At 36.5% G+C, this 288,358-nt stretch overlaps 2 protein-coding genes and 1 pseudogene across 6 annotated transcripts; all 3 read left to right on the top strand.

The window, feature by feature from the left end:
* The first annotated feature begins 17,877 nt into the window (after positions 1-17,877).
* SOSTDC1 (sclerostin domain containing 1) lies at positions 17,878-22,159 on the top strand. Of its 2 annotated transcripts, XM_081146662.1 has the most exons (3): positions 18,159-18,295; positions 18,638-18,668; positions 20,729-22,159. In XM_081146662.1, the coding sequence occupies exons 1-3, from the start codon at positions 18,254-18,256 to the stop codon at positions 21,142-21,144; spliced, it is 489 nt and encodes a 162-aa protein (XP_081002788.1). In that variant the 5' UTR covers positions 18,159-18,253; the 3' UTR covers positions 21,145-22,159. The 2 variants fall into 2 exon arrangements, with proteins under 2 accessions (XP_081002787.1, XP_081002788.1); XM_081146661.1 differs by lacking the exon at positions 18,638-18,668 and having other exon boundaries at positions 17,878-18,295.
* A 33,528-nt stretch (positions 22,160-55,687) lies between these two features.
* CRPPA (CDP-L-ribitol pyrophosphorylase A) lies at positions 55,688-224,339 on the top strand. 3 transcript variants are annotated; one of them, XM_081147685.1, is made up of 11 exons: positions 55,688-56,138; positions 67,151-67,427; positions 74,161-74,310; positions 103,232-103,336; positions 108,176-108,221; positions 119,539-119,636; positions 134,975-135,067; positions 135,550-135,642; positions 154,654-154,785; positions 200,689-200,742; positions 203,591-203,655. In XM_081147685.1, the coding sequence occupies exons 1-10, from the start codon at positions 55,882-55,884 to the stop codon at positions 200,698-200,700; spliced, it is 1,263 nt and encodes a 420-aa protein (XP_081003811.1). In that variant the 5' UTR covers positions 55,688-55,881; the 3' UTR covers positions 200,701-200,742; positions 203,591-203,655. The 3 variants fall into 3 exon arrangements, with proteins under 3 accessions (XP_081003811.1, XP_081003810.1, XP_081003812.1); XM_081147684.1 differs by lacking the exons at positions 200,689-200,742; positions 203,591-203,655 and adding an exon at positions 224,155-224,339; XM_081147686.1 differs by lacking the exons at positions 74,161-74,310; positions 200,689-200,742; positions 203,591-203,655 and adding an exon at positions 224,155-224,339.
* Positions 156,729-157,356, top strand: LOC308561966 (large ribosomal subunit protein uL1 pseudogene; annotated as a pseudogene). The gene has a single exon. The product of its transcript is annotated as a large ribosomal subunit protein uL1 pseudogene (transcript).
* Positions 224,340-288,358: the final 64,019 nt, after the last annotated feature.

The raw sequence follows: 288,358 nt of genomic DNA, 5'->3' as shown, positions 1-288,358 counted from the left end.
AGCTCCAAGAAGGCCCCCGATGATCCCTGTCTCCTGGTATTCATACCCTTGTGAGTTAGCCCTGTGTGAGCAGCAGTGTGGAAGTGGTTGTATGTGACTTCTGATGCTAGGTCATGTAAATCATTGCAGCTTTCACCTTTGTCTCTCATGTCCCTTGCTCCGGAGGAAGTCAGAGCCTTGCTGTGAGGACACTCAAACAACCCTGTGGAGAGGATCTGAGCCCTGCAACCAACAGCCAACACCAACTTGCTAGTCTAATGAGTGAGCCACCTTGGAAATGGATTCTCCAGACCCAGTCAAGCCTTCAGATGTCCCCAGGACCAGCCAGTATTTGACTACAACTAAATGAGAGACTCCAAGTGAGAACAGCCCACACGAGCCATTCCTAAGTTCTTGACTAGCGGAAGCTTGAGATGTAATAAATACTTATTATTGTTTTCAGCCACTAAGTTTTAGAGGCGATTTGCTGGGCAGTGATGATGACATGACAAATAGAGCTGGTAGATTTACAGTCATGCATCCACAACTGCAGGCTTCTGTCACTTAGAACAACTACAGCAATTGATCCCGGTGACCCATTCCTTTCAGCTTCTTTCTAAATTTTTTTCCAGCTTTATTGAGATACTATATAGTTAACATATAACATTGTGTAATATAAGGTCTACAACATGATGATCTGATATAAACATATACATTGCGAACTAATTACCACAGTACTGTTAACATATCCATCACCTCCTACATCCTCTGTTTCTTGGACAGTGGGATGGGAGATGTGTTCGTCCTCAGGAACATGCAGCTAGGAACAATGTTGAAAGCAGGGTGCTTTTCCATGGACACCTGCCATATTCTTCCCATGCGGTATTGGCTTTAAATGATCATTCAACAATAGCTAATATTAACTGAACTTTTACTATGTGGTAGCACTATGCTAAGAGCTCCACCTGAGTTATCCTCATATAATCCTCACAATAATCCTAACAGGTAGCTACTATTATTATATTTTGCCTGCTTACAAAACAACTCTTAAGGAGCTGATTAAATAAGCTGATGTCCAAGTAGCTGTGATTTTTTAAAATGCCACAAAATTTCCGTTCCCAAATATCTCTACAATTTCATGAGCATGCACCCTAAATATTTTTCAAAGTTGTCTCTAAACAGGGCAATCAGTCAGTTAATGAGTACAGGTACAGCAGGTGTGTTGTGCACCCCTCCCTATGAAAGCTACTGTGTAGCAACTGTCCAAGAAATTGGGTCTCCAAGATCTACCACTGCAAGGAGCTCAGCTGCTGTCGTCTAACATCCACACCTGTCTGCACCCACAATGTACTTCCTGTGAGATGCTCCTGGTCAGTGGCTGAGTGTGGCAGGGTCACTGATGCAGGGTGCAGGACTCCTCTGAAGGACGTCTCCCTGATGGCCCTGCTGAAATCCCTTAAGACTGCACTGTAGTCTGGGACTCCCACATGTCCTCTTTCCTTGCCTCTTACTTACCTGTGGTCTGACCTACATCACAGTCTAATCGGCACCCCTTCTTCCTGTTCTTTCCCATGTTCCCTCACAGGTGTTGTTACCCCTAATGAATGTCTTTCATAGCCAGCCCTGTCTTGGCCTCTGCTTCTCAGAAGGCCTGGACTAACATTTACTGACAGTAGATGAAGCATCTATGGTCACAGTGTGACATGAAAGTGGCATGAGCAAGCAGAAGAGAGCCTGGGGGAGGGGCGGGAAGAGATTAACCAAATAATTTATATGCATATATGCATAGCCCATGGACACAAACAATAGTGCGGTGAAAGCCTGGGGCAGGGCGGGAACTGGGTGGAGGGGGGCAATGGGGAGAAAAAAGGGGGACAGTTGTAATACTCTCAACCATAAAAATAAAAATAAATAAATAAAATTAAAACTGAAAAAAGATAAGCAATCTATTGTATAATTTTGGTTAAGCAAAGCTGGTGCTGTACAGAATCAAAGAACAGATTATTTGTGGGGAGGTTAAGTGGGAATCTATTCATAGAAAAAAAGTATTGATCAAAAAAATAAAGATGCATAAGGATGGTGTATATGGTGTTCAGTCTGGGGAAGTGAGGTAGATATATTCCTTCCTAATGGAAAGAATCCTGACATGTAGCAGGCACTTTGATGCCCTGATTCACTGTCCTCAGCCCACCTCTGATTTCCCATGCAGCAGGGGGACAATCTGGGTGAGCTCAGGTGCATGCCGACAGCACCCCACCTCAAGCACATGCCAGATTTAGAAGAAAAAAAGAAAAAGAATACAGGATGGCCAGCTAAATTTGAATTTCAGATAAATAACAAATAACTTTTAGTGTAAGTATGTTGCATAATAAAAAGTATTCGCTAGAAATCTAATTTAACTGGGAGTCTTGTATTTTTTTGGCACCTCTAACTAGGAGGGTCTCTACTTTTCTGTCTTGGAGTTTTCTCTGAAACCACGGAAGTGTACTCAGTCTGTACACTCAGCCCAGCAGTGACAGGGAGCTAATAAGACCCAGGATAACCCTCAAGCCATGGAGGACTGTAGCTAAGCATCAGGACTCAGCACGTGCCTGTCCTTCCAATGGAGAGCGTGGGCATTCTGTTTCTCAGAGGTCCCTACAGTGTGGAGTCTCCTTCCTGCAACAGCAAGGTCATCAATGCACGCCTCGCCTTCTTCCTTTCTGTCTCCCTGCTCCTTCACTCCTGCTTCCTGTGATTGCCTTTCAAATAAATCTAGTTCTGGGTCTTAGTATCCACATTTGGGGACATCTAAATTCAGACAACATTTTTCATGGATAGAGACAAGTACAAACCACCCTTTCCCTGAAAATAATTTCAAGTAGCCAGAAACATGAAAAGTTAGTTTTAAGTAGTAAATGGATCCATAATTACATGAAGATATAATTTTAGATTCTAAGTAAATAAAAAATTAGGGAATATACACGTCAGATGGGACATTTTGCTTATTTGACTATAAACAAAATAAGCCACTTGCTCATAGTAATTTATGGTAAAAAAATTTTTTTGGTCATAAAATCAATCACCCATCGGTAGGTATAAAATGACTAACTAAAGCCAATCAAATTTATTTTCTAGTATATGTGATTTAAAGGCAACGAGAGTTTTCTTGAGAGAAGTAATAAAAACATAGTTGGGTAAGGATATCTGAAGTGGATTTGGAAGTTTGGGATTATTAGTTCTCAAGAACTCTGGCCATCAGTATAAATATTGTGATACTATTTAAGAGTTACATTCATTTTTGGCAGTGTTTTGCATTTCGTCAACCACAGATTTCAAGTACCTTTAGACTGTGAGAGGTTCTGCATAAAGCAATCAATCATCCCCTTCTGGCTGTTTGGCAGAGACAGCCAATGACTTGTTCTGTCATGAACTGAATTCATATATATTCATGAGGCACAGAGAAACACTTCATTGTTTCAGATTGTTTTGTTATTTTAGAATAAATCATAAAGACACCATCCCACCCATAGTTGGTAAAAAAATATTTGTCCTATAATCCTCACCTCTGTGGTTTGTAGTGTTTTAACTTGCACAGTTCGGCCCACATTACATGTTATTTTTTTATAGTAAGTCGCAATTTTTTTTTTTTTAAAGCACCATGTCTCTGTTACCTTGTATCAGCAAAAATTGGAAATATCTAAAAACTGCAATGACGTATCCTAAGTTTGTGATTTAATTTTCACAGACAGAGGTGCTCCTGGCAGAATGATAAATTTCACACAGATAGGTATTGTCCGGCTCCCAAATTCCATCAATCTTAACCTTTTCAGTCCCTCGTTTATTTGTGCAGAACTTTCCAAGAATCCCTTGTAATTGCCAAATTTTGTATTCTGCCAGGATGTCTGTGAATATCAGTAAGGACAAGAACACAAGCCCCATGAAAATAACTTGCTGAGAAAGCTATTTTAACACCTCTGGGAAAAAGGTAAATATTTATATTTAAAGCTATCTACATTTCTCACTTTGTCTGCCTTCCCTAATTAGTGTAATCATGCGCTGGTAACATCTTATAAAATCAGGGGAAATAAAATCCAGAGACAACAAACCCCATAGACATAAAAGCCATTGAACATTCTTAGTCACCACTGTGGTTCTCAGAAAAAAAAACAGTTTATTGGTTTTTCCGTAAGAATAATGTTTTCAGCAACAAGACTCGATTCAAACATTTACTGTCTTGGATTCTAACAATAGTTATTTGTTTAGGTGGCACAATGTCTGTTTAGAACTCAGTCCAATTCTTGCCATAGGGATCAACAATACTTAAAAGGACAAATGGTAATATAAATGTGGCTTCACACAGGGTTGGAATCAGACTATTTGGGTTTGAATTCTGGCCCTTGGATGCATTAGCTGGTGAAACTCAGCCAATTTATTTGATTTTTAACCCTAGGTTTTCTCATCTGTATAACATAGATAATAGTATTTTTCTAACTATTTTAAGAATATGTGCTAGGCATAGAGAATCTATCAATTTTACTGTCATTATTATTTATTAGTTGTATTAGTATTCGTCGGTGTGCTTAGCTGCAAAGGATAGAACCCACCTATCTCTTTAAGCCAGATTAAACAAAAAAGGAATTTATTAAAGGAGACCAGGTGGCTCATAGATTCTGGAGGTAGAAGCAACAGAGAATCACATTTGAAAGTGACATAAAAATGACAATATCTAAATCCTATTGTAGAGGCTGCTGAGGTACATAGAAACTGGGGCACAGACAGGAGCTATAAAAATTGTGGGGCCACTTATTCAAAAAATTTTCACTAATAAAATATAGAGCTCTTTCCTTTTTTCTGCAGTCTCTCTCACAACTTGACATGGTGTTTTTTATTTGCTATTTCATGTTGCTCTAAGTAAACAACTAAATTTAAACATTTTAGTATGAGTTTTTCATTCACCTTTATATTGTACAATGTCAGTCTAAAATGCAAATATACGATCACGTAACTGACATGCGGAATTACCAAAATTACACATGCATCACAGCTTGTCCATGAATTACATATTTCCTTCTTACCAGGGGAGTTTTAATTTCAGTCCTTGATACATGGGCATTCTACCGACCCTCTCCACCTTTGGCATACTGATGAGCAGGGGGGAACTGAAAAGGAAAGGAGATATGGGTTGCCCTAGCTTTCCCTTTCCTTCTGTGTCATCATTTTCAGTGTAAGAGATGGGCTCCTACAGAGGAGTAAGCAAAGCTATGATAGGATCCCTTGATTGTTTGTGTATCTTAGAATGACGTTGCCTTTTTTCTGTGTTGGGAGCAAGTTCTGGTTTAAATGGGGGAAGTGTGGCCTCTGGGGGCTGTCAGTGCCCCCCCACCCCTATTACTTAGTAGTAGACATTAACCTGTTTACTTTGTATTCCCTTTGAGCCTTACTGAACTCCCACACATCACGGGTCCACTGGAATGCTGTGTTCATGGGTCAGTAAATGCTATGTGCAAACGGGCGGTAAGAAAATGGGGCAGACACACATATTGTGCAAATTATTACAGTTAGCATAATCTAGCTGGGGTATGCCTTGGTGGATTTTATTTTTAACTCAGGAAGACATATACTTTACTGTCTGGATATTCTTTTCCAAGAAAGTAAATGCTGGTGTCAGAAAATGCATCTGCATCAAGAAACACACATACAGGCTGCATGAAATTAAGCAGAAGAAACCTGTGTATAGATAGATCATTGTCCTGCTAGGTTAAAACTGCCTAAAGACAAAAGTCATCTGACATACTATGTTGTATCATGATGATCCAGAACAACAAAAAATCTCTATCGGAAAATTTTTCAGGAGCCTAAAATGTGTTACTCTATCAACTCAACTTGATAGAGAGATGTACTTTGTCACTCAGTTCCCAAGGACCACCCTGTGACCTCTCATCAATATACACCCTCACTATACATAACTGAAATGTTAAGAGAGAAAATCAGTGAGAAAAGCCCAGATATTCAGTAGACTTTATTTAAAAGTATATTTAAAAAATATTTGGGAAAGATTAAAAAGATTACTACCTTATACCCTATCCCAAATGAACTTTATATTAAAGAAAATGAGAAATAGGATGAAAAGAGCTAAAATGTACATATACACTTACCTGACCCCCGTGATAGGGGAAGCCTTTATAAGCATGAAGATATAGTCAGAGGCCATAAAATAAATAGATATGGGATCATACATATTCATGCCCACACACAGACACAGACATCCTTACATGTAAAAAGCATGTATGACTTAGCCACAAAGAGAAGCCTAAGACAAAGATCCCTGTGTGTGTTGTTTATTTGGAAATGTGATCCCAGATAGCAGAAGTGATGAAATAAATTAGCAGGAAAAGTCAATACAGAGATACATTATCCAGTTGGCCACCCTCGGTGCATTGGGTTACTCTGTACCTAGGGATGTCCTGAGAAGACTCAGAATATTCACTTGGAAGAATTAAGAAGAAGCTCCATTGTTTCCAGACCTCATAAGTCAAAGATAGCAGTAACCAGAGTGTTGATTCCTCCATATTTTCAGGTTGCAAATGAGTAAAAGTGAGTTCCTGGGGGTATCCTACTGTGAGGTCAGATACAGCCCAGAGCAGGAAGCAAGAAGTTTGGGAGAAGGACTTGAGGTAAATGCTCTCAGGTGGCACCTAAAAGAAGCTGGGTGAAGCCAGCGGCGACTTGCACACGACAACAATGGCTGGGATAGGAGGAGAGACTGGAGGACGTGAGGTGAGGCACAAGAGATGCTCCATACAACAAAGTCATCAGCATAACGAAACGGCAAATCAAACTGAAAAGAATACTTTCTATTTATGATAAATATTAACAACTTTATAGGTAAAGACCTCTTACAAATACATAGAATGTAAAAACAATTAAAAACAAGAAGGCAAATGATAAAGGAAGAAAAAAATCTGACAAGAAACATGAAAAATGGTGTCATGAATTAACAATCTGAGAGATAAGAACCATTTCTAGACTAGTAGAACATCTTCGGTTTCTAAAACTTGCCATGCTTTCTCTCACTGCCAGACCTTAGTGCACATGGCATTTCTTCTGCTTTTATCATCTGGCTACTGCTATTTATCCTTAATGCTCTGCTCAGAATTCACCTCCACTGGGAATCTTTCTGGCCTCCACCAGTGGCAATGAGCCCTACTTCTTTCCCCGTATTGCACCCAGTCCTGACCTACATCACTATATTGTAATTATCTTTGAAACTGTCTCTACCTTATGGAGTGAATTTAGGGGAGGTAGTTTACTTCTATCACTACAGGGCAAGCCACAATTTCTAGTACATAATAAGTACTCAATATATGTTAGTTAGAAATGGTGACTAAATGAAGGGGAACAAAGGAAGCATATTATAAATCCCACAGGGGAAATAAACACTCCTTTGGCATTGATAAGGAAAACTCCGTTCTTAGGTCGAGCATGGGGAGGTTGGGCGACGAAGATGAGGATTTGAAGATGTGAATTCTTGAAAGGCTGTAGGCCTTGTTTTGAATCATATGATGATTTCACTGGATCAAAGAGTGGTTTGGCAAGCAGTTGTTAAGGAACCCTGAAACCGTGCCAACATTTCTGAGCTGATCTGCTGGAGAGTGAATAAATTTTAAGGAACTATAATTATCATGTGCATTAGCCACCTATGTAATTGGAAAGGTAAAATAGCACCGAAACAGTGCTGTAAATGGCAACATTTATGTGCTTAAGGGTGTCTTTAAAGGCTCAATCTTATAAAGATTTGATCTTCAGGGATACAAGCCTTTCAAGTGCTTCAGCCTCGGACTTGTATGGTATTTGGAGACAGTCACCCTAGGGCGTGGCTGTGCACAGTTGTATTTTGTTTTGCTCAACTTCTGAGGCTAGCCAGATTCCCGGGACTACCAAGTATGGCAACAAAACCAGCAGAACATTCAGATGGTCACTAAACAGCTTGCAATGTCCTGGCAGGAGTGAGCCTTCTCCAGTCTGTTTTAAGTTCTTCTTTGGCTGATTGTCAGTGGACTCGTGCCTCCCCAAGCACTTGTCGGGCCAACAGCCCCAAACTGCTACATAAACATGTTGGGGAATTAGGCCTGAAGACAATCTAAACTGTTAGTTGACATAAAATTCTAAGCCATAAGACATTTTAAGGATCTACTCTGTCTTTCCTTGTTGAAAGCAATTTTAATCAATGCTTCTTAATCAGAGAGTAGTAGTTAAATTGTTTCCATGAGATTTTTAATTTACTTAATCTTTTGCCAACCTTAAACCAGGCTAAAGCCTTCAATAAAGATTGCAAAAGTACCAGTTAAAGGTAAAAGCAATGTAAAATAAAAATTAATGGTCATAATGCAGGCATAGCTTTTATTTTTTTCTCTTCAAAATAAATCTATTCAATCTTGGCACTTCACATTATGTTTCAAACTGTGCTTGATGCCAGTATAAAATCAAGTGATATAATAAATCCTTAACAAGCTAAGGCTATAGTAAAGGCATGATTTATTTTTGTTGGAATTATATTTTAAAACAACCAATGGATATCACAAAATTCCACATGTAGCTATGTCAAGATAAAATAACACTATTCAAATGGAAATTTTCTCTTTAATCAATGAAAAAAACTATCCTCTTAGTATAAAAAGGCTCTAAAATTAAAGTATAACTTTAAATATATCAAGATACGTGAAATATCTTGGTGTCTTAGAAACTGCAAATGTTTATGAAGATGGTATGAATTCCATCTAGAAGCTTAAATGGGCACAAAACATATATTGTATTTTGTTATATTTTTAAATCAATTTAATTTAGGACCCTCGCCCTCCTTTTCTCTCCTTCCCTTGCCCCGCATCAAGGACATCGCAAAGTTTCTTCCATAGGTCCAAGGGGAGGTTCCTCCAGGCACTGATCATCAGCAGTCTTTCCCCACTGGTTACTACTGAGCTATCCATTTCTGATCTACACGGTCCCTGCAGATCCAAAGGCTCTGGAATTACATATCTTACTGGAATCTTTAATGAATGTGGTTACCATGCCTTTCTGAAGCCTGGCCATCTGTTTAGGACACTATCAGGGAGTAGGGCTTGGCTTCTGGTCTTTCATGAAGCACACATACCCAACCTCACTCTTCCACTTCCAATTTTATGCCCTCGTCAACTACCTGGATGAAGGAAAAGGAGAAAACGGGTCTAAAAACATAATTGTTCAAAACAAATGTCCTGCAACATTTATAAAAGAGATCCTCTCCTTTATAACCCATCAACAGAGAACTGGATGAATAATTTGTCACACCCATACAACTCACCCAATGCAAGAATTTAAATCAATGAGATAAACCTGTACATTTTGATATAGGAAAATGTCCAAGATAGGTTATTAAGTATAAAGTGTAATTAGAGAAATCATATGTAAAGCATGATTCAGTCTGTATAAAATTTAAAATATACGTGTATACACACATACACATATACCTAAATGTGCTTGTAAATGCAGACAATGTTGAAAAACATCCCAAGAACTCTTAACTATAATTATCTCTGGAGAATGAGGTTGGAGGAGGGATGGGAAGAGGTGGATTTTATACTTCTATTTAATAAACTATTGACAATTTTTACAACATGTATAAATTTTATTTTCATAATTTTATAACCTCAGTTTTTAAAAAAATAGATATCTGATTATGTGACTCTTTTCCATAATACAATCATTTTGTATTTGTTCAATATAGTTTTTAATACTTAAGTACTATGAAGTAATCATGTTAATCTTTTTGTTAATACCATGAGAGCATTAAGAAGGATACTTGTTCAGAAAACTTGAAAATTTAAATCAGTATTCTTTTTCATGCTTCACAAATTAAGTAAATGTTCTACCCTAAAAACCTGCATATATTCTTTCTTCTATTAGTTTATACTTCATTTCATTATATATTAAATTATTTTACTGATCCCAAATGTGTTTTGCTTTATATAAGGCCTGGGAATAGAAATCATACAATTTTATTGAGATTAAACTAAATGTATCTATATTATTTTAAATCACAGTCCATGATTCTCAGAGACCCATCTCCCACATGTTCAGAAAAGCTTCCTTTTTCCATAACTGTCCTTTTTCTTGTTTCTCATTGTTTGATTAATTAAGTCTATATTTTAAAGAAAGACTTCAAAGAGCAGAACTTTGAATTATGAAAACAACAGTCACAGCAATAAAAGACATAAACGCACTAAATCAAATGGTGAGCATGAAAAACTATAGAAGCATGACTATAAGCAAGGGGGTGGCAAGAAATGAGGGTAGCTTGCTCATGAAAATATTCACTCTATAAGTAAAAGGAACAACTGACATTTTAAAATGAGATGATCCGATAAGCATGCTAAAAAGATCATTCTGTATCTTACTGCAGAGACTGTGCGTTAGAGTGATGAATTAAGAATGTTATGACAGCAGTTCAGGCAAATAATGATGAAAACTTGAACTAAGCTAGTGGCTATATGGATAATAAAAGAAGAAGAGATGTTGAGGGATTTTATTGATGGTTTCACACAAAGCACAGGCACACATTCTACAAGGCTGTACAAATAGTTCTACACATGGTTCGTACTGCTTGGGAGTTTTTTTTAATCCTCACCCAAGGAGTGAGGATAATTTTTCCACTGCTTTTTAGCGTGCGGAAAGGAGGAGGGAGGGAAGGAGAGAGAAAAATCTCTGTGAGAGAGACACATGGATTGGCTGCCTCCCAACACACCCTGACCGGGGCGGGATCAAACCTGCACCCAGCGACATGCCCTTGGCAAGAATCAAACCCAAGGCTGTCTGGTACCCAGGCCAATGCTCTAACACTACGCCATGCTGGGCACTACCTGGGAATTATTTAAAATAGGAAGTTATATTTTAAAAAATCTAGGGGTACAATTAGATGTCAGAGGATATATAAACGAAAGTCTTAGGCAGTGTTATTTGACAAAAAGTTTCTAAAACAAGTTCTATCATATAATGTCATAAGAAAGCAGGCTAGTGAAATTGCGGCCAGTCGCTGGACAAATTTCTGGTGTTCTGATTCTAGTTGTCTATTCGACACGTTCTCTTAGATTCCCACCAGCACCCTAACCTCATCCTGACACAGTCTAACGATTACTGAACTTTCAACTCTGCCAATCCTGGTTCTCTTGACATCTCAGTTTCCCCAGTCACCCAGCTTTAAAACTGTTTTCACCTTTGCCTTCGTTTCCATTGACCTGCCAAGCTGCCTCCACAGTATGTCTAATCTGTGTCCTAGTCTAGTCTCCATTTCTGAAGTTCAGGATCTTACTATTTTTCACCTGAGCTCTTGCAATAATGTCCCCCTTCCCTCTGTTCTAGCATAACCACACCTAAGTCATCTCATACATTGCAGCTGGATGCAGTGTCCTGAAACACACTGCTGATCTTGTCCTTCCCCTATTTAAAATTTGTCTGGGCTAGTAAAAATTTCATTCAGTAAAATCACTTTGGAAAACTCTTTGGTATTATCTACTTAGGTTGAACATATACACATCCTACATCCTGTTCATTTCACAACTAGGTATATGTCCAACAAAAATGTATGCGGTATACATCAGAAGACAGGTAAGAGAATGTTTACAGCAGCATTACTCACAATAGACAAAAGCTGAAATCAGTCTAATCTAGACTGGATAAAAAGTGGCTGTTCATGCAATGCAACAGCACACAACAAAAAAAAAGTCATTTTTATATCATAGCCCAAAACAGGCAAAACAACTGGTGTCATAAGTCAGAACACTGGTTTATTTTAGGGAGGAAGAAGGAAAGGACAGGAGGGGAACTTCTGGGAACTGGGAATTTTCTATCCCTTTACCTGGGTATAAGTTACGTGATGTTTTCACTTTGGGAAAATAAAAATAAACACACACATATAGATCCTTCACTGGCTTTCTATTGTCTACCAACTTATGTCCAAATTTCTAAACCTACAAAACAGGATTGTAATCAATGATCTTCTCCAATCTACCTATCCAATCAATGTAGTCAAACTTAATTCCCATGTTCCCTATCACATTCCCTTCTCTCCAGCAACATGGGACCCCTTCCACCACAGCTTCCATCTGTATATAACTTAGAAGCAAATTACTTTACTAAGAGTAACAGAAATATAATTAGAAATTTCTGCAACAACTTTCTTTCCCAGAAAAGACTGGCATTGTTGGGCCAAATCCTCTGCTAAATTCTTACTGTTCTCCAGTTTTCTGACATACCAGGGAACTGCTAACCACTAAGTCTCTATTGGAGATACAAGCTCATAACCAAGTTAAGCCTGGTGATGAAACCCTTTGGTACTTAAGTCAGAGACTCTTCAGGAAATCATGAAGCAAGACTGGGTGTTGCCAGAGCTAGGAGCCTGACTTGGCTGTGGGATACTCATGAGGCTGATGGACAACAACCAAAACCACAGTGATCAAAGCATTTTGCCTAAATCTGGGTCAACACGGATATCTGAGAGACTCAGATATGGCTGCCTAAATTTCCAGTGAGTGATGATGTCATGTAGGTATTGCTGTGGCCATTTCTGTGGAACAAAGAATTAATCAGTCCCTGAGGGACACTGAGAGCATCCAGTCCCTAGGGAAAAATACATAGAGGAAAAGGAAATTGGTTTGGGTTTTGGCCAATTGAAATGAGCTTTAGGGCAGGGTTTCCATCTGATTGTACAAACTGGAAGAATCTGGAGCAGAGGCCCAGTTAAATAGATTAGCAACTGTAGTGGAGACTACGGGACAGGCCAGGGGGCACATGTGTGTTCTAGAACAGTGCATCTCCAGCGTCGGCAAGTATAAGAACTTGTTAAAACACAGGCTCCTGGGTTCTACCAGGGGAGTCTGACTTAGGTCTGCTGTCAGGCCCAGAGTATGCAGCTCTAACAAGCTCCCAAGTAAAACATGGGTTAGAACAATTATCAGGCTTGTGGAACAAAACTAATTTCAGCTCCCACCACTGTTGGAGATGGGATATTTAACATGCTCCCAGCCTTGGTCAAATTTAGTTTAGGAACTTGTGTGGGCTGAATCCCCAGAGTGAGGACATCAATTCCTACCACACAAGGTAGCAGCTGCCAGTAAAAATGACAAACTGCTCCTCTCCCTGGCTGGTGCAATCAGAGGAAAGCCTCGTTCCTGCTCTCCTAGCCTGCTCTCAAGAGCTTGCATGCGAGTTTTTCCTTAACAGCAGTTCACTGGCGTTTTTAGGAAGTTTACTGGATAATTTGCCTAAACCAGTAATTTATAACCCAGGATGGTTTTGCATACCAGGGGACACAACTGGGTGAGGGAACTACCATTGATACCCACTGGGTAGAGCCCTAGGATGCTGCTAAACGTTCTACAGTAGACAGGGCATCTCCCACAACAAAAATTTATCCAGCCCAAAATGCCAATAGTGCTGAGAAGCTCTTTCTAGAAATATATCAGCTGCATTTGGAATTTCCACTTGGGTTTTATATCAAGTTACACAGGGCATTAAAAGCAGCATTATCTAAATTAATGTTATCTATGTTGAGGCAGCTTATAACAAAAGGAATATCTATCCTAAAAATAAAACTAAAAAACATTTAAACAAAATAAAAACAACTAATAAAGGTGGTAAGAGAGGAAGAAAATCATGAAGGAAGGTCAGGTGAAAGGGAGTTCCTTTAGTGGAATTCTAAGCAGGAGCATTTGGAAATGGGAAGAGGGCAGGTCCCAGGTGTCATTCAGCTTTTCAGTCCCTGGACTACAACTCTGACAAACACTGGGCTCAACGCATGCTGATTTAAAAATGAATGAAATAATTAAAAAAAAAAAAATTAAAGATGTTAGTACATCCTCTTTTAAGGATTTTGATGCATGAAGACTTTATAGTGTGATGCATGAATATTATTAGTATTTATTTTTTTGGTCTAAAATAATGATGGTTAATTACTTTTCTAGTTACAAGTTCTATCTCATTAACTGGATCTTTCTGAAAATAGTTTAAATCCATAGAGAACCAGGTCATCATTGCATTCGATAAATACACTTTGTTTATATTTACCTGTATTCTGATTCTTTTCCTATCAAAGATAAAAAACAATTGGTCAGGATATTTTTTTAATGAAATGACATTTACACATTATCTCATATTTAATCAGGCTGAGCAATCTCCTTTCTCTCAATGTTTTGTTGTCCACCTTAAATAACTGTATTTGTTTTAGATTTATCTAATCTTTTCAAATTCATTTTTAAATTCAAAGACTCTAACAACAAAGAGTATCTTAGACTCATATTCGATGATTATATTTCCCACATGTCTTCTGGGCCAGGTTTTAGGCTAGACACTTCAGTGCTCTTTATTCCTCTATGAGGTAGGTACTTTGGTTATGTTTTACAGATGAAGAAACTGACTTTGAGAGTTTAAGGAAATATATCCAAGTTCATACAGACTGAAAATGGTAGAAATAAGATTCAAATTCAGATCTTCTGATTCTAGTGCCAGGAGTCACATGGTAACCAATAGTATTTAGAGCATTTAAATAACGTTCCAGCTTGTGTGTATCAGAACAATAGCAATATTAATATCATTATTTGATTATTAATAATGGCAACACATTGATGACTCTCAGCTTAGGACTGGGAAATAGGTTTCAAGTCTTGTCCAAAGAACGAAAGTTGCACAGCATTAGATGCTTTCAAGGTCCTAGCAATATTCAAAAAATTGATGGTGTAATTACTATATATTCACTTTTAAGCAAATATTATATTCATTATCTATGGCTGTGTAACAAATTACCCCCAAACTTAGTTACAATAGCATTTATTAACTCTAGTTCTTGTTGGTGCCTCTGACTTAAAGTCTCCCATAAGGTTGCAGTTAGGGTGGAAGCCAGGGCTGCCGCCTTATCTGAAGGATTGACTGTGGAGAGAATGGCTTTCACTCCTGACGTGTTGTTTGGCTGAGGTCCTCAACTCCCTGTTGGTGAGAGACATCAGTTCTTTGTTACTTGGGCCTTTCCACAGGAAAGCTTATGTCATAGTAGCTTCCATTAAAGCAAGTGAGAGGAGGGCTAGAACAGGCAAGCAAGACTGAAGTCACGGTCTTTTGGTCACCTAATCATAGAAGTCACATCTTATCACTTTACTATATTACACTCATTAGAAGTTAGTCACTATGTCCAACCCACACACAGGCGAGGGGACAGCTTCAAAGGTGTGAATCCCATGAGAAGAAGATTATTAGGGGCCATCCTAACAACTGCCTACTACAAATGTTAACCAATCTTTTTATATGTGAAAAGATAGGGTTTTTTGTATATTTCTTAAATTAATTTATCCACTTACTCAACAATATTCATAACATAAAAATAGTTCTACCATAAGGCTTTCAAAGTCATCAAGCAACTAGTCACTCTGCTACATATGAATGGGGTGCTGACCTTCAACCTGAGGCGGTAGAAGGCAAGGGGAGTTCTCTTAGTTCTAGTGCCATCAAAAAATGAGACTTAAAGGAAAAATAGATATTAGCCAATGAAGAAGGGAATGAGAAAAGGGTGAGAGAAGGATGTTCCAAGAAGAAGGAGGAGCATGTATATACAGAAACATCTGTTTTCCTAGAGATGGAAAAGAGCACAGCTTGCTCAGGGGACTACATCTTTGATCAATTATGATATTAGACATCCATACCCATATTCTTATCAGAGTATTACAGTATATGATTATGATTATTCTTAATGAAGTAGTTTTAAACTGATCAGAATAACAGTTAACTATCAAATTTATGATTGTGTCTAATTTATCAAAGTAGTTTTCTAATTTGGTCCTGTCACATATACTGGGCCTAAGAACTCAGCACTGTTCCTGTGTACATGCACCAACCACATTATCTTTATTCCTAATTTGGCCTCTGCCTAAGGTGATATCCTAAGGCTGAGCCTACAGAATACTAGGTGCAGGGTAGATTTAACAATTATGAGTTACTTTGGTGAATCGGATTACCCCAACCTAATAATTAAATGTCAAATTAGAATATCTCCTCCTCCTGGCACACACACACAAAATAGTTCTGGGAAACAGGTTAGATTATTTTGACCCTATTACTTCCTTTAGGCATTGGATCTACTGGTCAATGGTTCACACTGACATACTTCATGTAATTAATGTCAAGTTCCCTAATAAGTAGGATAAGATATTCTTCATAATTAGTACTTTAGAAGGATGCCTGACATACAATCTCCATGTGTAGCTAATAAACTGATGTATTATTTTCCAGGAATGATATTAGAATAAATGACTATACACAACCTTCAGATAGGGATCTGATTGTTATTAGGTAGTATATATACATTAAAGTTTTTTATTCTAGCTTTAAAATTTAAAATTTTGAACATACCCAAGAGTAAACAGAATAGACTGTCCATCATCCAGCCCATAACCAATCTTGCCCTACTCGTACCTCTAACCATCCACTCCCATGTTATTTTTGAAGTTTATTCCAGACATCATATCCTTTTCATCTAGCAATATTTCAGTATATAACTCTAAATGAGAAGCAGACATTGTTTTTAAACAAAACCACAGTACCATTTTACTCCTAAAAACAACAACAACAATTCCTTAGCATTATTAAATAGTCTCTTGTTCTTAACTTTACTTTCTTTTTATAGTGATATAGATAGATGGATAGATAATTAGTAGTTCTCAACTGGCGGCGATTTTTCGCCACGGAGACAATTGTCAATGTCTGAAGACATTTTTGGTTGTAACTAGGGGGTGCTACTGGCATCTAGTGGGTAGAAGCCAGGTTGCTGCAAAACACACAGTGCCCCATAACAAAGAATTATTTATTCCAAAATGTGAACAGTGTTACTGTGGAGAAATGCAAATAGACAGATAGATTTGAATAGCAGTAAAATGGGCAAAGTTTATGAAGAAGAGAGATACAAAATATCCATGCTATAAGGTCATTTTAGTAGCTACACAAAGAGCAAAATAGATTTATCATTGGAAAAAATGACTGAGAAAATGTAATTATTCCAATCCAAATGTCCCATAAATCAGATGAAATTTCATGATTTTTTTTTTAAAGGATGGAGACAAGTGGCCTAGTATTAATGAATGGAACACTGTTCTAGTTGTGATAAAGTTCATAAAAGTAAAATTTTTCTTACATGGATGGCAGAGTCAAAGGAAATATTTAGTAAATACAGGCGGAACACTAGGAAACATTATTTTGAATTTGCTAAAGAATAATCTGTCAGAAAAGGCTTTCCATCCTGTAAAATGATGCTCTGAATATTAATGCTGTGACATATTTTTAAGATGAAAGTTGATATTAATTACTTTAACGCAGATAGAGCTCCACTCCTTATTTTCTGCACAGATCCCTGGCAATGATTTACCTCGCTGCGCAGCAGTTCATGCAGATCAAAGCTGCATTATTTAAGTGTGTCCAGGGGGCAGATTCTAGCTCTGTGCCTTACACTTTAAAGAAAAAACATATACTGGTGTGCTTCCTGAGAAACAAAATATGTTAGCTAAAATAGGTGCTTTGTGCAAGTCCTACAATATTTAAACTCACTTTAATTCCTCCTATTATCTAGGACAAATCCCCTTCCCACCCTCAATATTCTAAAACCTTAGGGGAGTACAGAACAACTGTGCAAATGTAAATTTTTTCAAATGAGCAGAGCATGTTTTCGTTGAAATTAAACCCGAACGTGAACTACATTCAGGGAAGGAAATGGCAGGGAGAAGGAGGGAAGGCGTCTGTAGCTGCTATAGAATGTGCCTGGCTGCTTCAGCTCACAGACAACTGATGAAGTCCAACTCTGAAATCCCAGGCAATTTGTATACCAAGCTCCTCCTTTTCTGAAGTCTTCTCTTCCATTGGTAAAATTCTCCTGCAGGGTCATGTAGGGATCCCACCCCTTCTCTGTGTTTTCACTCTGAAGCTCTACACAACTTTACACCTGAATGAACGCCAAACCTCAGGGATATATAAAGGGAACCTGGAGGAGGAATTTCACAGTTACAGTGCAGAAGCAGAGGGAAAGGAATTAAGCAGCTCTCCAGCCAAGCAAATCCTCTACTCACCATGCTTCCTCCTGCCATTCATTTCTCTCTCATTCCCCTCGCTTGCATCCTAATGAAAAGCTGTTTGGCTTTTAAAAATGATGCCACAGAAATCCTTTATTCACATGTGGTTAAACCTGTTCCAGCATACCCCAGCAGCAACAGCTCGATGAATCAAGCCAGAAATGGAGGCAGGCACTTCAGTAACGCTGGACTGGATCGGAACAGTAAGTGTGATTTACTTATGTGGATTTTGTCTTTTCTTCTTGGGTAGCATTTAGCGCACATTCCTGTAGAACTGTTTCACTGCTAACTAACCTGAACTGTATATATTTTGATAGATAATCTGGGAATAATTTGCTGCATGTGTAGATAGGCATTCTTTCTGTAAAGTTAACCCAACTAAAACAGTGATTTGATAACGCAGGCACAGACTTGAGTCTGATCAAACATCCAAAGGGAAAATGTTTCCAGGAATTAAACTGTTGCTTCTTTATGCACATGCACATTGAGAATTTTTAAAAAGTGTTGTTTTAGATGAAATTCAGGTTGTTTTCTGTTTATTTCAGGCCATGTGCAATTCTGATAAAGTACATGAAGGTAACTAATCAAAGTATGTATAAGAAATCACAAGGGGGGGAAAGACACTTTCAAGGGGAAAAAAATTGCTCACCATGAATGTCTAAAGTATGTCTAGGGAAATAGTTGAAAGTTTTGATGATGAGGGATAAAAGTAAAAATGTTGGAGAATCATATTTTCCTGAGATGATTTATTTACCAGATCAAAATTTAGGTAATTGTTACATTTCTGTGGAAGACTGGAGAAACTCTTAAAACTTTAGAGATTTAAAATAATAACAATACAATAATACATTATCCAGGGAGCATTTTTCTGTGTGCTTAATTGGCACACTGACTGACCACTACTTAGAGGGATTTAAATTTCTTTCCCTAACTTTTGCTTCACTTCTTTCTTTTAGAAGAGCTCACATGCTAATAATCAGGTTTTAAGAGAGACCCAGAGAAACAGTGTGCACAGGAAACCTTACAGCTCCGTTGCTCCTCCCCCTCAACTCCATTCAGCTGTGAAAAGTAGTTTCGACCTCTGAAAAGTCAAAGCACATATGACTGCAAACGTCTAAAAAAAACCCAAGGTGTTCTTTCATGCAGATGGATGCTTCTGCGTAACACAGGAGACATCTGATTATAGTAGATTGCTGAGCAATGTGGTGGGTATTCATTGTCTGAACTGTCACTGTGAAAATGCGGGATATATGGACAGGAACAAAAAGCTAGCCGGTCAGAGTCATCTCCGGCTGCTTCCAGGTGCATTCCCAAGGCAGCTGCAGGAAGGTGAGCTGGAATCAGGCGGCAGGAGCGCACACTGGCCGGCCAGCTATCTTACCCTTTAACTTTAATCCCGCGCTCTATAGCTACGTGTATGTATGCATCTATACATACATTTTCCACAATGATCACAGCCCCTTAGGCTATACCTCTCACCTCAGAAATACTGGGGCACAGAATGAAGTAAAATTCCTAATTCAATACCTATTTCAAATTAGCCTTCGCCATTCCATGTAAGGCCATTGCAACGTCCTGGATCATTTTTAAAGTTTTAAATGTCGGCAGTTACACTTTTAAGCATTTTTTTTTCTGGTTAACAAGCCTTGCTTTCTTTTCAAGCTTATTACAGGCAATTTTCCTCATGTTTAGATAACCAAGCAATGGAAAGGAAAACTCAACTATTTCAAGATTAATTTTTGCTTTAATTACATAAACCATGTAACAAGAAACAGCCAATTAGAGAACATGCTTATTAAATTCAAATAACTGAACAAAAAGTTTGCCATGACCAATATTCAGGAAATGAACACCATGGTTCCTTTTGCAGTTGTAAATCAGACATGTTAGGCATTTTTCTGCCATAAAATTCATGGAAATGTAGCCAAGTTGTTATGGCAACCATACGTTCCTGATTTAGGCGCGTTTATATCCTTTAACTTTTGAATTGTAGTGACATTTTGCATTTTAAACATTTTAATATGTGTTTTTAAAAGATAACTTGGGAATTTATGTTTAAAATGTAGTTATTAAGTTTGATATGCAAAATGTCAGACTGTCCACATATGTATTTATGATTCTTTGCAGCTAAATTTTATTGAAACAAAATATTACAGAGATCATATGCATGTACACAGTATTTAAATACTTTCCACATTTTCTCAATAGATTTAAAAAAACTAATGAAATAAAAGCAATTGCAGACATTAACAAATATGATTTGTGAGAAAAAGAACATTAAAATACACTCTTTTTCACACATAAGTGTAAGAGCTGCTTAAACCATTTTGGGGAGTGAGACTAAGAAAATGGGATTTTCAAATACTCGAGTAAGCAATTAGCTAATGTTATATATGGGGGAAAAAATAAGGCCTACTTTACTTTATTCCAAAAAATTATGGTCATGTAAACTGACACTTTTCATGAAAATGTCTCTACCACCATGCAGGCATATTTTTGCACTGTGGAAATAAAATAGATGTTCCCTTTCTATTTGGCAATTCGTTATCATTTGCATAACACTGCCATTGCAGATTACTTTTAAGAAATGTCTATTTGCTTATGCCTCTGTACCGTTTCTTTTCTGTTTCCTGCAGCTCGGGTTCAAGTGGGTTGCCGGGAACTGCGTTCCACCAAGTACATCTCTGATGGCCAGTGCACCAGCATCAGCCCTCTGAAGGAGCTGGTGTGCGCTGGCGAGTGCTTGCCCCTGCCGCTGCTCCCCAACTGGATCGGAGGAGGCTATGGAACCAAGTACTGGAGCAGGAGGAGCTCCCAGGAGTGGCGGTGTGTCAACGACAAAACGCGCACCCAGAGAATCCAGCTGCAATGCCAAGATGGCAGCACGCGCACCTACAAAATCACCGTGGTCACCGCCTGCAAGTGCAAGAGGTACACTCGGCAGCACAACGAGTCCAGCCATAACTTCGAGAGCATGTCGCCTGCAGAGCCAGCCCAACATCACAGAGAGCGGAAGAGAGCCAGCAAGCCCAGCAAGCACAGCATGAGTTAGAACTCAGACTCTCGAAATGGACTGACTGGTAACCATCTGCTTTACAGATTTGATTGCTTGGAAGACTCAAGTCTGCCATTGCTATTTTCTTACTTGAAAATATATGCTTTCTGCTTTGATCAAACCCAGCAAGCTGTCCTAAATATCAGGACCTTCTTTGGGAATAGCCTTTCCTTTATGAGTTTTTCAAAATGTACATCTATCCATGAGTGCAATTGGTATTTAAACTCCATGCATCCTGTAGTTTTAATTCCCTATGGTTCCTGAAAGACTGGTGATGCTATATACATACTATATATTGAATACTTTTTAAACAGAAAGGGGCTTCTCATTTACCCTTTACTCCCCAACCCATCCCCCACTCCCAGCAAAGCCCCTCCAAAACTGAGAAGTTTAAAAAAAAAATTGTTGCCTTGAATCTTTACAAAAACTTCAGAACCATGCTTTTTAAAAAAATTTTTTGGCAGTCTTTATGGAACAGTTCAGCAGCCATGAGTGATCTTCCTTTGAAAGAGTGAAAGACCTTGTGACACTTCACTTCAAAAATAAGCCCTGTAGCTTTTTACAGTCTCATAGTATGAAATTATACCCTGCATGCTGACCCTCGCTTGGAATGGAATGCCAGAAATGCATGGCAGCAGCTAATAAGTAAAGTTGATTAACTATTTATTTGTCAATGTTATTATTTAATGAGCTTTCACATGTGATCTTTTTCAACATGTAATTTTTTTATGTTATGAAGCTTTTTCATGTACCTAAATATTTTCCTGTATGATTTGTGATTGATCTAGAAATATGATGAATACATGTAGATATGTAAAATAAACATTTTAGTCTTCTTATTACATATATACTTCATCATGAATTTTATCAATAGTATGGATCTTTTCAAATCAGTAAGATGCTTTGTAAAGCTAAAATAGGAAATACTTTGTTTAATCTGTGCAATCAGAAACCAATTTGACCTTCAATTCCATCAGTTTCTTTTAACAAAAATAAACACTGCTAAAAGTTATTGTCCTTGTATAAGAATGTACACATTTACGAAAATTACAAAATGTGTCAGAGTAATTGATATGTTTGATAAGGAACATTCAAGTTTTGACAGAAAGCTCTGCAGTAAGAGAGAAGAGAGGGAAAGGGAGGCCATCTTTTTAAAAAAATATATTTTTACTGATTTTTAGAGAGAGAGGAGGGAGAGGGAAAGAGAAAGAGAAAGATCAATGGGAAAGCAGAACATCTACCGGCAGCCTCCTGAATGCCCCATACCAGGGATCAAGCCCTCAACCCGGGCATGTGCCCTGGCCGGGAATGGAACCAGCAACCTCTTGGTGCATGGGCAGGAGATCATCTGTTCATTAAATGGAGTGATTTAAATAGCTGGGTGGCAATCTAGCAATGAGTTGTAATAAGAATATCATAGCTATATATTCCTAGGGATGCCAAGTCTGCTGCCCATTATAATCACTTAGGGGAGATATTATAAAACCCAATGCCCACACCGCTATCCAAAATGCATCATAAATTCTGGGGGTAGAACTCAGATATTGGCAGTTTTTAAAGTTTCCCAGGTGATTCCACTGTGCAGCTATGTTTGAGAAATTGTGAAGAAATCATGGTCATATGTTGAAGAACTTTGAATACTATAGCATAGCCCGCAAACCAAAAAATAAGCCAAAATATAAACAAAGAAAACAAAAACTAATTTTTCAAGTTTGACATGTTATTTAAGCAACATAATCACAGTCTTGAACCAGATTTTACAGGTAAATGACATGTGTCAATTCAATCAAATGATCAGTCCCATCACTCCAAAGGAAGAAAACCAAAGAGGCTTGGCTATGTATTGATAAGAACTTCTGGGTTTCCCATTTTGGATCCTGAGCATGAAGGAGTCCTTAGCACATTTTTGTAGTAGATTGTTCTTTTTGTAAGTATGAGTCTAAAACTCACATGTATATTACCTATAGCATACTAAGCTAAATAAGGACATTAATATTGTCTCTTCCCTATGAGAGGTAGGAGAGTCTCAACATATATACAAATAAGAAAACAGCTATAAGTTTTATAATATGCTAACTATTTGTATCATCAAATAAAATAACAATTCATAGTGCACTAAGTTCACTATTGATTTATCTTCCAATCTTAATAACTAAGATCTTAAACTATTTCATATTATATCATCATATTAACACATGGGTGATTCATGATAATTACATCATAGGTTGAATATACCAAAAATATATTGTTTCATATGTCTATGTTACTTTTCACCATTGCTCAATAAAGGATATTTAACATAACATAGAAAACTAGACACTTCAGCCATTTATTCCTTCTCAATAAGATATCACCTTCTATAGAAACCCTTAGAGATGACCTCAAAAATTAGTGTGTCCTAAGATCTGAGGCATAAAAAGGACTTGACAAAGGTATTTCACAATCAAGAAGACTGTTGTTGCCTTTTACTAATCAAACATTAAAATGACGGTTTTAGTGATAATAAAATGCTAAAATCATAACTAACTTGATTGTTAATAGAGTGTTAATATATGAATGTACTGGAAAAATGAAAAGGAATAAAGGAAGCTTATAAATAAGACCTCTTTAGTCTCTGCTAAGTCAAGAATTAGATCTATTTCTCATGGTCACGTTCAATGTACTCATCTATTCCAGCCATGTTTCATTGGGGGTGCATTTATTGCATGGTTTTTAACATCAAATGACAGGAAAAGGTCAGCAATTAATAAGAAAGGCGTAGGATAAAGCCAGGCTCTCAGTGAAGTAAAAACTGAAAGTCAACAGAAAGAGTAGCTTTGTAGTTATTATTTAAAAATGCTAAAGTGTACTTGCATCTGAATTGTCGATTATATTTCCGTGGCCCCCCCCCCCCATTAATTCACGTTCCAATTGGTTAAATTCTGCATAATTGTATTCCTCACCTTAGTAACTATCATTTCAAAATGGTGAATTGTGGTAACTTTAGTAAAGTTCTGACCTCTAGTCCACACTCATAATACTTATCTATAAAATGTTTATCAAATTTATTTTGGCCACTATGGATAAAGAATTTTTCAAGTGGCTTGATAGATAGAAGATGGTTAGTTAGATTGATAGAGATAGATAGATAGACAGATGGATATTGATATGTTTAGTTATATTAGAACTATTAGATATATAGATAGGTATATATACCAGTAAGAATGAAAGAAAAATTAATAGCATGTATACAAATACATCATACAGTGTGCTATATATAAGCTAAGCATGGACATGAGGCCTATAGAAATATCTGTTGGCAAAATAAACCAGTATTTTAATTATAAATCATTTATATTTACTCATTCATGCTAGTTACAAATAACCACTAACTGGCCATACTCTATTAGCCATGTTTATTTTACTATATATTTTTGAAAAGCAATGAAAACTAGGTTTTTTTAAAGTAAGATTCAGTTTCTCTTTTAATTAAGACTGAATCTTAATCCATTCTGGCCCTATATGAAATTACTAAGGCGATCTAGCTGTTTCATTCGCTCTATGCTACTAGAATTATTTTTTTTTATTATGTAGCATGATCTATCTATTTAGCATGATATTTACTTTAATAGACACTCAGTAGACTGGCTATATGGAGCAATTATGAATAGAACGAAAAATAATTGTTGAAGCAAAAAAAGGTAACTTCTAAATTGCTGACTAAAATGAAAGCTTTTGAAAGTCTGAATTTAGTATGTTGTGATATTCTTTTTTTGCGATCACCGTGGAATGTAGGTATCAAAATCTAATTCATTATACTTGGAATTAAAGCATCACTTGGATTAGACTTAACTCTTGAAAATGTTTTTAGCACTAAAGTGGCAATTCCCTGCATACCCTAAACTCAGCATTTCTGTGCTTCCTATAGCCATATAGTTTTAATAAAAATGAAATGCACATTAAGTCTTTGATGGAATCCTTATAGAAATCCAGAAGGAGTTCAGTGTGAAAATGACTTAAGATCTTCGTGTTAGAGTGTATTCTCTTGTTAGAATGTTTCCTTCCCTCAAGGGCAGAGAGAGATGACTTCCATCTTGGTTTCATCAGAAGCTATTAAAATATAGCTCTATGTTGAATTGAAATGAGTCTAGATTTGTTAACTAAGTAGAAATTTGGCCACTAGAAATTTTCATTGCAGCCACAAAGAGAAAACTACAATAACAGATATCCCCCAAATCATTCTCCTTGTCAGTATCATTTTCAATTGTACTGATTTGTCCATCATTCCTGACTCCTGAGCCAACATGGCATCTGGTGCTTTTGCCTGCATAATTTTGAAAATTGTCTGGAAGAGCTACAGGGTAACAACTATTGCAGAAATCCCAGTGGGAAGATGTTTCAACTTCCAGGTTTAAGAACTGATTAAAATGAATTAATACCAAGCTGACTGCATAATTATTTCCAGTGCAAATTAGACTGAGTGATAGTTTATCACCTGCATTGGCAAACCTGCTGAAAGATTTATTTTACTTTACAAATAAAGACAAACAGTTTGTGAGATTTATAAAGGAACTTAAATATTTTCCTCTGAATATTAGTAACTGCAAACCAAAGGTTACCGTGTATTATTGATTTTATTTTTTAGCGGTAGGATTAGGTGCTTGAATTGGAGACAGAATGTCTAAATCGACATAGTCACTGACACAGCCATACTTAGCCAAAATTCACTATTACTAAAGCTGAACAAGAGTTTCATGGGCTTAAACATAACTTATTATTAAAATATAAGCATTACTTTTTTCAGTAGCAATACATTTCTTTTTTGAAATCTGTCATGAAATTCACACAAATTTAAAAATCTCTTACATGATAATACTGGCAAATTTTCACAAAATCATCATTTGAGTCCTTTTACTCATTGAGGTGTTAACCTAAATTAGGTATTCGAAGATGGCCTAAAACACTGAACCCAGCAGCCCCGTAACCAGGACTTTTTAACAATCCTTTACAATTTTTTAAAAATATTTTTTTATTGATTTCAGAGGGAGGAAGGGAGAGGGAGAGACATCAAAGATGGGAATTGAACCTCAATCTCCTGGATCATAGGTCCTTGCTCGACTCTTTTACAATTTTTAATCAGCATTATATTGTGCTTTAGGTTAAACAGCTGAAAATTTTTACTAAGTGAAGCTTTCTGTGTATTGTTTGCCTTGCTTGCTCTCTTACTTTTCATATGCGGTTGATAAAATATTTCCTTTGCTTGTGTGTAGTTGTTGTTTTTTTAATTCCTTAAGCTTAGAGAATTTAAACAACAATAACAACAAAAAACACCCAACTCTTTCTTGTCACAAATTTCCCTATGGCAAACCAAAGACAAACACTGCCAACTGCATTTAATAATCTAATCAAGGGTTGCCATTTTGTCTATTTGTTGACACTATCTTTCCTACGAGTTAATTCATTTTGTCCACTTTGAACACTAATTGATAAACATTTCACATTTAATTTGTGACTTAGTTTAACATTTTAAAAAAGTAATAATAGAGTTTTCAATTTGACTCATCTGTAAGTTTTTATGTGGCAATTTTATGTGACTTCAAAATATGTGAACTTAGAAACAAGACCTGAGATATGGCTTAGACTGTGCTGCTACTAATTAGTTGGGTGAACTTACACTTGTCTTTAGCTTCCTAAGGCTCAATGACTTTATCCATAAAATAAGGGAGTTGAACTAGATAATGTCTAAAGTGTCCTCCAGACTAAAATACTCATGTTCTGTTATCCCAAACAATATGGCCATATTTTCAGTCACACTGACACCCTGAAGGGCAGATTTGACTAGTGCTACTGTCTACTTCTGATGGTGTTTTCAGTTGTGAAATTTGAGAATAAGTCAATCAGACGTATTATGGAATAGACATATTCCATCATACAAATACCAGGTTAAGGCAGACAATATAAGATGACATTAAAAATCCAGCTCCAGGCATTTCCCACGTTTTGTCCAAACTTAAGCAAACACCAGGAAGATGTTAAGGACCAGGTAAAAGGTATTAGAATTTTTCTTCATAAAAAATACCATTGCTACTCTATTACCAACTCATTTCTACAGAAAATAGTAAGAAAAAAATCAGCTGTGACTTATAACAGGAATTGTGTTTTATTGTAAAGTAATGATGTAATGGTTTTGTTTAAAGTTTTCATTTTGAAAATCAAAATCATACATATTGTCATATAAGAGGGATAGTGTTATTTCGAGTCAAAATATTTTATAATATTTGAAATTCATTAATTTATTCATTTGTTTAGCAATGTTGAAAATCTGGTCTGTGTTAGGTTCTAAGAGCACATTGGTGCACAAACGGGAATCCAATTAAAAAAATAAATGCTCTACTGCTAAATGTAAAAATAATTACATATAACCTCACTTTTGAGCAAGACTCAATTACCTAAACTGTACAATGTGGATATAAAACAGGAAAAATATACTTCATAAGGGAATGCTAACATTGACATAAAAATTTGAGATAGACTATTATAAACAATAAAAGCATACTGGAAACTGTAAGACCTAAAATCATAAAATTCCTGGAAGAAAACATAGGTAGCAAACTCTTCAACATCAATCTTAGCAATATTTTTAGATATGTCTCCCAGACAATGGCAACAAAAGCAAAAATAAATAAATGGGTCTATATCAAACTAAAAAGCTTTTGCACAGCAAAGGAAACCACCATCAAACCAAAAAGACAACCTACTGAATGGGAGATATTCGCAAATGATACATCCAATAAAGGGTTGAAATCCAAAATATATAAGAAACTTGTGCAACTCAGCAACAATAAAAAATGGGCTGAGGATTTGAAGAGACATTTCTCCAAAGAATACACACAGATGGCCAACAGACATAAGAAAAGATGCTCAGCATCACTAAGCATCAGAGAAATGCAAACCAAAACCACAATGAGATATTACCTCACACCTGTCTGAATGGATATTATCAAAAACTAAACAAACCATAAGTGTTGGCAAGGATGTGAAGAAAAGGGTACCCTTAAGCATTATTGGTTGGATTGTAAATTGGTGCAGCCACCTGGAAAACAGTATGGAGGTTCCTCAAAAAATTAAAAACAAAACTATCAATATAATCCACCAATTCTACTTCTGGGTATTTATCTCAAGAAATCTAAAACATTTTTTGAAAAGATATATAGATCCCTATGTTCATTGCAGCATTATTCGCAAGATATGGAAGCAACCTAGGTGTCCATCGACAGATAAATGGATAAAGAAATTGTGCTACTGATACAAATGGAATATTAGTAATAAAAAGGAATGAAACCTTGGTAATTACAACAACATGGATGGACCTAGAGAGTATTATGTTAAGTGAAATAAGTCAGAAACAGAAAGGCATATAATTTTACTTACATGTGGAATCTAAAAAAACAAACACACAAATTTACAAGCAAAACAAAACAGATTCATAGATACAAAGAATAAACTGATAGCTGGCAAGGGGAGTGGTGGTGGAGGAATGGGTGAAAAAAGATACAGGGGAATAAGAGATACAAACTTCCAGTTATAAAATAAGTAAGTCCTGGGGATATAATGTACAGCACAGGGTATATAGCCAATAATATCGCCATAACTTTGTATGATGAAAGAAAGGTATTAGGCTTAATGTGGTGATCACATCATAAGGTATACAAATATTGAATCTTTATGTTGTACGCCTAAAGCTAATAAAATATTGTATGTTAACTTACTTTAGTTAAAACATTTTTTGAGTAAAAATATACTGGAAAAAATTATCTTTATGATTGGTAGGCCTCCAAAATGAGCTGAAGCCTTTATTATTAAGTGGATATAATTTTAGGATTCAATTCCTCCAAAGAACCTACCTTCTTGTATAAAGTTGTTAGAAATTTTATACAGATTTTTCGGTTTAATTATTTAAATGATCTTGCATTTGTAAGTTGTTTTTTGCAGTCCATCTTCTAAACATTGATTTTAACATAAAAATTTGTTTCTTGATAGGTTCCATATATGAGGTGAAAACATTTTATTGCCGATGACTGCAGGAATAAAGGAAATAACTGCAGACAACTTCCACAAACAAGGGATGTAGAGATTTGTTCATCTAGGACACTAAGTGCTGCTTGTATCCAACATTTATATAGATGTTTATAAATAATTATACACCTCTGAAAAATGCCATTGTAATTCACTTGCTCTGGAGAGGGGAACATGATTGGTGATCTGCCTAACTCTGTAGGGTAATGTTACAGCAAAACAGCCTCCAGAAATATGGAGAATTCTATGGATTGCACCAGATGACTGTGGTGACATCATGCAAACCATGCTGACATTGCATAACCTAAGTTGGTTCTCTGTCACTACCATATGTTTGAGGCTAATACGGTGTTTTAAAAGACTGAAATTGTATTTATGTAAGTGTGTGTTATATCCTTACTTAACCCATACAATCAGGGGGAAAGCCAAGAGAATGCCTCCAGCAGATGTTGGACCTGGAACAGGCTCTTTTTTGATCAGTGTGTTCTTTAGGAATTAAGACATTTATGATTCAGTAATATTATTAAACTGAAACAGGTGTGATTCCTGGAATTCTGGGTGAAAGGTTTTCTATTGTACTTGACTATCTCTTTTACTACCAGTTGTAAGGTGAGCATGTTCAATGGGAAGAGGACCACAGTACCAGAGCAGCTGGATGTTGAACCGGAATGAAGAGCTGGAAAAGGCTGATGACAAGGAGAAAAGGCTTGTAAGGACACACTGTCAACACCATAGCACAGCTCTGGAATGAGTTCTGAAAAGCCACAGTCTCTCCGGACTGCTGCCCAGAATAGGAACCTTCAAACACTGTGTAATTTCCAAGCTATGAGAAGCCCTACTGCCCTCCTTTCTGGGTCAAAACAACAAACAAGCAAACAAAACAATTCCTCTCTCTGGCTCTTTTTGTATCCACGAATACCTAATATTCCACCATTAGAAGACCATTACTTAACATTTTTTTATTTCTCTCAAATACAAACATCTCTGGAAGAGAAAACACACTGAAATAAAGTCCACAACCTCACTGCCTACTGGGACCAATAGGTTGGGAGTTAAGCAAGGGAAAATGGTGGAGACTATAGAAAAAAGTCTGCATAAAAGAGGGCAGCTTCAAATCTGCTTACAGATATAGCAGCAAAATTTCACCAAACATCCAAATATTTTACGTGAATTTTCCTATTTTTCTAATACTAGCAGATTTTTAAAATCCTGTATTTGACTAAGTATACAAAGTAATCTGTGCATTTACTGGGTCAGTTTAAATTGATTTATGAGTCACATGGGGTACTTAAATAATCTCTCAGTCAGGAGTTAGGAGGCCTGAATTCTAATCTCAAATCTGCTACTTCTAAATAGCCTCAGGAAATTCAGCTAAATTGTAAACTTCCTGAGATCTGAGTTGACACCTCTGTATTAGTTAGCATCCCAAAGGGAAACAAGATAACACACTCAGAATAAGTTAGGAAGGATTCATTTACTGGCGGACTGATTATAAAAGTCTGGGTGGGGTTTAGGGAAAGCACAAGTCATCAGCATACAGGAGCCCAGGGCCAGCAATACCAGTACTGCCACAACTGCATCCCCTGAGAGGCATGGAAGGATGGGTTATCTGAGCCTGGAAGGTGAGGGCACTGGTTGAGAGGAGCAGAGCTATGGTCCATCTGAGGAGGCTGCTAGAGGAACCTGCAAAGCCAGGGAGCTAGGGGAATAATGCCCTTGACACTACCCTCCCCCTTTCCTCCTTCTGATTGGCTAACTCTATTGGAGACCATGGGATTGGGGGCTTGAGAATGCCATCCATACTGGTCAGCCTGGGGCGAAGGGCAGGCTGAAGAGTAGAGGCTGGAGACGCAGAGCCAAACAAAAGCGGCCAGCACAGTCTCCCTTGGCATGCCTTTCTGTACATTTGGAACAGTGTATTGCATTGAGTAGGCACTGAATTACTATAGAATTTCTCTCTTTTTTAGTTTCTAAAATGTGCATATTTAAGATGCTCTACAAAATCCCTTTCAATGTTAATATTCTGTCATCATTTTATACTTGAGATAAGAATCTGAAACAAACATTTGGGAGAAATTCTTAGAGCTTTAGGTGCCCTACCTTAAGGTTAGATATCATGTACCTCAAGAAACAAATCAACCAATTAAAGTAAAAATGATACAGAAACTGAGATAACATTTTTTTTCAGCAATATCTCCTGTAGCACATGAAAAAACAGGAGGATGTTTACTGTAGATTCCTATAGACTCTGAAAAATTTCCACTTATTTACATTGTATGGATAGTGTGGAGGATAGGGATTGGGTTTGTTTTTGCTCTTACTGTTGTTGCATGTTTTAATAACAACCATGTCATCAGGACATGCATTCATAGGTGATTTAACTACAAATCAGTTTCTATTTGGGGGTTTGTTTCATGAATGCTGTTCAACCTTTGAACTAGCAACTTGGAAGAAGAAACTACCCATTCCATAAATCCATTACAAATTAACCGAGAATGACTCACCAAATACGACAATGCTCAGTAAAGACAGCATCTAGAGTACAAATACTATATGTGGTGTTCAGCTTTTCCTCCACCTTAGGAAAGAAAGCATTTGAATCTGGCAGCATTTAAACTTGGCGGTCACTGTATTTAAGGGTGAGAATGAAACTTCATAACTAAAACTCTGAGGTCCAAGGCCTGTGGATTAAAAGGAGGGTAGCTACATAACTCCTCCATGATTTTAAACCATGTGACACTTAGTGTACCCTCCGGCAGTCATCAGTATGACCCGTGAACTACACACAGTTATAGGAGGGCATCATCATGGTCCCACATGCAGCTGGTCTCTTCACTTGGGACAGTGATGCCATATCAGAGTTTCACAGAGTGGGCCGGCTCCAGGGAATGATGACAGCAGGATGCCAAGACACTTTAAATACACATCAAAGTCCATTTTGAAACTTGGCTTAGGTGTGGAATGATGTGAAACGAAGCACTTGGCTTTCAGAATTTCAAAGACTCACTTTAAGGGGAAAGCACTACATAGATGAAAGACTATGAGAAAGAGCCAACAGCTGTGCCAGGCTCTGCTTAGTGGCTACACTGCCGAGCACAGCTTCAGATGTACAAAGGATAAGCAGCACTGCCAATTCTGCAGTTTCTGCGTCCGAATACATAGAAATAACATCTGCAACTGGCTAGTTCCTTTTCCCTCTTACTCTACTCCTTTACACTTGAAAGACCATATGTTGGGCTTAATTCAGTACTTGATCCAAAGGTTCTAGGAAATTGGGATCCTAGGAATGGGAATACAGAGAAAAGATTAAATGGGGAATCCATTCAAACTTCACTTGTATTTTATTTGGCCTATGGTTACATAGTATTGCATGGGAGTCAAGATTACAGTTACTAGAGATGGAATACCTGTATTTGAATCCTGGCCTTGACCTTAATAGTTGACTGTCTCGAGCAATAAATGCTGAACTTTCCTGTAAAATGGGGTAACTATATCTATCTTTAGAAGAGTTCCTGAATGTAAGGGCTCATGGTGTTAGTTGTTACTGTTATTATTACTGTGATTATTATATTTCTTAGGTTGAGACCAGGTGGCTGAGAGATTGCAGACTTGGATAGGCACTTCATCTTCTCCAAGCCCTTGGTCCAGAAAGTAGATGAGGAAACAGGGTTTGAATAAAATAAAACAATATAAATTTTCTTTCTGTACTCCAATAGTTCAACAAAACTTTAAAAATAATAATACAAAAGAAGACCAAGTAGACTTGACTATATTCTCTGAAAATATTAAACACCATATAATTGGCAAATTTGTACAACATTTTACACTGTTTAGTTAAACTATACTTCTAAGAATTTCTTGTACTTTCTGAATCCTCTCTTCCTACTCCTTGAAATGTTATCAGTAATTGTACATTACAAATTACAGTCTCCTTTGAGATCACAGCCTGATTAATCTTTCCCTTATTTACCAAGTTCATTGTAATATATATTTTCTTCTATATCCCAAGAGGGTTTTATGGGGGAAATCCAGAAGACAATAACATAAATGGAAACATATATTTAACATTGTTCTAAAAAGCCATGGCAGAATTCCAGGCAAGCATCCTGCTGTATTTGGAAGTATATTTTATCCATGCCTCGCAAGAAGATATTTAGAAAAAGTACAAACAGAGGCTTTGTTGCTAAAGATTCTTTCAACCTAGTTCACTGGCATAAAAAAATGAAAGTTTTGTATACCAGTATACCTTTAATATGCTTGGCAAATTTGTTTCCTACCCTTGAGAAACATGATATTCCTAATTAATGTCTATATTTAGTATGGACAATAACTCTCCATTTGTGCCTTTTTTCATATTTGAAAAGGAAGGCACACTAGAAACATTAGAATTTTCATTTCTATAAATAAAAAAACTTCATTTCTTTTACTATGCTATACTAGAAATAAGGTATGAATGAGTTGGTAAATTTAAAATAGCAGTTAGTTGCTAATCCCCCTTTTCTCTCCTGTTTTGTGTTGGCTTCCCACAGGTGAGACTACTGTCACATACAAGTTAAACCAGTAAGCTGTTTCTATTACAACAGCGGCACATAAAGTTTGGAATAACAATAAAACTCTTTGAAATGGAAATAGAAATAACATTATTATTGGATGACTATCTCATCTGTTGCCTCTATAACCTGAAGCACATATCAACCATTTAATTGCACTAGATTTTATGTACCTCATTTTTTTCTTCAATTACACTGAAATTTCTGGGAGAGGTAAGCCATGACTTGCACCATCTTTATAGCTCTTGCATAATAGGTTGGTCCTCTCTGGTTGAGAAAGAATGTATCTTGTTTTCCCAAACCAGAGAATCCCTATTGTTCTGAGACATGTGGAGGCTACTGAGATCCTCAGATAGCAATATGGTCAGAAGTGCCACCTTTTACTCTTCCCACCAGAGGAAATGTCTCCCAACCATGGCAAGGAGGCCTGGCTGAAGCTCTACCTTCCTGTTGATGGTGGACCTTGTACAATCTCTGATTCCCAGCTGTCTGGGATCCCCCTTTACAAATTAATGCTGAATAGTTATAAATTAATAAAAAATGAAACGTATTGGTGAGGTGTGCTGGGAGAGGCTGTTCAACACCAAGACTGGATCCAGCATTTGTTAGGGATTTATGGAAAGTCTACTTCATGTAGATGTTTTCCCTAATATTCTTTATTTTTTTTCCTACTTTTTAAAGGGCTCATTATTTCAATGCAATCAATGTCACACCCAATTGTCTACTATATTTCTTTCCTTTTTTTAAAAATATATCTTTATTGATTTCAGAGAGAGGAAGGGAGAAGAAGAGAGACATAGAAACATCAATGATGAGAGAGTAGTCACTGATTAGGTGCCTCCTGCACGCCCCCTACTGGGGATCGAGTCCGCAACCAGGGCATGTGCCCTAACTGGGAATCCAACCTCGATCTCCTGGGTCTAGGTCGATGCTCAACCACTGAGCCATGCCCGGCCGGGCTCTATTATATTTCTTGATTCTGTAATTCAGTTCTTTATGGAGGTGAAACCAGCATCCCATGCAGGTTTCTGAAGCTCAGATAGATGACTAGTTACAGTGTATACACAATGACTTTAACACAAAGAATCACTGTCTAATAAAACAGAAAAATCTCAACAATGGGGATAAAACAAGCTAGGTTTTTGTGCAAGTCTAAATGATGCATGCTCTCTTTAGTATGTTTTTTTCTACATCAAAATAGGGTTAGTTGAGTTAGTTACATTATGATCATTTTCTTTCTTCTTTCTTGGTCCTACGCTCCTTTTAAGGATGTTCACAGTAAAAATCATTTCTGACCCATTTCCAAAAAGTTGTCAGTCTTGACATATTCTTTAAACTTGATAAAACTAGAGAGAGCTTAGACCACCCTTCACTTTAGCCCTTACTTACTAAAAATTTTTGTATCTTGAAAAACTTGTGTTTTCCACTACAGATGAGACCTGATATTTAATAGGCTTTAGCAATGGCATGAGTTAGTTTACTCTTACACAAGATCTAGCATATTTCTGGAAAGACAAAATATGGCACTTTAAATATGTTAATAATAAGATTAAATGAATGGAAAGGATCCCAAAGGTGGATTCCCAATCCTGCCTCTGAACTACAAGACAACATAAAAGTCATCGTGGGCCAGGGTTTACCCTTTGACCTCATTTATCTGACAGATCTAAGAAGAGTTGTTGATTTTCCAGTTTGTTTAGCTTTTTACTTGTCAAGACAGAATGTGACTTCTAAGCTCCTTATATGCCCAACTGCAGTCCTGTTTTGAAGACTCTCTATACCTAACTTGGATTAGCCTCTTATCTAGAGAAAAGTTGCCTCTTTTACCATCCTCTGGTAAAAGTGGTCATTGTCAACCTGTACTTAGCTAAAGATATTGCATTGGTTAACTAAGTCTTAGATAACACTGCATTACAACCACCACAACATACACATTTAGGTCACACATTTAAGGATCTTCTGTGGGAGAGTCTGTGTTGATTGATCTAGATGGGGTATGAATTAGCCTGGTTGATCTTGGCTCATTTATACATCTGGAGGTCAACTAGAGTTCAGCTGGTCTAGGTCAGGCTCAGCTGGGGCAGTTATACTGTTCCACATGTCTCTCACTTTCTATGGGAACTGGCCTACTAGCTAGGGTATCTCATGGTTATAGGAGAGGCTCAAAAGAGAAAACTTAATGGTACAGGTGCTTTTCAAGTTTTGGTCACTCATCTCCCCTGATACTCCATTTTTCAAAGAAAGTGACATACCTGAATTTAAAGTCAAGGATGGGGAAGTGCACACCATCTCTTTATTGGGAGAAATTGCAAAGTAACATGTCAAAGGGTGTTGATACTGAAGAAGAGATAAAGATTTAAAGTAATGAGTAGAATCTACTACACACATCTTCATCCAAATCTGGTCTATGTCCTAGACCTTGGATCACTGCAATGACTCAAGCGTCCTCAGGGTATTCGCAGTTGTTGAGTGAGAACATATTGAATGTTGAATTGAACTTCTCTCAGTTTTCATTGTATTCACTATAAAGTACCTATTCTTTAGATGAAAGGCTTAGATTTTATTATTTGGCAACATGGTTTTATTCACTAGATGTATTTTGTAAAAATACATCTAATAAATAAAAAATTCATCCAAAACAAAAAAGAAAAAACCCACTGATCTTCAGAACTGATTCTGATCACACCATGTAAAAAAGAGAAAAATCTTATTCCAAAGATAAAATCTAAGCAATTTTACATACTCACAAAAATAATTTATTCTATTTAAGTAATGAAAAAAACGTGCTTTGGGGGGTGGTTATAGTAAAACTATGAATGCTATATCAATAGAATAAAAAGTCCAGACTGTTCTTGGCAAAACTCATTACTTTAAACTTTGTTTAAAGACTAATACAAAAAATATAAACTTATGAATCCCAAGAATACTTTCTTAATCTTAGGGCACCTAATTTGATATGTTTAGGGCTTTATGTCCTCAACTGCATAAAGAGGATTTGGGAAAGTTGAGACTAAAATGCCTTGCTGTGCTAACATATACATACTCTGTTATGTTGTCAAATCGATACTCTTTATTCCATTGAATTTAGCTCTTTGTGTTAGAGAACAGCATTCAGTGAAGAGGTTTTTTTTTTAAGATATTATCTAAGGATGGCTCCTGGCAAAACTATGAAGTAGGCTAGTAATTGTTCTGGCTTCTTACAAACTTGAAAAAATCAACAAAATTATAATAGTCATTTAGACACTTCTAACATATATTAATTGAATTTATTCAGCCAAGACTTCCTTAGTGCTCACTAGGTGCTAAGCACTGTGACATGTGTAGGAGATACAATGGTAAACAAACCAGGTATGATTCTTCACTCACACGCTGATGGTAAAAGAGGAAATTGGTTTAACCACTTTGGAAAACTTTCTGGCATAGCTATCAAAACTGAACCGATGCATACCCTACAACCCAACAATTACACTACAAGGTATGTACACCACAGAGATATGTACATATGTGCACCAAAACACATAGACCTTTTGTGAACATCTACTTATAGAAGCATTATTTGTAATATTTCCAACTAGAAACTACCTAATGCAAATCAGAAATAGAATGAACTCTGGCATCTTCACACAAGTAATACTGTAAAGAAATACAATGATTTATTATTATGTGCAATGATATGAATTTCATAAACATGTTGAACAAAAGAAACCAGACACAAAATAGTACATACTCTATAATCTTATTTATATTAAGTCCAAGAACAGGCAAAATCAACCTTGGATTTTTGAAATCAGGAAATGCTTACAATTGGAGTGTAACAACTTAGAACACAGGAGTATTCTGGGGTGCTGCTAGTCTTTGCTAGTCTTCTGTTTCTTAAATTTGGATACTTCTTATTTAGTTGTTAAATTTGTCATACAAATTTTCAACTTGTGAAAATTCACTGACCTATACCTGAAGGTATGTGTACTTTCCTGTATGATTTATAATTTGATTAAAAAATGTCTCCCTTCCTAAGGAAAATGACCATGGATAGTTTACAGTTTAAGAGTTGTAGACAAATAAGAAAGTAGGTAAGTGGCAATAAGTGCAATGATGGAAATGAAGAGAGTGCAACAAATAGTAATCAAGTATCTACAATGGGGAAAGCATACTGAAAAAAATCCTTTGTTTGACTACCACAGTCAACATATGCAGAACATTTGGCAACTGACACTGCCATTTGTCTTCCAGGACTGAGGATACTTGTTGAAAGGAGGTGCCCTGTCTGTAGCGGAGGATGTTGTAGACTGGTCAGTTGGTCATTGTAATTTTTCAGTAATGCATGATTATGCAATGTTCCTTGAATATTCTTGCTTTAAGAACTATTATTATTCTGCCCAACATGCCTATGATTGCACTCTCCATTCTGCTAGCATATGTCCTCTTTTATTTCTCCCCTGCCCCAAAGGAGGTGCTGTCAGCATTTGAGGACTTTTAATGGGATGGGTGACATTAAGTGCATCTGGGAAGCTGGTACTTTGGCTTCGTTATGGACAGACATGATTTAGACCTATGAATTAATTAATTTTTGCTAGCTGAGATCCAGCTAGTACATAAATCTTTTTTTCAATCTTCAAAAGCATTTTTTTCTTGGCTATAATCTTAGGCATCTGGGAAATTTGTTGCATATATTTAATAATGAGAGTAGAAACTGTCACTTAAAAAAGAACCCCATTGTATTGTAGTAAATGAATATTTATAGATCAAACTCTAAATTAAGTTCTAGTTGAGCCCAATTTAGTCGTCCATCCAAAGGAAGCTGAATTATGCCTATCTGCCTGTGAAATATCCCTGACTTCCTAGCATATGAACAAGAGTCAGTATCTAAGCCTTCATCATCGTTTTTTCCTATAACTAAGTTGAGCAGAAAAATGCATTTTCTATAATTACAGAAAATTTTTAAAAGCACAAAATGTGTTTAAAACATGCTGTTAATGTGAAACAGGCTAAATAACCTCTAAGAAATGTAAATCTAATTGATTAGAAAGATTCATCCCCACTTTGTGCTACCAAATTTCTTGCCTTAGTCACCAGATCCCTACATATTGCTGTCTGTCAGTTTATGTCACCTACACGAGAATCAACTGGTGTTGATAAATTGAGTTCTCCAGTCTGGTAAGGAGACAGCAATTTCAAGTCCCTTTTGAAAAGAGCAATTTTAAGTCAACTCTTGACTAGCTAGGATTTAATTGTCTAGTTCATTTTATCCAGGACTTTGCCTTTCCTCATACCTCACTCTTTGATTTTTCGCCAATTTACACCTCATTAATTGATTCACCAAGAGGTGGGCTGGGTAAGAAAAGAGAAAGGAACTTAATTGGTTAATTGAATGACTGGACACAACTGTGGGCCCTTCTGTATTGTTATTCTATAAACTTTGTAGAGATAACATTCAACTGCTTTAGAAAAGTGCTATTTAGGAAAGTGAGAAAAACTGCATCTAAATGTTGAGTCTTAGAGAAAGCACATTTAAATAATACCAAAAAATGGGATTATTTTCTAATCTTCAAATTCATGATTCAATTTCTGAAAGTAAATATAATGATATCTGGAATAGTTGAATTCTAGAATTCATTCTATAACCTCTCTGGCTTGTTTGTAAAATAATTTAATGGGTTATAAATTCAGAAAAAAGTGTAATTAGTCCAAAGAAAGGCATATCTTTACAATGGATATATTTATGTTCAAACATAGTGATTGTTTTTTATTTTTCTCAAACATGAAATTATGGGCCTTAGATAAATAAGAGCTTAATAGAACTGAATTTTAATTAAAAGGATGCCCATTATTTTATACATTTAAAACAAATATGCACACACATAAACATAACAGAGAAAACTGCCATGTAATTTGAATATAGGGGGAAGGTTAACACTGGAAAAGAACTGAACACAAACTAGTTTTTTTTGGCTTTTCTAATAGAGACAAAAATTGGCGTAAACTTTTACTGAATTAAGTCAAATCCATGGCTGTGCAGATAATTAAAAATTTTAATTGAGGATACATATTCTTCATTTCCATGAGTTGTTTAATTTGTCAATCCAACAAGTATTTAATGAGCACATGGGATAAATCAGGCACTGTTTCCATATTGGAGATACTCTGGAGACAGAGAGTAAGTCCCTATGCACGGAGCTTTCATATGGGACAAAATGACTAGGGAACAGCATCATGAAACAAACTCAAAGGATCACCGATAGAGAACAGAGCACAAGTATTGCCTTGCTGATTAACTGCCAAACTTCCAACACTTCTGTGGGTGGCAGGTTGACTGCCTAGACAGGTATAAATCAAGCATTCTCTCCAGTACATGTTTTGCCTTTTTACTGATAAAAAGTGCTTGGGGGGACACAAGTTGGTACTGGTAGGAACCCCTCAAACACCTCCACCTCTTTGCTCAAAAGTATGAGCAGTTTTGAAAACAGAAGGCCACCATTCCTTAAAAGCTTTTCTTTCTTTTTTAAAGAATTCGTTATGGGTAAAGCATTTTCTTAGACACGGAGAGAATGTAACTAAAATGCATAAAGCAGGGAAAAACCTTTCCTTCCAGTCAAGTACCATTTACCAGGAGAAGATGGTAGAAATAATCACCAATGTCAGCACAGAGTTTTCTTTAGAGTTCATGGCAAACTTTCATATATATAATTCACATAAATTTTCCGTAAACAACCCTTTGAGGTAGGGCAGGAAAATGGTATCATTATGCTTAATTTACAGAGGAAGAAACTGAACTCAGCAAAAATGAACGACTTTTGCAAAAATTACAGAGATGGGGATGAAGCAAGACCTAACTTAGTTCTTCGCATTTACAGTCATTTATGTTTTCTATCATAGTTTGCTCTTTCCCATAAGAATGTTTCGTTGTGTGTTTGTAATCCTCACTGAGGACATGCTTAGAGAGAGGAAGTGAAGGAGACAGAGAGAGAGAAGGGGAGAGAGAGAGGGAGAGAAAGAGAGACATCGATGTTAGAGAGAAACATCCATCAGTTGCCTTCAGTAAATGCCCCAACTGGGGGTTGAACCCACAACCCAGGCAAGTGCCCTGACCGGAAGTGGAACTGGCAACCTTTGGGTACATGAGACAAGGTTCAACTGACTGAAACATTCTGGCCAGGCTCTCATAAGAATGTTAATGATATATAGATAGACATTCATTCATTCATTCATTCATTCATTCATGTATTTACTGAACATATTCTATTTGCCAGCCACTATGAAAAGTCCTGTGGATACAAAAATAAACTACTGTCTGCTCTCAAGGCATTTACACACGTTTGAACAGCACTTTATCTCTCACAAAACTCCTCACTAAAATGATACAAGCATCATCACATCCTCTGCAATGTATCATTATTAGTTCTATTTTGCACATAGAGGAATTTAATCACTCACCTAAGATCATAAAGATAGTAGAGGCCCAGGAAGATTCATTCATTTCTTAAGTGTTAAAATGAGTACAGAACTACAGAACACTGACTCTAAACTTTATCAGACATGGATCTTTATCACTAAAAAATTTTTGAGCATGCAGTAGCAATACACATTTAAAAAATTTTTTGCCCTGCCCGGTGTGGCTCAGTCGGTTGGGCGTCATCCTGCACACTGAAAGGTTGCAATCTGATTCCCAGTCAGGGCACATGCCTGGGTTCCTGGATCAGTTCCTGGTGGGGGTTGTGCAGGAGGCAGCTGACCAATGTTTCGCTTTCACATCTAAGTTTCTATCCGTACCTCTCCCTTCCTCTCTAAAAAAGTCAATAAAAATATTTTAAAAATAAAACCTTAAAAAATTTTTAAATAGTACACATATGCTACCATATTAAGATCAACACATTACAAAACTCACAAAAATTAAATTTTAAAACAGGTGAAAAAGAAAAGCAAACACAAATTGAAGCTTTAACATTTAGCTTCTGTACCCAAATGATTATCCTGCATACTTTTCTTGAGGTGTGCACACCTTTTTTGGAAATCACTGTGATAATAGACAATGAATTTAAATGAGCATTGAAAGGAGAGGGCAGTCAGTGTGGATGGGTGGTACAGTGGAGGGGACACTATCATTGAATTCTGGATGTCTGTTAAGTTATAGGAATGAATGAGTCATCAGCTATTTAAAAAAAAAACCTCCCCTTGATATTCTGGTCATAAATGTTTTTATCGAACATGAGAGAGATGCAAGTTTATCACTCTCTTCTACCAGTTTGTTTCTGGTTTGCACTTTTCAGCTTTTGACAACATGACAATCAAAATGTTTGAATGGTAATGATTATAAGCGGGAAAATTCTGAATGAATGAATGTCTGCACCACAAGCACAAAAAGGAGAAATGCTTAGATTTGATTTTATTCAAGTGGCAATCACACAAAACTCAATTAAAAAGGGAGCCTTTGAAACTTAGTGACATTTTATTCAATTCCCAATGAGCTATTAATATAATTTGTGCTGTCGTAATAACTACACCACTTTTGTAAAAACATTTAGTTTCCACTCATGAAGAAGAGATCACTTTCCCTCCCACAATAAACTCTTTAGTTGAACGCCATTTTAATTACTTTTTAACACTTTTCACAAATTCCTCCTTCAAGGAAAAACATTTTCCACTTAACTTTATGGTAATATTGAAATTCAATTTTTTTAGATGTTAGCTCACTGAATAGTTTTTACTAGAAAAAAAATAAGCAAAATTGGATTCATCCTTTCTTTGAAGAATCTAAAACATACAATTTAGGCATAAACAATTATCTTTTTAAATCCCAAACCTAACACACACACACTAAAATCCGTCCTTCTAAAATTAGTGGAAAACAAAGAGTGGAATAATGAATGAAAGTTTTGTCTGTACCACTGCATTGCCCAACTTGAGGAGGCAAAGTTTACACTATATTTTCTGGGCATGACTCTCCAAAAATTTTGCAACATGGTGGCCTTGGTCCCTAAGTGTTAAGCTAGAACAAGTTAATGAGGAAATGAAAATATAATTTTTGTAAGAGGTCTCGGTGTTATACCAGGGATCTTTGAAAAATAAATTGAATGTATTTAAGACTGTAGAAAAGCTGGTTGAAAGTCCAACAACAAAGGTCATTAAAAGTTGAATCACTGTGCAATTTCTGGGAATATTTCAACAGGGCTCGATTTCAACTTATTTATTTATATTACACTTCTATTCGAGAACAATTGTGGTGGCTAGTGTCAGAAAATATTGAAATGAAAATTTTGAAATAATAAAAATGTTAAATTCAGGTAATAAAATGAAGAAGTAGCAATAATTGGAGAAAAAATGTCATTTGTACTAGAAGGTGATGATGTAAAAGAGCCAACATTCAAGATAAAAGGAAATCTTCACTTCTAAGGAATATTATAGTTTTCAATACCTTTGTCACTTAGTTCATCTCATTTTATATGGGAAAGTTTGCTGTAGGAGATATTGCTCACTGTTCACTGAAGACAAGTTTATTGTAACATTTTGTCAAGATTTATTGGCATGGAAGGGCTAAACCTCACTATGAGGAGTACTGAAAACAAATTAGAAACGCTCTCCTTCAGGGGCCAGTATAATTTAGACCTGGCATACAGAGAGTATCACTTTTTTTGTCAAGTTACTAATTTCGGGTTCCACATCAGTAAAAAGGGAGCAGTGATAAGCTCTGTCTCACAAAAGCAGCTGTAGACCTGAAAGAATTATTGATATAAGCACATAATACTGTGCCTGAATGTAATACATATAATTAGCTATAATTATTCAACAAGTGAATGTCACCACAGTAAAAGTGAACCTATTCCTCGATTCAGTGTTCAACCTGTAATGCAATAAGGCCCTCTGTTCACCCTGATGAATTACAAGTTGTTAAAGCAGGCCAAGTTTTCACCTTTGTATATAATCTAGTATAGGGACTATCCACAGAAGTGCCCATCAGAACAACCATTTCAAGCTCTCGCCTCAGATTCCGATTCTGCATTTGTACCTGTAAAACCCACAGATGATTTTGATGTGTAGCCTGACTGGGAACTACTAGGTTATATGCAAACAAGGACCTGGATCTGCCTTTTCCCTCCCAATTATGAAGCTTCTCAGGGTAAAGCTGCTTTTGCCTTAGTTGCTGTTAGTTCTACTTGCAGTGGGATCAGAAGCTACAACATAGGAGGCAATGGCAAAAGTCAAAGTCGCCCTCCCTCTGACTCCATCTGATTTCCCCCATCTGTTGATAGTTTCTTCCACTGTTTTCTGGTCTGACCCATTTACTCACCCTGTTCAGAGGATTTGGAACTGGAGAGAAGGCTCCCTCCCAAAAGACAGGACTCAATCTAGTTCTACTCCCAAGATATGAAGAAGCAACTCAGTTCAAATGGGACACACCATTCCAACAGAGAGGCCGGGTCCCGTGGTCATGTGAAAGAAATTAGGCAGAATACATGATTTTTCTTCTATATTAACAACAGAAGGTTGTTTATAAAAAACCACCAACCAGCAAGTCATTCGTTTGAAACAAGTTTGTGATCTCCGGTAGATATTGGGCCCTTTGGCTCCCTTTTCAAGATAGTGTAGGTTTAATGTTAAGAAATTCTTTGTTGGTGAGTCTGTAACTGTAGGTGGAGAAAAAAAGCCCACATCATTTTGAAGACATGGCTCTTTTTATTCCGAATAAATGTCCATAACTAATTGTGATGCTCAGTGATACAAATTTTACAATTTGCAGTTTGGGGGTAATAGAAGCCACCTTTCAAATTGTTCAAAGACTTTCAAAGGAATTGTGTTGGTCATCTGTGTTATTGCAAAATTTCCCCGTATTTTTAGTTTTATTGAATTTTAAATTAAGACCATCATGTGAAATAGTTTTAACTCTGATTAAAGTTAATTTTAACACAATTGTAATGAAAAAAAAAAAGAAAAAAACACACCAAATAATGAAGAACTCTCACACCATCATTTCACTCTCTGATAATGTGCTAACCCGAACAATGTGGTCTTACAAGTGAGACCAAAAGCTTGTCACGTCTTGGAAATCAGTTCTTGGTCTGTCATGTGGGATATGGAACCGTAGAGTCTTCAGTAACAGAAACAATTTATTAGTTATATACTCACTTTGCTAATATTTCAGCCCCAGTTTTAGTTTTTATGATGGTAAAGAAGAGGGTTTGGGGCAGTTATTAATAGCTTATAGTAAATAACCTGTAGAAACAAAGGACTCCAAAGAACAGATGGGACCATACAGATTACCCTGCAATTCTTTGACGTCTTCCTGTCTTGGGAGAAAGGCGAGGGAACAACCCTTTGAATCCTCTGCCCAACTGTGGCCAGGGATCTATGGAGTCAGTATCTTTTGAGTAGATGTTGTTGCTCTGATCCAAAGCCATGTGAATCCCCTAAATAGATGACTGGTAGAAGATTGTAAAGATGGCTATTAAAAATTCCTCCATTCCCTGTAAGTGCATGCCATTCCTTGCATCAAGTATAGAGCCATAACTCCTCCTCCTGAATCTGGCCAGCCTTGTGACTTCTTTAGAGAAAGAAATAATGCTATGCCAATTCTGGGCATAAAATTTAAGACGCCCAATAGAATCTACTTTTGCTCTTTCATAGCCAATCCACTCCATAAAGACCAGGCTGTCGTGCTGGAGAAAGGTCACATGGAAGGAAACCGAGATGCCCCAACCAGCAGCCAGTGCTGAGGCCTCAGGCCTATGAGTAAGTCCGTCTTACTCCTTCTCCAGCTCCAGCTGAACTATCCCAGGTGACCCCAAATGCAAGAGAGATACGCTGCTTCACTCAGCCCTTCCCAAATTCCTCATCTACAGAATTGTGAGCAATGAAATGGTGTTATTTGGAGACACCAAGTTTTGGAATGGTTTGTTATACAGTAATAGACAACTGACAAAAGCTGTAAAACAATACAGTCTTGTTCTCCACACCTTAACCGATTTAGCAATTACACTGCACATTCAAAAAAAAATCTGACCATTCAAAAACTAAGAACAGTAAGTGGACTGTTTATAAGGTTAGACTGGCCTCCTGTATAAGGTATATTTCTTGAGTTATTGCTATTATTTCCAGGCCTTGGGAATTTCCAGGGTTAGAATATTACGCCTTTAGATTATGGTTCTGATATTTACTAAAATGGAAATATTTCAAAAACTGTTATTAATTGTTATTCCCCAGGACAAATCAGAGAGTTGGATTTTCATCACTTTGAGACACAGGTTTAGCAGGAGCAGTAGGGCTTTAGTGTTATAACTTGATGAGTCCCAGATCTTAGCAGCAGTAGCCCGTGAGCATGGGAAGTGAGACCCAGGCATCAGAACTCACAGGACTGACACTTAAAGCCAGTCAAGTGATAAAATAACATTTGTTTTTGTGTGATTAATCCTTTCAGAGAAGTTATCCAGCCAATTAATCAGAGATCAGCCTTCCGGTAACAAACCTAGATAGTCAAACAAGAGGTTCTGTTCCACCTATGCCAAAGAGATATGGAATTCCAAGCAGGAGCCAATCATAAGACAAGGTTCAATGGGCACTGAGCTCAGGAAGAAGGGTGCCAGGAGAGGGGTACACCCAGGAAAAGTAATACAGTTCTAGGAATGAGACAAACTCAAGATGCAGTCCTCTCACAGGACAGAGCAGCTTGTCCTGGTCAGGAGGACAGGCAGGGTTAAGTCCCTAAGTGAAATCCACAGATAAACTCTTGGCAGTAGAACTGATACTGAGACATCCAATTCAAGAGATGGTGGGAAGAAAGAAAAAGGGCCATGAAGGCAAGAGGCTAAGAGGGACAAAGGCAACATAATGAAATCTGAAAATTTACTCAGGACCAGTGTTGGTTAGTTTTGTGCATAATTTTGTTATTGTACTACAGTAGTTAATAATAATAGATTTTCATATAGTTAAGACAGAATAACCGATAAGGAAAGATTTTATAAAAGGGGAAGATTTTTTTCTTTTTAATCATTTATTATGATCTTGAGTTCTTTTAAGGAATAAATAATGGGAGAGACAAGAAATATGAGGCTGGATGAGGAGAGTCAGTGCAAACTTAACATCAAAACAACTTTTTTCCCTCAACAAAATGAAAAGACAACCCACTGAATGTGAGAACATATTCACCAACAATACATCTGATAAGGGGTTAATATCCAAAATTTATAAAGAATTTATAAAACTCAAACCAAAACAAACAAACAATCCAATTAAAAAATAGGCAAAGGACTTGAATAGATATTTCTCCAAAGAGGACATACAGATGGCCAAGAGACATATGAAGATGCTCAATGTCACTAATCATCAGAGAGATGCAAATAAAAACCACAAGATATCACCTCACACCTGTCAGAATGGCTACCATCAATAAATCAACAAGTACTGGCAAGGATGCGTACAGTTGATGGGAATGCAGACCGGTGCAGCCACTGTGGAAAACAATATGGGGTTTCCTCAAAAAGTTAAAAATTGAACTGCTGTTTGACCAGTGATTCCACTTCTGGGAATATATCCGAAGAAACCCAAAACACTAATTTGAAAGAATGTATGCACCCCTGTGTTCATTGCAGTGTTATTTACAATAACCAAGTGCCCATCAGTAGATGGATGGGTAAAAAAGGAGTGGTACATTTACACAATGGAATACTACTTGGCCACCAAAAAAAAGGATACGTTACCTTTTACTACAACATAGATGGACCTGAAGAGTATTATGTCAAGTGAAATAAGCCAGTCAGAGAAAGACAAATACCATATGATTTCACTAATATGTTAAATAGAAGCAGACTCATAGATGCAGAGAACAGACTGACAGCTGTCAGAGGGGAGGGAGGTTGGGGGCTGGCAGAAAAAGGTGAAGGAATTAAACAAAAAACCCCCCACAGCCAAACTAACTCATGGACACAGATGATAGTATGGTGGTTACCAGAGAGAAAGGGGGGTAGGGGAGGCAGAAGAGGGTACAGGGATACTTGGTGATGGAAGATTTGACTTTGGGTGGTGAACATGCAATACAATATACAGATGATAATGTTATAGAACTGTATGCTTGAGACCTATATGATTTTATTAATCAATATCACCCCAATAAATTCAATAAAAATTTAAAAAACAACAACTTTTTTTGGGGGGGATAGTTTTAAGCATTCTAATTTTTCTGAAGACAAAGTATAAATTGGTTTTCATGCATTTAGGTTTATATTAATTTGTACTGTTTAACATTCATCCCTTCATTCATTCTTTCACTTCTACCTTGAGCCAGTTAGTGGTAGCCACGGTCACAAATGGAAGTACTTACTTTCTATTTAACTTATTTTTGTTCACATACAGCACAAACAACACAGTGACCTCGTTTCTTCCTCTTTGCAATCTGCCACAACTTATTCTACAGGAGACACTGTCTTTCTGTCGCCACAAAGTCCTTCCTGTCCAGACCAGTAGAGTTTCTTTTTTCCTAACTGGATTATACAGGGCCTACCCACACTGGATTTCTTCTCAGTCTCCTTCTACCCCTCCTCCTGCTTCTCCTCTTCCTCCTTCTTTTTAAATTTTGGCTAGCCAGTAAGTACTCAGTTGTAGAGAACAATAAAGCACTTTTTCAAAAACAAAAATTAAAAGCTTGTTTGTATCCTCAAGTCCTTTGGTCATCACCAGACTGGATCAGCAGTGTCCCAGTCTCCTCTGTCCATTCATCCATACTACCTTCATCTTTATGTCCCCTACCCTACCATGGTCCCTTTTGATATGCTTATGATCAAGACTTGGTACCCTCGGTACCCTCCTGGGTAAGACGTTATAAGGCAATAACGACCCACATTCAGACTCTCGTGGACAGCTCACCTTCTGTACTTACTCTATGCTTCGCAGGATGGTGGTGGTCATAATGCCATATTCAAATATCCACATCCTTCAGAAAATATATGTCTTTGAATTCTCTGGGAACATTTTCTTCTTAAAGCCTAGTATGTGTGGTTGGGGAGGAGGGAGGTGACAGACAGTGCTAATTATACTTGAATTAACACTAGAAAAATGAACCCAACTTGATCTAAAATTCTCTAATAATAAAAAAATCCCCAAGATAAATATTCTAAGGTATACTGACATGTAGAAAAAGAAAAATGAAAAGGGAACTTTTAAGCCTTTTAGATATAAAGATGAGAGCCACCTCCATTTAATGGGTACTTCTGTATGCATTAAATAGTAAAGACATGTGAGGTTATAAAATTGTGGTATACATTTAACAAAACTATGCTTTAAACACTACGAGTACAATAGAATACATTGTTATTCACAATAAAAGGATTTTATTAAAAAAATCATAGTGCACTGAATATTTAGTTACAGGACACAAAGTTGACTGAAAGATGTTTTCTTTCTTCAATCACATCCATGCATTTCTAACAATATATAACTTCACTGCAGAGCATAGTCAACATGTAAATTTGAAGCTCTTGCTGAGTATGAAGCTGTATTAGCTTCTTATTACTGTAATAATTTACCATAAATTTAGTGGCTTAAAACAGTACAAGTTTATTAGCTTAGTGTTACAGATGTCAGAAGTCTGAAAATGGGTTAGTAGGGCTATGTTATTCTGAATCTCCAGGAGAAATCTGGTACCTTGCCTTATCCAGCTTCTAGAAGCTTCCCTGTATCACTCCTACCCATTTCCATCCTCACATTTTTTTTCTCTAACTCTGAGCCCCTTCTTATAAGGTCCCTTGTGATTACGCTGGGCACACCTGAATAATACAGACTACTCTCCCCATTTCAAGAGCTTTAACTTAATCACAGCTTTTCTTTAATGTCAGGTAACATATCCACAGGTTTTTGTTGCTGCTGCCTTTGCATCAAAGTCAGCTAGGGCATTTTTAATACAGAAGGTTAGCTTTTACTAATGAGAAAATTTAGCTTTCTTAAGTAATCAAAAACCTGCTTAAGATGACCTAAAACACAGAAAACTGTTTTTTAAAATTTATTATTATTATCTTTTAATTCTCACCAGAGGATATGTTTCTATCAATTTTAGAGAGAGAGGAAGGGAGAGAGAGAGAGACATCAATTTGAGAGAGAAACATTGATTGGTTGGTTGCCTCCCATATGTGCTCCGACTGGGAATCGAACCCACAACCTAGGTACTGTATGTGCCCTGATTGAGAATCGAGCCCACAGCCTTTCCATGTAGGCTCGACACTCCAACCTAGTGAGCCACTGGACTGGGCAAGAAAGCTGTTTTGATAAAACACAGAATCTTTGCTTTCTTGGCAGAAAACTTTTCACAGTTATCTTATCAGAAGCAGACCAATAATATAAACTTTGATTATTAAGTTTTAACACATTACTGATATTAAAGCTTATTTAAAGAAAACCCTTATGCCTGGCAGGCGTGGCTGAACTGTTGAGCATTGACCTATGGTCCAGGAGATCGTGGTTTGATTCCCAGTCAGGGCACATAACTAGGTTGCCGTCCCCAGTGGGGACCATGCAGGAGGCAGCCGATCAATGACTCATGATTGATGTTTCTATCTCTCTGTCTCTCTCTCTCTGAAATCAATGAAGACATATTTTTTAAAAAAAATCCCTTTTAACAAATGCATTCAATCTTATCCAGCTTGATCACACATAAAATTTCTTTCTCAAGATTTCTTTTCACAAACCTTCTACAACTTTCCTTTTTCCTTTTAGTTTATCTCTTGCTCTCTTACCCATTCAGAAATAATCAATTTATTTTAGGACAAACCATTTTCTCTTAATTCCCTCAAAATGCATTTCTATACTTTATACATATTATCAAAGATGTATATTATTTTCTTTCATTAATTAGAATTTTTGACCCTTAGAAACCTTAATTTCTAGTGAAAAGTAAAAAAGGAAGCAATTGTGAACTATCCCTTACACCAGTATTGTTTAGATTGATAAATTTAAGAATATATTCTATAATTTCTGGAAATATATGCTTTTTCATAGTATAGTTTTTCAATGAGGCATAAGACTTGTTTACTGACAGACCCAAGTATCTTTAATGTATCTGTAATAGGGAGCCAAAAGTAGATAAATCTATATTCAGTAATTAATATTTTCATTATTTTATCTTAATTGGAAATAATATGAATATTCAATGAATTTCCATAATTTAATTTAGCAAGACCTTAAAGCATTGTTACCAAAAAGACTTAGGAATTTTTTTTTTTTTAATATAGCTTGATTGATATCAGAGAGAGTAAGGGGAGAGGGAGAGAGAGAGAGAGAAACACCGATGATGAGAGTCATCATTGATCGGCTGCCTCCTGCATACCCCTGACTGGGGATCAAGCCCAGAACCCAGGCATGTGCCCTGACCAGGAATCGAACTGAGATCTCCTAGATCATAGGTCAATGCTCAGCCACTGAGCAACACCGGCTGGGCAGGAAATTATTTTTAAGTACACATAGCACGTAATTATTGTTACAGTTCACCTAAAATACTTGAATTCTGTTTACATCTATTTAATTTACTTGCTCTTAAAAATTATGTTTAGGTTACTTACAAAAATTTCTTCATATTGAGTTAGTTGTCTGCTAACAAATTTTGCAATGGAAATAATATGAACTTACTTGACTAAGCCCAGGTAGAATAAAAGTGTTATACTTAATGATAGACACTCTAAAGACATGCCTGTTTTAATTAAACCAACAAACTTAATTAGCTTAATACCAAGTATTTCCCTCAAATTACATGAACCTGAAAAGCATTTAGTTTCCACTATATTTTTGAGAATTTTAAAATATAAGTGTTTATTTAAGCCAATTAAATAAAACTTTTACAAATTAGCAATATCATTTGAAGGTAGAAAATATCATACAATGCACATGAACATATAGACAGATGCAAACAGTCCTCCTGGCCTTAGTTTAAAAATTTCAGCCATGAGATAGGTAATAAGTTTATCTGCTCAGACGGCTAAAGCCTTTTTCTTATTAATATTTGTGAAGACATTTAAGATTTGTATTTGTCCTTAAAAAGCCAACCTTGGAACCAGAACAGCATTTTGTTGAAAAACAGTAAAAAAAAATCCCTATTTCCTAATTTTTTCCTTCAGTCTTAGTAACTGTGAATGGTAAATATAGGTAGGCTTTGAACTACTTCTAGACTGAATTTCTGGTTTTGCAAAGATCTGTAAGATAAGAACAATTGCTCTCAATTTCCCAAAGAATTGGTTGTAACTTAAGTGACATCGTAGGTTGATCTACCTGTCCAACTACATCATCTCTAATCTCTCCTTCCCTCTGGGTACATAGTTTTATTTTAGCTTAGGAGAAGCCCCCCTCTCCCCCCATTCATATCAGGTTCTGAATGTCAGCTTCCAATTTGGCTAAATACTTGATCATAGAGTTATTAAATCCTTTCAAATATTCTGTCAGGTTCCACCTGGGAAAACAGTAACTATTTCTGACAGTATGAAACAATACCATGGACTCAGATGGACTCAAAAGGGTGCAAAGGTTATTAACTTCCTGAGTCATTCCCTCCGATAGCCAAAAGAAAGAACTGACAGTCTACATGTCCCAGGCAGGCAGAAAGCCAAGCCAAATCCTTAGGACACAGGCAATACCTATCCCTGAGAAACAAAGGATCAATAACTAATTGGTCTAGATATAAGGAGGAATGAAAAATGTCAAATTTTACTTCCCTCTTTTACTGGGCTTAGGAGGTAATCCATTTACAAAAAACTTTTGAGGATACTCCCAGGGTTCAAGAAATTATCTAATTATTGTCCTTAGACCAAGGAGTAAAAGGTATCAAAGGACAATCCCCTATAAGGGATAATGTCAGTCTTATTGTCTTTTATTTTAAGTAACTTTTATCTCTTCATTAGCCTTTTGCAACAAATCTGTTAATGAAGCTATTTTAGAATTTTTTGAAGACTTATGGAGGCTCTTGTATACCAATTAAATATAAGTATCTTATTCTGTATATTTTTTTTGGAAGCCCTGGCTTTTAAGCATACTTTTAAATGATCTCAACTAATTGGAATGTTTCTAATAACTGCCAATGTAATTTTAGGTTATAATATCCTTGAGGGCAGGCAGCAATTTGGTAAGACCCAATGGTAAATGCAGTTTAGTCAGCATTGCTGTCTGGCTGTTGACTTTGATTTTCATTCTTACTTCTGTCCTTCCATCTTATTAAGGATATCTTATTGACTAGCCATTATAACAGTAAAAGAGTTCTTTAAAACAGCTTTTCTTTCTTTTCCATTTAGAACTTTTTCCAATTCAGAGAATCCATTGTCTTGTCTTGCCGAGTAGGATCTTAATAGTGACTCGAATCAATATGAATGAATGAATGCAAGAGACATTCCCAAAGGAGAGCAAAAAGATGAAACCCTCACAAGGTAAAGTTAACTCCCAGAGTTAGAAACAGCCATTCCAAAACACAGGGAATCACGTGTTCCCTCCTTTTGAATGGGGTGTTTAGATTCTCTAAGCTCTGACGCAGAGCCTACTCGGCTGCCTGCCAGACGTACATGCACCCTCTGACTGGCAGAAAACAAAACTTAGGGGACCTGTTTTTTATCATCTCTAGGAGGAAATGCGTAGACACAGAAAACTCCCTTGAAAGCTTGGCATAGCTGGGCAGAGAGCAAGGTGCACCCTAGCAAGTGCACTCTCTGGATGGTGGAGGCCAGAGAGAAACTATTCTCACTGGTCATAGAGTCCAGGCTCTCAGTGCATATTAGAAGATAAAAGGAGAGACACCAAACACAGAGAGAAAAAGAGAATTAACAAAATCCATGAGTACTCATACTAAGTAACCAAGAGTCGCTAAGCCCAAGAAACGAGTTTTACAAATATTTTCTCCTGCTTATATTTAATGAAGAAAAAGAAAAAAAAAAAAAAAAGGACTCTTACCACTCTGCTTCCACTGAACTCTGGAGATAGAAATCTGGGAGTCTGACTTGGCAAGAATTCTTACCTTTTTTGGCTGGCTCCTGTTAGTGGTTCTAGGATCTCTCTACTGCAGTAGCTTCAGGGTGAGCAATGCTCAGCGGTGAGGTATCCTCACCAGTATGTACTTTCAAATGCCTGTTGCAGAGAAGATATTCTCATAATGTGGCTGCGACAACTTGGTATAAAGTAACATGGAAATTACGTCTTTTACCCAAAGTATGCATAATAAGGAACTAAATTTTTATATCCATATAAAAAGACACAGAAAAATACATTGCTTCTCATACTGTGATATAGAAATGAACAGTCTGCCCTTTTTTTCTATACAAGTCTATCTGTTAAACATTGTTAACATACAGGATATAAGACCTAAGAATCCATAGTGAACAGACAAAATTAATATATTTACTCTAAGGAAAAGAAATCAACAAAATAAGATTCTGGCTAAAAGTTGTTAAGGTTTAGTAATATATAATGATTATATAGCAATTGACATAATAAGGCCTATATTACTATGCTTTTTTTCTCAAGACTAAGAAAATGAACACTAGCTTTAACTCCCCTGTTAGATTAAAAAGGGAGGTATAAAGATCAATATTAATAGAAATGATTAATTAATTTGCCTTTCTGCCTCTCTATATAGACTCACTTATTCATCTACTCATCTGGTTAGTCAACAGGTATTAATTGAATGCACAGCATAGGCCAGACACAGGTGTGGTAGTGGTGCTACAAAGTCAAGTGTATTATGGTGCCTACTTTTGAGTTAAGAGTCAGTGACCAAACAATCTTCCAGAACAGAGCTAAATGCTAATTATAATGATAGTAACAACACAAGTGAAACTGAGAGTGCTTACAATAACAAGATTAAGTAAAAAGAAGGTAGGAGCAGAAAATTTCTATTTTAATTTTGTATGCTTAAATCTTAACTGGGAAAAATGGGTAAAATACTGACTCAGAATATTATACCCCGAAAATATTTTCAGTGCTTAAAAGATTCCCTTTTTATAAACTTTATATTAACTATTGATGGGTGAAGATTGGTAAGTATGAAGTAGCAAATATTTAATTATATATACTGCAATTCACATTAACTTATTTAATCATTTCATTTAATACATACTTATTAAGCCTCTGCTATATTCCAGGAGCTGGGCACACAACCCGAACCAAAAAAAGTAAGGTCCTTGCTCTCATGGAGTTTACATTAAAGGGAACTAGTATAATATGCACTGACACTCCATAAACTCCACTACATTTTCATGCTAAACACGACCAGCAAAGGCAGTGCTAAAAAAGAGAAGATATGCTTCAGTCTGAGTATTCTTCAGCTCTGTACTTCTGTGCAAGGGCCTTACAGCAGCTTTGACATTAAGCGTGCAATCTTACACAAGTTACTTAAACATTATCCCTCTGTAAAAGGGATACAGTAATAGTTGGGCTCTCCCGAAGATTAAATGAGATAATGTGCGTCAAATGTTCAGCAGTGTTTCATATTACTGCTTTGGCTCTAATAACGCTTTGGTTCCAAAACGTTCCTGCTCATTGGAATCTGGGGACCTTTAAAAACATCCCAAACCCTATGCTACACACAAGACCAAATAAACCCCAGTCTCTGAGGGTGGGGCACAGGCCTCAGCAGTTTTGGAACTCCCCGGGTGGCTCCAATTTGCAGGTTGGGTACCGATGCTTAGTAGCATTTGTCCATCTACCTGTCTTTACCAGAGTTTAATGAAAGCCAGATAATCGAAGTGCACATATCTCTGTCCCATCCTGTGATTTTAGTCCAAATTCTTTCAGATCTTCAGGGATGAGGAATGGGAGTCCAGACCTCGCCTGCCTCCTCACAGCTTCTAAGTTTAAGGGGACCCTTAGGAAAGTAAGGCTGACACTTGGGACCTGCAGCTCCTGCTGGGCCTGCCAGAGGAGCGGCGTTGAGCCTGGAAACGCAGGCCTGCCGGGGGCGCTGGCTCCGTGCAGAGGCCGCCGACTGGCGGAGAGGGAAGGTCGGCAGCTGGATCGTTCCCTGGGGACCCACGACTGCCCGGGACTCGGTTCGGGTGGGCGCCGTGGGTCTGCGCTCTCTGCGCCCCTGCCCGTGTCCGCCCCCCACGCTGCGCCCCCGCCCGGGTGCCGGAGCCGCCGCCGGCGCTCTCGTCCGGAGCCAGCGGCACCCACCGAGCCTCCCGCCGCCATGGAGCCCGGGCCGCCCGGCGCTTCCGGGCCCGCGGAGCCGGGGCCTCGCCTGCGCGGCGGTTGTGGCGCGGCCCCGGAAGCCTCGGACTCCTCGCTGAGCGGCGCCGAGGCTCAGCCCGGGCGCCGCGCGCCGGTTGTGGCGGCCGTGCTGCCGGCGGGGGGGAGCGGGGAGAGGATGGGCGTCCCCACCCCGAAGCAGTTCTGCCCCATCCTGGAGAGGCCTCTCATCAGCTACACCCTGCAGGACCTGGAGAGGTAAAGCGGCGCCAGGAGCGCCCCGCGGCCTCGGCCCGGCCCCCGCTCCCCGCCCCCGCCCTGCCCGCCCGCGACACTCTCTCCCGCGGCTGCTGTCGCGCGTGCGCCTTCTCTCGGTCCACGGTGAGGCCCAGGGCACCGCCCCAGCCATGGAGCTGGGGCGCCATTCCCGCCCGCTCTTCAGGGACCGGCAGCTCTGCCCTTGAAGAGGGGCGCGGAGCCTGGGCCGCCCCACCGAGCCTGGACGTGCCCAACCCGTCGACGCGGCGCGGAAAGCAGGCCTCAGGCGAGGCTGGGCGAACGGGCACAGGGGAGGGGACAGAGTAACATTAGTTCTAACTGTGGCCCCTGTGGGCCTAACGAGAAGAAGCTGCGCTAGGAGCCTCTGGGCCCTGCCTGTCCCTCTCAGAGCCTCTCATATGCTCACTTTTTCTCGCCGTCTCCATCTTCCTCAGGCGTCCTCCCTCATGCGCAGGCGCGCGCTGGCCTTCCCTCCCTCACGCATGCGCGTGGTCACGCGTTCTCGGGGCCCGTCTAGGCTCGTGGGCCCTTCTCGTGCACGCCACCCATTCATTCGCAGAGACTCACTGAGCGCGACGTGTGAGACACACTGCTAATCACCAGGTGCCTGAGGTGGGCAGAGGAGAATTTAGTCCAAGTCTTTTAATGGCGGGAACGGACTTAAGGTTGTTACACTGACGCCAACACGTGCCTTATTTTATTAGGAAAATGGACTGATTAGCTGGGGACATGACGGAGGGAGAGGGAATGGGAAAAGGAGGACTCGGGGAGCTGTAGTGGGGAGCTAAGGAGATGAAAGGAGGGGTATGCTATTTTATTAGTCTTATCTTGTTTTTAGCACTGTGCAATGTGAGTGCATGGGGGGGAAGCAGGGGCATTGCAAAGGCCCACATTCGTGTTGCTGAGATATTAAATTTCTTGAAGCTAGTGGGGGGCTGTGGTGGTAAGCTAAACCTTGGATTGATGTGAACCGTTTGCAGTTGAAGATAGTTGGCATCTTTTAGCATAACCTTTGCAGGTGGCTTTAAGGAAAAGGAAGCTAGTGTGGTTCTAGTCAAAGGATGGTAGCGTGTTATCCAGAAAAGAGCCCTCCCTCCAATGTTTTCACACACCCCAGAACCAGAGGGCCCCAGTTGCTTTGCATATTGTTATTTTACTTTTTGAATATTGTCATTTGGAAAATGGAATTGTAAAGAGCCCTAATCGCCCTCGATTCATGAAATCTGGCCTGTGGTTATATCTGAAACTCAGAAGAACATTGAAACAGTTCCAAGCGCTTCCTCTCTTCCATTTCTCTGGGTAGTTGAGGGTGGGCTTCTTGAAACCATTGTATGGATCACACACCTACAATATTCTAGTGTCATAGACATTGTGACCACATAGCTCATTTATGCAGGTAATCTTATGGAACACAATGGGTCTTGGCCAGCAGGATCTGTCTCTCTAGTAATTAGATGTAGGGGAGTGTAGTCATTTTTACATTTAACTTTTCTTTCTATGAAAACTTCTGTGTTAATTTGCAGTTCTGCATCTTAACTTCTGAGGCAGCCTGAGATAGGTGGATACTAAAAGATAAAACTAAAATCCACTTTTAAAGTAAAAATGTTCTGGAAAGGCCTTGTTTATGGAAAATAAGGCAACACTTGTTTTCCATTTTTATTTAATTGATTACAGCAGTCCTAAAATCCTAATAGTAACTAATCAAAACCTCGTTTTTGAAATACATCAGGGCTCATTTTTGTCACTATTTCAATGCCTGAAGAACTTATGGAATATTATATTTTGGGTATGTCTCAGGAAACCCATGTAAACTTTGCATTACAGGGGTGCATGTATAGGTGATTCTTAGCCATTTGCCAAATCGAAGACATTCTTTTTCTTTTGGTAATAGATAGGATCCATAGACTGCTGATAGTTTTCCTACAGCATGGTGCTAAAAGGTCTAGGTTATTTCATCCTGGAAGATAAAGTATGCAAGTTCAAATGAGGAAAGGAAATGGAACCATAGAGTGTCCTGTAAAATTCTTATTTTTTGCTCTTTGGAGAAATTATGCATGCTTACTACTTATTAAAGGTGTAGGACAGCTCTCAATGACCTATATAAGAAGGGATGTAATTGGGTGTCATCACTGTCAATCATCCAGGTGCCATTAAGAGGGTGTCAGCTCTCCTTGCCCTTTAAGAGCTGTGAGTATGTGATGTCTAGAGTTTGACTTCACCTTTCATAGTTAGGATTTTCTTTGTTCAAGTTTTTTCCACCTCACTAATTGAGGGTTGAGATGTTTTTGTCAGTCTTTATTTCTTAGTTCTTTCTTGACTGAGAAATTAAAGATACTTTTTGAAAAATAACCCTTATAGGTTGATTTCTTTGGAATTTTGAACCAACAAACTATTTAGGGATTTAGAAGGAGGGTGCCCTTGAAATTTGACCCCAAATTTCTGAATTGGGATAAGGAAATGTAAAGAAACATGACAGGTCTTGCTCTTTAACAATGCTACTTACACATGTTAATTTCCACTCGTTCATTTACCAGCCTGAAGGGACTAAAAATGTATAGCCACAGGAGGGAAAAATGAATGCAAGAGGAGATAGAGCAGATAGAAGATAAAATGCAAAGAAAGGCAATAGAGGAGTGTTAATCAGATTTAACAGTTCCAAGAAAATGGAAATATAAGCCCTCAGGTAGAACATCCATGAAGAAGCAAGTTGATTGGTCATAGGATCTTGGAAAGGTTCAGGAATTAGAGGCACATGTATCAAAGGTGTATGTAACAATATGTTACATATAGTACCTGTTCATCTGTAATTGAGAAGTTGGAGATATTGAAAGAAAAATTTATCTTGTGAATTGACTGGTACTTAGATTGTTTTTGTTTGTTTGTTTTGTGTTTTTCTGCTGGTGACATTGGAAAAATACACTTTTCTAGTTTAGCCAAGTTCTACTTGTGTGTCATTTTTTAGATAAGTTTATCAGATTAAATGAGATCTAAAAGAATCTCTGAATCCTCACAAATCTGAGACGTTTGGCTAAAGGCTCTATCTGGACAAATGGAGGCTTAAAGTATGTCTAAATCAGTAGTGTTGAGGTATATTTATTATAATTAGCCATTACGTATGTATGTATGTGTTTATATATGTTCATATATGTTCTGTATTAATATTATGCAACTGGTAGTTCAGATCTGTGCATTCTGGATATAACTAAAAGAATCAAGTGTAACAATTAATTTTTAGGTTGTACTAGGAACAAGGGCTTTTCAGAAGTTGATTAAACTTTCTAGGAGTTTCAAAGTTTCATTTTGCCCTTTTAGATGGAATTGTAATATAAATTACTAAACCACAGATTATATAACTTGAAGAGAACTTTGATTTTTCTCATTTTACTAACAAGGAACTGAGATCAAGGGTATTAATCTCTTACATAACTATTACTTTATGACTTGAGTTTCTAAAAGGAAATGTTGCTCTAAGAAAAGAAATCATGGGAAAATGGTATTATTGGCAGGGGCACAAAGTGCTGACAGTTAAATTGTAAAATCCACTCACAACTGATAGACTCATACATCTAAATTTTACTGTTTAAAAAAAAAATGTTTTTTCAGATCTGAAGTAGGAAGTAAAAATTTCTGCCAGTAATCTAATTTTTTGTTTTAAATATCTAAGGAAAGAAAACATCATTAAGGATGGTTAGACAACCTGGACTAGCTAAATAGATTAAAATGACAACCACAACAAAAGCAAGTTAGAGATGTAAATTTTGGCTTATTCAGACTCTTGGCAGCAGCGATGGGCTGAGTGGGGGTGGGAATTCTGACAATGGATTTGAACAATATCTGGAACAGTCTTTCCCATAGCTCCTGAGGTTTCTCTAGTTCACCTAGGTGGAGGACATTGCTTAGGATAACTTGTTCCTTGATATGGTCCCATGCTCATCAAAAACCTTATTATAAATTGGCTCCCCATACAAATCTTATTCTTTTTTTTTTTAATCCTCACCTGAGGATATTTTTTCCATTGCTTTTCAAAGAGAGTGGAAGGGAGAGAAAGACACATCAATTGGTTGCCACCCACACGCTCCCCCACCAGGGTGAGGGATTGAGCCTGCAATGGAGATATGTGCCCTTGGCCGGAATTGAACCCAGGACTCTTCAGTCTGCTGGCAGATGCTCTAACCCCTGAGACAAACCAGCTAGGGCCCATGCACATCTTCTGTAGGAGGAAAATGTGCTGCCCTACTAATAAGAAGCATTCCTGACTTTGTGAAAGTAATGCATATCATTTTATATTAAAATATTGGCATTCTAATTCATGTTTCAGTCCCTTATTAGTTTGGTTAAAATATGAGTTAGTCTTCTTGAATCTGGTAACTCTGCATGAATTTGAAAGAAAAAAATCTGTTTTCCCCATTTATATGTTTATGGAGACTGTAGTTTGTAATTGAGATTGAGTTGCTGTCTTTTCTTATCACTTCAGAAATCAATGAAAGCCCATTTTTAGTCAGTGTTTAAGACTCTTTCAATATATTTATTTGTGGATTATATGATTTTCTGTTTTTTCCTTTCATTTTTATTTTCTGTGTTTTATCCTATATTTCTGAAGCCACTGCAAATTCTGTTTGAACAAGATAGAACAGAAATAAATACATAAATGTTAATCCAAATGAGCAAGTTGATTGCTTGAATTAAGTGGAAAGTAGGAATGGAGTAGGGAAGCCAGGAGAAATATTTAGACAGGAATTGACAGGTTTTAGTGATTAATTGGATAAGGGATTCAGAAATAGAAAGGCATTTAGGAAGCTTTTGGTTGACTGATTACTCAGATATATGAATTTGACTTTAGAAAATTTTGTCTTAATGCTTCATTAATAAAAGGTTCAAGTCTGAGTCAAAGGAAGGAATAGGCCTATATTTTGTACAAAAAATACAAAAGGACTATGTTTTGTACAGATAAGATTGTTAGAAATTTGTGTTAAGTTCCCAGTGGCTCCCATAGGGCTCCTTCAATACAAGAGATAAGACCAGGACTGGTGGACTGGGCTTGACAACTGGAAGCCTTTGGTGGGGGTGGAAAGGAGACTTGACTGTACAGCCAGTCAGGAGCCAGCCCTTTTACACAGATTCAATATTTTGCTGCTAAAATATCAGGGTGGGTTCAGAAGAGTGGAAATCTATAAATTAGGGACATGGTACAATCCAGAGGCCTAATTTCCACGAAGACTGTCATGGCAGTGAGTCACAGCTGCCACTGTCCCTTGGGGCCAAACTTTTTGGCCTTATGACAGACGGCACTTTAGAGGTATTAACAGGGCCTGCTTTTCCATCTGTTTTTAAAATACATTTGTTTAAATCTTCTATATTCAACTGATCTTATTAAACTATCTGAGCAGAGTACTGCTGTAAATATCTTATTCTGAAAGAAAATAACATGTGAGATATATTATCTTTCTTTCCCAAAATGTCTGTAGGTATAATGGAGCTTGAGGTTAGGTTTGTGTTTTCCTGTGGAATGTGCTAGAGGGAAATACTCAGGAGAACTTGATAAAATCCGGCTACAGGGGGTTCAGTATGGACTTGCCTTCAGCTAAGGAGGTCAACCAGATCCATTTATTCACCAAATATTTGTTCAGTAGGCACTGTGTGAGGTACTTAGGGTCTTTCTCAGTTTCATGATTCTACATTATTAAAATTTAATACTGTGAAAGGCTCTTAATTCTATAACTATTAAAGAATGTGATTAAATCCTCTGAAACACAAACAGTACTTATAAGGCTTGCAAGTTGGGTATATGCTTGTTTGCCGAACAAAACAGCATAATAAGCCCATTATCTCTTAAGAATGATCTAAACTGATGTTTTCCAAACTTTATTATTGTGACCTGTTATGAGAATTACACTTTGCATCATGACTCAATGACAAAGACGTACTTCAATATGCACACACACACACTTGAAAGAATTTCAAGGAAAAAACCTATCCTTAGTATTTGCTATGCATTCTATTTTTTCTATTAACTTCTAGCTCATTTACTAAAAAATTTAGTATAATCTTAGTAAATTGATTTTATAACACACTAATGGGTCCTGAAATCTGTAGTTTGAGAAGCACTGATTTAAAACACTTTTCTATTTAGGGCTTCATACAATTGTGTGAAATAACCCAAAGCCAAGAGTTTATCTGTTGGTAATTAAGTACATCAACTTTGCGTTCTGTTTGATGGAACATAGATAATTATTTTATAGCTACTTTAAGGCATTCCAGAAAAAATGGGATTTACCTTTGGGAATTCATTTATTAATTCATTAACTCATTGAACAGGTACTTGAATGACTACTCTGTGTCAAGCAGTGTCCCATCATCTTTCTCCCTCTTAATTATTCTGTATTTTAACATTTAATTCAGTTGTTAGATGCTTGACGTTTGTTGAGTGACTAAATGAACACATGAATGAAGGAATACCTACTTTTGCTTGAATTATAAGAAATTTGACCATTTTTTTGATCACAAATGCAGCAGTATTACATGGTTCAACACTAATAACTTAAACGAAGTGCTGGAGACACAGTGATTCAGACATTATCTTTTCTCTCTTGAATTTTATGACCTCTTTCTCAGAGACAGCGTTAGTGCGTTTATGGAGGCTAACAATGTGAGCTCCAAAGTCAAACTGGGAGTCACCCAGGTTCCTTCATTTCCTAACTATGTGGTCATAGACAGATCACTGTGTCTGTGCCCACTGTAAAAATGGAGACTATGTAGTAACTTCGCTCATAGAGCTGATATGAGTATTGAGATATTACAGGATATTGCAGACAATGCTCTACACAGTACTTGGCACCTAGAAAACAATCTGTTCATCTTAGCTGCTGTGTCTGCTATTAATATTACTGAAAGTTTAGTAGGGGCAAGTCCCCGGGGTGTAGCCTTTGTTTTCTATGAGTTAGCAGCCTACTGAGAGAGAGAGAAAATGAAACAACACAGCCTGGTGCTTGATAAGACTCCCTAGTGATGAGTCCTCTGGAAGTGATGCTTCACCCAGAGTGGCAGGGAAATCTTCCTGAAGAAGGCCATATCTGAACTGCAAGCTGAAGAGTGTAGGACTCAGCCTGGAGTGGGTGGGGTTGGGGAAGTGATAGAGTCAGGTGATAAGTGTTGAGAGGCAAAGGAAGCTGCACAAGCAAAGACATAGGTGTGAGAGAGAATATAGTCAGTAGAGTAAGAGGGACATAAGTGCAGGGAGAAGTAGGCTGAGGTCAAGTCTTGAAGGGCCCTCCTCAAGAACCAGCAGGGGATGGCTTCAGGTTTACACTTGAGAAAAATCATCTAGAACTGGTGAGAATGGATTGTGTTGAGGTGAGAAGGAGACCAGCAACGAGGTTGGTGCAATATATTATGGGAGAGTTGTGCCCATGGAGACAGACTCATGGGAAACCCCATATTTTGGGGACACTGAAGAACTGTCACTGTCATTTGCTAAGGGCTTTGTGAAGTACAGTATAAACTCTAAACCATGTTAGTACAGTGTAAGTTCTATCAATTGTTAAATTTGCAAAAAGGAGTGGAGGATGGGTGGGCTAAAAAACAAAGCGCAACCCATACTTAGCTTATTCCAGAATCCCTTTTATTGCCTGCACAGATTACTACATATTTTATTCTTTGATATTCTGTGAATTATTTCAATGTTTATATGTTATCAAAATTCCCCCAAGTTACTTATATAAGTAATCCTGGTCCTCTAGGAGCCTTAGGATCTAGAAATTAGAGTAAAGAGTATAACACCTCAAAACAAAACAGTCCACAAAATCACATTGTATAGGCAAGGCTGTGTTTAGTCTTGATTTTTATAGCTAACTAGGTTAATGAAGAGAGCATCCTGTGTTTTTGTAATCCTTAAAACTCTGCAATGTTGTAAGATGTTACACTGCTCCTGGTAGATGAGACAGACCAAAGTCACTTGTTCATTCAACAAATAACTGAGCACCTGCTAGGTATTAGATGTAAAGAAATGGACAAAACAGATTGTCCATACTGTTGTGGAGCCTACATTCTAGAAGACAGAATGTTGTATAATCTTGATGAAAAATGGTAAAAGATTTTTTTCTCCAAGTATTTTTTTTTTGGCATAAGATTGTAATGTAGGAAAATAAGATATAATGTAATCTGTATATCAGATATCTTTCTGATTTGTTTCCCAGATTATGAGAGACAGCATAGTGTTGTGAGGATTACATGAGAGAACAGCATTTCTAATGCTTAAGACATAGTGCTCAATTGATGTTAGCTATTATTTACTTTATGTGATAACTGACTTATTTTGCCAATCTTGCTGACTAATGTAGATTACCTCTAATTTATCTCTTAAATCCCATCTAGAAGCTCCATCTGGTAGCCAGACTACCATCACTGTCTTGCTGGACTTCAGCAGTAGCCTCCCACCTGATCTATCTGCATTCTTTCTCTTTCTACCCAATCTATTTTATACCTTGCAGCCAGAGTAAAAAGTATGCTGTTAAATTTGTTTCATATTGCTTCTGTAAAAATTTCCATGAACCAAGTGGCTCATGCAACAGAAATTTATTTTCTTATACTCCTGGAGGTCAGAAGCCCCAAATCAGTCCCACTGGGCTAAGATACTGACAGTGCCCTGTTCCTTCTGGAGGCTCTAGGGACAATCCATTTATTTGGCATTTTCTAGATTCTAGAAGGTCACCCTGGACTTGTGGTCCTGTATCACTCTGACTGCAGCTTCTGTTATCACATCTCCTTCTTTGATTCATTTACCTCTGTCATTTACAAGGACTCTTAGAATTATTTTGCACCAACTGAGATATTCCTGGATGTTCTTTCCATCTCAAGACCCATAATCACATCAGCAACAGTATTTCGGCATGTAAGGTTACATGGTCACAGGTTTTGGGAGCTAGGAAATGGGACATCTTTTGGGGGCCATTATTCTGTTACCATCATGTCATAGAACAGTGTCTAGAACATTGGTGGAAGTGAGTTAATTTATATATTAGCATAAATGTCTTCTCATGCATTAAACTTTTCTATGGCTTCCTATTACTTTTAGGGTTAAAGATTTAAACCTCTAGAATGGCCTGGGAGGTCCTCATGGCCTATCCCAGCCTGGTGCTTTCCTGGGCCTCCAGCCTCTCCATGTGTCCTTCTCCCCCTTGCTCACAGAACTCCACTCTGTTTCTTCCCAGCCCCTCAGGACCTTGCCAAGGCCTCTGCTTCTCTCCCCCTCCCTCCAAACCCCTTTGCTTGTTTTCCTGCCATTCAACAGCTTGGATGGTGGAGCAAACTCTTCTCCCTAAAGGAGCATCATCTGGGACTTTTCTCTGCCGGTTAAATATTCTACTTGTACACAATCCTGGAGCCTGGACTGCCCCTTCATAGCACTTGATCACAGCTTGCAGTTGTTTATTGGTGTTCTTATTTGTTTCATCTTTTATCTCTGTGAAGGCGGTGACTATTTCCATTGTATACTCAATGCTGATCATTTATTTGGTGCTCAGTAAATATTTGTTAAAGGAATGGACTGAAAATGAAAAGACGGCGTGCCTGTCAAGTAGCTCTTGGTTTCTCTCATCAGTGTAGTATTCTTGTAGCCACAGGCAGAATGGGGTTTGGGTTATGAAAGGGGTTTGTCCAATAACAGATGGTAGGAGATTGATAATTATTGAGTAAACCAATGTTGTTTATTCCTTTTTCAATGAAGTAGAGAGTTAATTTCACTATTTAGTAATTTTTAGACCCCTCTTCCATCTCTTTAAAAACATGTTTAAGCCCTGGCAGGTGTGGCTTAGTTGGCTGAGTGTCATTCCATGCACCTAGAGGTTGCCAGCTCAATTCCTGGTCAGGGCACGTAGGGGGTAGGGGGTGGGTTGTGGGCTTGACCCCCAGTAGGGGGTGTGCAGGAGGCAGCTAATCAATGTTTCTCTCTCTCAGTGATGTCCCCCCCCCCCCGTCCTCTCTTCCTCTCTCTCTAAAATCAATAAAAACATATTTTAAAAAATTATGTTTAAGACTTTTAACTGTCTAGTATGAACATATAGAATCTCATTGGCCAGGGATCCCATTAAATTTTAAAGTGACCTTCATTCAGAGTTGACATCATAGTTCAGAGGGAGTTTTCCTGGTTAAGGCCTGTGGGCTGTGGAACACTGAGTCTAAAAATGACATCACCCTGTGTCGTTAGCACTGGTGTTCAAGTGAAGTCTGCCCAACTTCTTTAATGTAGTCCTCAATGTATGTCAGTAGTTCGTTTTTAAGAAAACAATTTACAACAGAAAAAAATTGGTTTATATTTTGTATTGGACTTAACAGATTAATTTATTTCTTTTAATTTTATATTTTACTAAGTTATGAGTTTTACCCATTTTATTCAAGTTTGACTTATACTAATTTAATTATTGTATTTTCCCCATTTAAGCTACAGTATTTCACCTTGATGTAGGCAAAATTTGTGTTAGTTATCCAGCTTAGTTGCCAATTCAATGAACTTTCTGAAAGAGACAGAGCTTTTGGAATTTAAAAGTGCTTTGAAGTGTTCCTGTTCTATGAGGAAAAAAAATTTGGAGAAAATCAATTTAAAAGTATATTCTTGTTATATCCTTTTTTCTCTACTGATTAATATTGTAATTATTCAAAATTAACTTTTCAGTCAGAAATCTGTGTGATATATCTATATATCATATCTGTTTTTCACACTATGGGTAGATAATTTCACACTACATATTGTGAAATACTGTGTTTCTATCTGTCTGTTTCTATCTATAGTGTGACATAGTCACTGGTGTTTTATTTTTTAACCTCTTTACTAGATTTGATAAAAATTCATAAAAGTGACTGTTACAAACTTTCAATTTTTAATCTCTCTATGAAGATATACTAGTACTTACTAAAAATTCAATTTTTTGTTATTAGCTTAACTTTAGTTGTTTTATAAGAAGCAATTTATATGAAATGTATACATACTTTCCTTTTAGAGTGTGTTGGATAAAGGACATTGTCGTGGCAGTGACTGGAGAGAACATGGAAACGATGAAAGGTATTATTCAGAGGTACCAGCATAAACGCATTTCACTGGTTGAAGCTGGAGTGACCCGCCACAGGTCAATATTCAATGGACTGAAAGCTCTGGCCGGGGATCAGCCAGACTCCAGGCTCTCGAAGCCAGAAGTAGTGATTATCCACGATGCTGTGAGACCTTTTGTTGAGGAAGACATCCTCCTGAAAGTGGCCACAGCTGCTAAGGAACATGGAGTGAGTATTTATACTTATAAGGATGGATAAGAGAGGCAAACTCTATAGAGTGAGTCCATTTGCTGAGTTTTGATAGAATTGTATTTAAATGTCAAGTTATTTAAAATGGGCATGGTGATCCAAAGATGTTAGAGTAATTGGTTTTAGGAAGTTTATAGTATTATAGATTGTGAGACTGTTCTAGAATTTCTTTGTTATAGTCATATATCAGAACGTAGTAATAATGCCATTAGAGTATGAAAATGTCTTAAGAAATCACTCAAAAGTCTAAGATTACAAATATACTAATTTGCTTGCCACAATTCTGCAGACCTACCCATGGAATTGTATTTACCTATGAGTTCTAATTGCCTGGGACCTTTTGAGCACAGGTTTTTGGTACATCTCACTGAATCCTCATAAAACCAGGTCCCCCGTATTTACCTCTTGTATTGGGTTACTTTCTAATATTTAAAGCAACAGGGGTTTTTGCATCTGTGAGCAGGTTCCACACCATAATTTCTTTCTATATTTGAATAGTGATGTTGCACAGGGTCTCTCAAGCATGGCACAGCTGACATTTTGGGTAAGATAATTCTTTGTAGTGGAGGCTGTCCTGTGTGCTGTGTGGTGGTTAGCAGCATTCCTGTTTACAGCCCCAACCCCCACACCAGTTATGTGGTGGATAATGATAATAAATTGACAGGGTTAACCATAATTAATCATAACATTACACGTTTTTATATTTTTTCTCCCCCCCAGTTTATTGAGATATAATTAACATAAAGCACTAAATAAGTTTAAGGTGTACAGCATAACGACTTGACTTAGGTCGATTGTGAAATAATCACCACTTTATTCCTTTCCTTAAGGTGAACAGTTGTCTCTGTAATTTAGTGAGCAATGGGGTATGGTGGCAGTTTAAGAATGGCTCTGGATATTTTGTTTCTTGAAAATATTTAAAGCACTTCAGTAATGGTAGAATCTTAAAGAGGACTTAAAATGTTTCTCTAGACATCATTTCTTGTATAGGAAGAATATACATTTCTTCATTAAACAGTAACTCGTTTTTACTTAGAAAGCCTCTAGTCATCCTCTAAAGTGAAACTGAAATTTATGTCATAATCAGAAACTTTGACAAGTGGTGTGTGGGTGTGTTTGTATGTGATGTCTTTGGGTTCTGCAGCCTGACTGTATTTACCAATGATTGATGGCACTTTGGAAATCCTATTAAGTTTACTATCTGTGCATCAGGAGGAACATACTTTCCCACTACTCAGTTTTGCAACTTTATGCAGTATGTTCTGGGCATGTTCTAAAATAGAGATGAAAAATTGCTTGGTCGATATTTGACTCAGTTTGGAAATTTGATGTTAGATAGAAGAGACCTAGGCTAATAATCACTTGTACTTGATCTCTGTTGGATGGTTTTGATCATAAACAAGTGCACTGAAGGTCAGAGTTTGGTCCTGGGTGGGGTTCAGGTAATGAGCTCCCCTGGGTCTTTGGATCCTGTGTCATTATCTATTGGAGAGACACTTTGGTGTTGATTTAATTCCTAGCTGTAGTGAAGCAACTTCTTTTGTGAGTAAGCAGTGAGTTCTGATTTAGTACGACATTTTAGGCTTACTTTGACAAAGAATTAAATGCCCAGGGAAAATGCTGAATTACTCCCTGACTGCCTGGAATAAGTGAAACTTGACCTGTTTCTGATGCTGGAGAAGATACTGTGTGAAAAAGCTTTTGTTTTACTTCTTTACCTGAAATCACCAACCCCTACATATCTGTTCAATGAATTACCTTAAACTGAAGTTGGAGAAGGGGTAGATAAAGGCAAAATGAGTGTACTTAGGGATTAAAATGAAATAACTCTTATTACATATCCAAGTGTTATATGCCTGATCCTATTCGATTTAAGGTAATGTTACTAGTTTCCATGAATGAAAGGTCAGTAGTATATAAAATGGAGGACTCCTTATTCTTTTTTGCTGTATATTTACTTTTAGGGTGTTTTGCAGTGATATAGTAAGTTGGACAGAGGTTTTTCTAAAACAATTGTATTTCTATATTGAATAAATAATAGATTATTTTAATTTGTCAAAAAAGGAGATTGGAAGTATTTTGTTATAAAATATTCAAAATCTTATAATTGCTAATGATTAGCTTTGAAGGTGTTATTCTATAAATATTTATTAAGTAGTATTTCAGTAAAGACAATTCAGCTAACTGAAACTATAATTACGAGGTTGGAGGATTTCTGATGTACATTGTCGTAATTAGCTTGAATGCAGATGCCCGAGGAGGAATGCCTGTTAGCACCTGCTATGTGGATGGGTGATAACTATTGTTCAATTTTGCTTTAAAAAGTAAACAGTAGAGGTGGGGTTCATTATTGCTCATTGTATGATTTATATCTACGATGATTTCCATGCATTGACATGTGGAAATACTTGGATAGATTAGCCTGGGAGGCAAGTAATCACCGTGGTGCTGAGCTGTTAAGCTTCCATTTAGGACTTATTACACTAATTCAGTGTAATAAGGGAGACAGTGTACTTGATAACTTGGGACTCATGCTTGATATAACAGACTTCCCAGATCACTGTATTTGGGAGGCAACTAACCATCTTTGTTCATACTTGTGTCATAATTTGATGCCTTGAATTTCAGAAAAGCTCATATAATTCAGGATTCATTGCATGTTAATTTCTGAACAAATGTCCTTTGCCATGGAACTAGGCATGGAGGACATGTCTATTAGCGTTAGCATCTTGCTTCTATATCTGTTTATACCGTATAGCTGGGTGAGGAGCAGTCAGAGAAAAGAAGGGTCAGCAAAGGAGTTATTTTCACCTGTGACCCTTTTCCTGGGCCTTTTGTTTAGTAAGACCCTGGAAGCTGATAGTCACTTGGTGCTTTCAGTTGTCTTCATGTTGTACTACTTTCTAAATGATCTTTTGGATTCCATAGACAGAGACCTACTAATTAATGAAATTCACCGTTCTGCCATGACATTTCAAATATATCTGATTTCTGGTGTCGAGAAGTTAGTTTTTAATAATAAAAAATGCGAGTCCATAAATACACATCTTAGAAATTTTCTTTTTAAAAATACTGAAAACATGCAGAAAACTTTGGACACCTCCAGATCTACCACCTCATATAATAAATAGAACTTTACTAGTCATTTTGAAACTGTGTCCCTGCCCTGAACTTATTAACTCCTCCCAGATGGATAAACACTACTCTGCTCTTTGTTTTTAATTGCTTTCTTGCTTTTTTCTTCAGTTTTGTAGCATGTATCCCTAAATAACATTTGTTAATGTGTGTATGATTTTTTTAGATTTTATTTTTTGAGGTATAATTGACATATAATTAATATATATTTGTATGTTTTTTTTAGTATAATGTATTTCATATATCTTGACAGTATTTTTTTGCACAGCATATTTGGGGAAATGTATGCATGGGAATCTGTGCAGCTGTAGTTCATTTATGATCACTACTTTATATTTCACAATTCATCTATTTACAGTTGATGGACATTTATTTTGCTTTTTTAGTTTTGCTAACGCAAACATTGCTAGTATGAACATTGTTATGCATATCGTCTGATGCACATGTGCCAGGATTTTTCTAGAGTCAAGATGTATGCAGGTTATCAGCTTTACTAGAAGAGGCTGAGTTATTTTCAAAATTTGTGTCAAATTATATTCTCATCAACAGAGTATAACGAAAGTTTGAGTTGCCTCACATCCTTACCGTCACTTGATATTTTTAGACTTATTTTTTCCTGATCCCGTTAGTGGAAAACGCTTTCTCTCTGTGGTTTAAGTTACCATTTTGTTAATGGGCTAGGCATTTTTTTCATCTATTTATGCACTTTATGTTGCTTGCTTTTTTTCCTTTTGTGTAGTTCACTTTTCCGTTTCATTGCATCTCAATATTTTGAAAAACTGATTCTTTTAAATAATGTATTTTATAAGTTTTAGATATTGATTCTCTCTTTCCCACATCCCTAGGACTTGTTGTTTGCTCATTTGTTTGCAAGTTCGCTGATCTATTTTATTTAAAAAATATATATCTTTATTGATTTTAGAGAGGAAGGGAGAGGGAGAGAGATAGAAATATCAATGATGAGAGAGTCACTGATTGGCTGCCTCCTGCATGCCTCCTACTGGGGATCGAGCCCACAGCCCAGGCATGTGCCCTGCTGGGAATTGAACTCCGATCTCCTGGATCCTAGGTCGATGCTTAATTGCTGAGCCACACTCGACCAGGCTTCACGGATCTATTTTAGTGAAGACTTTTTCCTCTACAGGGTGAAGCCTCTGATGTCACTTCTCAGAGGGTACAGTGTTGGGCATGTGGTTTCAGCAGGGTTATCTTTAACTGTGTTTCCTGATCTCTCTGTTATACTGACTGCCTCGGTTGATATCACACCCAACTGATGAGCTTCATTTATTGCCAGCTCATTACTCCTTTTTTTGGGGGGGGCGGGGGGGCAGGACATAAATTGCTCTGCAGTCTGATCCAGTTAAGCTCTGGCCCCTTTGCACAGGTGGTTTTCAAGACCAGTATTGTAGGTTTGCTCTAATCCCATGGAGGCTCTTGTTAGTTGTCTCTTTCCCTGGTGTTCTCTGGTAAACTAGCTGGCCTACAGTTTAGCTTTTTGGTCTCCTGTAGCTATTGGCCTCCTCTTAATTGCTTACCATGATAATCTCATTTCTTTTGAGAGTGCCCTTGGGCTTAAACTACCTCATGCTCTTTTCCAAATAGGGTGAGTTTCCTTGGGGAAAGCTTCATTGCTCCCTGTTCATAGAGCCTGTCTCTTGCCTTGTGAATAATCACTGCACCACTGTGGAGCTGTGGGTGGGCATGATGACTTGTGTCTCAAAGTGATACGCCTACTTCATGAGTAGGGTGCTGCATGGGAGCATTAGAAGGCTCCCATATTCTCTTTTTGCCTCTTCTGGTATAGAACCTGTGCACTATGTGTGATCTGGGGCCAGAGAGATCCAGGCCCCAGTCTTCTCTGCCTCCCATTTCCGGGGCGGATTCTCACCCTGTAGGTGGGTGTCTCCAACCTCTTGGCCACACCCATGTGTTATTTAGCCTCAGTGAGTGACTGGAGCTGAGCAGGATGGGAAATGTTAGCACTCGGCTTCTCCCATTGGGAATTAGTCAGAGAGGGAGCCCCATTTTTTGGCCATACCTATTCGAAGAGGAACCTCAGTCATACTAAACTGGTTGTGGAATGAGAGAAGAAACGGATCGTGAAACGAGCACCACAGGCGCTCTCTGTTCTCACCGAGGTTTAGTAGATTTTCTTGAATAAATGTTCCCTAATTTGCTGAATGCCTTTAGGACAATTTTCAAAGGCTTTTACATGTTTGTTTTTTAAATACTTTTCACTGTTTATAGTTGTTTTGCTGGGGAGCTTCTAATGTTGACAATTTGTATGTCTCATGTTCTCTTTTAAATAAATTTTTATTCCATGGCTTGGCATAAAATTACCTGTAAGTAGTTGTAATGGAAATTTAATTTTTTTTCTTAAAAGCTATGTCAGAATACATGTGTGTGCATGTGTTTCTTTCCTGTTTTGTCTTCTTACCCCTACTGATAGGCTTGGCCATTTGGGCTTGTTCCTTACCTACCTTACCTACCTTTCACCTACTTGGACATCACTTCCTCCCTGTCACCACTGGCTGTCTCCTCATTATTGCTTTTACACCTAGGGTCCAAATTTTTACTTGAGTCACTGGAAATGGTGACACAGTTGTAAACTCTTTATGTGGCTCATAATTAGCTTTGATTTTCAGCCAGTCTCTTGACTTTTGTGAACTAGTTCATTGACTGTCTATCTTACTCAGATGTTGGGATTAAGACCAAATTTGTTGTATTTGTGTATTAGCTTCATGTGCTGCAACCCCCATATAGCAATTATGTGGAAGACAGGGTATTTTGGATAAAATAGAAGGAGGTTTAGTTTAACTCCCTACCATAGGAACTATATTTTAAGGCTACTTCTCCAAGGCAGCTGTTTGGTAATGACCTTTAAGACTATATTACAATGAAGCTGTATTAAAGATAAAGGTAAAAATTGTCAGATATGAAGGTGTGTTTTTTAAATAAAGTTTAGATGCATCTATTAATGAAACAGCTTTTATCAGAGCAATTGATATTAATGTATATTTTGCCTGATATTTTTCCATTAACGCTGGGTTTGAAGGGAACTGCTTTTCTCAGGAATTAGAGCAAGACATAAATTCATTGTTACACGGGCTGTTGTTGAATCTCATTTTGGGGATCTTAGGGAATATGTCAGTTTCCTTAATTACGTTATGTGTAAATTAAATCTTTTGAAAGCACACGAATTAGTAATTCATGAGTAATCCATTTCAGTTCTTTCATAATAGTCTTTCTCTTTCTTTCCCCCATCTCCAGGGAATACCCAATTATATCTTTGCCTCCTTTTTTAGAATTTGGCTTCAACAGCCTGTACGAAAAGGATTTTGAACCTATACTGAAGAAAATTTTCTTAGTCTATGAAACTGTAATATTAGGAGATTGGTTTCTGATGTGACATGATTTGATCTATGAACCAAATGAACACTTGTTCAGATATTTTCTTGAGGTAGTTTGCTGAATGCATAAGATTTGCTTCCAAAAATAAAATGCAGAGTTTAGAATCTCACTTCAGAATATTTTCTAGGGGAAATAAATGTGTTGCTTGCCTCTGTTTGTTACTTAGGCAGCAGGAGCAATTCGACCTCTTGTATCCACTGTCATCAGTCCATCTGCCAATGGTCACTTAGACCACTCACTAGAACGTGCCAGACACAGAGCCAGTGAGATGCCACAGGCTTTTCTGTATGATGTGATCTATGCAGCATATCAGCAGGTAAGACTTCTGGCCTTCTGAGAAAGTTGCTGTGTTGAGGTTATCCTAGATTTGGAGATTTTCTAGAAGAATTCATGGGACTCAGTATATACTCATGGCTTGAAAAGATTACAGTGAAGTGAGGATGCTCACCTGGATCCTGTGAGGAAGAGACATAGGCAGAGTCTGGAGGAATCCATGTGCAGGCTTCCTTATGTTCTGTCCCTCCCCTGAAGGGGAGCATAAACACCACCTTCCCCTCCAGCAAAAAAATGAAGCAACATATGTATGGTATTTTTCCCCAAGGATGCCCAGTAGAGACTTGGTGTCCTAGGTGTTTATTGGAGTTGGTCACATAGACATCCTGCCTACCACATAAAAAAAGCCCAGATTCCCAGAGGAAAGCAGGTGTTTAACATAAACCATATTGTTTATGCAAACAGTCTGGGCACAGTGAGCCACCCTTATCAGTTAACTGTTCAGTGGGAATACTCCAAGAGCCAGTTTCCCAGGTGCTGGCTGAGGGCCCACCTCGGTAGCAGGTGTTTCTAAGGACAGCAGTCTCAGGCTTTTTGTGATAAAGTTTCTGCACAGCTGTGTAGACATTTTGTTAATTAAAATTTTTAAGGTAAGTTCTTTTAAAACAGCAAGTAATTTATTCATGTCTAGATTATACTGGATTAGATTTGTTTTGTTTTTCATGTTTTGGAAATATTTTTGTACTTATGTAAATTTTACTGCCATTAATTTGCAAATTTATTGGTTAAACAGTTGTTGAATATCAGGCATTATGCTTGTCAGAAACTTCCCAATGAAATATAAGTTAGAGAGACTAGTCCAGTGTGTAGTTGATGTTAGACAACCAGTAAATATGAGGTAATGGTAATATGAATATTGACATTTATAATAAAAAAATACCACGTTTTGGATAGAGGGTAGTTAATAACATACATACTTTAAATTATGACTGAATTTTGACTATCAGTTACTGTTTTAAAATGAGATTATGTAAAGTAGAATCCATTTTAATGATATGAATAGTCAGTCATGGTTTATATTGTTTTCTTAAAATAATGAATTTGAAGTATAAGAATTTGCCTGCATTTCATCATTAATCATATAAATGTTATGCTACCATATATTTCTTTGTTTTTTAATCCAGATATCCTACTTTATAGCCTAAATCTTGCTGAGCTAGACTACATCTGCCATCTTTCCTGAAATTAATGAAAGAATTTGTTTATTCTTATGTAAACATTTATATTAGAAAGAATAAATATATGATAGTTATAGTTTAGACAAAAATTTGAATATAATCTCACAGTCCTCACATTAAACTATCATGTTTCAATGGATTTTGCTGAAGAATTAAACCCTGATGCACTGAGGCACTGGATCTCAAGTACATGTTTCCTCCTTTCTGAAACTTCACTGCCTTCTTATCTTGCTACACATATCCCTCAGATTTTAGGTAGATTATCACTTTCCTGCTCTCCGGCTCCCTCCCCAGACTAGGTTAGGTCAACACACTATAAGTTTTCCCAATGCCCTGTTTTTTTCTGCCCAGCATCAAAATGATAATTAATTACTTGGGAAGCCATTTATAAAATATCTGACTCCCCTGCTAGACTCTGAGCCTTGCGAGGCAGAAACAGTATCTGTCTTGTTCTTAGCAACCTGTGTGATATATAATTAGTACCAAGTACATATATGTTCAGTGGAACAAACATACAAGATGTGTGTGAGCATAAATATATGAAAAAGGGCCTATGTACTTGTGCTTCCCTCTATCTGGGCTACTTTCTCCAAATAATCACAAAGTGTGTTTTCACTCCTCATTTAGGTCCTTGTGCAAATGTCACCTCCTCAGAGAATCCTGCCTTGATAATCTCACATAAAATAGCATCCTCCATCATGTATTTTTTTTATTCTGTGTTAATTTACCTTGTTAGATATCACTTCTTGACATACCCCTATTTTGATGTCAGTTCCATGAGTGCAGGGACTTTTTATATCTCTAGCACCTGGAAGAGTTCATAGCTTACACGAGGTTCTTAATATTGTAAAATGAATGGATTTTGTGGATACACACATATGTATATGTAGATACATATTTATGTTTTAACATTAATGTCAATTATTATATAAAAGCTTTGCATAGGGATAATATATATTCATATATGTATGCATTTATAATTTTTTCCTAGAACCTTTAAAAGAATCATCTGAACAATTATTAGAAGTATGGGCAAAGATTTGTGTATAAAGTTGGTGATGGCACTATTTTTGTAAGTGTGAAATTCTATGCAGCCTATATTTCTAGAGACCAGTTAGTGACACTGGTAGAAATTTTAAAGAGTCACTTAATGGTGTGTTTCTGTAGAGTTTTTGGTGTGAAAATGCTCATGATAGGATGTTATATTAATAATGATATAACATAATGATGCAAAGTTATATTAATAACTATATATAAAATATATTCTGTATCCTTATAGATCTAAATGTATGTGTGCAGAAAAATTAATTGCATAATTGAATACTGAAGTGTTATTGATGTTTATGTCTGGGTTGATATTAATTTAAAAGTCATTAAAAAATCTAATGGTATGATAGATATTTAAGATACATAAATACTTAAGTGTAATTTCTATTGTTTTTTGAGATTTTTCCTGTAAGTAGCTATTTGTTTATTTGTTGTTATTGTTGTTGCTTAAGATCGTCTAAAATTTAATTTCATTTCTTGGGAATTTTTAATGACACATTATGAGGTTGCTAAAGGGAAATATTGCTAAATTAAGGAATATCAAATTCAGTAGTGAAAATTTTACAGTCTTTAGGAACATGGGGGAAAACCTCCAAAATTGGTCCAGAGGATTATTAAATATTCAAATATATAATTATTCTATGCACTTTTAGGAAAAATAAGAATTTTTTGTAGAAAGAAGCTTTTCAAATTACATAAATTCGTTTCTTGAGAAAATTGATGGGATGATCACAGATGGCATCCTGGACTTTATTGTTAGAGACCTGTCTCATTTCTAACACTCAACTTTTTAGGTTCTTCTCAGAAAGAGAATTTTAGAAGGTAACTTGTTAATTAAGTTTGCATGAAAGACATAGTAGGACTCAACCAGTGAAAGAGTTCTCCGGGATGTTAATTATGTTGTACCTTTTGGTTTGATATCTTAGACTTTACTATGGAGATATTTAATATTTAAAATTTATAGCTTCTCAATCTCCATTATAACAGTTTTTAAAAAGTGCCTGTTTAACTTGAAAGGCTAAAAGCACACTTAAGAAACACAATCAAAGCAAACCCTTCTATTATTAAAGATTCCTGTCACATTAGTCTCCAGGTACAAGAATATAATAATATTAAAGGAATACAACAGGAATTTCCTGTTGTAATATGTATCCTGCCCCTATCCACATGCACTAGAATAGGTAGAACTTGTATCTTGTACTGAGGGCTAACACATCGGGCTTCAAGTGCTGAGCTGACAAGAAACAAGTCAAGAAGACTGAATTTTATGAGAGTATCTTTTCTTTATATCCACAAGCATTACAATTTTCAGAGGTTTTATTGCCATTTTTACAGCGTGTAGTTCCCCCAAGGAGGGGACTTTAATGAATGTTTAGTTGGGCCCGACTGGATTTGAAGGAGATTAGGAACAGCCTCAGAATAGTCTCAGAACTCTCATGTTCCATGGGGTTTTGAAAAGGAAACATATGAAGGGATAGGAGGAGGGCACAAATCATTTTTTAACAAATGGAGGATTGAGGACTGGACAGGAGTGAAAACATTATTGGGGGAAGAGTGAGTGAATGATGAAAGAAAATGTGAAGAAAATGAGTGAAAAAGAGAAATGAGGGATTTAAAGATAAAGCTTTCTGAGTCCTAAAGAGCTGACTTGTTAGGGCCATCATTTCCCCCCTCATAATCATTAGCTGCAAACTGTGGTACCAAGCTGCAAATGTCATTAATAAAACCATGGTCTATATGTTCTTTATGGTACTTTATAAGATAAAATAAACTCACAGCTTTGTGGTGTTTTTAAAGTTATTTAAACACTTTCCGAAGTTACGCTTTTTCCTATTTGTCACATTTCTCATGTTTTGATCCTGTTCCCTCTTTGTTTCCCCTGCCTTTATTTTTTCTTCTTCCAATTTTTCTAGGTAGGCTTATAAAGCCAGATCATTTTCCTGGTCTCAATTTTGGAAAAATTCAAAAGCATTGTAAAAAAAAGTACAGATACTTTCTGTGACACTGGCTGCACTTTTGAGAACAATGTCTTACCCTCCAGAACTTTCTTAATAGCCGAAAATTATAAATTATTTTTGTTCCTTATTTACTTTATGTGTATGATACCAGTTTATAAATGACTTTCACAAATTTGCTTTTCTTTGAATCTTCCCCTGCCATATATGACACATCCACAGCTAACATCATACTCACTGGGGAAAAACTAAAAGCATTTCCCTTAAGATCAGAAAAAAGAAAGGGAATTTTACTGTCACTACTCTTATTTAACATAGTACTGGAAGTCCTGGTCACAGCAGTCAGATAAGGAGAAATAAAAGGCATCCAAATTGAAAATGAAGAAGTAAAACTGTCATTATTTGTAGATGACATGATACCCTATATAGAGAACCCTAAAAACTCCACCAAAAAATTACTTGAACTGATAAATGAATTCAGTAAGATAGCAGGATACAAAATATATATCCAGAAATCAGTTGCATTTTTATATAACAATAATGAACTATCAAAAGGGGAAACTAAGAAAACAATCCTATTTATAATTGCACCAAAAAACAAAACAACATAGGAATAAAGTTAACCAAGGGTGTAAAAGACCTGTGCTCAGAAAATTAGAAGACACTGAAGAAAGAAATTGAAGAAGATACAAAAAATGGAAGCATATACCCTGCTCATGGATAGGAAGATTTAATACTGTTAAAATATTGATACTACTGAAAGCAATCTGTAGATTCAATGAAATTTCTATCAAAATACCAATGATGTATTTCACAGAACTAGACAAATAATACAGACATTTATATGGAACTACAAAAGACCCCAAATAGCCACAACAGTCTTGAGAAAGAAGAACAAAGTTGGAGGAATCACAATAACTGATATCAAACTACACTACAAAGCCACAGTAATCAGAACAGCATGGTACTGACATAAAAACAGACTTATAGATCAATGGAGCAGAGAGAGCCCAGAAATAAACCCATGCCTATATGGTCATTTAATATTTGACAAAGGAGACAAGAACATACAATGGGCAAAGACAGTGTATTCAAAATGGTGTTGGAAAAATTGAACAGATACATGCAAAAAATGAAACTAGACCATCTTCTTACACCATATACAAGAATAAACTCAAAAAGGATTAAAGACTTAAGTATAAGATTCAAAATTATAAAACTCCTAGAAGTAAATGTAGGCAGTAAAATCTCACACATTTCTTGTAGCAGTATTTTTTCTGACATATCTCCTCAGGCAAGGGAAACAAATGAAAAAATAAACAAATGGGTCTCCAGCAAACGAAAAAGGTTTCGCACAGCATAGGAAACCATTAACAAAATGAAGAGACAATCCACTGAATGGGACAACATACTCGCTGATGATACATCTAGTAAGGGGTTAATATCCAAAATTTATAAAGAACTCATACAATTTAAAACCAAAAAACCCAAACAATCCAGTTGTATAATGGGCAAAGGACCGAAATAAACACTTCTATGACATACAGATGTTTTGGTGTTATGTCCAAGAAATCACCACCAATAGCAACGTTGAAAAGATTTTCCTCTGTTTTTTTCTAGGAATTTTATAGTTTTGTATCTTATGTTTAAGTCCTTAACCCAGTTTGTATTTAATGTTGTGTGTGATGTAAGATAAGGGTACACTTTCATTGATTTGCATCTGGATATCCAGTTTTTGCAGCAACATTGGTTGAAGAGACTATTTTTTATTCATTGTGCACTTCTGGAACTCTTGTGGAAAATCAGGGGAGCTTAGATATGTGAGTTTCTCTAGGCTCTCTGTTCTATTCTATTCTATTGGTCTATATCTCTGTCTTTAGTACCACACTGTTTCAATTACTATAGCTTTGCAATATACTTTTAGATCAGGAAGTATGATTCCTCTAGCTTTTTTCTTTAAAAAAATTTTTGAGCTGTTCTGAGTCTTTTGTGGTTCTCTATGAATTTTAAGATTGCTTTTTCTATTTCTGTAAAAAGTGCCATTAGGATTCTAATGGGGATAACACTGAATATGTACATTGCTTTGGGAATTATAGACATTTGAACAACATTAAATCTTCCCTTTCATGAACGTGGGAAGCTTTTCCATTTACTTGTGTATAAATTTCTTTCATTGATGAACAGCTTTTTTTTTTACCCTTACCTAAGGATATGTTTATTGATTTTTTGTTTTTGTTGTTTAGTTGTAGGAGTGTTTTATGTATTCTGGATATTAACCTTTTATCAGATAATAATTTGCAAATATTTTCTCTCATTTCATGGATTGCTTTTTCACTCTGTTGATAGTGTCCTCTGATGTATAAAAGTCTTTAATTTTGATATGATCAATTTGTTTTTTTGTTTTGTTGTTGTTGTTTGTGCTTTTGGTGTTGTATCCAAGAAATCATTGCCAAAGTGAATGTCGTGAAGATTTCCCCTATGATTTCTCCTAAGAGTTTTATGATTTAGGTCTTACATTTAGGCTTTTGTTTCATCTTGAGTTACTTTTTGTATGTATGGTGTTAGGTAAGTGCTGAACTTCGTGCTTTTGCATGTGGATATCCAGTTTTCCCAGGGCCATTTGTTGAGAAGACTGTCATTTTCCCCACTGAGTAGTCTCTGCACCCTTGTGAAAAATCATTTGACCATATACACAGGGGTTTATTTCTGGGCATTCTATTGTATTCCATTGATCTATATGTCTCTCTTTATGCCAGTATCATACTGACTTGATTACTGTAGTTTTGTAGTAAGTTTTGAAATCAGGAAATATGGGTTCTCCCACTTTTTTGTTCCCTCTCAAGATTATTTTGGCTATTTGGGGTAATAATGCACTCTTTGATGTCACTGACTCTAATCATATTTCTTTAATTGTTCCTTCTGTCTTCATTGTCTCTCATAGTACCTGAAAACTAGTAGCTATATAATAAATGTTATTTTGAGAATTAAAAAAACAACTATAAAGACTTTTTATAGTATAGAATATGTAACTGTCTTACAGACAGCTATGAATGTTTCCCTTATGTACTATAGAGTAGAAAACTGGACTTACAGTAGACACCTTGGAGAATAGTACTACCTATTTTTCTCATGCCCTCACCCTAGTTCACACTTGTTCTTTAGGAACCATGTCTTAATAAGACGCGAATATGTCTCTACCTGTGTGGACAAATTTTTAAAGTGCAGTCTGGACGCATTTCAATTTTGAGTGCCTTTAAGAACAGCAGAAGACAAACGATGAAGCGAGCGAGGACACAGAATCAGACTGGAGAGAGGATATCAAAAATAATAGGGTTGTTACTTTCTTCTTGTGGTTTGTCCTGAGTTCATGTTATTGAATTGGGAAAACAGGATCCTGGGAAAAACATTTTCAGTCCGGTAGATTACTGGAAATCTCTTCTATGTTTGTACTTTTCTGGTGAGAAAGTTCAAGGTGGGGAATGGAATGTGTGGGAAGAGGCATACAATGGAAACACTTATTCTGTCATGAGCAGTAGGGCCTCTTGGAGTTGTCAAGTGTTTTTTGTTTTATGTTCTAAAACCCTGATCTCTTTGTTACAGAATTTGGCAAGAAAAGCTGATTTTAAAAAATAAACAGGAATGAACTGAGAGGCATATGTCTCTTCTTGATTTTTTTACTGCAGGACTTTGCATCTCAAAGAAGGTACTGACTTCTGGAGGACAGTCAGGAGAGGGCAGGAGTTGTAAGGATGTTTGAGAGGTTACACAGATGGACACTGAAAACTTATACATAAGTGACCATCAAATTCTAGGCTTTGTATGTTGCCAGTGCTGACAGACACTAGTATCCAGGCAGTCCTTCTAAGTCATACTCCTCCAAGGGTGCTAGAGCTCTAGATCACCAAGAGATACCGTTATTTAATGTTAGAGGGAAGAAATGAAAAACATTTTGGTTCACATGAATGCTAAAGGAAATCCTGTGAGGTATGGGTTCATCCAGAATCAGATGATAAAATAAATTTTGATCTCACTTTGGCCTTTGGCCTTTTAGGTTAATTTGTGTAGTTTATGCATTAGCGTCTGGGTGGTAGCTTGAGCAGCTCATGGCAAAACAATACTGGTTTCCTAGGCAGAGCTCAGAGCTTTAACTCTTATTCGAGACTCTTTTATTTTAGAAAAATTGCAGAATGATGGAAAAAGTATAGTGAGATATTTTGAGGATATACCTTATCATGAAGGAATATGAATTTTAAAATTTATGTAACTTTATTCATACCTTTTTTTGCATACTGCTTCTGTGTGTTAAGCAGATGAATTAATGAGAAGTTTTTTCTGTGTATATCTGAATTATGTGCTATTCATTTGTGGTGGGTGTTGCTGTGTCAGTTTAGTTAAATTGGGAACTATTTTTCTTGGTTAAATTGGCCAGAACAGCCATCTGAATGAAATTTAGAAGACTGAAGTAAACCAGAAGCCATTTTCTCTTGTCTTTTTACTGTCAGATGGGGTGACCAACAGACACAAAGATGCCTGGTGGGTTCCAGCCTGTCCTTGCCATCTTGCCGTGTTCCTGAATGCTAGAACTATTGAGTTTCACTAGCTCTGGTTCATTACCAGATACTTGGCTGAAGACTCATTGAGGCAGTAGCTATACACATGCAACTGTTTCTCATGGCTTCCCCTGAAGGCCTCCCTTTAGTGGCTGGATATGCTTGTCTAGCGAAGTTGATTAGCCAATGATGTCTTCTCTGATCCTTCAACTTGCCCATCCAGTCTGTGTCTTCCCCAGGGACACAGCAATGTAAGATCTAATTCCTATACCCTGTCACATATCACTTCCAGTGGTTCTGCTCCCCAGACTGATACACCATTTAATTCAAATGGGACTTGTGTCTATACTATGTGCACTTACATGTTGTACAAGCAACTCTGTTTTGTTTTTTGTTTTTTTGTTACTATCACTAAATTATTATTTTTTTAACCTTTTTTAGGAAACAATACATTTTTAGAAGGTATACACATGTCTCTTTAAAAGTAATACTTTTATGTGGTGTTTGGTGCCAAATTTGTTTCAGGTTTTAATATAGTTTTCTTCTTGGGTGTTTCACAAAGTATTGCCAAAAGAACTAGAAGGAAAGTTTTGCTTTTAAGTGGTTCTGGCAGGGTTTTGTTTTATTGGTCTGCTGCCTAGAATATTGAAAAATCAAATATAATGACATGATGTTATTAACTACTAATATTAAAGCTGGATGTTTGGGAGCCACCTCTCTCATAGAGGATAGTGAGATCTGAAGTAGTTCTCTGGGATCCAGCCCTTCTAACTCCTGCCCTTCAACATGTACTTAAACATCATAGACTTTTAACTAAAAAGTTAATCATTTCCCTACACGTGATTTCAAGGTTTGTCATTATTTTATGGACAATATTATTTGTGGGGATTAATATCCTGAGCAAGAGTTTGATATTTCAAAATATTATCTAGAGATGTAACTTAGTATTATCTGGGCAGTTAAAGAGAATATTTTCATATGCTTTTGAATAAACTCATTTTTTCCCCCTCACATTTTTTAGGACTAGTGGAAATCAGTATTTTCACTGAGAATATTTTGGAGAAAGATTTCTTGTTAGTGAAATTTTATGCGCACTGCTGAATGCTAAGATGGACGTAGTCTTCATAAACCTCACAGCGGGTAGTCTGAACATAAAATAGAGGTACTAGTTGCCTGCTTACAGCGCACCAAGTCCTCGAATAACATCATTTTGTTCAACGTCATTTTGTTATAACAATGATGAGATGCCGTAGGAACTTAACTCCTGTTTATATCAATTAGCCTATGGCAGTGATGATTTTCAGTGGGTGTACCATAAGAGTTTTTAAAACATGCAATACCTGACTGTTTAGTCAGGGGCACTGACTTCTTCTCCCTTAAATTGTCAAATAAAAAAAAACCCACACAACAATAACCAACACAGCGATAGTCGTCCAGTGTGAATGAATCAAAATTATACCTATTTTTCCTTTTGTCAAATTGACAAAAAACATATTTTTTGGTGTGCTGCAGAATTTTAGTAATTAGTTTATGTGTGCCATGAGATGAAAACGCTTGGAAATTGCTGGCCTGAGGTAAAATTGTTTTCGTTATACGTTGTTTTGCCACAGTTCCAACAACCTATGATGATATTACATGAGGACTTACTGTATTTTCTAGGTTCTGTGTTAAATCATTACCCCGGGCTTTGGCTCCTAGTAATGACAAAATAGCTTGAACAGCCAACTCTCCAGTGATAAAAATTATATTCTGATATCTGTCTGTCTCTATTGAGCAAGATAGAGACATGTATACAGAGAGATAAGATATACACACACACACATATATATGTAATGTACATATTTGCATGTGTATAATGGCAGTGAAGTCTAACCAAAAGTAGGGAAAAAATCAGAAGGGATTCAACCCTTCAGAGACAAGTCACACTGGGTACGGTCCACATTTCCATGGTGTGGCACTCAGCTCTAAATCCACCCTTCACTGCCTTGCTGCATCCATCGGACATCTTTCGTTTGCCAAGAGGCTTGAAGCTTCATCAGTGGAGGATGCTAAAGGGACACTGCTGGAAGAAGGGGCTTTTCTTCCTCCTTCCGAGATGTCTTCTTGCTGCCACAGCTGCCGCCGGCACATGTCTGTGGCACTCAGTGCCCTTCCGTCTTTAGCAGGTGTTCGATGCCAGCCTGGCCTGCCATTCTGTGCCTGCCAGCTTCTGCCTGCTGACACCTGGTGGAGGTTCCCCTCTGCCAGCCCTGGACTGCGGTTTCGTGCCTGCCAGCCTTGGTTTCTTGGTATTCCAGCGGTGGGCTGCCAGCTTGTCAGTCCCTGTCTGCAGCCCTCTGTTCATCAGCCTCAGGCTTCTGCCACCCAGGGGGAGGCTCCCGGCTTGCCAGTCCTCCCCTATGGTACCCACTGTACCAGCCTTGGCCGCCTGACTGTGCACTATCTCTGGCCCAGGTGAAGCCTTGAAACTTCCCCACCTCCGGAGGGCCGCAGCCAAATCTTCTTCAATGAGGATTGAATCTCAGTCTTGGAGAGTGCCCCCGACCCCTACCCTCTCCTTCTTTCCAAGTTTGTGTCTTTCTTGGGTATTTTCCTTCAGATTCTGTATATTTTTTAGAGTTCTGTTTTATTCGTTCTTACTAGTGAAACCATAGCAGTAAGTTAATCATGCTGTAAATTAAATCTTTCTTGTTCAAAGTATTGTAGTTTATAACTCCTGACTGAATGTTGAATGATACATTTGGTGTCCCACACTCCTCACCCCCTCCGCCAGGTCACTTCTCAGTCCCTATAGTGGCAAGGCGGAAAGCTGCTATTATTATTATTATTATTATTATTATTATTATTTTATTATTTGTCCTGAGAATCCAGAGGATGGAATGTGGGCCTGCTGGGGAAGTTGGGAATTGAGGGAGATATTGCAGAATGTATGGAGCCCCAGAGGAGGGAGGCAGGATTGTGTGCACATAAAACCTCAAGCTTTTGTGGACTCCTGTGCATATATGGAGCAATATTCCAAGGGACCCAGGGGCAAACATGAACTGGAAACCTGAACGAGATTAGCAGAGACTTCAGCAGCTGCTCACCCCAGCTTACAGAATTATAACATTAGCCATATCACATCTTTATTCACTTATATATTTCTTACTTTAAAATTTATAAATAGCAATTAAATATTAGAATGTATTATTAATTAAACAAGAGAGATGACTCCCTATTACTTAATTTAGAGTTACTTGCCCTTTGCTTTGATTGCACTTCTCATTTGGGTGTCTGAAGTGCCTAAGCTTCCACTGTGAGCAGGCATTTCCTTCCTGGGTGAGTTGGGAGTTTGTCTAGAGTGGGGATTGACTGAGTACACCTGTTTTCGTGTGTCTTTTTTAAAGACTATTAGGTCACTTGAAACTGTGAATGAAAATGTCCTCTTCGGTCTCGTCCTAGGATACACTTCTGTTGTTAACTTAACATGGAATTTTCGATTCATGCAAAGGAAAAGGAAAACCAGTTCACTGAGTACCTGCTCTGTGGAAGGCAGAGTAACTGGTAGGTGTTATTCCCATTTTGTAGTTAAGAAGTCAAAGTATTTGCACGGGGTCAATAGCTACTTTATATCAAAAACACGATAAAAATTGCAGCCAGATTACTATACCCATTACGTTTCTGGAAACTGATTCTTATAACAATGACATGCTTTAGCCTCATACATTTTGATGACACTTGCCTATAAAAAGTATAATTACTTATATAAATGTCTTTTTAATAAGGTTTGGCAACCCAGGATGAAAAGACTAGAGACTCTTTTCTTAGCTGGTTAGTCGAGAGTGTATTCAGCTATACATTTTTAGTCACATATTGTCTGTCTTTTTATTTGTGTGGTTTTCATCTTTTTGGTTTAGTCCCCCTGTTAAGTATGTTTTTAACATACATGCCTTAGGGGAATAAGTGTATTTGAAATAGAAGAAATAACTAGGATGACTAACTCCATTATTATTTTTACTTACTGATTTTTTCAGAGAGAGAGAGTAACATCGATTTGTTGGTCCACCTATTTCTGCAGTCATTGGTTGATTCTTGTATGTGCCCTGACTGGGGATTGAACCTGCAACCTTCACATATCAGGACAATGCTCTAACCAACAGAGCTACCCAGCCAGGGCCCTACTTCCATTAGTTTTTGATGTCTTTAGTTCAGTGAGGAGGTTCAGGAAACATCCTATTATGTGTTTAATGACACTAAATTCTCTTTTTGGAAACACATGCTTTTCTTAGCCTTGGTAGTCTTTAGGGTAATAAGAAAACTGCAAGTAAAAATCTTATGTCCTCTATTTCTAAAAGTAACTAAATTCTAAGATGATTTGGCCCGACTTTTTCTTTTTTTCTTTCCCTTAAAGTAATCTCAAGTTACCTTGTAAGTTAAAAAAAAAAAAGAGTAGGTATCCAAAAGCCTCCTTAGACTGATAAAGATAGGTTACATCATTTCGTGCAGTCTGTGTGTTCCCTACCACAAAATATTAAATGGAATTAAGAGCATCAGAAGGCACAGACTGTTTTCCTTTCATTAGAAGTAGGCTAGTCTACTCACTGCATACCTGATTCTTATGGATTTTGGAATGCATAAGTGCCCTTTGTTTTCAACCATATTACAAATCATCATGTTATATCATGTCCTAGTGGTATATAAAGCAACAATATTATGTGAAAAGAAGCTGACTATACATTGAGTGTTGCATTTTAAACAAATTTTACTTTTTATACTCAACATGGCTTAATTGATTCAGATGAAGGAATTTATTAAATTCCATTTCATTTATAAAAAGAAGATCCTTGCTATCCTATTTTCTTTTCCAAGAGGATGTTGTCACTATAAAATCATGTACTTATAATGTCACCTGACAATAATATATTATTTTCAGTAAGATAGTCCTGTAATAATGGAATTTAATTTAATTTTGTTTCTTGTAATCAATAAATCATAAAGAGTAAAATTATATTCTGGTGTAGCACCTTGCTTCTTGACTCTATGTTTTCTGGAAGATAAACCTGCAATATCACTTAAAGTGGTAACTTGGTTAGGTAGCACTCTGTTTAGTTTGTAGCCAGGTGAAGTTGATCCTGACTGAGGCAGCAACAACTAAAGCAAATCTGGAAACACAGAGTCCCTAGTTTATTTTTTTTATAGTTTACACCCATCAGTAGTAGACTAGAAGTAGAACAAGGATATTGATGCTATTGTTAGCCGACTGAAGCCAAGTAGGACAGGGAAACTGTCACAGTCATAAGGAGCCGTAGGACTTTGAAATTAGACTGCATGAGTTTGATTGTTGACTCTCCCACTTATGAACTGTGTGAATGTAAGGAGATTATTCAAGCTGTCAATCTCAGTTTTCTGAGATAGTACCTATCTCAGAGGGTCTGTGGGAGGATTGTTTGAGCTATCCCATGCGAAATTCCAAGTAGTGTCTATGTTAGAAGTGTTTATTAGTTTTTATTAGGTACAAATATTCCCCAAACTGTATGGCCTAAAAGGACAATCATTTATTCTTGCTCATCTGTCTCTGGCTGGTTGGGTGTTGGTTGATCTAGGCTGGGCTTGACTGGGTGGCTCTTGTTATGCCTGGTTTCTATAGGCAGGGCTCCTTGCTGAGGGCTGTGCCCAGGCTTGCTCTGTGTATGTTTTCTCTGGAGCTCAGGTTGACAGGGCAGCAGCTAGCTTGGGGAAGTTCTTACAGCAGAGGCAGAAATTACAAGAGAACAAGTGGAAAGATATGATTCTTTATAAGGAATAGGCATGAAATGAGTAAATTGCTACTTCATTCAAATTCCATTGGACAAACCATGTGACCAATCCCAGCATCAGTGTAGTATGCAGTTACACTTCACGTTTATGAGATTGTGGAAAGGGTATATGTATATCATTTACAGGGAGATGAAAAAAATTGTGACCAATATTTCAATCGTCTTCAGTGCTCAACAAATACTGGATGTTGCTTCTGTTACTCTTTTTCTTTTAATTATTCTTAACCCCTTTCCTTTTTCTCCCTCTTGCCATGAACTTTCTGGTATGGGCAGAAGAGGTGCCACACCTATAACATTCTTGAGGTTTTAGTAGCATTATAAGCCTGCCTGGGCCGCAAGCTCTTTTTCTTATATGTACACTGACTTAATTTTACCCTTTAGATCACGGCTTAAATATCAGATCCTTGTGAAGCCTTTCTGTCTGTGCTTCTGTCTATTTTCATATTCTTTTATTTCATTTATAGTGTTTATTTTAATTTGTATTTTCTATTTGGCTTGTTTACTTGTTTATTATCTTTATCCCCCTATAATATGTAGCCCAAGGAAGCAGGGACTGCGTCTTATTCACCATATTAGCCTAGTGCTGAGCCCAGTGTCTGGCATATAATAGCCACCCAGTAAAAGTATTTTTCATCCCTTATAAGAATAAGCAATTTGGATGAAATGATGGATGTAGGTTTATACTTTTAGTTGAAATTGATTATCTTCTGTAGTGTATGTCACTTTGGTGTGGCAGTTTGCTACAAACTTTTATGAAATAACACATTAGAGCATTTACACATATAATGAAGGACTTAATTTGAAAAATAGTGTTTTTTAGGAATTTAGCAATGATTAAACTAAACCGTCATATCTTAATGATGCAGAGGATTAAAGGAAATCATTTGGATTCTGGAGGATATCTCCCAAATACATATTCCAGCTTCAGCAGCAGATTGCTTATGCTTTTAGGGAGTAAATTTCCTATATACCAGGTCCTTGAAAAACATAATTTTGTTCAATTTCATCCTTTCATCATAATGTTGATGAGAAAAAAAAATCAATTTTGGGACGTGGCCACTTTCTGTGGAGGATTTGCATGTTCTCTCCACATTCACATGGGTTTTCTCTCAGTACTTTTTTCCCCCCACATCCCAAAGATGCGCATGCGAGGTAAATTGGCATGTCTAAGTGGCCCAGGCTGAGTGTGGGGCTCTGTGTGACCCTGCCATGGGAGAATTGCTTCCTGCCTTTCTCCCTCAGCAGCTGGGGTGGGCCTTGGCCACCTGTGGCCCTGTACTGGAATAAGTGGGTTGGAAAATAGTTATCTTATTTGTTCTTATTAGTCTTTCTTAAATGTATGCATAGCTCACATTTATTTCAATGTTTAATATTAGAAGTGTTTTAGGTTTTTATTTAGTTTGATAATGTTCTCGTGACTGGAAGTATGCCATAGGAACTTAACTCTTTCCATTTATCCTATGGTAAAATAGGTTTTATTATACATTGTTTTGCTTAAAGTCAGTTTATAAGAACCTATCAATGATATTAAGTGAGGATTTGCTGTTTATAAAATGGGATAACTTTACATATTTTATAAATTTTATAGGGCTGAGAGTGACATTACAGCAGAATTCCCTGAGTGGTGGCTTTAGGGTTGACTACTGCCTACAGATGTGTCTGTCCTACTTTTTTTTAACAGAAATTTTTTGATGTTAAAAAAAATCTACATTATTTCCTTTTTAAACAATACAACATTCAGAGATATTGGGTTTGCTGTACTCTTTTTTATGTTATCATACAAATTGCATTTTATACACTATATACCCTTCAATACTCATTTGTAATTAATTACTGTTTGCAATTTTCTTTTAAATTAGATAGGAGAGAAAAAGAGTTTAAAAATACATTTATACTGCTTTATGTATTTATGTAGGTATGTAATTACCTTTACGGGTCCTCTTTATTTGTGCAGATTTAAGTTGCTGTTTAGTGTCCTTTCATTTTTAGCCTCAAAGGCTCCCTTTGGTATTTCTTGTAAGCCATTCTGGCTAGCAAAACATTCTATCAGTTTTTGCTTATCTGGGAATGTCTTAATTTGTACTTCATTTCTGAAGGATTATGTTGTTGGATATCGAATTCTTGGTTGGCAGTCTTTTTCTTTTAGCACTTTACATGTGTTCTCCCACTGCATTCTGGCCTCCATGGTTTCTGTTAAATTCGCTATTAATCTTACTAGCAAATCTTGTGCATGATAAGTTACTTCTCTCTTGCTGCTTTCAAAATTCTCTTTTTGTCTTTGGTTTTTGACAGTTTGTCATGCATACAGATGTGGATCTCTTTGTGTTTATCCTACTTGCAACTCATTGAGCTTCTTGGATGTATGGATCTACATTTCTCCATAAAATTTAGGAACTTTTCAACCATTACTTCTTTAAAATTCTTTATTCCCCTTTCTCTTTTTCTAGGTAGGTCTCTCATTATGCATATTTTGGTATGTTTGATAATATCCCACAGTCACCGAGGCTCTGTTTTTTTTTCCTTTGTGTTACTCAGATAGGATAGTCTCAATTGACCTATTTTCAATATGCCAATTCATTCTTTTGACTGCTCAAGCATACTACTGTGCCTTTCTAGTAATTTTTTTGTTGTTTCCATTGTTAAACTTTTCAACTCCAGAATTTCTATCTGGTTCTTTATAATTTCCATTTCTTTATTCATATATTCTGATTGATGAGACAATTTCTCATAGAAACGTACATTTCTCTAAAATGTACATTTGTGTCTGGTTTGATCTTCTAATTACCATTAAGTAGATAGCCTTTGCCTTATCTGCTAATGCAGCATATTTTTCCCATTAGACTACTAGATTATTTTTACATTAGATGGAATTAGTGGTTTGATTCACTCTGATTAGGTAGAATATTTAATTTTTGTTTAAGAGATATTTTTGGAAACAGAATATCAATGACTAAAATGTAAATAAAGCAAAGCACATGCTTACATGGATCTACTGGGTTGAAAATAAATTCTTTAGCTATATAATGGCAACCCATAGTGTATGTATGTGTGTAAATATACATATATACACGCACACACATACACACACACACATTATGGATTACAATGAAAGCAATGCTAATATTTTTGTAAGGATGCATGTATGTTTGTGTGTGTATGTGACAGAGAGAGAGAAAAAATAAAATGGATTTTAGAGGGAGGAAGGGAGAAAGAGAGCGGAGAAAGAAAGGGAGAGAGAAACAGGCAGAGACAAATAGGGAGACATAAATATGGAGAGAGACTAAAAGAGAGATTAAGAAAGAGAAACATACAGAGATGGGGCAAAATGAAAGAAAGGAGAAAGAAAGACAAGGAAAGGCAGACAGAGATAATGACAGAAAAAGCCTGAGATAGAAGAACACAGCCATAGGGAGAGGAAGAGGGAGAAAGACAAAGGAGACAAGGAGTCTGAGCACATTTTGCAGAAAAAAAAGAAATGAGTGAAAAAGCTGAAGTAGCTTGTGTTAAAATATAATTTTCCAAACTGTGTTCCAGGAGCATTGTTCTTAAAGATATTACTAAGTTTTGGAAAAAGATCTCATGGTGAAATATATTTGGAAAATGCTAGAAGTAATATCTCCCATTTGAAATTCAAAATCCGTATTAGTAAAATAAAATATCTGAAATGAAGTTGCTGAACTTTGTTTAAACTAGAATTTCCTAAAAACAAACAAACCAAAACCCCTAATATTTCCTGAACTTATTTGCATATGGAACACTTTCTGTGGATCATAGGTAGTAACACTGAGAAATTGCTGTATTTCTGCATAAAAATATGATGTACTTGTAGACAGCTTTAAATGCAGAGGTATGGATAGGCGAGGAGCAGTGGCAAGTAAAGATTAAGGCAGTCTTGTTGGGTAGTGCAATAGGGTTTCTATTTTTAACTTAGTAGTTTACACTGGGACAAGATTATGTCCACTTAGTATATTTTGTGGCACTGTCTTAATTTTTTAAAAATTTTATTGCTAACTTTCCACCAGTTTACTTTTTCAAAGAAGATACGTAAGATACCAAGTGTAAAACATTTCTGGGAGACTCTGAGTTTTTAATTGTACTTTACAGTATTTGATTGTGAAAGTCAATAGAAATAGGTAAATGACATGGTTTTAGAATTACTGGTGAAATTCATTCTCCCATGTTACTTTTCCCCTAATTATCTGGGTTCAGGAAAAGAATTATCATATTCTAGATAATGTTTAGTGTAGCTAGATATGAATGGTGTTTGCCTCTAAATTTATAATGGATTTTGGTTGGGTAGGTCTGGCAAAAATGTGAAAAAACTGACAGTGTTTCCCCCCTACCTGATAGGTGTTTAAAAACCTCTTGTGAATGTAACTCTATGTAAACTTATTAAAAAATTTATACCCAAAGAAAACTTGTCCTTAGTCAGATCATTTTTGTACATTGTTTCCTGAAGTTAGGGCTGAATCTCTATTATGAGTCTCATGTGGACTTAGTCTGACATTATTTATTTACTCATAAAATGATCCTATATATTGTAAGAACAAAGCTTCTTGGATAACTGTCTCTCTTGCCATTCGAAAATACATTGCATAATTCAAACAATGTAAATGTATGCAAAATGCTTTGAGTTTGATTTTCAGATGATAAATTGAATGCAGGTGTTCATTGTTTATCTAATTGTAAGATAGCCCACTTTGTTTCTACTTGAGACATTCTGAGCATGGCTTTATAATTGCAGAGTGAGAAACCTGTGCATGCATGCCTTTGATTTCGTTTCCCTCTAATGTATATATTGTTCTTTGTTGGGCAAACTTCCCAGGCTGCCTTGCAGAAATAATACTGTGAATGATGTTAGAGCTGGAAGGATAGATATGTAATCGGATTATTTGTAGCCATGACCATTCCATAATTACCATAAAACAATGGTTCCTAACTTTATTGTGTGTGTTATAAAAGCTCTGAAACTTGTGAAATATCTTCCAAGAAAAATAACCACATTATAGGAAAAAATCTTTTTTTCAGAGGTTTTACAGTCCCTATGAGCCCTCTTCATTTACCTCATGTTAACAACCATCCTACATTCTCCTACACTGCTTATGGGAATATAAATTGAAACCACCTTTATGGAAGACAGCTTGGAATTATTTATCTAATTAGAATGCACACAGTCCTGTTTCTGGGTAAAGATAACCAACTGAATGTGTATCTAATTTTGCCCACTACTCAAACCTTATTAAAGCTACTAGAAAGGGATTGAAAAATGACATGGGCCCATAAGAGTAAGGAGAATAGGAGAGAGGACAATGGCAAATAAACACCTGGCAAGCAGGTAAAGGAGTAGTAACCAGTGCAATAGATCCTAGAAGGCTATGCATCTCTGAATAAATGCTTTGATTTGTTCTCCATGAAAAAAAAAAATGTTGGGAATGCTAAAAATTAAAATTGCCTACAGTAGGAATGCCCAAAAGTTCAGGACCTTGCAGCACCAGCTACCTCTAGAATTCAGTGAAAGGGGACAAAATAAGGGGGGCTTGCTGAAAACTTTTTAGAAACAGGCTGATCTTTAAATTACCTTCTCTACTTATGTCCCCACCCTTCTACCTACAGACACAGGTGGGGGTGAAGCACCCCTAAGTGTAGGAATACTTAGTGTAGTCAAGGGGAATGAATGCTTTGCCCACACAGTGACTGGAAGACCATGTGCCTGCTGAATGGGGAAGCCCATGGCCTCTTCTCCCACTCAGCAGTTAGTATCCTGGCAGCTTGGCTTTCCCTCCTGACTAGAAATTGGAAGAGTTTAATTTGGAGAATCTGTTCAGTCTAAGAAGAAAGACCTAAAAATACTAACCTCAGGGATTCCCTAGTAAGCATCTCAACCCCATCATACTACAGTAAAGCTCGTTCTGCAGAAACCCCAGCTCTGTACTCATTGCTTATAGTCTTTTAATCATCACCCACTCTTAAATATAAGCTGACAAGTATTGCCATACCATCTAAAGAATGCACTTATTGTGGAAGATAGAGACTGAAACAAATGGAAAGGAGTAATATGGAGGACACAGCGACTATGCAGGGAAAGGAAAGCTTTTAAAAAGTTACCATCATTAGAGAGAGAAAAGTTATTGGAAACATGGAACAAGATAAAAATGCTAGAAAATTAAACATTTAGAGAAAAAGAAGATCTGGTGTTAAAAATAAATCTGAGGAACCCTCCCCCAAAGGACAAAAAATATATAGGAAAGAAAAGACAATTAAGTCCAGGCAAAGAGAGCCAATACTCTGTAACAGAAGTTTCCAGACAAGAAAAAATAGAGGGAAGGAAATAATGCATCAGAAAGAATTTTTAAAAGCTTACTTCTTCGGCTGAAGGCTCGATTCCCGGCCCTGGTTGGGGCGCGTATGGGAGGCAACCAGTTGATGTATCTCTCTCACATTGATGTTTCTCTCTCCCCCTCTCCCACTCTCTCTCCCTCCCCCCCTTCCCTCCTGCCCTTCCACTCTCTCTGTAAAGCAATGGAAAAAATATCCTCAGGTGAGGATTAAAAAACAACAAGAAAACTTTCCTCTTATGCTCCCTTTCTCAGAAAGCTATTAGAGGATTTGTTCTACAAAAATTAGGGGATCAAATCAAGAAAGATTGTATGTGATACAGGAGATAGGAGATCCATGACAGGGGAGAGAGAGAGATTATCCTTAGAATGATGATATAGGGAGCTTTTAGGAGGATATTTGTGTGGCTGGCAGAGGATAACTAGTCCATGTTGAAAAAGGTCAGAAGGCTCCAAAGGTGACTTCTTCAATTGTCAAAATGCCTTATGTGTCTGAACATCTTGAGAATAGATGTAGACAGATAGCTAAGTGTTTGTTCTTAAATGAGTCATATGTAGATAGAACACTAAACACTTGAAACAAAAGATAAGTTCTAATTCTAAGGAAACAAAGACTTGTATAGGGAAGGAATTATAATATATAACTTGGCAGTGAGTAGTGTTTACATAGTCAGTGATGCAAATACTTAATATTGATTCAACAAATTTATGATGTAGAAGGGATGGGAATGGGAAGTATTAGTGTGTATTGAGGTGAGATTTGGAGGAAAGAAGACAAATCATTCTTCCATAGGTGATGGCCAATTCTGAAAATCAAGAGTCAGCATCACAAGTATGTTATTTAGAGACATGGTGTGATAGACAAAGTATTTGATCAAATTATTTACCCTCTGCCACAATGTTCTACTTTTGTACCCTTGCCATGGCCTTCTGGCAAGTGAAGTGTATTTTCCTGCTCCTTGATTCTGAATTTGGCCTCCTACTTGCTTTGGTATTTTAACAGAAGTGATATAGGCAGAGGCTTAAGTATGCTTTGCTGTTGAGCTTGCCCTCTTGTGCTCCTAGTATTGCCGTAGGAAGGCTTATTCTGGGCAGTTGCTGCCTCTCCTGTTTGGCCTGCAGAGTGCAATCCATGGATCAGACCTGCCACAGACAACCCACAGCCCTGCAGTTTGGAAGCAGAGTCATCTGTTATCCCTCAGCTGTGTGGGTGAAAAAAATTTATTGTTCTGTGCCACTGAGATGGTATGTGTATTTAAAGGAAAAATGATTGCCTTTGGGAAGACAAAGTGGGGTGAAGGGAATCGGGCAAACTTTTTCGCAACTAATCTTATATGAATATTTACTTCTTGAAACTGTACATTTATAACTGATAAAATATGAACTAAAATTCATAAATTAAGAAAACTTTATATGAATGATTTGGAGTTTATAAAGGATATCTAGTGGATGGACAAGAGATCAGGCAGTTGGGATGTATGTAATAAAAATTTTCATGTCTTCAACCATAGTTTCCTGGTTGATAAGGGCATTCTAAGAAAAGGGAGGGCTTCTATTCAAGATTAAATGGAGGTTTTATAGGATTGGATGCCTCAATGAGATAGCAGGTCAACTTTAATGCAAGGGGAGAGTAAAAAATGATGGATGAAGCCTCTGGTCAGAGACCCAGTTATAAAAATAAAAAATGTCAGAGGAGCCACGAATAGAGATGGAATGAAGCTTTCAGGTTTGATTACAGAAGAAGTTGTTCAAGTGAAGGTAAAGGTTAAGGAAGCTGCTAGAGTATTTGGAACTTTGTGCACGTGGACCTTGAATTCAGCTAGTATAATGTCAATAGTTGGGCAATGTAATCAAAGAGATGGAAATTTTAAGAAGAAATAAAAAAAGAACTGCTAGAAATAAAAAAACACTAACAGAATGAAGGTTATATTTAGGTTTATTAGTAGACTGGACACAGATGAGGAAAGAATCTGTGAGCTTGAGGATGTCTCAGTAGACACTTCCAAAACTAAAAGGCAAAGAGAAAGAAAGCCTGGAAAAAATAGCCAGAAGAAAACACCCAAGAACTGTGGGACAACTACAAAAAATATAACATGTACATAATGGGAATACCAGAAGGAGAAGAAAAAGAGAAAGGAAGACAATATTTGAAGCAATAATGACTGAGAATTTTCCCAAATTAATGTCAGACACTAAATCCACAGACCCAGGAAGCTCATAGAACACCAAGCAGCGTAAATGCCAGATAATCTATACCTAGGCATATTATATTTAAACTATAATCCCTAGCTAATGAATAAGATAAGAAAAGGAAAAAAGTTTTTGTTTGGGAAGGACATAATGAATCTTTCTTTGCAGATGACATAATTGTCTATGTAGAAAATCTGAATAACTGACAAAAAACTTTTGCAACTAAGAAGTGATTGTAGAAATGTTGCAGGATTCAAGGGTAATATACAATATTCCATTGCTTTCCTATAGACCAGCAATGTACAGGTGGGATTTAAAATTAAAAATACAACATCGTTTACATTAGCACCCCCAAAATTATATACTTAGTTATAAATTTAACAAAATGTGTATAAAAGCTGTATGAAGAAAACTACAAAACTCTGATGATCCAAGTCAAAGAAGAACTATATAACTAGAGAGATATTCCATGTTCATGGATATGAAGACTCAACAATATCAAGGTGTTAATTCTTATAGCTTTTGATAAACTAATTGTAAAGTTTATATGGAGAGGCAAAAGACCCTCCAATGCAATATTGGAGAAGAAGAACACATTTGGAAGACTGAGACTACTCAATTTGAAGACTTACTATAGCAGTTAAGACAGTGTGGTGTTAGCAAAAGAATAGACATCAGTCAGTGGAACAGAAAAGAGAACAGAGGAATAGACTGACATAGAGTTAACTGATTTTTGTCAGAGGAGCAAAGGCAATAATACAATGGAGCAGTGATAGTCTTTTTAATAAAGAGTGTTGAAACAACTGAACATTGACATACAGAAAATGACTCTAGACACAGATCTTACACCCTTCACAAAAATGAACTAAAAATGTAACCTAAATGTAAATCATAAAACTATAAAACTCCTAGAAGATAACATAGGAGAAAACCTAGACACCTTGGGTATGGTGAAAACTTTTTAGATACAGTGCCAAAGGGCACGATTTATGAAAGGATTGGTAAGCTGGACTTTTTTAAAGTTAAAAACTTCTGCTCTGCAAAATAATCTTTGAAAAGAATGAGAATACACAAATTGGAAGAACATATTTGCAAAAGACATATGTGATAAAAGACTGTTATCCAAAATATACAAAGACCTTTTAAACTCAACAATATGAAAATGAACAACTGAATTTTAATAAAAAGTTAAAAGACCTAAGTGGAAAAGATTACACTGAAAAAGACATTCAGATGGCAAATAAGCATTTGAGAATGTGTTCCACATCATATGTCATCAGGAAAGTATAAATTATAACAAACATGAGTTATCACTACACATCTATTAGAATGGCCAAAGTCCAAAACACCGACACCTAATGGTGGTAAGGATGAAAAGTAACAGGAACTCTCATTCATTGCTGGTGGAAAAGCAAAATGTCACATCCACTTGGGAACAGAGTTGGACAGTTTCTTACGACAGTAAACACACACTTACTGAATGATCCAGCAATTGCATGCAACCCTTCATATTTGCTCAAATAAGTTGAACACTTATGTCTATACAAAAACTTACACACGAATGTTCATACTAGTGTTTTCATAATCTCTAACCCTTGGAAGCAACCAAAATGCCCCTCAATATGTGAATGCATACGTGAACGGTGGTACATTCAGACAGTGGGATATTATCCAGTGCTAAAAATTGGTCTATCAAGACACAAAAGACATGCAGGAATCTTAAATGCATTACGCTAAGTAAAAGAAGCCAATCTGCACGGGTTATTGTATGATTTCAAGTATATGACTTCTGGAAGAGGCAAAACTAGGGAGCTAGGAAGAAGTTCAGTGGTTGCCAAGGGTTGAGGGCAGGACAGAGAATGATTAGGAGGAGCTCAGAGGATTTTTAAACAGTAGAAATGGTCGGTGTGATACCAGAGTGATGGATATATATTATTATACATTTGTGACAACTCATAGGATGTGAAACACTAGGAGTGAACTCTAATGTAAACTGTGGGCTTTGGGTGATAATGATTTACTGGTGTATGTTCATCGACTAATAAATGTACTACTCTGGTGTAGGGTTTTATAGTTGGGAGGCTGTGAATATGTCGCGGTAGGGGGTATATGGGAAATATCTGTACCTTCTGCCCAATTATGCTATGAACCTAAACTGTTCCCCAAAGTCTGTTACATAACTTGAAATAAAAATGAGCCCACAGAAATTTAAATTCTGTTGAGACCTCCAATGTTTGTAAAATCCATATTCTGTCCTCAAAAAATGATATATAGCTTTTCTGGGAGTATAGTTTTACGTTGACAATCATTACCTTAGAAATTATGAAGAAACTGTTCCATTGTTTTTCCGATTTTTATTGTTGCTATTAAGAAGGCTGTACTAAGTTGGCTTTCTGCTTCTTTAGAAGACCTTTTGTTGTTGCTGCTAATTGTACTTTCATCTATTAGCTTCTTTATTTCATAAGAATTTTTAATTTGGAAACTCATGTTCTTCATTACTGCAGTTTTTAAAAAATTATTTGGTCGTTCCCGTGTCCTACCCTTTTCTGTTCTGTTTTCTTTCTTCTTCTTTTTATTTTCTTTTTTTTTTTTCTTTTAATATATTGGACTTCGTGGTTGCCATCAATTATTCTTTTCTCTCCTATTTTTTAGTTTGCCACCCTTTTAAATATTATCCTGTCTTTTTATGAGTATAAATACTTTTTCATTCTGGGCTTATTGTTGTTGTTTTTTAACTGCATAATTTCTAGTTTCTCCAAAATACTGTATTTTTTGCCTTTTTAACTTATCTTTCATGTTTGAATTTTTCCTTGGGTTTCAGTTAAACCTGGGCTTTCTGCTCATGTTTGCCTGCTGGAGGCGGTTGGATTTGGTAGGTTTGAAGAAGAGGTTTGTTGCCTGTGAGCTTCACTATATAACACCACTGGGATGGACTGTGAATTGGGGGACCTCCGACAACAGTCCTCAGGGGTTCTGTCTGGGAAGAACGTTGTTCTACACTATTTTGGGGTCTGGGTTTAGGGAGGCCCAGAGTTCTCAGTGTGTGTGTGGGGGGGTGGTGTGTGGGGGGGGGGTGTGGGGTGTGTGTGTGTGTGTGTACTTCATGTGATCAGTGATATCACTGTGACCCCCAGGCTGGATAATAAATGTTGACATTTTGTGCAATTACAGATCCATTACCTTTCTTGATTAAAATATACCATCTTGCTGGGTATTTTCTATTTGTTCCATCTGTTCTTTTCCTCTTTTTTCTTTTTGCCTTTGTATTAATAATCTGATTTTTTATAATTCCATCTTATCACTATTGACTTCTTATTTTTAACTTTAAAATGTCTGACTAGTGATTGCCTTGAGTTTAGAGTATGCATCTAATCACAGTCACCTTTAAATTAATATTATGCCTCTTTATGAGCTCCCAGTAGCGGGATATTTAAGAGGAACCTGCAAAGGGTTGTAAACTCCAGTGTGACTGGCTCCCAGAGGTTTTGTGTTCTCCTAGTTGTGTCCACTCAGTATTTAGCAATTTGTTGATGTTTCTAGCCGATTTCTTCTTATCTGCCTGTATGGCACCCAGTGTCTTCCTTTTGTGTTCTACCCTAGGCGAGCCAGTGCTAGCATCCTCTCTGTCCTTGGGGCAAAGTGCCTTTTTTAGATTTAAGGCTGATTATCTTGTGGCCTCAGTTCTGGGGTCATGAAAAAGCCGTGCTTGTGTAGTTTATCTGCTGCCACTTTTGTTCAGAAACGAGCATAATTTTTTCCAACTTTCCATATCCTAGACAAAAGTAGAAATCATCATCAGTGTTCTTGCAACACAGAAGATCAGAATTTAACTTGTCATGAAGCATGCATTTTTTTAAACTCATCGTGAAAGCAAGGTTTTAATGCCAAAAAATTACCAAAAACTCTATAAATAGTTGTAATATCAGTCCATCCAATGAATGATAACTTCAGACTACTCTTTCTGCAAAAACACTTCGCCTCTGTTTCTGGTATGTATTTCATATATACCTGGCCCATAATTTTTCATGCTTCCCATTGACCCTGGTGACTGGAATCCTAAAGATTTTATGCATTCTATTGGCTGTTGCTGTCTTGGCTGGTACATCACATGCCTGACAGAAGCACAGCATCAAGTACTATTCTTACCCCACCAGCTGGGATGGAAGGAGTAGCTGTTCCTGTGGGCTCCTCTCAGTATTCACCTTGTGAGCACGTTTATGGTGTCCACAGGTGTGGTCAGTATCCTGCCTCCGGGAAGAGTCAGGAAAAGCATCAGTGCTAATCATCTTTGGGATTTAACCATGGGTTAAAGAGAAAACTCTGTTTACTGTACATACATCTCACTCTCATACTAGATGAGACTGTGCAGATGCTGAAAGTACAAAGTAGAGGTTTGCCAAAATTCATCTTAACTTACTTGAATGTAACTACTGCTGGTAATACTACATTAAAAATGAAAATGTCGCCCTGGCCCGGTGGCTCAGTTGATTGGTGGCTCAGTTGGTTGGAGTGTGGTTCTGTACACCAAAAGGCTGCAGGGTCAGTCACCGATCAGGGTCCATACTAGAGGCAAACCATTGATGTTTCCCTTTCACATCGATGTTTCTCTCTCCCTCCGTCTCTCTCTCTCCTGTCTCTCACATCAATAAACACATTCTCAAGTGAGATAAAAAATGAAAATGTCTAAGAAGTATGTCACATGATATAGTTTAACAGAATAGAACATTTCCTAGAACTAAGCCTGAGGCTGTTCTCGTCAATTTGGGACTCTACATATATTTGATGGTTATATTTCCTTGTCCATTTTCTTCATGAACAGTTATGGTTAGGATTTTGCAACCTCCTATATGATAAAACAGCTTTGGCAAAGGATGATGAATGTCATAATTTGTTATTTTCTTGCTGTCTTTCTTACATGGATGCACTTTTTATAAAATGCAAACCTGAAACCTCTGTATCCTTTGTATGGTATCTTTGGCCTTAAAGATATCCCTCTCCTCCAGTTTTATTCAGTCTTTAAAATGAGATCAGAGACCATTTCCTCTGCTAGGCCATCCTTAAAGCCCTCACATTAGCATTAAGTATTTTATCTCCTGGTCTACTTCTAGATACTCTGCTGGTGCTTCCTCTGCAACATTCTGTAGCAAATATTTGTTATTAATCAGTCTCCCCTTCTAGACTTGAGTCCTTGAGGACACAATAAATGTCTCATTTATATTTATATGCTCACACTTAATACAAAGAATATTATCGGCACTCGGTATTGTACAGCTAAATTATATTATGCCAGTAATATTAATGGTTCACTTAATAAGCTTAAAAATATATATATTTTCCTAAATCTATAGGAGACCTTTACAAAGCTGTGTCAAGTTTCCAAATCAAAATATAAATCATTTAAAAAGGATACATTGATATTTAAAATATTCAGGTGAATAAGAGCTATAACCAACGAATATAAATTGATATAAATATAAGGTAGGGGATTTGGAGTTTTATGAATACATATATTTGTTAAATCAAGTTATGATGTGGTAATCCTCAGCCATACCCTCAGGCATTTTAGACATGTTTGGAAAGGTAGCTTATGAGCAAAGAAGATTAAAAATTATGTTTATATGACACCTGAAATGACTGAGGAAGTTTGAGACTCTTATAATTGCAAAATTCCTATTTTCTACTGGCTTTTAGGGCATAGGGGAAATTATTCTGAAACTGGACTAGTCAGTAGCTAAAGAGCTTGGAAATTCTCTACCCTCTTCCTTTCCTCTATGCAGTTGATTATGCAATAAATTATCTAGTTGTACTTAAAATATATTTTGACTTGTTAACTCTTTTTTTTTTTCCTGCCCAGTGTAGTGACTATGACCTGGATTATGGAACTGAGTGTTTGCAGTTGACTCTAAAATACTGTCACATTAAAGCCAAACTTGTGGAAGGATCACCTGACCTCTGGAAGGTAATGGCGTTGGTGCTTTGTTTCGGGTCTTGTCTGTGCGTATGTCATTCCTAAGGACACATGCTGCAAGTACAAACACCTGCCAGGTGCTTTAGAAAATGGAGACTGGGTATAAAAATACTTGGTTTCATACTGAAATAATATTTCTAGGAGAAAAAGGTGCATGTGTGTGTGTGTGTCTTTGTGTCTGTGTCTGCAGGGAGTTCAAAGAGTCTTACTGGATTTTCTGAGTCATCAAAGTATGATATCATTTCTATTGCTTGGCTTTAAGAAAATTTACTTTGACATGATTTACTTAAACAAATTTCATTTAGCCAGAAAGATTTCTTTATTCACATTTTTGTCTTGTTCTTTGTGTGTTTCCTTTTACTCTGTTGCCTTACACTCAACTGGATTTGAGGATGGGACTCTGCTTTCCACAATAGCCCTGGGGTGGGAGCTCCAACTTTTTTGGAAAAATCATGTGCCCTAACAGGATCATGGATTCTAAAAGGGCATGTGATGCACTGAATTGGGTAAAAGGTCTTCCACATGATAGTTATGAGGTCTTTTTTAGGTACCACATTTATTCTGTTAAGTGAGGTGAAATGGCTTTGAGTGCTAATATTGCAGTTGTTTCTGGTTCCTTATTTCCTTCTGCCTCTTATCTTTCATTACCTTCCACCTTTATCTTTTTGATATTTTTCCACCTGTTATTTATCCCCATGTAGCCTCTTATGATGACATTGTATGAGTTGCCTTTAACTTAGGCTTCTAATTTAATTTTGTGGTCTTATTTTATGTGGATAAAGATGATCTCAGTTGCTTTTAAACCAAAGCAATGAAACCCACACTTTGACATTAATGTTCTAATTCTAAAATAATTCCAATGGTTCTACCATTTTTTAAAACTAAGACTTGAGAAAATATTTAGTACAATTACACTAAAACTGGTACTGGACTCAGGTGGCAGTGCCAAGTACCTGGAGCATGATTCATAATCTGACACAGTGAAAAACACATCTGAAGAGGCATGTCACTACCATGAAACATTAAGTTCAGAGCCAGGACACCTTCTCCTACCTCTCAGAGTCAGAGTGTTCACCCCCAGGGTGGTATGAGGAATGACTAGGACTATTACTCTGATACCAGAAACCCGAGGAGAGTTACTATTTTTTATTTTACATACAGTATTTTTTGTAAAAGTAAATGTAAAATTCAGAGTTGATGCCAACCTTCTTGTTGCAGGTACTCTGGTACATGGAGGAAACATCAGGTTTTTCAAATCACCATGCATAGTAGAGGACACCCCCATGAATGACCAACCCCCCTCCCCAAAGAGTGAGCAACCACTGGAGAGCACAGGACTGACTCCCCAGAATAGGTGTTGGCTCTCATGCTTTGTCTGAGTGCTAGTGCCTTGCGAGGCCTTCACGAGTACAGACTGACTTCAGTGGAATTTCCTCCAGCCTCCAGAACTTCCATTTCTTTAATTTATAGTTGTACCATGTTTTTGTCTCAATATAATTAAATATGTGGTCAGTTACTACACTGTACAGACCTAATTGAACAGACTTCTTATTTCTAAATGCTGAAACCATCCTCAAGGCTTGAAAGATTTATAAAAGATTTATAAGCAGTTATTTAAGAAATTCAGCTCTGTCCCATTGTCTGAAAAGACTTCTTTAGAGGGAGTTTCTGAAGCATTTGAGTCATTACAGTATTACTGGAATGGCTGACTTTTCATGTGAACTTTTTTTTATTTAGATCCAAGTGTTTTAGCATCTTTTCTAAGAACTAAACAAACAAAACAGTCTCACTTTTTGCATTTATTTTAAACCTCAAAAATACATTGTGGTGGCATTACTTCGTTTTGGAGGTTTTCATCTAGTAATTTCAGTCTAGAGGAAAGAACATTCTCAACATAGATGTAATTGATGTAATGGAAATAAATATAATGAATATCCCCCAGTCTCAATTTGTACCTAATAAATATTCTATATTTTTAAATTTTAAGATTTTCTGGCTTCTGATTATTGTAGTAACATATTCGTCTTCTCTTGAGGTGAAAGATGGGAGTATAGTGTAACTTAACTCATGTAAGATGGTAGCCAATTGGACTTGGCCCTGAAAAGTCTCATTTACGATATTGAATGTCAACACAGTTGGAGCAACACAAAGTAGGGGTGACAGTGTTTGTGTTCTTTTGTGCTCACTTTGAGGTACCTGAGAGAGCCCTGGCCTGGGCATAGGAAGAAAACTATCTCTGTGGGTCTCAGTTTCAGGTTTTTCTTCCATTGGGAAAAAAAAGTATCTATGCATAGCTCTATGTATATATCTCTATCTCTCATCTATCTATTTACTTTAGCTACACACTTTACCCTGATGAAATGTTGCACAGAAGCACAGTCAAACAACACAGACAAAACTCGAGCTACGCCAAGTGAGTGGCAGGTGTGGGGCTCAGAGTCTCAGCTGCACAGAGCACCTCCCCTGTTCTGCAGGTGGCCCCTGAGGCTCTAATGCACTGGTGTGAGAACAAGTAAATCAGAGGACTGAGGCTCTCTCCCATCACTACAAGGTTGATATTTTTTTAAAGTAACTGTTTGTCATAATGTGTTTTGTAAAGACGAACTGTAGATCATGCTGACAAGAAAATCAACTTCAAAACTGATCATTAAACTGTTTTTGAAATGAAAAATAAGGAAAGGGCAACCTATATTACTATAAGAGTTCAACAGAAAAAGAATAACTTATTAATTCAGAATTACATTTCCCAATACTTTTCCCTTTGATGTATGTTAGATATTTTATTTAGGAAAAAAAATGCTGTTTTAAACACAGTACCTTACAAGTTTATCAGAAATATTTTGTAGTTTATTTTCATTAAATCAGTGTTTGAGAAGTGTAGCTAAGGTATTCAATAGGCTTTATGTTGAAGATATTAATAAAATAAAAAATCTTTAATCAGCATATAGTAGGTATCTACAGCCTACAAGAAAAAGTAGACAAAAAAAGGAAATTTAGGAGTTTTTCTTGTTTATGCAGTTAATTACTTAATATTAGTGGAGAAGGGAACTTTGGGTAATAAAAACATGTATTTTATTCATAAGACTGACTCCATTGCAAAAATGTTTTCTTGCAAGTATGCTAGAGAAAAGCTTTTTCGTATTTGAAACCAAGTTTTCTTTAAATTAAAAAAAGCCATCATTAAGATTTATTTTAAAAATAAAAGGTACTTTCACAATTCTGTTTTTTGTTGGTATGCAGTCTTGTCCCTCAACAAAAGCAGGAAGGGATAAAAAAAATGAATAATGGTAATTAAGGTAATTAGCCATCTTCACATTAATTTCTGCGCTTACCCTACACAGCAGACAATTATAGAAAAAAAAGCATTTTCTCACTTAAATTGAAAACATTGAATCTTGATTTCAGATATCTAGTTAACTTGATTTTAAAGCAAAGAAAGAAAAACTTATTTAATTCTTAGAAGAAAATTTCTCCACTCAAATGTAGTCGTCACAAGTGAGATGTAGCCTATTTTGATTGCTCTGTTCCCAGCACTTAGAACAGGACCCAGAACACAGTAGTTATTTCATAAGTATTTGTTGAATGAATAAATGAGATCAGTACATTCTTTAATTTGGTGAAATGCACAGCATGAACCTTTAGATGTCTGTTTTCTGTTTTTTCCAGATAATAGAATTACACTGTGGATATAGTACTAGTTTTGGTTGGCGTGTGCTTGATTTAGAGATAATGCAGCAATGTCACATTTAATTTAAACAGATTAGTTGAATGCTTGAGCAACTTCTCATCTGTCTTACAAATGAACTGATACTTTAATTATGGATTATAGTTTTGGACTAGGATTTATCCTGTAGGATGAAGGCATAGCACAGCAGTCTATTTTGGGTGGAAGTGCCCTGAGCCACTTGGCCTGAACAGAATTTCTGTACAAGTCTGGTTATGAGATAATTTGGAGGAAAAAAGTTTGAATTGTAGGCATAGAAAGGTACTAATTTGGTGAGTATTTCTCAAAGTAGGTTCTTAGACCATTCTCATCATAACCACCTGAGCTCTTGAATGATGAGCTCCTAGGACCTTATGGTATTTATTAGTATAGTTCATTATTTACTACATTTACAGTCCTGTGATATAGAACTAATTCTGCAGTGCAGTGCACCTGACATGTTCCATATCTGAGCTCACTGATGCAGCCTGGGAAGTATCTGCCATAGAACTATGTCAGGTTAATTTACAAAGAACAGATTATAATTGCAAGGAGGCTGTGTGTTTTTAAGGAAAGATCCTGATTGTTCTTAGGTACGTGGTGGTGCCTTCTAGGCTCTTTTTATTAGAGCCATAAACTCCTCACAAGGTGAACCTTATCTGGGTATATACAAATACACTTAATTCAGAAGGAACTCCCTTCTTAATGTGAGTTGATCTTTGAGAATTTCCTCATTTCAGCTAAAAATGTGATTTGGTGATTTTTGTTATACTTAGCTTTTCTTCCTCTCAAGGTAAAACCTTACTATTAAATAATAATGTGAATACTTTTATTAAAATAGTACCACATATTCTTTGAGATAATACTTTAGTTACATGAATAAGATTTTGGTAAACATTGCCACATAGTATCCCAATTTATTTAAAGATTTAAAAAGCAAATCTTCAACCATTTGTAGAAATAGAATACATTATTCTGAATTTGCTGATGTTGTTGTAATTTAGAAATTGTCAGTGCTGTATGTTTATAGATTCTCCAAAATCAAGAATTTCCTCAGAGGCATAATTTTATTGCTTTCACATTCCTTCCTGCTCTGTTAAGTCTAATGAGGTTTATCTGTCCTTTAGGTGACCTACAAACGAGATTTGTATGCAGCTGAATCGATTATTAAGGGTATGTTTGGCCTTATGACTCTCAGTTCCTGTTTCAAAAATGTAAGCCAGTGCAGAATTTCTCATGACATTTTAGATCTCAGAATTCTCAGAAGTATAAATGCCTGTAGGCCATGGAAGTCTGTGATTTGCTTTTTTGAAAAATAATTACATGTTGTTTCGTTTCCCGCTTGTGAAATATCACTTATTATGTGTGATTTATGTCAGATTGGTTTTACTTTTTATAAAGGAAATGCTTTATTAATTTGAAGAAAGTATGGGACTATTAGAAATAAAAAGTGATATTTTAATAAATTGATAAAGATTTTATATTTTATTTTTACTATTAAGAGGACTGATTCCCCCATCATTATAATATCAGTATATTAGATAGTATCTTTCATATGGGAAAAATTATTCCAAAAATATGGAAATTCGACTGGGTGATGTTTTAATTCTTTTTTGGTTCTGACAATGACTAATTTTGTTTGGTAATTTTAGATATTACATATATAATAATCCCTTTCTCATTCTTTTTAATCTCTATGACTCTAATGTCCCAGCTACACAGAGGTAGTTTATTTAATAATCAACAAATATCTATCACTGTGCTACATGCTGTGCTAGGAATGTAATGCAGATGCCCACACTGGACATTCGTTCTGTGTTTGCAGCCTCCATTGCTTAAACCAAGGTTTCCTTGCCTTGGCATTACTGGCATTTGAGGCTGGGTAATTCTTTGTTGAGGAGACTGTTTCCTGCATTGGGTTTTTAAGCAGCAAGCCTGGCCTCTGCTCTCCCTTGCCCATGGTGTGAGTGTCGGAGGTGTCTTCTGACTGTGTTAAAGGCATGGTCCTAGCAAAAATCAGAGGGGTCCACCCCCAATCTTGAAGCAAGTACTGTCCTTTACAAGGTTAGTAACGGATTCCTTCAAAAATGGATTAAGGACAGAGTTGTATGCTCAATTTTTAAGAGGGGAACTTGTAAACTTGTTTGAGAGGTGAACTTGTAAATTCAAACTTTGAAGTTGGAAAACAACCACCACTGAATCTGCATTCTGAATGCACCAGTTTATTATAAAGTTTTGGGAAAACCACCTATTTAACAACTAATTGGCTTCACATTCAGAAAACTGAAATCTTTTCTCTGGTCATGACATTCTATATTTATAGTTTACCCTGAAGTTTTTTTGTCCGTTAGGAATATTGTGTTTCAGACCATTAATGTACTATAATTTGTGTCTGTGTATCTGCATGTAAACAAATCACCTATAGCTATAAATCAAAATGTTGACATATATTTACATATGAGCCAGGCGATGTGTAAACATTACTCTGGAGGAGTTGGCTAAACCATGATGTGGTTGGGTTACGTTCTCAACACAAGGAAATAAAAAACTTGGTTTGGTTTCTTTACAGAGTCCTATCTTTGTTACCTAGGTAAAATGGAAATGATCTATTTTGTGACTAGTTTTAAGTGGTTCCACTGAGAATTCTACACACGTCTGCTTATATATCATCAGAGCAGTCTTCTTTGCATGTAAAAGCCTACATTTTAAGTGTAATTGCGGGGGCTATCGCTTTGGTAATTGTTTGCAGAGAGAAATCGGTTTTCTTATTTAGGTAACATGGTCTAGTATACTCTTTTTATTTTTAAAGTATTTTAAACATGTTCTACTTTTATTCTCAGGGAAAGTCTAACTGGATGTAAACAGCTGATATAGATGGACAATCTCCCAATGTTTCCTTATGCTCTGGGGTTTGCTTTTCTAATTCCCCAAAAGATTCTTATGTTGCCCGTGTCCATTGGGGACCACTGCTCTGGTGCCTTCCTACAATCATTGTGGCCCAGCAGCATTCTGACTCCCTGAGAACTTGAATGCAGAATGCCTGGCCCCAGGACGATAACTTAGAATCCGCATTTTAACAAAAACCCTGGCCGATTAGTTTGTACAGCCAATTCCAGAAGCATTCCTCTAGGTTGCTCTTTACTGTTCATTTCTTTCCAAATAATGTATCTTGGCATTAAGAGCTTGACATTTTAGTATGTTCCCTCAGTTCCAAATGCTCGTTTGGGCCACTGAGATTGCTACCTGACTTCAAGATGCAGTAATACTACTTCTAAGGCCTGATAGTAGAAAGACCTCTGGGCCTAGGAAAAATAAGACTCTTGGATTTTTAAAAATAAAATTCCAAAATATAATATGGCATATAGCCAGCTAACTAGCTGAGCTATTTAGTCACCTTTTTGCCTTTCCCTAGTAAATGTTCAACATATTTTTCTAGGCACTTCCACTACACAGCGTTTATTGGTACTTACTTTGTGCCAGGCATTGTTTAAAGCATTTTGTGTGTATTATTTCTTGCTTCTCCAAGAACTGAGTGATGTAGGTAGTGTTATTATTTCCATATTATGTGATATCCAAGACGGATAGAAAATACATTGATTCTTCAATACTGGTTCCCACCGTAGACAGTTTACCTGTTTATACAGCTACTCCCCCTTTTATTCCTCCTCAAGCACAGATTGTTCGGATCCCCTTGTCTGAAGTCTTGGGCTACATGTGTTTTGGAACTTGGAATACTTTACATTTTCCAAAGCTACTGCATTACACCACGGGTATTATGTCACATCATCAGTGGGATTTGGGACCTCACCACATAATGAGACTTGTAATGCCTAAATGTTTACATTCAATGAAGAGGAATGACTATAGAGCCTCTAGCCAGTTTAGGTTCGGGACTGATTTAGCCACCAACTTTATATATTGAAACAATTTAAAAAATTCATTTTAAGAACTTTTTGGGTTTCGGCATTGCCTGTAACTTGTTGTGAACCTTTTTAGGTAGTGAATTAGTAAAAGTGGGAAAAATGCCTAGTCTGTTTTTCTTTTGGATCCTCTAACGTTGAGTTGAGTTGAACTGAGTGGCATGTCAACAGGTGCAGCTATGCTTTTTCCCCCCTTTGAATCTGAGGACCTTAAATTATGGAAATACGTAGTCATTCTGCCTCACCTTACCAACTCTACCTGTTTCCAACAGATGCATATGGGGATCTAGTGAATCTATCCAGATATCATGTATCTTTTTTATTTTTTTAAATAGAGATATAATATTTGATTATGTATTTTTGTCAAGGTGTAAAACCAGAACTTGGATCACATGGCACATACTTTATATATGTTATTTCATTTATTCTTTGTAATAGCACCATACCCTAGATATTATTGCTCCGTTTTGCATGTGGGAGCACTGAGACACGGCTTAGGTACTTCCCTCTGGGTCACACAGTAAGAGGGAGAGCCACAGTTGAAACCCAGGTCTTCCTTTTTCTTAAGGCTGACTTCACTCTGGGATGTGGCCACTCTGCACCTCTGAGTCGTGGAGCTACTCATGCTGACCACTAAAGTGGACACTGGATTCAGTATCTCTTTTTGTAAGCAAATGGCTTATAAAGTTCAGCCTGCCTCACTTTGATTCTGTTGGGTTAAAACTGTATCTTCAGCTACCTCGATGAAGAATCATCACATGATCGAGACAGGATGTTTTGTGCCAGTGCTGTGCTAATCACACACAGTCTTCCAGAGAGTGTGGGCAAAACATGTAACATTGAAACGGCAGATTTCTAGAAGCGGACAGAGAAAGAGGAAAGGTTAAAATTCAAAATCCAAATAATACTTTTAAAATGACTGGTTGGGTACTGTTTAGTTTTTTCTTTTTGTGCTAATTCTGCCAGTTTAGTTGTTTGTTATCTAGCCATAACAAAGTTTTTCTCTTCTGGGATGAACTTTTTTTTCGTGTTGTGATGTGAATGCTTAGTATTCTGTAAGTTGTTCTTTCAGAGCTGCTTTTTTTTACTTGAATACCGATTATTGCTAGTTAAAAAATTATATTTTGATGTAACTATTTTCTTGTTTAGTTTTTTCAGATTACAAAACATTTCTTTGATAAGTGTCATGTCTTCTTGCAGGAGCAATTTGTACTCCCAAGTTTACTTGTCACTGGAACAGCATGTGTACTTTGGTCCATCTTAATTTATGTGCAAGTCTGTATCTTTAGTTTAGTGTGGGAATTTCGGATAAGCTTTTGACTAAGATTCCCAAATTGTGGTTTATATATAGCAAGTCTCAAAATCCTACTTTTTTAATGTTGTTAGATAAGTTTTATTTTTAAGTTTATTTTAGCATCAATATATTTAGCTGGATTTTTATTTGTAGTAAACTATTCAATAATAGGAAACATATATAAAGTAGTACTCGTATATTTGTCCTTCACACAGTCATCTGCATTGAAAAATGTACAGTTAATCACAAATTCACTGTTATGTAACTAAACATTCTTAATATATATATATTTTTTGAGGTAGAGAAATGGATTTGGTCATTTTTCTTTAATGTTTATCCTTTTAGGCCTCTCCTCTGAGTGAAATTTAAAATATAAACTTTTCTAGGGAGTAGTGTGATTAATTGGCACAAGACAATGGGCTGACTGATAAGTGTGTAAACAACCACTTAACGAAGTATTGTACTTTTGTGACACAAGCTGGGTGAGCCCTCCCAAGCCTGCTCTGTATGCGCAAACCTACAGAAACTATTAAAATGATAACAGATGCCAGCAGTAGCATACTTTGCCTAGACTTAAATATGCCATACAAACAGTCCCAACTGCATTTGATTTAGTATGCTGACCATATTCTGGCAAAAGGATCAATATTTTAAAATCTTCTAAGAAGAAAATCCCTAGGGAACTTCTGAATAAATGATTGTATTTCTTTCCTACCATCATTCCTCTTGAAATCTTTTAATATATTTAATTTGGTGGCTTACGAGTGTTTTTAAACTCACTATATTTTATTTGTTCCTGGTTAGGATTGTAGAAACCTAAGTAAACTTATGATATAAAAAAGCCTTATCATGCCTCTTTTCATCTAGTGGTTTATATAAAAATGGAAAAACAAAAATAGTTAAAATTCAAAATTATTTTTAACTGGTTTTCTTTACTAGTAGTTAAAAATGGTTAATATTAATGTTCATGTAAAAACTCATGTCTTTTCCCAGTCATTATGTAATGTTTTTTTATTTGTTAAACACTTTCTTATAAAGGAAATTAATTGAATTTGATTTCTCAGACATATAAATCTGTTGGTTCAGAAAGTTAGATATTCCGAAAATACATTTTTATTTTCAACATCAATGATACAGGTGATTTCTTTTAATGTTAAGTATTTATGAAGTTAAGCTATAAATCCCGAAAATTCTGCCTTTTTGTATTTCATGCAGTTAAAAAACTTATTCCAATGGGAAAGCAATTGAATCCTGTTGTGCTTATACACTGAAAGTAGCTGAATGTACTTTTCAGTTGGCTCTGTCTGAAAGGAATAAAATCCCATGAGATTAAGGTCAATTCAGTGTTAGAGGAACTAAGAAGACTCATTGTGTTCAGTGAATATTTTATACACATGAAGAAACTAATGCCTTAATCTTATAGGGCTTCATTAATATTTTCACGTAAAATCATAGCATTTAAGTAAAAAATACTTTTGACTTTTTTCAATCACATTGGAAACACGGAAACTTGCAGTCAGGTTTTCTCCATCTGTAACTGGCCAGCGTGCTGCATCTGTGGCGTGTCCTCAGCTTTTCCTTGTTAGATACCCGGCGATGGTGCCACTTACGTGATTAACGATGCCTTTTCAGCAATGCAAAGTGACAGCCACGGTTTACATGGAAACTGCAATTTTTGATGTCTGGTTTTTGACTATGATACTTCATTTTCCAAATTTTCACATTAATACCATAACTCCTTTGTACGTAATACAGTTTTTGTTCCTCACTCTCTTGAAAATAATTGTATTAGGACTGTATCTTACGCGAATCTGTAAGAACACTTGCGTCAAGCTTTAATTACCAAGAACAGGAAGACTGCAATGTGATTTAATAGCAGTTTGGTTTTCTTGGAATCTTATTGTAAAAAAAATTTTTTTTTAATTGGAAAGTTAAATGTTTGGGTCAAGATTAGAGAAAGTAGAAGTTTACTTTTTTGTTTAACTTTATAATTTTTAAAAATTTGTCATCATTAGGATGCTAATTCAAACACAGTCAAGTAAATCTGTCATGTTCAAAAACTTCTAAGGTCACAGTGAGATACTAAGCAATTAGCTAAATAAGACTTGATAATAGTCAAAAGCGAGCCAGTTATATTTTACTCTGAGGTAGGTAGGAAAAACAGCAACAAAAACGGCAAACATGACATTTATGCTCAAAGCAATAATACATTTTGTAAATCTACTGATGATTCCCTAGCATTTCCTTCAAATTTATTTCTCTTTTAACTGAGAAACCGTATATTCTTTGAAAAGGAAAAAAAAAAAGTACTGCATCTTTACTTGGAAACCAGTAATATGTGTAAAAAGACGTGCAGGAAACAAGATGTCACATGTATGTTCCTTACTTCTAAGGTAGGAAACTTCATCCTGTATTTAGTGACTCATTTAAACATGTGGTTAAGATCTGATATAAAACATCTTTTTAAAAAACCTGACTACGTACCAGTGCCCTCCAGTTGAAACATGTCAACAGTGGAGCTCACTTCTCAGAAGACCACTCTAACCTTTTCATGTGGGATGTATGGTTTTGTTGTGAGTCTCTGTTTACTGTCCCTGTTGTCCACTTGTCCTGCAGTCGTGGCTTGTTGGCTGCCTTTTGTTTATTAACTCCTTGCTGTCCCCCTTCCTGGTCTAATAGCTTCCTCTGTCAAGGTGTTCAGAGGAACCTTAGGCATCTTTCTACAGGTGAGACTGTGTCAGGGACTTCAAGGTTCAACAGTGGTGATTCTGTTTAATAATACAACTAAAAAACTTTTCATGTGAGACAGATAACTGCCCTTACTTTGAAGGGATTAAGGCTTGAAACATCTTTTGGAAAGGATTGTGGTTGGATTTGATATAGTTGTTTTTATTTGGCTAAGAACACTAAAATTTTGGCTCCCAAGGTCTGTATAGTGGATAACAAGGCCTTGTGGACATCATGGTGTTAAATGTTTCTAAGAAAATTGAAGGCTGACTTCTGGATTTTTTTCTCACTTGCTTGTGGAACTAACAATATTTAATAAGTTTATTTCTTCTCCATGCTATTTGAAAATTTCTTGTAAAACACAAACACCATCCTGGGTGCTCATGAGTCTCTACTGATGATTAATTAATGGAGGCAAATGTCTAGATATTTTTTCTCCTTGTTAATTTGTCAGTGCGCCTGCCATATGGTAAAGAGGAAGCTGTGCATATCAGAAATTATACATATTACTATTTTGTGAGGCAAAATGAAAAGACTCCAAATTGCATCTATTTTTTAACCCTTGAACAAAAACAGTATACTTTATGTATACCAAGAGGAACTATTAAAAAATGAGTATGTTATAAATTAAATTTTGGTCTCATTCATAAATTATTAGATTTATGAAGGCCTTTAGTTAAAATAACATTGGAATTGAACACTTATGAGAACATATTACGGATTGCTGAAGAGGGCTGCATTAGAGAAATGGAACATACAGGAGAGGCTGTGGTAGAAGAGGGTATTACCCAAATAGACAGGATATAATCCAATATCACTTGGCACACCAGCCACCAGGCAAACCTAAACTCACATGGCAAAGGACGATCAATAGATACCCATGCTGGGATGACAGAGATGTTGGAATTATCTGACAAATACTTTAAAGCACTGATTATAAAATTGCTACAATAAATAAGGGGGAATGCTTTTTTAAAAATTAAAATTTTTTTCCAATTACAATTTGCATTCAATATTATTTAGTATTAGTTTCAGGTGTACAGCATGGTAGTTAGACAGCCATGGGAACACTTTTGAAATGAAAGATGGAAAGTCTCAGCAAAGGCATAGAAAACATAAAGAGCCAAGTGGAAGTTTAGAACTGAAAAAAATGTAGTAACCAAAATAAAAAACAAAATGTTGATGACAGAGCAAGTGTCGGTGTAGTTAAGTAGATCAGAATTTTTTCAGTCAGAGTGACAGAATGAAAAGAGATTGGGGGCAAAATGAATAGTGCTCAGCATATGTGGGAAAATAATAGTTCGTCTCCATCCGGGAAGGAGAGAAGAAAGTGCAGTATAGAAAAAATATATTTGAAGAAATACTAGATTAAAAATTCCCCAAATTTGGTTGAAGACAATCTACAGACTGAAGAAGCTCAGGTAACTCCAACATGATAATCCCAAAGAAATCCACACCAGACAGTTCATAATCAAACTGCTGGAAAGTAAACACAAAATAAAAGTCTTGAAAGTCGTTGGAAATGATGGATTGTCTGTAGGGGAACAAGAATTTAAATAACTGTAGATTTCTCATCAGAAACCATGAAGATAAAAGAAAGTAGAGAACACATTCACATAACTTTTATTACAGTATTTTGTTATAGTTTTATTTTATTATTGTTGCTGTTAATCACTTACTGTGCCTAATTTATAAATGAAACTGTGTCATAGGTGTGTCTGTATAGGAAGGAACAGTATATAGAGGGTTTGGTATATCTGTGGTTTAAGGCATCCACTGGAGGTCTTGGGACATATACCCAGCAGATAAGAGGGGAATGACTGCATTGGCAATTGTTCACTATACCTTGACCATTTAAAAGTTCTCACACATGGGGATAAGGTATTAACTGAAAAATGTGAACTTATTAATTAATCCTTATAGCTTTTAATACTAACCTGTAGACTTCAAGTCTTGTTCCAGCTTGAATTTTCTCTCTGTTAAGTCACACTGAGCTATGTGACACTCAGATGCTGTATATAAATGACTTATTCAGTTTAAATCAGAAAGTGCATGTTAAAAATACTTTTTTCAGGGGGGGAATGTATCCTAAGGGTTCAGTTATCAAAATATTTTATAATGTGCCACAAGTGTTCTTTTAGGAAGATTTTTAAAAGCTAGAAGGCAGTGTGAAAACTAAAACTCGGGTTAATATTAGTCATCAAGTTGACAGGTCAGGTATGATTTAATGTTAATTCCAATATTTTTCTAATTTATCTTTAAGTCTTTTCAGGGGAGAGAACAAAGACTAGATTCTTGTGTTAGAGGTTTTTATGATTCTGGGAAGTAACATAATTTTATAGTTCTCACCAGGGCTTTTGTTTTAATTTCTAAAAATTTCTAAGACGTGCTATATTAATAGAACCGCAGACTAAGAATTCTAAAGGCTTCTATTTTTGTTTTGATTTCATCATTAACCTCAAGGAAGATGTTAAAGACTTTGCTTTGAGAAACAATGAGGATTAATCATATTATGTTTGGAAAGAGTTGTGTGCTTCATGAAAAAAGAAATTTAAATACTATATATATTTTTTCTCTCTGTGTGAGTTGGGAAATTCTAGAAAAACTATGGAGTTGAAGAGGTTCAGTGTGTTTGAACTCTGCTCCTGTAGCTACTTTCTTTTTCATCTTGGCCTTCCAGATGTATGGTCAAGTATAGTCATCACTGTTGTCTTTTTTTTTTTTTTTTAATGTATCTTTACTGATTTCAGGGAGAGGGGGAGAGAGAGAGAGAGAGAAACATCAATGATGAGTCATTGATCGGCTGCCTCCTGCACGCCCCCTACTGGGGATCGAGCCCATAACCCGGGCATGTGCCCTGACCGGGAATCGAACCTCGATCTCCTGGATCCTAGGTCAATGCTCAACCTCTGGGCCACGCCAACCTGGCACTGTTGTCTTCTTTTTGATGAAAATCTTGGTACAGTAACATTCCCCGTTAAGACTGTCAGTATGTGTTTGTAGAATTAATAGAAATCACATAGGATGCTTCAACCTAGTTTTAATAGATAAACTCAGATACGAACGTCCTAAGTAGAAGGTATCCATTTTAGTTTTAAAGGAATTCAGGATGGAAACATAGGTTATTTATTACTCAAGACGTATATTCCAATATTACACGTAACTACCGCATATTTGGTAAAACTGATATTTGAAAAGAAGCCTTAGTGGGATAAAGTTGATAGAGATTATTTACCAACTCTGAAATAGTAAGACCACAAGGGACAGTTTGAAGTTAGAGATGGGTTATGTTTTAAGTAGACAAAATGAATCTTATTTTGTATACTTATTGAGTGTATATGACCGTAACAACAAAAACAGTTCTGTGATTTATTGGGATTTACTTGCATCAGGCACTCTACGTAACTTTATACATACTAACTGATTTGATTATCACTAAAATCCCATAATGTAGGGTCTTTTACGATTCCCATATAATAAAAAATTAATCATTATAATTGTGTGTGTGTGTGTGTGTGTGTGAGAGAGAAAGAGGCATTTGAAAATCTGTCTGAAATTTTGTCGTGACAAAGTCCAAATTTCTCTCAACATTTACTGTAATATTCTTGATGGATGGGAAGTAGTTAGTAATAAAAGCGTTATTAACTGGTGATATTATTATTTTAAATGGTCTGTGCTCCCCAGCTTTGCTTGGAAGACTCATTAACTATTGCCAGATCAATGGTTTTTTTAAGGCATGTTTTATAGAGTTGCCCATGTAAGAAGCAGCTGGGTCACATGTTAATCAAACTAACTTTGATTTGGGGTTCCTATTTAAAATTCCACTTTTTCTCTTCAGCCATGACATAATACCATGCAGTGTCTCCTTGACTGGCAGCAATTTAGCTGTTTCTTAGTATTTCAGATCTGTCTACTGTACAGGAGGACTGCATGTCTTTTGGGGGAGTGATCCAAGGTTTATAAAAGTGAACATCACTATGTCATATGGCTTATGTTTTTAAATCAGATCATGACAAAGAAGACTTTCAAATTTGAAGAAAATCCATTTGGCATTTTTACTTGTGGTAATAGTTCAGCAGGTAGGAACTTAATTGTATTAAATCGAATTTAGAGGAAAGCCAAGGAAAATGCTGTACTTAACCAGAACACTAGGTGGCACAGTGAGCTGCGCACAGGAGATACAACCTAAACAGAGGATTTGCTTGGGAGATGGGGGATGTTATCATAATCTCTAAGGCTCCTTAGAAATGTGGAAACATGGAATCAGTGAACCAAGTGGCTATCACCTCCAGTTACTCCTTTTCAAATGTACACATGTCCTGGTTAGCTACCCACAAAGTGTAAAATAGATAGATTTATTGACTTGGGAGTTAAACGAGTCAAGGACATCTCAGTGTGTAGTCTAAGTCACTTCACTTGGCCCAAAGCTAAAACCTTCCTCTTTGTGTTCAATAGCTATGAACAGCAGCTAAACATAGATTTCAGTTTACTAGGGCTTTGTTCCATTTTAACTTTGAAACTTATTTCTTCTTTAAATTTTGTGCCTCAGAAAGAATTTCACAACAGATTTGCATAGTTATGGACACCAAAGAAGATAAAGACCATGTAGGTCATCATCTTGAAGAAATGCTAAAAAATGAATTAAATGTAAGTATTCAAATATCGAGTTTAATTATATTAAAGAGGTGAACGTATGTTTCTTGTTTTCCCCTATTTTTGAACTGATCAACTTCCTAGTTAAATTCATATCTGATATTAGAACTAAGGAAATGAAAGAAGTAGTAATAAATGTGAGGAGGGCTATGGGAATTATTTGGAACTTTACCAATATGGACTTCCAGTGTATTATGACCACATTGTGTTTGAAATGTTTTGTTTGCCAAACTGATTTTATTAAATTTTAATTTCCCTCTTTTCATTAAAAAGTATCACCACCATTCAGAGCTTATGATGAACATGTGATGACTTTTTAGCAATGTACAGGATAAAACTGCAGTTAAAAGTAGAAGGAAAAAGTTCACTTTAGTCAGCTAATTTTATCATGATGGCACAGTTGGAAAGAGAAGGGGCTCTCTTATCAGACAGCTCAGATGCCAAATTTATTGCCTAATTTCTTTATCTTAAGTTGAACATGTTAATAACATCTACATGGTACATTTGTTGGGAGCATTGAATAAAATAAATATGTGTAAAGTGCTTAGAAATGCCTCTGGCTTGTAGTGAGTTTTCAATGAATATGAACTATAATAATTAAACTTTAGAGGATGAGTTGAGAAGAGGTGTGACAATATGAAGTAGCAGATACTACTAGTTTCCAAACTTCAATCCTGTACCAGATGCATGAACTGTTAGAAATTTAGATTCCTGGAATATGTAAAAATTTAATGATCCATAGTCTGGAATGAGTTCTGGAATCTAAGATTTTAATGAGCTCCCTCAGGTGGTTTTTTGGCAACAGTGCCAGATTCTACCAGTAGCAATTAGAGCAACAACCCAAAGCTGAGAAGAAAATAGCCATCTTAGCTGTCTCTTAGGCATACAGGTTATACTGCAATCTCCTGTGTTGCTTTTGTCTAGTGACTTTCTTGGCATTTCTCCTCTATCCTTGGTAATTTTAGCACCTATTTTCTGCTTTCTATCTCAAGTCTACCTGTTAAGAATCTAAGTTCTGGGTCCCAATTTCCCTGCTGTACCTTGCAGAATATTTAACTGAAGGTAACTGGCCACCGCCTGACCCACTGAAGCACCCTTTTGTCTCAAAAATGGTATTTTACTCTTGAATAATCTCATTCTTTATCCAGTCAATGCAAAAACCAGTAAGATGTGCCCTGAAAGAATATTACTGGGACTCTGGCTATTGACCAACCCTAAATTTAGAGAGCTGGGTTTTGTTTTTGGTTTTTAAGATATTATATTGGTTTTTAGAGCGAGGAAGGGAGAAACATTGATGTGAGAGTGAGACATTGATCAACTGCCTCCTGCATGCCCCCTACCTGGGACAGAGGTCACAACCCGGGTATGTGCCTTGACCGGGAATTGAACCAGCAACCTTTTGGTGTGCGGGTATCTGCCCAACCATATGAGCCACACTGGCCAGGGCTAGAGAGCTGGGTTTTTATATAACTGTTGAGCACCTAGCTGGTGGATTGTGTGACTGATTCCTTGATTGGCCTTTCTAGTATTAGACCCTGCCAGAAGCCCTTTGGTTCGAATTATTATAATTTTTGTTGCTGCTTCACCTGGATATGTTTAGTGACAAAATGACATGGGACTTAGGGATACACACTGTACCATGCTGGCCTTCTGTGATATGTTCATCACTCTGGCCTCTCAGGTCCTTATCGTTCTCACTTCCAGTGACCTCTATTTTCAGGGCACTTTATCTGCCTACCCATTGGGTCCAGTCTGGACATTGCCATCATCTTACTGTACGGAAAAAGAAATACTAAGGCTGTTTCTCAGCTTCTGACCATCATATTTTGTCATTTCATATCTTTTACCAAATTACTTCTACTGCACATATTTCAAATTTATAGGAAACTCCAGGTTCCCTATCTTTTCCTACTGCACATATTTCAAATTTATAGGAAACTCCAGGTTCCCTATCTTTTCCTATTGCACATATTTCAAATTTATAGGAAACTCCAGGTTCCCTATCTTTTTCTTTCTTTCAGCAACCTTTTGTTTCGTACTGTCCTTTACCTAGCTTAGAGCCCATGTTCCATTACTTCAGTGGACCATGGATCTCTTACCGAGATCTTCAATTCCCTTGTCCTTCCAATGCACCCCCTTGGTAAGATCCCATCCATGTATCAGTCAAACTTCTCAGTTCTCCACGTTTTTGCTTAATACTGTTGGTGAGAATTATGCAACAGTGCAGATTGTTGCTGTTTAAAACCACTGCTCTCCATTCTTTAGTGGGCACTGACTGTTTTAAAGCTGCCGTGATTCCACAGTCAGCTCCCCACTCTCCTCAGTGAATGTTTTCAACCTCCTCGAATGCTAACCCAGAGTTTGTGAACCTCTCACTGCTGGCATCTGGGTGAGCTGATTCTCTGTTGTGAGGCCCTGCCCTGTGCTTTGTATACTGGTTAGCAGTGTTACTGGCCTCTACTTCAGAGATGCCAGTATCACCCCCAGCCCCTAGACGTAGCAACACAAAGTGTTTCCAGATGCTGCTGAATGTTGCCTGGAAAGGGGCAAAATAACCCTTTAGCTGAGAACCAGGGATGTAACCTTGCCATCTGTACCTCCACTCTTAGGTATGGTCTTGCCTCCGACTTCAGAACAGAGTTTTACTCTCTTACGTGGGGACATCCCTGTCTTCCTGGCACCAAATCTCCAATGAATCTTGCATCGGTAGCCATCCTCTTATTAAGACTCTTTCCTCTCCTGAGCTCTGGTTCCCCTCCTCTACCCTCGCTCTCATCAACATTACAACATATCCCAGCTCCTTCCATGAATTAAAACAAAACAAACGAACAGATCTTTTTCACTTAACCCGAGGTTATCCTGCAGCCAAACTTCTTTAGAATAACTTACCCTTTCATTCTTCAGTCCGCTGTGATCTGACTCCCACCTCAGCCTCCCACAGGAGCTGCCCTCAGTGAGGTCCTCAGCGGCCTCCCTATGCACAACCCACAGGACAGTTAGTCTTTACCTTGATTCGCCACAGGACTCGACTCTCTTGTCTAATATTTTCTTCTAGAAAAAGTCTCATCCTGAGAATTTTGTAACATCTTATTTTTCTGATCCTTCTTTGTGTTTTTGGCTTCCTTTCCTCAGTTTCTTTTATGGGATTCTGTTAATAATTTTTAGATTTCTTTACATAGTTGAGTGGGTCCTTCCCCCTCCCCCGCTAGAAAACCATGCTATGGCTTCACGTATCCTCTGTTTGCTAGAGACAAAATTATTGGCATTTATTAAGATTTTCTTTCTTCCTCCACCTTGTTGACTACCTTTATGTTAATATTGTTATAAAACAGCATTGTCTTTTATTTATTAACCTTAATATTTTGGTTATTGTCTCATGGTTCTCTGTTCTGGGCAACATTGATATTAGCTACTTTCTTCTTTCTCCTGCCTTCCCTCTTTCAGCATCTAATTTGAGTTGATATTTTAAAACTCCCATTTAATACCTGTAATACAATAGCACTGGCACACAGACGGCACTCCAGGACTATTAGAGTTGTTACTGTAAGAAAACATTCTGATAAGTCCTGTATGGTTTAACAAGTTTTAGGAAATCTAGAAGCCAGGGAAGATTTAGGAGAAATGAATGATATCTCCTTCCGAGGTAAACCAAATTCTCTGATTAACAGGACACACAAAATTTTTCTCTCGCCTTGTAAGGGCAACTTTATCTTCTGGCATTTTTCAGCCCATTTTTCAGTACATTTTATGTACTCTAAAAACTAGATTTTCAAATTCTTCTCCTTTTCTGTATGTATGTTGTGCTTAGTAATTTTAATTTTTAAGCACTTAAATTTCTCTCTTCCTTAATTTCAAGTGTCTAATTTATCTGTAGTTACAGATAACAAATTTGGAATTTTTAAAAATTAGGCTTAACTTGAATTTAGGGATTGTATTTGTATAATAAACAAATCCAAGTATACAGATGTTCAAAAGAAAGAAATACCACTCTTTCTCAAGTACCTCTTAATTGTAATATGAGCATTTGAGAAGATAGATTGAATTTTTTTTTTTTTAACTAGGAGATAATGTAGAAACTTTGAAAATGAATTTTGTGTGTCCTGTTAATCAGAGAATTTGGTTGACCTCAGGAGGAGATATCATTCATTTCTCCTAAATCTGCCCTGGCTTCTAGATTTCCTAAAACTTGTTAAACCATACAGGACTTATCAGAATGTTTTCTCGCAGTAACAACTCTAGTAGTCCTGGAGTGCCGTCTGTGTGCCAGAGACAGTGCCACATGCCTTAATCCTTTAGAATAACATGACTTCCCCCTCATTTTACAAATAGAAATAGGGAATTCTTGTGGTTTAATGACTTGCCTAAGATCAAATAACTAATGACTGTCAGAGCTAGTTCACATTCATCATAATTTCAACTACTTAATATTCTTCTAAACAAAGGTGTAAAATAAAGGAAATAAAACAGATTTTTCATTTTGACCTTATACCTAAGTCCAGAAAGCAGTCCCCCTTAGGAAAGAAATGATCTGGTTTTATATAAAATTTTTCTCTCTCCTTGTAAGGGCAACTTTATCTTCTGGCATTTTTCAGCCCATAACTTGCAGACAAACATCAAATGCCTATTGGAACATTTTCACATCCCAGAGCTTTTGTCTCACTTGAAAAGAACACATACAGTGGATGAAGTCACCACTCCTGAAATCCAGGCACCTGTAGGGAAGATCAGTGTGGGTGTGGGGCTGCTCAGGGCACAATGGGAGGATTGTTTCGTTGGCAGGAAAGGAAAGAATGCTTCCCATTGAAGCTAAAAGAAGCGATGGGGTGTACACGTTAGAGGTGAACTGAATATCTAAACTCTAATGGAATGATACACACCAAACACACGGAAGAGGTCGTTAAAAAGTAAAATAAGTGACAAACTGGGCAAAGGACACCCTTCCACCCTTCATATACATGCACACTTCTTAAATTTCACACTCATGCTTAAAGTTCAAGGCTTTAGAGTCAGGCTTCTTATATTCCTTCTTTGAAGTCTTAAGGAGTTTGAAGTATTTCACAGAACCTGCCTACTTTGGAGATTGAGGTCTCCCGAGATCCGTCATGAAGAGACTGCTCTCACTTCTTCCTAACTCTCAACAAACGCTGAAGAATACTCTACGCCATATGCTGTGCTGAGAGTAGTAAGGAACTCGGAGGTAGGAAGATGTGATTGGGTTTTTTGTTTCATTCCTTAACTGACTAATTTATTTACCAAATAATAAATGTGTATCACGATTTTGTCATTGGATATAGTGAATTGAACTAAGCAAATATGGTTCTCTGCCCTCAATGAACGTACTGTTAAGTTGGGGATGAAACAGTAAAATACAAACACATGTTTAATTACAAATGGTGGTAACTATTCTTAGGAAAAAGTACACTGTGCCTACGTAAAAGAGCCTTGGAAAATGATTTAAGGTGGGGGTGGAGGGTAGTGAGCTAGAATCTCTTGGCAGGTGTGCCATTTAGTTAAGTCTGGAAGGGCAGTCAGGAATTAACTGTGTAAAGAGAAGTTCAGATGGAACAGTGTGTGAAAGACACATAAAGACCTTCTTTCATGGTGGCTTAAATAAGCCTTCTTTGGTCGGAATGACATGATCAGAACGCAGGTAGAAGGGTGGGAGGCAAGGATAGAGATGCATAGATGCAGCCTTGCAGGCTATCTTAAGCTTACTAGGGCTACTGCCACCATAATAAATAACACTACTATGCTTATATTTTGTCCTAAGAGCTTAATGATGTGATAGAAAACTTTAGCTGAAAATGATGACATAATCCAATTCTATAAAAAGATTATGTTGGGTGCTGCTCCTTAAAAGTAAAATTGTATAATATAGATGATGTATTATAGAATTGTACACCTGTATAATTTCATTAACCAATGTCACCCCAATAAATTCAATAAAAAAGAACAAAAAGAGAAGTTCTCATAGAAAAAAAGAAAAATTGTGTAGAAGAAGACATGGAGTATTTAAATGTTTTTGGATATCACATTACCCATAAAAACACATGTTACTTCAACCCAATGTTCCTTCTTATAATAAAATAAATGAGTGCTGATCTATATTTTGTACAAACAGGGACTATAGGGGCTTTTCCTGTATTTTGCTTTTCCACTCCTTCCTGTTTCCTGGACCACATAATTTAATTATTGTTTTGTGTAACCACAAATGACAAGCAGGATATGTCTGAAAATCATTTGTTTTCCTGGGTGTCAGGCATGCTTTGGTTTTGTTGAGGCTGTCTGTGGTACCTAGTTTATTTTTCCTAATGCCCTCAAGGTTGTGTCCAGTGTATAGGTCTCTGCCTTTTCTTATGGACCTAACTGAATTTGGTGTATGACATATTTATCAAACAAAGCATCACAAATAGCAAATGAAGAAAGGCAGAAATAAAAGAAACAGAACAAATGAAGCCATTGCAGCATTGTAAGACCCATTCGAAATAGGGTTATTGTGTGCTTATTTTGACACAAATTATAACATAATATTTTAGTTTAGAGATATAAGATTTTTTATTTTTTGAAGCTGAACACTGTAAACAGGGCAATAACAGTGAAATAACACTGTAAGCACTCCCATTGGGCCTCTGACTCTGAACAATTCTGACAAAATTAATTCAGTTAGAGCATGCGGTTTTGGTGTATGTACAAGACTACAGAAATTAGCTGAAGACCATCCAATTAAATCCATTCAGTTTATTTGGGATGTTAGCCAGATTTCCTGATCAGTTTTCCAGAGGTAAAAAGAAGGTTCAAAATTATTGGACCACCTAGTTGCTCGGGATGGTATTAATTATGTTCATGCTGTATTTAATAAAATTAGGAGTGCATAATTCTAATTGGTTGTCATGATTTTAGAATATGATTATTAATAAAGGAGTATGGGTAACTCTCCCTAAATATCACTTCCTCTATTTTTTCTTTATATACCTAACAGAGCTTTACCTTTTATATCTATATCTTGGAGAAACAGTGATATATTGAAATACTACTGGTCCTAAAGGAACCAGATAGTTAATTTGTAAAAATGATATTCTACATCTTTGTCCACTTAGGAATGAGGTCTTTGTTCACAAGTTCTAGACGGATGTTATTCTGGGTTAAAAAACAACTAATAAGCCAAAAGAATAGCTAAAATCTAGCTTTGGGCATGTATTTATAAAAATCAGGTCTTCTAATCCAGGAAATTAATTGGTTTTACACACATGGTAAGTATATGTTTTCAAGGAAAATCCATATAAAAAGCTGAAAAAATTGCTTTTTGGCATGGAGATGATAGTTTTTAACCTTCAATAGTTGATTTTGATGAATCTGTATATACTAATTTTCTTACACTATTGAAATTGAGATACACAGTTTTAGAACTTATTGTGATTTTATTTTATTGATTTTTTTTGTATCAAATATAGGAAACAGTATTTTTAAATATTTTATACTTATTAATTAATATTTCCTCTAATAATTGAGCTTGAAGATGTATTTCATTTCAACTATTTGCAGGCAGTATAACTCTACTTTCTAATACCAAAAAGCAGATTACCCTTTTGTTCTGGTGGCTTGAGCTACATAATAGCTCTAGCATTCTTCTTGATTGAATGCTGTCTCTACTTGTACGTTTTATGTTTTACTTAAAGTGTAGTTTAATATTATTCTTTCCATTTTCCTGGTTCTTGGACTTTCTACTCACCAACAGTGGCGTGATTCTGCACACCCTGCTTTTTATTGTCATTTTTATTGTTGTTATGTACCTTTCTTTCCCAGTCTTCTTTTATCACTGATCCCTTGCACAGTGCTGAGTCCTTGCACAGATGGTGGGAGCCAGATAAATAGTTGTGGTTAATGGTGATAGGATGATGAATAAGAAAGCTTCTGGAATACCTCTGCCCCTGGACATCAGCCAGATATGTTTCTGGAGATAAAGAGCCAGCCGCTGGGCATCCATCAATCATGCAAACAGTTGAGTAGCTTAGAACACAAAGTCTACCCATGAAGTTCTAATTGATTTCCCAACCAGAAGAAAACTGCTTTCCCAGAAGGAGGGAAGAGAAGGGGAAATAGCAGCTGTTGCAGAGATTAGGTGAACTGCAGTTAGCAACAGTGGGAAGTTGGTGGCCAGCAGCCTTCTGTCAGGAAGGGAGAGAGAGACAGTGAGGGAGACAGGAGCTCTGCAGGAGTATTACTGTGGGGTGAGGAACTAGGCCCATCACTTCAAGATTTAGTCTTTAGAATCTGTAATAAGATTCTATATCAAGATGTGAATCTACCTTGCTATATTATCTAGAAATGTACTACTCTAAAAATACCCTGAGCCCAGCCTGGCGTGGCTCAGTGGTTGAGCATCGACCTAGGATCCAGGCGATTGGGGTTCGATTCCCGTTCAGGGCACATGCCCGGGTTGCAGGCTCTATCAATGACCCTCTCATCATTGATGTTTCTATCTCTCTCTCCCTCTCCTCCCCTCTCTCTGAAATCAATAAAGATATATTAAATAAATAAATAAATAAATAAATAAATAAATAAATAAATAAATAAATAAATAAAAATATCCCGAGGTATGCACATATTCACACACTTCTGAAATAAGTTGCAGATTATGTTTTTGTTATTTTGACTCAAAACGTATTTTTTTCTTACTATTTAAAAAATACTTTTGACCTATAGGCTAAATGACATATATTCAATAGGTTAGTAACATGTACTCATAGTGGAATGTTGTATGAGATAAAAATTTTATTTTACATGTAAGTACAGCAATTGTAGTTTTCACTTGAGAGGAAAATACTTTAATGAAAAATAGTTTGCTTACTGTGCAGGGTTTGAAGAATTGTGATGACAGTATTTGGATTGTGTAACTATGGGGGTGGTATTAAATATTCCTTAAAAGTTAATCTAGTGCATGGTATCTTTTTTATTACATGTGGAAGATGTAATAAGCTACTCATACATGTTTATAGGTGACTTCAGTTTTCCTGTTTATTTCCTAGCTAATTTAAAATTGGAGACAGTGTAAAAACTAGGTGAGAGATGGAGTTTATTTTGTCCAGAATCTGTTTTTACCATATACGTCATCTAGCCATTTTGAACCCACTTGTCACATTTGTGGTATAATGTCATTTAAAAATTACACTAACATTTGTCTGGTAAAATGCAATGTTAGTATTTCCCATGTAAAAAGGATCACTTCTATACTAAAGTCTGAAAGTTGATAGACAGTTACTGCTTTTGGTGCCAGTTATTGGTTCATGAATCAGTGCTGAAGACCAAAAACTAGAATTCTCCATCTAACCCTGAATTTTGCAATAGCTGCACTGTTGACATTTGATACAGTCAATTCTTTGCACTGGAGGCTGCCTTGTGCATGAATTATAAAATATTTCATAGCATCCCTGTCTTCTTTACCTACCAGGCCCCAGTACTACTTCCCAGCCCACTGTGACAACTGAAAGTGTTTCCTGATGTTGCTCGATTTCCCCTAAGGACTAAGTCCCCCACAGTTAAGAACTGCTAATATAACCTGTTTTGTTTCATGCACACTCAATTCTACAGTGGCTTGGGGTAAAACTATAAAAATAATATTTGTAATCTAAAACAAATACGTAGCTAAATGTAATAAACTATAGTCTTTGGTAGACTAGTTAAAATCATCTATAAAAGTGATTGGAAACAATATTTGTTGGCGTGGATTCTAATTAGTAATTTCAAATTAATGACATTTTGACTACAATATAATTTACTTGTACGTACTTTATTAGGTCATAGTTATATGGAAAACAGGCTCCAATCATACTTCTGTATGCATCTGGGCAGTTTCTGTATTACTTAGAAAAAGTTAAAATTTTATAAATGAAAATTAGATTATGCTGTAAGTTTGGCAAGAATTTGTCATACTGATAGATCTAATAAAGATATAGGTAATTTATTTTAAAGGCAATAGCTATGGTAGAGTCACGGTCAAAGTTATCTTCTGACTATTATATGGAGGCGCACTCCTCAGTAATTGTGTCTACTGAAAATGAAAGGACTTTTATAGTAAGGTGAGTTCAAATTATCTAACCTGTTGCTACTTCAAAGTGTGGTCCACGGACCAGTTGTAACAACATAAGCTGGTAGCTTGCTATAAATTCAGATTCTTACATCGCACACCACATCAAATGGAATAAAAATATGTACTTTTAATAAGATTCCCAGAGATTCTTATGAATATTGAAATTGGAGAAACACAGTTGTAAACTTTATTTTCCTCTTCCCAGTATGATGTAAGCTCCATGACAACAGAAACTTTGCCTAGTTTATTGCCAAAGTCTCAATGTACAATCGCGTGTCTGGCTCAGAGCTTTCAATAAATATTTATTGGTTGAGTGAATGAAACTCATCCATCAGTGGATGGGAGACTCTACTCTTCGTGACTTTTTTGTAAATTAAGACAGATAAGATTTGTTTATGTCAGCTTGCCAATTCTCAGTTTGCAAATGTTTTATGCATTACTAAGAAACATAAAGAGGTTATATTGTTGCACATACCTTTTTAACATATCATCCTGTCATTTACAGAATTAAAAAATGGATGATATTTACAAAATATGCCTGCCAAACATGATTTACATGAGCTACCCCAAGTCATTTTTCATTTACTATAATATTGCCCATTAGTTATATGTAGTATAACATTCTGTAGTAAAACTCAATGGAAAAAATAAGAGTGAGCCAATATGCACTTGGCAGCTTTGTTTCTTTGTGTAGACATTATCTACCTTTGGATGCATAATCTGTTTGATAAAATAGGAACCTTGACTTTTTTGTGGTTATGCTCAGGTTAGTTAGGAGTAAGGCTTTTGTTTTCCATTCCATAGTCCTATAGTTTTGCATCAGAACAATAATTGGCCTTCAAAGGGAATTTTGTCAGTGAGAGGGGTGAACAAATGATTTTATTAAGGGAGTATTACTGCAGTTATCACTCCTACAACCATGCCCAGCTGCTCAGCACATATTGAATGTAGTGGTTCAGAGCAATTGACAGTTTTCCAGGATCAAATCTGAAAATGTGAATTGGAGGACTTTCTTAGATTCATTTCTCCCTGTCCAGGACCCAGAAATGTGATCTGAGTTCGGGGATTGTGTGTGGCAGCAATTGAGCTTTTTGTACTCCAGTGGCTTTCTCCAAATGAGGTGTTTCTCCTCAGTGGACTTTGGGACCTGGAAAGGTCTTGTGACTTCCATGATGAGGTAGTAGTCACCTGGAGTAAGCTGACACCCACTGTACTTTAGAGGTTAAGTATGTCGAACCTGTCGTCCAGTAGACCTGAGTCTGAGTACTGTTGCATGAGCTCAAACAGGTTATTTAAAGTTTGGTGTCTCAGCATTTTTATCCATAACAAGTTATGGTGCTAAATACTTTAAACATGTAATAATATATGCATAGGTTTGCTATGTGATTTCAGTAAGATAATTGTCAGAATCTGTGCTGAATACATTAAACAGTAAAGCCTCTATAAAAGCAAGGTATAAACTGTGAAGGGATATATAGCTATGTTAATATGTTCAAGTGTCATTTAGAAGTGCAAATTAAATGAAAGTGAGTAGAATGATAATAGCAAACATTTAATATAGCAACATGTGCAAGAATGGTTATTAGTGCACTGTGTGTATTTAAGCAAAGATGAATGACATGGCAGCATTCACATTAGACCAGACTTTTCAGAATAATGATTATTGGGGCAAAGTCCATGGTCTCAGGAACAGAGACACCATCTAGTGCATTATGTAGCATTGCAGATGGATCTTCAGGACTGAATGTTAGTCTCCAATCTTTGTGCAGTGTGGCTTTTAAGCTGAATCATTAGGGAAGCACCAGCCCTTTCCCTGGTGTAATAAGGAACTGGGATTCAGCGCTAGAGCACCATGACAGAACCTCGGTTCTAGAGCTGTTCTGCTTGGGAGAATATCAAGACTTTCTCTGGTATATCCCAGAGCTGGGGTCTGAGTCTTATTGTGGCCACTGGTATGATCCAGCCACTCAGTGTTCATGGTTGGAGATCCATTTAACATGAGAGGATAGGAACCTGGTTCATTTATTACCTCAAAACTCTACCATGATTCATTACCTGAAAGCTGTAGCTGTTTTCTCTGAAGCGTTCCAGGAGGCTAACCTATAGGGATGGATTACTGGAAAAATTAACCCTTAACTCTCACCTATCAATTTAACCAATCTTCTTAACAAGATTGAAGTATTTCTTTTCCTGAGGAATAAAGTGAGCCACGGGCTTTTTACCCACAGTCTCACTGCAGGTTTGTTGCAGAGCTGGATTCAAACCCAGGGAGCTTGGCTCCGGAGGCCATGCTCATAACTACAAAAGGATGCTTTAAAGCAAATCGTAAAAAAATAAAAATAATCGAGTAAATGCTGACTTCTGGGTGGACAAAACTTCCATAAAAGTCTAAAAATAACCATGAAGTAAATTTTAATTGGCAACCCAAAATTTGAAAATAGTGAATACTGCTTAAAGGAGTATCTCAGGTGAAGATTTCTAAAAATAAAGATGGAGAGACTCTGTCTGTTATGCTCTGGCTGAAGGTCCAGATGCAGCACCCACAGGCCAGAGACAACTCTGATCAAGACAGTGACTGATGAGCTGACAGCCCAGCCTTAGCCTCCAATTGGCAGCAGTCAAAGCTACAGAAGAGTCCCTTCAAAAATCTGGATTTGCAATATAGAAGGACTCCCCCCGCCCCTCCAGCTTTATGGAGGTAAAATTGACAAATAAAAATTTTATATATTTAAGGTATACAACTTGATATTTTGATATACATATATAGTTGTAAATGATCGCCACAGCCAAGCTAATTAACTTATCCATCACCTTATATAGTTACCATTTTCTTTCCTTTTTTTTTTTTATAAGAACACTTAAGCTCTACTTTTTTAGTAAATTTCAAGTATACAATACAGTATTGTTTATTACAGTCACCTCCAGAATGTTTTCATCTTGCATGACTGAAACTGTGTACCCTTAGACCAGCGTCTTCCCCATTCCTCCCACACCCCAGCTCCAGACAACCATAAGACTTTTAATTCTTAGTGCTGTTTACAGAGTGGAATGAAAGTGCCTCTCTCTCCAGTTCCCTTGTTTATAACCACATTAGTGCCGTTGTTTGAACAGGAGGGAGGTGAAAGATTGAGGGATTCAGAATCAGAGATGATCTAGCCAACATATTCTGTCTGTAAAAAGTGAAACACATTTTTGAACCTCTGACTAATGGGACATGAACCAAAGCCTTTTAGCCTTTGCTGAGCCTTAACTCTTCTTGAAGTGGAAAACATTTGTTGACAACCTATCTTCTTTCCTAAAATTCATGCCTCAAATAATATTCTGCATATGTAGATGTTTGCATTTAGTTAATACTAAATCTTTTCTAAATTCTTATTTGTTATGATGTAAGGAACATATTTCATTTTATTTTTTGTGTACTTCTCTAATTTTACTGAACACATTGGAAGGTTGTTTCAAATTTTGTTTAAATGTTCTTTGAACCAAAATATTTACAGAACAAGGAGTTCTTCTAGCCAGCAGATTGTTCCATTTGTTGTGTTTGAGTATGGAAACATTAGGAATGACAGCATAAGATGATGCCGTAGAGCTTTTTCATAAACAACCTAATAGCATTGTCTAATGCGGTCTTTGTTTATTAAAGGTGTCAAAGACTCCTTTGCTATATTTAGGTAAAATCTAAATTTCTTTACTCAAGCATGGAAAATACTGTTTGTTTCTGTTTGGGAGGAAAGCAGTATGACCAAATAAAAGAATTACACTTAACTGGAAACAATTATTAAAAGAGTCTCAATTTCAGGAAGGGAAAAAAATTAGAATTTTGTGTTTTGTGGTTTTTTAAAGGGGGTACTGAAACGCTAATATTTAATACCTTTTCTAAAAATATTTTATGTATGTGCATTTCTATCTTAGTCTGTGGGCATTAGTTGATAAATGACTTTATATTTTAATTGGAGTTTTTAATTTATGACATAATATTAGAGCAAATACATTTTAATAATAATAACTAACACTGTGGCTGGGCACTGTGCTTTCCATATCTATTTTATTTTCTAAGAGCTTATATTTTGTTTATTAACTGTTAATAATTGAGTTTAAATAATATACATCTATAATAGCTTTAATAAGGAAGTAAGTATGTATTGAAGTCAATATGAGATGGCCATCACAGGCAAAAATGAGCCCAGTGTTTCTGACAATGGAAGAAAATGGCCTTAGACTTTAAGAATATTTGTGGTGAAGAGTGAAGTTGGATGGTTAAGATTTGAATAGAATATATGTAGATCTGGAGTACTTTAATGACAAATTCACAATTTTAGATTTAATCTAATAGGTTTTACACACACATTCATGCAATATATATGTATCTATATATTAAATTACACATTCTTAATAGAAAAGTTAAGAGTTACAGAGTTTTATGCTTTACTAAGGAACATGCACTGTACTTTTAGAATTATAAATTGTAAAACATTTTACATGTAATGCCAGTATTAACTGCTGTAATGCAACTTCCTGTGGAATTATTATAGCAGAGATAACATTATAGCAGATCCCTTGTTTAGTAATTAAGTTTTTTATATTGTAATAGAAAAAATAGAAATTAATTAGAATATTGAAATATGGAATAAAAATTTTATTAGCTAAGTGTTTGTAATATATGTACCATTCCTTCTAAATCTGGTCTGGGACTACCACTAGTAATAATCTCTTTGTATCTTGTTTTATCTTATCATCATCATTGCCCTAGTTCAACTATATTCTCTGTCACATAGTATTATGATAATTTCTTATTGTTTTCCCTGCTTCCGGTCACTTCAGGTTTTGTTAAACCTATTCTTTGTGACCATCCTAATTTAACATGCTTCCAGAATCCTCCGACAATCCTCGTCTAACCAACCTTTCAATTTTATTCCAACATTCTCTGCAATACACTCTTTAAGAAAAAACTGGGCTACTTGCCTGTGCCTTTTCTATGTTTTTTTTTCTTATCTGAAATAATATCCCAATATCCTTATTTGCTAAAATAATAATCATTATTTATGGATTAGTTCAAATGCTTTTCTCTTGGTAGCCTCATAAACCTCAGCCTGAATTATTTTGTTTTTACATATGGTTGGTCCTTGGCTCTATGTGCCTACAGCAATTTTGTGCTCATTTGTAACAAAGTTGTTTATGTTCATGTTTGGTCTTTCTGTCTAATTTGTAAACTCTTTTTTTCCCCTCTATTTTTTTTTCCTCCTAGCATGTGAAAGTCACATCTAGGCCTCTGTGTCATTCTGACAGTGATCTTCAGCAAATCATCTTAGAGCAATGCTACAATTTTGTTTGCGTGAATGTAAGTAGTAAATACAAATGACTAAAAGCACTTGAAGACCTTATACGTGTGACAGGGAATAGAACTTAAGCTTCTTGATTATTAAATATTTGACTTTAAGATGTTGATAGATTAATTGTGTTATTTAATATGCATTTGGAAGTTTTATTTTTATCTTTTGAAGTAGGAAAATAACATTTTCTAACAAGCTAATTCCCATAATGAGAAGATGGTGATGTTTCTTTAGACAGTATTTTCACATTTTCAATATCCATGTACTTGGTATAAAGCAGATAAGACTACACAGGTTTGAATTAATAAATAGTACATATTTTAATAGGTATAAATTTATGGGTGTTCTTTAAAATTGATTGAAAATTAAAAATGGAGCGTTAGAAATATTTTGAATGATTATGTAAAACTTTTCCATGTATTCTCCTTGAATTAACTTTTAAATAATTTAAGTACTTCTTTTCAGTTCTTTTACTTTTCTGGTCTTTCAGGTTATGACCTCTGAATTTGAAGAAACCCAGAAATTACTGAATATGCTTAAAGAGAGTAATCTTTCCATTTTGTATCCTGTTGTTGTCATTTCAGTAAGTGAATTAATACAGATTTTTCTCTTCAAACATATGCTTCATTTTTTGGAATTCAACTTTTTTATTTAACAAAATTTAGTCAAACTGAGGAAATCCATTCAAACCCCAAAGAAGAAACTCTTCTTTGTGGATTCTTGAGCTTACTCTCTTGCTATGATTTCTATGATTCCTTCTCTTATTTGGTTGAACTGATAGGTTTGGAAAATAATATAATTCAGCCTAGCAGCCAATTTCATTTCTTTTTTCTTCACTAAAATCTCAGTGTATTGGTGCATTGATTGGCTGTTTGGATAGTGTGAATGAGCTTTATTTAGCATTAGATGGCATTAAGAGAAGAAATCCTGAAGTTGAAAAAAAAAGAAAAAAATCAGATGGAAGAAAGTTTACCCTTCGGTTGGTTCATCTTCTCTGTTATATGGACAGCAAAAGGAGGGTGAGCAGAGGCCAAAGAGAATTCCTATAAGATACCCCACAGAAATTTTGGCGAGATCTTTCTGTGAAGGACTCAAAAGGTTATGTTATACAGAATTTACTTGTGTAGCAGAAGGGAATGTCAGAGAACAAAACCAGAAAGAAAGAAAACCAGAGGCCACGCCTGCCACACTGGCTGAGGAGTGGAATCTGGTCTGCAGCGTTGTGCGGTGTGAAGGGGCTCCAAACATGAAGTTCTCCAAGCAGCTGCTTAGCAGTTGCCAGGTCCCTAGAGCTCAGGCCTGTTCCATAGTGTGGGAGTTGAATTCTTGTTAGGTAAAATCATTAATGCAGAATGAAGATAATTTGCACTACAAATAGGTAACTCTAGACTAAGCCGTGCAAGTAGAAACAAACCAGCAATAGGGGGAGGTTTATTTCACTGTCCTGTTGTATTTGGTTATATGCCCCAAAGATAAGTTCCTGGGATCCTGCTGGTTATGGAAACCCAAGTTCCACATGTGACAGATTTTAACAGAAATGTAGATGTTTAATTGAGGTTTTTAAGGAATATTATGAAAGGCACCCAGGGCTGGAAGGCTCTGAGGCTCTGTGGGATGGTGGTTAAGTTCAGAGCTCTGTGTCTGGCTCCCTCGCCCCCTCGCCCCCTCTCCCATTGTAGCTTGCTCGGAAATCTCACTCAGTCCACGTTCCCAGACGTCATTCTAAAGAGGCAGTACAGCGCTGTGACCAGAGCAAGGGCTGGGAACTCTCAATACCTTCGTTCCTTGATCAAGTTTCTTAACTTTTAGGAGGCTTGCTTTCTTCATTTTAGAAATGAGTCTAATAACCCTACCTCTTAAATCACTGAGGGTTAAAATGAATGAATGGGAAGTGTAGCTGATATCACAGGCCTTGGCCCTTGGCAGGCACACAGTGTTAGTTTCACTTACTAGTCTCGCTCCTTATATTTCCAGTTTGGAAGCGATGACTCAGAGTGGGCTTCTGTTGCTTTAATCTGATTGCCGCGCTGCAGTCATACATTTTCCAGCATCCTGTTAGGTCCTCCCATTTGAGCACTCCCCTGTCTTCTCATGTCAGATCTAGTGCAAAAGCGCCCTCCCCGTCATTGACCCTCCCCATGCCAGTGCCCTTGTGGCAGGTACCCAGGTGGGTGGGAGTCGGTGTCACTCCTGAAATTCCCTTCTTCCTTTTTCCTCTGCCTCTCTTTATCACATATACACACACACAGATACACACAGACACACACACACACATACACATAGACACACAGACACACACACACACACACAGACACACACACAGAGACACACATACACACACAGACACACACACACATACACATAGACACACAGACACACACACAGACACACACACAGAGAGACACATACACACACACATACACACACAGAGTTTTTAAACTGTTACTTCTGTTTCATTTCTACTGTTGTATCTCAACCTCAGTCCTTTGTATTACTTCTGTAAATATTTGAATTTAAATTTCTGTTGAGTTCCATTTTATGTACTCCAGAAAATGCAAGAATTTACTTGGCTACCTGGTGTTCTGTATCAAACTAAGGCAAGAGATGGACAGTCCTCTATTTAGGGAGGAAATGTCTCTTAAACTAGTGTGAAAATAGTATTATAAGTCTGTATACTGTAAATCTACACACTATGAATGCTGTAAAAAATTTACATCAAATTAGAGAGTTGTCATTCCATAATTAATACTTGTTCACTCATTATTTTCTTATTGCATAGGTGATTCCGTGTGCTGATATTAAGGTTATTATTAAAATTAACCGGAAAATGTCACTAGAACATATTTATAATCTGCTTCCTTAGGATGGAGCAAATCACTGGGAAAGTAGAGTAAAGAATGGATATTTAGCATAGTTAGATTTTATTTCAGGTTCCACATGGTTCTTGATGGTTAAAATGCCAGATTCTCCCTGGCTATTATGAAAGTGAAATGGGTTGGAAACATTTAATGCAGGAGGTTTTTGTTATCTAAGATAAACTGGTGCAGGTAGAGGCTACTGCTTTAAAAACCACTTAAAGAAAGGAACACTTAAAGAAAGGAACACTTGAAGAGTAGGAAAAAATAGCTCTGTCCAGGTCAGTTGGTTAGAGCTTCGTCCCGATGTGCCAAGGTTGCGGGTCTGATCCCTTCCTGGTCAGGGCGCATAGAAGAAAGAAGCAACCAATGGATGCATAAATAAGTGGAACAACAAATCGATGTTTCTCTCTCTCTCAAAATATTTATTTTATCTTCCATTTAGGAAAATTAGCTTATGTTTGCAAAAATGAACTTTTTTGCATAATCTTGTGTTCATTATATGATAATATATTGTGATTTTCCTCAAGTGGTCATTTCTGCAAAATATTTTGAACGGTTTTAGTTTTGTAAAAATATCCTTTATTGATACTTTGATGTTCAACGTGCTCTTTTGGATGTCTATTCTTATTTTCTTTTTATATATTTTAAATGGTGTAATTTTGCGAAGTTCTCATTTGTTAATGGTGTTGAGTATGATTGAAGGAGTTTACCAATGTTAATTTGATCAACTTAATGACATCTTATGTTTTGGTAGATGTAACTGAATTTCAGTGTAATTATATTGAATTATCAGAATTTTCCACATTTCTACCTTGAGACTAACTGATGATAATGTTGACAACTCAGACTAAAATCGATGCCAGCATTAAAGCTGGCAGAAATAGTTGGATGGGCTCACTTTATAAGTGTTCTGTTTCCCAGTGAATCTGTGTGTGTCTGTTTTGTACCATATGTGCTCTTTTAACTGCAGACCTTTGGAAACACATACTCAGATAACATGCACACCTAGTACTAGGAGAATACGCCTTACTTGAAGGGAAAAAAAACCACACATGCTTTTTTTTTAAATTTGAGACTAGTTGACATAAAGGAATTAAAAAATTTAGAAACCGCCCAGCCGGGCGTGGCTTAGCGGTTGAGCATCGACCTAGGATCCAGGCGATCAGGGTTCTATTCCCGGTCAGGGCACATGCCCGGGTTGCGGGCTAGGCAGCCGATCAATGACTCTCTCATCATTGATGTTTCTGTCTCTCTCTCTCCCCCTCCTTTCCTTTCTCTGAAATCAATAAAGATATGTTTAAAAAAAAAAATTTAGAAACATTTCTGTCTTTTAACAAGAAAACCTTATAAACGTTAATACTTAAAACCAATACTTTCTTTTGTAAAGTTAAATAGTGCAGGAATTATGTTTAGAGTCCTTTTCAGATGTGATTTCTGATGCTGCTGAGTCTATCGTCTAAGTTATCACAGAGCCAAAGTCTTTATCCTGAGTTGACTGAAGGTAACTGTTAGCCTTCTCTCCTTGGCCCCCTCTTCTTTTTGGTTACCAGGGGTATATACTATTGCTAGTGCCTTTTCAGATGGCAACTCTCAAGAGGATTATCTGAAGCTCTTTTTGGAATCACCTGATACAATAGCTGTCAGCATGGGACATGTTCAGTTTTCTATTTTCTACTCCTATGGTGTGTTTTTGTTTACTACCTAAATGGTGAATAAATATTTAGAAAAATAAAGTAATATATTAAATATAGTGAAATAGTATAAGGTAATTTCATAAAATTTCTGATATAAAAATTGCTCCAAAGAAACATAGGCTTTTACCTAAATTACACAAAACTCAAAAGTGCTAAGAGTGAATTATAGGCTGAGTTCTTGGCTTAGAAATTAATGGTCAGAGAGTTGTTTTATTCGTAACAATGGATAAGAGAGCTTCAGGAGACAAAACTAACTATGGCTGTTTTCCAGTCAAGATCATGAAAACTCTGAAAAAATACCTTCACAGGTTCAGAAAGTAAAATAGGGATTCTAATTTATTTGGATCTGGCAAAGTTTTCACAAAATATCCCTCTGTACTACTATCTCATGAGATAATGAACATTATATTCTTATTTAAAGCTTATTTTTTCAATGAGCATAGCAGAAAGTAATTGGCAACAAATGTAAATAGAAATTCAAAATTGAGAAATGAAGCAAACTCTTTAATTTTACTTAATAAAGTAGTTTATCACTTTTCTACAGCAAAATGATTTTACGGTAACTATTTGGACAATTACACAAGAGTTCTACTTTCCTCTGACAATATAGACAGTTTTATTGTGCTGTATGAGAGATAAGAATCTCTTCATGAATTCACTTCAGCAAAACATAAATTATCATATGGGATTTTAATGCATTGAAAAACATAAATAAACCTTCAAAAGTGCCTAATTTAGTTCTAGTTACTGGAGAATAGTTTATTGACATAAGAGATCAGAATATATGTTATGTAAAATACTTCAAAATGTTTAATATTTGAACATGTCAGCAAATAAAACAATAGAAAACCACAGTCCATTGACAACTGATACTTTTCACATCTGGGGAAACCGTCACAGAGATGTAAATTGTTTCCAGAAGGTTCCACAGCTCACCAGTGGCAAAGCCAGGAACAGAATCAATTCAATATGCAATGTATCAAATGCACTTGTTACTTTTATGCTCTCATGAATGTGTTAAATAATAAGATGGAACAAGATTAAAACTATATATACACGCATATATGTATTTAATATTTCTTCCTAATAAAGAACAAATGACAATTGAAAAAACATATAGATTCCTTCTTTTAAGTGCTAATGAGTTCTTACTTTAGCTTCACAGGGTATTGAGCCTTTATTGAATTTAATTTCTAAAACTCTGTGATCCTGTTAAATTTCTTACCAGATCCCAGACATGTATCTTTGTCAACTTTTCCTTAACTATTTGTTCTATATGCTTCTTCCTGTTAACCCTATATCACTAGGCTAAGAAAATGTGTTTTTATGGCACAAGTTCTTATAAAACAAACAAAAGAGAGCTGTTATAATTATCACTGCTTCCATATTAGGTTTACTTTTATATATATTATAGATTCCTAGTTTATTTGAGTGTATCTTTGAATGGATATTTTATGTGTAGTTAAAAGTCAACGAATGACCTAGGGAGTATGTCCAAATACCTCTTCTACTTCAATCTCAATCATGTTGCTACTGTATCTTTATGGATATGTTGATTTTTCCTTCAGAAAATTATAACATTATTATATGTTGAATTATTAGGATATTTTCACTTAAGATACATTACAGTTTTCCCCTGTATGGTTGTACACAGCATTAGTGGCAGAAATGCATTCATTTCCACAAATTCTACAAATGTTTTCATTTGTTTTCTGCTAAATGGTAAGTCTCAGGTATTTCCTGCCTTAAATCAATAATAAAATCTAAATAGTTGTGGTTTAAAATACCTTTAGAACCTGTTAGCAATCTCAGTTATGAAGGGATTCATATCTAACACAGAGATGAAGAATGATGAAGTCATTCTTGTAGAAGGTGTTGAATAGAAAGAATTGACTGTTATTTTAAGTTTTTGGAGATCTTTGCTTGTGGCTCAGTTTCACTGGAAAGTTTGTGTTGTGCGATATAGAAATTCTCTAAGATTAACTGTGAAGCACATGTAACTGATGATGTGTAAAGACATGACTCTCACAGGACACACATTTTTAGTATTCTCTCTGTTAGTGAATATAGGTCATTCATCTTCGGATAGAATTATGTTCTAATGGGATATGCAAATAGAATGAATTCCAGAAGACTTTTCCTGTGTTTTATGAAAAATTTTTTTCTTGATTAAGCACCAGGTTTGGAATCACTATTTATTGTCCTATTTTAAATAGTTTACTGAGCTTAGTCCGATGAGCACAACTGTTTGTGAATTGATTTGCCAGTGCTGTCCTAGTAAATCAGTGTCTAAAATTTAGCATGAAATGCACAGGAGGCAAAATAAATGAAACGAGCCTTCTTTGTTAGGCTAGGAATGAAACTGGATGACTGAATTTTAGCGCTAGGAATGAAACTGAATGACTGGTTTAGTCACTCAGTTTTTCAAAAAATATGCCTGCGAATTTTGTTAGGTTTTTGTGTGTGTACTGGACTTTATTTTAAATAATGGAAATGTTCTTTAGCTTAATTATGTTATGCTATTTCTTTACAAAGATGGAACCACATATATTTTTAATATTATTTAATATTTTACAATTAAATGTTATACTTCTATAATTAATAAATTGTGATCCCTGGCCAGTATTTCTCAGTGGTTAGAGCATCAGCCCACGCATCTAAGGGTCTTGGATTTGATTCCTAGGCGAGGACACCTACCTGGGTTGCAGGTTCGATCTCTGCCCCGGTTGGGGCTGGTGCAGGAGGCAACCAATTGATATGTTTCTCTCTCATTGATGTGTCTCTCTCTCTCTTTCTCTCTCTCTCTCTCTCTTCCTCCCTCCCTCCCTCTCTCTCTAAAAATAAATCAATGGAAAAAATATCCTCAGGTGAGGATTAACAAAACAAAAAAAAGAAAAGTAAAAAGTATACTACCAGGCCTAGCGCCACTCCTTTAAAAATCTATACCACCTAAAAATAGATTGCTTTCACAGTTTTCTGGAAAGGCTAAACTGTTCTTTTATTGAAAGCATAGAAAGGTGATGGAATCAGTGCAAAGAATTTCTTGATCCAAACATGCTTTGGCTTGAACTCTTTGTAATAAATTTATGTGTGATGCTTTTGAAAAGTATAGTATGATTTAATTTTCCAGGCACAAGGGGTTTTATTTTATGGGCTTTCGAAGCTGAACTTATTCTTCTTAAATGCTGGGGTACTTGATTCACTGGTACCTGCTAAGGTGGGGTGCAGCAGCGCTGTGAGATAATCTTAGTGTCAGATTGGAAAATTCTCATGTGGGAATCACAGGACTGATTAAAGTCACCTGCACATCTCTTATGAATACTTTGAGTATTATACTCATTTCTAGATCTTTTGGGAGAAAAGTATAAGTTTCTATTTTTTTAATAGTTTAATATGTTTATGGAAATGACAGAGTTCTGAGTTTTTTGCTTAACCAGCAAGACTCCAACGCTGATCCTCCCATTTGTAGGAGATGGAACTCGGGCTACATTGGTAAATCTCAGCCCCTCCACAACAAATGTGCCCTGCTAATGCATCTTATTAGTATACTTATCATGTTAATAACAACAGACACTTACTGAATACTTGAAATAATGAGTCACCATTCTTTTCTTTAAAATCCATGATCCCATTTAATCCTCAGAGCAGTCCTGAGAGTTAGTTATCATAGATGCCATTATCTCACTGTAAGAATATGCCTCCTGCTCATTTCACTTTACCACATGACTTCATTAGGGATGTCAATACTTGCCCTTTTCAAGTAATAGAAACCACATTGTTAGAGGAGAAATGGATTTTTAACACCATTTAGTAGCATGCTGTCATTTTGCCAGAGGTAACCTGGGCCATTTTCTTCGCCTGGGCCTGAGATGACTTCTTTATATTAGAGGTTGGCAAATTTTTCTTATAAAGGGCCATTTAGGAAGTATTTTAGGCTTTGTGGGCCATTATGTCTTTGGTGCAAATATTCTACTCTGCTGTTATAGTGCAAAAGCAGCCATGGATAAGATTTTTAAAAATTGGTGTGGCTGTGTTCCAATGAAAATTTATTTAGGAAGAAACAGAAGGCTGGATTGGACTCATGAACCATTGTTTTCTAAACTTTGGTTTAGGTTTCTCATTCCTAAATGACCTATTTGCTACAGCTAATTAGTACCATGACCTAGAATATCTGTTAGACATTTCTTTAATGGACATATACTCTCCGAGTCATCAAGTCTCATGATTTAAAGTATTGCTCATGTACCAATTCCTATATTTTTATCTCTACATCATTTCTCTGAGTTTTTACAGGAATGTTCAAGTGCTTGAAGTTTAGAAATTTGAATGAATCTTCCATCCAGGAACTTTCCCTTCCCAAAAGCCTCTTTTGTTTCAATTTTGATCTCATCACAGCCACCAGGACAGCTTTTGCCAACTGCAAATTGACCAAGCCACTCTCCGTATTACAATCTTCCAGAAACTCCCCATTCCTACTGGACAAAGCTCAGTCACATCATAAAGGCTTGGCCTGGGCTAAATTTTATGGTCCTTACTCTCCCTTCTCGCTGAGCACTTTGCCCTCTGGTAACACTGAACTGATGTAGTTCCCCTATGTCTCCTGTCACCTGACACATCTGTGCTTCCTCTGGGGAGATTTTCTACCTGAAACACCACTTTCCTAGTGTTTGCTTGCCCAGCTGTTGTTACCCTTGAAATCTGAGTGACAGTATTTCTTCTTGGAGTCCCTCCTTCAGACCCCCTTGCCTTCAGACTCCTTCCGCCTTTCCTGACAGCTCGAGGAGGCATTCAGAAGTGACCGCTGACTTGGACTGCCTTGACATTCCTGTCCCACCCTGTTTCAGGAATGCCCACCACAGCTAGGTGGGTAGGAGGAACTAAATAGAAGTGACATCTCAAGTAATGGCTACATTCTGTTAAGGAGAATAATACTGCTGGTTCTGCCTGGGGGCCTAGGCCATTGTTTACTATGTATAAATTTAAATTTTATGAATTTTAGTCGTGATTTATGTTGTCCTTACTTTTGAGTAGTTCGATTTTTTTCACCTTCTGCTTTTTAGAAAAAGAAATTTTGTTTTATTCAACAACTATAATTGTCTAATTTACAGGTGTCTGTCTTGTAAATCATATCTTCATTCTTCCTGTTAGGGTCAGTAAATGACTACTGTGCTCTTCTTTTAATTCGTTTTCTGTTTTTCTCTAAAAGGTAGGTTTAAACTTTGAAGTGTTCCTCATTTCTAAATTGGACTTAATTTCTCTCTTGTAAATTGAATTTAGGGATGATTTTAAAAATATTTTTGAAAGAGGCCTTTTACACTTCAAAATACATTTCAAATGGATCACTACTATATTAAGCAAGTAAAGAACGTGCATTTAGGAACATATATTTTAACTTTTAGTTCATGTGTGCAGCATTTACTTACATATTTAATTAATAAGAAATATTAGGTTATTTTGATGAAGACAAGAAGTTGAAGCAAAGATTATGGAAGGTAGCTGGAGGTTCCTTTTCTGCATTTTATTTGGATTGTAAAATATACTGATTGGCCTGTTAGATACTTAATAATATTCATAGTTGAAGAAGGTTTTTTTTTCTTATAACCTATCCTCTCTTAATGAAATGGATCCAGAACCCTGGATCCAGCAAGTAGACTGTGGCCTTGTCATAAATGTGATATTGAACAAAAGTTATCTTCAAACTGACATGCTAAGATTACAATATATCCACAGAATGTGATGTTTCCCTCAGTGACCTGTGGTCCTCAGCTTACCCTTACGCCGTCCTGAACACATGTGCTCGGCAGATGTCGCTCAGCCCTGCTGGCCGTTCAGCCGAGCTCAGGGCTCACATGCCAGGAGAGCGCGCCTCGGTGGTCCGTTCTGTGTGCGCAGACACGCCTAAGCCTGAATTAAAAAAAACACAGTGCGTTTCCCACCTTGGGCATTGTAGTTTTCATCTCTACAAGCTTGATTTGGGTCCTATTTATATCTTCTGTTTCAGTACCCAGCTTTGGAATATATGGGATACAGTTATAATTTTAATCTTTGTTAATTCGAACATCTTTTTCAGTTCTGAGTCCTTTGTAAGTGATGTATTCATTTCCTCATGATGGATCCTATTTTTCTGCTTCTTTATATGCCTGGGAATGTTTTGTCTGTGTGTGTCTAAGGCGTGTTATGTGGGTTTTTAATTTTCATCCAACTTGGAAATATTTCCGCCGTTATTTTTTCCCTCTTCCTACTCAGGAACTTCAGTTAACATGCTCATTCTTTCTCGGAGCTTTTTGAATACACGGAACACACTTGTAAAATGATTTTAATGTCATTTTCTATTAATTTGAATATCTGTGTCACTTTTAAATTGTTTTTGATTGATTGATGTGTATCTAGACATGCCTAGGCCTGAATTTAAAAAAAATATTATGACAGTGAGTTGGGGCAAATATAGGGCTCAGCTCATTTGTTTCTCACCTCTCAGAGACGTCCCTTGATACTTAGTGTATTGTATCTTAAAACTCTTTCTTTCATATAGTTTATAACTTTTTTACTTGTTTCAGGTACAAAAATAAATGTAGTACCTGTTACTCCCTCTTGGGCAGAAACAGAAGCTGGGCCTAGCTCAGTGTAAAAGTTTTATTTTCACACATTCATATGCATCCACATTTTCAGGAATATATTTTATACATAAATAAGACAAACTTAGTCTGTGTTAGCTCATACTCTATAAAATTTTGCCTCTTCTAGATCTAATTTCTCAGAGTAGGATTTTAAGTAGTAAAAGAACATTCAGGCAGGAATAAAAATTCCTTTTGTGATACAGACACATAGGTAATTACCAAACATATTAATGGGATGTACACCTAGCAATGATATTACATGGACTTCTTTTGTGCTAGACAAGTGTGCACGTTAGCATATTTTACAATGATGAAATGTTTGATTTCTAGACTTGTATATTGTAGCCACTAACTACCTATGGCTATGAGCACTTGAGGTGTAGCTACTTTATTATTTAATTTTAATAAATTTGAATATAATGTAAATAGCCATATATGGCTAGTGGTTTCTCTAGTAGAGACAGTGAGATTCTAGACTATGTTTTATTTGGCCACCCTTACATTATGCCAATTTTTTAATATGACGTAGCTTTATGGAAAAGAATTTTCTTAGAAATAAAAAGTTAAGTAAGCACTTTATTTTAATGAAAAATAGCTCAACAAAGCAAATATCAATGATCTTTCGATTTGTTTTTGGAATCACTGTAATTGGAATTTCTGGGTAATTCATTTTTTCTAAGACTAACGTTTAATGTTTGGTCTAAATGCATAAGGTGTCTGTGAACTGCAAACATGTTCACTATTTATTTTTTAAAAATATCATATAATGATTAAATAAATGGCTTTTGGACAACCACAATAATAATTATAGATTGTTGCTTAAGCAGTAATGAATTTTATCTCGCAAAATGAAATTTGACAGGTCACTAAAATACATAAAGATTATATATAAACTCAGTGAAGAATCACATACCTGCTTTTCATATTCTGACAACTCTTTTCAGAGAAAAAAATAGTAAATATATATAGTTATATGTTTTAAATAATGTTAACTAAACAGACCAATGCTTAGTATTAATCATTGGATTGCTTTTAACTTTTGATTCTAAAATTTTTTACAGAGGGTGCAGATGTTAATTATAGATGTTTGTAATGCTTCAGATAATTGTGCCATAATACAGCAGAGGCAAGGTTATGTTCTTATAGGAGAAATCACTTTGTGAAGGAACTAAAAAAAATGTTCAGTTTGATTTTTTAAAACATGTTTTAAAGTAATGTTAGGTTTTTCTATTGACTGTTTAAAATATGAAGTTCTGGATTCACTTCTTTGATCTTTTAAATAGCATCTAAAAAAAGTATACACAAATATAACATTTGTACTGATACTACAAAACTCATTTATTTTTTAATTCTTTGGATAAATGGAAACATTTAAACCTTTTGTGTGGTTAATAATTTAATGCAAAGTACATTCATTTTATTTCCTACCTTTTGTTGCATGTCATTGTTTTTCAATCTACTAATTTTGATGGTATTTTATTTTGTTAAGATTTACAAATGGGTTGTTAAGCATTTGCTTTGAGTTTCCATGATAGCTTATAACTTAATTAGTTTCTATTCATCAGAAATATGAGTTGAATTTCATGATGGCATTGATTTAAATTTGTTCTAAAATGTAGTGATTCAGTATTGAAAGCTGCTGCTTTTTTCTTTTTAAAAGTATAATTTATTAAATTAAAGCAATTTTCATTAATAGAATCCATGTAATTTATAAATAGTTGAAGTGAGATGAAAGTTTTTCTGATGTTTTCTAATCCTTAAGATGAACTCTTACTTTGATCTGCTTAGTATTGGCCAGTTTCATCAGTTATTAAATTTTACTATTTCTTTTGAAAAGTGCTGTTTTCAAGATGCTGGGCGTAATTCACACAATTTGCTTTTCTGAACACATATGTAGATAATTTTTCATTATCTATTGTGTGGATTCAGAAAACCTCTGTTCTATCTACTGATTCTTTCTAACTCAATTATTTGATAATTACCAGAACTTTAATTTTGACTGTCCTTCCTTCCACTTTGGTGGGCATTATTTGGATATATATTTATACTTCACAAATTGACTTACTTCTTAGTCAAATAAACAAAGAGTCTATTTCTCTTCCTATTGAGAATCCTGACTCCCTTCCCAGGCCTTCCCGTGAACATGGACTCTGGAATGAGAGAAGTATTAAACATGGGGTTATGGAACATTCCTATGTTATAAAGAGCATTGTATGTGATATTAATTATTGTCTTTATTTAATGTACCTGTCCTCAGAGACAAGTGAAAAAAATCACATTTTAAAATATCAAAAATCAGTTGGAATTCATCTGGGACCAGGGACATATTAAATGGTTACTAGACAAATATAAAGCATGTGTACGGCTGAATGTAGAAGATATGAGGCCCAGAGAATCCTTTTCCAAACTTTGTGAGTGGAAACCTGGCCCACCCACAAAGCTATGAAGCTATCCACATGTTATATGTTTAAGCAATTTACTAGTTTATAGGAGTGAATTTGCTACCTTTTAAAAAAATACACATTTTGGGGGGTGGTAGGAAGAGATCCTTATCTTTATTTATGTATGCACGTAAAAGGACTATTAGAAATGGTATCCAAAATGGGAAATATTGTTTTTACTGTAATTGACATGTAGCAAATTAGTGAACAATGCAAAAAGAGATCAAAGGGCTCAACCTAGATGAAATGTTTTGCTCTATTTCAATGGCTGTAAGTTTGTTTTATTAAGGCAAAAGCATTTACATTTCTCTTGAGTTATTATGATCATTTTGCAACCCTCTGCTGTGGTCGTATAAACCTGCCCAGTTTTTAAAATTAAAATTGATTGTGTTCGTGTAACAACTGAAATTTTTCCTGGAACTCATAAGTAGCTGCTATATTTTAGAAGTTCAAAATTAGTAGCACAATAAAAAGTATGTGCTCAGGTTTCACGGTATTGGTAGTAGGAGGTACATCTGCTGGAGATTATCTCCTGCTTTTCATATGTCATCAGGCCTCCCCAGCTGCTGAAGGGGAACACTGAGTTGCATCCTACTCCTACAGCCTGATTATACATTTCATAAGGTCAATATTCATATCTGTTTCTTTAAAATTTAACTTTGTCAACTAGCACAATGTTTAGCACATACTAATCACTCAAGAAAAGGACCTGCGTTAATCTCATATGTTCTATTACTATATTTCTTAAGTTTCCCTATAACTTAGGTACTTGGCTTAATGGGATAACATAGGCAGTTGGTAGATGTATAAATAGCTTGCCTGGAACTCACTTTTATGCACCATTTCATTAATTGGAATCATGGAATCTGTGGCCTACTGATTTCCTTTTTTAAGTGTCATTACATCTTTTTCTTTCCAAGGAGGTAGTGTATGTTGTATCTTATGGACCTGTAGCTGGAGTGAGTCTTTCAGTCCCTGTTTAGACATCTCATGACTTGGTGAGAACTCTTAAAAATCAGAGCACTGAGATTAAAAATGGTGGCTGACTGAGTGGAAGATACACTGACACTCTCCTAGGACCAAACTGGAATTACAACTAAAATATAGAAAAACCATCCTGAATAATCAATTGCAACTGAAGATGAGCTGGAGAGCACCCAAATAACCAAGGGGAAAAAGTGGAGATTGCATAGAGACTGGTAAGAAGTACAGAGGCGCAAGAGGGCTGGCTGGGCACCCACAGGCAGCAGCTTAAGGTCCAGAGGGATATCTCAGCTGTGGGGTGTTCCCACTGAGAACTCTGGGGCCTAAACCCCAGGCTGGGATTCCTAGCCCAGAGCATGAGAACGAGAAGGGTGCCCACATAACATCTGGCTGTGAAAAACAGCTGGTTTTTTTATCTGCCAGGGAGAGATGGCTAGAAATGCAGGCACCTTCTTAAAGAGCCAATGCACAAAGTTTCATGTGCAGCCACTCACCTTGGACTCCAGCAAAGGGAGGGCAGAGTGGACTGGAGCTGTGTGAGGGGAACCTAGGGTTGTAGGTTCTGGAGATAGAGCTCAGAGGGCATCCCTCTGGATTCCTGTGCCAAGTCATTCCCCCATTCTGCAGAGGACATCTTTCACAGGCAGACATTTACCTTCCAAACAGCTTTTGCCTGAGGCGGAAGCAATTGCCCCGCCCTACTGGAAAACCTCTGGCCCCACCCAGAGGAGTTTCTACAGCCTGAGGCTCATTAAGAGAATCAAATTAGCCTGCAAGCAAAGGTAGACCTCAGAGTGCTTTGAGTGTTTTTCCCGCTCTGCTTGTGGACACAGGCCTTGGAAAAGCAGACTTTGGTGTGCTTCTGGGTCCTGTTCAAATGTACCCAGTCGCAAGAGGGTACCTCAAGCCATGGGCTGTTGATAGTTCCAAACAGGATACTCAAGGCCAGTCATAAACAGCGTCTGACATTGGCCTACACCAGAGACCTTCCAAAAAGACTCAGAGTCCTAACAGGCCTACCTAATACTTAGTAACAAACCCAAATAGGCAGCCAAAATGGGGAGACACAAAACAAGCCCCGAATGAAGGGACAAAAGAAGTCTTCAGAAAAAGAGCTAAATGAAATGGAGATAAACAATCTCTCAGATATAGAGTTCAGAATACTGATTGTAAGGATGCCCAAAAGCATGAAAAAAGATACAGAAACTATGAAAAATGACCAGTGAGAAATGAATGACATAGCAGAAATAAAGAATACATTGGAAGGAATAAACAGCAGATTAGAGGAAGCTGAGGATCGGATCAGGGAATTAGAAGACGGTAGAAAAAAATCACTCAATCAGAGACCCCAAAACAAAAACAATTGAAAAACAGGACAGTCTAAGGGAGCTGTGGGACAGCATGAAACGTAACAATATTTGCATCATAGGAGTGCCAGAGGAGGTTGAAAGTAAGCAAGGGTTAGAGAACCTGTTTGAAGAAATAATGGCAGAAAATTTCCCTACCCTGGTGAAGGAAAAAGTCACACAAGTTCAAGAGGCACAGAGAGTCCCAAGCAAGAAGAACCCAAAGATTCCCACACCCTGACACATCATAATTATAATGCCAAAAATTCAAGACAGAGAATATTAAAGGCAGCAAAAGAGAATAACAATCTGTTACCTACAAAGGAGCTCCCATAAGGTTGCTAGCTGACTTCTCATCAGAAACTCTACATGCCAGAAGGTAATGGCATGAAGTATTCAAGGTAATGCAAAACAAGGACCTGAAACCAAGACTGCACTATCCAGCAAGGCTATCATTCAAAATAGATGGTAAAATAAAGAGCTTCCCAGACAAAAAAAAGGCTAAAGGAGTTTATCACCACCAAACCAGCATTGCAGGAAATGTTAAAGGAACTGCTGTAATAATAAGAAGAAATAGAGAGAGAAACATAGGCGTAAAGAATCAAAATGGCAATAAATAAGGACCTATCAATAATAACCTTAAGGACTTTAAGGGAGAGATCAACAGTAATACAGTCATGGTTGTGGATTTTAACACCCCACTGACTTCACTGGATAGGTTTTCCAGACAAAAAGTCAACACAGAATCAGTAACTCTAAATGACACACTAGATCAGGTGGATTTAATTGATATTTACAGGATATTTCACCCCAAAGCTGCACATGGGTCATGCTCAAAGATAGACCACATGTTAGGACACAAAACAAGTCTCTACAAGTTCAAGAAGATTGAAATAATATCAAGCATCTCAGATCATGATGACATGAAATTAGAAATCAACTACAGTAAAAACACTCAAAAACATTCAAACACATAGAGGCTAAATAGCATGTTATTAAACAATGAATGGGTTATCACTAAGATGAAGAAAGAAATTTAAAACTTCCTGGAAACAGATGAAAATGAACACACAACAACCCATAATCTATGGGACACAAGGAAAGCAGTCCTAAGAGGGAATTCATAGCACTACAGCCTACCTCAAAAAGTAAGAAAAATTTTTAGTAAACTATCTAACCCTACAACTTAAAGAATTAGAAAGCTCCCCTGTGAAGCCATCCAAAACAGGACATTTGTTTGCTGGGAGTTTTTTTTTATTACTGCTTCAATTTCGTCAGTTGTTATTGGCCTATTCAGGTTTTCCGATTCTTCCTGATGCAGTTTTCCATGATCTCACTCATATGTGGAATTTAATAAACAAAATAGAGAGAGGAACAAAATAGATCCAGAGACATAGAAGCATAAAACAGACTAAGGGATCTCAAAGGGAAGGGAGGTAGTGGGTGGGGAGAGATTAATCAAAACTTCTATGCATATGTGCATAACCCATGGACACAGACAATAGTGTGGTGAAGGCCTGGGGGGCAGGTTGGATGCGGGGTGGAGGGGATCAACGGGAAAAAAAGGGGGATATCTTTCAACAATAAAGATAAATTAAACAAACAATAATAACAAAAAACCATGCTACCATGTCCTTCAGTTCAGCCTAGATATTTTTGCTACAGTACACATCTTTGTAAGAGATATTAGTTTATGTGTGATTGATAAATAAAGGAGTTAGGTTCATATAATGTGGAAGTGGGATCAGCTCATATGCAACTTTTCCTAGATAAGAACAGCCAGGTAAACAGGAATAGAATGAGAACCTTGGAAGGAAGGGTAAAAAACCCTCAACTCAGTTGCTGCACTAGAAGCAGAAGCCCTTTATACTATTCTTTTTTCCTTTGATTGATATGTTTCTAAGAGAACTGCAATAAAGCGTCCTTCTGTGTTTATGGATTTGGAAATTGTGTTCTTATAATTCAGTCATTTTTTGTGTGCATACAAATCTGTGTTCTTAGTAATAAGATTATGATCATTATAAGTTTTGTTTTTTATTATTTACTATTCCTTTTTATTTGTATTAATGGTTTTTGTCTTAAACTCTACTTGTCATTATATTGCTACATCCTTTATTTTTGGTAGTATTACATGGAATGTCTTTTTCATCTTTTTATTTTGTACTTTTCCAGATAGTTTTCTTTAGATATTTATCTTATAACTAGCGTATTGTTCGATTTTTTCTTAAAAATCCAGTCTGATAAATCTGTTACTTATAAAAGAGTTAAGTATATTACATTTATTTTTTTATTAGTTTTATATTTGGGATTCTTTCTACAAGCTTATTTAATTTTGTTGTTGTGGTTGGCCACTTGTTTTGTTTGCTACTTTCCCCTTATGTGTTGCTGTTGATAGACATAATCCTTTCTCCTTCTGCAAATTCAGAAACTATAAAATATAGTTGTGTATGGTTTTAATTAAATACCATTACTCTGGAAATATGCATAATTAGCTATGAGTTGTAAAGTTTCTAATTTCTGTTCTTCTCCAAAGCAAAACATACATTCAGCACACTTTAATTATCCATTGGGCATTTTCATTCCAATATAATTTATTCTTGCCTAGAGTTTTAGTTCTATCATTTTTAGGCTCCCAAAGTTATTAATGTCTATAATTAATAGTTAATGTAATCAACTTACATTCTAAATAAACAGTTTCAGGCGCTCTTTTAGGTCCCTCTTAGGAAAATTAAAAGCGAGTACCTGGCTCCCAGCTCTGACTTCCCAGAGAGGTTGCCTAGCTCTGGCAGGTTACACTTCCTCCTGGCCCAACCCTAATGGCAGCTTCCAGGCGAAGAGCTCCATTCTCCATTTTATCATATTAGTATCCATCATTCCTTCCCCTTTAACGTGTTCCCATTATTTTCACTCTTTTGTTTCTGTATATTTTACATCTCTGTAAAGGCTATAATTACAAATGAGAGAGGTTCTGTCTTTACTGTCCTTGTGCTATTTTCCCCCTACAAACCCTCTCCCCACCCCCTCTTATTTTAGCTCCAGATTTTTCAGAACTCAAAATATGTCAGGGAAACATCTCTATTAAACAAGAAATGCCTGTCTGTCCAGGCTGGCAATAAGGTCATTCTGATTGTGCACTGCAGAATGCCTGGGTCTTCCATCCACATAAAATATGTTGGGCATGGTGTCCCCTGGCATTCCATGGCATCTAAATAGTAAACCAATTAATTACTTTGAATTGGATTCTTCTAAAGAACTTTATGTAATTAAGTAGGGAAGCAAGCTTGAATTTTATTGATATTGTTCATTTAACATATATTTATATATATTTGCTTCTGGCCTAGTTTCAAATTACAAATTATGATTTAAGTTGAATAAATTGGTAATATAATATTCATATATGTTTGACTCTGTTACAAGTTGAAACAGAATATTAACACTTTGTGTTATTTTCCATGAGTGTTTACTGCATCTGTATTTATAAAGGATGATTCACTGATCATATTAAATATTTATGGCTTGGAATGCCTAACTAGAGATTAACACAAACTGATAAAAATAATTGCAATATTATAATTTTACCTTCTTTAATGTTACATGTTCAAAGAAAAGTGAAGGAACGCTACTCTAATTGTTAACTTTTATATTATTTTTCAGGTGCATTTTCTTGATTATAAATCAGTACCTTTTGATCAGAAAATGGAAAACCTAATGCAGATTAGGGAGCTATCAAAGGAAGTGAAAAAAAGAAATATTTTACTTTGTGGCCTTCTCATATATTACCCACAGGTAGGTAAAATGTTGTTCTCTTCAGATTGTATGCTCTTTAGACTACAGATTTAATCACGAAAACCTGACTTTGTTAAAAGCAAAGAAATATTAATAAGAAAAAAATCGGCTGGAAAATTACTTATCTATTCATGTTCTATAGTAGATAGAACCTCTCAACTTGAGGAGAAAAGTAAAAATCAAAACAAGTGTTTTGATTAGGGGAAAAAGATGAAAACTTGCAAATATCTCATCATAGGTAGCCCACATAGAATTGCCAGATATGTGACTAAAAAATACGGAATGCCCAGTTAAATTTGAATTTCAGATAACAAATAATTTGAAGTATGTTCCAAATTTGGAATTTGAAATTTGAAGTCCATATTTAACTGGACTTTTGTATTGAACTTGGCAGTCTTAATGTCACAGCTCTTAGCCATTTGTATAATTTGGAATTGCTTATTTCTTTTATGTTGTGCTAAAGATGTTGGTGAACATGTTTTTAATCATTTGAAAGCAGGGCTTGGCATTCAGATGACAAGAGGACATATTATTTAATTAGAGAAATCTCTTATTGTCATCACTGTCTTTTAATAGCAGCAAGTTGGTTAAGCTGAAGGTAAAATGAATTAGCGTTATAGATTCTTTGTGCAGAGAAATGTTATGTAAATCAAACTATTTGGAGAATCTTGTAGAGAAGGTGGATTTGCCCTTTATACATACTTTTCGTGGAATTTGCAGAATGCTTTATAGTTTCTTAGATGTACCACACAGGAGTCACATAAATGAAATAGTCAACTGCTTTTTTAATGGTTTGGAATAAAAGTTATTTGGTACTGACTGCCCAGGAAATGACAGGTATTTAAAGTTATATGGATGATGAATAACAGCTATTGTTGCTGAAATATTTAAGGTGCCTTTTTTGCCTGAAGGTAACATTTCTTTTGAAACATGGATTTTAATTAAATATAAGGATCATCTTTTAGCCAGTCCCTCAGTTTTCTTTAACTTTTGAGGTTGTTTCCTCTGCTTCCAGAATATGAAAGCATGACCTCCGGTTAGTCATAGAGAACAAAACTAACTTTAGTTTACTTAGGACCGTGGAATTGTAAAACGTTAGTGCCTTAGGGGCTATTGGAGTCAGAACAGCCAAAGCCTAAAGAGATAATAAACTTGCCCAAGGACATATAACTGGCAGAGTTCAGGAATATTTCCTCTTCATTAGATTGTCTTTGGTGGTGCTCTAGATGATTATGGTGGGAAAAACAAATCAGTTCATTCTCTTGTGCCATGCAAGGATCGTAGATGCATACTAATGCTACACTATGAGGACATAAAATAGAGTTTGTTGAAGATCTCAAAAGCTGAGAAACAGTAGAGTGCACACAGTCCCTGGAACTCTCTTCAACCTATGATTTAGGCTAAGTTAAAAGGGCCATGATCCACTATAGCTGACATCTCAGTGCCCAATATGGTTGCCAGATGAAGCATAGCATTCCCAGTTAAATTTGAATTTCAGATATACCATAATTTTTAGTATAGGTGTATCCCAAGTATTACATGGAACATACTTGCACTAAAAATTCTTTGTTGTTACTCTGAAATTTAAATATAACTGGACATCTTGTGTATTTATTTGCTGAACCTAATAACCCTTATAGAATTTATATTTACAATGAAATTATTTTCCCACCCCCGGTATGTTCCACACATTTATGGAATGGAGTCAGGTGAGTGTGTACATGACTCTGTACCTGTGAAGGCTGCCTGTTTCAAAAAGTGGCCTTGTTGGAAAGGAGGAGCCTTTGCTGCCTACTGCTTGGTATCTGACCTCCGTTGTTTTGAGCAAAGTTGGACTGGCTAAACCAGCTCTCTACTAAACTTCCAAAAATGGGTACAAGATGATTTTGCAAGACCTTCAAGATATGCCTCCCTCTTTTCTGTTTTTTGTGGCTCAAGGAGCCATGAGCAACAAAGTCTCCCATGATACCCTGTGTGAGGCGGTGCATGAAGTCCTCCATGGGAAACCATGCAAGCGCAGCAAGTTTTTGGAGACTGAGGAGCTGCAGATCAGCTTGAAGAACTATGACCCTCAGAAAGACAAATGCTTCTTGGGCACCGTCAGGCTTAAATCCACTTCTCTCTCCAAGTTCTCTGTGTTCTGGGGGACCAGCAGCACTGCTACGAGGCTAAGGCTGTGGATATCCCCAACTTGGACATCCAGGTGCTGAAGAAACTCAGGAATAAAAAACTGATCAAGGAGCTGGCCAAGAAGTATGATGCCTTTTTGGCTTCAGGGTCTTTCATCAAGCAGATCCCACAAATCCTGGCCTGAGTAAGGCTGGCAAGTTCCCTTCCTTGCTGACCCACAGTGAGAACATGGTGGCCAAAGTCGATGAAGTGAAATCCACAATCAAGTTCCAGATGAAGAAGGTGCTGTGTTTGGCCGTGACTGTTGGTCATGTGAAGATGACAGTGTACAACATCCTTGTAGCTGTCGATTTCCTGGTGTTATTGCTCAAAAACAACTGGCAGAATGTCAGGGCTTTACACATCAAGAGCATCCTGGGCAAGCCCCAGCACCTGTACTAAGGCACAGCTTAATAAACCATACTACTACCATTAACATAATAGTTATGCTTCTCCTCATTTTAGGAAACAAGGATAGCACACTTGGGCGCAGCTTGTCTCTTCTTAAAAATATAATAGTGAAGCTGTTTCAAGTATTGAGAATGTGTAAAATATATTTATTCTCAAAGACACAGGTGTGAGTTGACTCTTACTAGCCCAACAAACCGTCCAGTGCATAATTCCACCGTAAATTGTATTTATCAAAGACCCGGTGCTGTTTACCAGATAGGCCATTAAAAAGAGGCTATGGTTTAAAAAAATGGGGAAGCATCAGTGAAAAGAGTTAAGCAGACTTCTTTAATGAAGGCCTTCTCAGAAACCCTTTTCATACTAATGAGCATTTCATATATCCAAATTGGGGGCAAGGGGTGTGCCATTTTCTGTTTTCTCCTGTAACCCTTTAACTGTAGATAATTCATGGGACTAACGTTCCATAAAACAAGCTTTGGAAAACACTCCTCATAAATATGTCCTAAGTAAAGAAACCTCTATCTCTGGACTGACTCTTTTTATGCTTCTATACTAATTTTTCCATTTAGTTAAATCAGTCTCTCTAGTACTGATTGCCTACTTGATAGGCATTCTGTTAACTCTAAGGATGTGAAAATATATAAGCTGGATCTTCTGTCTGCTGTTTAGTGAAAAGAGTGTTGGTTTCTGCTTACCATGGTGGTGTGAGATAAAACTTTTTGTAATGTTCCTACATTGGACTTTTTCCCTAAATCTAATCCATCTCTGTGATAGTCATTAGGTTGTTTACATAGATAGTTATGTATTCTTTTAAGTCTCTGACCAATGAAGGTTTTCTAGATTTTTAACCGTTTTTCCTAAGACGTAATATGAAGTGCTTCATCTCTGGGTAGGTTTTCAGCTTATTGATAGTCCCTCCTTGGAAGAGAGAATATAGAGAACTGACTTCAGTATCTATGCTATGTATATGGTCTTTTGGGCTTAAAGAAGATCTGCTGTGATATGATATTTCTGATTATGTAGATGTTCTTGATTTTTTGGCTGCACCTTCACAGTGTTGATGTATATGGTGTTTATAGTTAAATAGAATTATGTAATCCTTTTTTAAAATAACACATGAAGCTGTTAAGCTTCCATTTGTGTTTGTGTAGAATTCTTTTACACATATATATAAGACTTTCTGCGTTTGATGAATTTAAACTTAGTTGTTTGGTTTTTTTTAGTATTTCAGTCTTTTATTATCTTTTTTGCTGTAAAATAAAACATAATTAATTAGCTATAGTTTCTTTCTTCATGTAATTTACAAATTAGATGTTGTGTATATTTTGTATATACCTTTAGGGAAAAATTGATTTGGAAAGGGCTAAAGATTGATTCCTTTTTTTTTTTAGTATCTGTAAATGTTCTACAATGCTGTTTGTGATCAATTAATGATCATTCTTTGGTAATTAAATAACTGACAAACACATCTAATTGTATAATATTTCAACTTAGTTTCTTTATATTTTCTCTACTGACAAGAAATTTTAACAAATGCTTTGCTTAATTCTAGGTATGCTCCACATATATACATTTTTTCTAATCATAGAGATATTATTTGTTAAATTATTGAATATGCTAGTTCCTTAGCTCTATCAATGTAGTAGAGCACTAATTTTTCTCCCTAAAATTGACTTTAAAATATTCTAGTGATCTCAATAAATTAATAATTTTAAATAAGCTCTTTGTGGTTATCTTAAACTTATACTTAAGGATCAAGTGCCTGGCTTGACCATTTATATATAGTAAAAAGTTTTCTGACTCTATCATCCAGTGCTCAGTTCCTCGAACTGTTAATAAATCAGAAAATATTTGAAATTTATGCTCCAGACAAGAAATGCAGCATGAAGTTTACCTTCACAATTTGTTGAATGAATTTAAATCAGGTCCTATCCTTCTTTCTAAAACAACCATACAAACACAACTATGAATAATATTAAAACCAGGTTTTATAGTTTAATCATATATAGGAGCTTAGTCCCCTTTAGAGTATTATTTTAAATAACTCTATACAGGAAATATTACTCTTCATTTATCCTATTATTTCAACTTTGTTATGCAAGTCACCATTGAGGTTCAAGATATAAAATTATGTGTTTGGGGAACATGTTCTAATTATTTGAAAATCTATATCTGATCATATAACAGTGAACTTATAGAAATTTATTATTTCTGGAATGAACTATTTAAGCCAATAGCTTAGAGTGTGTAGTATTCATTTAATTGAAGCCTAAAATATTGTTATGAGGACTTTTTTTATGCAGTATTTGCAAGTATACATTTTTAAATAAAAGTTTGCACATGAACTTTTATGATAAAATTTATAAAGTCTATAAAATTTATAAAGTCATGTAGCAGTTTTCTGTTTAATCTTTGCATTTTATATGTTCAGGGCTTTAGAGATAGAGGCACAGAGGTTCATGGTTAAAGAATTTCCCAAAACTATTATAACTTATTATTTCTTGCACTGAATTAGTGTCTTCCCCTGTAATTGAAAAACTAGCTATATGACCTTGATATAGTGACAATAAGTTTTCTAGGTCTCAGATTTTTCATTTGTAAAATGCAGAAGTCAGGACTATATGAAGCCTCTGTTGGGTGAACAGGTGAAGACACAGGAGGTGTACAGGCCGGACCAGGTGACACTATCTACCATGTCACTCTGGAACGGGAAAATTCTGGAACTGAGCGTAGGTTTTCTTTTCCTTTGTGACCATAAAACTTACCTATACTATTATTTCCTTTATTTTATTGAGAAATTACTCATTATAGTTCATATGTCTTATTATAGCTCAGAGAGGAAACCATTCTTTTTTTGCCCCAGACACCTTAAAGTGGCAGACAACAAGGGGATGTCTCGGCCTGCTCTGCTGCTGTAACATAATACCAGAGACTGGGTGGCTTCTAAACAACAGAAAGTGACTTCTTACCGTTCTGGAGGCTGAGATGAGGGCGCTAGCCGGGGGAGGTCTGGCGAGGACTGTCTTTCTGGTGGCACACAGCCCTTTTCTCATTTTATCCTTAAAGGGCGGGCAGAGGGTGTGGCCTGGCTGGGCTATCTTTTAATTAGATCGCCGATCCTATTTGCAAGGGCTGCAATTTCATGACCTAGTCACCAACCCAAGGCCTCACTTTCTGATGCCATCCCATTGGGGGTTAGGATTTTAACATGTGGATTTGCGGGGACACAAACGTTCAGTTCACGCACGACAGGGAATTCTTGTCCATCAGAGCTCAGTTAAAGAAATAGGAAACTTGTCATGGCAGGGAGTGTGCACCACTTCGGTCAATCCCTTTTCTCTTTTCCCTTCTTCCCCTGTGAATTGTCACTCCACTGGGTTTGATATAGTGGGAAGCAGCACTTTCGAAAACAGTGTTTGGTTTAATAAGCATTTTCACACAATGGGGCTATTGGGAAGAATTGCACCAGTCAGCAGAGCTACAAAATGCAAGCCCTGAAAAGGTCAGGGGATAAACTGGAGGAGCTCCGTTACCCCCTTCCTGCTCCTGAATGCCTTTCTCTTCTGTTCCTACAACTGCAGTACTGGAAGGCATACAAAAACGGAAGAACATTGCCAAGCAGTTCTGTAATTTTTTAAAAGAGTAATTATTTATAAAAGATTTATGAAAATCTTTCTATTTGACTCCAGCATAGGACATGGAACTATGAAATGAAGCTTTTTACTAACAACATCAAATTAGATAAAGCTGTGTGAATTCATCTGTTACAAAGTATAAAGGAGATCTGTCTGTTTTGATGAGTTAAATACTATTGTCTGGGTTTTAAAGTTTTGTATGTGCTGCAAAGGATACTCAGAAAACATTCTTGACTATGAATCTCTGTAATTATCTCAGGTAAATTCATAATGAAACAATAAGAAATATGTGAACAGGTCCCACTTCTCTAGGATGCCTTTGTGCCAAAAGACCTGTATTTGTAGGATACAACTGACACCAATGTTTTCCTCCCAAATGCACTCCATTTGCTTTGAGTCTTCTAGACATGAGTTATCCTTCAGGGATGTGTGATCCTTTGAAGAACAAATAGGCATATGTTGGCAAGTAGCAGAAGACAGATCATTTTTTTTTAAATGATAATCTTGGGGGAAGATAGACTTAAAACTCTACTTCCTACAATGAGCAATTACTTGGAATTTAACTGGGAATTATTTACTAAACACGCAGTACTTTCCATGGCACTGACTCACAGGGCATGCACACCAAACACTCAGCACCAAATCTGTTTACAGAAACCCATAATGCCCCGTCCAGCGTAATCAGGCTCTTTTGATGTGGGAATGTTTATGAGACTAAATATTTTTCACTTTCAATGTTGTTTTGGCTTTTATTGTTTAGACATAATCATTCTTTGGGAAAATATGAAGATCATAAAATATAATGTCTCTTCAAAATTGAGTAAGTTTGAAAAACAAAACTGTCTTGTGGAGTTTGGTTAGCTTACTTGGAAGACTCATTAGAGAGAGTGGCAGTAAGCTATTATACTTAGATATATCTAAATGAAATGGAATATTAGATACAAACCTCTGCTACAGATCTCCCCTTAATTGTTTTTTAATAAAAGAATCAACTTTTATGAATGAAAGTGGCCATGGAAATTTCTTAATGGACTAATTTCTTTAAGTATATTAGTTAGCTATTATTGCATAACAGATTACCCCAAAACATTTATCTCCCAGCGTCTGTGAGTTCTCTAGCTCTGGGCATTTCTCAAAGCTACAGTCATCCCAAAGCTCCACTGGGAATGCTGTGCTTCCTTAGCTCACTTAGGTGGATTGGAAGGATTCGGTTCCTCTGGGCTGTTTCACGAGGCCTCAGTTCTTCACAAGCCCGTGGATGGAGACCTGCCTGTATTCCTTGCTATGGAGGCCTGTCCATGGAGCACCTCACAGCATCAGTGCCAGCAAGACAGAGAACTAAGATAGAGGCCACAGTCTTCTGTAACAACCACCAAGTGACACACCGTCACCTTTATTGTGTTCTGTTCATCTCAAGCAAATTACTAGGTTCTACCCACACTCAAGGGAGGTGATTACACAGGTGTGGTACCAGGAGGTGGTGGTCACTGGGAGCCATAGTGGGTGCTGCCTACCACAGTAATAGCAGGGTGCTAATATTGCAGACTAATTTGTACCCACTCCATGCAAATTAAGGGGTTTGTTACCGAAATAGGGCTAGAAATGTAAAATAAACTATACACACAGATTCCATATATGTTTATATATATGTGTGTGTACATATATATATATGTGTGTGTGTATGTATATATGATTACATATACATATGATTACACACACATACATGATTTTTTGCTCTTGACATAGTAGTAGCGTAGTAACAGTTGGAGCAGGCTTAGCAGGGAGGTGGACAGCCAAAGACATGGAAACTTGTTTTTTATGTTACCGGTACAGTTGTTTTTAAAGAGCTTGATTCAGGTAGATACATATCAAATGCATTAGGGGCATCTATATCTATATCTATATCTATATCTATATCTATATCTATATCTATATATCTATATATCTATATCTATATCTATATCTATATCTATATCTATATCTATATCATCTATATTTATATCTGTATCTATATCTATATCTATATCTATCTATATCTATATCTATATATCTATATCTATATCTATATCTATATCTATATCTATATCTATATCATCTATCTATATCTATATCTATCTATCATCTATATCTATCTATATATCTATATTCAGTTCAGGTTAGTGAAACTAGTACTAAAAAATCATTGCTATAAAATGGTGGTGTTGAGTTTGAGAAAGTTGTGACCCATTACCTTAAGAGCGTATAACCCAGAAGTATTTTGTCTCAGAGACTTGGAAAAGAGTTGCCAGGAAACAGAGTTGCAGTAGTAAGTCAGGAGGACTGGAGACAAAAGGAAGCCAATGAGCCTAGCTGGTTTTTCTCAGTGGTCAGAGCATCCGACTGTGGATGGAAGGGTCCCGGTTCAGCCCAGGCTAAGGGCAGGTACCTCGGTTGTGGGCTCCGTCCTGAGCTCTGGTCAGGGGTGTGCAGGAGGCAACCAGTCAATGAGTCTCTCTCACGTCGATGTTTCTCTCTCCCTTTCTGTCCCTCCCTTCCACTCTCTCTGAAAAGCAAAGGAAAAAATATCCTCGGGTAAGGATTAACAAAAAATGTTAAAAAAAAAAAAAGGAAGCCAATTAATCTGATATCTGGAATTCTGCTGGTCATCTTCAGGGAAGACATGTTTGTGCAGTTGCAGAAAACACTGAGAAACTTCACCGGGAGTCATACTGTCCCCCAGTAAAACTCCTGCTGTATTATCAATGTCATTGAAAAGTTGAAAAGAAGATTTCATTTATGAGATTTTGAGTAATAAAATAGGGGGTAAAAGCATGACAAATAGGCTGAAAGAACAAATTGAATAATTAGTCCCTGGAAAATTGAGAGTTTTCTAATATATGTGGCATTATTTCAGCCCTTTGAAATAAAATGTGTTGTATATACCCTGCTCACAGCAATTTTATGCAGTCTTTCCTTAAATAACATTAGAAGGAGGAAGATAACTTTACTGTTTATTTTCATTGTATGGACACTAATTATCCAAGCTGCAAAAGCAGCTGTACAAAGAACTCTAAAATTGCAATGTTTAACTGAATCAAGTAGAGAACATGATGTGCCTGCTAGAGACTTGAGAACCTCAAGGAGGTTGAGAAGTGAAACCAGACAGAAATGTGAAATCAAAATAATTATTTTAAGATTTGACATCCTTTGTCAATGACAATAAGTCTGAATACTTTGAAATATCTGCGGCCTATTGACTATTAGATATTCCATGTAATTTAAGAGTATCACTTCCAAAATCATAGACTAAGGACTGTTTTCCAGGAATAAGAGTTGGTTGTATGTAAATTTTATTTTCTGTTTCACACAGTCAATATTTAGAAAAGATAATAAGTTTGTAAAATTAGAACATGTGTTGTCTCTGAAAATCCTACCAGCATTTCTGATTATGATCACAATGGAAATAGAGAGGGACTCTCTGCACTAAGAATCAGGGAGATATGAGTAATGTTTGGCATATAGATTTGTATTTGGAAAATGGTGAGGTTTATTAGTTTTCAGTTCATCTCATTACTCACTTTTGACAGTTGGTAAAGAAATATATTTTAATTAAACTTTAACTTCCTCTTACTGAATACATAATGGCAATTATATGCTAATGCTAGTAGGAAATGAGTTGGTTTAATAACAAACATATCTACAGTAACTCTTTTAGAATCTAGATTTTAATGGACAGAAAAAACACAGATGTTTCACAAAGACACTATTCATATTATTATTATGCTTTGGTCAGTGTTTATATTTTGCATATTTTTAATCACTGTATTATGTTGAAATCCTGTATCAGGAAGAATATAAGGAAATAGTGTTTAACGAGTACCATGGATAATTTACCACATTTTTCAGCTAAACTTATACATTTTACTCTTTTTCTTTTTTACTCTATTTTCTTTTTAAAAATGTCATCCTCAATCTGTATTTAGACCCTCAATGCTTCTAAATCATGGTAAATTTTACAACTAGGTCACAGATCTTCTGCTCCATGGACAGAGTTTTAAAAAGGGGTTTCAGGACTGTAAGAAATTGTTCACTATAGGACATGCTTTATTTACATTTTAAAAATTGTTTGCCACAAAGATTTTTCGGTGGAAGTACTGAAAGAAAGGAAGTTAATTTTTGTTTGTAGACTTTCAAGTTAAAATTAGGGTGATGTGAAATGTATTTAAATAGAGACCATTAAACTAATCTATATGCCTCTTACTGGTATGTCCTTACATTCAGTTTCCAAGCCTGAGCCAACCTTATGCTCTGTTCTTATCTAAAGTAAGATAACAAAAACAGCATTTTGAGGATATGCTGCTGTGAAAAAGTACCCACGACCAAATACCAAGCTCCATCTAAAATTTTTTTTAGTGTATGAATGTATGCATTTATAGTATTCTAAAGCATCTGCATTATAGTCTATATTTCTAATTCCTTTCTAGTTAAAGGTTAGGCCATTTTTCCCTTGTCTACCAGGTAGATATCTCTAAGTCTGACTCGATCTATTTAGTTTTGAACTACTCATAGGATTAATAAGTTTTGCTAAATATGTACACTAGAGTTTAATATAATTGTGCCCTATTTTTCAACATCTTAATCCTCTTATCCCTTTATTAAACTTCTGACTTCATATTTAGGATGTTTTGATGCAATTACAAGATTTAGGCTCTTCAGGGAGGGTAGTCTCTCTTTCTCTTTTTAATTTAAGAAAGCCCAGCATTCACATAGATTGTTTTTCTGACCTTCATGAGAAGAAACAGGCTAAAAACATATATAAGAAGTTGCTAAAGATTTAGTTGCTGAATTCTCAGTTCTGGCCCATAAAGAGAATAGGCATGATCTGATTTTTTTAGATGAAGATGCTGTATCATTTTCCCAAAATATGCTAATCGTAGAGCAAAGATTGGAACATGCAATGACACATCTCTGAGCCTTGATAGCAATTCGGTAAGGAAGTCATTGCATTTAGCCTAAAAACCACCAGTTGAAGAACTATATAAATGCAAATGGGAAGGAGCTTAATAATTTTTAATAAATGAACCAGCCAGTGTGATTTCAGAAAGCCTTGTTCATATTTTCTCAAGTTGTGCCTTCTATTTTGTGGTTTCCATTTTTTTCATAAACTAAAAGATCAAAAGCCTTCGACAGCAAAGTCTTTAGAACATGGGTTTCCTTCTCAAGCATACTTTCTCAAGTCAAGTAAGTCACAAGCGAATGCTTCTTACCTTCCTCAGATTTTTGCTGAATGTTTTAAGGCCTTGGAAAGAAACAATTTTTGTTTTGTTTTTGTTTTTAAGTATGTGCAAGAAAGTCCCTTTGCCAGGTGACAGGAGGAAGTCACGAGATGGCTGAGACCTGACCCTTGCCCTCAGCAAGAGAGGTTTCACTGATTGAATTATATCAGATTAATTGGGTGCTGAAATGTGTAACTGGTGTATTTTGGATTTCATTTTCACAGATATGTGTACCCCAGAGGTTGGCAAATGTGACCCTTGTGGTCAATTCATGAATATAAGTAATGGGAAATAGTTATTTTGCTGTCTCCTCCAGTGTGGCTGGTTCTGGGGAAACCCCTACCTTGAGATTGCAGATCTTCTCAGCTAGTGTATCTTTGAGAGCTTATATTGGTTGATTGATTGATTTTTTTATTGATTTTAAAGAGAGAGGAAGGGAGAGGGAAAGAGAGAGAGAAACATCGATGTTAGAGAGAAATATTAATCAGCTGCCCCCACCAGAGATGGAACGGCAGGTGGGCAGGGGCCCTGACCTGGAATCAAACCCAAGACCTTTTGGTGTATGGGTCAGAAGCTCCACCCACCTGAGCCACACCAGCCAGCGCTGGGAGCTCATTTAATAAGAAAGCTTATGTGCTAAGACCAAATAACAGAGAGCTCTCTCATTTAGGCTTTTGTGAGTAGTGAATTTCCAGACTAACTAAAATGTGCAGGAAAGAAAAACAGTAAAATCCAACCAGTTTACCAAGTTATGATTTTTTAAAAGTCTTAGAAAAGTTACAGAAATTACTAAATTTGTATCTACTGTTATAGATTCCCTGACTTTAACAAGGTTTATGAAAGAAGGAAATTTTTCTCTCATGACCTTTAATCTCACTTTAAATGCTAAACTTAAATGGAAATTTTAGATCTGTGTGATTGTCTCATCAAATATCCAGTTTGTCTTATGTTTCATGACTAAACTACTGCTAATTTCTAGCCTTCTTAGTCAGAGTTTTAATTGATTTATATTATTTGGATATTAAATTCCATGTATTTTCTAATGCTTCTGATATTTTAGATGGGAAATGCAAATTTTTTTTGCCAAAATACCAAATTTATTAAAAATTTTATTTTTAAAAGGAAAATGTAGACTATGTATTGTTTGAAAATTGCAAAATTGTAACTAAGGTAAATATTGATAATTTTTAATGAGCTATGAAATAAACATACACTTGCCATAGTTTGTTATATAATATAAGCATATCAATTTTAATTTCATTTTCAAATTTTCAACTAATTACCTTAATATTTTTAAAATAGTGTTTTTTGATTTCTCAACATAGTATCTATTAATTAATATGTGTAAATATTTATGTAGCTTTATGTTAGAATATAGATTTCATTTTATACTTTCTGAACAAAATTTTATTATTATTTCAGAACTTTTTTTGTATATATCTTTATTGATTTCAGAGAGGGGGAGGGAGAGGGAGAGAGAGATAGAAACATTAATGATGAGAGAGTCATTGATCCACTGCCTCCTGTATGCCCCCCACTGGGGACCAAGCCTGCAGCCCAGGCATGTGCCCTGACCGGGAGTCAAACCTCCATCTCCTGGATCATAGGTCGATGCCCAACCGATGAGACATGACAGCCGGGCTTATTTCAGAACTTTTAAAAATGCAGCATTTTTGTCAGTTTCAACCAAATTTACTGAAGATCAAGGCAGAATGGCTTTTTAAGCCAGTTGAATTAATTCGATGAATAATTGACTCATCAGTCAGGAATGTTTAATTGCAAATGTCAGAAACACACCACAAATTGATTTAATAATATAACTGAAAATCCATGGCCTTATGCTTTGCTGGACCCATATGCTCAAAGAGTGATTGCCTTTTTCTCTCTTGTCTGTCTCTTCCACCCTGCCTACACCCAACATCTTGTTACTTTAATTTTTTCTTATCTGACTTTTTTTTAAATTTTATTTTTCAATTACATTTAATATTATTTTGTTTTAGTGTTAGGTATACATCTGATTGCTTGGACAATCATATACATCACGAAGTCCCCCCCCCCCATATTTCAAGCACCCACCTGATACCATGCATAGTTATTAACTTGTTTCTTTGTTTTCTTGCAGTTTTCTAAAGAGTATCAAACATAACCTTCCCCTGCTCCATGTTTATATTTTATTAGTTTGTAAACTCAGTGGAATTAGTATCTTCATCTCAATTTATTTTCACCAAAGTCCTGGTTTTCACTCGCATAAAGCTTGTTCGTAAAACCTATCTTTATTTTCTGATTCAATTACTGTGTCTGATGTAGATGTTCATCCTATTAACCAGGCCTAGTTGTTTTTTAAAATATATCTTTTCAATGATGAGAGAGTCATTGATCGGCTGCCTCCTGCACCCCCCTGCTGGGGGATCAAGCCCGCAACCTGGTCCTGTGCCCCCACCAGGAATCAAAATGAGATCTCCTGGATCCCTAGTCCATGCTCAACCGCTGAGCCAGGCCGGGCGGGCAACCTGGCCTAGTTTTTACAGAGGCTTGAAGAACAGGAAATGGAGCTGAAGCAAATGGTTGTTCCTATGCAGTGACAAGAATGGATGTGTAGGGAGGCGAGGGGCCTTGGAGAGCAGAGCCTGAAGACATTACTGAGAAAAAGTCACATCAAGGGAAAGAGGCTTTTTATAATGGGGTACCCACAGCCTGTTCCCAAAGATGGGGAGAGCGATATTAAAAGTGCTTGGCCATTTCAGGTATCACTGTACTTTCTCAGACCCTATTCCTGGCCAGAGGGCAGCGGAGGACATCCCAAGACTTGCTGAGGCCCCTCTTTGCTCTTTTGGGATGTTCCCATCTCAGTGCAATTAGATCTGACACTGGCTGTGTCGTCATTGAGACTCGGATGGATTGTTTCCTGAACTGGGTTGCCTTGATCAGCTGTATGTGGGGTTGTATTAGAAAAACAGTTTTAATTTTGTAGAGAACTAAAGTAAAATCTCAAATCAGTTTAAAAATTAACCATGGTTTGTTTGTTTTTTAAAAAAAGCAGAATCTCTCTGGAAATACTTGGTTCCAGGAGGACTTGTTCTCGGATTCTTGCTCTGTTTCACTGTCAGAATTGGCTCAGTGGGATACATTCCGGGGAGTCCTAGGGAGCCATTAACACCGTTTTCCTAATAGCGCTCACCTTAATTATCTGCTTATCTTAATTATCTTTGCTTCCAGGGATCATTGTGTAGTTTAGTTTGCTTTGGGTTGGACTCCTAATTGTATATTATAAAGAACATTCTAAGCAGTGTTTTCCCATGCATTATTTATTTATTTTTTAGCTTTGCCTCCATGATTCTTTGTGCGGTGGGGTAATCGTGGTGATGGTGCAAGAACCTATCAGAATGACTTGGGGAGTGTTTCTCCACAGGCAGCACATTCTCCACTTTACCTATTGCCAAGTGCCACCTCCCTAAGAACTTTCATGGAAAATATGCCATATCTTTTAGGCATCTTCAGATTCCCATCCTACCCCCCCAAAAATCCACTAGAAACAAAACAAAACAAAAAAGGTTTTAAACTCACACAACATAATTTCAGGTTTGCCCAAGTTTCAGAGTATTAAGGTAAATCAGACTACTGACTTCGTGTACCCTTCATGTTTGTCTTCAGTATCCTTAAGAAAATGTATACCTTATACTCATGTAACTCAATTGATTAAAAAAGATATTTATGAAAATAGTACAACAAAATAAAACATGATATAAGAAGTAAATCTAAAATTAGTTTTCTTTGTCACTTAGATTGTTCTGGGGAGAGAAGTATTCTCCACAGATATTTTTTTCCCAATACATACATACATTTTATATATGTGTGTGTGTGTGTCTATATATATGTCTATATGTATCACATGACACATTGCCAGAGGGTAAGGGGGTGGGGGTAGGTGGAAGTGGGCAAAGGAGGGATATGGAAACTTTGCTTGGGAAGATGGGTGCACGATGCTGTGGGCAGTTGATATTTTGTTGAGTTGTACACTTGAAACCTGAATGGTTTTGTGAACCAATGGCACCCCATTAAATTCAATAAAAAATATACAGTAAATTTATTATCTAAAGTTTATAGTTTTAATTTATGGGAGATACTGAGTTTGAGAGTATCATTAATTATAAATCTAGATTTTTTTTATTGAAGCAGATTTATCTTAGAAGAAGAATGACTTTTTTACATTGTGCTATATAGGATATTAATTTCATACGTTTTTTAAAAAATTATTTTATTGTTGAGACTATTACAGGTGTCCCCCATTTCCTCCTTTTGCCCCCCTCTACCCATCTCCCATCCCACCCCACCCCTAATCAGTGTATCATGAAAAAGTCCCATAGTTAACTAGCTTTGGAGGAATATTGAGATTCCTCAAATATAAGGTCAACACAGAAAATTTAAATTATTTTTATATTCTAGCAACAAAAAAATTGGAAACTAAAGTTAAAAAGATAAAGAATATCACAGTAAGTAGCATAATAAAACATAAAAGTCTTAGAAATATAAATTTAGAAAAATGTTCACAATTTCTATACTTAAAGTTATAAAATTCCACAGAGAGAAATTAACACCTAAATGAATGGAGATACATATCAACTTCACGGATTGACAAAATAACACTTTTCTACCAATTGAGCTATAATTCACTGCAATCCCAATCAAAATACCAGCAGTCATTTATTTTTGAAAGTGACAAATGATTCTTAAAATTTATATGGTAGTGCAAAATATGTAGAATACCTTTATTCTTTGAAAATATAACAAAATTGTATGACTCACATCAAATGATTTAAAGACTTGTAAGGCTACAGAATCAAAACTGTGTGGAATTGGTGTAATAAAAGATAGAGAAATTGAACAAAATAAGGCATCTAGAAATAGACTCACACATATATAGGCAACTGATTTTTACAAAGGTACTACAGTGATTTTACAGGGGAAGAAAAATATTTTCAATAACTTTTCTAGAACAATGGGAGTTTTCAGAGAACTTTGAACTTCAACTTCCACATTTCACCTAATACAAAAATAAATTTAAGATGATCAGAAACCTAAAATTAAAAATTAAAACTAAATCTACAGGTACACACAACATGGTTGAATCTGAAAAACATTATGTTAAGCATTAGAAACTATTTACGAAAGAGTACATACTGTATGAATTTTTTAATGTGAAGTCCTATAACAGGTAAAACTAATATATAGTAATAGAAATCAGAACAGCAGAGAAAGACAGTAGGGCTGATGGACATGCTCAGTACACTGATGGGTTGATGGATATACAGTTGTATTTATTTGTGAAAACTCAAACTTTACATTTAAAACTGGTACATGAATTATGTCTCAATGAAAACTAGTTTTTTTAAGGAATAACTTGTCAGATGGTGCATGTTGCCTTTGCCTCCCTCAGCAGGCATTTCACTAGCACTGTTTCTAAAGCATTGGTTGCCTCAGAGCTCTATAGTATTCGTTGGTGTTCTCCAGAGAAAGAAACGACTAGACTATTTGGGAGATTGCCACAATGTGTGAACTGACAAGTCTGAAATCTGTAGGGCAATCTAGCAGGCTGGAAATTCAGGCAAGATTCCTGTTTTCATCATAAAAAAGAATTCCTTTTTCTTTGTGAAACCTCAGTCATTGCTCTTAAGGCCTTCAACTGATTGGATGAGGCCCACCACAATATGGAGGATATTCTGCTTTGCTTAAGGTCAGCTGATTGTAAATATTAATTACATCTAAAAAAATATGCCTTCACAGCCACACCTAGACTGGTGTTTGACCAAACAACTGGGCACCCACCATAGCCTAGCCAAGCTGACACATAAAATTAACTATCACACCTATAATTGTGGAGACTTGTACAACTCAACTGTGAAATTAAAAGCATTTTAAGGGGGGAAAACATTCCAGCTTGAAGCAGGATGGCTTATAATTTGTAATCTTTATAGATACAACCAGTCATGTCTATGAAATGTATAAGATTAGGTTCATGAATGAAGCTGCAGTTGGCTGAGGAGGTGAATTATCATTTCCAAATTGTAGGCTTCTAGGCAAGAGGGGAAGGCTCTCTTCTCTCTACCTCTTCTCCAGCACCATCCCGTGAGGAAGAATTACAAGTTTAATCACATAAAATTTAGAGCAATGATTGGATCACCTTCACTTGATCTTCAAACCACTCTGCAAATTGAGTAGGAGAGATTTCATCCCCTTTTTACAGATGAAGGATCAGAATCAACAAGATGGCATGAGTCATCAAAGATTTAATCATTTTTAAAAAGTTCACTCTTCCAGGCGTTATTTTAGAAGCTTGGAGTGCCCAGTGAAGAAATCACAGAAAGCCTCGGACCTTGTGGAGCTTGCATTCTGGTGGGTGGGAGGCAGAGTAAACATAATACAAAAGACAATTCTACAGTAAGCTAGAGATGATAGGAAATGATAAGTTCTGGGAGAAAAAAAAGTTTGAAGTATGTTACAGGGTGTTGAGAATCTCACACAGCAGGTTGCCTCATTAAGAAGGTGTCATTTAAGCAGAGTCTTGAAGGAGGAGCTGCGGGAGTCTTGATACCTCAGGAGAGCCAGCCCACTAGAGGAATCAACTAATACAAAGCCCTAGAGCCCGGTCACTAAGACTAGAACCCTGGTCTTAAATAGTTCATTTTTTTTTTTGGCAAGGAAGTATTAAGCGTATTCTTTCTGCAAGCGTAGTTCGAGGCAACAGAGCTTCAACAGTACAAGTACGTACTGTGCCCAGGAAATGACCAAATCCTTATACTTTTCACCATAGGCCTGGTTCCTCAACCATGGTCCACAAAGTCTTTACAAAGTCTCCAAACCTATTTTGCTCAGAATTTCTTGTAGATAATAAATATATTATTTTCAAATGTATATAGGTGTCACTGGTAAAGTTAATTTAATGATGTTGCTAACTTAGTTATCATTACACATTATTCAACTGATAAATACTAAAAGTTCTGCTATGATCATGCTGGGTGGTATACAGTCTGTGAGCAATTCCGAAGTTGAAACGGGTCCTCGTTCTGGAAAGTGTTGGAAAAACTCCTGCTCTGTGCTATGAGATTGCCAGCTTGAAGTTGGCTCCAAAAGCCACACTGAAAATTTTCTTTTTTTAAAGACAAGGGAGGTCTTTGAAGGTTTTCAACTGTAGGAATAACATGATCAGACCTGTGTTTTTGGAAGATTTCTCTTTTTTTGTCGGTTATTCAGAGGAAGCCAAGTAGAATAAATCTATTGAGGAATGCATATTATTTAATTATAGTTACTCAATTCATTCTGTAACACAGTGATCCAAACTGCACTGTACTTAATCTTTTGCTCTTAATGCTTTAGAAGAGATTCAAATCCCAATATCTTTGCATTATGCATTATGTAAATTAGTATTTCCAAGAAAGATGTGTCTCTATTAAAAGTCAGCAATGAAAAGTAGTGTTGTAGCTTAGCCCTGGCTGGACAACTTGAAGTGGAGCATTGGGAGCAGTGAAAACAGACCCTGTGAGGGTCTATGCACATGCTAGCGGGTAGACGTCTGGTTTATGTGTCTGCGAGCTGATCTGACATTTATATGGTTGGATGAACTTTCATTTTAGCCCCATGTTTGAAAGTCTAACCTTCAGCGTTTGAACTTACTTTCTTGATCTTGATAAACCAAAGAATGATTGTATGGGAGATTTGGAAATATATATTTAACGTCAGTAAAGGTCCCTCTACTGATATTTAATTTAATATTGAATGGTTTGAGTAGTGATAAATGCATTTTCTGAGACTTGAGAAAGATGGAAATCAACATATGAAGACTTGACAGGCTAAAGCAATTCTGTCTTTGTAAAGGATTCCCGAATGCTGCTGTGTGTCTGGGATATTTTCACTTGGTATTCTCCTTGTATTTTGTATTTTCTTCCTGCGTCTATTCTTTCCCATTCAGGAAGGCCTCACCTCTGTGATCACTGCTAGTCTCCAGTTCATGTCTTCACACTAACTATATACACACCCTTGATGAATTATCTTACATTGTGCTATATTTTGATCTTTGATGTTGCTGTCAGGCAGAATATCAATATGAAATTGTAGCAGTTGTCTGCATTTGTGTTTAGTTCAACCTGTGTGGTACTGGCAACGCTGTGAATATCCATTCTTTGGCAGGACGCATGCTTCTCTGGCTTTGCTGCTGATGCAGAGTTTCCATGCATGTGGGTCTGTAGTAGCTCTTGCTCAAACATCTCGATACTCAATCGCTAATGCTTTCCACTTGCCAGATGATAAACACGCAGCCACGCTTTTCCAGACAATATTGCTGTCTGGGCAGAAATCAATATGCATCCTGAGTTTCTCATGTGTACCTTTTATCTCAGTGAATAGTGAGATCCGGTCACAGCGAAATGGCTCTCCTTTGCTGCTGAGACTTAGTGAGATAGGCTCAGCCAGTCTTGCTGAGACATACTCCAGTCCCAGCGACCTATGACAAAGAGAAGAAAGGCCAACACTGAAGTCTACGTAGGATTGTTACGTGTGTCTGTCCACCAGAGGCCAGGAGGTAGTGAGTGATGTAACATACTAAACGTTTGCATGGGAATCAGTCATTCAGTCGGCATTTAACTTGGCCCTTTTTCTGTTTCTTTTCAATTATTATGGCTAGAATTGCTGAAATGATGTTCCTTTTTATCTTGGAACTTGTCAGGGAAGTTTGTCATCTCTGCCCAACCACCACACATTTGTTCTTGTCCCTGCTGTAAAATAGCACAAAACAAAGATTACTTACAAATGAAATAGTAACTTCATCCCAATCCATACATCTCCTGGCATGGAGGCAGCTTCTCCCCTGTTGGGAACCCATAAACTAGATCACATTGCAGCCTGAAACACTCATCCTGGGTATTTGCCTCTAAATACATCTTATTGACCTTGAATATAACTTTAAGTGTCTGTCTACCTCAACCATATGAATCTTCAGTTTCTCCTTCACACTTCGGGCGTTTGCTTCTATGAAGATTCTCCCCTTCACCATCCCATCAAGTTCATGTATCTCCTTTATCAACTCCCGCTTCTTAAGGAATTATTTAATTTCTCTCCATGCATGTATCAAATTGTATCATATTTCTCTTTATATGGAGCCTGACATGTTTCCTGATGTTTTATGTATCTATATAGTTCCTTCATGGTATCTGTGATTGTACTGGATACTGAAGAGACTTGCTCTTTGTTGAGCAAGTTGCTTTGGATCTTTTAAGGTTAACAGAAAAAAATGAAATAGCTAGAATATTTTTTAAAATGATAAGCGGAAATTAGGCTTGGAAAGGAGTCAGGAAAGTGCCATTCCATGTTTTTGTCTGTTATAATGCTTATACTAGCATGGGTTATTAAAATGCTAATAAAAAGTCTTTCTGTCTAAACTAAATTAAAAAAAAACCTGTAAATGCATTTATTGGGCCAGAATCCAGAAATACTATTATGAGGTTCAAGTTTTAGGAACAGAAAATCCCCTAGAAATTTGCCTAGAGACTGTGTGTTTTCACTGTACCATGACTAATTAAACACGTACGAATACCGTAGAGAGGAAACCACAGGGTCCACATGCTTAATGGGCCTATAATTAGAAACTAGGTAGCATGACGGTAATAATACCTGAGGAAGGAAAACCTTAGCTTTATACTATTTGGTCTATAAATCACTGAATATTATTTCATGATACAAGTTAAGAATATTTGAGATTTTGTTTTTAACTCTGATATTATTATAAAATTGAAAAGGAGAGGTTCTCTCTCTCTTTCTTTTTTTTACTGATTCCTCATCTATAAATTATTACTCTAAAACCTCTTCTGAAAAGTGGAAATTATGACATTATGAGCAAGGAACTTTTTTTTCATTTTAAATACTTTATTTTCAACTTTTTGCACAGGAGGGAAATTATAATAAAGTTATAGGCTAACCTTAGAAAATGAAAAAATCTTTCATAGATCTTTTCTGATAGCTGCTTCAGCAAATTTTCCATAGACTTTAACAAATATTGCTTAATTCATTGCGACCCTCGATGATGGGACTGAGTCCCCTCTTTGATGTTTCCCTCTGCTGACCTGCCACTCGCTCTGCTGTATCCAACAGTGTCCCCCGAGTGTATATGGGAAGCTCAGGAGCACATTTTGTTCTTGTCTTGATTGTTGGAAAACCAGGAGTCAAAATGTTTGGTAATCATGAGTTGTGTGGAACCGTATCCTGAAGCTAAAACTTCCTTGGTCATCATTGTTATGTTTATTTGACTTTGCAGGCTATCATTTTAAATATTCATATTTGTTGAAAAATAATGTGTCATGCATCAACTGATGAATTCCTTTTTTTTAAGATTTTTTTAAAATCGATTTTTAGAGAGAAAGGAAGAGAGAGGAAGAGAGAGAAACACTGATGTGACAGTGTAACATCCCTCAGCTGCCTGCTGCACACCCCCTACCGGGGATCGAGCCTGAAACCCAGGCTTGTGTTCTAACTGGAATCGAACCAGTAACCCCTAGGTGCACGGGAACCATGCCCAACCCACTGAGCCACACCAGCAGGGCCCAGTGAACCCCTTTTAGTTTCACTCCTTCTCCAAAGAAAGTGAGGTTGGCCCAAACAGAACATATTATATACATTTCATCCTTTTTTGAATATTTATGTTTAATGCTTTTTTTTTTTATTTTTTGACACATTTGGTATCTGTCTGTAGTGAACAGACATTGGTAAGCTTCCCAGGTGATTATTTTATGCAAATAGGTTGAGAACTATTGGAGCAGTGCATTGAACTAATTAACCTCTAAATAATACGTAACTAAATTAATTAAAATTTTAAATACTGACACCAAAATTAAAAATATATTGACAAAACTATAGAGAATTGTGGATTTCACCAGTTAAAAACAAAGTACATCAGAGTTTTATTTATGGATATTATGACTCTGATGTCAGAAGACAGCTGTAGTTTCTTAGGGAGAAAAGCACTCCTATATATGTTGGGTGTACTAATGTCTTATCTAAAACTGATATTTGTTCCAAAGGTCTTCTCCCCACCCCAAGATCCCTCGTGTCCTATTTAAATGTTCCTAAAGTGAATTGGGATTGAGATTTATATGTTAAATGCCTTTTACCCATCACCTGCACTCCTATTCTAGACCTATATGAAGGTCACATAGGATAGATGTGGGCTTCACAGTTTAAAATATTTACAATCACACATACATAATTCATCAACGAAAAGCTACCGAGTGGTTTTCATTTGTCTGCATTATCAGAACGGGTTTGCTCATCGCTCTATATTAGCAACCTCCTGCTTTAAAAAATCTGACAGAAATGATCCATGTGTGCAAATATCATTTCAAACTCATGTTCCTGGTGGACAGGAATATCACTACAGGAAGAAATAGTCTTTCACGTCCCCTCCGTTGTGGAACAAACCTGCCCTCCGCGCCTCCCCCCACAATCACCCAGGCCACGCTGCCCCTGACTGTTCCCACCCCTGCAGCTGCATCACAGCCTCGCTTTCCCCTCCGACGGCAGCCCCACTTCATCCAAAACCAGGAGCAGCAAGCCCCCTTTGCCGTCTCTGCCCACTCCTCTCGGTACGATTGCAGAGGGGAAATTCCCCAGTGTCTCTGCTACTTTGTTCAGGTAGGAGAGGAACTGGGAAAGAGTCCCTTCTAATTAAGAAATTAAGATCGTTTAGGAGGTAGAAGAGCAGCCATATTCTTCCAGTTTGGGGAGGGAGACGAAGAAAGTCTATGGTACTGGAATGGCATTTTCAGTAGGCAAGGAAGAAAACTGTACTATTTGTAACATAGTTTACCTTTATCTGTTTACATAAACTTCTTGAAAAAATTGTACCATGGTTGTCAAACGAGGAGGATGCCAATGAACAAGTGTACCTGTTAAGAATGTGTAATAGCCTGGCTGGTGTGGCTCAGTGGTTGAGTGTCATCCCATGAACCAAGAGGTCAGGGGTTTGATTCTCAGCCAGGGCACGTGCCTGGGATTCAGGTTGATCCCTAGTAGGGGTGTGCAGGAGGCAGGCAATTGATGTTTCTCTCTCATCAATGTTTCTATCTCCCTCTCTCTCTAAAAATCAATAAAAACATATTTTAAAAATATATTTTTAAAAAAAGAATGTGTAATAGATCTCAAGTGTCTTGGCAAGGGAAAAATATGCAGAACCACTGGCAGAAAGCACTTACTTCTAAGGGGAAATTCACCCTTTGTTCTAGTGCTGTTACATAAAAGGGGGGAGTAACATTTTAAATGTTTGCTGGTGCTGGGCAGGTGTCTCCTGATATGCAAGAGGGAAAGACTTAAAATGATGTGTTTCAGCTAACAATATATTCTATAAAATTTTTCTAAAGATCTTAGGTTCCAATATTTCTCTTCTGGCTTACCTTTTATTGTTTGTTAGTTAATTGTTTTAATTGTTCGCTTTCTGCCCTTGCGAAGGAAATTGAAGAATATGGATTATTAGTGCTCTCAAAGAGATTAGACACCAGAAGTAATGCTATCTTACTTTATGGGATGCTTGTGATATATACTTCCATATTTTTTTGCTTATAATAACCTATTTTAATTTATTGAGGGCCTAAAAATTCCCTTTAATATATGGGCTAATTAGAAACGCTAGCTGCTGGCCACAGAAATTTAGAGCTTCCTAAAACCAGTATTATTATCATGTCTACTAGGAAAGTCTAAATCATTTGCTTATAATTTAATATTAGCACTTGTGTTCGTCGTTATTTTCCCTAAGTACAGTGCTTCTCTCTTTTCTTGGATCTAAGGAGAAAGATTTTCCATTGTCTAAGTAGACAAAAGGACTATTGTTGGAAATAACCTCAGTTTGCCAATTGTTTAGAAGAAATATATGAATTTTATAGTTTTCTTTTCTAAAATAGTCTGAGTGGGCACTAGTGAAATGATGATGCAATATGGGGCAGAAAGTCTGGTTTAGGACCAGTTATTCTTAGGTGACTGAGTCACACTGTGAGTGAGCTGGTCATTAAATTAAGTGTTGTTGAATTCTTTTTTCTTGAATTTTAAAGATTTAGTATTTCATCCTTAAGCTGCCTACATTCTTGTTGTCTGAGTAAGCATGCTACCCTCTGAATGCTTAATACCTTGTAAAAGGCAATCACTTTTACCAGTTTATGAGAAATATGCCATTTCCATATAATTCACCTTCCTGGATCTCAGTTTTAGATTATGATTAATCATAAAAATGTATCAGATAAAATTATAGGGTAGACAAAAGTACCCCTGAAGCATGTTTTATCTTTCAACAAAAGTTTTATTTTGTAAAATAAGAATAGATTGAATTTTTCTACCTTATAATTTCCTGTCCTGGCTTCATTTCTTTTTTTATTAATGTAGTACATGTACTTTTTAATGTTTCCTGGTAGTATTTTTATCCATTTGAATGATGCCTTTCTTTTATAAGTTAGGGAAGATATAAATTGGGTATTAAAGTGGAAATAAGATGTCTTTTTTAATTTGTGTAATAAATTGTGCAATTCTGCTGGCTAAGGAGTATAGAAAGTCATGTTTCTGGAGTTGGATTTTAATTTCTTAAATCCTACATGCCTGAAACTTCCCTAACAAAATTTGCCACATATGTTGGCATTGCCTACAAATCCTTAACTGTGTGGGGTTGTGATTTTAAAGGAGAAGCCCCCTCAGGGACCATTGCTTTGCCAAGTACTGTCAGCCAAATCTAATTGTAACTGCTTGGGTCGTTTTCATTACCTGTTTGTTGAGAAACTTTATTTTTATTAACAGTGTGTAAATAAAACCACATAGTACATATTTCTCTTTTTTTCCCTTTCGGGTATACTGGTTAACCTTAGACTTCACTCTAAACTAAACATGATAATTTATTTGTATAGACTTTGTGAGTTTTTTTAGAATTTTAGATAAACACCCTACTATTTGTGATTAAATGATAGTAGAACTCTCTTATTTTGATACCAAGTGTCTTCTCATTTCAATGAGAATGTTGATGTCAGTTTTTATTTCAGTGTAGGTCAATGATTTGTGTGTGTGTGTATTTTACTTCACTCTTATTACCTTCTATCAGTCTGGATTCTTATTCAGGTTTGATGAGACTGAAAACACTGATGCTAGTTATGAAAATATTAATGCCTATTGATTTAATATTTTCATATTCTCTGTTAGAGAAATCTTTCAGTGAAGTACATATTAATAATAGTTTGTGTTCAAAGAGGGATTTCCAGATTTACCTTGTCATGTTCCATCTTCTAGTTCTTCCTCTCTGTTCAGTTAATTTGAGACAGTTTTACATTAATTGGTTAGAAAAAAAGAACCATATTGTCTACGGTGAACCAAGTTGTAAGAAGTAAATTATAGGTATCAAAGTGAGCAGCCAACATAACATTTACCATGAATCCTCTCTTTAGCCAGTTCATGCGAAGGGGACGTGGCCTATGTTTGTGTTGTTTGCCTGATCTTGTCACTTTCCTTATGTATATAACATAATTTTTGTGTTTTTCCACCTGAAATTATTGCATGGTGGTTGCTGACCATCATCAAATGCTAACACTTCAAAGAATAAGAAAAGTCACTTATGAGATTTTAACTACAAATAAATCATAAAAAAGAGAAAAAAATAAGGGAAGCAAATGTTCAATAACTAATGTTCACATATTTACACAGAGCACTGGATACACAGGGTGGAATAACACCACGTGTCCATGCTTTCTAGCAAGGTTCACCCTCCCAGGGAAAATGGTCATTGAATAAATAGAGACGAGAAAGGAGTGAGAAGGAAAGCTTCTGTATGAATAGTATATTTTAGGCTAGGAATTAAATAGATAAATAGATAGGGAAGAAATATTTTTCCAGAAGAAGAAGGCAGAGGGAAGAGCCCTGAAGCAGGATATGCAAGCATATTCAAGGATATAGAAGAAGTCAGTGAAGTGTAAGTGTCCTTATCTTTGACTTTATACACAGTCTTCAGCGGCTCAAAGATGAGCGTGCTTGCCTAAATAAGACAACTAACTAATCCATAAGCCCATTCCTTTTCCAAAGCACCACACTGACCAAAGTGAGGGAAACACATTGATAAGTAATGGACCTGGCAACTTGGGACTCTGTATCTTTATTCCAGGATTGCCCATCTTGGAAAACCTGCGGCAGATAATGTTTTAATCCGCTGATACATTTGGGTATATCGGTCATCTTCTCCATAGGCAGCATCTGGTAGGAAATGCCCAAAGAAACTAGAAGACGTGTCCAGAGTTTATAAGTCAGATGACAAGATTGCATTGACTCAATGTAATCAGCTAGGAGGCGGCATATCAACAAATGCCAGTTTGTGTTATGGCCTAACAGATTTGGAGAAGTTGGAAACAAAATAGAAACAGACTGGGTTAAAAAATGTGAAGGGATTAAGAAGTACAAATTGGAAGTTACAGAATAGTCACAGAGATGTAGAGTACAGCATGGGGAGTATGTTCAATAATATTGTAATTGCTACATATGGTACCAGGAGGGACTTGAAATATTGGGTGATCACTGTGTAAAGTATGCTGTGTACTTGAAACTAACACAAAATAGTGTTGAATGTAAACTGTGATTGAAAAATAAAATTAAAAAATAAATAAATGAAAGATGTCAGTGCAAAAATAAATAAATGCTGCATAAGATTCATGGTCATATGCAAAGAAAAGGCATAAAAAGTTTTCACCATGGTGAGACAAAAGTTTGGAGAAGCTGGTGATGACAGTAGGTTGGAAAAGTAGAGAAAGCTTTCTTTTATGGTTATGAACAATCAGGATTGTATTATTATTTTGGAAAAAGCAAATAGAAGGGCATTGGCAATCGTGCGGTGATGGAAAGGAACAGGATTTCTAGAGCAGAGGGGTTCTGGGTTGGTATCAAAGACCAGCAGAGACCCAGCAAGGCCCTGCTGTGAGTCTTGTAGTCCGAAGATGTTAAATTTGGCCCAGTTGACAGTAAGGAGACACTGAAGGCTCTAGAGAGGCCCATGTATTTCTCACCAATTGATAACTGACAGAAGTTGTAGAATCTTCTTTCCTATGGTCTGTTAAAAATACTTTAGGCTATAACAGCAGTGCTAGAGATATTCGTGCAACTGTCCACTCCAGTGTTATTAAAAAAAAAGCACCATTTAAATAGAGAATTATTTATTAATACATCTCCTTTCTTTTAAGACACGTTACAAATGAAAACAGGCAAAACCGTTGTAATTAATAAAGGCTGTTGCACAGAAATTTAATTTTGTGTACAAACAAGGATATTATAACATTTAAGAGTCAGTAAAGGAAGGGAGAACCATAAAAACGTTTCTATTTAGACAGAATGTGATCAGGGGAATTTTGCACTTTCTTTCAATTATGGAAAATTTAATATGGGCTTTTGTAGCTTTTTAAATGAAAAAAAGAGTGAGGGTAAAGTAACTAAAACCTCATGGCTTCGTTCAACGCGAAGCTGTCACAATATGAAGATAATCTGAGCGTGACCCCTCGGTCTCCAGAAGGCTCTACAAGGGCAGCTGGCAGGGCCTCTACAGAAGACCTGACCAAGTTTACCAGCATGAGCTTATATGTTAATAATCTTGGGGTGCCAATGATTGCTATAGCAGTCTAACTGGGGGTGGGGGAGGGAGAAGAGAGTGAGGCGGAAGAAAGCAACTATGGCATTTCAAAAAGCTCATTCTAAGTATTTTCTAATGAAAAGACTATTTTTGATTGTACATTGACATGTGGGTTCCATCTGACAAAATGAACATAGGAAGTTAGTTAACGGGCGAGATTTCCTCACATCGGGTGGTCCTATACATAGATTGTGGCTATAGTATACATATATATATGTGTGTATGCATATATGGTCTTATGTTGCTCTTCAGTGGCAAGAATATGTTTATGGCATTGATCTAGTTCCTGGAACTGCTGAAGGCTGAACGTATTTTAGAAATGGGGCTCTATTCCCCAGATGTCAAAAATCAAGTACTTGGGTTTAGTTTACAAGACATATTTAAATATACTATGTATCTAGTACTATTGCTAGTTTATTTGTATGACTTAAACAGATCATTTAATATCTTAGTGATTCTCCTTTACCATAAGTAAGTATACATAAAACTTATAGGCTTTATTAATTTTAAATATCCAGAATGATTAGGTTTTTCTTGGAGATGGTTAGGGAAGATGGATATGTAATGAATCTTAATTTTAGGTAATTAAAAAATAGACTTATAAAATCCCTCTAAACTAAAGTAGCCTCCAGGGTCTTTTCTGTGTTAGGTTTTCTATATGTTCTGCCATGTTTTCTATAAATAAAATTCCCGCACTGTTATAGAAAATTGTTTTTAATTATAATTTTAAAAAGCATTACAAGTTTCTCAATCACTAAAATAACAGCTAGGTTTATTAGACTCTGCAAAACTAAGAGCATATAAAAATGTTTTAAAAATTATTTTCAAGAAAAGGTCTAAAGTAAAACAGTTCCTTATAGAACTTTTGGCCCTCAGATAAATTCTTGAATGTCGATTCCATCACTGGTCAATTGAATGAGTGCCTACTAGGAAAATAAATTGGATTTAGATCCCTAGACTGTAACTTACTAAGGGCAGGAGTAATTTAGAGGATCTTTTAAGCCGGACAGACTTGAGTTCATATCCTGACTCAAATCCTCAAATGACTGGCTTATTCTCTGCATGTGCTTAGTTAACCTTATTTGAGAATAAAAGAGTTTCATCACAGGAATTTTCTAATGATTAAATGAGATAATGTGTATAAATATATTAATTAAGTGAGGCACTACAAAACAAACATCATAACTATTAGTTCTGTGCCTTTGGGCAAAGCCCTTACCTTCTTTGAGCTCAAGTGTCTCATTTATAAAATGAGGATAACCCAGCCTCACAGGGCTGCTATAATCCAAACACTGTATGTATATGATTATATTACAACAGCATTTGGAAGTTGTCAAGGAGAAATCAAAGGTGATGCCCATGTTTCTGACTGGACCACTGCTTCATGATGGGGTCCTTCACTGCAGACCTGACCCAAGGTGCTCATTTCATTTATAAGTTTATTTATAAAGATGTATTGCCTCATAGTGTGTTTGGCATTGGGTTTCCTACTACCCAGAAATAATCTGTAACACATAAAATAGAAGCGTGGCAAAGGAAGAAGTGTTTTGGAGAAGAAAGGCCTCAGAGAACAGGTGGTTTCTACTTTGGGTGTAAAGAATGAATGGAGAAAATTATGCCAAGTGAAATAAGCCAGGCAGCGAAAGACAAACATCACATGATCTCGCTTATAAGTGGAATCGAAAGAACTTAATAAACTGATGAACAGAATAGATTCAATGATATGGAAGCGTAGATGAGCCTGACGAATGTCAGAGATGGAGGAGGGCGGGTGGGTGGAGGGGGAGAGAGTAACCAAAGAATTTATATGCGTATATGCACAACCCAGGACACAGACAATGGTGGGGAAAGGGACTGGGGAGGGGGAAGGAATGGGGTGGAACAGGTCATTGGGGAGAAAAAGGGACATCTGTAATATTTTAAACAAAAATAAAATAAATTAAAAAAAGACCAAAAAAAAAGAATGAATGGAAATGTCCACATTTAGAAAAGGGAAATCAGAGGAACACTAAGGAAAAATTGGCATTTTCAAGGGGATGGGTCTGGGGAACTCTAAATTAGTTGATGTAAGTGGAGTAAAAGACCCAAAGATGGGGCAGGGTGTCCAGAAGGACCTTGGATGACATACTGGTAAGTTGTCAGGAGTCATTTGCTGATTCTAAAATCCATGGATTAGGTGAACATTTTCCTGGGATTTATGTCGCTGTGAAGTCCTTGGGAATGGTATTCTAGAATATTTTCCCATTTTTCTTAGCTTTTAAACATAAGACATATTATGAAAAGTAAATCATCTGATTTATTAAGCTCAAAATATGAAATTCAAATCTCAGGGTATAATAGTATTTTTATCTATTTTTCATTATGTAACAATAAAAATTCAGTCTGTATTTTAATGTGCTATATGCTCTAAGTCTTTTTTTCTTAAGTAATAAGTACTCATCAATACAAATGATGAGTACTTTTTCAATGAGAGAAACAAAAACCCACTTAGGGTTTTAGATAGGTTTAGAGAGTGATAGGAATAAAGGAGAGGGAGGAGCCTAGGATGACTTGGGTTTCAGGTTTGCAGTCAGTGTAGATGGTGGTGGTGATCCCTGGAGTCCACACTGGAAGAGAGGGAGCAGCTAGAAGGGCGTGGAAGGTTGAGACATGTTTTGTTTTATAAATTTAATTACTATTCTTTTATTAATATAATTACAATAGTGTTCAGGATGCCTTGGTTTTATCCTAATGACTACACACGTGTTTTGCAGAATCATATTGTTTCCAACTCTTAGATGTCCTTCCAGGTACTTTATTTAACTCCGGTTGCTTATCTCACTCCTGTCTCTCCAAATCAGAATAACAAGAATAAGCTTATGAATTTCACTTCTTGTCTCCTTAGGGAAAAAACAGTAGCTCTGAAAGATTTCCCCATGCCTCAGAAAAACACTAGACGTATTGCTTCTCTTTCTCAGAAGCTTTCTATAACTTGCTTTGAAGTCTTTGTTATCGGAAGAATTAATTTAAGAGTCTCTTCAGGGCATTAGATAGGGAGTGAAAAAACTTGGATGTTTTTTGCTGCTAACTTGTTGTGTTGTGTTAGGCAGCAGATGTCACCTCTTTAGAGCTTTATTTGTATTTTGCTAATTGTAAAATTAGAGGACTGATTAGATCAGGGTTTCTTAAATTGGGGTTGTTGGCCTCACTTCAGGTGATGTTATGATGCAAGCACTTTTTTGTAAGATCCACCGCTTACATCAGATTCGTAGGGTTCTGGGACCCCCCCAAAAGTTAAAGAAAAACAAAACAATACTGTTATGATCATTTGATATGAGGACTGGATTTCTTGTCATAAATCTTCAATTTTTTTGTTGGCAGTGAAAATATTGTACATGATGTAATATGACATTTTCTTAGAGTTGGCCTATCATTTTATGAATTCATTCATAAGGCTTTGAGTGCCTCTGTGGTGTTCTAAGATGCCATCAATAAAATCCCAGCCTCTGGTCCCTGAGGGAGAGAATGCAGTGGGGAAAATCAAGTGAAATTAGGTCACCAAAGAGAGAATTCTGTGTGTGGTCAAAACTTCTGCCACCTGACTCTGCAGACCAGGAGCATTTTAGATTTTCTTCCCTTCACTCATGCATGCCACAAGAAAGATGTTAAACCCTCAGCACAGCCTTTTGGAACAGCTGCCAATGTCTGTCCTTGATACAGAAATTGGCTGCAAAGTACAAGTGTGGACAAAACTGGCCAAAAGCTTGTCTAACTCAGACACACAAGTGACCGTTACTGAGATAAAATGAGAATGAATGTTGACCCTAGAGCTATTCTTAAATCTCAACCTTGGCTAATGCTTCAATAAACTAACCCAAATAAACTTCTTAAATTTCAGATAACAAAATTATATAGTGATTACTTTTTGCTTCTCAGTAACTCAGTAAGAATAGACAGGGTTTAACTTCATTTATGTTTGCTTAGTTAATTTATAAACATGGTTCAGTCTTTAAGAAATGTATACATTATCTATATGGATCTTAATCATATTTGTGCTGCTCCTTCACCTTGACTTCCCCTTATATCCTGGAACGCATTGCTTCTCAAACTAACTGAGGTTAAATAATCCATTTTTGTTTGTTTTATTAAATTGTAATTTCCTTCAATCCATCATTGTGTTTTTCCCGGACATGCCTAGTAGGCAGCTTGTTGTGTGTCCCACCACATTAAATTCAGCAATATCTGACTGTTCTAAAGCCTAGTCACTGAGGTGAGTCCACTGATAACTTCCTTGGATATTGCAGAAATATGACTTTCAGGAAGGTTGGCACCATTAAAACGAGAGGACAATTGATGTATGACAGTGATAGCTGTCCATAGTTTAGTAAAAAAGATAAATAAAGCAATGCACACAAAACAGTAGTACATTAGAATTCAAGGGCAATAACATTATTTTTCAAACTTTTAAAGTAAGAATTATTGGTAAAATAATAATATATAAAATATTAATCAAAGAAAACTATATTAAAAAGATTTTCATGGCTTTTTATAAAGTCTTAAAAACAAGAAAATCTCAAATGTGTTCTCCAGTTCGAATCTGGATAATAAATCTAGGAAGAAATTAATTTATCAGTGATTATTTATGTATTTAATGCTCAGGTGTGCATTTTCACTCTTACACTTGTATAATGAAAGGAAGTTTGATCTTGCTACTACAAGTATTTAGATATGATATATGGTTAATAAGCATCCTTTCTCATTCAACATATAATTCATGTTGGGAATCAAGCCTATAAAACTTAACCAGTGCTCAATAAATGTTTAATTAAATTCCTGGAAATAGTAACCTTGAGTTCTATTTTTGTTTGGTTTTGACTCACTACAGTACAAATAGTGGGAAGCAGGCCCCTACCCACTGTAAAGTTATTTACCACTGCTTATTTGTTGGGTTACTTTAGCATCACCTGAGAGCCACATGCCATTAAATTTCAAACAATTTACCCAGAGAAAGTGCTTTCAAGAAGGAATTATTTCAAATGCTAGTCTATAATTATAATTTTGAGTTGAATGGTTAAATGTCTAGCTCTGCTATATACAACACAAATCAAATTGGCATTATTTTGATTAAAGTTAAAAATACAATACTAGAAGAAATAGTTTATGCTTGATATTTGATTCCAGTAGTTGCCCCTCAGCTCTTCTTGGTGAGTAGTTTATCGTGTTAACCTAAAAATAAAACAGCCAAAGTGAGACGCAACAAGCATTTATTTGTGATCAAGGATAGCAATTGGGCAGCACTGATTCAGTCAGAAATCGAAGAGTGTTTCAATTATGGGGTGAAGGCAAGAGGGTTTTATGAGAAAGGAAAGGGAAATAATTACTTGAAAATAGAAGGAAGGAATTTATATGGGTGCTAATAAACTAAGAAAGGAATTTCTATTGGTGCTAATAAGCTAAGCTATTCTTTAGCTATACGTGGTGGTGCCAATTTTAAACAATGTCCTCAATTTTCAGTCCTTGTAGTCAGGATGTCTGCTTTCCTATTAGCTTTACAAACAGTTGTTAGTAACACTGTGGTGGTTTGGCTCAGTCCAAAGGTTATTTGCCCAGTTCAAACAGTGCAAAGGTTCAGCGAGCCGGTTGTGCAAGGCCTCTCCCCGGGGATGGCAGCTCCGACACCATTTTGAAATGGCTCCAGTTATATCATTTTTCTAAATCACTATGAGGGCATTTGGAAAGTTCAAAATGAGGGGGTTAGACTATTATTTAAAATAAAAATATTATTACATAGTGAACACAATTTATTTTTTCTAAAGAAAAAGTACTTAGTCCTAGAGGTTTACGTTCCTCCTTGGTAAAATGGACATTATAATTTCAATGACATGAGGCTATTTTAAATACAACTTAGTTGATGTAAAGCATCTTGTGTAATACCTGCCGGCTACCTATGATATAGTGGACAAATTAGCTTCCTTTGTGTGAGAAAAGTTTAAGAAACATGACTTGGTAATATATATATCTGTGCATTCTGTTTATGCAGTTTGCTTTACTTCATATAGTAAATATAGTTGGAAAGATGGCGAAATCAAGTTTTTTAATTAAAAAAAAAAGGTAAATTACTTATACCAGGAGTTAGCAAACTTTTTTCTGTAAAGGCTCAGATTATAAATAGTTTAGATTTCATAGGCCACATATAGTCTCTGTCTAATATTCTTTTTTTTTCATTATGTACAGCCCTTTAAAAATATAAAAACCAGTCTTGAGTTATGAATTCAACAAAAATAGGCCACAGAGCAAGATTTGAATCACTGAAATTGGCTGACCCTTGACTTATATTGATACTATAAATATAGTTTAAATACCTTACAGGTAATTTATGTATGAAAAAATTATGATAAGAAAATGGCAATGAAACTTTCTGATAGGTGAATAGATCTTAAATTTGTATTCTATTGGATAAACCCAAATTTACACTGTTAGTTTTACTTAAAGCTAAGCATAAATAAAAGTCATGTAAGCAACCAACCAAGTACTCATTTGCCCTAGAAGCTGAAATTCTAAATATGTAAAATCCAAAATGTCAATTATTTTGATAATTAAGACGATCACAGTTAAACACACCAGAATATAAACAGAGAATTTATGCCGAAGAGCATGCAACATTGACTTTGTTTCTTTTTGAAAAATACATTGAAAGTCTTAGGAAGAATATTTCAGCTAGAAACTAAAAACTTTAAAATAGAAAATAAACCCAATTCATATTTCTGCAGATATTTTGAAGAAAATGTTACGTATAACAAGATTTTTTATTGAGTAAGTAGTATTGGTGCTGCACAAATAAAAATCAAACTCTTAGAGGTCAAGATAGTGGTTATTTTTTTCCATGCACCCACTACAGAGTGTGTATGTGTGTGTGTGTAATTTAAAATATGAATTTTTGCATATTCAAAATCTACATGTAATTTATGTAGACTAGTAGGCAAAGAAAAAGGAAACTGAGTTCTCCCAAGTTGATGGTTTCAGGCAGTGGTTTCTAGTTTCTTGAAATTCCTTTGTCATATTTGTTATGAACCAGAATATTCCCAGCCTTGGAAAAGGCATCAAATGAACAAATAATATGATTTACTACCTTTTGCTCTTTCAAGCATTAAGACACACAATACCTACCTCACTTACATTGTCTTTTTTTTTTTTTTTTGACCATTCTGTGAATCCTGCTGCGTCTCTGAGGAAATTCTAAGAAAGCAACTATTTGTTTTTTATTAGTGACTAGAAAATCGCACCCTTGGTATTTTCTCCCAGCCTGTGGTGCTCACTGAGGAAGTCTTGCAACTTTTTTCCTTTGTGGTTTTTCCTTTGTGGTGGTCTTGTTCTTTTAACTATTTATTTTAATTCTAAAAATAACAAAATAGAATGCACTTCCTTTTCTGTAGCAGGTCTATAATGTGAGATGCAAAGTTACTGAGGCGTGGTTCATATTTTCAAAATGTGTCAAGGTATTTGTTTAAGTTCAACCTTAACATTTTGCATCAACTATTGTGATTTATTTCTTTTAATCCTTACTCTAGGATATGTTTATTGATTTTTTTTAAGAGAGAGAGGAAGGGAGAGAGACAGTGAAAGAGAGAAAGAAAGAGAGGGACGTTGACCAGTTGCTTCCTGTATGCGCCCCAACTGGGGATCGAACCCACAACCTGGGTATGTGCCCTGACCGGGAATCGAACCGGCAACCTTTTGGTGTGCGGGACAATGCTCCAACCGAGGCACCCGGCCGTGGCAACAGTGGTGATTTCTTAACGGAATCACTCCAACATCCACCGCTGAATAGCCCGCTCTATTCATCTTAACAATATTCTGCTTAACAAGACAGGGATGTTTTTGTTTTAATAGTTAAAATAAAATATTAAAATTCTAAAGTAAAAAGGAAGTTTCTGGTTTATTATTAAATTGAGGGGAAATAAAACTATTAAGTAAATCCTAGTTCCTAAATATTCCGTTGAAATTGTACAGCACAGGGTTTCTGATAAACCTATTGTCATTAAAAAGTCATTTTGCTCATTTAGTTATAATTTTTATTCAAGTAGCATAGTAAAAGGTTTTAAGCAATTATGGCACAAAATCACTCTGTACCTAATAGAGATCCCCAGTTGTATGTGGGCCCAATGAGGAAAAATGAGTTTCTATCAAAATGAGCTTCTCTTTAGTCTCCTGATATTTCTATTTAGGAGGCTAAATAGTTATATAGATGTAGTTAGAACTTAACTATAATTTTTATGGATTAATTTGCTGGTAACCTGAGGAACTGTTTCAGTTTACAAGGATGCTACATATTACCTTTTTAAATAAAAATGTTATTACACTTGAATGCTAGAATGGAGAATACTAGAAGGGCCTTGACCTCAGTCCTAAACACACTACCTGTACCTGTGGTATGTGATGTTTGTTATCACAGCTCCTAAGACCTCGGTGAGAAACCCCTGGCGATGGCATAAGGCTGCCGCCAGTGCATTCCCTGCGGAGTGCTCTTCCCACGCTGGGTCTGCCTTTTCAGGCTGTAGCACCACAGGATGCAAATGTTTCCACTTCTTTGCCATTTAAATCCTTTACCTTACCTGTGACCTTGGCCAGAAGGAGCCGAATCAGTCTACTCTAGCCTCTCTGGGAAGCATGTGAAACCTATATGACCCTATTAACCCCAATAATTTTAATTAATAAACAAAACAGAACAAAATAAAATAGTAGAGGTTCCCGGGATCCATCCCAGGTAGATTCTAGTCAATTCAGTTCCTTTGAAATCATTGTTGACTTGCTCCTTTGTGATGTGGTGAAACAAACCATACATAGACCTAATTATTTTTAATTCCACGCTCGTTCTTCTAAAATCTGGTTTCACTGTAAATGCACAAAATTATGATTTGGGTCTGCTATTGATTTTCCTTTGCTTGCAGCAATGATATCACAGCTACAGTGACTCCAACACGCTGCTGCTCACAGTGATAGAGAAGCTGCTTAGAGGTGGAAGAGCTTTCTTCCTTTCTGAAGATAAACTCTAAATGAAACAAAACGGAAGAAGTTTTCTATCTTGGAAATACTTAACTTTAAATTTGAGGCTTTCCTGATCCTTAACGTACAATATTAATTTTTCTAGATACAAATTATTTCAAGTCTAAAGGGTACATGAAAATGTTTTTAAAACTTAGAGAGCATTTTATTTTTGTTTACCATTTGAAATTGTTTTCTCCTGTGCATGAAGGGCAACATTTTGTGCGTAGTTTGTTGTTTATCCTCTTGTTCCATTGTTGCATATCAACTAGTTTTTATTGTATTTGGCAGGCTTGTTTATTTAAGAAGGCCCTGAAGAGCATTTTTATGTATTAGATGGCCAAAAAAAAAAAAAGTGGGTCCCTACTCCAGAAGTCTGCATCAGTACCCTTTTCTGGGGTGATGGTGTTCCTTATTAGAAAGGGTTAGAAATAAGAGCTGACAGTGATTTCCAGATCCAGTTCTAGTTCACTTGCCAACTAGACACATTCTTTTGGGTACCATCTACTTAATCTGGCTCAGACATCTCTTGCCATCTAATATAAGTTTTTTAGATTCAAACACACTCTAAGAAGGGCCACTCCTCTCATGCTCAGGCAAAATTTTTGTGCTCTTTTTGCATTAACACCATAAATATCATATCAAACACTTTTATATGCTTTGCAGAAAAACTTAGATTTGCGTATGAGATCTATATCTTGCAATTTATTTTTAACTCTATTTAGAACTCTTGTTCCAATATCTTGTACTGCTTTTACCTCACTTTCTTGTGATGGAAAGTGTCATAGAATTAATCTACTGGTATTCTAATGGTTGCTCCAAATGCCAGTCATTACAGAGACATCATTGGGAAGGACAGATTGTAATGGTCATACCTAGGGGAGAACATTGTATGTTGTAACTTCTTTAGGATACAGGGATGGTTGAAAGGAATATCATCTGTCTGTAGGGTAATAATTATTGTACATTTACCTGCAATACCTTAGTTTATAATCACGCTCTAAATATTTTCTATTGGCTGAGATTCACAAATATTTCACAATTAATTAAAAAGAATTACATTCCATGAAAATGGGAATTACAGTTTCAGAGTAGAAACCATATATACTTTCTAAGTTTTTGTGGAGGTTATATTTTTAAGAAAAGAAAGATGGTATGTCCAATTGTGAAAGTATTGTGTGTATGTGAGTAAAATAACTCATAAGGGTCTATATAAGAAATTACATTGGGGGCGATGCAATGTGTATATAAATAATTGCAGCATGAGGCGATGTAAATGGTGAGTGGAATAGACAATATTAAGGACTAGAAGAGGCAGATCATTTGTGCTTGAGGTGAATGAGAAATGCTTCATGGAATAGATATCAACATATAAATGGACTAAGATTGAAAAATCTGAAAAACCACAAATTATATCAATGAGGGCAGGAACTAAGTCACCACTGTATTAATAAAGGGTATGACAAAGGGCACATAGTTAGCATTTAATAAATAAAACACAACTAATGTTGGAGTTTAAAATGGAAACATTTATGTAATGAGACAAATAGGAGATTTTGTTAGGCAAGCAAGGACAAAACGGTAGAAGACTTGAGATACCCATTAATATGCTTTCATTCATTCTTTGAACTGTATATATATTTTTGGGATCTATACTATGTGCTAGGACCTGTGAAAAGCACTAAAATAAGGCAAATATATTCCAACCATCAAAGAGCTTAGAGAATAACTTACTTTAGGTAGGAAAAACTTACATTTTTCTCAAAAGGGAAGTTCCATTCCTTGATTAAATCTTGAACATGTTATTACGCAGCTACTGCTTAAATGGCATCAGTTCTATGAAGACCGTGACTGGTAGAGACAAGCACAGAGGAATGTGGGCTTGTGTGATTAGGAAGTTAAAGTAGGTGGTGGTGTAGCCACACATTTATGTCAGGCTACTGATAGAAGATTTCATTTACAAGGTGAATCCTTGGGAGTTTACAAAGCAGACAGATGAGAAACCTGTGGTGTGCACCAGGCTCAGGCTTTTCTAGAAGTCAGCGACCTACCTTTTCATAAGAGAGGGTGAGGATGATATTTGTGAGATGATCCTCGTTGTATGATTTCATATCTGATGATTATAAAGTTCACTGGATTCTATTAAAATTTCTGAAATCTCAAGTTATGCTCAAGATCTTAAGTTGCTTGTCTTCCTTCCTCTTCAGTTTTTTTATAAAGAAACCATTTACTATTATACTTATTCGAAGCTCCCCCAGATGTGAATGACTGCATGCTCAAATTTATTTGCAAGATGACATTACTGTTTTCCACTCATGGAAACTCACAAGTGGAATGAAGTAAACATTTTTGGATAGAAATGCCTTTGATGATAAACACAGGTACTGACTGACAGCCTATAAAGTATTAGCTTGTGGCCAACTCTAGTAAGCAGAATAGTGGTCCCTCCGAAATGTCTTGGTCCTAACTCCTGGAACTTGTAAATATGTTACCTTCAATGGCAAAGGAGAATTACAGCCCCAGGTGTAAATAAGGTTGCCAGTCTTCTGACGTTGAAATAAAATAGGGAGATTATCCTGAATAATCTGCATGTGGAATCATGAGGCTCCTTAAAAGTGGAAGAGGGAGGCTGCAGAGTCAGAGAGATATGAAGTGAGAAAGATGACCAGCTACCGCTGGCTACGAGGACAGAAGTGGGCCACAAGCCTAAGAATGTGGGTAAGGAGCTGTGAAGGGCAAGGAAATGGATTCTCCTCTGGCACCTTTAGCCTAGTGAGACCTGAATCAGTCTTTTCACCTACAGAACTATAAGGTAATAAATTTATATTGTTTTAAGCCACTACACTTGTGGTAATTGACTACAGCAGCAGATAGAAAACCAGTGCACCAACATTCAATAGTGGTAAAGATCATTTACAAGTTGTTGTTAGAAGAGATGTGAAACAAAGTATGTATATTAATAATGCAAGTTGTAGGCTGGAATGTCAAAATCACTGGAGTTCAACCTCATGATTTTGAATCCAGACTTTATTGCTGTTTAGAGTAGTAACTCTAACTTCAAATGAAAGCCTCACAGTACTACAGATTTTTTTAAAAAAATCCATGCGAATTAAGCAACAACAATTTTAACCAAACAATCCCAAATGAAGCTTAGTGATGTCACTTAGGGATTCCAGAAAAGGAGATATACTTATTTGTAAATATAAGAACAGGATTATGAATATGCTGACACACGGACTATTCGGATATCAGCAGTAGACTAGAGTATTTCAAATTTGGGATTCAGGTTCTGTAAGTCATGATCTTGGTGAAGAGATTTCTCCAATTCTTTGTATATTCATGAAGTTCCTACAATTCATAATGAAATGAGTGCATCTCTCTGACCATGTCTGCAGGGAGGGGGGGAGAGTTGTGTTTTAACAAAATATAAATCATCTCTGTGTTGCCAATAACACCATCATGAGATTTCTCAGGAGAATTTTTGGTATTGAGGCCAGGTCTCTCACATAAGATACTGAAAAAATGGCCATATATGTATGTTTTTGAAATTTAAAATGAGGGCTTGTGCCAAATGCATTTTGATTCTTATAGCAAATGTGCAGTTAATAATTTCTCAAGAATTTTAAAGAGCATCTCATGAAAGCTGTCATTGAAGAGCTAGCAGCAGATTGTCCTTTCAGAAATGTTACTTTATATTGGAAAGGTTTATTTCTGCCTTTCTCTGCTTTCTAGCCCAAGAGGACTTTGACTCAATAATCACAGAAAGTCACTAGGATATCAAAACCCATACTTGGCACATGCTTTAATAACATTGCCTGTCTCCACACTTAGGCTTCATTTATGAAGCATGTTTCCAAATAGCTTAAGTTTTTCAAAGTTAGGCAGCCAGTAAATTATACTGTGGCTGTTTTATAGAGTAGACTAGAACGTCCTATTTGGAAGAGACACAAGTTTCTCCCACTTATAGGTGGTATTCTCCCTGACATCAGAAATTTTGTCTCAGTTAATAAAACCATATCACTAGATGGAGATTCAGAACACCTAACGGTAACTCTCACTATTTGCTGCTTGCATTCTCTCTTTGAAATTAAATTTATCACTAGTAATTGGATCTTTATCTGGCCTGGCTTCTTTTCTGGTTGTTGCGAGGCTCAAATGACATAATATATTGGAAACTCATGTGAAATAACCTAAGGCATAGATTCTCAACGTGTCATTCTCTTTCTCCTCCAAAAATAAATGACTGCATGGTTAAATTATTTTGCAAAATGATGTTACTGTATTCCACTCATGAGATTCAAGATTTATATTGGCTTATAAAAGACTCTGGGTTGTCAGTTAATAAAGAAGCCAGTTTAACCCAGCGTTTCCCACACTTAGTTGACCATAACGGTCCTTTATCACAAAACACAATACATGCAATGTAATGTTACTTGGGAAATGCCTTCACACAAATTTACACATGAGGAAACAGGATTCGGGAGCTTATGGCTGCAGATGGGGAAGGAATTACTGCACCTTTACACTCAACGAAATTTTCTATTAGTTCCTTGATTTCCTTCTTTACATTTTAGAGGTAGAGAACCACAGAATTTTAGTAAGGTTTTTATGGTATTTCTGAGGAATCTTAGAAATAATTCTCAGTATCTTTAACAGCATAACTTTCTTCTTCTTATTACTATTATATCCCATTTGATTCTAACTAGCCTATTTTCAGTATTTGTGGTAACTCTAGTAAAAATTGTATATGACATCATTTATTTTATGAGTAGGTACTAATAATTTTACAGAACCATATTTGAGTCCAAAATCATAACATCATAGTTTTGTGGAAAACTTAGATTAGGTTCAAAAGCTACACACATATATACTGTATATTATTTTAATTCTGTAAGATTTATCTATTGAACAAATTGTACATAAATTTTACTACATGAGACTATAAATCAACTACATGCAATCAGTTTTGCCTTGATTGCAAATATTACCATAACACGTTTCCCAGGGAATATCAGCTCCACGTAGACAATAGAGGCCAGCATGTTGAAGGATTGATTTTGTGTACTACAGTGCTCGGTCTTCATGCTTTCTCCCTTTGTCCTGGTATAGCCATCAGGAAGTCTTCATTCCTATTTTATTGACAAGGGATCTGAACCATTGTGTTCTCCTGACTCCCGTGTTTGTTAGGAGAACCACTGTTCTAGTTACCTGAATACCTCCAAGGATCACCCCTGATTATTTCCTAGTGCCCTAGAGCCAATAACCCAATCTGCTGAATTCTAATTCTTATATATTTCTGGCATCCCCACCCCCTTTTTTCTATTCCTACTGTCACCACTAGAATTCAGGTGCTGCTTGCCTCTTGGCAGGAGGTGGGGTAGTTTCCTAGGTGTTCCCCCTAGTAATGTCTTTTCTGAAACCTGGCCTACATCCCACAGCTACAATACCTGACCACATCTAATTCCATTGCCCATACCATTGTCACCATGTTGCGCCACTATTAGGAGAGTATGACAGTAGGTACATTTGCACTTTGCACATGACTACAGAGACCATAGCTAGTCATTCCCTGTGAGAGAGAAATAAACCGTATTAATCTTACTTCAGCCACCATTAAGCGTTCAGAGTTTCAGGATTTCTCTTGGAGGTGAGTGACGGTGGCACATCCAGGGACTTTATTTGTGCTTCTCTTCAGGCAGTCATGAACTTGTTTCTGTGGGTAAACTTACTATCCTACTTACCCTCGACTTAAATGGATTTCATACATGTCCACAGGTTTCACTTTCCTGGCCTTGTATTTCTACTGATGTTAGTCTCAAAGTTGTTGAGAAGTTGTTAATTTCTTGTGTGTCTTATGGTAAAATTGTTCTTGAATAGTGGACATTGTTTAGTATCATTTTTTCTTGATATATTTCAGGCATTTATTAATCTTTAAATCATCTTGGTGAGTAAGCTCTTAATACAATCCTGTCTGAGCAGGAAGTGTCTAAGTTATAGGTGAGCTAGAGCTGAGATTCATTATGCTTTGCTCTGGTGATTTTATGAAGCATTAATGTGCTAAAATCTAAAAGTGCTTAAACCCTCATTAGAATTTAACACAGGATAAAATTTTGAATTATACATTATTCTCGAGAAGGGATTTATTACAGATCTATACTTATAAGATAGACATTGCATTTTGAATAGTCTAGGAAAGTAGCCAAATAAATTGTAAATATTAGTGTGTGAATACAAACCTAGGAAAACTCTTGTCACAAATTTAATTTTCCTTTAGGAAATGGGGACTATTTTGGAACAAGTGTTTGCACATGACTAGCTTAAAATTCAACAGTTTCATCAGCATTTATGTTTAAATTACCAAGCACTTCAAAGTCTTTCTCTCCCTATACAACCTCTATAATATAATATAGAACTTTATTCTTGAAATTAGAACCTTTTCCCATTAAGTGTGGTTCTGTATTTAAATTACTATACAAATTGAATGTTTGAACTTGGTAAATGAACATGTGCATATTTTGTACTCAGTGAAATCCGGGCTTGGCTGAAATTGCTGCTACAAATGCTTTGCCAGGGTTTTTCTTATCAAGCAATTTCAAATGCAGTTAAATAAATAATCTCCCTAACACTCTGATAATTACTAGCCTGGAAAGGATAAGAATTATAGTGAGTGTTTGAATATAGATGATACCTTTTTAGTATGCCCTTTAAAATGAAATGTTTTAATATTCATATTTGCATAGCTCACGTAAATCTCTTGGGTTTAATATTTTAGATTTGTTAGTCTTTGCAGAAAACTAAATCAAAAGTTCTGTACCGCTGTTAGCTCATTTAGGGTCTAATTTTAAACTCATTTACATAAATTTGAGAAGAAAAATATAGAAACTTTGGTTCTTGGTATTTTGCATAAAATTCAGGTGTCGAGTGTGATTAAATATTTAAGAAATTGTATAATTTAAGCTTATGTGTCAAAATTATTTTTTTGTAAGTTGTTATAAAATAGTTTTCTTTTTCTTATAAAAGGTAAAAGAAGAGAGGCTTTGTGGGTACTCAACTCTGCCATTGTAGGGCAGAGGCAGCCCAGACAAGTAGTAAATGAGTGGATGACTGTTCCAATGGCACATTAGCTGCAAAAACAGGAGGTAGCCTTGACTTGTTCTGATTTCTGGTGTAGGATCCCAACTGACCTGGCAGGGGAAGGTGCAGGAAAGTAGGGCATTATACCGACAAGTGGGGAGTGCCAACTGAGGAAAGGTCCTTAGCCTCAGTTGTGCTACCCATTTTAGGCATTAACGTGCAAAATGTGCATTGGGGCCTCTTTCTAGTAAAATGTTTTATGCCTGTCTTTAGTGTCTGAGGCATACTAGGTGCTCAAAAATAGTTGCTTAACAGCAATAATTGTTCTGAGCAGTTCATGACCCCCAAATGTAAAATAATGCATTCTATTTGTTAAAAATGATGGGGGTGAGGGAGTGGGTGGGGAGAAATTAATCAAAGAACTTATATGCATATATGCATAACCCATGGACACAGACAATAGTGTGAAGAAGGCCGGGGGGGGGGGGGTGCGGGTAGAGGGGATCAATAGGGGCATCTGTAATACTCTCAACAATAAAGATAAATTTTTTTAAATGACATAAGTTTATAAATAAATGTGTCCCGGATTACTGAAACAGATATACAGGAGATGCTGGGAAATAGTCAGATCTCATAAAAGCTTCTCTGTGAATTAGGGTGTTCTTAGAAGATTGAGATAGAAAGGATTATGGTAAGGCTGTGGTTTTCAAACGATGCTCTACAGGAAGATTTGAAAGATCTCTCTTGGGGCATTGGGGGTGGAGAGTGAGGGGGCCAGAGAAGGAAAGCTTCCCTGCTGCCCCTCTACCCTGGTTCTTCAACTGGGGCAATTCAACTATATGGTTAATTTTTTATGTCTTCGCATAGTAATTTATATGAATAAAGAAAAGATACTTGAAAACTAGTCGTACAGTAAATTTATGAATAAAATAAATATGGTACTTATATTTTCTTTTAGTCTGTATAGTACTCCTTTGGGTATACTTTTTTCAAGAGCAGTAATTCAACTTGATCTTTTTTATTTACAAATAATTTTAATGAGGGTGAAATAATAATGATCTTAAATTTGATTATGTCTGTGGGAAGTGTGGCGGACCAGACTGAGTCTGTTAACCATGGCACTTCCCTGTGTTTTGTAGCAGGTTTTCTGCTCTGTAAAAACCATGTAACTATAGATGGTTAGTCTTGGAATTCCAAGGTAGAAAACTATGCCAAGTGTCTAAGCTGGAAATATTTAAGTTATATTAACTCTTAAGCCATATAGCAGATTTCAGTCTGGGTAACATAAGAAATGAATTATGCTTTCTTTCTCTTATTGATCAATTTTTGTTAAGTGTCAACTATATGCTGGGCACCAGAGATCTGAAGGCAGGTGTAGTCTAGTTGTAAAAGAAAGCAAAACACATCTGATATCCATATCACATTTCTACTTGAAATTATTTTAGTATTCATACTATTTATTCAGAAAAAAACTAATGATATAAAGTATTTTAATTTAACATTTCCCCCAGTAGAAATAAAGAATATCAGTGATAAAAAGTGTGGTGGCTTCATAAAATGTTATGTTTAATCAGGACTTTTTCAGAACTCACATTTAATCCTTAGAAAAATGTTGGTGAAGATAGGATAGGTTCAAAGGTGTACATGTCAGGTTTTCTTCTCTCAGTTTTGCAGATAAAAAAGAAAATGAGAATTGGAGAAACTTAAAGAGATACTCAAGGTAACAATGATCTTACATCGTAGATCTTTGACTTAGACTGCCCATCTTCCTCTATATTCTTTCCAATACTCCACACTCTGCCTCTTCCTCAATTAATGGCCTTATGACTTTCTCATATGATGTGAGCCTCCCACAAAAAGAGTAGTTAGGTCCATTAAGATGTTTAGTACATATTTTAACTCATGATTCTAACTCTCTACCATTCATCAAAGTCTAACACAATTTTACAGAAGAACCTACCTTTATTTTAAAAGAATGGTTTCATAATATGTAGACACTTTCATATAAATAGAAAAGTATATTAGGGTCAAGTTACATTTTTTCCTCATTTTTATGTTTTGGAGCTTGTGTAGGACTGCAGTTGTAATAAGCTCACATGCCTCATTGATGTAAGGTACAACATGAAATATGGCTTAATACGGGTAAATGTGAACTTGCAGTATAGTTTTGATACCATCTGATGATCTTGTAAAAGCTCTTGAAAGATTCAAAAACATTCTTGGTTAATAGTTTTTAAAAATACCTCAAATTTACTTTTATATTTTTCAGGCTACACTTAAGGATAATTTTAATCCCCCACCCCCACCTCAAGATATAGTGCCTTACTCAGTTCTACTTTCCAATAGCCAAGTCCTTTTCTTGAGAAATTATAGATATTTAAGCTGTAAATGATTTGTCCCATCTGAATTATTATTGTAGCTGATAAGTAAACAGCAAACATTCTCTAGAAATGATTATCTTGTTTCATATAAATATCTTCAGCTGTAAAGGGTTCAGTTAGAGTAATATGTGAGATATATATGAATAATTGACATAATTTATGTTCTAGTAACTTTGCTTATTTTTACAGCATGTTGGTTGTAATGTTTATGTTATCTATTTTTTGTCCCTTCAAAAATGAATAAAGCTTATGTTGTAAAATATTTTTCCTATAGGTTATTTTTCTAAAGTTTTAATAAAGCATTAATAGTTTAATCAGCAGTAAATGTTCATATATTTTGCAAGACAGTAATTGCAAGCATGCACCCTCCAATTCATCCTGGGCTGTTTGTAGATCGCATGGGATATGGTAATGAAGAAGGAAAGTTACAGCTATCTTCCAGTCTTGCTCTGAATCATTTATTAGATTTATTCTGAAGTTATTTTTCTGTATGAAATGCTTATGGAAAAAATAGAACCCCCAAAGCAGTGGATATTCTAATGAAAAACTCATGTATAGTGTCAGTCAAAGTTGAAGAGAAAATTAACCTCTTGTTGGCTTAAGATTATTGAAAACTTTAAATATCATATAGTGTTCTCAATCATAGGCCAACAGAAGAGATTTTATATAGCTGTGTCTAAATTCATCTCTCCTTTGAGTGTCTACTTTTGAATGCCAATATGTCTTTGATATTACCATTACAAAAATTAGTACATGAATACATGTTTTTTTAATAAAACAATTTTAAAAATACAAAAGTATATCTAATAAAGAGCAAAAGTCCCATTTAATTTATTGATTCCAATACTTTCCCATCCATGGTTAACCACATCAAAAAGGTTATAGTACAGATCACTAGAGTTGAATATCTCATTTCTCCTTTGTGGAGTATATCTTAATCTTGTTTCCTGTAAATTAGTGTTTCAGGAAATAATCTTAGGGAATTCAAACTTGGCCCAAATTTTAGAACTCAGAGCTCTCAGATAGAGAGAATACATTTAGAGATTGTAATCTAGACATACATTTTAAAATAATATATGTGTATACACATGTTAAGATATATCATATATATACCTATGTGTGTAAATATGTATATGTGTGCTTATAAAATACATGGATTATCAGCACTTCACCTAGACGGTTTCATGGAAGAAAATAGGTACTCATTATCTGTTGGGATGGAGTGAGAGAAAGGTAGTGGGAAGATATATCTATCTATATATCATTTATATAGCTATATATCTATATCTAATCTATGTACACATATGTGTGTATATATGTTTATATGTAGTGTTTTATATTACTAAGAATACAATTAATATAATTATATATTGTTTATATAATATTTAATATAAGTAATATAATCATATTACATAATATAATTCTATTTTATATTGTATGTAATATTAATATAATTATATATATAGTATATATCTTCCCACTACCCTTCTCTTCTACCCCAATAAACAATAGATATCCATTTTTTCCAATGAATCCTTATCAGTGTCATGCTGTTGTTCCATGTATTTGATGCAATGGACACAGCTCTAAAAGACACCATGGAAATAAAAATGTTTGTCTCCAACACTAAAGTATGAATTCCTTAAGAATAAAGACCATGTGTAGTTTTGCAATTGTTATCATTAATTTGTGACTCTGTTTCAGGTTTTATATATATTACGTCTGTCTAGTTGGTAATTCAGTCCTTCTTGAACTTCAGAATGGATAGAACATAGAATCATAGAAAAAGTTAGTTTTGAAATTTAGATGCAACTGGATTTAATACCCATGGCCACCACGTATTTGGTCTGTAAACTAGGATGAGATACTTAATTTTTCTAAAGTTTATTTTTCTCATCTGTAAGGATAAAAGGATATTTATATTATATGGATATTAAGTGTGCTAAATGAGTTAATTTAAAACATTTGTTAAAATGTGTGTAAGAAATTTTAATCTCTGTCTCTATTTAAGTATCTTGAAAGGATTCCTCTGCTTCTTAAATTCAAGTTCTAATTTAGAGTAAAATATTTAATATTTAATTTTATAGATATATGGTCACGGTGAATTATGAAACTCATTTGCTATTTAACATACTTTTCAATATTAATTGGCTTCAAGTATCACACAATTGCATTTTTTTATCTCAGAAGGTGAAATTGAAAAGCTACTGAGAAGTGGACCTAATAGTGCACGAATTTGGGAGACAAAGAGGAACCAATTTTGAAAGAAAAGCAATGTGCTTCTCTATGTTTGTTCCTGGGAGGAAGATGTGAATACTTCCATCTGCCAAGGACATGGGAGGAAAAATGGTATAAATACATTAGAAAGGGCACTGTAGGAGTTTTCATGCTTCAGAGATAAACAGATAATCACTACCATATATAAGTTAAAAATAGTATGGAAATAGTTTTTCATGGGAGATTCACAACCGAAGCCAGAAATGTTTGTGGTTGCTCATATGGAAATTGCTTTGTTCAATGAATGTACTGACTGGGCAAGAAGTAGTCAGTAACTTGTGAGAGCTGTTACTTTCAAAGTTCAAAATCCCGCATAGGATGGCTCTGATTTCAGATAAAATTGCATATGTTGGTAAGAATTATAATTTCTCGTTTGGCTTTTGAATCATTTATGAGCAGAGTTTCTTTCTTCATGGAAAAGAATACCTTCCCTCTGGCCTTGTTTATTATCTGAGTGTAATGTTCCTTGTACCCTTGCCTAAGTGTTCAAACAAGCTTGTGGATCCCGAAAGGGGCTGAAGAATTATTTCTGGTGGTCTTTGAATCTGTAATTGCTGCCAGCTGAGGAAGCGAAATTTCAAATAAGTTGAAGGAACTTTTACAAGTAACACTTAACATAATTACAAGGCATAAAGCTCAATATATAGTTTATATAACAAAGTCTTACCTAACCACAAAACATTCAAGGACCAGTCAAACAGAGGTCTTCACAGAGGTACATGTTAACCTTTTGCTTGACACCATACTTGTTTAAATTTATTAAAACCTTCTGGCTGTGCATTTGACATGGTGCCTGTTTAAAACATCCTTTTACAGATTTTCTGTTTTGTTGTGAGTATTTCCAAGAACACCCGACCATAATGATAAAAACATGATCATCAAAAGGCAGAAAACTCTCTGTCTTTGCTTATGTGTATTAGAATAAAGTGGTTTTAAGAGCTTGACCAGGGACACTTAGTGTTAGTTAGTTACTATTTTAATAGTGTGTTCCATTTTAGGGAAATGCAATATAAAAATCGAGACTCCAAAGCAGTCATATTAGTAAGTGATCATACTACAAAATTATTCTTTACTTTTCAGAAAAGTGTGATGTAGTGTTCACTTACTTATGGAACTTCTCATCAATACCTTTGTGATTAGATTTAACTTTGCACAACTTTTTAGGAACATTGCTAATATTTTGAGGGTAAATTTGTATATGATCTGCCTGCAATTCAGTCATAATTTACAAAAGCAAGTTTAGAAATATCAGGATTGGCCATATTCTCAGGCCATTTTTGTATCACTTACTTCTATTTTTATTTTTCCTGTCTGTTAAAACTTAAGAAAAGGTTCTTGAAAGTTATTGACTATTGTTGTCTGTAGGCTTAGGTTTCATTTGAAGAAATCCCCACTCAACCTGTCTTTTCCACACCTCCCCTCATCTCATTAAAACATATACTTTCTTCTCTAATGCCCCTTTCTTTGAGTAGTATTTTCCCATAACAAAGACTGGAAACTTGAATCAATAAGAAAATTCTGTGAATGCTTTCTTTGTCATGTGTTTGAGACTTAATAGATCTTGTCCTCTTGCTTTACTCAGGGTCTCCCTCACTTTATATCTAAAAACAATTACTCTCTCTACCTCTTACCCAGTGGTTCTCAACAGGAGGCAGTTTTTGCCCCCAGGGGACATTTGGCAATATCTGGAGATATTTTGAATTGTCACAACTGAGAGTACGATGCTGTGGGCATCTAGGAAGTAAAAGCTATGGGTGATGCTAAACATTGCACAAAGCATAGAACAGCCCCAATAACAATGATGCAGCCCAAAGTGATAATATTACTAAGGTTAGGAACCCCTGCTCTAGTCCCTCTTTGATCATTTCTCCAGATGATTCTTTTGAAAATACTACTGATGAGGCAACTTCAGGGGTAATATCTTGAGTATACGATCTAAGTTTCCTACCCTTGTTTCAAACTTGTACAACTAACATATTCCACCCCTTTTGCTATGGGGTCTTCTGTTGCTTTTGTTACTCAGGGTGTCTTCTTCACAAACGTCAGAGATGTCACGTATTTCAGGCTTCCAGTGTCTTTACAGCATCCCCCTTCTGTGTTTACCGGGCATTTCTGCTCCCTCTACTGAACTTCCAGCCCAAGTCTTGGAAGGCTTAGTTGGCCATTGTAAGAGAGAATTATTCCAATGGGCTTGTCATTATCTGTGTATTACTTATTAACCATTTATTTCCTCATTTCTGTCATCTGTGTGTTTTTAAAATTCTATCAATGAAAACTATTTTGTAAAAATAATTTGATATGGACTGGATTCCCTTTTATATAAAACAGGTGAAACTGGAGTCTTATTGCTTGAAGAGCAGAATGCGAAGCTGCAGCTTCCATCTCCTTGACTTTCTGCTTGTTTCCTAAGCAACTTGTGACGCATTATCAGAGAATATGAACATGTTAATCCTTGTAGTATTCTTTAACTTTTTGTATACTTTTCACCATAAAAGAGATTATAAACCTCTTTATGACAGGAACTCTGTTAGTAGTACACTTCTGTGTACCTCACAGTCCCTTATATAGCACTGTGTTTATACACAATGAATATTTAGTAACTGTGAATGGCAGAGTCATCAAAAGTTGTACTGGAAACAAACTAATCAGAAGACAATCTTAGTGTGGGAAGATTTATAGAGTATAACTGTTGAGTACATAAATACATATGTCTTTTTGCTGAAAACTCACAAAAATGAATTAAAAGATCCAAAAACAGGAAATAGATTTCATTCTGAAAATAGGGAACCTTCTCATCTTTAAACCTCACACTTCTAGGTATATCAACCAGATGTTGTTCAGTTTGGACCTAATTTTAAAAATAAGATAAAGAGATCACCACACATCTCCCACTAATTGATGTGCCCCCCCCTAGTAGTATGCAAAAGGGAAAAAGAAGTTTCCAGGGAGCTTCCCAGTTATTGCAACTTGGCAGAATGAGAGCTGGGGCCAGTGTTTGGAAGTTGACACTTAGCCTTTGGATATCCACTCTTCCATTTAGGAATGAGCAGTGTAGTGCAGAGGGAAGGATTTGCAGTCATGAAATTTTTTAAAAACTTGTTTAATTCTATCATAAGGATTAAATAAAATATGCAAGACATAGTCTGCTAGCTGCCCATCTCCTGCTCACTTCAGAAACCAGTTTTATTTGGGAAACCAACATCTTTTCCCAGCTAGCCATGCAATGTGGGGTGGTCTCTAGGACGTAACTGAAGATTTTCTGGAGTCTTTATTTAAAGGGACCCTTTTCTCTCCCTTTTCCTTGCATCCTCTTGACAGGGAGATATCTAATATATAACAAAGAAAAATAAATATTTTTTTGTTTTCAAAATAGATGATCATCTATTTCAAAAAAAACCAAAAAAATCATAGCATATCTATTATTTTTAATTATAGCGACTTCACTATTACATTTTTATCGCACATAACTGCTATGAAGAGTTTGATCAGGACAACTGATTTTCTAGGGGCTGTGACAGGGATGCTATGGGTGGAATCTGAGGTAGAATGTGGAAAATGTTTTTCTTTAAAGTTCAATAGTTGTTTATTTGATTGTGTGCAGTTGCATTTTTTCCCAAGCCTTATGTGAAGCTAGGTCATCAACCAGGAAAGAATGGGCCCTGAGAGTTGGAATGGTGATATATCACAATAATTGAGACCCTAAAACAGAAACATTTCTTCTGGTCACTGTAATTGGATATTAAGGAAAAATGGGAAAGGATGGGAGGGAGATGATTTCAGACCTTAGAATAGGAAAAAGTAGCATCCTGAAGGACTTGCAGAAATTCATCAACAAACAATGCCAGAAACCTAAATTATCCCACATTTATTCATTTAGAATATATATAATTCCCTGTACACATATGTACTGGCACTTACTCTGGTTTGGGCATCACGGCAGACACTCAGGCAGCAGCGTAAGAAGGCCTTGTGGCGGGGAGAGCGAATCCAGAGCGCTGAGAGGAGGCTGCTGAGGTTGGGCGGGGAGGGAAAGGAGGAGCGTAACTGCAGAGAAGCGCCTGCCACATGGCAAGAGGGGCCATGTCACCTTTCCCTAAAATATAATGGGTTCGCTGGTACTAATTAAAATTGGATGGATTGCCAGAACTTTGAATCTTTTCCTTTTATGCTCTTACTTCTATGGCTTAGCTACTCTAATTAAAGCAATATATGCCAGTGTTTCTTGTTTCTAACTGTACTATAAGACTAAAAATAATTTGTATATTGTGCATTTAATCATGAAGTAAAAATAATTATTTTCTGATGCCTATGGATTGCTCACAACTATCCCAATCCTCTTCTCCGTTTTACTCTTTTACTCATCTCTCTATTCATAATAACTTTTTGTATATTGACACATCTTTATTAACCGCTAAACCCGAAGATGGAGAGTTAGATTCCATTAGAATTCAAAGAATATAAACATGGTTTCAGCTATTCAGCAGTGTGTTTTATAGCAAACTTTGTGCCCTAGAAATTAGTATCATTTTGGACTGCAGGAAATGACAACTAATTATTTTGTAATGAAAGGGAGCATAAGTACTTAGAAGCTTAGTGCCATTCCTTAGAGTGTTTAAATGTTAAACATATTAAAATATACCATCTATCAGTTATAGTTACACTCTTCCCATAACTTTCTGTTCTTGGATTAATGAGCCTGTGATAAGCAACCAAATTCATGTGAAATATGAAAAACTTTTCACTGTCTTGTGTTCTCTAAAAATCGTATGTCTAAAATGTGCCCAGTTGAGAACAAGGAATTTTTACTGTTTTATTAAACAAACCTATTTTGTTCCCATTGTAACGCAACCACTTTGTTTCTTCTATCCACCACATAATTAAAAGTAGAACGGTAACATGCTATAAAGTGATTTACAACACGTTGTTACCTCAGAATGAAGATAATTGTTGGAAACCAGGATGCCCCCCCAGTATTGATTATCGAGAATGTGAAGACAAACCCAAAGGCTTCTCCCATAATGATTAGACAAACCTCCCCTACCTTTCTTTTCTTAAAGTTCACAAGGCTTACTTCTAAAAATGAGAAATATAATGTTTAAAAGGATGCCATTGTAAGATCTAGTCTTTCTAGGTAATTTCTGTGAGTGTATGTTTTTGTCCTGAAATGATGAGAACTTCCAAGTGAAGTACTTAAATCCAAACAAAACAATCTGAGCAGGCTAGATGTCTTAGTACATTATGCTTCCCTTTCATATTTCAAGTCATGGAAATAAACATTTCATTCTATGAGAGGGCTATTTTTTTCATAAGATGTATGCAATTACTTATAGGAACTTCCTATCACTGAACTCGGGTTTACTTTTAAATGTCTTATATTTAATATATTCCCATAAAGATTATCAATTATTTTTGCTCTTACGATTCACTGTTCAATATTAACTAGTGTCTTTTGCTCTTTTCATTGACTGTGTGCGTGATCCACACACACACTATTTTTTTTTTTGTAATTATTACTCTTCTGTGCTAGTATTTTAATTGTTTAATAGCCATCAGGCATTTATTTGTCTTTGAAAAGCCTTCCAATTCCAATCAGAATGAATAAACAATTAAAAGAAAGAAAGATTTTGTAGTCCTTCCTTTCTTTTTGATTGTGTGTGTTCTATATGACGCTTAAATTATTCTTTACGAAATTAGTATATCCAGGAAACGGGAGAATTATGCTTTAGGCTGAGCGAATGGAAAACATGCTAGCGTTTCCTTTGTAAGGTTTCCAGGGCGCCACAGGAGATTTCTAATGCGCTGCTTATTTGTGTTCCCCCAGATCTTTTTCAGTTTATTATAATGCTGGAGCAATAATTAGAATGTTGCTTGGCCTTTCCTATGTTCTACACCTCACTGAAAACATGTCGGCAGAGAAGGCAAACGTTCATCATTTCTCAATATAAAACAGATCCTGCCAGGGATCATGCCAAACCCAACCAACCGTGACAGTCAAATCAATGTATGTTTTGGTTTAAATTTTTATTTTTGCCTTTGCTTTAGCAACTTGACTCTGGTATTTGTTGTTCCCTATGACTTCTTATTTTAGGGCGTGACAGTTCCTGGAATTGACAGGCTTCCTGCTTACCTTTGCAATGTCTATGTCTGACTATATGAACTATAAGATAAAATGACATTTTGACTCAAATTTTTGCTTTATGTTTCTTACATCTGTTCTACAGACCTCCTTTTAACAATTTTCCATCAGTAGTCACTGGAAAATTCTTGCCTTTACCTTTTGTCTAAATGTTACAAATTCTGGGTTTAGTGTCCCAATTATTTACAAATAGAAATTTTATTATTATTGACCCAAGAGATTGAGCTCTCTCATCAGTTTGTATTCATGTCATAAAACATAAATTGGTAAATTTTTTTGCAGGTGTGGAGATAGCATATGCATACCATGGAGGTGTGAGTGTGAGTCAGGCCACACAGCCAATTTATTGCTACTGAGTCCCTTGAAAATCCCAATGGGGATTATATTTTTTAATTTGATATTAAACTAAACAAAAAATTAACATAGCTCAACTTTAAATAGTCATTTAGAAGCATGTTTTCATAGATAAGAATGTCCCTTATGTTGTTAACTGCTTGGACTCTGTAGATTCTGATTTTGGTTTCAAGTCTGATTTTTTCAGTCACTATCTATGTGACTTTGAACAAGTTATAAAATCTCTTGGTTTAAGTTTCTAAGTAATGGAACTTACCTCATAGTGTGTGTTATATTTTCTTTACTTTTTCCCCCTAGTGGTTTTGTAAGGTATAATTCTGTTTCATACTACTACTGACTGTTTATTGAATTTTACATGCATATTTACTTTTTCCTTTCTTGTGAACTTCAATTCAATGACGACTTAATGTATATTGGCTTGACTTTGTATAAAATGTTAAATTCGAAAATAGTACAAAGAATTCCTGCATAGAATCCTCAATATGAAATCCTATGTCATCACAGTATCAAAATCAGGAAATTAGTATTAATGCAACATTATTATCTAATCTACAAATCTTAATGCACTTTGTCAGTTTTCTCACTATTATCTTTTTTCTGGCCTAGGATCCAATCCTGGGACACATGTTGCATTTTATTGTCATCTCTTTTTATAGTCTCATTTAATCGGTCACACATCATCAGTCTTTGTCTTGATGACCTTCCACTTTTGGTAAATATAGGCCTGTAATATTGTATAATATCCCTCAATTTAAGTTTGTTTGATGTTTTCTGATAAATAAATCCAGACTATGCATTCTTGCAAAGAACACCACAGAAGTAATGTATTTTTCTTAGTGCTTTATATCAGGGGTTACATGAAGTCCATGTGTCTCACTACTGCTAATATTAAATATGATCAGTTAGTTAAGGTGGTGACTGCCAGGTGTAATCATTGAAAATTTGTTACTTGTCCCTTTATAATTAATAAGGATCTTGTGGGGGCTACCTTAAGAGTATATAAATATACCAGTTATTAACATAGTTTTGCATGCTAATTTTAGTATATATTGATGATTCTTCCTAGAAACAATTAGCAGTGCTTGTCAAATGGTGATTTTCTGTTTTCACCATTCTTTCAAAATTTATTAATTGAAATCCTACAATAAGGAAGAGCTTTTCTCTTCTACCACACTCTTTCTCTGTCTGTCTCTCTTTTATCTGTCTATACGGACTTATGGGTATTAGTTTTATTTTATAGGTCTTGCTGAATAATTTTATTATTTTGTTGCTCCAGTTGTGCCAAATTTGGCCATTGGAAGCCCCTTCATGTTACCTTATGTTGTATTTCAAAATTTTCTCTTCAGATTTTGAGCCTCTCCTTACTTTTTGGCACCAAAAGATGTTTTAGGCTCATCTTGTTCTTTTTATCCCCCAGCCTTGTAATCACCAATTTCCCCAAGGAACTCAAATTTCTTTTCTTAGATAATGGTATTTAGAAACCAAGATCTGGGCACTAAGGGTGCTCATTGCTCCTGGAGTGTCATTGTTTGTTAGCCCTTTCAGCAGATATTACTAGGAAATATATGTACTTTTACACACCTATTTCTCTGTCTATATGTGTGTGTTTATATATAACATACCATTTATCTAAAATAAACCATGAGTTCATACTGACATCTCTGTTTCTAAGCTCCCCTTTTCCTTATATGTAACCCCTTTCTCCAACAGTGCAGAATCTGACTTTCATTATCAGCACTGTATTTACTTGTTCAATCCTGGAATACACATAAATGTAATTTCACAATTGCTAATCCATACCTCTGGGGAAAAGAGTTTACTACTTAGAGTACAATAGTTGTAGACAGATTTTTGTCTTAAAGCATATAATCAAAAATACTATTTTACAAAGTTAACTAGGTTGGTTATTTTCTTTGACACCCTCTTCAGTTTAGTTATTTATTTATAATATGTTTGAGTTTATTTGGTGTTGCCAGTAACTCATTTTAGATTACCCCTCTGTTTTGGTTGATTGTTTTATTTTTTGGAGTGTCTGAAATATTAACATTGGTCTGAAAGTCAAAACAACCCAAAAATTCTGTTCAGTTTAGAGTGCTGTGTGCTTTATTTTGTTGTTGTTTCTCTTTTTGGGGAGGAAGGTTCAGGGCAGTTCATTAATGGTGGTTGAATCTCTTTTTCTTTTGTGTAATATTCTGTGTAGATGTACTAAGTAAGCTCTCACCTATTATTTTTTGTGGATTTGGCTAGTTTATAAGATATCTAATTCAATGCCGCCCTCTCCTGTCAGTGTAGCAAAATCCAACTTCTTTAGTTAAGTTTTCTTTTTCAGTGGTGAAGGAAAGAGTTGTGTGCCCTCCAACTTTATAGTTTGCCTTTGCATTTTGGAACTCTAAATGTTTTCCTTTTGCTTCTTTGCCCTTTACCACTCATTTGCCAAAGATTGCTTTTCTTTTCCTTTTTGTGTTTTTCTCTGCCAGGAGTAGACTGCCACTTGAAATCAAGCATAATTTTAAGTCCCTTTCCTATGGTCATTCTGGTTATACATCCACACTTTTTACTGTTTTCACACTTAAGGCTGACTTACTCATTTTGATGATGATTTTAGATTGACTTTACACTCACCAGTTGTTCCCCTCTTCCTTCTTTCCAAGTTTTTCTCAGACTGCCTTTTGTAAGAGGGCAGAGAAGTATGAGAAACTGCTCATTGAAACTTGGTGGTTTTCTCTGTGTGTGTGCGTGTGTGTGTTTGTGTGTGCATTTGTGTGTGTGTGTGTAGTTTGCTCTTCTTGCTGTTCAGTATGGCTTTTGGAGAAGGTATTGAGGGAACTGACATTGACTTTAGCTGCCTAGAAGCCCTCAATTGTTATTTTATTCCATTTTTTTCTATTGTTAAACATTTTGATGTCTTTTGAAATATGATTGCATATTTATGTGAAAGTCTAAAATTAGTATTTTAATTACACTAGCAACAATTTTATGGATTTTGGAACATTTCTTTTGATTATTACCTTTCACCTTTTATGCTACTGTTCTTATCAAGTATTTTATTTTGTTCTATTAAATATCCCCTGCCTTTAAATGTTAGTTTTGTTATTTTGGGAAATGTTGCTTTCTTTAGACTTAATTTATTTATTTGTTTAAGTATGCCTTTATTGGTTTCAGAGAGAAGAAGAGAGAGAGAGACAGAGATAGAGACAGAGACAGAGAGACAGAAACATCAATGATGAGTCATTGATTGGCTGCTTCCTGCACATCCCCTATGGGGGGTCGAGCTCAAAACCTGGGTATGTGCCCTTACTGGGAATCGAACCACGATCTCCTGGATCATAGGTCAATGCTCAACTGCTGAGCCACGCTGGCTGGGCAGATTTATGTATTTATTTTAACATACTTCTTTATTTTTCCCTGTTAGACTTCCCCTCTAAAATTATTTTCCTTGTGCACTTGAGTACCTCCTTTAGTGTGAGAGTAGTTTTAGGAGTACTTTTATGTTTTGTTTATTTGAGAAAGCCCCATATTCTATCTTCATAGTATTTGTGGAAAGGTTTAAGCATTTGAGGTTGATACATACAAGATGGGGCAAAAGTAGGTTCATAGTTGTGAGTATGCAGAACAGTTTATTCTTGATTTATTTATTTGTTTATTTATTCATTTATTATTGTATTATTTGTATTATAACTATAAAACTACTTCTCCCCACCACATATATATATCTCGCAGGGAGTTAGTTTTTGCATTTTGTGCTTAGCTCTTTGCAAATTGTCACTGTGTTCTTACCATCATTTTTCTGTGAGAAAATCTGTTGTAAGTCTAATTGTTAGTCCTGTATTGGTCTAGTTGCATTAATATTGTCTCTTTATATCAGTTTTCCTACAGTTTATCTACTTGTTGAGGTGTTTTTTGTTTTTTTTTTCTACCTTGGAATTCATTGGGTTTCCTTTATGAATAAATTCATGTATTTGATAACTTCTGGAAATTTTTTAGCAATGACTTCTTTATTATTTTTCCCCATTTTTCTATTCTGTTTTTCTGGGATTCTGGTTAAGTATATATAGAAATTCTTATATCTGCCAAATCTCTTAACTTTTGTTTATGTTTTCTATTCCTTTTTTCCTTGAATATGAATTCTGAGTAATTTCTTCAACTCTGTCTTCAGTTTCAGTAATTCTCTTTTCAGCTGTGTCTAATCTGTTATTTGATCCATATTTCAAGATTTTTTTTTAATTCAGCAGTTTTTCATTTGTGAAAGTTTTTTTTTTTCTTTCTGTAAAACCTGTATATATTTTAGAGTCTAGCCTTGCTTGCTCATTTTTTGTAATTTCATGTTTATTAGATATTTTTAATATAGTTTTAAAAATATTTTGTGCATGGAAATACTAATGCTGGATTTTTTTTTTTAATTATTTTTATTGTTGAAAGTACTACAGATATCCCTATTTTCCCCCGTTGACCCCCTGTACCTCTCTGCCGCCCCCCCCCCAGGTCTTCACTGCACTATTGTCTGTTATTTTTTTATGCTAAAGTGGTTTGTTGTTTCCTTTTAAACTTGTAATTATGAATGCATTTATGTGTTTATCTGACTTGATTGACTACATATTTCATAAGGGGAAAAAACTCATGTCTGTTTATATACATCTTAATATATAGCTTACAGCCTGGTATTAGCTGAGTTCCTGAAATACAGTTATTGAAAGTAGTCCCCATTTTTTTCTCACTTATTTCACTGTTAGATGTTAAACATTTAAATACTCTTTTTGTTTTTTTAAGAAATACTGTACTGATAGGTATGCACTCAGAACCTTTGCAGAGTCCACAATATTTTCTTTTTTGTTCTGACAGCCTGGATTTCTAGATAACAGTCTTTTTTTTTAATCCCAATTTTTGGTAGTATTTAGCATTCCAGAAAAGTTACACATCAGCCATTCTTATTTAATCAAAATTATCTGTATTGCCTGCTAGACACTGTTGCACTTTTATTTTTAAATTTGAATGTATCATCTAAATGTGGCTTCTTTTTGGGTTTCTATCAGTAATTTTGTAAGGCACTAAATGACACCTATCTACCTGTAGACTCAAATCTTTATTCTAATCAGGGAATTCTCATCTACATTTTATAATTACTCCTGTAATATATATTGTGATTTCTACCCTGGTTTCCCTCATATAATTTAATTTTTTAATTAACACCTTGACCTTTCTCTTGCTGTTTTTTGTTTTTAATTCTTCTGAGTTCTAGACATTTTCAAGTTTGTCTTCTTTTTATCTAATTCATCTTTATGTCGACAAAACAGGTTCACACCACCTCAGATTAGGTTTTTAATTCAAAATACACTTATTTAATATCTATATGAAATCTTTTGTGACATAAAATTATTTCTACTTTGTGCACAGTTCTGTGGTTGAATCTTTCTGAGATGGAAAGTCAGAAAACATCTAATATGTTGTCTTCACTTTGTGGTGTCATTTCAGAGAAAATATTTATTTCTGATGATTCTAGAAAGTTCTTTCCACCAAGGAAGTTGTTTCTAGTCTTTTGCTAGTTAAGACTGACCAGGATAGAACTCTTTTTCTTTTTTTTTTTTTTTCTTTCTTTCTTTCTTTCTTTCTTTCTTTCTTTCTTTCTTTCTTTCTTTCTTTCTTTCTTTCTTTCTTTTCTTTCTTTCTTTCTTTCTTTTTTTTATGTTGCAATTCAAAACCTTCTTTTTGGAAGGAAGTAAAACTTTTAATTTAATGGTAAACACTTTTCTGTGGGATTCTGAGACTAAGACTTTGGGTACTAACTACTCACCCACTTAACCAACAATTATGAGTTTAATGGTCATTAACCAGACATCTTTTTTCTTTTTCCACTGCTCAAAACTGTTCTAACAGTAATTTCCTTTCCCTCTCTCTCTCTCTCTCTCTCTCTCTCTCTCTCTCTCACACACACACATTGCTACCAAGAAGATATGTTTGAATTGCTCATTTTAATTCTTTCTTTGCATTAAGTGTGTAATTAAAAATTTTAAATTATATTTTATGAGAAAAACTTAACCAGTCTTTCGCTTCAGGAAAAATTATCAAATTTTTCTAATAACACCCAGGCCATCCACTCAAGAAGAAACTCTTACAAATAATGTTTCCCTATTATCATTTCTCATGCATTGCAGAAACAGTACCCCTTACCCACCAACACCTACTATGTAGCTTTTTTTCTTATGTAGACACCTCATCTAAGAAACTGTCACCTCATCATCTGCTTTTATTCCTCTTACTTGGGTATATTGGTGTAAATTTATCAATGTCCCTTACACCTATTTCTCAGACCAGGCATTCTTTCAGAGAAGAGGGAATCATGTAGCACAAAATTCTAGCTTTTGACATTGTTCTAGACTCTAAGTACAGGTACAATTTTTTTTCTTATTTTTATTTTCAGGACGCTATTTTCATATGATGTAACCTCTATCTAAAAACTGTAATGTTTCAAAGATGTATTAATAGTTATATATAAAGCCAGATCTTTACAGAATTGATCAGCAAATTATTCCAATTAGTAAATATTTATTGAGTACCTACTATGGCCATAGTACTTTATTTGAGTTAGAATTTAAGTCGAAAGAGTTGTCCTTTACTATCTACAGTTTAGCTAAGAAAAGAAGATCTATACATATGTACAACTAAGAAAAATATTAGTAAGGAATTGTGAGACTATGATAATGTAAATTACTGATGTTCAGTAGAATAGATAAATTCATATGAGGAACTTGTCACAGCTAGATCTTTGAATTCCATGTGAATGGAAAGCAAGTTATTGGAAAACTATTTGACTGGAGAAAGAATAACGGTGATTATACCAGGATGGCTACAATTGTGGATCCTGTATAGTAAAGGAGTAAGAACTGGTTAGAACAGCTGATTCGGTTGTTTGTGGATGGCCTTGAATGCTAAGATGGAGTTTGTGCTGAAAGTATGGTGGGTTTGATATAGTGAAAATGATTGTTCTAGTGAGGTTAGAGCAGTAGCCAAAGGCAAAGAGAAGCAGTCAGTTAGGGCATCCTAGGGGAATCCAGCTACAGGATGGTGTGGGTATAGACTTAGAGGGGTCAGAGTATGACTGGTGGAAGGATGTCACAACAGAAAACTCACAGGACGTGGTAACTGTTGGGTGGATTGCGTAAGATCAAAACAGTTTTGCTAATTAAAAGGGACATTTGTGTATGAGATCGTTCTTTCAACTTCATTAAGTTGTGGAATTTATATTATGAATGATGTTGTAAGAAAATAAAGTATGACAGTGTGACAAGTCCCAGATCTAGAAATAATTGACATAATAATGAACTGCTTGTTTCTCAGGCCAGACTTCTGGTGCTTTTGGCTGCCCATGTTTTACCCCAGTGCACTCTGGCTCTGAGCACTGCATCAGTTTAGGCCTTTTCTATTCAGCAAAGTCACAGTGCTGCCCCCCCAGAGTTTTATTGACCACTTTTTTTAATTACCTCGTTCCACAAATACCTATTGAGCACCTATAGTATGGATAAGCCTTGTACTACGCACAGAAAATAAAGGAGATGGAAATGGCTTTGTGATGATTATCTTAATAAGTAAGCCCAAGTGCATTTTTGAGAGTAGTTTATTATGGAGGTTTGGGGACACGTTTCGCTCAAATGGGCAAGAGAAAAATGCTTTCATTTGGAAAAGACTGTTTTGTTTTTCTCAAATTCTATCAACAGGTGACTGCCTTTTCCTGCAGTTTTGGAAATTTACAAACACCAAGCATTTATTTTCATCTCCACTAGAGGACAGTGTGTTACCATTAGATTTTTTTCTTCCAAATCAGCAAAATATATACAGATTTTTTAAATTTGATATTAATTATCTTATAAATGTAACAAAACTCTTAAAATATTTTTAAAGTCCTACAACTTAAGATTTTTGTAATTGTATGGGTAAATAGATATAGAGATTTATAGATATGTATTTATATACAGATATAGATAGTACACTTTTATTTGTTTAGAGTGTTTGAAATTTTGTGGCATTTAGATAATTTTTGCATGAGTTCACCAAAACAAGGATGGATGGAAGAAGAATATTTATATCAAAATATAAGCATCTGAATTTCAGGACAGCTTTATAACTCATGGAAATTAAATGGGACTTTAGGCATGGAATTTGCTGCGATGTCATAATGTTTACCTTTCAAGAAGAGTTGTATAATCCCCTGAGACATCTAAAGCCTATATATATATACACATATATTTTAACTTTATAATTTTCCTTTTAACAAAGTTCATTGTGTTCTTTAGGAATGATATGTATGGAGGGTGAATATCTCTAAAAGACTTCCTTTCAGGTTGTCTATAAAGATTTGGACAACAGTGACGTCATAGCTTTTCCTGCTATTCTTTGAGACAGTGCTCTACAGCATCCACATAAATGGGATTCTAACAGCATACCATAATTTGTTTATACCTCTTTCATTCAAGTACTGAGAGCTGTGCAGTACAATGACAGGGTTTAATGTTTTAAAACATACCTTTTAAAGAGTTCTTCAAGTTTATGTACACTGCTAACAGTTTTGCCTAAGTTGTCATTTGAGAAAATTGAAGGGGACAGTTAGTAAGTAAGGAATTTTGAAGACAAGGGCATTATAGGAAATGGATCATTTGTACATACTTGCAAGGTGCAACTTCTTAGTAATTTACTTCTGGAACAGCAGGCTTTACTTGTCCAGATTGGGAGGTAGATGGTAGGGAGGAGAGAAAATACAAGCTCCTGTCATTCTCCATCTTCTATGGGGAAGAAATCTACTCTCCCTGGTTTCCCAAGTCTTCCCAAAGGCTTAGAAGTCCCATGAGAATGTCTGCATCAAGATTTCACTCTTCTACTGAAGATGATAGATACATATAACCATCATAGGGAAGCCTACCGATTAACCAAAAAAAACCCCGAAACCACCCCAAAAGACCCTCACACATATGTAAGAAGGCTAAAGTCCAGGGTTCCATTGACAAGATGTAATTACTATTGAGTAAATTTAGAATTACCTATGTGTTTAAAAGATAATGGTAATTGGAACTTTTGTGGATAGTCTACCTAAACATAGTATATTTTGTCCTAATCCTGAAATTAGAAGGAATAGAGAAATAGCTAAATATGATAATTTTCCAGATAAATCCTACAGTTAATTCTAATCCTAAATAATTCCATTTGAGGATATAAAAAAATTAAAAATAGCTATTTTATATTGGTATTTTGTCTAATATTCTTCCAAATACTTAAAAAATCCATCTGCTAGAAACTCTTAGATCTATGAACAATTGTTAACATTATGAATAAAATTAAATAAGTATTGTACCTATTTTTTGTTGTTACTTTTAGCTGGACTTTCATGATATTTTTCTTAACATCTAAATCAGCAGAAAGCTAAATCCTTGTGAATTATTGATATGATTCTTTCTTGGACCTTTTATTCAAGACTGCAATATTCAAACAAAAATGTGGGGAGTTTTTCGTACAGGTTTTGAAGATTTTTAAGGAGATAATGTTTCCCCAGAAATTTGGACCATGTTCTGTATTATTGATTTAATATGATAAATCAAATTTAGTTCCCTGAATTTAAACAGTCTTGAAACTAAATTTCAAAATAGCTTATTTTTCTTGTTAGAAAAAATAAATTTTGTTTATTATGGAAATTTTGAAAATATAGCAAAACACACAGAAAATAAAAATAGCCATAAAACTATCATACAAATATTACTCTTGTTAAAATTTTGTTATTTTCCCTCTTAGTATTTTAAGAAATATAACTACAGGATTTTTTTTCTTTCTGATTTGTTTCTATTATGTAATACAGTTGTAACTCAGGAAAAGAGTGAAAACTGCATTTTTCAGCTAGAAGTTAAGTTTTTGTTTCGTGAGAGGATAGAGTTTATAAATTTGATGATTTTTCTCAAAAATTTGACATTGTTATTAAGTGAACAATATAAGATAAAACAAGTAATTATAATCATGGCAATAATGCAGACTTTAACACATCTCACATCATTAAAGATATTCCTGTTTTCCTTTAAATTCAATAAATGTAGGATTTTTATGCATGGTGTGTAAACATTGGTGTGCAGTGTTTACAGCTTATGCTTTTTATGGCTCATGAGTAGAAATCAAGGTAAATCTGAAGTCTGGAAATTGCTAGAGTTATAGATAGTAAACAAAGTACTGATAAATTTAATTTCAGTAATTTTTCTTTCTTTTTTGTTGTGGGAATTTGGGTACTCCTTTTTCCTGCAATACCTTTGTAATGTCTGGCTTATCACACTGACATACCACAATGAAAATCAGTCATCATTTCTTGTTCCCAAAATATTTCTTGTTTATTCTGGGCTCTGCAACTATACCCATACTTACCTTTTTTAAAAAAATTAATACACTGTTTTTTAGATTCACAGAAAAATTGAGAGGGTTATACAGAGTTCCCTTCTGGCCTATACCCATTTTCCCCTATTAACAACTAAAGTCCATAGTTTATTTAGATTTCCTTAGATTTCCCTAATTTTTTTTAATTTTTTTTTTTTTAATTTAAGGATACCATATGACTTTTGTCTTCCTAGGCTCCTCTTGGCTGTGACAGTTTCTCAGATTTCCCTTGTTTTTGATGAACTTGACAGTTTTGAAGTACTGGGCAGATATATTGGAGGAGGCCCCTCTATTGGATCATCTGATGTTTTCCTCATGGTTTAGACTGAGGTTATGGTGCTGGGGAGGAAAACCACAAAGGTGAATGCCGTTTGCATCACATCAGATCAAGACTGCACATAATCAACATGATTTTTCAGTGTTCACATTGACATTGACCTTGCTTACTTGATCTTAACATTAAACATTATTATTATTTGGAACACACAAAGGAATGTGCGTATGTATATTTTTACATACATATGTGTGAATGATAATAAAATGACCACCTCTAATGCCCCTTCATTCCCCATCCTCGCCAAGGATTAAACACAGTTTTGGATATCACTGGTGTCAAGAAATACTTTTTAAAGGCCTATTTGAATGTGCATTTTTTTTCACCTGTGTTATCATTACTTTTACAACATATGGAATTGTGTGATGAGTTTGAAATCTATAAATTGTTTGACTGCCTGATCTTTGTACACACTAGAATTTTGTGTGTCATCATTTTATTTAATAAGTTTTTAAATTTCCATATTTTTCAAGGATAGAGTGATCGGTAACGCTGAGGCAGGGAGGGAAAATAAATATTCAGTGGAATAACAGGTTCTTCTCATTAAATTCTAATCTTCTAAATTCATATTTCTATAAAATATGAAGAAGTAAATGAATCCTTAAAAGAACATTCTTACTTAAATTCTTAATTAGCTAAATATATATGAGTTATGGAGCTATCAAAATAAGCATAGAAAATTTATTTGAATATATAGAAATGTGAATTTTCTAGCCCTAGGATCTTAAATAGATTTCCCCCTGTTCATTTGAAACTGTGCTGCTTTCATTTTGACAAGTATAAGCTGGATTCAAAGAGCCTGTGCAGATAGCCTTTTTCTGTTTATTTTTGAAGGGGAAATTTTAATTATCATCATCTGTTGCATGTCTTAATTTAAGAAATGAGATTTTGGAGTAGACCTGTAATATAAACCCTGCAGCATTGTAATTAATTAATCATTAAGAGTGACAAATCTGTATCTGTAGTTGGTTTGTGTTTTGTTCGGTTTGAGCATTCTTCTTTGATTATCAGTGATGTGGCAACTAAGTGAATCACATTTTAAGCCCAAACACATTTGGCTTTAGAATTATTTGTTTTTATGTGATTTAGGTCTTGTGATATTTGGAAGCCAGTACAGCATTTGAAATCCAATATTGAAGTGTCATTAAAACCCACATGCAAGAAGCCGAGTAGCCACCATTCAGCCCCTTGTGTGTCTTCCCCAGCTTCACCCCTTAGAACTCGATCTGGGAAACTGATGAAAAGAGTAGCTGAACGGAGGTGGTCTCTCACCACCATCCTCATAGATGAGAGACCCAGGGCCTGGGCTAGTAGAGGCATGGTGGCAGTGGTAAAGCTTAGAGAAGACTCTTTGTACGACTGCCAAGGCTTCTGGCTAACATGCAAATAGGAGTAAACAAAGTAACCAAATAGTGGTCATTGTTAACAAATGAGTTAAACTGGAAGGGTGATGATATCTCTATCAGAGAGCCTCCTTTGCTTTGAATTTGTTATAATTTATGGAGTGTTACCATGTGTTAGGCATTGAGCTAAGTGTTTCATATTCAAAGATAAAATGAAAAATTCTTTACATCAAGAAACATCATGTGGTGAAATAAATGGTCAACTAAAAAGACTATTTAGAATTCAGCGTGCTGGAGGAATTCACAGCTGTGGAAACAGATTCGTCTCACCCCAGTTTGGCTAGAGGATAAGAGTTAGGGTAGATTTCAAGTCACTGATATCTGGGTGGAACCACAAAGAGTAACTAGGGTCAGCTAAGCTGGGAAGGGAGTGGGAATGCTTTTCTGGCAAAGGGATTAGCTGGTGCAAAGGGATGTAGCTTAGCGAGGCAGCTTGCTTGGGCAATCTTCAACAGTTCTTTGTGACCTGGAAACTTGAGTAGTTTTAAATGAGAGGCTGGAAGAATAAAAGACTCTTGACATTACCAGGTAAATAGTTCAGACTTGATCCTGAAGTCTGTAGTGATGGGATCAGAACTGTATTTTAAAATAAGTATTTTGACTGCTGTGTGGGAAACAGGGTAGAACAGTGTAAGACTGGAGAGACTGTTTATGAGATTGTTCCAGTAATTCAGGACAGAGGTATTGTGCTGGCAGTGACAGTTTGAGTGGAATATATGAATTCAAGAAACGTGAAGGAAGTAGAAGCTATAGGGGCTGTGACACTTTGTTATAAGGCATTAAGGAGGATGCCAAGTTTAGAGACTGGTTACCAGATCCCACTTTTGGAACATGGCACAGTTCTTAACACAGAGACCTTAAAGATGTTAGCTCTGTTCCACTTTCCCTTTTGCTTCATAGTATCATATCTTCTTCACTCAATGATAAGAATAAATATATTTTAATAGTCAATATGATTTCAAAGGCAATACAACACTTTAGCAACTTCTGGGATAACCCATTTCACAAATTTGCCTGATTCTTACTTCACAAACAAGCTGATTTCCTCCCCAGTTCCCTCCCCTGCCCCACACCAGCACTCACAGTTTACAACAGTCTGTTGCAGGGCACTCTGAAGCAAGATGAAAAAAAAGCTTGAATCATCAATGAAGTATTCACACTTCAGTGAAGAGCCAAAGTTGGTCAGATATTGGATTAAAAGGAAATAATTTTTTGTTTCATGGTGTCAGCCTTTGAAATTGCATCAGTGTTTTTCCTGCTGTCTTCAGCAGACAATTTTTGTCTGTAATGAGAGGTGCTTGCAAAAGCATTTCTCCTTTATCTGGGGGACCAAGTCCATGCTTGTGGCCATGGTCTGAGTTTCGTAGAATGCCGAGGCCAGGGAGCAGTAGACCTTGAACCATGGCTCCTTGAACTCATAGAAACAGAGTAGAATGGTCTTTGTCAGGCTGAGCGGTGGAGGAAGTGGGGAAATGTTGGCCAAAGGGTACAAACTTCCAGTTACAAGGTGAATAAGTTCTGGGAATTGTACAGCGTGGTGATTATAGTTCACAGTATTGTATTGTATACTTGAAAGTTGCTAAGAGAGTAGACCTTAAGTATTCTTATACACCCCACCCCCCACTATGAAGTGACAGATGTGATAACTATTCTCATAATCATTTGATAATACACAAGCACATATATCATTGCATTGTACCCTTAAACTTACACAATATTATGTGTCAATTATATCTCTATAAAGCTGGGGGGAAACATTTAAATAAGTAAAAAAATTTTAAAGTAACTCTTTACTAAATTTAGTGTATGACATCTTATCTTTCTAAAATATTGTTTTCCCCTATCTTTTCAGGACGGGCGGAAGCTCCAGGACAGTTTAAGGCAAGGTGCCACAATCATCACCACCTTCATCAAAGAGAGAAATTCTGCGTTCGCCGGTCAGCTGCTGGTGGCATGAAGAACACAGAGGAAATTACCTACTGAGTTTACAGAAACGTTTATCTAAGTCTCTTTTGCACTGCCCTCCCGACTGTGTGTGGTAGTCCCGACTGTGTGTGGTAGTGCGTTTAAATTGTCTTTTACGTCTCCTAATTTGTAGGATATGATGCTTGGGTTATAAAAGTGAATCGATGTTTATATCTGTGAAATAAAAATTCACTTCTGTGCATGCCAAATATACATTGCCTGAACCAGAAAAGAATAGGTAAGTGGGAACGAATAGCCTTCACATAATCTTTTTACAAAAGCATGAAAGATCACGTAGGAACAGTGATGGGTGAGTTAGTCCTCCAAGGAATGAGAATTTAGAAATCTTGAACTATTGTCTCTGTGTTAATTAGTCAATCACACTGTATTGAAACTAATCTATAAAGTTCAGAATTATTCTTAATTCTAAAATTGTCCTCTCTTGCCCTGGCTAGTGTGGCTCAGTTGGGAGATGTTGGCCAACTGAGCGTCATCCTGCGCACCAAAAGTCACCAGTCAGGGCACATACCCAGGTTGTGTGTTGCATCTCCAGTTGGGGATCTTGCAGGAGGCAACAGATCCATGTTTCTCTCTCTCTCTCCCCAATTCCTTCCTCTCTCTCTCAAACAAAAAATCTGTATAAACATATATATTTTTAAAAGATAAAATTGTCTTCTCACCATGAGACCTGACATGTGTTCTAATTTTTCATGCCTTAAAAAAATAAAACAAGAGACTGTGGGGGATTTTGGTTTAAATATCTTCACCACTGACTCTCACATTACTCAAGGTCCCTAAACAAGATGTAATGTACTCCTTGGTTTATGAGATATACTTTTTACTCATTTTAAAAGGTCTCTGATTTTTCTGAATATATTAAAAAAGACTGGAAAGCTTCATAAAAGTGAAGTTATTTTGGTCAATTCCAAGTTAGACTTATAAAAGGCAGGGACTCATTGCACGTCCAAGAATTTAATTATTCTTTTGATACAGATATCATTTTTTAAATCAAGTTTTTATTCTTTCAAATTTCCACTGGTATATACATTTTAAATATTGATGGTTTCCCCTATATTAATTGCGTTGTATAATTATATACATGCAGTCATTAGAGATGTCTTTTATTCCATATTTACATTGACTTTCTAAAAACACATTAGATCAGATTATTCCAGGGCTTAGGCTCTACATGGAAAATATAAAAGTTGCATGAGATGTTTCCTTTAACATATCTACCTTGTGGAATTTCTTCTTTACATGTTGGATGAGTTTTTCTATATTTCACAGGTATCTCTATGAGTAGGAGAGTTTATATTTTACATTTAAGTGATAGTGAGTAGAAAACAATGGACTTGAAGTAAATATTACAGTTTGTTCCCCTACATGAAATGCATTTTTTCAGCATAATTTGGATCTAAGTTCCTGGGCTTGCCACTTTCTCTCTAGGGATGTTAAGAAATAGAAAATAAATCATATAATTCAAATCTTAAGGGTGAGCATCTGTGGGAAACGTGAATTTTGGTTAGAATGACTGTGTTGTTAAGGCAGTGGTTTCGGCTGTGTTGTGAAAAGTTTGTGCTTTCTGCCTGTTGCAGTTTTCAGGTGAAAATGTTTTTAAGAATTTGAAATTGCTTATAAGGGCAAATTAGGAAATGTTATCAAGGTTTTAAAGAGAGGGTGAGTATCTTTAAATTCAAGGCAGGAAACTGGGCATGTCTATAGTATAACAAAATCACTGTATCGATCGAGTGCTGGCTGAGTCCCTTAGATTCGGCCTAATAGTGGAATGTCATACCAGACAAGAATTTATCTGGGAGCAATCAATGTGACTTTACCTAGGCTATTGGAAACATTCAGTGTGATGAGATTTAGTTAATAAAATATAAAATTGTGTCTAAACTAATCACTACCATCATCATCACCATCATCATAAAATTTAATGTTTTTTTTTCTTTATAGTTTATAATTGATTCAGAGTATTGAAAATCATTTAAAGACATCACCCCACTTCTTTTACCATTTAGATGGGAAGTGATGCTCAGGGGTCTCAGCTACCTTGCCCAGAGCCATGTGGCTTCCTAGTAACAAAAGGCAGGGCTTAACCTCAGGACCACTGGAGATGTTTTAAGCGCATCTCCCTGGATAACCGTGACTGCTGGCAAAGGACATCTAGCAGAGAGGCCGTGGGAAACAAGCCAGAGACTCCGAAAGAGCACTGGAGAAATAAACAAGGAGGGCAGATCCGCCCAAGTACCAGAGGAAAGTCCTGAAGCTTTCGGGTTTCCAGCCACCTTTCTGACATACCAGAATTGTAGCTAAGGGCAAAGGGAGTGGACAGAATTATTGACCAGGAGAAAAAGGTAAATGAGTTGTTTTTATTGTTTAGGAGATCCACAGGCCACTTTACAGTTACATTTTCATCTCAGCTTCTGTAAGCGCAATTACTTTCATAAGAACTATTTTGACTTTATTTTTCAAAATCCCTTAAAAATAATAGTAATTATGCCTCAAGGTTGCTGAAATTACTTTCTACCTGTCGAGAATTTTGTAAAAAGACTCTGATTTTTTTTCTTCTAAATGTATGCTAGTTAATTAAATGCAACTTAAAGATAGCCTTTTTAGGAATTTAACAGTGTAATCATGGTTTGATTAATGACGTATTGGTAGGCGGTAGTAGTTTTCTTCATTAAAGTGCTCAATTTGAGGGAGAACTTGTTGTGTATATACTTATTTACAGAAAAAATTCAGATCCGTGTATTCTACCCAGAGCCATTCTTTCTGTGGTCAGCTTAAGCATTTTTGCACTAGTTTGACAGGAAAAGTTCCTTTTCCTATGCTAGTTTATTATAATTATAATCAAAGTTCATATATATTAACACAGTGATTATGTTATAAAAATCAAGTTGCAGTAGAATATTTTTTTATATGGAATCTGAAAATTTTACTTCCTTTTCATGTTTAAACTAGTCATTTCAAGGAAGCATAAATCGTAATATTTAAATTAAAATGTAAAGAAAGTCATTTAGAAGAAGAAAAATTGAAGTTATTTTAAAGATTAATTCAAAAATAAACAGAATAAATAAATAAAAACTGCATGTCATTTTAGTACTTATTAGTATGGTTTGAAATAAGTGGACTAGAAGAGACTGTGTTGGTGGTTTTGACATTGTAACATTTATATATGTTCTTATTCATTTTTAGTGTCAAAATTGTGAAAAATGTACTGATATTTTTTAAATGAAAAGTAACAAACTACTATTAAAGATTCTCAATGTATTCTCTTTACAAAACAAAATAGGTGATTAACAAATAACTAAACAGACCACTGATATTTTAAAATCAAGCGGCAGTTGTCATTGATATTTATTGTATATATGCATATTTTTCAAACTAACTCAGTCACCATTAAATAAGTAAATATAACATTTGTTCTGAAAATATAACAGTGTGATGTTTTATATGGTAGAAAGATAGAATTTGATATTCCGATCTGTTATTCTATAAAATATATTAAATATTTGCAAAACCAGGAGTCGCGATTAGATGTTTTCCTTCTTTCCCTCATATTTAGCAGGTTTCCTAGCAATTATAGTGGCTGCTAAGGATATAAAAGCTATACTCTGACACATCAGAAAGCAATGCTGGATCCCTTCCCAGTGCCCGCATGAGCCTGGTGGGCTGAACTATTGCTCAGAAATATTCTTCCTGCCACTTAGCTTCCATGGGGGGAGTACATTTCTACCTCTGGACTTGGGGATTCATCTTGTGTCCTGCTTTGACCAATAGAGCGAGTCAGAATGGCAGAGCACCACTGCGACGACACCTAAGAGACCTTTCATGCTGCCGCTTGCTCTTTCCACTTCTGCCCCCACCAGGAGATGAGCGTGCCCACCTGGCCCGCTGCCTCCAGAGGGGACAGGAGCCCAGGTCAGCTGATCTCTCATTGCCAAATGGATGAACGAGCAGCTGAGATCAGCAGGGCCGCGGGCCCAGTTCAGTTGACCTCCCACAGGCAGGTGAATTAAATAGATGCTCAGTGTTTTCTACAAATAACGAGTTTTGAATCTCTTTACTGCATACCAGTCGGTAGCCGGGAAAGATCTATGGCAGTGTTTGGTATATTTGCCCTCACAAGCCTTGGATGTGTTTGGAGACACACATTTTGCTAAAGCAAAATGCTTCTGAGGAGAAATGTTGGCCAGGGCAATGATCCTAAAGTGCTAGAAGGGTCTGAGGATTTCCTCCTTCCCTATTTTATATAGTTACTAAAAGACAAAAATAGACCTGAATGTTTTAGAAACATTTTCAAAAGAGGTTAAACTTTCTTGGGCCTGAAATGATATGGAGTTAAAATATAGGCATTTAAAATAATAGATAGTAAAAACAACTAATGTTTAGTAAATGATTGCTATGTTCCCGGAAGCTGTTCTTATCGATTTACATGTACGTAACTTTTCTTCATGGTAACTTTATGCCCTAGGTAGTTTACCAACTTCCATTTAAAGATGAGGGAACCAGGCACATCCATGTCGAATAACGTATGGAGGGTCACTGAAACAGCAAGTGGGAGAAATGAGATTCGAATTTGGTACCTAGCTTCAGTTTATAGTCCTAATTTCAATGCCATTCAGTGTTACAAAGCATACTATTTTAAGATTCCTTTAAGAATGGCCCTCAAAGATGGGAATCTCAAGTGCCTTTTTAAAAATTTAATAGCAAGAGAAAGGAAATGGTTTCTATACACTCAGTGTCTCTTCTCTTCCTTTCCTTTGCCCATCACCAGCCCCAACACACAAACATTTTGGAACATCCTTGGGTTGGCATGTGCCAGGAAAATCTACAAAGACTGATACCCACATACAAGTACTATCAGTACCATCTCTGTGAGCTCTGCAGTTGTGGGGATTTCCTCAGGCAATGAATGATCAGACGCTTGGATAATGAAAGTAAGATGAGAAAGTAGGTGAATCAGAGTTGCATAGAGCCATTGGTGCCTTAGCAACACAGAAAGACGTGAACAGAGAAGCTAAACTCCATCACCATCGTTACAAGGGAAAGGAAGGTCTAGAGAATGTCCAGGCCTGAGGAAGTATGAAGTCTTCCCTCGCCTTGAGACTTCCCTACGCACACATGTTCACAATGTTTACTCAGTGGGAAAACTTTGGGGTGAATGGTGCTCAGTATGAGTTTGACCTGAATGGAGCCAGATTGTTTTTCTGTTCGCATCTGAAATATTGGAATCTTTGATTTTTAAAAATGTCTTCACAGCTGAAATGCATTATGCAAATGTATTCTCGATATAGTGAGGATGCTACCAAATAATCTGAACAGTTGTTAAAACATCTGGGTCTGTTTAGCAGCATGGATAAAGCCTGGCTTGTCAAATGCAATTTTTTTTCCCATCCAGTTTAACCTTAATTAATCCTTGCATGGTCTCTGTGAGGTGGGTCTGTATCAACCTGGTGATATGATGATTGAAAAGCAGCAGATGCAGAGGAAGGGCTCGTGATCACCCAGTACGCCGGAGGCTAAACTCAGTTTGAAGTCCAGAGTTTCTGACTCTGGACAGTTTTTCAGAGAATTATATTACAATGAAGAGGGACTATTCCTTCCTTAAAGTTTGAAAACAATCTGATTTAAATCTACATCCAGAATTTTACCTGGAAGCTTTCCCTCATTTTCCATTTTGCAAAATTGCAGTTAAGCCCAGAGGCAAAAGCTTCCACAAGGCGATCCTAGTGCTCTTTCTGACCCTAGTGGAGACATGATTTGAGATTCCACATGGAGGCCAATTTTGGAAGAATTTCCCCTGGTCTGTAGACTGTAATAATTGGGTTATTTGGATAAGGTTTGGCAAAGCCTCCACTAGATGAACTGAATGAGACGTCTGGAACTTTGCCACTGTGGAGCCACCCATTTTGTTCTTTGTTCCACCTCATTACAAAACGGACTATTGAAATTGGTTGGGTTGTTGGTATGTCAGGTTTTTCTTTGTTTCTTTTCTTCTTTCCTATTCTTTACATCTGAGCCCTTAATTTGGTTGAAAACAAGTTCTTCGGTCTAAGTGGATAACAAAACATCCCTTTGAGGAGGGGGAAACAGATGATAAAATCTGTTATGTTACTATTTTTTTTTTTCAGTAGTTTGGAGGAATGTCTTTCCCATCCTGTGTGTGTTTTTAAGACCCTGTTAAGTTCATAGTTCCTTTTTCTTTCCTTGTTTGAATAGAAAATAATTCTCTTTAATCTCCCCCTGAGTTTTAAAAATGCATTATTGAACTGCCCAGTTCAGGAATTCAGTTGCCTGTTTCGCTGAATGGAGATATGTATGACCTGATGGCAAAAGAATGCTATTCAAAGACGTTTCCGCCTGTTTGTTTCTTGGATCAGTTACTGTTCACATAAACCTGGAAAGAAGCCAAAATATGTAAACAAATTAAGAGTTTTGAGGATCCCGGTGGGAATGTCCATAAGTTCCACCATAAATCAGGAATTTAAGATAAGTGCAAGATGCTATAATAAGATACCAGGGAGAAGCAACTAGAGACCAAATATTCTTGGCTCTGGTTTGGGAATCTTAATGGATATTAAAAGATTTGGATTAATTTTTATGAGGTTATGCATAGCACTACTTTTTACCAAACCTCTATATGTTGCCTAAGTGCAATTTTATTTTTATTTTACTAACTTAATTTTTTTTGCTTAATATCAAACAGTCCTTCAATTCTAAAGCCACTATTTTATATTGTTTTAGTACACTAAATATATATGTAAATTATTTATTCTTATAATTAATAACAAATTAATGACTCTTTGCAATTTTACATAAATCTGTGATACACTGAGGATTTTTTCTCCTTTCTGATACATATTCTTCTCTTCTTGCAACTGTCTGTCTAGCATATGAATTGAAAATTAAGATCTTTTTATTGCCTTGACCCAGTTAAATCTTAAATGTAAAACTTCCTCTTGAGAAAGACAACCCAGAAGTTTAATTTCGCCATTATGATATCTTTGTTAGTTTCCTCTTGATTTTGTGTATGTGTGTAGAAAGAAAGGAATGTAGAGAAAGAGAAAAAATATATATATTTCATGTCAATATTTTCTTGGAAGGGTTGTTCTAAAACAATTGCACTGTAAGCTTGTGCTCTGTATGCAATTACAAGAGCTTATAGAGATTCGGCATCACTGATTTAACAAAGTATATTTTTAAATAAATTAGGAAAATAGAGAAAATATATTGTACATATTTATACATAATAAATACATATTTATACATAATAATTATACATGATTAACAATTCTCGTGGGCAATTCAAATTAAGTGATTTAATAACTTTAACATTGGTGATCTCACTAATCTGGTGATGCTAAAATGATTTTAAAGTCTTGTATTTTTTAAGCCAAGTTATTAAAACATGAACACACCTGGTTTCTGCCAGAAACTCACCTGACTCACAGCATCCTCGCCAGCAGTTTCATGCGTGCTTTAGAATGAGCACCTCTGTTTCCTTTGCCCTTTGTTTTCCATCATCGAATGCTGTCTCTTGTTGCTGAAGACCCTCATGAGAAAGCCACTCTACTGGGCACTGCCATTTCCAGTCTTAACTGCCCCCTGTGTCCCACCGCAGCCCCAGAGGAGGGACTGTTCTTGCATCCAGAGTATCTGCCTTGCATGCTCTTCCAGCTCACTCAGAAAGATCGATCTCAGATGCGCACAGTTCAGGGCGGTAGAGCCTTTACTCATCTATCTGTTGCTACAGGGATATGTGCTGCCACCAGAGAGAAGCAAAGGTAGGTTTGCTACTCACGTCAGGCCTATTTCCACTTGGTTTACTATCAGAAACACCAGATTCCTGGATGTTTGGGCCTAACTATGCCTGGACCAGAGAGCAAGCAATGCCTGCTCTCTGCTATATCCCCACCCAAAGGACTTGTCATTTCTTATGTTAAGATTAGACAGCCAGTGGGGATAAGTGGCGATGGAAGGAGACTTGACTCAAGGTGGTGACCAACAATACAATATACAGATGATGTATTATAGAATTGTACACTTGAAACCTATATAATTTTATTAAGCAATGTCACCCCAATAAATTCAATAAATAATAAAATAAGTAAATAAAATGGATAGTGATACTGTCATCTGTTCTCTCCAAGAGAAATGGTTATGTGTTAAATACAGAATAGTGTGAATATTGATACATTTCCCAAGATCTGGATTTTTAAAAATCTTAGCCATGATCAACTTGTAACACTCAAAAAAATGTTTTTTTTCCAAAAATATCTCACATCTAACTGGGAGAAATACTTTATGAAACTTGAATAAACTAAAGAAGACAATTTTACAAAGTAATACAAGTATGGGCAAAGTAGGTAAAAGAAAGACTCTGCTTTTTTTCTTTATAAAATCCCTGTGATCTTTATTATGGTAAAAGAGTGTCTTGGAAACAAACTAGTTATTTAATAATAATTACCATTAAGTTGTGCTTTACTCTTTGCCAAACAGTGTTCACATATCTGACGTAACGTTCTTGAGAACTCAGTTATCCATACTTTACAGAAGAGCCTGAGGCTCGCAGAGGCCACAAGAGGATCCTAAGATGACACAGCTTGTAAATGGAACTTGCCTATCCTCAAATCCTGTATTTTTTTAATTCCACCTACATTGCTTGTCATCAACAGGGTCTAAAAGTTATCCTAAATAATAAAAAATCACCGTTAATAAAGCTGGTAATAAAAATGCTTTGAGTCTACTTTTTCAATTATGTTCCAGTTTTTGTTTTGATTTTCATTCTTCTTGGGCTTCAGACAAGAACTACACAGCCAACCGAGTCCTGGTTCCTGATTGTTTTTTTGTTTTTGTTTTTTTACTTTTTAAATTTATCTTTATTGTTGAGAGTATTACAGGTATACCATTTTCTCCCGCAACTGACACCCTCCACTTTGCTCCCACTCCCTCCCCAGGCCTTCACCCTGTTATTGACTGTGTCCATGGGTTATGCATATATGCATATAACTTCTTTGGTTAATCTCTTCCCACCCTCCACCCCCCTTCCCTCTTTCCTCTGAAATATGATCGTCTGTTGCATGTGTCAATGTCTCTGGATGTATTTAGTTCATCAGATTCTTTTGTTTATTAGCTTCTTCTTAAAGAAGACCCTTCAACATTTCCTGTAGTGCTGGTCTGGTGGTGATGAACTCCTTTAGCTTTTTCTTATCTGTGAAGCTCTTTATCTGACCTTCAATTCTAAATGATAGCTTTGCTAGGTAGAGCAATCTTGGTTGTAGTTCCATGTTTTTCATCACTTTGAATATTTCTTGCCACTCCCTTCTGGCCTGCAAGGTTTCTGTTGAGAAATCAGCTGACAGTTGTATGGGTGCTCCCTTGTAGGTAACTAATTGCTTTTCTCTTGCTGCTCTTAAGATTCTCTTTGTCTTTTAATTAGAGAGAATTAAATTTTAATTATGATGTGTCTTGCTGTGGGCCTCTTTGGGTTCCTCTTGTTTGGGACCCTCTGTGCTTCCTGGACTTGAAAGTCGATTTCTTTCCCCAGGTAGGGGAAGTTTTCTGTAATTATTTTTTCAAATAGGTTTTCAATTCCTTGGTCTCTTTCTGCCTCTTCTGGCACCCCAATAATACGAATGTTGGGCCTCTTGAAGTTGTCCCAGAGGCTCCTTATACTATCTTCATAGTTCTGTATTCTTTTTTCTTTTTGCTCTTCTGGTTGGGTGTTTTTCGTTTTCTAATGTTCCAAATTGCTGATTTGATTCTCAGTGTCCTCTACTCTACTGTTGATTCCCTGTAAATTATTCTTCATTTCAGTTCCTGTAGCCTTCATTTCAAATTGGTACTTTATTATGTTATCGATTTTCTCAGTAATTTCCCTAACCATGTGCTTAAACATCCTTATAACCAAAATTCTGATCTCTCTGTTAGCTTGCTTGGATCTATTTCATTTAGTTCCTGTTCTAGAGAGTTCTTCTGTTCTTTCCTTTGTGACATGTTTCTTTGCCTCCACATTTTGGCTGCTTCCAGGTGTTTGTTTCTATGTATTAGGTAGAGCTGCTGTGTCTCCTGGAATTGGTAGAGTGGCTTTGTGTAGTAGGTGTCCTGTAGGGCCCAGTGGCTCAGCCTCCCCAGTCACCTGAGCTGGGCCTTCTAGGTTCTCCCCTGTGTGGGCTGTGTGCACTGTCCTGTTGTAGTTGAGCCTTGGTTGCTGTTGGCGTCACTGGGAGGAATTGACCCCCAGGCCAATCAGCTGTGAGGACCAGCTGCAACTACAGCCAGAGAGCTGCTGTGCTGGAGACATCCCTATGGAGCAGGATTTACTTCAGTGGGGCTTTGGTGTTCACCAAGTGCGCCCCTTGAGTGTCACTCATGGATGTGGTAGGGTTGTAATCCAGCGTGGTCGAGTCTGACCACCAGGTGCACTGTCTCTGGGGCCTCCTCGGGGGTTCAAAGTCAGCCTGTGCCAGTGCCTTGCCCAGGGCCACCCAGCACGAGCTACTCAGCAAACCATAGTTGGCTGCTCCTTGTGCTGGGCTTGGAGGTGCCCAGGAGAGGCCAAGCTATGAGCCAGTGCAGCTGCCGCTAGTGCCAGGCCTGGGGCCGCTTATCAAGCCGTATGGGGCAGCTGCTGCTTGTTTGAGAGATTTTAGGAAAGTCCTAAGCATGAGGCTCGAGAGGCCACTTGCACAGAAAAGCCCCTGGAAATGGCCTGGATGAGCTGCAGGTGGGAGGGGCGGGGCCTCGGGAATCACGGGGCGGGGCCAAAGGTGCAAGTCAGGTGCTGGCGATTCAAACATGGCGCCTGCCTGCCGGCTGTGCGGGGAGGACTCACCACAGGAGCCATGGCCTCCGCCAGCCCTTCTGCCTGGGAGGAAGCCGCCCCTCCGCCTCTCGCCCGGATCTCAGGCAGGTTAGTTCCTCCCCGAGTGTCCCAGGTCCTTTCAGGCTGCTGCCCGGCGCTGGGCTCAGAGGGAGCGTCCGAGTGAGTCCGTGCCGGGCCCTTTAGAGGAGCTGCTGGGCTCCCGCAGCCTCCGCGACCCTCAGGGACAGTCCCCGCTGGTTTCACAGTCCGGAGTTGTGGGGACGTCTCTTCCCGACCTGGAGCCCTGGGCTGGGGGCCTGCTGGGGGGCTGGGACCCCTCCCTCCTCTGGGAAAACTCCGCTGCCGAGATTCCCTTCCAGGTTTCAACCGCGGCACCGGGTGTGGGCCCGTGGCCGAGTCTCTGCGATTCAGCCCCGATCCGCCCCCGTCTCCGCCCCTCCTCCCGGTCTCAGTGTTTCTTCAGCTCCCTGGTTGTGGGGCTTCTGTTCAGCTGGAGGCTCTGAGTGACGGTGGTTCTGTATTTTAGTTGTAATTTTGACGTGGTTGTGGGAGGCGGGGGTGCAGCTGTTACCTAGGCCTCCAGCTTGTCTTTCCTTCCTGGTTCCTGATTGTTGAGCATCAATTATGTTCAAGACCTCTATGTCCTATGGAAATTCTACAAAGAGATCAAAGATAGGATTCCTTTTCTCCTTGACATTTTTTATGGAAAGATGAGAAAAACAAATGAAAATTATGACAATGGAAGGTGATATGGTAAAAATGAAATAAATGGTATCATCAGGTAGTGATAGGAGTTCAGATAGAGGATCCTGTGTCTCCTTATGGCCTCAGTCTTGAAGATTTCACTTAGGTTTCTGCCAAATGTTTTCTCTAAACTTTCTGATAGGGAAACATTGTTTTTTCCCAGTATTCACATAGCACCAGGATATACCTTCACTTACTGATTACATATTAGATTAAAATGTTCTCTTTACAAATCTCTGTCCACTTTAAGAAGCAATCTCCTTGAGGCTAAGCATTGTTTAACTGATCTGGTTACCTTTAGTTTTCATTAAATGTAACACTATTCTGCTAAGCTCCCTTTCAGGCATAAAATTTAATTTCAGTCTACTAGCATTATCAACAGTTCTTTAGTTAAGCTTTTATCTGTTAAGTATCAACTCTTGAGAAATTTACAGAGTTGCTCAGCAGGGAAGACAGAGTATATACGATGTGGGCGAAAGCAGGTTTACAGTTTTGAGTATGCAGAACAGAGTTTATTCTTTCTTAAAATTAGTTTTATTGAATTTATTGGGGTGACATTGGTTAATAAAATTACATAGGTTTCAGGTGCACAGTTCTATAATACATCATCTGTATGTTGTATTGTGTGTTCATCACTCACAGGCAGGTTGTCTCTTTCCATCACCATGTAATTTCCCCTTTACCCTCTCTTCCTCCCCCCATCCCCCTTTGGTAAGCACCATACCATTGTTTTTGTCTGTCTGTCTGTGAGTTGTTTTTTTGTTTGTTTGTTTCTTTGCTTAATCCATTCATTTTTTTCACCCAGCCCCACAAACCACCAAAATAAGCTAACAAAGTTTATTTTTATATTATTATTTATTAATTACTGTATTATTTATCTGTATTACAACTGTAAACTTACTCTTGCTCACCTCTACATACAGTCATCCCTAGGTATCCATGGGATTGGTTCCGAGACCCGGGTGGATACCTGTATCCATGGATGCTCAAGTCTCATAAAATGGTGTAATACTTGCGATGAACGTACACACATCTTCCCATATACTTTAACTCATCCCTGTATTATTATAATACCTACTTCAGTATAAGTGCTCTGTAAATAGTTATTATATATATTGTTTAGGGAATGCCCCCCCCCAAAAAAAAAGGCTGCGGGTGGTGAACGCACATGTAACTGTCACAGGCCTACCTACGTAATAGGCCTAACTTTAAGTAAGGGACAGGAAAAAGCACAAAGAGGAAAACACAACAAATTCCTCAAGAGCGCCTGTCTTCCATACATTAAGTATTAAATGAGGAACACAGATGATGAATGTCACTCATGTCAGTGCATTTTCTGGTCTCTCCTAAGCCCCTCCCGCACTCAATGAGCGTCACACGAACTTCAGTCATGTCTCCGGTTGCCTACTGAACAACATTTGTACCCTTGGATATCTTACTACAGGGTGTCCCCCCCAAAAATGTATACACACTTTTTTTCTTATGGCTCAATGGATGTTTCTTTCTTTTCAGATTTAACCCATTGGAATTAATAATTATTCAACATGTGTATGCATTTTGGGGGACACCCTATATTTAGTCAACTAAATAAAAAAACTGAGGTTAGATTTTCACTCCCAGTTTGATTTGTTCCCCAGATTCATGCCTTGTCAATGTAATCGGTGCTCGCTGCTCTTCCTCTTTTGGAGTTTTGGGTCCTTCTGTTTAACTTTGTTCCCCGGGCTGCTGCCTACCTTTCCTTGAACTCTGCACCAGGCCTAGGGCTTCTTATTTCTCCTGCCGTCATTCTCATCACCATAAGCCACTCTCAGTGCCTTAGATGCCACACACACCAGTGAATCACTTACCCTTTCCTGCTCACACTGAGCTCTTTCCCTTGTGCCCTTGTACAGCTGTTGCTGCCTGATGCGCTCTAATGTATCTTTTCACACACATTTAATTTATTTCTTCTACCTCTAAACGTATGCAGTACTCTCTCACTGTCATGGAACATACAGTATCTCAGCCCTAGACAACTTAGGAGTAGAGGGCATTTTATACATGTCTATTTTCTTTGAATCTAGAATATTAAACATGGGTATCAGGTATAAAAGAAGTGAGGCAGACAGGCAGGCTTAATACAGAGGGACCCTCCCTGTTTCTTTTTCCCCTTCGTAAGACATGTAAATACTCTTCTCATTCTGCGTTCCTGACCAACAGTCTTTAATAACTTTTGACCTATTTCTCTAGCAAGTAAACCACCATTTGTCATCTATTAAGGCCCATCATCATAATTCACAGTCTGGTTTTACTCGAGGCTGAAGTGCACCTGCAGGAGAATCAGGTTGGCCTCCTGACCACACACCTGCTCTGCGCCAGGACTCATTTTCTTGCCGTCACCCAGAACATGTCACCTGTCTTCTCTTGGTTCAATCCCCATTCTTCCTCCAATATTCACTCCTGTTTCTGCTCTACTAAGATGCCTTCCCTGACCTCTCTTTATTTTTATAGAGAGTGCGAGGTGTAAATTCACACCTTAAGACTTAGTTTTCATGCTAATTTCTGTACCATCTTTTCAGTTTAAGGACAAACGTGGTATCTCAGTTTACAACTGGCTGCTCTAGAAGGCCTAGGAATGCTCTGAACACACAATGGGCATTTTTTAGACACCTAAAACATTGATTTGGTAGGCATGAATCATGATTCGTATGAAATGGTTGTCTCCCTGAAAATATGGCAGAAGTAACTTTTATTATCAACCAAATCATCAGGCCCTGGATCAGATAACTATGCACTGAATTTCATTTTATCTAATGTGTAACGTAAATAGTGCAATCTTTACATAATGTAAGCTCTCTTTTGGTAATTTTACTTCTTAGGCCCTCTTCTAGCAGTGTCTGTGGTTTTTATTTAAATACAAGTGCCTAAATGTATAGGAATTTAACAACATCCTCATACAAGGAATGGAAAAGAACAGAAAGGAAGTCAGCTGTCAAATCATTTGGGAGCGGCCACTGAGCACCCCTCTGTTCGGTGCTCTCATCAAGATGCTTGAAGTCCTTCATAACTGGCCTTTGAAACACTCAAGCTCCTTTGCCATTTACCTTTTACTTCAATCTTTTGCTAAAATATACAGGGAATTTAAATAATCCCTTGAAATCTTTCTTATGTAGTTGCTGCTTTAATGGAAGCTAAGCTCCACCTGGTGGTAGAATTTGTTTTTCTTGTTCAGACTTCAGCATGTGCATTGAGATCCATTTAACTGTGAAACAAAATCTGTGTGCATCTGTATATATGCATGCATACATATACATAGTGTGTGTGTGTGTGTGTGTGTGTGTGTGTGTTTTGCAGGCTTTCCTCTGTCTCAAAAGTTGTGAAATATACTTGTTATTTATTTCACTGACATTGACATTTAAAACACAGCATCTGGCATTTAATGATTACAAATGTTTCATCACGTAGGTGCTCTCAGCAATGACCAGAAGAATCTTAGTGTGATAATCACAGCCACATCTTTCCTCCCACCCCTGGCTTATGTCAAAATTTCTTTCTGAAAGGACTTGATTTATGCTTTGATAGTAATGGAAGAATTTAAAGGCTTTTATGATTCATATAAAATCATCAAAATAAAATAGACATTTGAAAATATTAGCTCAAATCCTATCTTAATGCTGGGTAGTCCAGGGCTTTACTCAGTACAGAGTATGTTCTTTCTTTCTCACAAGCAGGTGAGAGCAGTACTAGGTATGTCTCTATGGTGAGTCACATTTTGTAGCATTAACTTTTATAAGGAGTAGAAAAATAGCCAGAGTTTACACACTAGACACCCTCCAAATGGGCTTAACCACAGATATTTTGTGTGTGTTTATATTAAAATATGAAATAGTTGCCTATGTTTGAAAATTGGGAAATTTCATTCTGAAAATGCTGCCATATTTCAAGGAAGGGCCTTTTCCTTGCAAGGCGAGGCATCTGGGCCTGAGGGGTTGGTACCTTTTGTAGAGGTACCATAATCTCATTGTCCATAAGCCCCACTACTCATCGCTGTCTCACACCCTGCCTCCGTTTACTTTCTTGCCTGGCTTTTATGGGCATTAGCATTTATGAGCACCGTCGTTCTTTTGTGATATGTGAGACATTCAGAGTCTAGTAAAAGAAGAAAATGAAGAGAGACAGGTCAATAAGCATCATAAATATGAAGGAAACACCTGGAACAAAAGCTACAAAATTGCTTTCTCTGTAATTCTGCACATCTCACACTTTGAATGGCATGCTATTTGAGTGAAAGGAATACCTATCCTAACTACTGGTGGCACACATTTAAAAACTTTCCTTTTCTTTAAAATTCAAATTCCGTGCTGGGAAACACCTGAAATGATTTTATTTATTTTCACTTTGAGATCATTTTAGCTGTTTGAGGCACCATCAGGTCCACCTGCTTATTTCACAGAGGAAACTGGACAATAGACAGAGGGACTTTGACAAGGGCACAAAACTCCTCAGCTGAGGATTTAAGGTTAAAATCTCAGCTCCCACATAAATAAATGTTTGCCTTCTCTACTCTATCAAACCACCTCCCAATCGGCCAATATGACTAAGCCAGTGCTGCCCAGCTTTCCTAACCCGGTCCCCCTCTAAGGAACGGACAGATTTCATGCTGCTCTGCTTTTTTGACTTGCATGTGCACCTCCCTATAAAAGGGCACTTCTCCTGTGATTAATAATTGCCACGTTATATAACTGTCCTCACCAGTTGTGGTAGATTAATTGTTCCCCAAAGATGTCTACATCTTAATTCCCGTAAACTATGGATATATTATTTTACAGGGCAGAGGAGAATTAGGGGTGAAGATGAAGATGTTAATCAGCTGGCCTTAACTAGACTATCTTGGATTAAGTGGGCAGGCCCCATAAGCACTCGAGTCCTTAAACAGGGAAACAGAGTCCAGAAGGAGAGTCAGGGGGAAGTGTGACACTGGAAGAATCATCCGAGAGAGGTAACACTGCTAGCTTTGAAAATGGGAGACAAGGAGGAACCACAAACCGAGGCTAGCGGGTTTTCATTAGAAGGATTGCACTAATTTCACTCACTGTCTTGATAGTCAAGTCATTAAATACAGCAGTTTATATCTAGTAGCTGCTCAATAGGTGAACGAACGAATAAATCAGTAGATCTATCTCTTCAGTTTATTAGCACTTTCTCTGTTTTAGCCAAAGGAAGGACTTAAAGTGTCTGCTTCTTCAGCCGGTCTCAGTTTTTACCCAGGGCTTCTCAGAGTAATTTCTCCAAGCTCAGGATAGTTCTAGAATTTAAAGGTAAATATTTTCAATATGACCTAAAAATGCTTGACAAGTATGTGATCTAGTGCTTATTCAAAGAAAACAAATTCCTTTCCCACAGAGAATAGAAATCTAATGCAGGGCATGCTGGTCTCCAAATGGCAGTTTCTAAGGGAATTATGTATGATTTTCCCCACGATAGTTGATATTTTAGAGCCTACCTCTCCCCATTCCCATCTCTTCTACCTCCCCCACCCCATATAAGTCGTTTAGCTGTACAAATACCAATCTATGCCCAAGCAATCTAATCTACAAAGAAATCTACCATTTATTGTCCACATCCCAATACCCCTCTTCTGCCTCATACCTACCCCCCTGACCCCAGAAATTGGGTAACGATTTTACAAAATAATGCTTTCCCAGGAGACCTGGGGTTGATAAATTTAGTGTTATTATAGGAAAAAGTCCTTTAATTTTCCTCTGGGGTGGGTGGCACTTTGATTTTGTAAAAGGCTGAGCTTCCTTTTTGGTGGGATAGTGGATCTGGGCTGCCCTCAACAAGTGTGTGTCTTCATAGTTCCTACCTGATTCTTTAACTACCTCCCTTCCATTCTGCATTGATAATGCCCCATCTGCCAAAGTTTTCACCTCCACGAAACACCCTAAGACCTGTCCTAAGTCTCATTGCTCTCCGTACCTTTCCAAAACCCTTCTGTCAGCAGCAGATAATCTGAAAGGCAAGTTAATTTGTCCTGTGGTGTAATGGGAATGAATAAATAATTGGTGAAGCCAAGCATTAAGCCTGGGGCTTCATCTCCATCAACTTTGTGTAAGCATGACTTACACATCTACTCAGATGGAGGTTCTGTGCCAGCTTCAAGGGGCAAAGGGGCAGGAGGAGTTTCCTGCTCAAGTGGTGTCATGCAAAATGGTGGGAATGTCGTATGAAGACATTTAATCGGGGAGATGAAATGGAGCATGTGTAGAATAGGCTCGCTTTGAGTTCCTTTACTGTGACTAAGTTCTGGTTCTTTGTACAGATATTTTTGTTTTACCCTTTGGGCTGTGGTTTCCTCGAGGTCTTTTAGGATCCATGCAGAGCTCCTCTGCCACTGTGGGCTATCGAAAATAAGCAGTTGCACTAAATATTCCTTATGATAGCAATGAATTAAGTAGTTTTATACAAACCAAAAGTAACATTTTAAAAATGCAAATTAACAAACATTTTGGGGGCATATTTGTCTGCATAAACTATTTGCTATTAGGTACAACACCCAGTTTGGGATATGCTCAATAATGGTATTAAATAATGACAAGAAACCATTTTATGTGTGTAATTTCATGGATTATTAATGGTATATTCTTATTTTGTTATTCCTGTCTGAAACAATACATATTTAAGATGGCTTCTTAATGCTGTTTTTCATTTGTTTAGTGGCAACTCTTATGATGAGATCTTTTAAATATACTTTAAGGATGGGCAACATGGGAAAGGGAGTAAACTGTTCCCAGTTATCTTCAAGAGGGCCAAAAGTGCAGGTGTCAGAGTGGAATTTGGATTCAGCATAAACAGAACTTGCTAGCAGATAGTTATCCCAAGGTAGAAACAGTAGCTTTCCTGCAGGAGTGAAACTTAGATCAAGCATGAGTTAACTGCCTCTTAGGTTCCTGCATCACAGGAGTGGTTGGCTAGACAATCTGCAAAGACCCTCGCCATTCAGAATCATGAACATCTTAAGCCTCAAAATACATCCAAGTGTGTGGGGAGATCACTGAACGTCCCATTTTAAAAATGGTCACTAGAGGGAGTATAACATCATAAATATTTCCTTTCCGTGGCCTTTGCTTCCGGTATTGCTAGCAAGAAGGCAGGATTCAAATGCAAATATCTAGAGTTTATTTTGTATTTTAACATTTTTTTTTTCATTAAAATAGGAAATATACTGACCAAAAAAAATTACATGTAGTAATTACATGTAGTACATACTATGTAACATTAATATTTTTTTATTTCTATATGTGAAGAGCTCAGAATTTAAAATCATTATGGGGAAATAGAATCTAAATCAATAAGATGTTTTACACTGAGTGTATTTTACCAAATTCTGTTAAGTCTGTTGTTGTTACTATTTTATTTGGCGTGAATGTGGATATAGTTCCAATATTTATCTGTTAGTCTACCACTTGGTTATAGCTTTCCCAGACATTTAGGATAACTACGTTGCTAGAGAACTGGTTTGATTATACAGTAACAAAATCAATGTTTAATTCTTAAGTTAAAAACAACAAGTGTTTACCTATCTTAGGAAAATTTGAAATGGATATTTCTCAGGCATAAAAGCACTACTTACTCATTCCAGGATGCGTTGTTCTGCATTTAGATCTTTTTTTACTTTCATATTTACGCTAAAAACTTCTTATGTTTTTTCCAGTTTCTGTAAATAATTTGAAATACAGTTAAATTTTGATGCATGTCTCCAAGTTCCATTTTGGATTGAACTTTTTATGTTTGAATATTTGGAGGAAAAACTAAAAGCAATTTATAATTTGTTTTGAAGTACTGAACATAAAAACATTTTAAAAGTTCAAAAGTAAAATATGAAAAATTGAGATATTAGCTTTTTATTGGCAAAATACATTTTAAACTATATTTACATAATTTTCATCAAGGAAAAAGTGCATATGTGTTATTTCAAATATAGTTTAATAAAAGTTTAATTTCTTAGTATAGTAACTATTTTAAAAACATTTCTGATTTTCTTTTAATTACCCTACTGTCAGCATCAGTGGCCACAAAAGTTTTTTTCCTAACTTTTCAGTTCACTGAAAGTTGTTGCTTCCACTTAACTTGAAAATGTTTTTTCTTTTCCATTGCAAAAAAAATACAAAAACTTTGCAAGTGACTTGTCAATGTAGAAATGACTATGTTATTTTGATATTTACATTGCCTTTTAGTAAGAGATTTGGGGTGGGGTGACTTTCTGCTCTTTGGTTCCTTCTTACATCTGAATGGTGCTGTCACTGGGTCTGATCCTCCTGTACCCTATTTGTAAATAAAACCAATCTCCGATCATTCTCAGAAGCCAGGCTTATTTGTCATAGCTTTACTTTATTTATGTTTAGAAAAGTTTAGCGTAAAATCAATATTTGTTGTAGACAACCTAAAATAAATTAAAAGCTAATAATGTTTCCCTCCTTCTCATGGGCTTTGCTATCCCTCTGTGCAATTTGAATCTTCCTGGATATTTTCTACACAATCTGTTATATATTCACATTACTATACTTCCTTTACTTTTTTTACAAAAATGGGATCATCCGAAAAATACTCTTCTGTGGCTTGCTTTTTCCATTAACAATGTGTTTTTACGAAGTTTCTGTGTCAATACTTACAGAATTGCTTCCTTTTTTGTAGTTGCATAAAACCCCATATTTTATTTTGACTGCATTTTCGTATTGATAGGCATTTTAATTGTTTCCATTTTGCATTATGTCAAATAGTGCTGCAGGGCAGGAGTTAGAATAAAGATCTTTGGGATCTTGTGCATATCGTACATTTTTATAATTAAAATGCTGTAGATGCTGAAAATATGGCTGGGTATTTACTTTTTATTAATGGCCTGACTATTTCCACAAAGCTTTTAAGACGTCTGGGTTTTATGTTGGTCTGTATCCCTGAAAGATATTTACTTTTACCAGCAAAACACGTTGCTTGCCAACAATCGGATTTCAAAACAAAAATATGTTAATGTCTCTGAGTGTATCTTTACTGGAAAGTGAAAGAGAGAATCATTTGTCTGGATAATTCAGGTGGTAAACTCTTATGCAAAAGATTGGAAGGAAAACATTCCCTCAGTGAGTTAGCAGAAGCACCGTGAATTTAGATCAGGTTGGTCAAATGTGAGATTGACTATTGGATGTTAATATTTACGTTGCTTTTGTTAATTAAATAGCATCCATTGAGGGATTAGGTAAAAATGTCACTGGCACACACTCTGGAGTACTCTGCAGTGATTAAAAGCAACAGACTAGATGTACACAGAATAACATGAGTATATTGTAAGAACACTGTTAAAAGATTAAAAGTAACACAGAATGAGTCAATACATTTATAACTCAATAACCTTTATTGATTACTAGGTTATAAATCAATGCATTGTACATTAAAATATACATAAAACATTACATATTACACAAGAATTCCTGGGAATTCAAGGCTACCAAATACATTAGTATAGTCAGAAGGAAGAGTGAAATGGGACTGGGGAGTAAAAGACAGAAAACAAAACACAAAGAAAGAATAGCTTGTAAGCAATGTTTCCATGATTTTCTTTTTCTTTTTTTGAAACTGGCATGTCCTTTTGTAAAAATGAATGGTTTATTTCCCATGAACATATTCTAAATTGATTTGTTCTTTGAATGTTTTATTTTTTTTCTTTCAAGTCCACAGTTACTGAAATGGGCACAAAAGATGCAATATTCATATTCCTCCAAGGCAGTGACGGGATTTAATATCTGGCTATACTTGCGTGGCTGTGAGTGATGCTATACTATAGTTCAGGGTTACCTGTATTCTGGGTCTACCTGGGACTTTGTTCAAGGTGGCTAACTTAGTGGGGAGATAAGAGATCCATGATTGTATTTAAGCTTTCTTATAACATGACCCCAATGCCAGGACACAGGAACAGCCAGGTATCTAGCTGTTTGACCTTTCCTTCCAAACTGTGTGAGAAGTCCCAAGAGCTGGGAGCCGGGCCTGAGAGTGGGCAGAGCTGTCCAACAGGCCAGGTCCAGAGCCAGGGGAACGAAAGGCTGCATCCTGAGCGAGCCATAAAAACAAACAGCTGAAACTTCCACAGCACCTCCTACGGGCCAGGCCCAGTGCTCAGCACGTCACAACCCTCACCACAAAGCGACAGGGGTATAGGTGAGGAAACTGAGCCACAGAGAAATAAAGTAACTTGCCCAGGATTTTTCTGTTAGTGGATAAAGGGACCAGGATCAAAATCCAGCCTGAGCCTGGGTTCTTAGCCACCACTGCCCCTTTGAGGAGAGTAGGGAAGGTGAAATAATCGGCACGGCCTGTTTTGGGCAGGAGGTTGCCATGGCTTGCAGAAGCCCTGAGAGAGTGAATCCGAAGATCTGCAGGGGAGACCCCGCAGGATGGGGGCAAAAGGGTCAGGAAAGAGTTGGGAGAAGTCCCAGAGGCGGCATCCTGTGGAGGCCGGAGGGTTATGATTCTGTGTGCCCTGGCCTTGCTGGAGGCGGACAAGGGCTCTGAGGGTCGTTCGGCCCATTTGTACCAGGAGATCTCAGTCCGCTGCTTCCCTCAATCGGTAGAGCCGATTTGAGAAGAATAAATCCGGCACGGTGGAGACAGCCAGGTCAGGATTCTGGAAACGTGATCTTTTCTGTGTGTGTTTTGGTGAGGTTGGCGGCCCTCCCTGTGTCTCCTTTCTGGATGAATAAAAACCCCAAACATCATGAGCCGGATGTTTGAATGTTTCTAAACCTTGTAATTTTGTAAATTGTCTGTTCCTGGCCCCCTTCCCCGCACTCCTGCCCCAGCTGATGTCACGATGCTTTTGCGTTCAGTTTATTTCGGTTGACTTTTGGACGAAGAAGGTGTGACTGGAATTTGTTTCCTCAGCACGCTGATGGCAAAAGGATATGTACAGCGATGAAGAGTTTTTATTTTCTCTGACGCTGAGGATGAGCAGTATATTTTAGACCCTACCCTCCAGGATAGCTCCCTTCTGCTGAGATAATAAAATTGATCAGATGTTTTGAGGTTAAATAAACTGTTGTAATAATCTGGCAGCTGCCTGCTGGCTGTGGTTTTCAAAAGCAATTACTCACTCTGGAGTCAACTTTGAACTCTGCATTTTAATTGAAAAGGCTAATTGTAGGCTATTGCCCCTGATTTAGTATTTGATTTGGCAGATTAGGAAGTAAAAGGACATTGGGGAGGGGGGAGAGTTGAGGAGAAAGCAAGCAGAAGGGTTGCTGGGCTCAGATTCCTGGCTGTAGAGGAGTGTTTGCACACGCAGCATGTCACGTGCTCACTGGGGAACACACAGTTGAACTAAACAGTCTCTATGGCATCCGTCTGAGGCTGGTGTGCAAAATGCTCATTTTTGGTTTATTTGCTTATTTGTGTGTGTGTGTGGGGGGCAGTTGTGTTGGGGGCTAGGGATGTTAATTTCTTAACTTTAATTCAAATATGAAATTTCTGGAAGAGTTTTCAAGAATATTGTTAGACCTGCTTATATGTCTGATCAGGACCTTACTTCTCAGTCTTGGAGATGCTAAAGGGTAGAGAATGCTATTTGCTTTCACTAAAGCATATTTAATACTTTTACTTAATTCAGCAAGAGGTAGGAATTATTGACATGGATACCCAAAAGAATAAATCGAGCCTCTACTAGAACCGTGAAGATCCAAAATGATGAGAAGAAAGACACCAAACATCCCAAAAGAAATGCAACTACACCCAAATTTACATTCGGGACAATTAGTAACATTATTAAAATGGCCAGAAAATAGCTGTTAGAAACAAGCAAAGAAGTATGAGAATTTGTATTTCTGTAGACTTATCCCCCTCTAAAAGCAAATTTAGTACTTCTCAGTTTAGTTATCACAAATAATGCTGTGCATTTTATAAATATATATCCTGTAAGTTAAAAAAAAATATATATGTATGGATGTGACTCCTTTGGACTTTATGCTCTCAGTTCAGTTGGCACACTGAGCTGGGAATTTCCTGCGAATCTGATAAATTGTTGATAGCCTAAATTAGAGCTGAAATGGAAGGCATGACTATATGAATATATTAATTTTACAAGATGCTTTAAAATGCTAGTCATATATGACTTGGAAATCCAATTTATTTTTAGACTTCTCGTGGAATGCAGATTTGGCTCCTCACAGCTCTGTTGATCTTTACATTGACCTCGTAAATCTAATTTAATCTCCATGCCTCAGCTTTCTGAGCTGTAAAAATAAGATAAATATTCTTCCCACACACTTTGCAGCCGAGTTCCTGTGTTCAAATGATAAACAGCGTTGTAATGTATGGGTTTGAGGACTGCTTCAGAACCGAGTGTCTTCTTTATTTGTGACAAAGAGGGGCTGACATTTATTTGGTGTTTTAGCATCAAACTTGAAGATCTTACAATAAATAAAAAAGAAACACCCGTGCTAATATCATGAGGGCTATTCTCAAATATAGATATCACTGGAAATGTCAGTTACCTGCTACATGATTCCAAGAGCCATTATTTTTATCCCAAAATTCATAGAGGTCCTCAAGTATAAGTGCCTCAAACAAGGAGAGAAAGAGACCTCATCACTATGATGACTTCAAATGAAAATACATTTAGTTCTTTCAAAAGATTTCAAAGCAAAATCTATTTATGTATTTTTACTCAGAGGCCTCTACTTTTGGCTAAATACCTTGGTTTAGAAAGTAAGAAAAAAAAAAAGGTGACTTCTGTGGTAAGATTCAAGAAACTTGGTGTTTACTTTTTGCTATGAAAGAAAAGGCTGAAGAAAAAGTTAAGCTTTATAATATTATGAGAGGCAGAATTTAGAGGCAATGGATGAATACTTCAGTCAGAGCAAATATTCAGATTTGAAGGAGGAAATCATTGTTACAGAATGGTTTTGAAAAGCACAATGAAATTATTGAGGTTAATAGAATTTTCCCCTTTGATGGTCTTAGAATGTAGGGAAGACATGTTTGAAATGACCGTTCTAGAGTCTGGATTTCAAAACCAAACCAATCCAAAAGCCCTTCTTACAGGATGGTGTAATGGACATTTCAGAACTCTGGCCCTGGAAACAGGATGGGATTACACCTAAACTATATGGCCTACCCTTTTAACCGTGGGTATGTTAACAAAAGCCTGAAAAAAATCTCAATTTCCTCACCTGTAAAAGACAAGGCTAATTATAATACCAGTTTTACTAGATTTTGCCTAAGATTAAATGAGTTACTATTAACTAACAAGATAAAACTGCCCAATATGTGCCAGCTGTTATTATTACATTATACAATATCTGTGTTTTATAGATAACCGAGTTTCCTCAAAATTATCACAAAGGAATTGTAGAAATCAAAGCACAGTCACATCTGACATGAAAACTAACACATTTTCAGGAAAATAAAGAACAGTAAGTATAAATCCAATATTTAAAGTCTGGTGTGTAGATGGGCTTTTATTTAGTTGTCAAAGCTTCTAGAAAAACAAAAGTGAGGACTGAGAAGAAACTGTAGTTTTAGGAATTCTTTCACCTATTAACAGGCATAACACCATTTATGATGAATTTATTAAAACAGAAATAATCAGGTAGGAATAACTTGATGTCTTGAGGTAATTCCCTATAGTATTCCCATAAATATATTTGATTATAGATGAAATTAGTGGAAAATTTGTCCCTTGTCAAAAAAGATGAAAGAGAATGCCAGAATTAAACTGTTGATATAAATGAAAATTTCACAACTACTAGTGGCTATTGGGGTTTTATTGTAGTTAAATATAATCCTCTAATTTCCATAGCAGTGCCTTTCTGCTATAAGGGATAAAACTTTTAGGCTAGTTTTTTCTATTCTTTGGCACATGGGCATCTCAGCATCTCACCACCAATGTTACCTGAATTTCTTCTCCCCGCTAAAACGACTGGTGTGAGTGTGAGTGTGTGTGTGAGTGTGAGTGTGTGCACGTGTGTGCCCATGTCCCCCGAGAGACTTCAGAGAATGGCGCGCAGGCCTCCAGCTACTACCTGCGCGGGATCGGGTTCACTGAGCGCGGGCCAAAGCAGAGGCAGGACTGGGCGTCTCCGGTTACTGGATCCATCTGCGCTCGGCTCTGGCGGAGGCTCGCTTATGAAGACTGCCTTTTGCTTTGCAGACATGCACTTGAGTCTTATTGAGATAATTTGCTGCAAAGAAACCCTGGCTACTGCTCAGGTGAAACAGCTTGCTTTCCATACGGTTTCACTTTACTGGAGGTGAGATCCAAGAGCTGCTTTTTAATGGGAAGAGGAGGATTTCTCCAGGCCGACTTGCTAGGATTTCTTTGTTCAATCTACTTTCTTTCATTTCGGGCTGATTGAGGGACATCAGATAGGATTCTTGCCTCACCTCGCATGCTTCTTGTCAACTCTGTTGCCTTTCACAGTCTCACTACACAGGGACGTTTACAGCCTTGCGTGCAGCCTGCCAGGCCTAGGTGTTATGGGCCATACCTCCAGGGATCATTACCATATGGTATTTTAGGGAAGGACACAGTTCATTTCAATGCAATTCAAATGAGCAGATTTCTTTTCTTTATTACACCATTGCATTTAGAGGCAATCCACCAGAGGCCAAATCTAACTCTCAAAGGAATGCTCTGCCCACTCTGTCCATTTAACAGGACATTTGGCTCAAAAAATCGCGTCGGTTGATCACACATGTGCAACAGATGTGTGAGCATGCGTAGCGAAAATAAAAAATAAAAAATCCCAGCAGTGTACTGTGGGAAATGTAGCAGAACTACTGAAAAACAGGACACAAAGAAGTCTGGTACTAAAACTTTGATTTTTTTTGGTTGTTGTTGGAAGGGCAGTGTTTCTTATTAATCGTTCCCTCCTTTCGTGGGAGGAAATGGTATAGGTTTCCACTATGATTCTGCAGTGATTATTCCTGTACCACTGGTGAGGAAACTTTGTTCACTTTCACAGGCCTCATCTTATAAAGATACAATTCTAAATATTTTGACCAGACTTTCTTGGGTCCCCCGCCTCTCAGGAACTGAGTGTTGGCACATTTCCACTGGAAAAAAAACACACACCCACCCATTTACAAGAGAGGATATCAGAAGTATACATCCTTTCATCCGTGCCCCACAGGCTTACATGGAAAGAGAGAGCGCCAGCTGTTTTTTTCAGGGTGAATAAAGGTTACTTGGGGAAATCTCTCTTCCTGTTTTTATATGGACAACGAAATTGTTGCATAGCCAGTTAATTTTGGTTAGGTCAACAGCACAAGGTTAATTATTGGAACCTTCCTTTTTTGCCTGTGTGAGTGTCAAAGATTACCAGTAACCAAAAGAAAATGAAATAGAGTGACTTATTCCAGAAGTGCTGCTTATTTGGGAAATACTGATTTTGTTTTTATTATATTTGAAAAAGATTTTCATGCTCATCTTTATCTTTTAGGAAAAAAGAGAAGTTTGAAAACCTGAGTGATATGAAATTAATCAGATTCAGAAAGGATTTTATAATATGTTAAAATATATAGAAAGAATAGATTACTTTTATTTAATAATGGGAACTTAAAACACTAGCACAGTTGGCTAACGTGTGCAGTAACTTTAGATTATGTTTTCCTACTGTCGGCTGCAGCTTCATTTGGCTTGGATGATTCTATACCTTTTTCAAAGCTACGTCGTGATTTTACATTCTTTCTAACCTAGGATTTAATGAATGCATCTAAGGACACATGGACTGATTTCCTTCAGAGGACTGTACTGTGTTTTTCACCCAGCTGCATGTTATTACATAGAGCAATCATAAAGCAACCATATCACTGTCTATATAGTCTACTCCTGTCCTTTAGATTCGTCAGTGTTACATATGGAAGCAGAAACCCACCCTGTATTGTTATAAGGATGGTTTTTCATTCATATCCTTGTTGCTCTTAATAAATGTCCCAAAGAAAAATATTCTGCAGCAGCCACTCATAAAGAAGCAGAAAATGGCAAAACCACAGCATAGAAGGAAACCTATGTGAAAACACTGGTTGTGTCTTCCTGGATACAGAAAACAAATAGAGCTTTTGAAAGAGCTTGCCAATATATGCCTGCCAAATAAAATATTGTTTTATGAAGTCAGGAAAAAACTAATTTTAAAGGTTATTGTAGGTTATTTGTGGTCACTTCTGGTGTGCATACAACATGATGTCATCCTGAACTCTTCTCTATTTATATTTCAGTCTCAGAGGTCTTTTGTCTCAGACTCGATCTCAGCTACTAGAGACATCTAAAATACTCTTATTATTCAATACTCATAAAAATCTAGACTGAAAAAAATTAGAATAGATGGAAAAAGTCCCAGCCAAGTCCAGGCAAGAAGTCATTCAGGCAGATCCATCTTCTGGAATTATCCCTACACTGTAGACATCTTCTCGGGACACATTTGCTGGAGAACCTCTCAAGTGACTGGAAAGGAGCCCTGTGTCCAGATTGCCCTTTGAGTGGGGGTAGCTGGGACCCCCATCAGAGGCATCTATTTGAGGAAGGAGAGCAAGGGAGTCCTTGGGCAATTCAATTTCATTCTCCTTCCCGGTAGACCACTGCCTATAACGCCAGTTTTCACTTTGCCTCTGTGATCTCCTACAGAAAGTCCTCTCTTTTCCTGTAGCAGGGCGGACTTTTTTTTCTTTGTGGGATTTTTTTGCTTGGAAAATCCCTTTGTTGAGGTAGTCCTCAGTGAGCTAGGAAATATCACATAAACACTGGATAAAGACAGCCCAGAAGGCCAGTGAGATGTCAGCCATTGAAAATGAGGGAAGCTAAGAAGTCTCTTGAGAAAAAAAAGAAAACACTTGAATATTGGAAAGAGCACGTAATTTGACTGAAATATGCCAGGAAATACATGTCTATAGAGGAGAACTGACACTAAAAAGTTTATCAAGATACGAAGCTGACATTATTTGCATCATCTTTAAATTTTTTCAAATAATGTGTTTTAAGCGTCTTGATGTGCCAGGACTTTGGGTATTAAAGAAGAAAATAAATGTTATATAGTAGAAGGTATTAGGTGCTAGGGAGGAAAATAAAACAGGGAAGAAAGAAATGGAGTGCTGGGGAGGGGGAGTTGTACATTTAAATTTGGTGATTCAGTGACACCCAAGAAAGTGACATTTGAACAAAGCATAAAGTTGTGGAAGGGGTGAACCATATCTTCAGGGCAGCGTGGCAGGCACAGGGACAAGAGTAAATGTGATTCCCCAGGCCAAGGGGACCTGTGGCGTGTTGGGGGAGAGCATGCTGGACAGTGTGCATGCTGTGCATGTTCATGAGTGTATTAATCTCACCTGCACATGTGTGCAAATGTCTCCCTGCCCTCTGTACATGCGGACACTCTAAGATGCTTGAGAGATTTGGAACAGATCCACATTTCAGTAACAGTTTTCTCATTGAACATGAAGGTGTACTATCCACAATTCACGTGCTGGTGAACTGTTCTTTGAAAATGTCTCTGTGTGAGATTGGAAAGGACCGGCAATTACAGTGAGGTGGAAGATGATTCTGGTGTGCTTGTGGGTATTTCATCATCCGAGGGATTATATTATGCTAATGTTTTATAGTATATTAAGTGCTCTGAACTATAAACAGGTTTCACCACTAGACTGGCAGCGATTTCTTTACTAATCTTTTCTTTTTTGGGAAACCTAGTCTGTGAAATTATCTCCTCATTTCTCTTTTCATAGCTTTGAAGGTGCAAAACACAAGATACATTCAGTTCTGAAAAAGTGAAGCTTCAGAGAGTATGCAGGGAAGATAGGACCTGGCAGTATGTGGGGAGTTAGTAATCAAGACGAGGGAAAAGCAACCGAACCTTGACCACCTGCTCGGCACCACCCCAGCTACACTGCGCGCTTGCTCGCCAGCGTGGGTAGCTTGAGGAAGGTGTGACTTTGTTTCCATGGTCTTGTGTTGCTATGCACTGGGATTAGCCTCTTGGAAAGAAAATTGGAAGGAAGACTAAATTTCAGCTACAAATGGGAAGGCAAGACTGGGACTTTCCTTTATCCTGTTGTAAATGTAGAAGGAAGAGAGTGCATTTGGCTCCCTGATGAGATTATGTACTCTCTTCAATCACACCTAAAGATCTGTGCCCTTTTGGTGGCAGAGGTAGCAAACACGCAACCCAATGAGGCATCAGCCGCCTCACTAGAGGGCAGGTCTGCAAAATGTCATCCCTGTTCCTACATGGAGAAAGGGAAGAAAAGGTGTGTTGTCCTCCAAGATGTTCTTCAGCTGTAAAGCTGGAAAAGTAAAAGAAGACAAACCACATGAATTTCTGTTGACTAGGAACAGAGCATGGGATGGACTCGGATGAGTCTGATTCTTGCTAACTGGTCCTAGGTCCTAGGTCACTGAGTGAACCTCTGACATACAGCACCTATGTCTCTAGGTGTGCTCCAGTTAGGGGGCAGTGCTGTTGGGAGGGCTGAGCCACCATCCCTGCGGCCCTGAGGGATCTCTGAATTCCAGTTGTGTCCTGGCTATAAATAAGTTTGCTTGAGTCCAAGGGACTCTCAGTTGCTTCTTTATGTACCTCCTCCATGATTGACATAGACAACTTAGCTCTCTTATGATTAAATAATTATAAAATATTTTACAAGCTATTCCAAAAAATTTCTGCAATTCAGTTCAGGGGTTTATTTAGGTTCTCTTCATACAAAAGAAAAAAAAATGATAAAGATCATTATTCTTTACAATATGAAATAGCATAGCTACACACAGGCTTAAAACAGTATTGAGTGGAAGATGTAAGGTAAGGTTGTGGCAGCCACTATTTACAGGAATGATAGAAATTCCGAGCAAGAGTCATTTTGTTTTGGTTTTGTGTTATTTATTCATCCATTTATTGATTTAGACGAAAGTGCTTCATTTTAACAGGAAAAAGCTCACCTAGTACAGGAGGACTTATAATGAAGAACAGCAGTTCTCTGACTCACCCATCTTTCTACCTATAGTCATATTCCAAAGAGGCAGCCACTGGTAATTTTTAATTTTGTGTTCGGCTACTTGTTTTCTCTTAATTGAAAACATTTATTTCCCTAAGCCTTATCTTAAAAAAACTTTTTTAGAGCAATTGTAGGTTCACAGCAAAACAGGAGTCACAGAGATTTCTCCTATGCCCCTGCCCTAACACATGCTTAATTCCCCCATTACCAGAGTGGCGCACTTGTTACAAATGACAGTCCTACATTGACCATCCTAATCACCCAAAGTCTACAGTTTACATTACGGTTCACTCCTGATGTTGTCTATTCTATGGGCTTGGACAAATGGATATGATGTATCCATCATTATATTATCATACAGAATATCCTCAGTACCCTAAAATCCTTTGTGCTCTGCTCATTTCTTCCCACCCCCAACCCATGGCAACCACTGATATTTTTACTGTCTCCATAATTTTGCCTTTTCCACAACATACTATAGTTAGAATCATACACCATGTAGCTTTTGTCAGATTGACTTTTTTGACTTAGTAATATGCATTGAAGATTCCTCCAAATCTTTTCACGGCTTGATAGCTCATTTATCTTTACTGCTGAATAATAGTCCATTGTCTGGCTGTACCACAATTTATGTATCCATTTACTTGGTTGCTTCCAAGTTTTTGCAATTATGAATAAGCCGTTATACATATATTTGTGCAGGTTTTTATGTGGGTATGTTTTCATTTTCTTTGGGTAATTATCAAGGAGGGTGGTTACTGTATCATATGGTGAGAATATGTTTAATTTTTTAAGAGACTGCCAAATTACCCTCCAAAGTGGCTGTACCATTTTGTATTCCCGCCAGCAGTGAATGGGAGTTTCTATTGCTTCATTTCATCACCAGCATTTGGACCATTCTTGCCTTTCTAATAATTTGTAGTGGTATCTCATTGTTTTAATTTGCATAATGGCACATGATAGGGAGCATCTCTTCATATAATTATTTGTCATTGGTATATCTTCTTTGGTGAGTGTCTCATAAGGTGTTTGGTCCATTTTTTAAATTAGGTTGTTTTTCTTTATTGTTGACTTTCAAGAGTTCATTGTATATTTTGGATAGCAGTCCTTTATCAGCTGTGTTATTTGCAAATATTTTCTCCCAGTCTGTCACTGATTTTCTTATCCTCTTGATATTGTCTTTTGCAGAGCATAAGTTTTTAATTTTAATAAAGTCCAGCTTATCAATTCTTTCATGAATTGTGCTCAATGAATAGCTCAGCACTTTACCTTCATTAGTCTCTTGTTTCCCTGTATTGGGTGTTGTTGTTTTTCTCCCTGAGGATTCTACTAATATTTCTCTTTTTCCTGTTGAGAGACGAAAGATATTTTAATGAATATTGTTAATATCTTTCATTTGCTTATTCATTTTTCTTTCCACTTATATGTTTACATATTTATTTGAAATGGACCTCTTGGAACACAGAACTAAATCATAATTCTTGGTTTATACTTCATTATCATTGGTCCACGTGTTAATGTATGTATTTATATTATACTGAACGCTAACAACGATAACCAAGAGCCAAATGACTAATAATAAGTTTGATTTGGTTTTGAATTTTATAAGCAGGCTATCATGCTATATGTAATCTTTTGAGACTGCCTATTTTTCTTAATGTTATGTCCTTAAGATTCATTCCATGTTGGCGCATATGGATTTAGTTAACTTATTTTTATTACCATATAATTCTCCCTTGTGTTAATATACCATAATTTGTCATCTTGGTGATATATATATTTAATAGTTTACTTATTTCATGTTATAAAGAGTGCTAAAATGAATATTTTTGTACATGTTTCATGGTTCATACATAAGAGAGTTAAATATACTTATATGGTGAAATTGCTAGGCCATAGGGTATGTGATGATTCAATTTCAAAAGAATGCAAACATGTTGTGCAGTGTGGTGAGCCTAAAGATGCTTCCCACCAGGAATATACAAAAGATTGTATTCACCTACATGTTCTCCAGTGTTTGACAGAGATGCTTTTTATTAGGGTGAAGACAGTCCCCTTTATTCTTAGCTGAGAATTTTTACTATAAGTAGGTACTACATTTGTCAAATACTTTGCATCATCAACTGATGTATCATTAATTGAGATGATCTTGTATTTTCTAATATAATTAATATAATATAATATACAATATAACATATTACAATATCTTTATAGATAACATTTTGTGGGTTCTTCCCTATGCTTCATGTATTATAAAGCATTGTTTTCCTCTGGCTAGACTTATGTAAGCTCCAGGAATTATTTGACCTAATGGTTTCCTAATGGTTCTTATTTCTGTTGTCTGAGGTAGTTTTGCATCAGGTATGCACAGATCAGTACTCACTCTCTGGAACTTTCTCTCTATGCAGCTCCCACTTCTTCAGTATTTTCTCCCATAAATGCTAGCTGCTTTGGCCTCCCCAAATTCCAGTCTCCTTCTCTTCAACTCAGTACCACCACTGGGCTCTGTTTGGGTTTTCATCTTCCTGTGTTGTGGCCTAGAAACTGCCTATAGGTGAGACTGTCATAGGTCTCTCTTTATTCGTTTCCCTTCTTTCTAGGATCAAAGATGTGCACTGCTTAGTGTATAATGTCTGAAAACTAGCATTTCATATATTTTGTAAATTTTCTATTTATTTAAGATGGAATAATAAAGCTGGTTCCTGATACTCTAATATGGCCAAAAGCAAAAGTCAGCATAGTTATTCATTTTTTATGAAAGAAGTTAAATTTAATTATTTTCCAGTCAGCTTTGTTGCTTTTAGAATCTTTTGCTCTTTACTCATACATCCAATCATTTTTTTAAAAAAAATATTTGTATTATTTGTTTAATCCATCGAGGGTCTGATTCTGCTATTTGTGAATTCTGCTGGCTCTCCTTCATGGTGCTTGATTTCCTACACGTTTGGTGACTTTTGATTGAGTTCATACTTCTTGGAAGTTTAGCTGATATTTTCTTTGATTTAAGAATGGTTTCCTCAGAAAAGGTCTGAAGTTGTTTCTGCCAGTGCCTATAGTTACTATTCATCTAGGACTACTTCAAAATAAATTCATGGCTTAAAATGCTTCAGACTTGCCAGGTCCAGTAGCATTGCTTTATAAAACCCATTGAGAACCTGTTTGTATTTATAAATTCTTAAGCATTAATTTTTTTTCTCTACCAGCACCAAGTTTCACGAGAGGCATCTTTCTAACAGTAGCAGCAGAGGTGTAGGTGGTGGTGGTGGCAGGTGTGTAGGGGTGGGGTGAGGGTGGGAAAGAGGTGTACACTAACTGTATATGAACTGAGAATGTGGCACCCTGTCTTCTCAAGTTTATGTGGGAAACTCATCTATGAGACTTTCCACATTGGCTTGGATCTAGGATTTATTCCATGTTTCCCGTCGTCTGTGAAACCTTGAAAACCAGCCCTCCAGGTTACCTGAGTTTGGAAAATATCTTCAAGGTAAAAGCAAAAATTGTGCTTAGTTTCTCTCACTTCATTTTTTGGCCTCAAATAATCCTTACCTTTATATAGCATACTCACAAATTTAACGCTGGCTATGTACACTGCATCCAGCATTCTTTGTTATTTTTAGGGCAGGTAGGTTAGGGCATCTAGGCTGCCCAGCTGCCAGGAAAAGAATTCTTATTTACTTTTTGTTTTTCTTGAATTCTCTTGTATTCTACTAATCTTTCCATTCCTTTCACTGTTATGAGTGTATTCTTTATTTTTGTTGTGATTACTGTCATTTTTAATGAGTTGCCACAGGAAAGGAAAGCATATATGTGTGTTCAGTCAAATTCCTTAAGCTACACATTATACATAGTCACATTTTAATTACTCTGAAAAGTGAACTTTTAAAATAGAAGACTGAAAAAATTAAAAAAAAAACAAATGTGATATTCTCTATTTTTCTTTATTTTTAAAGTGGATTTTTAAAGCAGATCAGTAAAAAAGGGTTTTACATTGAACTGAATACATGAAAGTTAATCATATCACAGTTAACATCATGCTAATGTGATTAGATATTTTTATATCATTATACTCTTAACTTGATCTCTCAATAAACCCGGCAGTTCTGAGCATATACTTGTAATGCCCTATGCCAGACAAAAATATTCACAGGAAGTACATTACTTAATTTAGAAATTAGAATATTTTCCTTAGAAATGTATTTAAAGAGTAAGAATATTCTATTTTTGAATATTATGCATAGCTTAAATATTATTGAGGTTAGTTATATAAATCTAGATTTTTAAAATACATAAAGTCAAATATCTGGATATGATATGAAACTTTTTATTTTGCTATTCTTTTAAAATCACTGATATGGCAGAGATTTCTGGCCTTAGATCAGAACACATATATTAACATTTCATGAAGAAAGGGAAATTTGGATCATATTTATGATACGCCAAATAGTAAAATAAATATACACTAGATAAGAATAATTCTCTGTGGTTTGGCCCACAGAGACACATTCCATGGCCAGTTGACAACTACTCTCTTGGGAATTGTGAACAGTGAAAAAAATGGTATTTATTTTATTTTTCTTGGTATTAACTTCTATTTTTTGGTACTATCTGCTCTAGAATGGGCTTGACTATAGTTGTAGCCATAGCAGCTGTCAGGATTGGTAGCCCTTTAGGAGATAAGACTAGTTGGAGAAATTAGAAGATATTTATTTTGGACTGATATAAACCTGAGTTTAGTCAACATTTGCTCAGATTCTGTGGTTTGGGGCACTGTGATCCCTGTCAGTTCCATGGTTAAATTTGCATCAGTGATAGAGTGGGCATTTGTTCTGTTAGAAAGACAGAAAAGAAATAAGTCTTTAAAAAAGCATTCCTTTATTCAATTCACACCATAATAACTCTGGTCTGACTCAAGACTAAAATTCAGTGGAACTGACCCTTACTGTTGAAATCGAATGGCATCTCAGATGATGAAAAACCTTGAAAATCCAGCTGGCTAATCATTGAGCACCTTCTATCATCTGTCCCAGTTGTTGGCTATCTGAATAACTACAATAAATTTCCTGTGGAAAAATTTTCTAAACCATCTGATAGCAATACAGATCCATAAACAGAATTAAATGTTCCTGTCCATTCAATTTGATTGTTGTTGTTTTTTGAGATGCCAACTCAAAGCTCAGGTTTTTCTTGCAGTGGAGATTAAAGGATTCTACCACAACAAGAAGTTCTATTCCTAAAATGACATTGTGAAATCAGTATGAAATCTTTCCAGGGTTTCTTGGTTATTTCTCATAGAAACAGTATGTATGTTTGGTGAATTGTGAAAGTATTTTGCAATGTGATCCATTTCTTTATTACTTTTTAGTATTAAAATCAGTATCAGACTATTATTAGGTATAGCTTCTTAACAATGAATTTAGTGAGCAATTTGAAAATGTGATTGTTGTCTATTGGATGGCCATGCTAAAGCATTGATCACCTTATAGAATAATATGATCTCTTTATTGCTTTTAATATAGATGGACATTAGATGTAGCTGTCCATCTCCAGCCATACTAATAGATTTTGGTCTGCTTTATTTTCTCATGGAATTATACCCTACAGAAACCCAGCCTAAGACATGAAATAAGGAAGTTAGAGTTCTGTTATAAAAAATGATTAGCATAAAGGTTATATCTTTTGATTATTATTATAAAAGAGTAGCCTAAGCTAATGTTCAAAATAATATTTTCATATTTAGAAAGATGACAACATAAACATTTTGACAATGCACCACCTTGCAATTAGTAAAATAGAAAATGGATTAATGGACTAAAGTTTAAGAATGATCTACATTTTTTCTCTCTACATTATAGCAAGTTCAAAGTTATCCTTACAAATATCACTGTTATTGACTTTTATCCTTAAATACTTTCCTAAGAGCAGGAGAAAGTTTGAGTTGAGTTTAAAGTTATATACAGTGCCCTGGCCGGTGTGGTTCAGTTGGTTTAGCTTCTTCTTGTGAACAAAAAGGTCACCAGTTCAATTCTTGGTCAGGGCACATTCCTGTGGCAGCTGATCAATGTTTCTCTCTCCCATCCATCTTTCTCTCTTTCTCTCACTCCCTCCCTTCCTCCCTCCATTCCTCCCTCTCCCTTTCTCTCTATATATAATCTATAAAAACACATTTTAAAAAACTTATATACAGTGGATTGTGTTTAATCTTAGATATGCCCATAGGAATGTCTTATTCTAAATTCTCTCACAGAATCCTATATTCTCACTGTTGTAGCAGTTATTGTGTTTAATTTAATTTTTATTTTTATGTTTGTACATTTTCATCATACGGTAAGCTTTAAGAATGCAATACCATACTTTTCTGGTTCATATTATATCCCTCATACTTATCCCAGTGACTCCTAGAACAAGCTTCAATAAATATTTTTTACTTCTTGGTTTAATAGAAGTTTTAACATTTTTACTCTTATGTATAAACTCAGAATACTCCTCTCCCATAAAATCGCTAAGTAAAACAGAAAAATATTCAAGAGAAAATATAGTATATATGATTTTTAAGGTTGCCACTACTTACACTCTCACCTTCAAAGTTTATTTTTATTTCTTTAGGCTCTGGGTGTGCTTACTCAACCTTATTTTTGTAGTTGCGCTAGGCCAGCTCTCATGGCTACAGTTGAAGCTGAAATGAAGTTAGAATTGAAAGAACAGACGAGAACTGGATATTTGCCATCAATTTTTATCTTTCACTAACCATGTAGACCATTTTCCAAGACTGGGCAATATAGGTCTCCTTAGAAATAACTGATGGGGTAGAAGAGCAAAGAATATAAGCCAAATGTCCTGTAAATCTAGAAGCAAAATGCCTCTGATTCAAGTAGACGTTGTAATGACATCCTGTACCTGGCTTCATAAAATTCTCAATGGTAAACACACAATTCAGGCAAAGGAGACCACTGGAAATTTTGTCAGTTGTTCAGCTTGTAAGAATGGCTTTGTGTTAGATTTGTAATAATTGGTATTGAATATTATAGTTTTGGTAAGCGACCTAATTGTCGAGTGTAACATAATATACATTTCTTATTTTAAATGAAAGCTTTTCTATACCTTAGTACCTTCTCAAACTTTTACTGATCATGCAGGTTTTCCATGCTGTCTGAAAGTAGGGTGTTCCTATGCACGCTTTCGTAAGCCGGAATGACATAAAGTGAAGAAGCAGTTACCATTAACATACATGGAAAAATTCTGAGCATTCCCAGACCCAAATAATAACCTACCAAATCATACCAAATAACATATAAAACCTAAAGTAACATTAACGTAGAGTAAAAGCAGGAATGATATGATAAATACACAGCCTGTGTAAGTAGCAATAATGTATAGAGAGTGTAGTTTCATTTATTAAAAAGACTAACTGAATTCTCCCATCAACCCACTCAAGCCGTTAACTTTCCACTGTATCTGTTACTGGACGCCAACTTCAAGAGACCCCTTCATGGCAGCCATGGAGAAAAACCAAACCATCTGAAGCATCTCAGGTACTTGCTCATCATGGGCAACTTGTTCTTTTCACATGGACGATGACTGACACCCTCGTTGAAACGGTGGCAATTCAAGTAATTGAATTGAGCTAAGACTTTTTAAATGAAGCAATGCAATATTTAGGGGAGAAATTGCTTTTAAAAGAATCAATTTTAAATAAGCTCTTTTAACCAGGAAAGCATGGAGAAATCTCTTAAAACTGCATGTTCTCTCTCTTTTTTTTTCAAGCGGCATCTAAATCATGTTCTTCAGTTTTATGATCTTGAAGATTATAGAAAATTTATCTTATGTAATGTAGTTTTAATTCAGAAGGAATTCAGATAATAATCTCCTTTTACCTCTATTCCCTTTTGTTTTTTGTTGAATGGAGAAAGGAAACAATTATTAAAAGTAAAGAGTGGCTTCCATTTACCCTCTTATATATACAACTATTAATAAAACAAACCTACCTGGTAGGTTCCCAGGTAAGTGGTTCTGTGGTGTATCTTTAAAAGTGTTTTCCACACCACAGCTATCTGTACTGTTCTTAGAATTATGCCCTAGACATTCCTTGGGTTCCAAAAGAGTGGCTAATATACCCGAAAAATAAATGGTTCCTCAAGTTCTGCCTAGATTTCCACTTTTTCCACTTCCCTAGCGGAGCTATTTGGAGAGATCTCAGTGCATCAGTCAGTAACTGTTGCCAGATTTCATATATTTTTGCGGCCCACAAAATTTAAAACTCTCTTAAACTCACATCAAGCAATTAGGTCGGACCCATTTTGTGGCTGTTGAAAATGATTACTACTTGTTCTGGTTAATGAAAAATTTTAAATTAGGTCAAAGGTTTTTGTGGGTTTTTTGTTTGTTTTATTTTCTTTATTCCTGAATTAGTTGCCTGATAACATGAGACTAAACCTCAGAAAATAGTTATGTGCTTTCATTAGAATTATGTTCCTTGAAGTGTGTAGTAATGTTCTCATGGTCAAATATTGTTTCAATGGCAAAATGAAGAATGTTAGTTTATTAATCTGCATTGTAAAGTATGACAAGTTTAGGTTAAGCTATCTGGATCCTTGGAACTAAGGGTGTGCTCACTGTGTGGTTAGTTTTTATATCAATTAATAATTGTACTTGGCTACTAGTGACAATATGCTGACTAGAGTGATTTAAATACTTATGGTTTTATTTTTATTAGTCAATAAAAAGAATGGAGATGGGCAGTTACTGAAATCTGTTCAATAGCACAAACATGTCAGGGATTCTGGAACAAATCTCTTAGCCTTCTCCTGATGGTCCCCAAATGGCTGCTGGAACTCAAGACATTATTACTATGTTTTGGGAAAGAAAGAAGAGAAAGGAAGAAGTGTAAAGGGACACCTGTCAGCTTAATAAACATTTCCAAGCATCTCATCCAACTGTATATTACATCTTGCTTGTGATGTATGCTTTCATCTTATTGAGCATCCTTTGAGCAAGTGAGGCTGAGGAATGTATTTTAGCTGGGTACACTTCCTTCCCTATCCTGTCTTACAAAGGAAGGAGCTAAAAACATGGATGTTATACATGTAGAGTGTAGAGCTACTGCCACATACACGCTACATTTCAGTCCCTCTCATATGTATTCCTCTTTGAAGTTAATAACCCAAAGCAAAAGATACAATATATCATCCACCTACCACCTTTGTTAAAGGAACCTGAGTTTCATCTCCCATTGCTAATGGAGCAATAATTAGAGCTCACTCATCTGGAGGGGCATGGACAGGATTGTGATGGACAGCTCCAGTATAGGATATACCTTTGGCATTCAGCAATTGAGGTTTCCATTGCTTAAGACCAACCTTGAAAGTTTATGGCATGTAGTACATAATTAAATTTTTATATCATCAATTTTAGCCCTCTGTACACCAAGCCTAGTGTCTTAGCTTTCTAGGGCTACCATAGCAAAGTACCACACAGAGTGGCTTATACAATAAAAATGTATTGTCTCACAGATCTGGAGGCGAGAAGACCAAGATCAAGGTGTCGGTGGGGTTGGTTGTGAGAGAGAATCTGTTCCATGCCTCTTTCCTAGCTCCTGGGGTTTCCTGGCAATCTTTGGTATTCCTTGGCTTGTAGATACCTTGCCTCAGCTTCGGCCTTCATCCTTACATGCTGTCCTGCCTTTTATCTTTATACAGTGTCTATCTCTGTCCAGATTTCCCCTTTTGATGAGGACACCAGTCATATGAATTTGGGCCCTAGTGACTTTATTTTAACTTGACTAAATCTGCAAAGACCTTATTTCCAAATATGATCACATTCTGAAGTATTGGAGGTTAGGACTTCAACATATCTTTTTAAGGGGATATAATTCAACCTATAAACAGCTTGTATGCAAATTATTTAGTCAGAAAATAAACCTGCAATATCTACACTGCAACAACCTTTTTCTTCTTCCTCCATTTTCGGGGAAGTTCTAGATTTTAGAGGTATTTAAGAATTTTTAAGGGCCTTCTCAATAGCATACAATAAAAATATTATCACAAAATATATGATTTATCTGGATGTAGATATCTACTTTACATTATTACTTTAATTAACTACTTTAACCATACATCTCACTTTTCTCAAAAATAACATTTTTGGGGGAATAACAACTCATTCATCCCCTAACACACTGTAAACAATACACTAAATAAACAATCCAATTTCAAAAAAAGACATGCTTACTGACTTACTTAACATAATAATTTCTAATAAAGGAATATCATATGGAACAAATTCAAATTGAGCATCACATTTGGATGAAATAAAACACTTTTGCTCTGCCTTAGTATACCAGATAAGGTGAAGGAAGTGGTAGCCTCTATTTTGTACAAGTGTTTTCCATGTGTTTTGAACTGCTCTCAGGTTTAGCCTGTATTTTGTCATAAACTCAAGAACAAGAAAATTCTTATCCAGTGGGTCAAGTTGTGTTCACCAGAAAGATAAGTTCAAGTCCTAAACTCTGATACCTGTGAATATGACCTTATTTGGAAATAGGGTCTTTGCAGATGTAATCAAGTTACAATAATCTCATACTGGAAGTGAGTCCTCATGTAGTGACTGGTGTCCTTATAAGAAGAGGAAAATTTGGACCCAGAGGTGTGGCGGAAGGACGCCATGTGAAAACAGATTGGCATAATGCATTTAAGTCAAAGAATGCCAAGGATTGCCAGTAATGAGCAGGAGCAAGGAGAGAGACATGGAACAGATTCTCCCCTGAGAGCTTCCGGACAGCTTGCCAAGGCTATTGCACTTGATTTTGAACTTTAGGCTTTTAGAACTATGAGAATACATTCCTGTTACTTCAAGCTACCTAACTTGTGATAATTTGTTAAGGCAGCCCTAGAAAACTAATATATACAGCATGTCCAGTTTTGATATCAAATGCCTGTCTTAAGATAAGCACCAACTGCTCCCTTATCCAATCTCTTCCTTCCTTGATGAGCATAATAAACTTTATTAAAATTTATGTTCAACTTGTATTTTCTCACTATTGTCTATTATTTATATTAACTTCTTTTCATTTACTTGATATATATACACATATTCCAGTCTATGAAAACTGAAGTTTTTAGATTGGGATAATATACCTCATAATTTCCCTTTACAATGAATGGATTTTGTTTTCAATTTAGGTTAAGGGTTTCAGGAACAAAATTAAGATCATTAGATGAGCTATAGGCTTTACTATGGTCACAGCATGAGGAAAGAAAAAGTGTTTTCAGCAAGGCTAAGTTAAGTGGGTGTGTTGGTTTCCTGGGAAAATAGTAATGTAATGTGTTATTGTAAACACTTACTCATATAATTTAAAAAAATACAGATATAGAGGGAGAGGAAGTATATGAATTTGTCAGGAAAAGAACAGAAGAGCAAAGTAAGAAATGAGCAAGAAGGGAGAGGCAGTTGGGAGGAGCAAAGTGAGAAGTATTTGAAAAAGTATATTTTTACCATCACTCTTGCTCTCTGACACTTTAATATTAGTCATCAGCTCTGTTTATCAGATTGTTGTGTAGTTTATTAGATGAATTTTTTAGACTTTATATTTAATTGCTACATTATGATTTAAAATATAATGACCAATCCCCTCATATCCTTCCTGTTTGAACAAACAAGTATCACATTGTCATATAGTGTACTGACCACCCAAATTCTGTGACCTGATACCCCTCCCCAATTCCTGCACTTAGGAGCTCCCTTATCCCACTCTTTTTCATTGCACTTATCACATTCTAGCAAGATTTGTAATTTACTTATCTTTGTTTTGGTCAGCTTTTACTGTCCTCTGCCCCCCCCAATGGAAGTTCTTTGAACTCAGACACCTTAGTCACTGATGAGTCCCATGAATATAGGACAGTGATAGGTGCTAAATGTTGTTTTTGTTGTTGTGTTTTTCTTTTTTCTTTTTTTTAATGAGTGTATTTTCTTTAAAATTAATCTGTTGTGGCATTTTCAGGGCTTTTTAAATCATTCACCTTATATTTTTATATATGTTTGTGATAGTTGTATATTGGACTAGGAATTTGTTGGCTTGTGTGTTCTCATTTTATCACTTGACATGGAATTATGTACGTTTAAATATGTTTAAAGAGGGGTCATGGTTGCTTGACCTATTGTTTGCCTCCTGAAATATCTCTATAGCATAGTTTAGTAAGATGTTAACAAATCCCAGTGAAACACATCTACTCTACTCTTGTCTCCAACTCCTGGTCTCTTCAAACTTTTAAAACTGTCATAGATTACTGGAAACATGACTGCATTTGAAATTAGTTCAATAAAACAGTAGTTGCAGATGCTCCATTAAGGGTTTAAAAACAAAATTGTCAGCCAAAGAAAATGGCTTGTAAATGTCTGGCCATCACTCCAGCGCTGCAGAAGTAAGCTTTCTGGCAACGAGGGAAGTGGGGCTCCCTGCTTGCTGACACATAAATGACTAAATTGGAGAGATTTCTTAGTCTGTCTGCTAACCAGCGGTGTGGATGTGTAACTGGATGCTGGGACTGCAGTGCAGTTGTAGGTGAAAATCCAGGAGGTGATGAAAGACGATCTATGGTAATAGAGTTGGAGGAACTCGAGGGATTGGATCAACCAAGTATAGTCTTGCTGCTCCCTCTTTCTCATTTGTATAAGCATTGTTGTGGGTTTTTTTTTTTTTTCCTTTCTATAATCTAGAAAGTAAAGGGAAATGCTTTCCAATTTAATTGATGGCTCAGTCTGGCATAAGCGATTCCACATGGTGGTTGACGAATGACTCTTGGGTTAACCCCTCCTCTTATTCAAGAAATAGACAAATAAATCTAGCAGAATTTTCCCTTTTTTCACTAGAACTATCACTTGGGCATCAATTTATCTATCTTAGATGAAATTTTAAATATTTCATAAACTGATGAAACCTTCTGTTCTTGGTTTGGGGGAAAAGTGGAATATCATAAATAGAATCTTCGTACATTCCTGGTCATTAGGTTGATGGATGGTTGAAGGGAAAGCTGCATCCTGGGTTTTTTAAAGGCATGTCTATGCTTAGCTCAGATTATATGGTGACTTCCAGTGTAACTATACTAGTATCTCTTTACACAAGAAAAATTTCTCTTAAATAACAATATAAATTTGGGGTTGCTCAAGGGATTTGAAAGAAAGGTTTGGAATATGCCAGTGCTAATATATAATCAGAAGGTCAAAAATTTTTAGCTGGAGAATCATTCAATATACTCATTCATCACGTTCCACTTTTGCTCATGTAAAACAAAGACATACAAATACATTACACTACTGTACCGCACAATCAGACTTAAAAAAAGTACATATGTACTGCTGATAATTCACAGGATTCACCCTGTGATAACTATACATTATAGATATATTTCTTTTTTTTTCTTTTTTTAAAAATATATCTTTATTGATTTCAGAGAAAGGAAAGGAAAGAAAGAGAGAGAGATAGAAACATCAATTATGAGAAAGTCATTGATCGAGCCCGCAACCCGGGCATGTGCCCTGACCGGGAATCGAACCCCGATCGCCTGGATCCTAGGTCGACGCTTAACCACTGAGCCACGCCTGGCTGGGCCATAGATATATTTCTTATTATGTTGTTCCCAAAACTCATGAGCACAAATAAGATGAATGAAAATTTCAATATCCTTCATGTATATGATACAATTTACTTAAAAATGGCAATGCATTATATACAGTAAAATATTCTGAACTTACCAAGAATCAAAGACAAAGGAAAAAAGTTAAAGCTTTCTCCAATCTGTTAGGTGGGCTATATTGGAGAGATGGCTTTTGCAGCATTCTTGGAAAATTCAGTTTAGGATTCACAGACTATGATCCTCAAATGAAAACAGCGTATGCTCATACACTTCACTGAAGCCAAGTGGTGGAATGATATACTGCATCCAAGCTGTTTCCCTAAGTGAACAGGCTCTAGCCTTTCTGGCTGAGTTTATCAATGCTCAAAAAGACCTCACATTCTTTGGAAGTTGAGTTTGAACCAAAACTTCATTAGATCTTCTGTTCTCTCTCTATGTGGTCCTGGGTGACCAAAGAGCTCTGGGAAATTTGATAAGACTACATCCAGTTTAAGTGCTACTCCTGGGTGGTCCTTATCAGTTAATAGAGTTTGGTACTGGAGCCATCATAAGAGATTCTGAGAAGTCCAAAAATCTGGGCTTGGACAAGATGCAGTCTATTAAGAATGATGATTACTCCAGAGAATATCAATATGATAACTTAGCAGGACTAAGGTAGTTCTGGGAGAATGTACAGATTATGTCAACCACACCTCACCAATTCTACTACCAGTTCTGTTTAGCATCTTCCAAGGCCCAACTGAAGGCACAATGTTTTCAGATTGAGCAATAATTAGGATGGATCAAGGCAGGTAATCAAAACTTTCTAGGAATTTTCTTATGGCTAGGAAGACAAAGAAATTTGCTTTTATCTACTAAAGTCCAGTAATTTATCTAAATAGTATCAACCCTGAAATATATATATATTAATAAAAGGGAACTGAGGTTTGGCTAATATAGAAATCATTTATATTTTACTATAAAAATAATGTATAGTGGACAGAGCATGAGCTTTGGAGACAGCCAATTCTGGGTTCCAATACCCATTCCACCATTTACTGGCAGAGAGACTGGCTGAGACACTTAGGGCATTATCCCAAGAGGTAGTACATGTGGAAAATATCAAGAAATATTCAAAAAGTGTTCAGGCATTTTTATACATGTTAATCTTTTAAGAAAAGTAACAATATTTCAACAGGAAGAGAATCCAGTTGCAGAGCCATGGGGTTTGGGGTCAGAAAGATTTGGGTTGACACTGAGTGACTATGAGCATTTTCTTACCTTCTCTCTGAAGCAGGGTTATTCATATGCAAACGAAGTCATTATCTACCTTGTGGAATAGTGACAGGGACTAGATAAGACATAAAGTACCTAGCATGGTGCCTGGCACATTCTAGGTGCTAAGTCAGTGTTATCTTATGTTCCCTCCATTTCCCACCCATGACTTCTCATAGCTACTTGGGTGTTCTGTTGACAATATAATATTGCACAGATAAAGCCTGGGTCTGGACCATTCTGACAATTCTTTTGTTCCATTTTTTTCACATCAAGAAAGAACAAATGGAGACTTTCTGCCCTTGGCATGGAGTCCTGAATACAGAAGAACAGAAGATCTTAACTTCTGTGCATCTCTTGAGGCACAGTCCATATAGGCCCCAGTGAGGGTTCTTGGTTTTTACAACCCCCATGGACTAAATCCTCAGCAGAGACCTGGGATCAGGCAGTCTTTGCTGGTTCATTGATAACAATTTGACCACCTTCCAGCTGCCATTTTTAAAGTCCAAGAACCCAAACTACCAAGATTTTCACCATTCAGGATATTGACACCATAGAAGGTAAAGCCCAGATTTGCTCCTGAGCTCCATTTGGCAGCACAGGGGATAATATCACTTCTCAGGGGGCCAGTGCACAAAAAGGACACCAAACAGAGGACTCAGAACAAGTCCCTTATGAGACAGAGCTTCAGGAGAAGCAGGGACTGCTTGATTTAACACAGTAAAGATGAACATTTCAGGACAATCATGTGCAGTGTCTGTGTGCATGTAACTTTTTTTCTTGAATTACAGACATTATTTTAAATCAAATATCAGCAAATGAAGAGAGGCTAATTCCTAAGATATGAAAGATCAAGTGGAAGAAATATCTTAAAGCACAGAGCAAAACTATAAAAAGATGAAAATATGAAAGAAACAAAGACTTAAGTGATGGAAACAAAGGAAAAAGTGTCCTCCTAGGAAAACTAGATGGCACCTTGTTTCCAAAACTCAGTAGAAAATGTCCATGGAATTCCAGACTCACACATATAATTCTTTGAATGCTCAGCTTGAATGTCTAGCAATCATTTCAAATTTAATATGTCTAAGACTGAACTTCTGATCTTTCCTCACACAAATTTCCTTTCGTAACCTTCCATATCTTGGTTAATGAAAACTTCATCCTTCAAGTTGCTCAAATAAAAAATCTTGAGTTGTCTTTGACTTTTCTTTCTTTCACACTTCATATCTAATTTATTAACACTTTTTTTTTTTTTTAACTAACATTATGCTGAATTTGATCACATCTAACACATCCACTGCTGGCGTCCTGATCAAAATCACCATCATATCTCACTCACATGATTTCAATAGTCAACCAATAAATCTCCTTTTCCCTTCTCTCAACAATCAGAGGAATCTGTTAAAATAAGTTAGTTCTTGTGACTCCACTGAATAAACCCTTCAGTAGCTCTCCTTCTCTCAGTAAGAATCAAATTTATGGCGATGACTCCTAGGGCCTTACATGATTTGTCCCCACTTCCTATTCCCACCATCTCCCCCTGCCCATAATTTCATGACCTTACTTTATCCTGACTCAACCCTTTCTCACTCTGCTGTAACCCCATTGGTCTCCTTGTTTCCTAAACATGGCAGGTATTCTTCTTTCTGGAATTTTTATCCCCTCAATAATAATATGCCTGTCTCCCTTCCCTCCTTTAACCTACTTAATATTGTAAACATCCTTTGCTTTATGTGTCTCCATAGCAATAATCAGCATCTAACATATATCTTACATATTAACCTTGTTTACTCTCTGTCTCCCATCCCCACCATAGCCTGAAAAGTACAACTTCATTGCAGGAATTTATTGTCTGAGTCTTCCCTAATGCGTCCTCAGAAACTACTGGTACATAGTATTGGTTGAAGTTTCCTGATTGTGGCCAGTGCCTGATGGGTCATTTCTGCAGTGGTTCTGAGAGTCAGTCAAGGAGGCCCACTTGAAGCCCCTTTACTGCCTTGCCAACATTTGGTACGCACTAATTAAATAAACTAATCCCTTTTCTGCTTAAAATTGCTTCAGTAAGTTCAATTTTCTGAGACTGCACCATTGTATAATGTAGAGAAAGGAATTATTTGGAAATAATTGTGCTGTGTGTCCACAATATAAAGGCAGATGGCAGGAATTGCTCCATTCTTCACTTCAGATCTAAAGGGAAGGGCTTTAAAGAGAACACTGAGAACCTAATTAAGTCCATCGCAGACTGGGGGGGGGGGAGGAGGCACAGTACTCTGGTGCCTGACTCCAACTTGTTAAATCTAAATGTCACAAATGAGTGACTGGCCAGCAGCTGGTAGACGAGCCAAGGAAAGAGGAGGCTGGCTAGCACTTGTGCTCAGAAGTTATTACAGCGAAGGGCACCTGTGTGATTCCCTACACACCATGCATGGGCAATGCATGAGAGAAAGCCTGCACAGGATCATCTCAGTTTCTGCTAGTATCAGGGCTCCCTGAAGGGCAATGTGACCTCACGGGAGACATACTGAAGAGGCCCAGACCCTGAAGGCTTCTTAAGGAACATGGAAGAAGTAATCAACCAGCCAAAGGGGGGGCACTTCCCTGGAGATGGAAGGTTTCTGAGGAATCTAAGAAATATTCTGAAAGAGTCAGCTTTATATACGCAGAACTCAAAGATTACCACTCCAGCTCATTACAGTGCCAGTCAAACAATTTTCTTGTTCTCTTTGCCCCCTTTCATTCCAGACCACCCACAGCAAAGAGTTGCCATCACCCTCTTTCCTAGATACAGTTTCCGCCCATATTCCCTCAATTCCCCATCATAGGCCCTACCCGGGGGACTGAGTTTTGATCACTGAGTGGTAGCCTTCTCACTGAACTCTGTTTGGAGACTCAAGGAAACAATAAAAACTGTATTGTTTATAAATGACAAATGCATAATAACAATTAAATTACAAATATTATATAAAAAGCTCGCCATAAAATTATGACTTCAGATTTTAGAGATAAATTTCTCAATAAACAGCCATATTGAAAACTAAGTGAGATTTGAGAAGCAAGAAAAAGAAGCCTGATTTAGAGAATAAAAAGGGAGGAAAATATGCAAGAATGGGAATGAGCTATGAGACATAACTAGAGAGGTGATTAAAATAGTAATAAACAATAAACTATTTCTACAGACAATTCTACGGCAACAAATCTTAGACATCATTGACATAAATGCTTCTCTAGCATAATTTTAGCTTCTAAAATTACCCCAAGGGAAAATAAAAAACTTAAGCCAATAATCATAAAAGTGATTGAGAAGGTTAATGCCATTAATAAAAGCCACTTAGACCACAGATTTTCACATCTTCTATCAACCTCTTAAAAAACAAATAATTTCTATGTTATTTAAGCTATTACAATCACTGGGGGGAAAAAATCCTTAAAATAAAAACTTAGGACGTTAGCATAAAAAACAAAAGTTTAGCCCAACCTCATACGTAAATGCAGATGCAAAGATCTTTGTAAAATAAGAGATCTTTTTAATATCCAGGAACTTACCAGTATAATTTATTTACATAAATCTATAAAAAATCAAAATCACATGGTAATAGCAATATATTCTGAAAAAGTTATATAAATGAATGAGAATAAAAGTAAAATATACAATATGACAAGATAATTTATCACAAACTAAAACTAGTTATTATTCTGAATTATAAAACTATCATTGCAATTAATATAAAGATATGAGATGAAGACTTCAGCTAGCATTGCTTTGGAATAATTAAAAAAAAAATGAAGTCAGTGTAGACATTGGAAAATAAGGGTGTTTTTTTCTAATGACAATATTGTGCATCTTGAAATCCAAAGATTCCAATTAAAATAAAAATCAATAAAGAAAAGCTTAAATAAGAAAATTTGTTAAAATAGAAATAATATGTAAAGATCAACAGCTTTTGTCTATGTCATCTGTAAGCAAATGGCAATAAAAAATGAAAGATATCTATATATTATGGATAATTTTATAAAGAAAACACAGGATCTATGTAAAAATATCTTTGAATCTTATATAAGGACATACATTAATATTTGAACTATGGAATAACACTGAGCTTGAGAAAAATGAAAAAGGTGAAAATGCCAATTCTTTAAAATTATTCCATAAATTGTGGCATTTCTAAATAGAACTTAATCAAGGTTGATTTTAGAATTGGATACAATGACATAAAAGTTCACTTGGAAAAATCTATGTCTGAGAACAGCCTAGGAAGTGCTATTAGAATTAAAATTTAAATTAATTAAAAATAAAACTTAAAAATATGTTCTTTAGCTGCTTTAGCCATGTTTTAAAGTGTGGCTAGTGCTTCTTAGGTAGTACAGATTATAGAAGGTTTCCAACTTTAGAGAATAAAGTTGTGCTATTAGCAACAAGATAGCACTCTCTCTCTATAGTACTCTTATAAATATAACCTAAGAATATATGAATATAAATACATATATATGTACATTTAATTGTTCCCAATTGATTTAAAATTTAAATGTAAAACATTTAGAAGGAAATTATCAAGGCTACATATATAATATAAGGGTTAAGGGAGGAACTTCACAACATTACCAGAAAACCAGAAAAAATCAAAAGAGATATAGTTGAAAGTAAAGGATAGTATTACTTATTACACTAATCGTAATTCATCTTGAAATTTAAAACATTAAAAATGAAAAATATATATATATGTGAACGTCCTAGAAAGTATTATAAAGGGAATCAGCGGTATTATAATTCAAAGAATCATTGGAGACCATACACTGAGAGAGGGTGGTTGGGGTTAGCCTCTCTGAAGAGAGTATCTGAGCTGAGACTTGAAAGATAACTGTCAGCTTTGCTGTGGAGAGTCGGACAAGGAACATTCTAAGCTGAGTCCACAGGACCGAGAGCTTGTTTGAAGGGCAGAAAGAAAGTCTGTACCTGCTGTGTCAGGAGCAAAAGGATAGTTTGTGTGAGGTAAGATGAGAGAGGCAGGGCCTTGTAGGTCACTACTAAAAGAGTTTGGGTTTTGACCCACTTATGGTGAGCAAACAAGATAAGTACATAAATGTAAAAACTTTTTTTAAAAAAATCCTCACCCAAGGATATTTTTTTCCATTGATTTTTAGAGGGAGTAGAAGGCAGGGAGAGAGAGAGAGAGAGAGAGAGAGAGAGAGAGAGAAACATGGATTGGTTGCCTCCAGGACAAGCCCTGATGGGGCTGGGGATGGAACCTGCAACCCATAAAAGGAAAAGGGTGGGACAGGGTGGAATGCGTCACTGGGGAGAAAAAGGGACATCTGTCATATTTTGAACAACAACAACAACAAAACTTTATAACAACTCCACATTCCTCAGACACTAGCACGGGGTCAGTGGACTTAGTTCAGGCGCTTCACATTGTGTGCCGCAGCTTATGTTGCAAATTGCTTCAGGCCATGGTGGATTCAGAAACAAACAACCAAAAAATAAAACTTAAACTCATCCTCTCCACAAGTTTGGCGGAGAAGTACTGTTGTAAGACAATGTTCGGTTGCTTTTCTTAGAGCGGTGGGAAGCCATCGAAATGTGTTACAAAGAAATGAGTCTTTATATGTTTTACAAAAGAATCCTCTCCTTTAAAACTAAGTTATCCCAGCTTTCATGGAGCTGAACTGATTGGAAAAGACTCAAGGGTTAAAACGAGGAGAGTTGTTAGGAAACTTGTGGTGGTGTAGGGAGAAAATGATGGTGGCTTGGACCAGGGGGTGGCAGCTGTACTGGGGATGGATAGAAAAGGGAGTTTGAGAAACCATAAATGATTTCTGGTTTCCTTTTTCTTTTTCTTTCTCTTTTCTTTCTTTCTTTCTTTCTTTCTTTCTTTCTTTCTTTCTTTCTTTCTTTCTTTCTCTCTCTCTCTCTCTCTCTCTCTCTCTCTCTCTCTCTCTCTCTCTCTCTCTCTCTCTCTCTCTCTCTTTCTTCCTTCCTTCCTTCCTTCCTTCCTTCCTTCCTTCTTTCTTTCTTTCTTTCTTTCTTTCTTTCTTTCTTTCTTTCTTTCTTTCTTCTTTTTTTTTTTTGGCATCTATGGAGATAAGAGCTAATGAGAGAAGAGCTTGCAGGCAAAAATCAAGAGTTCTGGCTTGGGCAAATTTAAGTTTGAAATATATATTACAAACCAAAGTGGAACTAAAGCTCATCAGAGAGGTCTGGACAAAGGGCATGGTTTTGGGAGTTACCAACATATAGATGGAGCGTAACTAGCCATCCTGGTTTGCCCAGTACTGGCCTGGTTTTAGCACAGAAGGTCTCAAGTCCTGGGAACCCTCTTAGTCGGACAAAATGAGGGAGTTGTTCACCCTGTGCTGATGGTGTCTACACCATGGGATTGGATAAGAGCAACCAAGGAAATCTCACACAAGGATTGTGTCAGGCAAATATTAAGACTAAAGAGAATCTTAGAAGGTATAACCAGTAAGGAAGACAGAAAAGTGTCAAGTATCTGGAAACCAAGGGAAGAGACAATAAGAATAGAAAAGCAGATTTGGCAAGACGATGGTTACAAGTTACTTGAACAAGAAAATATTCTAGGGAATGATGGCGTGGGGCAGGAATGTCATAAATTGAAGAGTAAAGGGCAGGAAATAGGATTAGCAAGTGCTAAAAAGTCATCCTAGAAGTTTTGCTGTGGGGGGAGTGGGCGCAGAGGAATGGACAGTCGTTTGAAGAGACTGGAGGGAGTATAAAAGGGTTGTATATGATTCTGTCTTGGGAAGTGAAACTACTACAGAGGTGCAGTAGGTTTGTCAGGAAGTATTGAGAATCCATATGAAAAGTTTAGCATAAATTCAGTGGTTTTATTATTATTCTTTTTTTGGTTGGTGATTTTCTATAATTACATTTAGCTTCTCAGGAGCTGGCATGAAAAACATTTTGAAATTGTTTCAACCAGTGTTTGGGTTTGGGGGGAAGAGGGAGGGATGCTAAAGAAAAACGGAGGCAAGCAAGTTAAAATAATTAAAAGGGAATTATTAAAATTAGGAAACATAGACTAAAAGTTAAGTTAAAGGGTAAACAGGAAAAGGAAGTAGGTAGAAAGAGAATGGTAAATGAAGTCAATGGTTTCGATGTTTCATTGAGGTTGAAGAATTCTTGCAAAATGAGGACTTGAGAATGCCAGCCGAAAGAAGAGCAGGTGGCAGCCAGAGAAGGGAGGGATTGGATTTTATGATTTCGTGTTTGGTGAGTTAGTGGTGACGCAATGTCAGCATCACTGGCCAGGGGAGGGGTAGAGGAACAGGTGATTGGAAGTGAGGAGGGGAAGGATCTGACAGGCGGGCTTCAAAGGGCTCATCCATATGAATTCTGAAGTCACCAAGCATGAGTGCGTAAATAGGGACAGAGAAGGGGAAGGGGAGTCAAGGGCAAACTTGAGGGAGTGACTGGGCCAGCATATGAGAGTGAGAAGAGATGTAGTGGCGGTTTAGCCTGATGGTGTAACCTTCAAGTGGGAAGGAGTGAGGCACACCTGCTTCCCTACCTCCAGATCCGTGGTGTATGGGATCTGATAGGGGAAAAAACCTTTCCCTTCAGACTATTGCCAGGAAAATGGTGTCATCAGGACTTAAGGTAAAGCATTAAAGAGAATATTCAGAGAAGAGTTTGAAGTGACAAGGGAATCTCATGACGACATATTGTTAGGATTAGCTGCATAACTTTCAGTGCCCAGTACAAAATGGAAATGCAGGACATTATGTTAAAAAAATTATTAAGAATTTCAAGATGACAACAGATAAACATTCCGTCAAGTGTGGGCCCAAGTACTGGGTCCTGTGTGACCGCACAGGTCGAAAGACCATGAAGCCAGCCCTACCTATTCTGGTGTTTCACAGACATAGGAAAGAGATTTGGGAGGGAGGGCAGCATTAGGTCAGAGTAAGGGATATAGTGTACTTATGTATTTGTTTGTTTGGATCAACTATGTGACAGCCATTGTTCTAAAGCTTAACAAATATCATCTATTCCTCCTAACATGTGAGGTAGGCATTATTTCCCCAGTTTTTACAGATGAGACACCTTTGGGCTGGAAATTTAAGTAATTTGCCCAAGGTCATAGTAAGTGGCAGCCTGTTTCTAGATCTGTGTTCCTGTTTGCCCAGCTGGGGTGCCTCTCAGTGGTCCAAGAGATAATGCTTTGGGAGACTCAGACTTAGTGTTGACCAAAGTCAACATGAGTGGGAGACATGATAGTATTAGTCCTCATTAGGTCCCTAGAGGAAGAATAATAACAATCAGCAGTAAGGTATTGTTTTTAATACTTAACATAAGTATTCTCCATCATCTCTCATCTACATTCTAAAGAGGAAAGACACTTCATTTTTCAGGAAGTTTTGGGGTGTGGATTTTTGCCATGCTGATCTCTAAAGTGGATAAAGTTGAGGCCCCAGGGCATGAGGTAACTTCTTATTTCATACAGCTAATCCTGGAAACCCACATTTCAAACAAAGTGTTATAATCAGAAATAATTGAATCAAGTTCTTTGATGAAAGTTTAAAAAACATAATTGGGTAAATTGTTATTGATGGGCATGCCACAAATGGAATTTTAAAAAGTCCTCATATGTGGATGAAATTTCACACATAAAAAAAATGTCCCTGGGAAAGATCTGTGATCTAATTTTTTAGCCCTCTGGTTTGCTTTGGCCCTGTACGTAAGAACTCTATGATCCTGCCGTGTACTACTTGATGTGTATGCTGAACTGGTTATTTTATTTATGACTGAATCTCAGTTTATTCTTTGTCTCCAGGTACTTTTGCACTGCTATGTGTGTGAGGGATTGGGGGAAATAAAAGATGCAATTAATTTTAGTCCAACTGATTATTTACCAATGCCTTAAAAAAAGACACAGCTGGTTGCATGATTTATTGGCCTATGTACTTATTGAAATATGAATTGATTAATGTTCTCTGTCTAAACTTTGCTTTTGTTTTAATGGATTAATTATAATATGAGTTTTGGTCAGTTTGATGTAATCCAAAGTAGGAAACAAAGAAAAACTAATGATGTTGACTCCTAAGTTTTAAGGCATTCACTGGAGTATAGCATTTCCTTTACAGCTATGTAATCTAGAGGAATGTATCTGTTAGCACAGTTGTATGTATATGTGACACCTTATAACAGCACAGTTACATTAAAATTTTTTTTTTAATTCAGACTCTATTTTTTAGCATTGATAAAAAAACAATATTAATTGTGCTTCTTAGTTAATAAAATTATTATATAGATAGTAGAATATTATAAAAATACAGTAGTACTACCATACAAACTGTATATTTCTATCATTATTTTTATATCCGACATGGAACTTTTTAAATTTTATTTTAATTCATAAAGCTTATTTTAGTTGGTGTTAAGGACTGAGTTGTGTCCCTTCCAAAATTTATATGTTGAAGCCCTAACCCCCAATATGAGCATAATTAGAGATAGGATCTTTACAGAGGTAAGTAAGATGAAATGAGGTCATAAGGGTCCCTAATCCAATAGGACTGGTATCCTTAATTTTGTTTTTCTTTTAAGAGTTAGTTTACCCTCCTCTTGAGGGATTGTCTGGTATGGGCTAGGTGCTCATTCTCTGTATTTTTTAAAGAAATTTATCTTTATTGTTGAAAGTAATATAGATGTTCCCTCTTTCCCCCCATTGACTTCCCCCACCCCCCTACCCCCAGGTCTTCATTCTGGTATTTGTTATGATACGCTCCCTTTTCTTATAATTGATTTATATTATGACTAAGCTCTTGGGTCCTTTTCTACTTCTCCAACTTGATGTATGAGGCTGTCTTATTTATCTTTGTGTTCACAATATATATATTTTTTGGTGCTCATTAAATGATTTTTGAACTGAACTGAATGCCAGGCATAGCTCTGTTTCTCCTCTATCATTAAAAAAAAAAATAACTTGGCACTGTAATTAAAAAAAAATTAACTAAAATTTCAAGAAATTTTACTATTCTACTTTCTTATTACATTAGAGGAGGGGGAAATCTCTAATCCTTAGCTCCAGGTTTATATATCAGGTGTAAAGACATATATCTTTACAGGTCTCCTCGGTCAGATACAAATTGATATTCAAGCAAGAAAGTTCTTTTTATTTTGGCTTGAATCTTTGTTAACTTTATAGAAAAACCCTATTTTAGGAATCACGACCTGCCTTCAAATAGCAGCCCAGTACTAACCAATGCAGAGATGGAGAAAGAAGGATGAGCTGAAGTATGGGGAGGAAAATAGGAGCCCCAAACGGACATAGACAGATAAAAGTAGGCTTTGGAGTTCACTGTTCCTGGTCAAGTATTTACTGACTTACAGGTTTCACGTGGCAGAGCGGAGCTGCATTCTAGCCCTGGATTCCAGGCAGCCCTTAGAGTGCCTTATATTGTGAATGGAGGGGGCCCTTTATGATACTCTTCAGACAGTATCACACAAATTGCAATTCATTATATTCTTTTAAATTATTATTTATAATCTTGTTTTTCCTGATTTAATTGGGAATTCCTTTAAAGTGAAGTGTATAACTTATACTATTTTTTTAATTCCATGCACGTAATATATTGGCTGTGCTCAAATATCTACCTGATCATTTAAATTTTTTTTCTCAATGGATATTATTGAACTCAGTAAGCCATCAGTAGCATACACATCTCAGGAGTCCTCTCCTATCTCACCAAGTTGGGGAAACAGCTATAAAGAGCTAATGGCAGCTTCTCTCTCATTGCATAACTTATGATACCACAGACCTGGGGGGCGAATGGAAGGAAAAAACATTTCCTCTCCCACATTTAGGAGATTACATGCCTCTAAATCCCAAATCCCTTGCATGCAAGGACTGTGACTCATTAATTATCTTATCCCCAGTGCCTGGCACACAGTAGGTGCTTAAGACATGCTTGAATGAATTAATTAAGGAGAAAAATCTGGGTCACTGACTGTTAAGGAAAATCTCAAGAATTTAATGAGAAGAACAGACTCTGGAGTAGGAATTTAAATCAATCAACACAGGCAGGAACAGACCAAATTTTAGATTAGTTACAACTAGAAACAACACCCCCTTTGTGGGTTTAAATTTAGTCAGATCTAAGGGAGTTTCAGATCACATCTGTTAATTGATGTTGGGTCTTGACAAAGTGACAAAGGAGTGGCATTCAATGATACAACAGAGAAAAGGATCCCTCCATCTTATTTTGTGGTGCATGCTGTTTATTTCCTTGCCGTCTTCCTGTTTTTAAATGTTTGCAGGTAGCAAGACCAAGCGCAGTCAGCAGCGCCTCCCAAGGTCAATACTGGACATGGGATTGACCATTATAACACCAACCACAGTTACTTGCAGAGTGCACTTCCAGGGCACTCTGTGAAATGAACCAGACCTGGCAGCTTTGGCTGTTACAAATGCTTGCGGTGCGGTGTATTTGCACATATATAACCACTGAGTTAAGCCTCCTGGCTGGAAGAAACTGAGATAAGGGTCGGTGTTTAAATTGTAGCACACTGAATAAATACCCAATGCTGATATTAGTATTGTGCCAAAAGCAGGGATTTGTTTGAATTATTGAACATGACATTCATTCCCTTGCTGCTGAGTGGAGGAAGGTGTAAAAGAATATTTTTTTTTTGCTGAACTGGGCCTATCATTTTGAAATGAGGCCCTAATCATCTGATGCACAAGGAAGGGAATACTGGAATTTTACAAAGGATATTCCAAAAAATAAAGGGAACATAGCTTATAATGTTCAGAAGCCAGAGAATTCAACTAGTCCTCTCATTTGTTTTTCAAGTTTTCCTTAAATTGGCTTACAGATTTATCTACAATTCATTGCACATGGATATTTTTGTCGCTGCATATTTACAACAGCTGTGATCCTGATGGGGATTTAGTTAAGCAAAGGCCCCTCTGCATGCAAGCGGTCACCAGGCAGCTAATAGGTTGAGGGCTGAGACGACAATAAAGTGAGCAGAACCATGCAGCTGGGGACCAAATGTAAGATAATAACTAGCAGTTGGCCATTACGGGGTTAACTGCTGGTGTTCTGGTAAGTGTTAAAAAATGTTGAGGTCCTGCTCAAAAACCCAGCCAAAATCTGAACATTTCCATTGGGTCAAAGTTATACGTGCCTCTGCTTCTTTTTAAAACTGACGATTCGTTTTAGGACACCAATCTTGTGGCAGTGTGTAACATATTATTTATAATTTTTGTTGATAATTATGTTGTACTTTTCCAATGTGCTTTTCATCTAAATAAGAGATCCTTGCAGACTATGAGCTTTTTGGTCTCTTGGGCTTCCGCCACTAGTGTTTGTGTCTTATACTTTCCAGACTTGTTACATTTACCCCGGGAAGAATTTTTACCTACATTTGTTGAGTTAAAGAGCCATCCATTCTGTTGTTTTAAACAAATGGAATTGTATCACTGCAATGTCAGTCCAAACATGTGTAATTAACATGGAAAATATGTCTGAGCCATATTGGTCAAGATAGATGACTTCCTCACATGACTTATAAACAGTTACAGGCATAAAGCCAGGATGTCAAAACCAAGTTGTGTACCACAAAGGTTTATCTGGGAGGACTTTCAAATTACAAAGGGAAAAAGAAAGGCAAAAATCAGCCTGCCGTACTTTCTTAACAAGGAGAGCTGCTTTCTGCTATCTATATAAAAATAAGCCTTCTGTGGTCCTTTTCGACATGTGTTACTCACACTGCGGAGGTCAAAACAGACATCCCATTCTTCTGGAAATGTTCATCAAACAATATAATGGTGCATGTCAGAGCTTTCAAATTATTCTGGCTGGAAATAGGTCTCTAATCTCCTTTTAAATTTTAATGGTGGCTGTGTGTGGAATTCTCTTTGGAATTCTTTGATTAGTGGCCTAGTCTCTAAAAGAAAGAGTTCCAACTCTGTCCCCTATGTGTTCTTTCTGTCTGTTGAAAGCCACCAGCTCTGACTTTTTTCTAGTGTTGTTTTGCTGGGTAGCTATCCAATAAATGCTACCAGCATGGTAGTAGGCTTGTAGGCCATATGAGCAAAGTGGATTTACCTGCAGATGCTCTGTTTCCTTGCTGGGTAAAATGAGCTCATCCTGAGTATGCTTTGTGTCTTCAAGTATATCCCAATCTTGGTTTTATGTCATCGGTGGCATGAGTTGGAAATTAGGTGTGCCAAGACCTTCTCAGGAAATCTTCCCTGCAACTGAATCGCATCCAGGGAGGTTTAGTTACTGAGGCACCATGACTCAAGATAAGGAAAATCCAGTATGACTATAGCTTTAGAGCAAGACCTTCCATTTCAGGAGGTATTGTCAGTGTAGAGGTTAGTAGACTTATTAAAATTAACATCTTTGGAAATTCTTTCTCTGAGAAAATCCCCTTGTTTCTAGTCCAGAGCTGTACTGAAAAGGTTCTTGACCACTTGGTTCATGAAATCTTGCTGTTAGTGAACTAAACTCATGTATCTTCTAACAGTAAATGTCTTAAGGTATGTAATGTATTCTTTAATTTTCAAGCAACTTGGGTTCTGAGTGGTTTTACATACATGAGATGGAGGAGAAGAAAGAAAGAGCAAGCTAGAGGGTGAGAGAATTAGAGAAAGGGAGAGAGAGATCTAGGGATATTTTGCTGTGCTGTTTTAAAAGAGAAAATCAATTGTCCTATCTCCTGAAGTCACCTGAAGCATGGTGCTCATGAAATGAGACTGCTGCAGAAGTCAGTTTTACTGGGGAGTGCAGGAAAGTTTTACATGAACTCTGACAAGAAAGTGGGATTAATGTTCTGCCAACTCCACATACTCACAGGCAGGGAAGGTAAACATACTGAAACACATGGTATCTCCAGGAACTGAACAGAACTGGGAAGGCTTCACTTCTTGGGAACTGGGAAAGCAGTGAAAGAAACATATCTCCGTTGCTCCATCTTTCTTGGCATTAGTCCTTGTCAGCATTTTGGAAACCCTCTCTAACCTCTTCCCCTTCATTCCACACCTCTGATAAGATCTGAAAGACTGGTAGGATAGAGTTGAATAAATCATGGAAAAAAGATGAGTTCTTTCCATCTTTACCCTGTTGGGCACCGCGCTAGGATTCAAGGATACCTCCATACCAGGCCCCATTTTTTCAAGTACATCTAAGGGAAAGCCTATCTTTAGGCATTGATAGCTGTCCTTTACATGAAATTGGGCCAGTGTCCCCAGAGTCTTAGAGTCCACTGGCCAGGCACCAGCAGCTGGGTGGTTTCACCCTGGCTATTTAATTTGAGTTTAGTTCAGCTCTGAATACTGTAGCTTAGCAGTACTCACTTTCATCTGGATTGAAGACCTAACAGTAGAGTGGAAAATGTATTAGACATCCTTAGAAAGGGAAGTAAAAAACCTATCAAAACAGGAAGAAGGGTTCTATCGTGTAACCATAAACCTATTATTATTATTACCATTATTATTATTATTATTATTATTATTATTATTATTATTATTGTGCATATCCTGATGCCATCTTTCATGTAAGCAACTGCCAACAAATCAGAAGGGATAGTCCAAGAGATTTATTCGTGATTTAAAAAGTTGAAAATGTAAGGTAGCATGTAAGACACATCCTCAGCCAAAGCTAACCTGAGGATGTATTACATATGCACGGTGTATCCCCATGAGTGTATGGTCACATCTGCATATAACATGGGATGGATCTGTCACCCTGAATATATCCAATCTCTTGTGAAATACTGGGCACTCGACGTTGGTAGCTGCAGCAACCACAGCATATGCTATAAGCATTTCAGCTATTAAAATATCTGACACTTGGCAGGTGCACTTGAGAATGACAACTCTTGGCAAGTTCATCTTATCCTTACACACGAATAATAAAGAGAAAGAAATATTTCCAGTCTGGCAGAAATAAGCAACAGGTGCTGAAGGCCCTGCAATGTAGTTTAGCAGGAGGGAGTATATTAAGCAGTGTGAAGTAAGCAAACATAATTATAACATGCTTACAGTGAAAATGATGGCTCCTAGTTAATTCGGGTCTAGACTGGTTCAAAGACCATAAGGCCAACACACTTTAGAAGGGATTACACCCTTTAAAAATAACAGAATGAGTAAAATCTTTAACAGTGTACCCTTGAGTAGTAAAAGTCCTTTGGGGATTCTAAAATTTAAGGGCTATTTTTTCAGATGTGGAGCTTTAAGGGTTATCTCGCATGTTAGGGCTGTGGAGCCTCCAGGATGTCCATATCTGGAGTCTATTTGTCTTTTCTGTAGTTTAAGGAGCTGAGTCCAGTATTTTATTCTCTTTATTCACTCTGGCTCTTAAAAGGGATTATTTACAGTGCATCGAGGCTGCTTTTCACCATGCCTTTAAGATCTCCATTGTCAAGAGCAGTTAAGAGAGTGGCTCCTGTTCTAGACGCTAACAATGAGGAAAGGAGGCCCGAAGTTCATACAGCCCTATCTTGTGTCTTGTTCTCGGTTTGCAATATAATGAAGGATACGCTCTTGATAATTGTAGCAACATCGACGGAAATATCCAGGTTCTGAGGTCAGCTACGTCAGGTTCAGGGTTCTGTTTCTAAATCCTGTGAGTGTGGCTTTGACCTAATTAATTAAATCCCTCAAGCCTGTTTCTTTTTCTGTAAAGAGAAGATAATACAAGTGTTTACTTCACGGGAACTTTTGAGGGCTAAGTTAAATAGTTCACTTATTTACTTTAGTAAAATGCCCCATCGTGAATATTTGAAAAGATGAGTCACTTTTATTTATGTTTTCTAGAGTGGATTCATTGAAAATGAAAGGGTGGGGGGAGGGGTTGGCGAGAAAGATCCTTTGATATGTGGCTTCCCTAGATAAAGCTGGAGGATAACCCTTTCTTTCTTTGTTGTGATCTGTGGCTTCACCACTCAAAGTGTGGTTGGTGAACCAGCAGCATATGTCTGTCTGGCTGGGAGCTTGTGAGACACGTGGAATCTCGGGTCTCACCCCAAATCTACTGATTCAGGGTCTGTATTTTAATGAGACCCCAGGGGATTTGCATGCCCTGATCTATGCAGCTAAGGCCCTTACATTGTTTTCAGGTTTCCCTAATCTTACCCCTCCTTTATTAATGTCTATCATTATATCCATTCATTTTTTTTAGCCCAAATATTTGCTTTTCGAATTTCTGGATTGTGATACAAGTCCTTCAGAGTAAGTGGTACTTTACTGATGCACATTATTTTAATGTTTTCTAATACACACTAGGACCAAAGAAGGCAATATTGCTACCATCTCTTCTCTCACCTAGAAACATCTTCCTGTTCTCATCTGATTCCTAGATTTTGATTTGCCTGTTTCTAGAGAAACTACCAAAATAGATTTCACATTTCCCTCTTCTAATTCTGCAGTTGAAATAATATTTCTATTGGGTTTTATGGGAGAAATGTAAGAAGAGTTGTATGGGTCAATGCACAATTCTGAAAATTATTTTTCTTTTGTCTTTGTGAAATCGCTGAGAAATTTAATTCTTCCATAAAGAAAAAGTTTATTTAAAAAAGAAAGAAAGAAAAAAAACACCCCAAGACAAAATTTGACAATGCTTAGTAGAAGAAAAATGCTTTAAAAATTGGAATTAATTCATTCAAATTAATCATTTAAAAGAACAGTTAGGTAAATATTCACCAAAAAAAAAAAAAAAAAGAAGAAAAAAAAAAGATGATTGCAAGTTTCCCTTAAACTTACCTACTTTTATCTTTTAAATAACACTTTAGAGTTACGTATTACTCTTTGGCTTATTCTAACTTTCTACCTTTAAGACTATTATGATTCCAATTAATAGGAATATTTTCCACACTGATTTTTTTTTCACTTGCAATGTGAGCTCTATCTTATAAGAAAGACAGTTGGGGAATGAGTGTTAACAAATTCGAACACTAAATGAATTTTACAGTCCTCCGCACTGTTCCTTCTCACCTCATGAATCCAGAAGTGTCTATGAGTTTGAAAGATTGCCGCTGGTGGATGATCTCATCTCCCATACTTACATAGTCTCTGGTTACGTTTTTTCCTCCTGGGAATGGCTCCCTATACTTGGAGCTACAATGCCAAACTTTCTAGACAGGCATAAATTACTGCTACCTCTCCCTTCCTCTTTTTTCCCCATTTATATTTTATACTGTATGACAAACTGAAACACTAAGTAATGGACGGTGCTGAGACGATGACAATTTATCATGTTGTCTTCATACTTGGGGCATTTTGTATGTCTCAACTACTGAACTGAATGATGCTAGAGATTGAAAAAGGGGACCTTAACAGTTTTACCTGTGGGAGGGAAGCTTTGGTTTTATAGAGGCAGCTGCAAATTAGACTTTCATTGATAACTGAAAGGAATGATTATAATAAGCAGCCAGGCAAAATATAAAAAATATATAGAAAAAGCAGTCGTAAAGTATACATTTCCTCTTACATAGAGCATACGCTCACTCGCTGAACTGACATTCCTGCCATAAACTCACTCAACTTTTATGAAAAAAGTTTTTCCATTTTGGGAAAAAGCAAGATGACTGTGTCACACCAATCGTAATATCTAACCCTTCTTAATGGGGAGGACAACATAGCAAATACTTCTATTTGCTCATTTTTAATTTATAGGCTTTAAAACTATTTATCAACTAACTTCCTTCCTTCCTTTTCCCCCCCAAATAATCTTAACATTTCTCTCAAGAGGAACACCAGGTTTCTCCTCACTGTTCATGTGGTCCAGGCTCCCTGCAAGTTTTATTTTTACCCTTAAAGATAGAGGCTGTTATGCTCTGAACCTGACTGGATGCCAATTTAAAAAATATATATTTCAAAAGAGCCAATAGTGGTAAGACTCTGTAATTTCTTTCCTAAATTTCCCCCTCTAAATTAAGGCTTGACGTTATATTGGAACTGAAATGTCCAAGTTAGAAGAAGGAAGGAAATGAACATTTATTGAATGTCTACTATGTGCCAGAAATTTTCTATACGTGATTTCTTTTAATCCTCATAACAACACTGTGTGAGAGCTGTTATTTTCTCTAATTCTCAGTTTAACCACTCAAATCCAGACATTCAGTAGCTTGCCCGATGTCATATAGCTACTAAGTGTGTATGATGCCCAAGTGTGGAGCCTTTCCCACTTACTTTCCCACCAGCGTCCTTGCTCTTAATTTTGCAAATGAGACCCATGAGGTGCAAAGAGGCTCAGGGGCTAAATCGGTGTCTGAGTTTGAATTGGATAATAGGTCCTCTGACTCAGTCCTTCTTACTATGCCATTAGGAATACAAAGATGGGGAAGATAACCCATGAATTTGGCCCTAAAGTTAAAATTCATGTTAAAAAATATCTGTAAGAAAATTTATTATGTTTATTTTTTTTGAGGAATGGAATCTATGAAGATATTTCCTGTCTATTCCTGAAAAAAACATCTATCTCCTGTGATTCCTTGTGTTGCTATCTCTTTCTCTCTTCAATGCTACGAGTTGAACAGATCCCAGAGATGATGACTGCTATTCGTAAGGCATTTTGTATATGGTTGTAAGCAAAATAGTTTTTCCTGTCTCCATGGAACTGGAGCGTAGGTCAGATTATGCTGGGCCAAACTCCAAACCTACAGCATG

Source organism: Miniopterus schreibersii (genome assembly GCF_964146895.1).
Source record: "Miniopterus schreibersii genome assembly, chromosome: 9".
Lineage (NCBI taxonomy): Eukaryota > Metazoa > Chordata > Mammalia > Chiroptera > Miniopteridae > Miniopterus > Miniopterus schreibersii.
The sequence above is the reverse complement of the archived record's forward strand: the minus strand, read 5'-3'. Positions and strand labels throughout refer to the sequence as shown.

Excerpts from the sequence above, each read along its gene's own strand:
- SOSTDC1 (XM_081146661.1), top strand. The coding sequence starts at position 18,091 with ATGCTTCCTCCTGCCATTCATTTCTCTCTCATTCCCCTCGCTTGCATC. Across the intron at positions 18,296-20,728 it reads CGCTGGACTGGATCGGAACA|CTCGGGTTCAAGTGGGTTGC; the intron begins GTAAGTGTGATT and ends TGTTTCCTGCAG.
- CRPPA (XM_081147684.1), top strand. The coding sequence starts at position 55,882 with ATGGAGCCCGGGCCGCCCGGCGCTTCCGGGCCCGCGGAGCCGGGGCCT. Across the intron at positions 103,337-108,175 it reads GATCACCTGACCTCTGGAAG|GTGACCTACAAACGAGATTT; the intron begins GTAATGGCGTTG and ends TCTGTCCTTTAG. Across the intron at positions 135,068-135,549 it reads ACAATTTTGTTTGCGTGAAT|GTTATGACCTCTGAATTTGA; the intron begins GTAAGTAGTAAA and ends CTGGTCTTTCAG.